General features: G+C 32.8%; 6 protein-coding genes, 3 long non-coding RNA genes and 1 pseudogene across 10 annotated transcripts in view; 5 read left to right on the top strand and 5 right to left on the bottom strand.

Moving 5' to 3' along the window:
* Positions 1-6071: 6071 nt before the first annotated feature.
* On the bottom strand, positions 6072-9323 carry LOC133186281 (uncharacterized). The gene is made up of 6 exons (XM_061321503.1): positions 9252-9323; positions 8600-8651; positions 8141-8440; positions 7687-8055; positions 6865-7266; positions 6072-6548 (listed from the first exon to the last, which is right to left on the bottom strand). Exons 1-6 carry the CDS (start codon positions 9321-9323, stop codon positions 6157-6159), a joined length of 1587 nt encoding a protein of 528 aa, XP_061177487.1. The 3' UTR covers positions 6072-6156.
* Positions 9324-15533: 6210 nt separating this feature from the next.
* LOC133186454 (uncharacterized) lies at positions 15534-17364 on the top strand. Its single transcript, XR_009721055.1, has 3 exons — positions 15534-15577; positions 17169-17223; positions 17330-17364. It is a non-coding gene; the product is annotated as an uncharacterized LOC133186454 (long non-coding RNA).
* Positions 17365-25011: 7647 nt separating this feature from the next.
* LOC133186382 (uncharacterized) lies at positions 25012-249019 on the top strand. 2 transcript variants are annotated; one of them, XM_061321638.1, is made up of 7 exons: positions 25012-25089; positions 26820-27377; positions 30135-30290; positions 31102-31246; positions 32357-32539; positions 35037-35251; positions 248998-249019. In XM_061321638.1, exons 2-6 carry the CDS (start codon positions 26851-26853, stop codon positions 35235-35237), a joined length of 1212 nt encoding a protein of 403 aa, XP_061177622.1. In that variant the 5' UTR covers positions 25012-25089; positions 26820-26850; the 3' UTR covers positions 35238-35251; positions 248998-249019. The 2 variants fall into 2 exon arrangements, with proteins under 2 accessions (XP_061177622.1, XP_061177621.1); XM_061321637.1 differs by lacking the exon at positions 248998-249019 and having other exon boundaries at positions 35037-35544.
* LOC133186280 (uncharacterized) lies at positions 39113-46619 on the top strand (annotated as a pseudogene).
* LOC133186279 (uncharacterized) lies at positions 66266-69541 on the bottom strand. Its single transcript, XM_061321502.1, has 5 exons — positions 69152-69541; positions 68413-68434; positions 67899-68126; positions 67308-67555; positions 66266-66678 (listed from the first exon to the last, which is right to left on the bottom strand). The coding sequence occupies exons 1-5, from the start codon at positions 69539-69541 to the stop codon at positions 66610-66612; spliced, it is 957 nt and encodes a 318-aa protein (XP_061177486.1). The 3' UTR covers positions 66266-66609.
* LOC133186278 (probable serine/threonine-protein kinase pats1) lies at positions 69712-77234 on the bottom strand. Its single transcript, XM_061321500.1, has 5 exons — positions 76850-77234; positions 75360-75614; positions 72131-72343; positions 71165-71262; positions 69712-70314 (listed from the first exon to the last, which is right to left on the bottom strand). The coding sequence occupies exons 1-5, from the start codon at positions 77232-77234 to the stop codon at positions 69712-69714; spliced, it is 1554 nt and encodes a 517-aa protein (XP_061177484.1).
* On the bottom strand, positions 99017-131592 carry LOC133186277 (uncharacterized). Its single transcript, XM_061321499.1, has 14 exons — positions 131548-131592; positions 128834-129056; positions 127958-128086; positions 120704-121144; positions 119424-119600; positions 118675-119199; positions 117127-117381; positions 113498-113710; positions 113197-113294; positions 111259-112440; positions 111093-111114; positions 110703-110927; positions 109752-110002; positions 99017-99105 (listed from the first exon to the last, which is right to left on the bottom strand). The coding sequence occupies exons 1-14, from the start codon at positions 131590-131592 to the stop codon at positions 99037-99039; spliced, it is 3855 nt and encodes a 1284-aa protein (XP_061177483.1). The 3' UTR covers positions 99017-99036.
* On the top strand, positions 178525-185563 carry LOC133186453 (uncharacterized). Its single transcript, XR_009721054.1, has 4 exons — positions 178525-178772; positions 179762-179905; positions 185098-185207; positions 185424-185563. It is a non-coding gene; the product is annotated as an uncharacterized LOC133186453 (long non-coding RNA).
* Positions 240718-241662, bottom strand: LOC133186276 (uncharacterized). Its single transcript, XM_061321498.1, has one exon. It carries the CDS (start codon positions 241660-241662, stop codon positions 240718-240720), a length of 945 nt encoding a protein of 314 aa, XP_061177482.1.
* A 3874-nt stretch (positions 249020-252893) lies between the features above and the next one.
* The window catches only part of LOC133186452 (uncharacterized), an 18709-nt gene continuing 17748 nt past the window's right edge, over positions 252894-253854 (top strand). The window contains exon 1 of the long non-coding RNA XR_009721053.1: positions 252894-252973. This is a non-coding gene — a long non-coding RNA (uncharacterized LOC133186452). The remainder of the gene's footprint in view (positions 252974-253854) is intronic.

Here is a 253854-nt window from a genome sequence, read left to right as displayed (position 1 = left end):
TCCATTTGTATATTTTTATTTCTATTCTATAATTTTAAATTTGTATTGTATAATATTCTATTTGTATTGTATAATTTTCCATTTATATTGTATAATTTCTCATTTGTATTGTATACTTTTCCATTTGTATTGTAAAATTGTACAATACAAATGGAAATTTATAGAATACAAATAAAAATTATACAAAACAAATGAAAAATTAAACAATACAAATGAAAAAATTATAGAATAGAAATGGAAAATTATAGAATGCAAATAAAAGTTTTACAATACAAATGAAAAAAATTATACAATACAAATGAAAAATTATAGAATACAAATGGAAAATTATAGAATACAAACAAAAAAAAAAAAACAGTGATAAATGAATTAAGAAAGATAAAAAAACTGGCCGATAAGAAAAGCCGGCATTTAAAAAAAAGATTATTACGCAATGAACATTAAAGTTGAATAGAGGTATTTTTTTAAAGATGCAAGCTATACTGAAAATAAATTTCATCAGATTCCGTAACCGTCGTAGGATGAATTTGGCGCGAAACGTTTCGAGAATTTCAGTGTTTGGGTGCCAACTATTTGAATTCGTATAGCACATCTTGAAGAATTTTGACAAAACATCACGATTTTTTTCATCATGATACAACTGGTCTTTGACTAATCAGAGGAATGGAAAGCGAACTATTAGCTTCACAGTACATAAATTTTTCTGTACTTATCATGCTTATCAGTTTATGAAGTGGAATGTACAAGTACATACAAGTGCATGACTTGTGAAAGAAATAATAATGACAATATTAAAGATTGTTTCATGGTTTAAAAATTAAAATTAAATTAAAAAATAAAGTAATCAAGTAAGTAAAACAAATGAATGAAATTTATTATACTGGAAAACTTACCAATCGGACTAGCTAGTCCACTTTGTGGTTATATGTACACAGGAAAATAAAATAACTAGGAAATTCATTGCTTTAGTGTTACCTGCGCATATATATACGATATTTTGTATATAAAATCACGAAAAAGTAATAAATATACATTCTCAATCACATTTTAATCTAAATTTCATTGAATCTATCACATCCATTTAATAAAACATTCCAAGGAAAAGTAGCGAATGTATTCTCTTAACACCAGGAGCGGAATCATTGTGCCCCCCCCCCTTTACTATTATTCCTTTGGAACAGTCATCACGTATTTTCTCTCCCTACCATTTAGCTGTGAACATTGCGGTTGTAGAATGGGTGGCTGGTGGCCCAGGGTCCGCGTTGAACAGTTCTGCATCAAGGTTGTCCTGTCCTGGTGACTTGTTCCTAAGAGTCTTAATGACAGCCAACATCTCTTCTTTGGTGGATGCATATCGATATCTAAGTCTCTAAGATCCCTCGTGGTGCTGGTTGTCATCTATGCCAGTAGAAAACGTTTTCAGGTCGTTGTCATCCTCCCAAAGCAGTGCATCTACTCCCACTCACTCTGAATCTCCTCATCTCTGATGTTACCTGTTGCCAGCTTGCCTGTCTTGTACACCGTTCTTACATCCCAGTGTCCTAGACTTGGTGGTGTTTAGGTCCTCTACTATCCAATATCCTCATGTCTTTGGCCACCAGCATTCATAAAAGTTTCACTTGACTCAGAAGGTCCGTCGCACGCTGAAACATTAATTTTATCTGTTGCTTTTCTTTCCGTAACATCATTTACGGGATAGGGTTGTCATGCAGCCCTATGCCCAACCCAAACTTGGAGGACCAGTGAATCACATTTTGTCTTATCTCTACCCATTTCCTGTCTTACAAGGGAACCATTTTCTTACCTATATTTCACAGTTAAGGCGAAATGGGAACACACCGGGAATCCCTACCAAAAGCTTTTGCTCCCGCTAGCATACATTTAGCTCTCTGGGTCATTGAAACACACAAGCCCTTCACCACGATCCTTGATCCTTGAAGTGGTATTAGGAATTGCATGGAATAAAAAAGTTAACCAGAAGTTTCTTGATTTCTGGACATTCTTTGTCCAGAGTTGGAATTGGTCAGCTATTGTATAGTATTGGTCAGTATTGTATATTTGAAATTTTGAACAAAAGTCTTTTGTTGAGACTGGTATTTCTTCAACTTCTGGTAAGTAAAAATAAATATTACTAATATTAATATTTACTCTTATATCCTGTATATGCATGTATCTGTTGAATGTCAAATCTGCAATTTTGCATATGTAATATACAATGTATTTCCCCAACACTAATCAATATGTTCATAAATTTTATAATAATAATTATTGTAAAGCTTTTGTGACAGGATATTTATTATTCTTTAATTGCTGAGAAATATATAATTGAATTATATGTACAATGTATAAGGAATTTTCTCCCTTGACAATCACCATTGTATATTATTTCAATGTTTATGGAAGGATTAGTGTCTGGCTTCTGACTAAATGAAACATTCAAAGTATAATGGCTTATATGTCTTATATATTTAGATATAAGGAATTTAAAAGATCATAATTATTTTCTTTTCTACTCATAACTTTACAACTTTAAATAAAAATAGTAAACTGAGTTTGAAATTTGATAGGGACTATATTTTTGGCAGAACGGCGGCGCATGAAAATATCTCCTTTTCTGTTTATCAAAATTACCACAGTACAATGAAAATAGTTTTTTTTAACCATTAATCAAAGATTTAAAGAATTTTCTAGTGTACTAGTATCTAAAATTAATAACAATGTACTAAAGTTTTAAAATACATGTATATCAAATCAATTTGAATCTCCAAACAAACTACAATCTTGTTAGCTTTTAAAAGCTTTTAATCTAGAACAGATGGGAGCAAAAATCTGTAAAAATTATTTTTCTCTCTCAAAACTTTTTGTTTTTTTATCATTTCGTATCTTTATATCACTACTCTACCATATTTGAAAATAAGTAAAATTTCAATATACGAAGCATATAATAATAGCTAACATTCCCGAAAAATTAAAGAAAAATAGAGGAATTTCGGATTAGCCAATATATCTACTTTAATTATATCATCATGTATGTCAGTCTGGTAGTATGATCTGATAGACCCTATATGTTAATATCTTTTTATGCAAAAGAAAATATTTTAATGTTTTGAAATAGAAGTAGGCATCACATGACTGGCAACAGTATTTTTTTTTTAATTCTTAATGTCAAGGATAAAGATAATGACCTTGACCTTGCTTCTAAAATAAAAAAAGATCAAATTTAATCTAATTAATTGATACCATCACTTCGTGATATTGTCTTCTTGAATCTATGAAAATTTCATTAATTTTCATAAATAAGAAGTATGAGAAGAATCCCTCCTTTACATTTGTCATATTTTTAATATTCCAAGGTTTTGATTGACATCCATGCACATAAAAGTCTTGTCCAGAACTCTCTAATAGGCTCATATTTTATTTCATATCAAAACCTGTTACACTTGCCCCAAGGGATTATGACTTTTTTCATGGTTCCGAACTCAAAGTCAAAGTCACACAACATTGCGATGCTGAATATCAATATGACTTTATTGCCCTTCCTGCTCTGGAAAATTTTCAAAGATTTTTTCCCCTTCTCATGTATTATGTGGAAAATTTAACCCAACAAGAGTCCCATTGTCCATAATTTGTATAGACTAAAATCATGCGCTGGTATAGGAATTTTTTACTAGGACTATAAACTATTTCATTAAAAGTGGGAAGGGTGGGGGGTGGGGGGTGGTAACTCGCTTAAATTTCCTTCATATACGTCATATGACTCTCCTTACCATTTTACCATTAGTCCGAGTTGCCACACAGTGTCATATTTTGGTTACTTTACTATAAGAAATCAATAAACTGAAAATTCTAGTGGGATTTCCCCCTCTGGATACGCGCTTGAAAATCTTTGGACTATTTCCAAATCAATATACTAGTATGTGATTTTGTGTTGCTTAGATACTCTTGATGCCTTATGAAATATGACGATAACGAACAGTAATCAAGCTCAAAAATCCATTAAAACAATACAAATTTGTATCAGAGCAAACACGGACCTCTAAAAACATCATAGCTAGGTGGGATCAAATGCAGTGGAGGAGTAAGCATCCCGTGCAGACCGGTCACACCCGCCGTGTGCTCATTGTCATGGTCGGGAAAACGGAAAAATCCGTAGACAATTCAATGGGAAAAATAATGGTCTAACATTTTGTATGAAAAACGTCACTCAGCATTTGACTTACCGATAGACTGTATTTCCTGACAAGGGCATCGTATTTCCGAAGATATTCTTGTTTCACCAAATTGTCTAAAGCTTGCCACGATCGTTTTATATTTCGTATGCAATAATGGTATACTGCTACATGAATAGGGGGAGTTGACGATAGAAAAGTTGAAATCATCACGTTTATCCTGTAATTTTGTTTTTAGGTTATCACTAACGGCTTTTTCTAGTAAAATTTCCAAATGTGAAAATGATGTGCCAGACTCAGTGGAATATTTAACATCGATCAAGTATAGCTTTTTCAAAAAGCTTTGCTGTCTTTAGGAATAACCTTAAACAGTAAACTGATCTACATCTTCAGACTGTATAATTCTTGTGCATTTCTTGGCTCTCCATCATTTCATCAGTTTTTAACAGACATTAGCTCTAGAGTATAGGAGTAAGGAGTTGATCCTTACGTCGCCGGTTCGAATCCCACTGTGGGAAGTGGAGACCGGTCCTTCGGATGAGACCGTATTAACCGAGGTTCCGTGTCGCAGTAGGTGCTGGCACGAAAAAGATCCCCCACTGCTCAATGGCCCGAAGTGCCGAGTATAGGTCAAAAATTTGCAACTCTCCATCGGCAAGTGGTGGCGTCACCTTATGAGAGAAAAATTCTCGAAAGGGACGTCAAACAACAAACGAACCAAAAAAACCCAAACAAACAAGGAAGACGATAATCAACGAAGGAAGAAAAATGAATATTGTTAATTCATAAAACGTCGTAGATATAACTAAATGTTGAATTGAGGGTTTCAGCAAGAGACCTCTTTTTTTCATGTAAAAATTTTTGAATAAATTCTGTTCCACATGTTTTATGTATCCCCAGTTTGAATTTTGAAAACATTTTTTTAAATCTCCAATCTTAGCCTTTTCCGCAGGGACCATGAATTAAAAAGATGTGAATTCACACTGAAGATTTTTCTCCATTTATGAAGTTTAATTTAATCAGAAAACTTCAAAGGTACTGTCGCAGCAAATGGCAGGGCGACTTGTACCCAGCAGTACATTTATAGTCTACAGTTATTTCTCTGAATGTGGCCTCAGGTAAATCATGGTTTGAAGTTCCCAGTAAATTTGAATCCGCATCATCTGGGGATACCCCACAATAATTTGTTTTTGGCCTAGCTGTTCTTGAATTTTTTAGAACTGCTTTCCTACATATACCAATGCAAAACTTTGGTTCCCAGTTTCGACTTATATTGACCCCGCTGTTCTTGAAAGAAGAAATTTCAGGCTTACACATACTTCCAAGTAAAACTTCGTTTTCCTTTGACGAATCCATCCTACCCCCTTGGACCATGATTTGAACAAACTTGTTTCAGAAATTTCTGAGAATGCTCGCATGCATATTTTTAATCATAGCCTTAAAAAGATTTTTAACAATTTTTATCTATATATTTGTTCCCAAATTATGGCTTCCAACCCCCTAAAGCATGAATTAAACAAACTGAACTTGTTATTTTAATACATATATTTCTTATTTTGTTCTTTGAGGAGAGTTCAATGATTTAGAATAAGTTTAACAGAACAGTTTTGATAGAGTGGGTTTTGGGGCCGAGTGTACGTCTTATTCCAGAGAGAGAGAGAAAGAGAGAGAGAAAGAGAGAGAGAGAGAGGTTATTGACTCAACGACAAATTAATATAATAAAGTGTTTTATTTAGACATTTTTTTTTTACATTTTTTAATAAAATCGTACGATAAGCACATAAACATATTTCATAATATATTTTCCATTTACCATTGATAACTTTTGTATTAAAATTTTCGATTAAAAACTCGCAGTATTCTTCTTTCCATAGCATTTTAAAGGAAAAAAATGCGCATTATAATACAAGAAGAACAAAACCTGACAAAAATCAGCTTCATCCGACTCAAAACCCTGTTTGGAATTCTTTCAGGCCACGTTTTCAGATCAGGCAGTCAGAGTCCAAATAGACAGCATGGAGTAGAAAAGAGCTCGGCCTTTCATTTTCACCTCTATTGTGCGACCTTCTTTAAGACGCTTAATAAGAACTAGCTTGCTGTCATTAGTGAAGTTATCATTTGTTGGTCCATCACAGTGTATGGTATCCGTTACTTCACCGTCGACAAGTATCTGAAATATTGTGTCCACTTGGGTCGCGAACAAATTGACTGAAATGAGGTACGCATCAAAACGGGGCACCGTAAAGATTCCAGAAATGGGGTCAAAATCGGAACCCAAGTTTTCATATACGGCTCCATTGGCAAATGGATTACAAAATTCTTGTTCACAGGCCAAATAAAATGGCTTTTGTCTAACTGTAATTACAGTCACATCGGTTTCTGCAAATTACAAACATTAAAAGTTATAAAGAAGTCTGTTAATATTAAACTTGAATTATGTTTAAACCAATAATTTTATTTCATTTTGATTATATCAAGGAAAGAAAAAAATCAATTATAGAGTTTTAATTTGTTTTTATCACATGAAAACCAGTCATTACAATTGATAAAAGGATTTTGCTTAAATAGCATAAACATATCCATCATATTGAATTAACCCATCTTATTTAGCCTTTTACATGTACAATATGTCTTGCTCAAATATTTCAAAATAGAAAATAGCAATTCAAGCTTAAAAGAAGGAAAAATTTCTTACCATTCAGTTCAAAATACTTGAACAGTGCAAGAGAACTTTCATTTGACATCCGTGTCGTGTTGAAAGTAAAGAATTGGTTCTGTATGACGTCACCCTGATTATATCTGGCCATATACGTATATGAATTGGAGGTTCGAGAGGACACAGATAAGGTGGAGTAGTGAATCATCTTGAATCGGACATCCAGATAAGAGGCGTGTATAGCTGAGTCCAGTAGAAAAGTCGTCATACTGACCACGTAATACCCGGAGCTAGCCACGGTGTAATTTGTGTTCGCTGTGAAAGTTTGGGCAGTGTTGATGTGCACGTCATCATAAGCGATGTGTTCCCACGGACCACCTTGTATCACTGTACCGTCTGGGACAGTTGCATAAAGAACTTCTTGAGGGGACTCCATGAGACCTGAAGGAAAGTTAGACTGGTTACAGAGTGATCTTACACTGTATCAGTAGTAGGGGACTCTCAAGTCTTACCCACATAACATAAAACAACTGAAGCAGATACAAAAACATTCCAAATGGTTACTTTTATGCTAACAGTGAGGTATACTAGTACATATTTCCCTACTTTACAGGTACTCAGTATTTCATAGTTCTTTTATTGAATTACAATATACTGTATGTGCCTGATAAACCGTTGACCACAAAAACTGCGTGCGGATTTAATTACAAAAGTAACTATTTTTACCAAATAATAAAGCTAGAAATCTCAATAAGAAGACCAGTCGTATTAAACTTTGGATTGATACGTAAAATTATATTGAATATCATTTTCTATGCCACCAACTATCCAATAGCCCTAAAATGCGTCTTTAAAACTTACTTCTCAGTGAAAACAAGGATAATGTAGAGCCTTCCTGCAAAGTTCCATTTGAATAAACCGTCGTTTCATCTCCCTCCTTCAAGGCTAAAACCAGAGCATTAGCTCCATCTTCAACTTCCCAGCTGTGGTCAGGCAGTACGTCATTGGTTATGGAGCCCACTCTGACGCCATTCTTTCGAAGTTCCATCATGACATAACGATCAGACTCTGTTCTAGCCATCATGTAGAAGGAATAATACCCAGTCCTTTTGGCTTTGAAAATCCCAGTGCTTTTATTATATGAGTATCCCTCGTTCAACTCAATGTTGTCAAACAAGATTTGACCTGGTCCGGAGGGTTGCTTGAGCCTACCCGTGAATGCCTCCATTACTGAAAGATATAAATTTCATATCATCAAACGAAGTAATAATGACAAGACAATGTTATTAATCAAGGATAACATAGAAAACCTTACGCTCTGCTTGTATGTATACAGAAGAGTATCCCTTTCCATACTCTGTGGATACTTCCATTTCGTAGATTCCAGTGTCTGCATCGTTTCCTAGGCATTGGACGCGTACATATTCAAAGTGATCCTTAATACCAACGAGGCTTTGCAAATTCGCATCACATCCATCACAAACAACATTGTAGTTGATACCTCCGATAGGAAAGTAGCGGGGTCGTATATTGTAGCGAATAATAGCGTTTCGGTATCTTTGGCATTTAACGACACATCTTTCTTGTTTGTTGAGTAACTCAAGCTGAGGAACACCTGAAAGAGAAAGTATGACTTTAGAAATAAAGAATTAATCCTGCATGTTATTGTTTTCGTGGCTAAATGTCTTTGGTTTTTGTTGTTTTAAGTTGTTTGTTCATAGAAAACCTTGCTTCTGTGAAGTTCTGTCTAAACTGACATTAAGGAAGAACTTACGATAATCGTTAGAATCTGCCAGATAGCAGGCTCTTGGTGTAACATAGTTCGTCTACAAAATAAGAAAAAAAAATCCATACATTGCACCCTGTCGAAAATGAAATGATAATGGATATTTTTCTATATACATAAACAACATGATTGTGCCTTTCTAAGTGCTTATATTTTCAGTATATTAATGACGGAAAGTTGATAGTAACAACTCTTGCATCAGTGAATGAAAGTAAATAATATAATTACACTGAAAGTAAAGATACTTTATTAGATCAATACGATTTTAGGCTATTTAAAGGTATTATTCGTTGCATACCCATACATTATGTTCATTGATGATATCAATGACATAATTTTCCTTAGATACAACAAATCTAAAAGCCACAATCAATAATACATTTATATTCGAAAGTATTTACCGCATTAAATCAAATTATCCAGGATTCTTACTGTAATTATAACAAAGACCCCCCCCCCCCCCAAAGTTATAGATAAAAATCAATGACAACTAGTAATAGTAAATAAATAAATAGTACAAGGATGTTATAAAGATATAGGAAAACCATACAATAAAATTAACATATAGATAAAGTAGAGAAAAAAAAAATAAAACTAAAAATGAGACGCCCGTTTGGGATCATGAAAGAAAATAACATACCAAGTTATTGAGGCCAGAATTGTGAAACAGCGAAAAGAATCGCAGAGTGAGAACGACATCGACAGTTAACATGACGACCAATTCTCAGCATACGTTAAAACTTCTGTAAACGCATCTATATAACAAGCACATTAACCACGTGACACTTACTGATCAATCATTTGCCTTTGTTTGGTTGATCTGATTAGATAAATCGTTTATAAAAAATTAAAATTACTTCTAACGACGGAGAAGAACTTTCCTTTCTGTACTTATATTTCCTAGGAGAGAACACTAAACTCAGGGAACTTACAAAAAACTGTGTAGATCAAAGAAAATAAAAGGGCACAAATTGCCAAGAGGTCTTTATTTCATCTCATAAACTGTGAAAAATTAAAACTTTAAATCATACCAAATATATATGATACGAAGATTAAATCATGAATTAGGCACCATAATGTCTGTAAGAGGGTCTGGCCTTGGAATCATGAGGCAGTCCTTATATTAGACAAGACAAAATTTAAATTATCTGTAAAATGCCTTTTATTTGTGAGCCGAATCTCTTAAATTTCTGATAACATTATTTTAATTATAAAATGTTGAATAACTTGTGTTTTGGTTTGTCCATAGCTTGAAGAGAAGAACTCGTTGGTAAAATATAAATATAGATTCTAGTTTGGTTAGCATATCACTCATTCTATGCTTAAATTGGCGTTAACCATTTCTCATTTGTTATCACTAAAGTACGAGAGTTAGTCCTAAAGTTATGCCTCAACTGTTTTAAAATTTTAAATGATAGGATGCCATCAACAAATGATAGATTTCACCTCTATCCAGTTTGAATTTTTGCCTACAATTTCAGTAAGTAAATGTAATACTTTTTAAAAATATAAATACAATTAAGGTGATGTCTAATGTCACAGACATCTTTTGAATTTATTTTTCGGCATTCATTTTCAGATCAACCACAAATCTACTCAATCTCTTACACATCCTAATTTTGACGCCTTTTAAATAATCTTTACACCCATTTTCCTATCATGCATCTTGCTTCAAATTGTTTTATAAAAACTATTTGAATTGTTAGTTTATTTCTATATTCATTCTGATGTATAGTAGTCCCCTTGTACAGTTCGATTCAAAAGTAAGTGTCATACATGTACATGTATCTGGAATAACTCATCGCCCACTCTCTTCTTTTTCCGATGAAATATTGAAAAGGCTAATACCTTATTAAACCCTTATACTTGAAGACGAACCATTTCACTACAAAAAGGGTAAAATAACCTTTGCAATGATTAATAAAGTTATATAAATTCCTTTGTAAATGGGAGTCAAAAGATGCTAGGAAGAAGTTGGAGGGAATCGCCTTGCTAACAGTAAAATAACAACAACAGCAGAACAGTTCAAATAAATTTGATGAAACAACTCAAAGCAAGACGTTATGTGATAGATTTTTGGATGAATTGAAAATTAGTGACGAAAAGTGACTTCAAAAGACGCAAATACAGCTGTTATTATGCAGTGATAGACATAAAAAAGTATCGTTTATCATTAATTAATTAATTACTTTTGATTTAATTTAATTTTAATCTAATTTCAAAAAGTGTTATTTATAACTGAACGGATTTTTTTTCAACAGTAAAAATATATAAAGGTATCAGTATATCAAATTTTGCAGATGACTTCCTTTAATTAAGGTTTATAGCAGTTACTTTTTGATTAACCCTCGTACATATAGAACCAAATAGTATAAGAGTCAGACATACATATAGCTGCAGACCTATAACGTTATGGTTTTATATTTCAGTTTTTGACCATAACGCTACAGATCCCGTAATGCAAATATGGTGCAATTTACGGCGCAGGATTTTCTGCGCACCTTGAGGATGTATTTCGCCTCTTTACATCATTTGTCAATCAACTACTTTTCATTCCGTAATTCTAGACACATTCTATAACCGATCTGTATATTTTATCCATCTTCTTATCCTTTCTAGTCGTCTGTACAGACTAATAAACTCGTTTGTCGTGACTTTTATGCCATTTGACAACAAATTCACAACAAGAGAGTCTATTGGTCTGTAGAGACAAGAAAGGGTTAGGAGGTGGATAAGATATACATACAAAATATATGAAATGTTGCTGATTGACCAAATGCTGGAAAGTGGCGAAATACATCCCCAAAGTGAGCAGAAATTCTTGCGACGTAAATTGCACCATATTTGCGTTATGGTCAAAGACTTAAATATAAAACCATAACAGTTCGCGATCTGCAGCTAACCTACATATTGGCATATTGATATCGGTACATATATATATGTACCTAAACATATTTTTCTTTTTTGTCATCGGTTTCCTTTTTTTTAATTCAAAATATTTGAAATGAAACCGATTATAACTTGCACATATTAATAGTCAGTTTTCCAATAAATTCAAAAGTTAACAATTTAGCATACGATGACATGTATATAACAAACAATGTGTTTTAAATATAAATATATTTATATTTTTTTATAAATCGAAATCGAACGACTGCATAGCAATGTTATTTCTTCATACAACTTTTGTCTATTTTGAAATGATAAATGTAGTTTGTATACTGTAAGTTGCGAAATTCCAATAAGGTTGTTTAAATTACTTTTTGATGAATGGTAACAAGATTTTTTTTTTTAAATGCACTTATTTTGTTTTATGACATGACAATACAAGAAAAAATACCAGATAAAAATCGTTATCTTTATTCACAAGAATATACATAAATTATGTACGATACCTTCAAAGTTAATTGAATAATCAAAACTATCATACCAATATTTTCCCTATGTCTCCTTCCTCGCCCCCTGAAGAATATAATCAGGAAAAGGTCTAGATTATTAATACACAACGATCTAAAACGTATGGAACAAAATATCTGTATTATAATATTGCATATATAATTTTGAATTATAGAGATTCGTCTTTTTCTAAAACAAAATAATTCGATAGATTAACGAAAGTTGTTTTTGTTTAAGTCCGTTACAGATGTATATTTATTGCAAGAGTTTGTGTAAAACATTCTTTCTTGTTTCTTCATTATGCTCTGCAAATTGAATAATTGATGTTTTGTTGACGTTATACCAAGCTCAGAAAATATTTTTTCTGGTCATAGTGCATTTTCTGTGACAACAAATGATGCACATATAATATAAGGACCCCCCCCCCCCCCCCAAATCAGACAATAAGAATCAGACTCACAGAGTTGTATAGTAAAAGTTAAAAATGGACTACAATAAAGAAAATAATTCCGGAAAAATATCGTTTAAAAGTAAATTAAAATTTAATCATTGCTCTATATCAGATCAATGATGGAAAAGTACATACGTAATGATATGTTAAGGATCAATAAGCTAAAAATCATTTTAAATCAGTCCAAAAATATTAAACAAACTTGTACTTGTTGAGTTATATTGAGATTAATGTAATAAAAACAGATGTGAGACAGTCATTTAACATAAACAACAGGCCGGGAAAAAGATAAAGGGAGATTTATGTCTCTTTTAAATTGAATTTATTTATCAGTCAAAATCATTGAATATCATAACAATATCATAAAATATCGTAAAAAGTGCATCCGGGATGCAAGAGTACACAAGGATTAACGCGACATTTCGCGCTTTTACATTAAATTTGATTTAGCTGCCTTACATCGGTAAAAACGAATCTTACTCATAATTAACAGCATTTCCACTGTTCGACATATATTTAAAAATAACACACAATTTCAAAGTATAAAATAGTATGACAACCCTATACTAGATTCCCCAAACAGGAAATGTCATTTTTTTTCTTTTTGAATAACAATAAATTGTTTTTTTTTTTTTTTATCAATTAATATTTGGTCAATCTAACTATGGCGTTATTTTATTCAGAATATCCCGTGACATTTTTTTTTTTTTTAAAATAATAACTTCATTTGCTGATGTCATATCAAATGCATGGAATGTTAAGAAAAAAAAATATTTCTTGATAAGAAAACTAGCACTATCAAGTGGTGTCTTTAGAATTCACAGGGATATATCGGGCCATATTGTGAATCAATGTGATTTTTCTTAATTGATAAAACGCCCTCGATATATCTTAATATCAAACTAAAGAATTAATATAAGTTGTAACAACTTGTTTCCGAATCCGGTGTGCATTATTTATTGAGTACATATGACGTATAATGTAAATGAAGTATAGTTTATCCTAAACTAAAGGTCTCAGCAAGAATTCAATTTCCCTTAATATGTAGAAGTTTTAAAACGACGCCAATACAGGAGCACAATTGGCTCTCATGGAAATCGCAATAGATTTTGGAAAGATAAAGTCTTTTAAAGACTACAAAGATTTTGTTTATCAGGAACTCATGTATCTCTTTATTATCAACTTCAGAGTATTAAATTGTGTATAACTTGAACATTTAGATGACTCCATAAAAAATATATGGAAAAAAATCTTTCCATTTTAATTGAAGAAGTACTTTCTAAGATAGTTGTCAAAATTTCTAGCGTTATGACCTTGTTTTGAAGGGGACATGTTGTTTTGCTTGTAATTATAGCAAATTTAGTAACATACGACCGACAAGCAGGGAGAGCCTTTCAAATAGGATGTAGGATACGATTTTACGATTCTTACACTTTATTGATGAGTTTTGTGAGAAAACCTCAAAAGGACTATTTCTTATTCACGTCTTATCAAGGAAATAACTTGTTTTTAATGCAATCAGCCTGTTGATGCCTGATGCCTTAATCATAGATCAACTGAACTGCACTTGCAGGAAAGATTATATTTACTGTTATGTGAGTTTTATGCTGATGATTCCTGATAACCTAACATCTGTCTTAAAATACATTAGAAAATATACAAGTTTGTACTATTGGCCTAATCATACATCTTGTTTATCAGTGTGGTTAATATTTGTAAATCTGGATTTGTCAATCAGGTCTTAAATCAAAATAAGTGATATAAGTGCATGCTGGGATACAATCGAGAGAAATTGAATGGGATTATACCGTAGGCACTTTAAGAAGAGACACATTTTTTTCAACCTGTTAGCAAGATTCAGGTCTAATGTTTTAGAGATGATCAAACATTTCTGCAAATAATAAAAATCTTTATTCTAAAAATCTTTTGTTAAAATCCAAGATTTTCAAAATCCGGATTTAGGATATATAATATTGCTTGTCCATGCAAACGTTTTCTTTTCTTTCATAGAACTAAACATGTTTAGTGTAAAATCAACATCAACAAATTTGTTAAGTGGTGTCAGCATTTCGTAAATTCTACGGTCATAATAATAACTTTGCTAGCAAATACAACCTATTTGGGTCATATTTTGACTGACATTTTTCAGATCAAATTTTACACCTTTATTTTTATACTAAATTTGACTACGGATTACTGTGTCTATCTGATTAATACATACTGTTCAAGGCGGTTGTGACCGGTAGAGCGGGGATGTTTTGTCCTTTTAGGTACCTGATCCCATCTCTGGAATGTCAAATATTCCGTGTTTTATGTCTGGTTTACAGATCTGCTTTGTATTTTTTTTTATCGATCTCTGCTCGATATTTTCATTCTCTTCATTTTGCTATTTCAAAACTGAAAAATTGTCCTTGTAATAAAAATTTTAATTGGAGAAGAACTAATTAAAGTCGAGTAAAGTCGCAGTAATGTGTTGAAAGTTCTTGCAATATCACAGTAATGTTTTCCTCCTTTTCAAAACTAACCAAGCCAGAAATCAGAATTCACAATGCTTGAGACAGTGTCAAAAAGAATGGTAAATCAGTCTTCGATCTAAAGAAATAAAGAAAAAAAAAATAAAACTAAACAAAAACCGAAACCTATTGTTTGTAAAACAGGGATAGCCTGAAATACAATTTAAAAATTTTATTTTCTAAAGGTACTCATTTACAAAATGTACACGAGATAAAAAATATTCAACAACATTAATGCATTTAAAATTTCCAGCATTTCAAATTTCTTTAAATGACTACTGCATGCGCATGTCTTGATTTCTCATGATAAAAACTTTCCTTTCTTTATAATTTCATGTCATTTAGCTTATAATATCTATCATACATGTATATTTTGCGTTTTAATTTATTTAACAAGGGGAAAAAAGAACAAGCGATGTTGTCACATGACAATCGGAGCAATGTCACGTGGTTATATGTTTTCGTATAAATTCAATAATTGTCATTAGGTTATAGTCAATCTTGCGCGTTGACACAACCAAAATGGCTCTTGGGATACTTCCCACTTTTATGACCTCGGTGGCGATGAATATTTTCAGCATGTTTACAATTGACTTTGCATTAAAGGTAATTTCATAATTTTTTTTAAAAATTTCTTTCTTTCTTTTTTTTTTTTTTTTTGGTTTTTTGTTGTTGTTTTTGTTTTGTTTTTTGTTTTGTCTTTTTTTTGATAGATTTGCTTATATCTTTAGTCATGTATTAATTCTGTGCTTTTCTCTGTAATATTAATATTGAATTTATCACAGTGCACTTTAAATTCGTATTAATTGAGTATATTATTCAAAACGGTTATGACAATGTTCTACAGTCATCTTAACTTTACCATTTACATTTCAGTAAATATTTTATGAATGATTGAGCATAGGCGTTAATCAAAACTTAACAATGTATTATATTGTATGCTATGGCATGGTATATTTGACATGCAATTAAAAAGGATTACGCTCAAATATACCCCCAATACATGTACAGCAATGGGGGTTAAATCGTAAAAGCACAGTTTATACTTTCTAGACAAAATCTAGACAATGATTTCCGAAACATAAAAACATAAAAGTAATGATTAAAACAATCAATAGAAAAAGTGTGATTAAAATTTGGAAGATATATGCACATGGTCATTGACATGGCAGATTGAAGCTCCTCAGGAAAAAAAAAATATTGGCGGACGGAAGAGCTATACTGCGCCCTAGGTTAAAAAAAAAACCTCGTAGCTACATCCAATTGCAGTCCCAGGAGGGTTACATGTATTAACGACGGATATGGAAAATGTTTTGTTGTGAAAAAAAGTAAAAGGATGGTAATTTAAATGTACGGAGAACTAAATCGAAAAATCGCGCATTTTTTGTGCAAAATAAACATTTATTACATTTTCAACGGTGAAATACTGTGATTTATTTATTGAATAAAAGTGATATTCTCTCACAGTGTGAAAGGATACCAAAGTGATATTCTCTCACAGTGTGAATGGATATCAAAAGTAGGTTTAAAAAAATTCTGGCCTGTCATAAGAGATATTAACTAAACCCTCTTGATAGAGACTAAAACTGCCAAAGTTTCTCCCAATATGTTGTTAAAAATTTGTTTTTCAATCTCGCAATCGCTTATAGCTATCATATGACGTCTCAACCGCTCAACTATGACGTCATAGCCTATGACACCCTGTTACGAAAAGACAGAGTCAAAGGGAAAATCAAAGAAAATGTAATAAACAGAAAATTCAATGTTTTGTAGATGAATATGGAATTTATTTCACTCGTGAGACAGGATTTTTTGATATTTTCACTCGTGCTTCGCACTCGTGAAAATATCAAAAAATCCTGTCCCACTCGTGAAATAAATTTCATATTCATCTACAAAACATTGAATATCCTCTATATATTACGTTCTTCATTGTGTGCCACCTTAATAGCTCTCTTGTCGTAAATCCCCATTTTGTCAGAACAGAGAGCTACAGGTCTGCAGCAACTGTCTGTCAAACTCCCCCACGGGGTTACCATCATCACTGGCAGGAATTGAAATGAGAACTATAATGGAAGATTTCTGATAAATGAATTACTTATCTACTTTAATTTTTTTTTCATTCATAACATTATGGTTTTATGAATTTTATCACTCTTCGTATTTTTTCTAAAAATGTTTCTTTTTTTAATGAAAGGATGAGATATATAAAGACCCTTGCTTCCATCCGGCGCAACAAACACATTACCCGCGTAAGCTGTGTACTTTATTTTATTTCAGTTTATTCGAAATAAAAAAAAATCAATAATTTTTTTCTCAATTCACATTTCATTTCACTATGTTTTAAAATACTTTTAGTGCTACCATTGATAACTGTAAACTATCCAAACAAATCGCTGAACCTTGGTCGGAACTGCGAGGTTTGCTGCCAGAAAGATTATACAGCAAAACTCGACTTCTATCAAACCGATCCAACTCTGACCGATGAAATCAAGCTTTATTACTCTGGCGAAATTGAAGTTCCAGTAACTTGGATAATACATAATAAAAGTCGGCAGATTCTTCGAATCCATTTCTATAGCCCTACCTTCAGGCCTGGAGAGTACGAGCTTCGCACGCGAAACCGCTATGGTTCGACGTCTGTGAGGTTCAAGGTCCTTTTTGATTCCACAGGTAACAAGCCCTTCAATATATAAAGGTATATCTGTTTATCAATCTTACGTATGAAATATTTTTTTTTTCTGTACAATATCAAACTGAAAAAATATTAACTTCCCAGTTGTTGTGGTGTTGCTTTTAAAAGAGTTATAATTAAAATAGTACTTTGAAAGAAAAGAGAATGGATCATGACTTTGGTGAACAATCCTAATTATAGTATTTTTTTGAATCACTTTTCATGTTTTTGAATGTTATTTTTGTACAGAGGCTGGTTGTACTTCACCCCTTCATTGTAAACTCAAACGACCAGGAAGACTCATTGCCAGTTAGGTAATGCATTGATATATATGTTTCCTTTACCTCTAATGTTTTAGAATACATGTATGTACAATGTTCTTTCATTTAGAACAGATCATATTTAAGTAAAAATTATTAGAAAAAATAAATTTCTCATTTAAAATTTCAATAATGAGTGGAAACAGTATATAAAGAGCTCTACTGTTTTAACATGATTTATATTTACATGCATTATTCAAGAGACTTCATATTCTTTTTAGTTATATTATTGATTTTAACACTCTTTTAAACGTGCATTTGTTCATAGTTTTATTCCCCTGTTAAAATAGAAAATCAAAAAAATTTTTTTTTTCTTCTGGTGCCTGAAATAGGTTATTTCTACATTCAAGAATCTTTTCAAAATTTATTTTGCCACCATAGCAAATAAAACGTGTAGAATTTGAAATAGTGATTTCTTTTACTCGAATGAGTTAAGTTAAAACAAGGCAAATGAAGGCAAAAGAGTGAATAGGCAAAATAAAACGGACCGAAAGTAACCCTGTTTACAATGGGAAAAAAAACCATGTAAAAAGCATGTGCATATTCATCATTTTTTGGCTAATTTGATCAAAAGTAAATATTAATAAATACGATAGAAATTTTCATAACCAATATGCAATATTTACTTTTGCAAATGTTTTTTCTTATATAACAATATTTAAACAAAGCGTATTTAAATCTGTGTTTAAAAAAATCGTCTCATGACCATAAATTCGTTGTTTAGACATAACGACGTCATAAGTCGTCAATGTTATCAACATATTAATTTATATCGTTGAAATTAAAAAAAATATATATTTCATAGGTTTAGGACTATAGCAGGCAAAACAGATGGGCAAACAAGACATGCATTATGTCTATAGTTTCAGATAAATAAAAATTATAATTTCAATGTGTGAATAAATAGCATTTAGGAAAAGTTCTTAATATTGAAATTTATGAAATTCTAACAAACAAAATTTTCTCTACAAAATTTAAATACTTAAATAATGATGTAGTATTCTTGGGGTTCAAACCCTAGAAATAAAAATCCCCAGTAACCTTTTCCTAGGAGACTAATTCACTAACCACTGTGCTACACAACTCGCATTTATATATCATGTTTGTGTTATGACTAGTGACTAAATGAACTTCAAGTATTTCTTGGAAATATACGAATGCTGTGTCGTAATAGACTAGTGTATTTCAAGGTATAGAGGGTCTTTCTAGATTTTTTGGTAATTAAAAAAAGTATATTTATACACATACTTTGAGGATAAATTTTCAAAAAAAAAAAAAAAATCAAATGGGGTGAAGAAGCACTCATATAGAAAAACTTATATAATATGAGAAAGTGATCTTTTTTGCTATTTTTTGTCCTATTTGCTGTGAGCATGGTATTTCATATTATGTCCTAAAAATTTAATGTTTTTAAAAAGTTTTGAAACTGGTTTAAATATTAGTTGAATATATGAATTTGATGAAACAGGAAAGAATGCGGCATGAAGGAGTACCATTCGGGAAAAATGACGTCATTAATTTGATGCATTTTTCTACTTAAATCAGAAAAAGTCTCAAAGTGACCCATTTCAAATGTTATTTTCCATAAGAAAATAGTGAACACAGACGTCGCCCACTTTAATTTTCTAATATATTGTGTAAAATTCTTTGAAAAATCACATATCTCAAAATCTTTGTGGGCGATGCCAGTGGACAATATTAATAATATAGTATAGTATCTGAAAGAAAATTCCATTGAAAATTGGTGTCTTCTGCCACTTTTTAAGGAAATGCAGAAAAATGCACAAGTTTATGACGTCACAATTAGCATTTAGAAGGTCACGTAAGAAAAATGATTTGTATAATCGCGGCTAGGATAAGGCTGTCCGTAAAATACCAAACTGTTCCCACTGTAGTACCTTCTCTGAACTACCTAGATATGACGTCATAATAGCATATGACGTCAAGTCACTGCATACTTGAGCTGACATGACGGGGAAAGTGTCATAACTTTTACATTCCTTTCACACATGTAAAGATTTTTTAGCGTTACTGTTTGATTCAAATGTCTGGATTGTTCTTTAAGCTAAAGTGTGCTGTTATGATGTTGAACATTTGCAATTTGATATCGTTATTCCATTAACTTGTCAGATATTCATATATTCAAACAATAACAAAAAATTGACTGTGAAACGCTTCCCCTTACACGTCCGTGGACAGAGCTAGAATTTAAAAATCGTGCATATATTTGACTGGCACAAGTGATTAATAAGGATAAATTGTAGATATTCGCTGTGAATTTACTAGAGAAGTATGTCCTCTAACTGAATTTTGCTGGGGGATTGTATGTAATTTATCCTATTTTGTATAAATTGCGATAAAGAAGGGAAAATGCCCCCTTGTATGTTGGTAAGTTGAATTTAATTCTCGTGGAATATTTTTTCAAGAAGTAAAATTCAGACCTGCCCCCAGCACTTCATATGTACCAAAGACCACGATGAATTGACTTATGTGACAATTTTTTTCTCAATAATGTTGTTTTGCACTTGTGGCGTTGCGATTTTCGTGCAACAATTAGGAATTTATAAGTGTCCGTCACGTGATCAACAAAGTCATGTGACATCACAAAAATGCATTTTACACTCTCATCACAAGTTGACTGCAAATTCATACATAGATTACAAATTGAAATTAAAATCTAGCTCATAATAAATTGTATATTTTAATTCATATCAAGCCTTCGGACAGCCTTAACATAGCTGCGATCTTTCCGAATGGAATTTTTTTTTTTTTTTTTTTTTTTTTTTTTTTTTTTACATCACTTTCACTTTTAAGAAAAAAAAAACAGGGCAAGATTTGTATTGAAACCGTACCTTGTTAGTATTTTTTTTTAATAAAAAGTTAGTATTTTTTTTAAATAAAAAGTATACTTCAATGTTAAATGAAATTTCGAAGAAAATTTTGCTATAATTTGAAATTAATTTTTCATCGTTTGGTTATCCCATTAAAATATCGTATCATTTTTAAACATTTACTGGGATATAAATGCGGTTCGAACGTGAATAAATATACCAAAAAGTCATTCGAGCACGACCATGCAACCCATTTGCATACCGATAGCAAGTTTTAAAATGAAACATTATTTCTTAGTAACAATGAACATTTCTTTTACAGGACCGGATGATACTTCTTGCTGCGTCATTTACTTGTAATTATGACGTCATTCAGTCTTCCATTGTAACATAAGCAATCCCTTTGAAATAAATTAGTATTCTTCCTTGAGTTATTTATTGTTTTTGTTTTCAGAATTTTACCCCGTCCATTCTATTATCTTTTCGCCTTCATTCTCTTTTAATGCTGTATCACATAATTTAAAAAAAAAATATTTATACACATAGTAAAGCATTATTAACTCACTCAAAGATCTTAGATGACCAGCATCAAACGCCTGTACCTTATGTCACAAACTTCTGCCCTGCCTTAACTGCTTTGCGTTGTTGTTGTTCAGTTTGTATTTCCCATTGCTGCAATAAACTGATCAGTTATGTCATTACAAATTTAAAGTAGTTTTCCCTTCAGTAAAAACATTATAAATTCGTCATTAACATGGCGACTGTTGCCATAACGAAAAGCATCTTAAACAAACAAAAGACTCTGTATTTCTCTTGCATAGAAATACATCAAATATGGAGTTAACAAACAGAAATCAAGCTCTAAAGTCCATTTTTAAATGCAATTTTTAAAAATCTTCTTTACTCCTGGACATCAAGCAGTCAAACTGTTGGCATAATTGTAATAAGCATTGAACCCTCTACCTTAATTGTGAATATCATGGCCCCATGCAGGGTCAGTGGTTCTGGTGCTAGGGTGGGGCTGTGTTGACTATATAGTGAGAGTGCATTATTCCTTTAAAAAAATCTTCTCTGCTCCTGGGTATTCAGCAAACAAACTAAATGCATAGTTATGATGAGCAAGTATGTCACTTCCAAAATTGTGAATTTCATAGCCCCTAGCTGGGCCAGGGATTCTGGAGTAAGGGCGGGGCTATATTGATTATATAGTGAAATGCATTATTTGATTCTTTGAAAATGTTATCTTCTCTGCTTCTGAATAAAAAAGTATACATAGAGTACATAAAGAGTACATAGTAATGATGAACAAGGAGGTCTCTTCCAAAATTGTGAACCACATGACCCCTGGATCAGAGGTGCTGGTGTTAGGGCGGGGCTCTATTGATTATATAGTGAAAATGCATTAAAACGTTTTTTCTGCCCTTGGAGATTATTTAATGTTGCGCAGATAAACAAAATGCATAGTTATGCATGAAGAACAAGGGTGCTCCTAACAGAATTTTCAAAACTTGTGTGGTCCACGGTCAGGGGTTCTGGTGTTTCTCGGGAATTGGGGGGGGGGGGGGGGTAATTGATAATATAGTGGAAATGTGTTACTTCTTTGAAGTGCATTGTTATGATGATGAGGGTAAATAACTGAATCTGAAGCGAAAATGCATTGTACCTGTGAAATTCTTCTCTGCCTCTGGGCATATCGGAGGCAAACTGAGTAACAGCTTTAACAAGCAAGGGTATTTTTACCATATTTTTGAACATCTGGATCATTTGGTCAAGCGTTCTGACCCGGGCAGGGCTTTATTAATTTGTATTCTACTGCGAGAAGTTATTCTAGTTTGCCATTCACCTGTGATTATTAATGACTGAAAATAATGTATTTGAAAGGTTAATAGAATAAGAGAATTATGCAAGAATTTTTACTGTACAATACAAGAAGTACTTTCTTAGTTCTAATGATCAGGTAGACTTGTAAATAATAGATTATAAAATGAGACAAAAATAACTTACCTTATTAAATGTTCTTCAAAGACCAAGAGAGGCCAATGTGAGAGGTTATAATATGAGGTTAAAAATAGAACAGAATTAATAGTGTGCATGGTGATAGTGATAAATGGGGAACAGATTAGAACTTCATTTATGAGTTGTTACTGAATATTAGACTTATTATTTTGTTGATCCTGATCTTCCTACTTCTCTCTCTTTTGGGCAACAAATCTTCATCTTTCAGTTTATTTTATGTTCTATGGATCTTCTAAATTGTTGTATTATTCTCAGGTGACCGTTAAGGCCCTTGGGCCTCTTGTTCTTTTAACTAGGCGAAGTAATCCTCGCAAGACCTTAGACAGGACAGATGCCATCTCGTCTTGGGTGGTCAAGGAGGCATATAGTGTACGTGATAGAGTGATTGTTCAATTTATTTTATTAAGTTAATATTATATAAACAAGATGCCCAAGGGCCTTGACGGTCACCAGAGTTTAATACAACACTGTAAAGGATCCATAAAAGTAAAAAAAAAAAAAAAAAAACAAGATTAACCTATAGATGAAGCAATGTTGCTGAGAATTCCAAGATTCGGTAAAAATACCCTTGCTTAGTGTAACGTGCGAGATCCGAGTGATCTCCTGTGATCGCAGTTGGTTTTACACAGTCTTACAGGGGTATTAATGAATGCAAAATATACAAATACAATGGACACTTGCCTAGTGTGTAAGGTATTCAATATATACATATGTTTTTGTCGCTTGCCTACTGCTACAATTGAGTACACAAAGAGAGGCTTGCCTATACAACGCGGTTATTTGTCACTTGTCATCAACTAAATTGTCCCATATTCACCCGAACTCTCTGTGATCACTTGTTCCCGTTAATAAAGTATAATAAGATTTTATGCAGTCTCTTGCCAACCATGATTTTACCTGACAATAATTCAATTCTGATTGTAACACGCCAATTGATTGGACAGAAAAATAAATTTATATCATGTTGTATAATCTGCGTTTCCTACGTTACAATGATCAATCCGCCTGACGTTACTTTTAAAATAAAATTTGTTAAAGGGAATTTTTGAAAGAAACAACGTCTTATTTTCTATACTCATTGTTGGAAAATTAAATTATAAGGAATGAATTCAAAAGCTACACAAGTTCTACTCGTATAACCTAGGTTGGAGCAGTTTACGCTTTTTATAAACCACATTAACTTCCAACCCAGGTTATAAAAAAAACAGTATAACTTGAGTAGCCATTGAATTCATTAATTAAATAACTCGTCAATTGTCAAACTTAACACCATGCATGTTCATGCACATCCTGTGTGCAATGGGCCCTTTTTCTATATATGCATAGATAACCTTTATGTCAATCTTTTATATTACTTTTCAGGCAAGAATCTGACTTCGAGAATGCATTGCTCAGTTAAACCAAACATTTATTTTTGTTTCTATATATAACATTCTTTTTGTATTGTCATTCAATCAAAAAAAACCCTCTTAATTAAATTATACACGAGAACTTCTTGATTACAACAATTTAGCAAAGGGGAGTAACTCTCCTTTACTTCACATGACAATTAATTTTGTATTCTGTTTGCCTCCTAGATATACCCAGGATCAGAGAAAACTAAAAAAACCCCCCACATTATTTATAATTATATTTATATATTTACATTTATATTATTGCACTTAATTAGTTTACTCTGGGGCATACGGGAAGATTTTTTTTAGCATTAAATAAATGCATTTTGCTATTACATAAATATTATCAATGGAGCCCCACCCAAACACAGAACCCCTGAACCAGGGGCCATGAAATTCACAATTTTGGAAGAGCCCCCCCCCCCCCCCACACACACACACACACCCATCCACACCCACACACACAAAGAACATTCCGGATTTATGTTTTAATTTGTTCATTTTTTTTCAAAACACAAAAAAATACTTGAGAATGGTAAAAAATTGAAAATTGGGGAAAAAACTCTCCACAGGTGTACATATATTACTTATATATTTTTTATTTAAATGTAAATGTACATATATTACTTATATTTTATATTTACAAATGTAAAATAATTTACTTTTTTTTTGCTAAACGAATTCAATGTACATTTATATATCTGGACTGAAACATCTCTGGGCGAATCATGCAATGGCGCGAAACATCCCGTTACCTAGGCAAAGAACGATAACTCTATAAATTGTGATATTTGACATGTTGCCGAGTCTTTTCGGACTGAAGAATGTACTGGGTCGTATTCTCCCTGCAATACTTTCCTGGTGGATGACATTAATGGACAAGGTATAAACAATTTCTGTAGGCTCATAGAAAGCTAATTTTACTAAGGTTTAATTTATTGCAACTGGAAATGTTAAGAAAAGAGCGATCGCAACCTCTAGGTTAAAGTGCATCACACCACAGGAGTTCGCAATTTTATCAATAAAGTCAATAAAAATCACTCGATTGACCAAGCCATGAGCTATGCTAACGCATAGCTCATGGCTTGGTCAATCGAGTGATTTTTATTGACTTTATTGATAAAATTGCGAACTCCTGTGTTCCCCCTCTCTCTTCTATCTTACCGCCTCTGGCACCGGTCCGCCGGTGTCGGGGGCTTTTTTTTCTTCCTTCTCTCTACGCATAGCTCATGGCTTGGTCAATCGAGTGATTTTTATTGACTTTATTGATAAAATTGCGAACTCCTGTGATCACACACACACACACACACACAAATTGCAATAATGTATATCTGCTTCCTGCAACTTCTATCAAATGAATGATTAATAGTGGCAATATATAATTTGGCCCCGAAATATTTTTATGTAAAATTGCATTTTGAACAGAGCAGGAAAATTGATCGAGCTTTGTGGAATATGATGAGGTAGCATTTGTTTAAAAAACAACTAATTTTCTGCCAACAAAAACTTCATGAAACGTTAATAGAGAGATTTAATAAGCTCACTTGTACGTGTACATGTACGTGTATACTACAAGTTAGAATTACACGTACACGTTTACATTATTTTTCTAGTTTAGCCAAGTATATCCTGTACCTATATTTGTAAGTGTTTTAAACAGGTCCAGCAAAATACCCTGATAAAGGTATATAGCTTGATAAAGCTATATAGCTTTATCAAGGTATTACAAATACCTTGATCAAGGTATTTTATGTAATGAAAATACCAAAAAAATCCTAAAAAAAATAAATACTGAAAGTCGAGTTCTGAGTTCACTCATGCATGTAAAGTACTTAAACACAAAGAATCAGTATAAAAGCATGTCATGTGAGGAGACGTTCTTTTATACCGTCTTTTTGATACCTGAGTACTTTTCATGCACGAGTGAACACACTGACTACAACTCATAATTCAACTTTTAAATTTAATTTTTTTAGGATTTTTTTTTGTATTTTCATTACATAAAATACCTTGATCAGGGTATTTGTAATACCTTGATAAAGGTATATAGCTTTATCAAGCTATATACCTTTATCGGGGTATTGTGCTGGACCTGTTAAATGCAAAAGTGCTTAACATTTAAAAAAAAAATGGAAAAGACATTAAATTTAAATAATACGCATATCACCCTTTTAAATAAATATATGCATATATTTATAGGAAAAAGAATGGAAAGAGCTCTTATAATTTTGATCCCTCAAAGCCTGTTTTGAAAGTCTAGATGTTGTGTATTTAACATTCGATAAAATTATATTTTTCAATCATAGACATTTAGTTCTTTATATCAGTATATGCATTAAACCTTCAGGTTATAGGAAAACGCACACATTTTAAACAGCAGTTATAGAAATATAGGCTACAAGTTTAGACTTACGTGTACTCGGTAATTTACACATAAGTGGATACGTGTAGAAATTCGTCATTAGCAAAACTGATGACGTAATGCACAGATTTCCGGGGGGAACACGTACATGTATGCGTACACGTTGGTTTGCTAAACCTCTCTATTAATTGCAAAAGAGCAGTACCAGCAGTTATCATAAAGGGTTAGTGATCTCTCATATTTATTTTTAGGAAGAAGTGCTAGAAAACACCATTTTGTACAATGGAAGGTTCACCAAATCCTAGCCTTATACTAATGTCACCCTCTTCAGTATTATCACGAAAAAGAAAATTAAGTCCAAGATCTCGATCTCAATCTTGTGATAGTGATGACAGTTACAGTACCAATTTGACTCGATCTCGATCTCAATCTTATGAAAGAGACAAAAGTTACAGATGTGATGTTTCAAAATGGGATAATGGTATATTAGAATCTTATGGGATCTTTTACGATGAAAAAGCGACAGAATTGTCAGAGTTAACTAAATCTGTTCTGGAAGGCTTGTATTCAGTGGAATTTTATGGTATCAAAGATCGTGCTGCATTTTGGACTAAACTTCTGGAAATAAAGGAATGTCTGATCGAATCGACAAAAAAATGCATGAGTAGCTTTGATGAAGATTCTGATTCTATCATAATGTCATGTAAAATAGAAAAAATTGAAAACTTTTTCATACAAGCAAGGAGAAACATTAAAGAGGAATTCATGTCAATGAGAATTGGGTCTGCATCATCAGATTTTCTTTCCAGGTATGGTTTCTTTTACCATGTTTACTGTTTTTCAATATACCATTAATATATCCTTACTCAACATGATCAAGGTACTGAAAGTACTGAAAAATGATAAGCATGAAAGTCAAGTCTTGCAAAATCTGCTGCTACCCAGTACCTTTACCTAGCTGAAAATATGATTGTACTGGCCAAAATATTCTATGAGAAAAAGTTTGATAACATTTTGAATTAAAATTGCTTCCACAAGGTAGGGTATCTTCTATTTTGTAAAAGTACAACCTCTTTGTAATCTTTTTTTAAGCCCTGTGAAACTATAAGTGACTTACCCTTTTACAGATGTCATTGTTTAGCTTATGTACATTTGGCATTTCCTGCAGACAAATTAGCAATATTATACATTTATTAACTGGGTTCAAGGGCAACATGCATTTTGTTGGACCCAAGAACCAAACTGTTTCCCTGAGGCTGTTAGGCCAAAGACAAACAGTTTGGTTCTGAGGGTAGTCAAAATGCATTTTGCCCTAGAACACAGTCAATAAATGTTTTGTTATACCTTTTATCTTTGTGTGACTAAGCAGTCCAATATTTTATCAACATGATCAACAGGTCAAATATCTCACTCAGTGCTCAGTAAAATATGGAAAATATTAGACATTTTGTTAAGTATAGATTTTTAAAGAAACCACTTTTTAGCTCACCTGAGCCGAAGGCTCAAGTGAGCTTTTCTGATCAAAATTTGTCCTTTGTCTGTCGTTGTCGTCGGTGTCGTCGTCGTCGTTGTAAACTTTTCACAATTTCATCTTCTTCTCCAGAACTACTGGGCCAATTTCAACCAAACTTGCCACAAAGTATCCTTGGGTGAAGGGGATTCAAGTTTGTTCAAATGAAGGGCCACGCCCTCTTTCAAGGGGAGATAATAAAGAATTAGTGAAAAATTAATAGCATCTTTTAAAAATCTTCTTCTCAAGAACCAGAGGGCCAGGAAAGATGAAACTCATGTGGAAGCATCCTCAGGTAGTGTAGATTCAAGTTTGTTCAAATCATGACCCCTGGGGGTAGGGCGGGGCCACAATGGAGGATCAAAGTTTTACATAGAAATATATAGGAAAAACCTTTAAAAATCTTCTTTTCAAGAACAGCAAAGCCATGCTGAGTCATATTTATATGGAAGCATCCTCAGGTAGTGTAAATTCAAGTTTGTTCAAATCATGACCCCCGGGGGAAGGGCGGGGCCACAATGGAGGATCAAAGTTTTACATAGATATATATAGGAAAAACCTTAAAAAAATCTTCTCGGGAACAGCAGAGCCATGGTGAGTCATATTTATATGGAAGCATCCTCAGGTAGTGTAGATTCAAGTTTGTTCAAATCATTACCCCCAGGGGTAGGACGGGGCCACAATGGAGGATCAAAGTTTTACATAAAAATATATAGGAAAAATCTTTAAAAAATCTTCTCAGGAACAGCAGAGCCATGATGAGTCATATTTATATGGAAGCATCCTCAGGTAGTGTAGATTCAAGTTTGTTCAAATCATTACCCCCAGGGGTAGGGCGGGGCCACAATGGAGGATCAAAGTTTTACATAAAAATATATAGGAAAAATCTTTAAAAATCATCTCTCAAGAACAGCAAAGCCATGATGAGTCATTTATATGGAAGCATCCTCAGGTAGTGTAGATTCTAGTTTGTTCAAATCATGACCCCTGGGGGTAGGGCGGGGCCACAATGGACTATCAAAGTTTTACATAGAAATATATAGGAAAAATCTTTAAAAATCTTCTTCTCAAGAACAGCAAAGCCATGATGAGTCATATTTATATGGAAGCATCCTCAGGTAGTGTAGATTCAAGTTTGTTCAAATGATGACCCCTGGGATAGGGAGGAGCCACAATGGGGGATCAAATTTTTACAAAGGAATATATGGGAAATTTTTTTAAAATCTTCTCAAGTACAACAAAGCCATTTGTTATATTGACATGGAAGCATCATCAGGTAGTTTAAAATTCAAGCCCCCCCCCCCCTCCCCAGTAATTTTTTCAATACTGAACTGATTTGTGCTTTTGCCAAGCCAATGTGCTCAGGTGAGCGATGTGGCCCATGGGCCTCTTGTTAAAGGTATAACAATATGTAATATTATATAATCATTGATGTGTTCCACATGAAACTACAAGTAAGCATGAATGCATCAATGCAGAATCACCATTGCAATATATTTCTCCTGAGTTCTAGAAATCCATTTATCATGATCAGCAATGTAAGTTTGTATGAAGGAAGACTTCACATCAAGGCTCAACTCTAAGGCACATCTGACCGACTCAGACTAATAAAAATAATGCTGTTGTGATGCACATCATATGTAAAATTTTTAATTGTACCATTCTCCACCATATTTGATTCAGTTCTACACTTTTCAACACATGCCTTAAATTTGGCATAGGAAAGTGTGGACCAGAAGTCTACACCCCTGCACTTGATTAAGAAGGGTGTATTGAGTATACAAGGTACATGTACTACAGCAGTCACTGATTGGTGAAACCAGAATAGATCCAGGTTTCATTTAAAAGAAACTGTATCAATATCATGTGATTTCACAAATACTGGTATGATATCATACCTTTTCAAGCTTAATGGCATCCAATCCTACCCAGACGAAATACAGAAAAGGAAAAAACTAATATCTACCTTTAATTCAATTTCAATCCAAGGAAAAGTCATTGAAATCATTTCTACTGTATATAATTATGCATGACTTATTGGTGTTTATTTTTATAGGCACCTGTTTAGCCTTTGGTATGCTGGGATTACAGAGTTTGTTCAGTATTATTCTGACCTTATACAAGGATTGATTTCTGGGAAAAGAACTAGTGTGGAAGGTGCCTTTATTCAGCTTCTAATACTCTTCAGCAAGATACTCCTGTTGAACCCTGTGTGAGTTTATGTTAAGGATTGATCAAATTCAAAATATTTGGAGCTCTTTTGATGTTAGTGCTCTAGTCAAGTTTTCTAAAAAGTAAAAATTCCTTTATTTTATTTTTCTCGATGACAGCTTGTTCCTTCCATGGTGTCATTGTTTCTGTAAAATGGATGAATCATGATGTATCTAGGGATGGACACTACCAGACTTGCTTTGGATGCATGATCTGACCTATAAATTTTATAAATGAATGAATTGATAATTTTTTTTGAAGCAGGTTTCATTCCCAAGTAACTATATGAAGAATGGTAATTAAACATGTTAAACTTGTATGGCTTATGCACACTAGGAATATACACTTAGTCTAGCTGAAATGCTTTGGATGCTGGATCTGACATACATTTTTCAGATGAATAAATAGGTTAAAGTTTTCTGAACAATGTTGAGCAGGTTTCATTCCCAATGAACTATAAACCAAACCCAGATAATTTGCAAAGGTGTATAATCTAGGGACGAACACTACAGGAACATTCATTTGGTGTGAGGCTTTGCCTTATACTGGTTGATAAAAGAACTATGGATGCTAACTCTTGATTGGTGCCTACATGTTACATCTTTTTAATTCAACTTTAATTTTCTTATATTACATGACTTATAAAATTTGGTAATTTCATTATGAGAGTTTAAAAAAAAAGAGGAAAACAGGCATCACAATATCTTGAAGCACATTTATTTACGAAATATTTATTAATAATTTCTTTTTTCGCAAAATTATTTAAGGAAAAGGTATTTTTGTAATAAAGTAAGTTAAATCAAATTTTGCAGGAGAGGAGATGCTTGGCAGAAAGTAGAAATGAGGCTTAATGGCATAGTAGACATAACTAGTGTTTCAGATATCAGATACACTGTGCTGGGAGAACCTACACGTTTTTCTACAGGTTCATCTCTGATGACAGGGACTGTTGGAGAGGTTTGTATGAGAGTTCTTAGTGGTACATGTATCTGTTAATGATTATCACATGATTATAATATTGAATATTGTATATTGTATTCTATTTGGCAGTTTTAATGAAATAACATTTGCTAAATCAAGTTCATCACTAGGCACCTTGTATGGATATATGATCTATATGAAGAACTTTCAGAAATGCCTTTTGAAAATGCGCTAAACCTTTGAGACAATTTCAACTAAACTTGGCATAGAGTATCCTTGGATGAAGGGAATTCAAATATATTCAGGCCCTTTTTCAAGGGGAGATAATTAAAAAATTGTGAAAATTTAATGGCTACATATGTACCTTTAAAAAAAAATCTTTTCCTTGATAACCTCAGGACTAGAGAAGATAAAACTTACGTGAAAGGTTTATTACATGAAAAAGGTAACAAACAGTGATCAATCTTGTAAAACTACAAACAATACAATTCTCTGAAGAGAGCATAAACACATACCCCTGGAAACTCCAGAGGTGGGATCAGGTGCCTAGGAGAAGTAAACATCCCCTGTTGACTGGTCACATCTTCTATGATCCCTATGTATTGTTCAGGTAGACGGAACATAAAGAAAAATTAAGTTTGTTCAAATCATGACCCAAGGGGCTAAAGGTTGGAGGAGCAAAGTAGATGATCAAAGTTTTACATAGGAATGTAAAGGGGAAAAAAACTTTAAAGATCTTCTGAAGAAAGCAAAACCATGATTAGTCATAATGATATTGAAGCATTCTCTGAAGTGTAGATTCAACTTTGTTGGCAGGGCCACAGTGGGCAGTCAGTTTACGAAAGATTCCCCCAAAGAGTTTGGGGAAAAAACTCTTTTAAATTAATTTTCTCAAGATCAACAAAGTCACCATTATTCATATTTATATTGAAACAGCCTCAGGCATTGTAAATTAAAATTTGTTCAATCATGATCTCTGGGGATAGTTTTGGAATCAAAGAAATCAAAAGGATTACATTAAGCCTTTTGTAGATTTTTTTACTTTATAGTTAAAACCAATGAATTGAGCAATTGTATCATCATAGATTTTTGTTAATAGTCTAGTTCATAAATTGTAAAGCAAAGCTCAAAAAAATGTAATTTCAGGTGAATATGTGGCTGCAGTTAAATTACATGGAAAATGCCAGGGATTTTAGCATCAGAGATGAGAAGTTTCGAAGCCAACCTCTCGAGAATATGTTAGGACAGCATGGAGGAGAACTTTTGGTGGAAATCATGAATTCTGCAATACCTAATACATCTTTTGGGATTATTTGTGTTAAGACCACGGTTAGTAATTTTAATAAATTTTATTACTTGAAAAGCTTAGTGAACATTTCTGATAGAAGTTTGTCAATTGCACAACTGTCTGTCCTTTTCTTTTCATATTTATTATACCCCCGCTCCGAAGGAGAGGGGGGTATACTGTTTTACCCTTGTGTGTCTGTCTGTCTGTCCGCCTGTCCGCCTGTCTGTCTGTCCGTAACAAACTTTGGTCGCAGTTTTCTCAGCAACTACTCATCACAGGTGCTTGAAATTTTAACACACTCTTTGTTTAGGCATGCCATATGGTGGGATTCATTTTTGTACGAATTCGATGTCAACTTCCTGTTTATCCGTGCGTTTGTCCGTTCCATACATAAAAAAATTTGGTCGTAGTTTTCTCAGCAACTACTCATCGCAGATGCTTGAAATTTTAGCACAATCTTTGTTTAGGCATGCCATATGGTGGGATTCATTTTTGTACGAATCCGATGTCAACTTCCTGTTTATCCGTGCGTCTGTCCGTATCACACATAACAAACTTTGGTCGCAGTTTTCTCAGCAACTACTCATCACAGGTGCTTGAAATTTTAACACACTCTTTGTTTAGGCATGCCATATGGTGGTATTAATTTTTGTACTAATCCGATGTCAACTTCCTGTTTATCCGTGCATCTGTCCGTACCACACATAACAAACTTTGGTCGCAGTTTTCTCAGCAACTACTCATCATAGGTGCTTGAAATTTTAACACACTCTTTGTTTAGGCATGCCATATGGTGGGATTCATTTTTGTACGAATCCGATGTCAACTTCCTGTTTATCCGTGCGTCTGTCCGTACCATACATAACAAATTTTGGTCGTAGTTTTCTCAGCAACTACTCATTGCAGATGCTTGAAATTTTAGCACAATCTTTGTTTAGGCATGCCATATAAGAGGATTCATTTTTGGAACAAATCCGATGTCAACTTCCTGTTTATCCGTGCATCTGTCCATACCATACATAATAAATTTTGGTCGTAGTTTTCTCAGCAACTACTCATCGCAGATGCTTGAAATTTTTTCTTTGTTTAGGCATGCCATATGTTGGGATTCAGTTTTTACAAATCCGATGTCAATTTCCTGATTATCACTGTGTTTGTCCATAACTGAACTTGTGTATTCACATCAGAGCGGGGGTATTATTAGTGAGCATTGGCTCACAGACTTCTTGTTTTGACTTCTTCTCCAGAACCATCCTAGCAAATACAGTTTTAATTTTTAATAAAAGAGCAACTCAATGGAACTAACTGTTGAAGATTTATTCTTAATAAATTGCATTTGAATAAAATAAATTTAATATTATTTTGAGTGGTTCTTAACCGTAACCCACATGCATAACTCACATGTGCAGGTAAGAGCTAATAAGTACAGTTGTCTTGATATGTGAAATTTTGCTTTATGATTTAGTGTATTTAAAAGGACATTTTGCTTAAATATGACAAAATATGACTTTTTTATCTTAAAAAGGAAATTTATTACAACTGCATTTTAGGAGAACTTAGATTTAACTCTACTATTGGATTTGTTTGTTTGCTTGCTTAAAGTCCATTTGAGAACTTTTTCACTCATATTGAGACCTGTACTTGACACTCAGTGCTTTTAAGAAGTAAGGAATCCTTTTCATGCCAGCTTCTGTGACATAGGACCTGGATTTATATAGTCTCATCTGACGAACCAGTCTCCATGTCACTCTACAAGTAATAATCTGCATACAAACAATTTTTAAAATAAGACAGGCTATTGACAAATAAGTTGATGATACAAGGATAGCATTAATCTAGTTTGTCAATACAATGACCTTCTTTGCAAATAAGTCTGTCATTGAACTGTTCGGTATCTTCTGAATCATTTCATTTTTTTTCTTGCCAAGTGCTCAGGTAAGCCACGTGGCCCATTGGCCTCTTGTTTTAATGTCAGTCCTGGTAATGTAAACACTAATGTGAAAATGTGATACCTACCATATAGCATAGTAAAAGTTATTATATCCTCTGCTCTATGTTTGTTCCACTCATCATTCTCTTGACATGTTGTTAGAGTAATAATTAGAACACTTTAGATAGGCGTAGAAGATATTCAGTGTTTACAGTAGTTGGAATTAATTCACAACCATTTTTTTTTATATTTTCAGCAGTTAAAACAGTTGAATATTCTCTTTGCTACTTTAGACATTATAGCTAAATGATTGTGTTATTAGAAAATAGTAAACATGGATTTTAACAGCAATTTCAGGCAATTTAAGCATTTTTTAGTCTATATCATGTATATCAATGTTGGTTATTTTCTTTTTAACACTTGTGTCAAAGGAAGGAAAATGGATTTTTTTGTTGCAATGTTTTCACTTTAAAAATAGGACTTGCAAATTATTACTTTCTACAGATAAATCACAATATTTCACTTCTGTGAAAAATTGTATCCAAAAAGGTAATTATTAACAAGCACATAAATAAGTACTTAATAATATGGATATTTCAATATTGCAGATCATTTTCACACGTTTGGATTTGAGCACTGAACATTTCCAAAAATTAAGGAACGGTGATAAACTGGAAGATGACAGAAGTAGAATTCTTTACTCAAGACCTTACAACTTTTTAATTAGAAAAGATCGTGAAGAAATTCTGGATACAATGTTTCAACTAGGACTTCTCTGCAGAGTTAGAAGTTTATATTATCAGGATTAGTAACCTACACATTTGTCCTTTAATATACATGTCATACAGCTCAAGCATTGTGAATGAATGCATTAACATGAAAAGTAAGACAAGCTTTTTAGCTCACCTGAGCTTGATCAAACTGCCTGAATTATGAATCCTGAAGTAATATTTATTTACTATATTTTAATTCTTAATACATACATAAGCTTTCAAAAAATCAACCAAATAATGCTTTATAATGTATTGTTGTATGAATTTTTTATTCTCAAATTCTTCTCAAGGTACACGAGACATGATTTATTTAAAAAAGATTATATGTAACTATGTACAGTATGTAAAGGTAAATATTATGCATTTTTTGAATGTATTTAATGTATAAATTTATGATTTACATATTTTTGTACAATATATAATATCAATAAAATATTAAAAAATTTGGTGATGTTATATTTATAACCCTCCAGGTTTCATATAATAGTTCATTGATGGGTTGCTCTCTGTCTTCATATTTTACCTTGATGGAGCTAATCATCCCAATATCCCATGACAATGTCTTGTATCAAAGATGATGAGAATCATGAAAAAGGCTGTCTGGTGGTATGATTTTTAGCTCACCAGAGTCAAAAATACTTAAACATTTTCTTATGACTACTTTTAAATCTCACTTTCATCATCTTTGCAAGAACCACCAAGCCAATTTCAACCAAACTCGCTACAAAAAATTCTTGGATGAAGGGAATTTAAGTTTGTTTAAATAAAGTGCCATGCCATCTTCCAAGGGGAGGTAATTATGACTTAGTGAAAATTTAATGAATCTTTAATAAATTTTTAGGAACCACTGGGTCAGAAAGACAACAAACAAATTCAAAGAATTATGGTCTCCCGCTTTTGGTCTCTAAGTGCATGGGATGCCATCATTGTCCCCCCTTTTGCCAAAGCGAGGGGGCATTAAATTTCATTCATCTGTCAGTCTGTCTGTCACAAAAATTTTAACCTTCGTCATAACTTTTCAGGAGAAGGATAGGGCTTTCATATTTCACATGTACATTATCTGTGACAAGACCTTTCCAAATATACTATGATTTTTGACCCTGTGATCTTGAAGTTTGACTTACTTTTCATTTTAACATTACTTTGAACTGGTCATATAACTTTTGAAAGATAAAAGATAGGGCTTTCATTTTACGCATGTATATTGCCTGTGACAAGACCTTTCTAAATATACTATGATTTTTGACCCTGTGACCTTGACCTTGAAGTTTGACCTACTTTTCAAAATATTATTTTTCCTTATAACTTTTGATTTAGAAGAGATAGGGCTTTCGTATTTGAAATGTGCATTTCCTATGATAAGATGTTTTCGAGCATGCTATAATTTTTGACCCCTTGACCTTCATATTCGACCTCATTTTCCAAAATAAAAATTAAATTTGCTGATTACTTTTGAATGACATGTGATAGGACGTTCATATTTGACACAATATGCCATATATAATGGCATCTCACCCACTAAGACACCGGAAGCAGGGGACCACAATTCTTTGAATTTGCTTGTTTATACAGTATTACTACATTTAAATGTGTCACAAAATTAATGATATAAAGTGAAAAATTGAATCAAATAATTTTTCAAGTATTTCTCTATTGGAAAGTATGGATGCATTATTTATCCATTTTTTTTTTCTACAGTGTCTCTAGGTAAAGATCTTGACACACCCTCAGGATTCGGTTGCACGAACGATAGTTAATTTAACTTCAAGTTAATGCCGTAACTGCACGTTAAATTTTTAACGATAAGTTACATAACTGGCAGTTAAATTGTTGTTGTTCCAAAGTCAATTAAAGCTTAATCAGCTAACTAAGATTTAATTGATGTCTTTTAGTTAACTCTCTGTTAAAATCGTTCTACACGCGCATTTCCCTTACCTATGGTGAAATATTTCTGACGTCATAATCAAAATGACGTAAACTCATAAATGTTTCAATTTGTTAATCTTATAATTATTGGTAAAATATATTAAATGTATTATTAAAGATAATTACTTCAGATATGAATTCTTACGTTGAAAGATAGTCATATTACATGCAGTATAAACAGTGCAATTACAAAGTATGTATTCAGTATTAAGTTCTAACACGAAGCATTGAATTTTGAGAGGGAAATTGAAAATGATAAAAAAAAAAACTCTCAAAAAGTGGGAGAGGAACCCCCCCCCCCCCTCCGTTTTAAGTGCCTTAAATTTGAATTGAACGATTAACCTACTTTTCGGATACTTGTCTGAGGTTATTTTTTTTTTAAATGATGATCATATTTTGATAAAATATAATGACATTTATTGTATGGATAATCGGATAAAAAAAGTACTTGCATCTCCACTCATATGGGATGATTTCGTCTTGTTGTTCTTTGCAGATAATATGGCAACATATATCTATACATGTATATATACATCTATAGTACAATCTTGCCTAAAATGAAATCGGGATTGAATGTTGCTTCAGTCATTTCTATTATCTCTGTATAAGTTCTTCCTTCCTCGCAATCAAGTTTTGAAATGATAACAAGTCCGCGAGTTTGATTTTAATGCTTAACATTAATTTAATGTACCTAGGTAACCTCAGTTAAATCTGTTAGTTAAATTAGAAAATTAATTAGGCTTTAACTTTCAGTTAACTTTCGTGCAACTCGTTTAACTCGCCGTTAAATTTAACGCCGCGTTAACGTATTGATTGATTGTTTGTTGTTTAACGTCCCTCTCGAGAATTTTTCACTCATATGGAGACGCCACCACTTGCCGGTGGAGAGCTGCAAATTTTGTCCTAAACTCGGCACTTACGGCCATTGAGCAGTGAGGGGTCTTTTTCGTGCCAGCACCTACTGCGACACGGGACCTCGGTTTATACGGTCTCATCCGAAGGACCGGTCTCCACGTCCCACAGTGGGATTCGAACCCGCGACGTAAGGATCAACTCCTTGCTTCGCGACTCTAGAGCAGACGCTCTAACCACTGCGCCGCGCAGGCGACCCGCGTTAACGTAAAGTTGACGGCCAGTTAAATTTAACTAACGTTCGTGCAACAGGATCCAGGTCATAAGCAATCTTTTTGTAAAGATGAAACTCCCAACATCCCAACATTATTCTCCATAAGAAAGATACAGACCAGAAATGAATTATGAACTTCACTGTCAGTGACCTTGAACTTGCACAAATGACCTTAGGTCAAGGCTTGACACACCCTCAGGTCATAAGCAATCTTTGTAAAATGGGGACTCACCAAGTTTATCCATAAGAAAGATATGGACCGGACACGGATTATGAACTTTTTCTTACAGTGACCTTGAATTTGCCCAAATGACCATGGGCCAAGGTCTTGTCACACCCTCAGCTCATAAACAATCTTTGTGTGAAGTAGTAGATTCTAATGTTCCTCCATAAGAAAGATATGGACCGGACAGACCGACAGACAGATGAACAAGGTGATTCCTATATATCACCCAAATTTTGTTTTTTGTTTTTTTTTTTTTTTTGGGGGGGGGGGGTATAAAAACTATTTAACAAAAATGAGCCCTTGAAGTTTTTCTAGGTTGCTTTTTTTATGAAATTACATGTGAAAAAAAATAAAAATTGAAGTATCGGCACTTTTTTGTCTATACATGATAGTATTACAGTAAGATGCCAGTATTTGCCTAATAAAGTTGCATTTAATGTAAATCTTGTACACAGTTCTTAATGGTGAAAATTTATATTTTATATCTTTTTTGTTGAAAATTTATACTACATAGTAAAACAATACTAAAAAGTATATTTCAGGTCAATAGTTAACAACTGAGCTAATATGATGTACATAAATATTAGCAAATTAGGAAAAAAACAACAACACAGAAACAGATAAAATGTAAAGATGTGTCAGTTAAATATCAAAGTTCATGTAAGTGTGGTATGAGATAGTTTATCAATGATTTTAAAAAGTCATATGATTCGTTTTAGCTCCACTGATAAATCATTGCAGCCACAGTTTCAAATTCACGCAGTTACAGATACAAAAGATTTAGCAGGTAAAAATCTCATTTCCTTCTCCTTCTTAACACACTTTTTTTTAAAACGTGCATCCTTTTTTTTTTTTACATCAGTCTTTACGTTTGATTATTCAATTATGATATTAATTTTTTCAGCATTTTAAGGAATCTGTTAATATGAACCCCAGACTTTGTGCCAAGGACATCATCAGATGTGACCTCTGCAAAGACAGAGTTGTGCAAATGTACTGTAACTTATGTCTAATGAATCTTTGTAAGAGCTGCGTGGAGGAACACGTCTCTGACGTCTCTAAGAAACATGAAGTGGTGCCTTATGATTTGAGAAAGTCTAAACATGGCTACACAATGGAGACACCAGAAGCTGTATCTTGTTCTCAAGTCAAACAACTGCTTGATGCACCAGAGCTCATCACCACCATAGACACTGGGTATGAATATCTACGCAGTGTTACCTGTCTCAGTGATGAAGAAATCTGGACACGTGGCCAAGACAAAATAATAAAACTCTACAACCTCAACGGCAAACTGCAGAAGTCAATCCAAACCAAGTCAGGGACCAGGTGACATCACAGTGACAAGGAGTGGAGATTTAATTTATACTGACCCTGATACAAGAACAGTAAACATAGTGAAGAATAATCAGATACAGAAAGTGATAAGACTACAGGGATGGACACCTTACTTTGTCTCTAGTACCCTGTCTCACTAAGGCGACCATCTGGTTACCATGTACAGCGATGATGAACGATCAAATGTTGTCCGTTACTCTGGCTCCACAGAGAAACAAACCATTTAGCTTGATAATGAAGGTAAACCTCTCTATTCATCTGGTTACCTTAATCACATCAGTGAGAGCAGAAACCTGGATATCTGTGTGGCTGACCAGGAAGCCAAGGCAGTAGTGGTGGTTAATCAGGCAGGAAAACTCCGATTTAGATACACTGGTCATCCCTCTACCAAGGAACCATTTAATCAACTTGGCATCACAATAGACAGCCAGAGTCAGATCCTGACAGCAGACTGTCACAACCACTGTATCCACTTCCTAGATCAGGACGGACATTTCCTCCGTTACATTGATACCTGTTATCTTAAGTACCCATGGGGTTTATGTGCAGACACATCAAAAATTAATTAGAAACTAAAATCAAAGGAAGCTTCCAAAATACTTACCTATGAAATCAATTCAGATATATTTTATAAACTTAAATTGAAGGTTGAGTTTCCAGAGTATACTACAAAAATGTCAACAATAGTGTTTACAGTTATTTGGTTCTATATCAATATAATCCATTACAACAGAAGAACATGGGTACTCAATAAAAACACCAGAAGCTGTATCCTGTCCTCCTGTCAAACCACTGCTTGATGAACCAGAACTCATCACCACCATAGGCACTGGACATGACCAACTATACAGTGTTACCTGTCTCAGTGATCAAGAAATCTAGACATGTGGGGAGGACAAAATCATGAAACTTTACAATCTCGAATGCAGACTACTGCAGTCAATCCAAATCAAGTCTGGCAAAAGACCATTTGATATAGCGGTGACAAGGAGGGGAGAACTAGTTTATACTGGCCCTCGAACAAGAACTGTAAACATAGCGAAGAATAAACATATACAGGAAGTGATCAAACTACAGGGATGGATACATATCAATGTGTGCTGTACCTCTTCTGGTAATCTCTTGGTTACCATGCTCAGTGATGATAAACATACAAAAGTTGTCCGTTACTCTGGTTCCACAGAAAAACAAACCATACAGTTTGATAGTACAGGTAAACCTCTGTATTCGTCTGGTTACTCTTACAGTGATAAATACATCAGTCAGAACAGGAACCTGGATATCTGTGTGGCTGACTGGGATGCCAGAGCAGTGGTGGTTATTAATAAGGCAGGAAAACTCCGATTTAGATACACGGGTCAGCCTTCTACTACACAGAAACCATTCTCTCCTCACGGTATCGCAACAAACAGTCTAAGTCAGATCCTGACAACAGATGGTCACAATGACTGTATCCACATCCTAGATCGGGATGGACAGTTCCTCCGTTACATTGATAACTGTGGTCTATTCCGTCCATGCAGTTTAAGCGTAGACACCAGTGACAACATCTTCGCAACTGAGGGTCATGGTGGTAAAGTTAAGATAATTAAATATATGTAAACAATGTCTGCTGAAATATTTTCATTGAGACAGGAGTGCTAAAAAAATTAGGGCATGATTAAAATTATTCTTTTAATTAGTATTTGCAAACTTACTCCAAGTGTGACATATATGATTTTTTTTATAATTAACAAGAGATATTATTATAAACACCAATTAAATAAATTAAATATGAATTTTTGTATGTCATTATAAGCATCTTTTTATGATGTTTAGAGCATAATACATTTTGTTTGTCATCAAAATTGATATATACAAAGTTCCTGGAGTATTTCCTTTAAGAATTTAATCGTTATGACAGAACAATATCTGTTCCAAATGTCTAAGGTTTTAGTATAACTGTAAGAGTTGCAATATTACACTTTCTACCGAAATATAAACTCTAGCCAAGATTGTTATATATAGTTTAGTGCAGGATTTATTCAATATGGGTACAAGTATATGAAGAAGTGAAATATTTTTCCCATATTTCTAGATCAAATATTTTATTCCTATTTGGTGTTTTTATTCTTATTTGGTGTTTTCATCGAAGTTTATAAATAATAACATAGTTTATTTGATGTTATGAATCTAAAATTAACATAGTAAATGTTTGCTTGACATTTGATAACTTCAAGATTTAAATTTTCTATCCCATGTGTAGTTAAAATTTATATATGACCTTGATCCAGATTTCAATGATAAAATTGTACCTATAGTTTAAATAAAATGTAGAGCCAACCTGTTGTAAGTGATCTCTGCCACGTAGGATTTATAATATGATGTTATAATAAGACATATTCTTATGCTTCCTGTAAGTTTGTCTCTATGCAATTAATATCCGACTATTTCCACCTACATGTTGTAAAAAAAATTATAAAGGGTAAGCGTACTATGCTGAAATAGTGTATAGCTTCCTTTTTTACAGCAAATATGATAGCACCTGAAAATATCAGTTCAAAGTTCTATAGAGGGTGCAAAACATTATCCTTGGCGAGTATCAACATGGGAACCAGGATATACTTACAGAAAGATCATACGCTGTGGTTTCGCAGGGAGTATTATATCGTAAAAACAGTTCATAATCAGCGCATAGTGGGGTGTTTTGTGAAACAGGGAACACAAAAATTATTTTTGTGTAGTTGATAGCCAAACTTTTTTGTATAAAGTTATACACTGTAAGGAACAGTATTTGTCAATCAAAGAAAACTGACGAAAGAAATTCTGTAATATGGGTGGAAAATAAGTTAGCGATATATGAATATGAAATTGAAGGACATTTTTTCAGCTCAAAATTCCTCTTCTTGAAAGATACCAGGTACATTGTACAATAGGATCTCTATTTTATGTCTACACAGTGAAATTCATATTTTACTCTCTTTTGAGAATGATTGTATTGTTTGCTGAGATTGATTGATTGTATGTTGTTTAACGTCACCATATACCGGTGAAGAGCTTCAAATTTAGACCTTTACTCGGCATTCAGGGCCATTGAGCAATGAGGGATCTTTATCGTGCCAACGCCTGCCGTGACACGGGGCCTCGGCTTTTAAGGTCGCAATTTTCACTTCAAAGTGCCAAGCGCTCGGCGAAGTTGCTACCTATTTTTTATCGACTTAGGTCAGTCGCGGCCGAGATGCGAACTCACACCTTCCGATCACGGAGCGTTTTGAGAATGAAACCATATTGTTAATGTTTTAAGGTAACACAAATTCACACAAAAATAGAATAAAAGAATAGTAGAATACCTAGAAATTGTTTGGGTAACTTTTCAATGATTTTACCACATATAGATCTTTTTAATATGCCATTAGTACCAGACACATCAAACAAAGGCTGCTTATTTCTCATAATGTCATCAGGATTCCCTTGTTGTCACATTGTATGAGGCCATTGTGACACAGCACTCACCTGAAATAACTAGCTCTGGCTGAGAATTTCCTCTACCTTGTAGTAATGAAACTGGATGAGAACAGTACTTAAATTACCCAACCCTACTCTCTTATTCTTTTCTTTTTCTTGAAAGAATGATGCCATATACTTTTTTTAATTTTATCTCCACTGCTAGATTTTCACATTACCCAACGTATCTCTCTAGCAAGGGATACCTATATCTAAATTATATTATTTTCATGTAGTAAAGGTATTCATTTTGCATTATAAGATATCATAAACACAACTAAATTAAATATGAAAACTGCTGAGGTGCAATAATATCTACCAGTCACAAATTCAACATATAGGAATATTCTATGAAATGTTTGTTTGTTTTTACAGAGTTATTAATTTGTTTATTGAGAAATACTAAATCATGAGGATGGGCACTGCATTTGCATCTTTTTTTTTTTGTTATTGTTATTGTTTAATATCAGAAAAGTTAAATCTGATATATATGTTACATACCACTTCAAATTCAACCTTTAAATTCATGTCAAACCCAAGTCTAGTAAATAGATAAGAGTTCTAAACATTTCTACAGAGGTCAAAGTCTGAAAAATAAAACTTGACCTCTATTTTTTTAAATCTTTTTTCAAGAATAAACCCTTGAAATATGTTTTAAGTCTTGACTCTTTGAAATTAAAATAAAAGAGGATAAAAAAAATTTGGACTATCTTATCAACATGTTGCTAACCCAGCAAAAAAGTACATTTCAGGTCAACAGCTGAACAAGTGAGCTAATATGAATTACCTTTATATCTGCAAATTTAGATTTAAAAAAAACACAACAACATAAACATGATAAAAACAGATAAAATTTTGAAGTGTGTCAGTTCAGTATCAAAGTTTATGTAAAAAGATACAAGATATTTAAACAATAATACAAAACGTCATATGATTTGTTTTATCTCCACTGATAAACCATTGTTACAGTTTAATGCTCAGTTACAGATGCCAGAGATTTAGCAGGTAAAAATCTAATTTTATTTTCTCTTTTTACATACTTATTTCAAGTGTATTTTTAAAAAAAAAAATTTAATCAGAGTTTTCGAAAACCAAACATTTCCATCAGTCATTCAGACTGATGACTTAATGTGTTCTACCGGTCCGAGGCAAATTCTATCAGTCCGAATAAATTCTAGTAATATTCATCATGTAATTCAAAAGAATATGAAATATGTTATTTCATCTGAAAGTATACATCAAATTGCTGCAGAACATCAATGCCGTCGTATCTGGACCTTGAAAGTTCTCAGATTGAGTGTGTAAATGTACAATGCCAAATGTGAGATAATGCAATAGATAAGAGTGCAATTAGATATAACAATCTAGCTCTGTCGTGGGACAAGCCCTCACCATAGTTGGAATACGTCCCATACATCGATAGTTGCAATGTAGAAAAAAAAGGAAAAGAAAAGAAAACAAAAAGATTTTAAAGAATATAAAAGTACTTGCACTGGAAATAGCTACTACAGTAATCATAGCAAACCTTTTTGAGCTTGTATAATGTCTTTTATCCTAAAAGGTAACTCAGGAAACACTGCTTTTAATTAGATTCATTTATTCATTACAGCATATTAAAGACTCTGAAAAAATGGACCCCCGACTTTGTGCCCAGGACATCCTTAATTGTGACCTCTGTGAAGACACAGTTGTACAAATGTACTGTAACTTATGTCCAATGAATCTCTGTAAGAGTTGTGTTGTGGAACACATCTCTGATGTTTCTAGGAAGCATGATGTGGTGCCTTTTGCTTTGAGAAGGTCTATGCTTGTGTACCTTCAATGTTCAACTCATTCTGAAGAGCACTGTGAAATGCATTGTGAAGATTGCAACATTCAAGTTTGTCCAAATTGTGTTATTTCTGAGACACATAAGAGACATCATTTCAAAAGTCTACAAGACTTAGTAAACTCAAAGAAAGAATGCATTGAACAGGAAAGAAAAAGACTGAAAGAAACAGTTTATTTTAAACTTGAAGATATTGTTACTGACATAGAAACCCAGCTAGCTGAAATAGATGGAGAATACGAGAAACTTATATCAGAGGTCACAAAGCATGGAGAAGAATTGCACAGCGAAATTGACAAAGTTATACATAAAAACAAGGATGAAATCAACGGGATGAGAAACCAACACAGAGATGCCCTAAATAAACATCTAAATGACATTAAGAAACTTGTTGCTGATGTTGAACAATCTATATCTGAAACTGAAGACATTTTACAATCCAAAGAAGTAAACAGATCACTTTCCTACAAGATCAAATCAGAAAAATTCACCAAACTTCCATCAAAACTGATATTTAAGTTTCCTGTGTTTACTGGAAATAATGATAGAGATCAATGTTCTCAATTATTTGGTTCTATATCACCATTATCCATTACAACAGAAAAACATGGCTACACAATGGAGACACCAGAAACTGTATCCTGTCCTCCAGTCAAACCTCTGCTTGATGAACCAAAGCTGATCACCAATATAGACACTGAATATAACAAACTATACAGTGTTACTTGTCTCAGTGATGAAGAAATCTGGACATGTGGAAATTCCAAAATCATGAAACTCTATAACCTCCAAGGCAAACTACTAAAGTCAATCCAAACCAAGTCGGGAATTAAACCATGTGACATAGCAGTGACAAGTAGTGGAGATCTAGTTTATGTTGATCCTGATGCAAGAACAGTAAACATGGTAAGAAATAAACAGAAACAGGAAGTGATCAGACTACAGGGGTGGAGACCTTACAATGTCTGTAGTACCTCCTCTGGTGACCTCCTGGTTACCATGCACAGTGATGATAAACAGTCAAAAATTGTTCGTTACTCTATCTCCAAAGAGACACAAACCATTCAGTTTGATAGCGAAGGTAAACCTCTGTATTCATCTGGTTACATTACATACATCAGTGAGAACAGGAACCTGAATATCTGTGTGGCTGACGATGGAGCCAGTGCAGTAGTTGTGGTTAATCAGGCAGGAGAACTCCGATTTAGATACAATGGTCATCCCTCTACTACCAAGAAATTATTTTACCATTTCTTTTATAACCAGGGATCATTTAAACCAGGGGGCATCACAACAGACAGCCAGAGTCAGATCCTGACATCAGACACTAATAACAACTGTATCCACATCCTAGATCAGGACGGACAGTTCCTCCGTTACATTGATAACAGTGATCTACGGCGTCCATGGGGTTTATGTATAGACAATAGAGACAACCTCTTTGTGGCTGAGTTATACAGTGGTAAAGTGAAGAAAATCAAATACATGTAAGAGTGATAAATAATTGAAGACATGATTAATTTTTTTTATTGCTATATGCAACTTTACAACAAATGTGACAAATTTGTATTTCTATTATAATTAAAATAATAAAGACATACATGTATGATGTTAAGGTTATATGATCCTCAGCCAGGAAGGATAACTCTTTAATTTATTATTTTATTGAAAAAGTCTTCAAATGAAGCTTGAAATTGAGATCTATTTGTGCAACAATTTTCATTTTATGCATCTTAATATGATTCAAGGTTCTTTGAAGTCTTAGATATAGTCTTGTAAATAGTTGACATTTGTACCCCATAAAATAAAAAAAAATCACTTTTAGGGAAATGGAATTTCTTTTAGTCTAGCATTAGATACCAATTCTTATTAGCATGATATGAAATTAGATGTAATATGTGATGTCTAGCAATGAAAGCACAAGCTTCTTACATTATGTATTATGCAATAATTGAAGTAAAGAGAAGAACTAAAATACTGTTTAAGCATAAAAAAGATGCATTTTTCGCCAAATGCCTATATATTTTTCTATCCTAAATTGTATTTGTTGATCAATTTTTAATTAGAAAATGCATAGCTGGTGTTATTATTCACATTTCCTGAAAATACATTTGAACTTTGAAGAAATATCATGGGTAAATACAGGTTACTATGTGAAATCAGAGACATTTTTGAGAGCATTTTCCATTAATTAAAAGCTGATTTTCAGAACCAGAGGATCGGACTTGAACATCAGATAAATTATTTTGCCGTCTGTTATAAACATTTCAATTGTTTTTTTTAAAATTGATATTCAGGGTATGGTGTTTCATCTATATTAACAAAGTTAATTGAGTTTTTCCTTCAAAAATTAAATTGTTATGATAGAACAGTATCTGTTCAAAATGTCTAAGATATTAACTGTAACAGTTGCAATGTTACAATTTCTACTGAAATTTACAGTCAACTTTAGATCGTAATATATGTATAGTGCAGATTTTATTCAAGATATGGCCAGTAATATGTAACAAGAAGCCTATGAGCCACAACGCTCACCTGAGTAACTTTGGCCCTGCTGTTCTTCACAAGATTTCCACACTTTTAATACCTGCTGTGGCCCCACTCTATCCCCGGAAGTCATGATTTGAACAATTTAGAATCTACACTATCCAAGGATGCTTCTACATAAATTTCAGCTTTTCTGGTCCTGTGGTTCTTGAGAAGGTTTTAAAAGATTTTTCCTATGTATTTCAATGTAAAACTTGGATTCCAAATTGTTGCCCCGCCCTACCGCGCGGGTCATGAGTTGAACAATTTAATATATTGAGAGAAAATGAATACAATTTTAATATTTTTAACAGTATTAGTTTTGATGAATGTGAAATGGGGTTTTTGCACTTGTGTATATCGGGTCTCTGATGAGTTCGGCCAAAGCGACATCGCTTACATCAGCTGTTTGTCACGTGTCAGGTTGAAAATTAGAACATATATGCACTACTACAAAGATTGTAAAAGTTCAACGATATACGGGTATCTTTTCGCTATAAAATTCATTCTGTTTTGCTCGAGACAAATTTCTTAATATGAAAAGTGCTGGGAGCAACTCCCTCTTGCTCGGGAATTGTGTAAAATTTAGCCGTCTTTCTATAAACTCCAGACATAGATGTAACACGCACTGGAATAATGTTACATTACGGAATAAATAAACAATGCACAATCAGCTCCCAGCACTTTTCAGAATATTAGGACTAATAGCTACACGTGTTTAAAAATTCAGAATTTATTGTGAAGCGGATATTATTGAACTTTTGATATTTTCGAGGGACTGGACCTGTCATTCTAGCACGTTACCGTACAAATGTGCTCCCTACGGCTATATATAAAGTCTTCACATTATCAATTTAGTTTGACAATAAAATGTTGTTTAACATATTTCAGAATGTGTCTCTATTTTGGTCCAATTATGCTTGTTCGTATTTATTTTTATTTTTACAAACTACTATAATAACTTGATCCACGCCTCAAGTACAGAGAAACAGCGTGTCAAACTAAGAAATGACGTCATCTCAGTAAGTACAGGGAGATCAGGTTTTCATTCTACATTCGCTTTATGATATTATGGCAAGATAAGTTGCACATTCATTTATTTTTATAATATTTATGAGAAACGAAAGTATTTGATTGTGTTTTAAAATGAACAAATAGTATTTATTTATCGAGATTTATTTGTATTGTTTTAACGTGATGTCATAATAGCTTTCCCGAACTTCTGCATATACTGGTGTAAGTATGAGAGTCTTTAATCTAGCTGCGTTTTACATAAGAATATCTAGCACTAAGAATATGTTGGTGAAGAACAGAATAATCATAGTGACTCAAGTGGGTCTTGTGATCCATGGGCCTCTTGGGTTTCTTTTTCTTTTTTTTTTATTTTAAATACCAATAAGTTATATGTACTGTTTCATCATAAACCTCTGGTTAATAATCTATTTTTATGGAATTTAAAGTTATAATACGGAAAATACCACTAATTGTAGTATGAGACGAGAAGTTTTAAAGCCAGTCTGTTGAGAATATGTTAGGACAGCATGTACATATGGAGAAATGGTGTTCATTCTGCTGATTTGCATATCGGCCATTTTAGAACTATAATGGCGGCCGAATTTTTAAAGGTTTATATAGAGAAAAATCGCGAATTTTTATATCCTAACTATTTCGGATAAAGTTCTTCCACCGATGGTTTGATTCTTCTTAATATCTTCTACCGGAAATGACAAGATTGTTGATACCAAAGTGAAAGTTGCGACCGCCTTTTTGATTTGAAAATTCGAAGCTAGAGTATATTATTTTAATGAAGGAAAGAGCACAGAATTGGTGTTTTTATTATTTTTTATGAGGAAATGTAAGCGTTTATTACAAGTTGACAAGAGTTCTTCCGCTGATTAAGAGGTGCAGAGGAGAGCCTATTTTTATAAAATAGATATTTTTTACCATTCCATGAGAAAACGACCGAATTTTTTATTTGAAAACGGCAGTTATTTGCATCAGTGTGACCTACTTTATATCGGGAAAACGGTATCCTGAGTCGTCATCTGTTATTCACACAAATTACTACCCATATAACTATGACGGAGCCTTGAAGAAAAGCAAAATGAAACGGGCTTGCAGGTTTTAGCATAAAAATTGAAAGAAATGGAATTTCGAGTTTATTCAGTATCTTATGAGTGGAAATTATCCATATGAGTGGAAATTATGAATTCTGCAATACCTAATACATCGTTTGGAATAATTTGTGTTCAAACTAGGGTTAATACTTTCAATGAATTTTATCACAAACCGTAATGAACATTTCTTAGAGAACATTTCTGATAGGTTTGTCAATTGTACAACTGTCTGTCCTTTACTTTCCATATTTTTGACTTCTTCTCCAGACCATCTGAGCAAATACAATTTTAATTTTTAGATCAAAGAGCAAAGTTAATTTTGCAGGTTGCCAGCTCTTATTGAAAACACTGTCTACAAGTAGTAATCTGCATTCAAACAATTTCAAAAATAAGGCAGACTATTGATTAATAAGTTGATGATACAAGGATATTACCAATCTAGTATAAAGGCAACATTTTGCAAAATCAATTGCCTATTCGATGACCTTCTTTGCAAAAAATCTGTCATTGAACTCTCCGATATCTTCTGAATCATCTCATTTTTCTCAGGTCAAGTGCTCAGGTAAGTGATGTGTCACATGGACCTCTTGTTTTAATTTCAGTCCTGGTAATGTAAATTTTGAGTAATAAATGTGAAATGTACCAAATAGCACAGTAAGAGTTATTATATCCTCTGCTCTATGTTTGCTTTACTCACCATTCTCTGCACATGCTGTTGGGGTAATAATGGAACACGTCAGAAACTAGCCGATAGACATAGAAGATATTCAGTGTTTACAGCAGTTGGAAGTGGAATTAATTTCACAACAAAACATTTTTTGGTTTATATTTCCATTAGTTAAAACAGTTGAATTTTTTGTTTGTTACTTGAGACATTGTAGATAAGTAATTGTTGTACTGAAAATAGTAAACATGGATTTTAACAGCAATTTCAATCAAAATAAGCATTTTTTAGTCCATATCAACATTGGTTATTTTCTTTTTAACACTCGTGTCAAAGGAAGGAAAATGGAACGTTTAATTGCAATGTTTACATGTTCACTGTAAAAATGCCACTTGCAAATTTTTACTTTCAACAGATAAATCACAGTATTTCACTATTGTAATAAATTATACTTAAAAGGTAATTATTAACAAGCACATAAACAAGAATTTTTGATGCAAATGTATGAAATATACTGAAATAAGTCCTCGTAAAATATATTTTGTTTTTACATAACTGGTATAAAAAAATTATAATATGGATATTTCAATATTGCAGATCATTTTCACACTTTTGGAATTGAACACTGCACATTTAGGAAACACTGAAAAACTGGAAGGTGACGAAGTAGAATTCTTTACTCAAGGCCTTTCAACTTTTTAGTAAGAAAAGATCGTGAAGAAATTTTAGATACAATGTTCAACTTCGTTTGCTCTGCAGAGTAAGAAGTTTATATTACCAGGATTAGCAACATATTTATTTGTTCTTTAACACAGCTCAAAAAATTGTAAATGAATGCATTACCATGTTAAGTAATACAAGCTCTTTAGCTCACCTGAGCTCATCTGAGCTTCAGCAAACTTCCTTGTGAAATCAGAACTGACATTTACTTACTACGCTATAATTGTTAATACATACGTAAGCTTTCATAAAATCAGCAAGTACTTTGTAATTTATTGTTACAATTGTTTATTGTTAAGATTTTTTTTTAAATTCTTCGCAAGATATGCGAGATATGATTTATTTATTTCAAAAAAAATCTTTTGTAACTATGTATGTAAAGGTAAATGTGCATTTTGTGAATGTATTTAATATATATACACTTTTAATTTATGATAACTTATTTTATCATATGTAATATAAATGAACATGATGAAATATTAAATGTTTGGTTGATGTTATATTTACTCTTTAATCTAATTATACCCACTAATTAACCCCCCCCCCCCCCCCCGGTTTCATATGATTGTTCTGATATGAATTGCTCTCTAAGTTCATAATTTAATTTTATGTATTTTATCATCATAATATCCCATTGTGTCAAAAGGACATGTATCAAAGATGATAAACATAATGAAAAAGGGTTTTTGGTGGTATGATTTGTAGCTCACTTTGGCCAAAAATATACAAATTTTGTTATGACTAATTTAAAATATTGTTTTCATATTCTTTTCAAGAACCACAGATCCATTTTCAACAAAACTTTCCACAAAAAAAAATCTTTTCAACCAAAGTTGTCACAAATAATTCTTCGGTGAAGAAGATTCAAATGGAGGGTCATGCTCTCTTCCAAGGGGAGAAAATAAAGTCTAAGTGAAAGTTTAATGTCTTCTCTTAAAAATCTTCAAGTAAGGGTGAAATGTGTCAAAGCTTGATATGAAAGCATCTTTAGATAGGCTAGTGTAATTTGAATTTGTTCAAGTCATGACTCCTACATGTAGGTGCAGGGTGGGGCCACAAAAGGCAATCAAAGTTTTGCCTAAAATTATGTAGGAAAAACTGTTTAAAATTTAAATCTTAAGAACGATTTGGCAAGAAGAGATGAAAGTTATTATAAGAGATCCATGGGCCACATTGCTTACCTGAGCACATTGGCTATAGGAAGATGCAGAATTAAAAGTTTAGGGAGGGGGAACAAACTTGAATTTACACTCCTCAGGATGCTTCCATATCAATATTACTAATCATGGCTTTGCTGCTCTTGAGCAGAAGATTTTTAAAAGATTTTTTTCTATGTATTCCTCTGTAAAACTCTGATCGCTCATTGTGGCCCCACCCTACCCATCCTAAATTTGAACAAATTTGAATCTTCTCTACCTGAGGATGCTTCTTTAATAATTTGCTTAATCATGGTTTTGCTGTTCTTGAGCAGAAGATTTTTTCAAGATGATTCCTCTATATTCTTATGTAAAACTTTGACCCCCTGTTGTGTCCCCTACCACTGGGGTCATAATTTGAACATACTTGATTCTACAATACCTAAGGTTGCTTCTGTATAATATATCTATGACTAACACTGTCTTACATATGTAGTTGTTCTAGAGAAGAAGATTTTTAAAGATATTTGCTACATGTGCGTAACGTGTATGATCAGGTTCTTACAAGGGATATATGGGATTTCCTTTTTCTCTGTCTGAGTTAATGATTGGAATGATTACTAAGACCTCTCTGTATGAGGGTAAATCCCTGAGTACTATAATTTTTCCATTATCTAGAGACAGGGACTTGGTAAGGTACTACTTGCACCGTGTTTCTCCCCTAGGTTTCTATTGATAGATAAGAACCGGGTGTCTAAATCTTTTTCAGATTCACTACACCCAGAACTTAACAAAAATTCCCTAGGATACTTGCCACTTGTGCTTAAAATTTTTATACTTTTATTTTACTCTTACCTTTAACTTCCTTATTGCTAATTCACCTTCTTCAGCTAGCTTCAAAATACATGACTTTCTCAAAGCGTTGTCTTATATACCCTTTGGTTAGTCCATTCCATTTAAGGGTTGTCAGTTCATTCCACTATTTGAAGTCTTCAATGCGTTTTACGCAAATACCCCTTAACCATTACGCCTATATATTCCTATGTAAAAGTTTGACCCACTGTTGTGGTCCCGCCCTACCCCCGGGGATCATGATTTGAAAAACTTGAATTTACACTACCTGAGGATACTTCTATATTAATATGTCTAACAATGGCTTAACTGTTCTTGTGAAGAAAATTTTTATTTCCTCGCAACGGAGCTGTAAAGGATATAGTAACGAATCGTGTGTATTTGTGTGTTGGTTATATGCTCTTTGCGAGGGGATGCTCCGCCTTGCGGTGCCCTTGTTATACATATTTCCTATATATTCCTATGGTAAACTTTGAACCCCTGTTGTGGCCCTGCCTACCCCAGGGGAGAAACTGAGACGAAAATTTGGTACTGACAGACCCATGGATAAAAAAGAAGCTGACATCGGATTTGTTCAAAAATGAATCCCGCCATAAGGCATGCATAGACAAAGAGTTTTCTAAAACGTCAGACATCTGCAATAAGTATTTGCTGAGAAAACTGCGACATAAATTTGGTACAGTACCCGCAACGTTATTCTTTACAATTCTATCGTGTCCTATCGTGCGTTTATCCTATCCTATCGTGCGTGTATCCTATCGTATCGTGCGTGTATCCTATCGTATCCTATCGTATCGTGTTTTGCGTTTATCAGGTTTTGCGTTTTCTATCGTGTTTTGCGTTTATCGTGAAGATCGTTTATCAGGTTCTATCGTGTATCGTGTTTTGCGTTTAACGTGTACATTCGGAAACCCTCGCTTTTTATCTTTACTATGGGAAGAAACTTCCGAGATACCCCGAGTTTATTTTTCGTTTTGTTAACTTAATTACGATTACTTCAACTGAGAAGAGGAAAAGAAAGTTTTACATGTATACCTTACTAGTTTTTCCATCATTAAAAGAAAGTGTAGAAGTAAAAGAATAAAATAAATAGATAAATAAATAAATAAATAAATAAATAAAAATGAATAAATAAATAAAATGTTTTATAATGGTCAAGCAGAGAGCGTTAATCGAAATTTAAACCATATTTTCGGAAATGTAATAATCGATCTCTTGGTCTCTTTTTAATTTATCGAATTGTAGGAATATTTTTTTCTTTTGTCAAAATTAGGATTATAATTATAATTTTCTTAAAATAGTCAGAGTCACTAGAGGAAGCTTTCCGGAAAGGTGGGATGTATGTGTACCAAAAAAATTATAAGCACGGATCTAATGAATCTTTTTTTTAGTTGCGATATTTATTTTTTTCCCGAGGCATTGTCTGATAAAATTGTTATGTGTTTATGCCTCTGATCAGCATGTATGTGCAATTATTTAATGTTTTGATATCAAATGATTCATAAAGCATAAGACAATGATCATGATGACATTTACACTGATTTTGTCCGTATCCTCAATTTTTGTATTTATTATTTTTTATCACTATTTAGCTAAATTCCTTGATTTGTCTTAATAAAGAATACAAATTACAAAATAAAATGCATTTAAATGCTCTACCCAATTCATCATACCATGATATTAACTATTATATGGAAGTTTTTCATTTATATTTCTTACTGGCATTAGAAAATTTAGAAAAAAAATATTTACAGGAAAAAAACATGATTACTTTCAACAGCTTACCTATTCCGCGTGGAAATGAACTGGAAATATAGCGTATATCTGAGTGAAAAATCGAAGAGCTTTCCTTACCAGAAAACTGACACCTACATGTACTTCTCTAATCAGTACACTGTCTTCCTGTCTGGTCAAGACACCCCTCCCCCTTTTCCCCCTAAACGACACCTCGGCCCGTGTGTATTCACCGTCAACATACCTGCGCTGCTCTCTCATCTGTGGTGTCAAGTATTTACCTATCTTGAAAACTGCCCGTTCTAATGAAATGCATCTACTTAATTTTAGGATTCTGTTCATAACTTGTATGCACAACACTTAATAGAAAATTAAAGATTTTATTCGAAGAAAATAAGATAATTTTACAATTTATGGGTTTTTAATGCTTATGGTACACTGTACATGGACATGAACTTACGGATCATCGGGTTTTCTGTGTAATACAATTAGAAATAATTCTCTGATAAATTTTATTGATCGAAGATAAGGCTGAAATAATTCTTACATTCTAAACTACGAAATTTACCTCACATTATTTTTATTTTTTTTTTTTTTTTTCGGAATAAAAGGCAGGTGAAAATAAAACATAAGAGATCGCCTTTCCGCCGTGATTACGCAAGACGAATAAATACAGCGGACTGTATTATTAATCGATTTCATTTCATACTTGACTTTATTTAAGAAGTCAATATTATTTTTGGCTATTTGGTCGGATCTTGTTTTGTTCATTTTTTAACTGGTTACTTTCAAACCTTCAAACCCCCGCCCTGCGAATATCCCTCATATGGGATTACGACTGTCATAATCTATATGATATTAATTATTTGCCGACTTAGACCTATATTAAATATTTTGTTTTAGTAACAGTTAACACAAAGTCTAATGGCAATAATTTATGATTTTTAGTCCGAAAAGTTTCACTTTGTTTAATATATTTATTTATTTTTTTTGAACTTATGTATTTTAAACAAAAAAAAGTATGCAATAATTCAATGTTCGTTAATTAATACGAGGTTTTAAGTATCTGACAAATAAATGTCCACATTTATGACAGCTTAGCATACATGTAGTTGTAGCAGATACAAATTCTGTTGACTGAAAATATTTATACACGTAACACCGTTACACAAACAAAATGTAGGAAGTTATTTCATTTTGGTTTATCTACACGGAAAAAGTCATGACATAATTTACATGTATTAATGAAGGGCGCTATTATATTAGCATTTATTTAGATTTCTACCCTGTTTTTTTTTTTTTTTTTTTTTTTTTTTTGGGGGGGGGGGGGGGTAGTAGTTGATGATAGATCTATAACGACAAATTTATTAATTTTGTTATAACCATTTTTTTTACCCTTTATTTTTATATTGTGATTTTTGGATACATCACAGACTTTAAGCATCAGACATTGAATACAAATATCTAATTCACTGCATAGATTTTTTTCCGTGAAAATACTAAGTATTTGTAGATAAATTTATTAGGTATATATCTCTTGTATAAATAATAAATCTATTTCTAGAGTTTCATAAATTCATCGTACCTGTGAGAAACAACACTTATCTACGGAATTTTTGAGCAACCTCTGTAATTAAAAGATTCATAGTTCAACCTTAATAAGAATTTCGACAATTACACAAATAATCGGAAATGTTCACCATTGAGTAAAATAATCTAAAATAATTAAAGTCTACATTTATCTACAATCCACTTAATTATTGTCAAAAAATAAATAAACAGGTTATATAAACTTACCATAGTGACCCCAAGTGTTTTTTCATAATACTTTAAATATTTTTATCATTTAGATTTGCAGCTTTGCAAGTAGTAGAATTAACATGTTGCAGTATATCAAAACAAAAGAATCTATTCGTCTTGTCAAAAAACGTTCAGCATTTTGAAACAATCCTATCAGGTTTTGCGTTTATCCTATCGTGAAGATCGTTTATCAGGTCTATCGTGTTTTGCGTTTATCGTATTTTGCGTTTATCGTGTTTTGCGTTTATCGTGTTTTGCGTTTATCCTATCGTGCGTGTATCCTGTCCTATCGTGCGTGTATCCTATCGTATCGTGCGTTTATCCTATCGTATCGTGCGTGTATCCTATCGTATCGTGTATCCTGTAAAGAATAACGTTGCGGGTACTGTACCGACAGACGCACGGATAAACAGGAAGTTGATTTGTACAAAAGTTAATCCCACCATATGGCATGCTCAGACAAAGAGATTGCTAAAATTCCAAGCATCTACGATGAGTATTTGCTGAGAAAACTGCGACCAAAATTTGGTACGTACAAACACACAGACGCACATACAGACACACAAGGGTAAAACAATATACCCCTTCTCCGTCGGAGCGGGTGTATAAATGCAGATGACTCAAGACGACCAGAATCTTGCATTAAATACTAACTGTACTATGGAAGTCATTTTACCAAATTCAGCATTGACCATGGGGATTACTGAAATTCTAAAAGCTGCAAAAGTTTCTTGAAATGAGTTATTACATATAACACTGCATGCAGTGGAACACCTGTTCGTTGATTTGAAATTTAGTAATATTTAGTAATATTTACTTATATCGATTTTTGGTCAATATTTTGAACCGTTTATTGTACAGTTTTTTTGATGATCAATGTGCAGTATTTTAACTTAAATTCCAGTATTTTGAAGACTCCTGTACAGTATTTGGGTCTAAAAATTATCACATGTACGTAGTATGTTAATATCTCTGAATAATAGAGACTTTGATTTTAAGTACAAGATAAATCAATCAATCAACGATGATCATTTGTTTTTTTATCCGTTACAAATGCATAATTATCTCAAGGATTTCCATGATATACCAGGTATTTTTCCATTTCCTTCAATGTATTATGCAAATTAAAGTAAGTTCGTTGATTTCTCTCCAAGCTTAAATGACTTTTTAAATGACTTGGCTTATGCGCAATTTTGATACAGGCAGAATTTTAAAATAACCAGGAGTAATTATATTTAGAATAAGAGTTGTTGCGAAGGCTACGAGGGCCGTTCAAAAATTACGCGGACTCTGCTATTATTTATTTTTACTGACGTTAAATAATTATGTAATTTTACAGAAACATATTTCTTAATGATTTAAGTAAAATTTTGGAACAATTTTTTGATAATAATTAATTTTTCATAAAATTATTGCTGTTTTCATATTGCTGATGGTGATGTACGGAGCACGGCAAAATATTTGAAAAACGAACTCACAGAACCCATAATATTTCTCATTGATTTTCTATAATTCGCGAGATTATTGGACAATTCTCTCTAAAGATTCTTTATATTGTTACATTATTATGAATTAAAATTATTGACGTAATATTTGAAGTATTTACAGAAATATTGTTATTTTTCTCCGATGTGTTCCCTATGAAAACAACTGCAAAAATGACGTCGAGTGATTCGACGGAGCAGCGCACACTTGTCCAATTATGTGTAGAGTATGGAAAACGTCAACAGAGACCCAAAATATACTTAATGAAAAATGTAGTAAACCAGCAATAAGCCAGACATCTGTCTACAAATAGCACAAAACAAATTCAGACGGTATGACCTTAATAAAAAAAATCAGGGGGAGGGGGGGGGGGGTCGGAAGAAGATCACAGAAGTAGATGCAGTTTTGGGGTTTAAAGACAAACTAGATTTAAAGTAATTCACTAGTTTTATAGATTCAAAGCTGGTTAAGAAATAATATATAGATGTTTATGATGAGTGGATAAAGTGACCCAAACTGTGTATCTTTTAATTAAATACAAGGAAAAATACATAATTATTGATCTGTTTATGATCAATCAGATATGCTGAAAACATCTAAAATTAGTCCAAACATATCACTCAAGCCTGTACTTCTTTAAGTTATCTGAGAATTAATTGTAATTCAAACATATGTTAGATAGTATTTAATAAAAATTAGAGGCCTGAAAAACAGATAAAGTGATAATTATGTCTCTTGTAAAATTGGATTGATTTATCAGTCAATATGATAAAATGTCATAGGAAATCATAAAAGGTGCAACCGGGAAGCAAACGATCACGAGGATTAATAGGACTTTTTTGTTCGTTTATACTATCTTTGAATTAGCTATATAATTTTAAATTGAAGGAAATTTATGTCTTTCATATTTACAACGTTAGAAGCTTTCCAATGGTTAAATATTTTGTAAAAAATATGCAGAACTATGAATTTTTTCTTTAAAATTGTTCATTGTGAGATAGAATGACCGCCCTATTCTTAATTTTCTGAACTTCTAATTTCCTTTTTCAGATATTCAAATATTAATAGAGAATTTCAGTGCATTTTAGTCTATTTCCATCTATTAATATTTGGTCAATCCATAAGCATTCTATTATCAAATATATATGAAAGATAATACTTGAAATGTTGATGTTATATCAAAAACACTGAAATTGAGATCACATATATTTTTAATAGGAAAGCAGCACTACCATACAATGTCAAAAGCTTAGTGAGACTATGTCGAATAAAAATTTGAATAAATATGAATTTTGTTGATTGATAAAATGTCCAGTATACGTATATCTGTCGATTTGAAGGTCATAGCAATAATTTAATTTCCCTTATGTATTTTGAATACAAAAGCAATTTGTTCTCATCGGGATCCCAAAATATATTTGAAAGACCTGTCTACATTGATCTTGACATTGCAAACTCAAACATCTTTTGAAATCAACTTCAGAGTATTTACCTACATGTATATGTAAAATCAAGATTTAATTTTTAAACATGTAGAGGATAATTACAAATAGGAACCTTTCCGATTCCCTTGTGGAATTCTGGCACGTAAAGAACGCATGAGAGCTAATTTAAACTTATCAAAATTCTGAATTAACAACTCCGCCAACCCCATCTATCCCTCTTGCCACGAAATAGAATTTTGGAATTTTGATATTATTTCCTTATTTAAAATTTTACATTTTCTTTAAAAAATTTTGATTGTAAGAAAAACCATCTTTAAACGGCATTCCCCGTATTGAAACGTTTGGATCACCTACTTGTCTGTACAGAAGTAGTTAAGACGACAATCAGAGGGACACTAAGTCATCAGATCGACTATACTGCATGTGAAAGAAATGTTACCTTCAGTGTATGGTGACTTTTATTTTTTTTGACAATTACTGATAACCTAACATCTGTCTTAAAATACACAAGAAAATATATTAAGTTTTTACTATTGGCCTAATCATACATCTTGTTAAACAGTGATCGAAGCTAAAATTTGTAAATGTAGATTTATTTATCAGGTCTTAAATCAAGATTTAAGTGCATCCGGGGACATAAATGAGAAGGTTTGACAGGGATTTTGAAGATTAATTATATCGAATGTACTGTGAGGATATTTTCGCCTGTACGCAGGTTTCATGTTAAACATTGCCGAGATGAAGAAACGCTGCTGAAAAAGTTATTTTTCCCTCCATACCTTTGTTAAATTCGAGATTTTTTTTCCCTGAATATCTGCATAACTTTTTTAAAAATTTAAATCAATATTAATTACAAACATATGGAATAACATTTACACCAAAGAAGTCTATTTTTTTTTTAAATAAATTGCATTTTCTTTCATATTATAGAAATTTTGGCATTTCTATAGATACGCCCAAAATCATCTCTGATGTACAGAAGATATAGAAAAGATAATTTTTTGTCATTTTATCAGGAAAACTAAACAATTTTTGTCTCTCCACAATTTTAAGCAATTGTCAGTTTTCGTTTAAAACCAACGCGATAGAAATGTGTTAAAGTTGATCGGGCAATCAAAATGATTTTCATTAGAAACATTTTACAAGACCAACATGCCCAATCAGCGTTATTAATATAATACTTTTATAATATTCGTCAACAAGTGAAGAAGAATATGCATTATGTTTGGAAGACAAGCTAATTCAGAAATCAGAAATAATAATGCGTGAGATAATATAATGAAATATCACGAAAATGAGCGGTTACCAAACTAAAATAATCCATTGAAAAATTACAAACTGGGAGCAGAGCAAACACGGGCCTCTAAAAAATCAGAGGTGGGTCCAGGTGCGATGGAGGAATAAGCATCCCCCTGTCGACCAGTCACATCAGCGGTGTGCTCCTTGCCATGATCGGTAAAACGGAATAATCTGTTGACAATTCAGTGAGAAAATAATGGTCTAACAATTAGAGTGAAAAACGTCAGTCACAATTTGACTTAATTATAGATTTATTTGCTGACAAGTTTATTTTATCCACTCTCTCGACCGTAGAATTTGTGAAAAAAGTGTCTATAAACAAAGTGTTCAATAATTAAAAAAAAAATGAACAAATGAACAAAAGAAACGAAGAAAAAAAAGACCACAAATGACTAAAAACAGACACAGAAAAACCAACATCCAAATATTTCCATTTTAATAGTTACTCCTTACAACACATTTGCAATACCTCAGTATAACGGTAATGATGAACATCCATTCTTTTAAAATTTTGATAAATTTCTTCCATTCTCGTCGATGCTTTACTTATAAGGCATATAATTTTCTTCTGTATCTAAAATTTCTGCTTAGTTTACATATTTTACTTTAAGTTTAGTTTACGAACACGAAAGTATAAGAAAATAAATACAACAAAGAGTGGCAGTCATGTGACAATCGAAGGAAAGTCACGTAGATATCTGATTTCGTATAAAGTTAAGAATAATTATTGTCATTAAATTTTGAGTCGGACGTGTGCAATAACAAAATCAAAGTGATTCCTGGAATTCTTCCTTTGGTGGCGATGGGTGTTTCCCACATGTACACAATTAATATTTCCTTACAGGTAATTTCACAACTTTCTGTGCTATACCTATAAAATTTTAATTCAGTTATTCCTTGCTTTTTTTTTTAACTTTAGGTGTTTCAAGTTTGTAATCTTATTATCGCATTTATCACAGTTTACTTTAAATTCGTACTATCTTAAGCCTTACAAGACACTATGAGGTCAGCACTCCACTCATCATTGAATTTCGTTGGTTTTAAATGTTTTTAAATGATTTGATTTGCTTTACCGGTATGTAATTAAACAATTATTATTTATGTATGTTATAATGATGGAATGTTCTACTTGAGATGAACACATCAATGGAAATAAATGTAATAATTTACATAGTATGTTCTCTCGAAAATTAGATTGCCAATAATAAATTTCGAAAAACATTAAACTGATCATTCCAAACCTATAAAATCCATTAAATTTCTTTAAAAACATAGCACGTGGTAAATAGCATGGCAAGAGCGGTTAAGTATATAATACATATAAATATTCCTACCTTGTTGTTTTATTGTAATGTTTGTCTGTCTGTCAAACTATCCACAGTGCATATCTTGAAAAGTTACTTTTTAAGGCATGAATCAAAATACTTCTATTTAAAAAAAAACAATTTGTCTGTGAAGCTTTTCCATTCATCAAATCATAATTTTATGTATACGAGGGTTGTTCGAAAAGTTCGTGGACTGATGCGATGAAATTAATACTATGTAGTCTATGCTTACAAAATTTTTAATGAACATAAAACAACAAAAGTTAAAGAAATGTTGAAAATTTTAGCTTGAAGCCTTGAATATTTTCCAAATTATCATAAAATAAAAAAGACATTATATGATTACCCGGCGCTGTCGCCATTTAGATTCACGACGTCATTGTTTTTCAATGTCCGCATTCTCTACCTCATACACTTATCTTGATGAGTTTCCTTGGAGTTAAGTAAAGATTTAAAACCTTCTTGTTTATATGATTTTACAATGTCATAAACAGCTGATTTCAATGCATACAATATTGTAAATAGATCTGAAAGATCCTCACTTGATTATAACAGCATATTTGCTTGTCCGAGTTCAACATCTATTACACATGATCAACGTCACTTTTCGACTTGACAAACTTTGAACACCCTTAACTACAGGTACAAATCGACATTAACTTTTACATCTCTCATCTCTCTAATCGTTTTCGGCGTTTAAAAACAAGTACTCTGAATGCATTTTATTTTTCAGTAGCCCATTTGAATATTACCTAGGTCTATGCCAGTTTTTCCAGAGGGTGAAACTTTATAGAATGTTGGAAAAAGAAACCCACCCACCCCCATCTTCGCTAGCCAAGGGTTTTCGGTCCACTCCGTTCCCCATAAACGGAGTGGACCGAAAACCCTTGGCTAGCGAAGATGACCCACCCCTTTCTGACGTCATTACATCCCCATAATTGTTTGGACATTTCATATAAAATTTACGATAAAATTTCATAGAACTTACAGAATGGGGTAAACATTGCAAATTTTACGGTACAATTGTGTCATACCGAAAGAGTGAATTAACGAGATTTTTGAATGACAAATGCTCATATCAAAAAGAGAGAGAGTTTTTTCTCAGTTACACTAAGGTAGAAAAAAACGTACTCTTCGAGGTTGTGCCACCTGGACATACCTTTGCTTTCAAAAACATCAACAATTTATTAAAAAATAAAACTAATCATGTATAGTTTATTATATAAATAAAAAAGATGATGCTAAATAAACATTAAAAAAGTCATTGATGTATCTTAAGCGGTTTTAATTTTATGGCGTTAGTCCACGAACTTTCCGAACAACCCTCGTAGTATCTCGTTTTTGTTATTTCTAAAATGGTTTTTAATCGATAGGATGAGATAGGCAAAGACCACTGTTTCGCACCAGCGCAAAAAACACATCGTCCGTGTAAACTATATACTTTATTTTATTTGAATGGAAATCAAATCAATAATTTTTTCAACTCACATTAAAGTTCATTATATCTTAAGAGCAAATTATTTTAGTATTAATAATTTATCTAATAGTTCGGCTGCTTAACACTTAGTGACGACTCATATTTGGTTAATGTGCTTGTGAAAATTCTTAAGTCATTCAAGATCAAAGGTCATAATAATTTCACCCAGCCGTCATCTAGTTGGCTCTATTAATTTATATCAGTAAAACTGAGACGATATCAATATCAGTAAAATGTAGACGAACATGAAGTAGCAAGAACACAATTAAGCAGATAAATATATTTGATTGTACAATAACGGATGCCTTCCGTTAAAATTATGTCACGGGCTTTCGTGTTTTAACCTTGATGACATCTTCCAATAATAAATTATTATAAAACCAAGTCTCACATTTTATGCAGACTCCAAATTCTAAGTGATTGGCAACTACAAATTCAACTTTGCATCATTTTTAAACTCGTTTTAGGATATTATTTTAAAATGGATAATTTGTATGAAAGAACCTTATGGACAAACTATCATTTTCATGAAAAAATAAGTAAAATGAAAAATCTGAAGAAAAACAAAATTGATCAAATAATCCATCAAGCTATTCTCTATAATTATATATATATATCAAAAATTGCACAGTTGTAGCGTAGAAAGCATTATGATATTTTGCCTGTCGCTACAGTATTCATGAAACGTCACTTGCCGAAATTTTGAATTAAATTGGAGGGTGTATGACTGTTTTATAGCCATTTATAAATAATCAAGGCGTAAAAACAAAGCCAAGAATGGGAACGTCATGGAACGTCACGGAGCACCGAGCTACTAAAAATTATGTGTGCAGACAGGAAAATGTCTAAAAGAAACTAAAATGCTTCTAGATGCTGCTGGAAATTGCCTACACGTACAAAGGACAAAAGTATTCAAAATGTAGTAGCTTTATAAGAATGGAAGGATTAACATTTTTAATGATCAACTCCATCGATACCTCAATACCCCACTTATCGCATGGACGTTGCGGCTATGGATTTTGCATTGTTTCCATACCTGACCTCTTAACTGCGTAGACTATTATTTTAAGATCTCACTAATGTCCGAAACAGCACAAAAGGCATTATAGATGAAAAGTAACATGTCTTGACATAGATATTTAACTTTTCAGTAGAAAAAAGACAAGAAAATTCGAAAGAAATGAAACATATTTAGAACTATGAAAAAGCTTAACGGATTTGAAATCTGATTGTCACGTCACTTAACGTCAAGTTAATGCTCCGTGAATCCTATGACCGCATAGTAAAAATTGTTGTAAATTTTCAAAATTTTAGTAAATGGACCTGAATTTTTACATACTAATAAACAAAAGATAGGAATTTAATCAGACATAAGTCATACTTCACAGTACACAATAGAATTTCCGTAAAACAATGTGTCCGCGAACTTTTCTAACAACCCTCGTATATATATATATATATATATATATATATATATATATATATATATATATATATATATATATATATATATTAATAATTAGGGCTCACGACAGAGGATGTCCACAACAGGGGATGCTTACTCCTACTAGGCACGTGATCCCTCCTCTAGAATTTCTAGGTGTCCGTGTTTTATGCCCTTTTCACAGATTTGTATTAGTTGTAGAGTTTTTGAGATTAATCCCTGTGTGTTATCTTCAGCTTTTTCGTATAAGGTGCTAATGCTTTTGCATCCACATACCCAGTTGGTCTCATGTGCTACAACCCCTGGGTTGAAATGATTCACTAGAAAGTGAAGTGACATTCCCAAGTTTACAATGAGAACGCACGCTTTTAAATAATCTACCCGACTCGAACCCTGATCACCGTTCACGGTAGCTCAGTCGGTAGAGCGCTCGCTCCGTGATCGGGAGGTCGTGAGTTCGAATCTCGGCCGCGACAGACCTAAGTCGATAAAAAATAGGTAGCAACTGTTCCTTCGCCATGCGCTCGGCACTTTGAAGTGAAAGTTGCGGGTCCTTCGGATGAGACCTTGAAAACCGAGGCCCCGTGTCACGGCAGGCGTTGGCACGATAAAGATCCCTCACTGCTCAATGGCCCTGAGTGCCGAGTAAAGGTCAAAATTTGAAGCCCTTCACCGGTATATGGTGACGTCTCTATATGAGTGAAAAATTCTCGAATGGGACGTAAAACAATATACAATCAATCAATCAATCGAACCCTGATCCAAAGCCATCCACTCCAACGAATGCGATATTACCTCCATAGTAGTATAACGGTTCATTTCAAAAATAGAATATCGAGTTAAATGTTTAATTTTATATATAAGAATTATGAGAAGAAATTTACCCTTGCAAATAAGTAGTAATTTTTAGCATAACATAAGATGCGCCAGACAACATACAGCTCATAAAAATTGCTATTTTCAAACTTTCCACGACTCACTTAACCTCAGATTTACCCAAAATATTTTATATTAATTTGTGTGTTTTTCTCATAATTTTCCCTCATTTATTCTTATTTCTTTCAGAAAGATTTTTTTCAAAAAAATCAACTAAAAAAAAAAACTTCTACCAAATATTACCAAGTTGTGATTGGAAAAAAAAATTCTTTACACATTCAGAATTTTAATAGCATACCATTATAGTACATGTAACTAAAATCTCTTAACGGTTTGCTATAAACAAATAAAAACAAACAAAATCATCAAAAAATATAAATGAATAAATTAAAAAAAAACAAAACAAACAAACACCATTACTTCCTCTTACATCCGATGTGGTCCCTCCTTCTAAATAAAGACTTTTGATATATGGTCATAAAAAGTTCGGATTTACAAATGTACATGTGAGTGTACAGGTACTGCTTTATACATGTATTTCATTTCAGGATTTTGTTTTTAATTTTGCTGAAGTTCACATATTAGGTTGAATTTTTCAAAGCATTCATCATTTCCTGTCTCAGCACTCCTTTGCTCAACCTTGCTATTGCCTACAAATAACGATGAATATGAAGTACATGCATAATTTTGACACCAATTTTTTTAAAATCATACTGGCAATGCAAAGCAAAAGAAATCATTTAAATGCTCTACATGGTAAGTAATTGAACAAAAACGCTATTTTTAGCACTACATAGACGTATTTCCCCTCTTCAGTGAAATCAAATAATAAAAGAAATAATAAAATCAAGAATACATGACATTTATAAGTCGAGAAAACCTGTTGCCAAATGATCACTGATTCATGGAACAAGATAATAATTAAATCTATAACGCTTATAAGCTTTAGGTGAAAAGCATGTACACGGGAATATTTCAAATATTCAAATATTTCAAATAAAAAAGCAAGAAAATGTTGAAAACATATTGATAAATATCAACTGTGAACTGTAATAACATGAAAAAAAATATTCATTATAAATTAAGGTGTTTTTGTACCTGTTGTATATACCTATATAAAGCATATCAGTTTCGAAAAGTGCCAAACAGAATAGTAGAATAAAACATAACGACCTGGTTGTCCTATATTTATTTACTTTCTTATTTATTACTACCAGAAAATACCACTTTGTATCATTTTTGTATTTCATTTAATAACTAATTACTGATCGATGATTACCTGCATCAAATCTCTACCTTTCTCTTCAAGATCCTTCTTTTCTAATTTACTTGTTGCATCAGGCTCATGAACAGCTTGATTTCTGTAAATCCGGATTCTTTCTACATCATCAGTTTCACTTTTATCACACGTGTCTGGAGTCTTTCCCCAGCCTTTAGCCGGTTGTGGAAGACTTGGAAAACGGTTTCGTAGCATTTGGTACATCAGCGTCACATCAAACGATTCAGAGCAGGGAATAGATTCATCAGCTTAGAATAATAAAGGAAATTACTTGACTGAAGATTTATCCGGAAATAAGATTATCTCCTATCAACCATCTAATGTTGTGCGGCTGTCTAAATATTTAAAAATTCTATCCATGTTTTGACAATGTGAACATTTCTGTTGCCATTTCTCTTTTGTTATTACAAATTTTGTCAATTTCATTATAATGACAATCGAAAAAATATTATAGTTAATCAAAATTCTTAACGGATTTCAGAGTCAAATGTGGTTATCACATGGTTTTTGAAATTTTGAAATTTTTCTCTATTTTACGTAACTGACATTGTTATTGTAAATCAGAAGATTAAGTGCAAAGAAATACATTACCCGGAAACAGCCGAGCAAACTGATCGTCATTTAAATGGAAAGCTTTTTTCACTTTGTTCTTTCTTGATGACATGTTGGCAAGGTCTTGTGTTGGGAATACCGTATCAAAATAAATCTGTAAGGCTTTTCGGCCAACCTTGGTCAACTTTTCAAATTTTTGGAAATGGAATTTCAACAGCGCCTCCTCATAACAGTGGATAAAGCTGTCTTTATGCGTATTAGCAACTTCTTATAGAAAAATATTTTATGCGTATTAGCAACTTCTTATAGAAAAATATTTCATGTTCATATATATATATATATATATATATATATATATATATATATATATATATATATATATATATATATATATATATATATATATATATATATATATATATATATAATTTTTAAGTCGCTACTCTTTTATTGACTTTCTTTGAAAGCTTGCGACATTTGCCAGCATTAGAAATATTTTCAGAAGCGGAACATCTTAAAATTATCATTATATATTGTAAAAAAAAATACTGACCTGTCTCTGGTACATTACAATCCTAAAATATATAAAAACATATAAATAATCTAATATATGCAAATAAGTATATCTTGAACATTTCGAATTAAGTTATGAAATAAACTATTTTTTTTAAAACTCTACATCTGTATATTTTGTTAGAATAGTTGGGATTACTTTTCATCGTTGTGTTATGTCTCATGCAAATAGAGGGCTCATATTGGCGCATTCTATGAATTTTTAGAATTAAAGGCTGGTCAATTATAGAGTTAAAATTAAAATACCTCACATTTGGAATTAAAAAAAATATGCGCAAATAGCTTGAGTGGAGTTGACATTTAGTAATTTTATAAGATGATTTTGAGGAATTTTTATTTTGATATGTGTGTGTTAAGTTTCCTATCTTTGGATGGTCATATGATTGTGGATGTTAAATGTTGATTGTAATGTTTCATATAAGTTAAGAACAGACAGATAAATTACTGCTGTCCGAGAGACTTTAGGCAATCTGTATAGCAAGGAAAAATGTCCAAGATTTATAGATGATTTTTCTTTTTTTTTTTTTAAATGAGAATAACATTATTTTGTTGTGTTTATGGAACATTATACAGCGATACATCTTGTTAAACCAATATATGGTAACTAAGGATCATTAAAGGAATTCATTTCTCAATTCTTAAAAGCATTTGATTTCCTAGATCTTAACCTTTAGTGCACTTAACGATTAAAATTGAATCAAAGCCTCAAATAAATTCACCTTCTTCCAGTATCCAACCAAATAAGGTTCACTTAGAGTATGGGTAAGTTCATGTCGTGGACAATTAATTTCACCCTTTCTGTGAATTTCTTTCTCTGCTACAAAACAGTCGTCGTATTCTCGAAGAACATCATTCATTGAACACTGATATCCTACAGTGTACATAAGTTTCGTGTGAATTCTTCCAGTGAGTTCATCTAATAATCGCTCTATAATTCCACGTACTTCCAGTGTTAATACTTTTTTGACAGTAATGTTGCGAAACACTTGAAGTTGTATTGAAGTGTTGTTTACAGTAAGAGCAACAATGTGCTCCTTATAATGAAAACAAGCAATGTTTTTAAACAGGCACAGTCCTTCGTCATTCAAAACTCTCCATTCCCGTGTCATACAAGCAACAATAAGACGAAAATAAATAAACCACGGCAAGAATGGGAATCTAAAGACCAAGACTGATGTTTTATTTTGACATTTTCTTAAACACTCCTCGTGTGCAGCGTCGAATGTACGTTTATTCATGCAAGGTATGTAATGGAAGTCCGAGTTCAGTTTTACAAAAATCAATCCAAGCGCTGCATGTATTGGAGAATACTTTTTTGAGTCGAGTTATCTAATCGTCTTGATTTCCAAATTTTTTGGAGAAGCAAATTCGAAAGATATCCGTTCTGGTAGAAATTCATCCATTCTTCATGATCTCTTACAAGATCTAAGGCATGGTTTGGGTCTGTGATGATATTCTTAAAGGCATCAACAAACCACTGGATGTCAATTACGATAGTTTCAGAAAGACATTGCTCGTCAAAATGCAGAATAATTCCAATATCATGGAAAAGTTTCAAAACATCTTGAACATTTGTACTTTTTTCTTGTATATAATACAAAAATTCACTGGAAACTGCCTTTCGAGAGAGCATTCTTTCTGTTGATTTGAGTTTCCTTAGGATAACTTCACATATTGCCCAGTCTCTTGGAATAGTTTCCTTCCATCGGTCTTCTTTGGCAATTGAAACAATACATTTTTCTAAATCTAAAAATTGGTCAAGACATTGTTCATCATTTTCCCGAAATCCTATAATGAAGCACCTCTTTCTGTTCAGGTGTACTTTGAGATTTTCATCGTGACGTAAATGGTCCAAAATTCTTCTGTAAAATTCATCCGAAGTCTAAAAACCAGAAAACACTTAAGGAAAATCCTTGCAAAAATTGTATAATCTCAAGTAGGATTATGCTGTTTATATTGAATTTCCTTCGACTTTAGACTAATTTTGATACGAAAAAAAGTAAAAATAACGAAGAACGATCAATCTGAAAAATCTATATGCAATGCAAATTGTGAGCAGAGCATAAGATTCCCTTGGATATTCTAAGGTGGGATTAGGTGCCTAGGAGAAATAAGCATCCCCTGTTGACTGGTACCATTCACTTCGAGCACTTAGTATTGGTCAGGTAGACGATATAATATGTAATTAATTTTTTTTTTTTTATAGAAAATAGTCTAACAATTGGCATGAAACATGTCAGTCAACATACGACCTAATGGTAGATTGTATTTGCAAACAAGGCCATTATAACGATCGTAGAAATTTCAAAATGCTGACTTTAAACGAGTGTGTTGAAAACCCTGTAATTACTTATTACTTACTTATAATAGATTCAATTATATATAATATAATAGAATAATAATATAATAATGTTATATACGTATCATAAAAGATGCAATTTGTTTTTAAATTGTATTCAAGGTTCTTGATTTTGCAGTAGCTTAGTTGTCTATCACCTACGTATATTATTATTGAGGTATAGCCAATATATGACTGAACAAGACGTGCTTTCCAAATTCAGATGTTCAATTTTTAGAAGCATCTTGTAAACTCATGAAATGAAAGTAAGCCTAAAATCAAACTCATATTTTAAAAGAAAATATAGCGGAAAAATATCTAATTTGTACATTACCGTTGTAGACTTCAAACAAAAGAATAAAATGTTTTTACAGAATAGATGTGATATTTTTACCTGGTGTTCAGACCTGTCGAGATGAGTTCCAACGAGAATGACGGGGACATCCTTAGCACAGTAGAAATGGATAGATTTCATCCAGAACAAAAGGTATTCTGTTTTAAATGAACGTCAGTTCAGTTACTATTTCATTTACATGTACACAGGAAATCCAAGGGTTTCTTGAGTAAACGCCATAATATTATCATTTTTTATTCATTATTCTATACATGTAATAATAGATTGGGAATTAAAAACGAACGCCTTTATACATCTTTGTTAAATTTGTAAAATCCCTATTGAATAGGTATATTTGAATCATTAAATAAAGTTAATCATACTGACTGATCTGTCTTCACGGAATATATACAATTATTTGAGATTATTGATAATTGTTAGCACATTCTAAATTTCATCTTTCAAATTACATGTAACTTACATCATCTTTTCCATGAAGTGTTTTAATGCATTGAATTTAAGACCAAAAGGTATTTTTTCGCAAATTGCATTAAATTCCAGATCTGATAATCAATGACTGCAAGGATTTTTTTTACACAGAAAAGGCTTAAGCATATGTGCTAAAAATATATTATATTTTCATGATGCCGATCCTTTTTTAGATGCCGATAGTTATGCCAGCTGTATTCTGGTGCTTATTTTGCTTACGCTGTTTGGTATATCAAAATACTGTGTACAGGATTATTTTCGCCCTTTTCACAATTGCAAAAAATTTTGCCCCGTTTTAATTTCGCCCGATCACAGATTTGTTTAAGAAATAATTCTTTTTCTTTGAATTCGCCCCGTCTTAAATTCGTCCACTTATGTCCAGGGCGAAAGGGGCAAAAATAAAACTGGGGCGAAAATTTCCCTGTATATAGTATTTACATTCACTCTTTAGGCGCATTGCTAAGAAATCCTTATCGCATGCAACATGTTTCTAGACAGAATTTTTGAAGCATGGTTTTGATTAACAAAGAGATGTACCTCCATATGTCCAATCACCAAACATGGTTCCCTCCTGGTCACACAATGCCTTGTCAACCTTGTCTTTAAATGACTTTGACATATCTATCACTAGGATGTAAAAAGCTCTTCTGCTGAGGTAGACTTGATGACAAGCGTAGTAGGCACACTGTCCTCCAAAATCCAGAACACTCAGAAGTGTTTTCCCTTCCTTATTTGATTCGTCCGTCAGAGCTAGATGAAAAGAAAATTTGCATACACGATTAAACAGACGTTTAATGGATATCTTAGGGCTGTACCAAAACTCCTAAGACAAACATAGTTTTGTAAGAACCCAGTGTCATAAATTAACGAAACTTCGTACATATATAAAACCAATTTATGGACAAACATTAAGTAATTACACAAATGAACCCTAGTTAAATACATTATTTTCTTATCTGATCTAAGAATACAGCGCAGTACCCAATTATTGCACTTGAAAATCGGTATATGATATTTGAAATTTTATGAGAAAGTATTCACTACTCAAAATTTCAGAAATAGAAATAAAAATTCTTAATATTGCATTGTTAACTACCTTTCCTCCGATTTTATTGTGTATGCTTTGATTAATACAAATTTCATAACATTTTGTGTATTTGAAAGCTGACGTCGAAAAATTGTTGCTGGTTGACACAGGCGGCGCACTGGACTTTGAAAAAAAAATGTTCAGAACTTGAATTCACTCCTAAAAAAACGCCGAACACATACATTTTTGGTACACATGAAAATGAATTTTGGTCCTTAGTATATTAAAATGGCATATTCGGTTTTTCTAACCATGTTAAGAAGAAAAATAAAAAAATAATAATAAAACCAGCCGAAGAATCGGTCAAGAAATTATTGTAAAAGTGACGCTGTGCAACTTCTTATGAGAAGGCAGACGAAACACAGAGTTTTTAAAATCATAATTACAGAATACATATACATGTATATGGACACATTATGTTTGTATATTTTAATGTTAAACCATATAACAATTAAGATGTTTCACATTTATTTCTATAATCTTTATGTTGACTCAAAGAATTCGATTGTGGTAAATCACCCCCCCCCCCCCCAAAAAAAAAAAAATTAAAAAAAGAACAAATTCAAATTGGTAACGTTATGTGTATCGTTTATGACGTCGGAGAATGCTCCGGGCGTTACCTAACGATAAAGCTGCAATTCTAATTACTTGAATTATTTTAAAGTAATCATATCAAAACTTTGAAATTCATCATCCAACAACATGCTTTATCTACCCAGCTCAGTAAATTTTATAAACTCCCCTACTAATGTGTTCGGAACCTTTTATTTTTCAGTGTCCCGCAAATTATACCCGAAGAGCAAGCGGTAGCTCTGGCGAGATATACAGAGAAGCTGTGAATGGATAATGGTCAATTATTCACGGAAGTAACTAGCAAGGAGACATGGTAAAGAGAAAAGTTATGTTAGATTTCATTTTTCACCACTGTATCATATCAGTTGGAATGTACTTTAATCTCTCTAGAATTCATTCAAACTACTTCAACAAGTATTCTTTAAGACATTATTTACTGCAGTTATATATTACAATTTCTTTTTTGGACAAGGAACATGCTTGCAAAGGAACTATACTTTCAGGCGTCAGACTAAATTAACCTGCTAAAAGAGGTACACTGTATTATGGATTACTACGAATACGACAGGAATATAAATCTACTCCCAATCGGAAGAACGAAATGATTTTTTTTCCAGGCATATCATAAATAAAGAACAATACAAATATCAGGTGAATTATCTGTTTAAAGACAAAGGACATACGTGTTCCGTGTATTATAAGAAAAAACTGTTGGCCATGCATTTGAATGCTAGGAGATGCTGCTTGTTTTCCTTATCCTTAAAGCGCTGCATAATCTCCAATAAATCAAATACAATATATATGATATTTGCTTATTAACCTCAGTTATCTGGACACAAACCGGGCCGTCTTCTAATTCTCGTAATTTTTTGTTTTGATGCTGCTGTGACGCGACATGACGTCATCGTCACCGAAACTCTTTGAGAAAAATTATTAATAACAATATTATAAAAAAAAAAAAGAATGTTTTCATACTGATTTTAACTCTTGAATGTTTTTCTTATTTTTCTTAAGTTCTTAAAATTCTTTTTAAGAGTTAACATTGTTCTTGAAATATATACACTAATAGAGAAATTTCGCTTTGTCTGAATGTAAAACACCCTAGCCTGAAGAGATATCATTCTTTGTAACTATATGCAAAAAAATAAACAAATTAACCTGTATAAAAAAGTTCATTTTTTTTCCGAGATGAAATCACCCTAGCCTGAAGAGATAACATTCTTTGTAACTATATATGCGAAAAAATAAACAAATAAACCTGTGTAAAAAAGTTCATTTTTTTCCCGAGATGAAATTAAATGCCAAGTTTAATCTGTTCACGGTAAATATGTGGGGACTATCTTATTCTTTCAATTTTTCATCATACCTCTAGAGTTTTGTCAAAAAAAAAAAAAAAAAAAAAAATTTAGGAAAGAAAAATAAAACCACGTGTTTTCCTTTTGTTCCTTGGAAATCAGTTTTGGGATGTGTGCAAATTCTGTTTTCTGACTAACAAGAAAATTATTTACGAGTATATTTATAGCAACTTTTAGTTCTTGACTACCATATATGGAAATCGTCCAGACCTGATCAGTGACAACAAATAACAAACATAATATCAAGATATGAGACGAAAACCCACTTCTTTTCATTGCTTTCTTTATGAGAGTATGACCAGGACATCTTAATTTCTAATCTTTAATTATTTTTTTCCGCAGTCCATTTCTTTTCGCATCGTAGATTGATTTGAACCATGTGTTCGAAGTAAAATGTAAACATGTAGTAGGCAACGTACTTTGCTATTCATCAATGATAGGACAATTGTTCCTGGTAGAAACTCTGTGTGCAATAACAACAATAACAGTATCAGGTAAACAGAGATTAGTTTTTGTAGTAGAAAACACTTTTTTCATGGTTCATGTATATGTAAAAGAAAAAAAAAACTATCTATAGTTCGGAGCAAGGGGGCTGCAAGGAGAATGTTGTGCAATTGCTCTGATAGCGGTCAAGCTGAGAGAGCAATTGTTATTCATTATGTCGTGTTCCCTGAATATTTTTTTACTGTGTATTCCTTGTATGTTTTGAAATTTGCATCATATCAAAAACATCATTATTTCAAATACAAACCTCTTAAAGAATCTTGATCTTGTGAAACCTCAAAGATGTCTTCGTGAACCTCTAGTCCGACTGTTGACTTCACATCTGTTATTTCCTCTAATTTTTTTCTCTGAAGACGTTTAAGCAGTGTAGTTTTACCAGCCCCAGCACATCCTACAATCATGGCACGAGCTCTGTGTATTATCTGAGTTCCTTTTCTCGCACACTCTACGTATCTACTTCGTGCATCATAATCCCAGTCAAATAACTCCCTAGGGACTTTAACTAAAATTATAAATCAGATAGAAATCTAGTCTTTCCCTATTTTATTTGATAATCTAAGATAATCGTTTTTTTTTAAATTAGTAATCAAAAGGCTGAAACAAAAAGATGCTATCATTACTTGGTTTTCGAGCTCTAACGCATAGAAATGTCCATACATTTGCATATCAGATGATTTAAAAAAAATATACGTATTTTTTTTTATTTTCATATTTTTTTATTTAATCATTTCGCAAATTCTTTGTTATAATGACCTTCTTAGCAAATATAATATATCATGTGACTGATATATTCTTACCAATTGTTAGGTCTTTGTTGTTATACATAATTTGACGAAATATTTCGTTTACCTAATCATCATAATTACATGGGGTGTATGTCGGATGTGATATGTCGATGGGGGTGCTTACTCCTCTTAGGCACCTGATCCAACCCTCTGGAATTTCCAGATGTCCGTATTTTATGCCCAGTTCACAGATTTGTATTGTTTGTAGGTTTGTTTTAGAAAGATAACTGTTCGTTATTTTCATCTTTTTCGTTCTTAAATTAAGAAGATTTTGTGAAATATTTATCCACGAAACAACATGTGACATTTAACTAAACTCTCCTTTGTAAAGCAACTTTATGTTTTTATTACGTACTAGTAGATGGTCAGCAGAGTCCGACCCTTACTGTTACAGATATATTTTGGTAGCTTGTTAAATATCAGCTGTTTTTAACACAACATTTTTGCTGGAAAAAAAAAATCTCGGAAGGGATCATTATTTTAGGAGATAAAGGGTTTGCAATGCTTCTAATTTCCTTAGTTGTCATTAAATGAACGATTTGAAATACATACACATCCTGATTTTGTTGTTTCAATACATGTAGTTCATATTTCTTAGAGATCTACAAAATATGTTCATTAGAAATTGTTTCTTAATGCATGTATACATGTACGTACAATTACTGAATGATGTTTTGACTTCAAGAATCGCCTATAAATAAATTTTTGTGTTATTTTATGGATAACATTTCTTTGAAATATATTTCCTACTTTCGTTGTATGTCTATTTTGTAACAAATTCAAGTGAGAATATAATTGAAAAATGTCTAGATACGTCAATATTTAAACGCTACATATATCTATCAAGTGACGTGAAATTTATTTGAGTGTCCCAGTTTTTCATTGTCACTTGAATGAACTCCAAGTGACATGATGTAAACAAGTGAATGCAACCTAATAATATCAACTTTACCGTTTGATATAACTTTTCTTCTTCTTTCTTCATTGCAGTTGTCATTATCGTAATCCCCTTCGTCCATCATAACGTGAATTATAGCAGCTAACCCAAGTCTCTTAATTAATGCGTCCTCCATCTTCTCTGGTAAGTATAGACATCGCTTATTTTCACCTTTAGAGTACCTCCAATTACGTACGTACTCTAACAAAGAATCAACGGACGACAGTTTGATGTAGCTTTCATAGTCTTCATCAGTTCTCAGACAATTCATCACAAAGTAACCCATCACCTGATGGCGAACATTATCTGATTTAAACCCAAAAACTTTTGTTTCTTTTTCAACTGTTATATTTTTGTCTTGTTTCTCCATTTCATCAATTGTGTCCGAAAACGTATCCATTTCAGCATGACTTAATGATGGAAAGGCGTTCACAACCTCCTGGTTCTTCTCCTTGATAGCATTAGCGCTGATTTTATAGTTTTCTGACAACAGGATGGTACAAAGTATGCTTGATTTTAAGGGAGTCGGGAACAGGCCGTCCATTTCTTTAATTTCTTTAAATAAATGGATAAAAATGTTAATAAATAAGGTGCCATGATATTCTCATTACATTGAAAATCTGCTTCTTCAAAATGGACGATATGCAAGCTTGATCTGTAAGTAATCAAGGTAAAGTAACATACCAAAACTCAGCGCAATATCTGCAAGCGTTTAGAAAAAAATTGCGGAAAACCCCTCAAAAAATTCCATCAAAAAACAATGAAGCGGAACAAATGCAAACTTGATCTGTAACTCATCAAGACACACTTACATACCAAACATCAACTCAATATTTGCAAACGTTTAGGTAAAAAGTGCGGAAACCAAGTGGGACAAACTGACAGACAGACAGAAGGACAGCTAGACGGACAGAGAGACAGAGAGACAAACGAACTTTATGATTATTTTGTCCACGTGTTTCTCTTCACGGCCAGTTAACCGGTCGACAAGGGACTGTTACTACTAGGCAGGATTTCAATTCTTGGATTACAAAGTGTTCGCAGGATTGGCTCTGTTTGTGATTCTTATCTTTTATAGGTATTGACAGACAAATCACGGTTCGTTATCTTCACAATATTTATTTCTAATGAAAGAATAATTCGTGAGTCAAAAACACGCTGTCAACTTTGACTTCTTTTCCAGATTGGTAACAGATAATCCAGCAAAAAACAGGAATAATCTTGTTCTTGTTCATACCTGTTAAGAATACTTAAATATCAAATAGGAGTGCATTGATTAAAATTATTTGGCTTCTATTTAGAATGAAAAGGGTGAACAGTGATCGATCTCATAAAAAACTTCAAACAATACAAATATGAGAAGATGCATTTACTTCAATAATTTATAAAAACTTATACTTCCCTTCAAAGTTTACAAAATGTCAGAAACTTCAAATATTTACACTAACCTGTGTTACTAAATGGAAATATTGTGTTTGCAGAGTAAACACATTTTAACCTCTCAGTAGGAAAAGTGTCAGCCCATCCAATAGGATCCCTTATCTCCATCAGTCGGCACCACATTAATATGAAATGCCCGAGCTTCTTCAAGATACCCGGATTAAAACATCCCGGAGGAAGTATATCTATAAACCAGATAAAACAAGATCATTTATCTGATTAATTTGAAACTATTAAAGTCATTGCATTACTGAATTTTTCATTCCCAGACTATACGATTTTAATTTCCACTTCTCCTAATTCTCAAAGAAAAGATTCATTTTCAAAGCCAAAAAAGTATATACGTAGGCTTTTTTTAAATATTTTTTCCCTAATAAGTTCACTTAAATTATCAAAAGATGTGTTGATGAAATTAAATAAACACCTAATTTTGAATTTCTCTCTAACGAAAGAACGTAAAAGAATAATGTGATCATTTTAAAATTACAACAGAAAGCTTAATGAACCACATTTGCAATACATAATGCAATATATATATATATATATATATTTTATACATTTACATTTGCAAAAGTTTTCTCTTATATAACACTATTTAGACATGGTATATTAACACCTGTATATGAACAGGTTCGTCAATTGACCCTAAACTGAGTGTTAAGTCATAATGAAATATGAAGATAACGGACAGTAATCAGTCTCAAATGTCCATTGAAACAATACAGATTTGAAGCAGAGCAAGCATGGACCTCTAAAAAAACATCAGAGGTGGGATCATGTGCCATGGAGGAGTGAGCATCCCCTGCCTACCGGTCACACCCGCCGTGTGCTCCTTGTCATGATCGGGAAATAAATGGAAAAATCCTTAGAAAATTCAGTGTCTTAATAATGGCCTAACAATTAGTTTGAAAAAAGTCAGTCAGCATTTGACTTAATGATAGGTTTTATTTGCTGACAAGGTCATTGTACCGACCACAAAACTTGCGAAATGATGACTTCAAACGCGACTGTTGATATCCTTGTTTCATTAATTTGTTTATTAATAGCTTGCCTCGTTTTAGAAATTGTTCACACGTAGAACATGCTCTTGCGTATCAAATTAACAGAGAGACAAATACGATCTATATGAATTTCATAGTGACATCTTAAGTGATCAACACATTTAATTTATACCGTTGAGGTTTAAAAATATTTCCTTTTGCTGTTTTTTAGTAAACTACCTATGACATTAATTTGAATGCCATTTCGTGTGTACTCACGCGTAGAAATGTACACTGAGAAACTCGCGCTAAAGTGACGTAACAATGAGGCTAACGAGACGTTAGTTAAAATACAACGATATAGAGCAGCGAGAAATTAAAACATTGAGTATATTTTCGTGGTTTTAAACATGTAAAATGTAAATATAAGGAATGTTTTCAAGTTTAGTGTGAATCATTGGTATGTAAATCACACAGACATTTTCCATGAAACGCTAGCATTTTATGAGTTTAAAACTATAGTACCAAACTATTGTAATAAATCAGTCACAAATGTAAATATAAGTAATAAGGTATTATTTTTGAACTTTTATCGGAATGTATTTACGGGTTGACATTTGATCAAATCTACCATAAAGCCTGAAGGACCCATATTTACATCACGATAAAAGTTTTAAAATGATACCTTATTTCTGAAATAATGTCCACACAACCTCGTATTCATATATATGTTTGTTCTCGCAAGGTTAAATGCAATATATTAGTATTAAAAATGTAACTGTAAAGTAATCTACATACCTTTGCCTACTATTCTGTACAAAAGGTCTTTTATTTCGCCTGATTGCTTTTCTTTTGCCTCTGTTTGGGATTGGACTATAATTCTCATTAATGATATAGGACAAGCACCACGTGAACTTTTATCTGAGTTGAAGATATACACCTCAGTATACACAAAAAATACAGAGAAATCTGAGGCAACCTGCATGAAGAATTCCTTGTCTATGTCATTAAGCAGGCAATCTTCTTTGTAAGATTTCATTATTTGATATCGTTTCTGAGATGAGATACAGACACGATTATCGTATCTGGTATGGACCACCAGATTTCTGTTCACGAGTTCCTCTACTGTATCCCTGACATCAATGTTACCCATAGAGAGATAGCCATCCATAGAGGTGTAAGTATCATCATTATAACACAGAAACAAGGTGTAGAGAACAACACGCTGATCCTTTGATAAATCTGATAATGATTCTATAGAGCATTCATCTAAAAAAAATTAATATCAGTTTTCTTACATTTTCTTTAACTAACAAAAGGAGTTCAATTTTGAGCATTCAACACTTAATCAATTGTGGTGTACCTAAATATATATTTAAATAGCAGTCGTTACAAGATATAATAACATGACATAAATTGCAATTTAATCTTTTCTGCAACCGTCTAGCAAAAAGTCACAACAATAATGATAATAATAAATAGCAATAATAAATAACAAAAAATAAAATTAAAAAAATTTACCATTTACATGTATAACATTATACAAAACTATTGACACAAGACCCTTTTACCCTAGACCCCATTGTTTATATAAGCATATTTTAACTAGCTTTGTTACATAATAAATCTTACATACATTTTAAATATTAAGGACATCGGCAAGGTTCCTGTTTACCGTATAGAATTTTTCAAGAACTCTTGAGTAGGTTTAATTGTACTAAACAGGCTATATTCTGGATCGTTTAACCTACCAATCCAACCTTCTTTTTTAGATTTCGTTAAATCAGTGTTTTTACAATTCTCAATGCATTTTCTATGTAAAATGCTGATAAAAGGGACCTACATAAATTTTCACCATAATATTTTTCCAAAACCCATTTATTTCATACAGTTTTTGTATTATATACATTATTGTATCTTCATTTCTTATGACTTCTAGAAAATTTGGCTGAAAATGTATATATCGGAACAAGACATGGATATATCGGCACCGATCATTATTTCTGAGTTGCTTCCCTTAACAGCTAAAATTGATCAGGAGACTGGTTGATTGTTTTTATCACGTAACTGACTGAATTGGTTGAAACACATTGTCATAAAAATATTGGCATGGTTTTATTTTTATTTTTTATTCGTAATTACTAAATGCTGCTTCCTTCATACAACCTACGAACTGTTCTCAATCGGCCTACCTTTCAGCATACATGTATGTCACATCTTTGCCCTTCCCAGCATACTGAGCATAACTATGGTAAATGACGACCTATTAGCTCTTTGTCCATGAATACAATGTACAACAAAGCCATTACTACTTTTCTTTCTTACTGTATAGAAGATTCTACCCGTTGAAGGAAGTACACGTGCTTTTGTTTACCTCTGTAACATACGCTTTATTGGTTTCATCCGCTTAGAAAATTCTACACGGGAGATCACTCTCAATCACTATTTTATAAGTGAAAAAATCCAAGTATTAAACCCTTTTCCTCCGGAAAACCCTGACTTGCCAATGTCCTTAAATACATTAATTCTTTCATATCTAAATTTTTGCCAAAAAAAGTTTTTGCAATCTCGATTTCTAGGGGCCAGTGTTTTTCCGAGCTTGCCGGAAAGGCCCGAGTTTTAACTTTTAGTGTACACTTTCATCCAAGTCAGTAGAGCGCTTTAAACTTAAAGACGACAAGTTTGGCTTTCCAGAAAGCCTGAAATGTCATCTCTTTGGCTTCATTAATGTCACAGAATAAACAGTGGAATGTTATAGTATTTTCTCAGCTATTACAGGCAGTAGTATCGCTTTTGAAAAAAATGGGGGGTGGAGGACAGAAAAAAAAAATCGACGATTTATCTGAACAATCTTTGACGAGGGGAAAAAGGGGCTATACAAACTCAACATTTTCATTTCTTGGAAGGAGGGATTACAACTTTTCCGACAAACATATTTTATATTATAATACATTCTCATTGGATGATTTGACGTACCATACTGCAACAAAAGGTGGAAGAGGGGTCAAGGGTGCGCCTTTTCAATGTTTGGGGAAAAAAGTAAAAGGGGACGGCCCTCCTGGTGCTATGTGCCTGTGTTATTTTACCTGTTGTAAATATGCTTTATTCAGTTTAAATATATTTTGTATAATGTCTGTAAAAAAATTCTAACCACTGAGAAATATTTGTAAGAATTATTTAAAGGCATATATTGCGCTTTTTTTTTTTTATAAGTTCAGACTACCTAAATTAAAAAGATCTTTCTATTTGTTTTATTACTTTATATAAAAATAGGACTTTCCTGTAAATTACACAATTTAAATCAATCACGTTTCAAAGATACTAGAAATTTAAAACAATAACCGATTTATTTACCGATTCAGATTTTAATTAACAGACACAGTTTTTTTTTTAATCAGTCAAACTATGGAAACATGAGGTTATTCAAGTTCAAAATCGGTGAAAAATTTAATTTCAACGTAAATAACATATATCATGTTTAGCTACACCCAATCTCGTATTTTTATTTTTTAGCTCGGATACGCCATATATAGCTTTAACAATTATTCCGAAAGAAGATGGATAAAAACTTAGCGTTCCTTTTGACTTTAGTTCTTAGCCGCCTCCTACGGCAGCAAAGAAGTTTTAAAGCGCCAACTTAAATTAATCTGAATCTGAGTTAATTCACAAGACTTTCCTCATTTTCCTTAATCATGCCCTTCTGCAGATTCATGTTCTAACGCTATATTATGTATAATATAAGTACATGCACATGTATAAGCTCCTGGGAAAAAAAATCATGCAAAGAAAGGTAATAAAATTGAAACGTTACCATTTAAAATTAAGTATTTACACACCGAAAAGAACCCCAATCTACCAACCACAAGATGAAACACTTCCTTTAGGTTTGGCTTAATGGTGGCTTATAGGTCCTTAATGATGGTTTAATGGTTGTCTTTAAGTCACCATTAAGCACCTTTAAGCCACATTTAAGTAATAAATACACCACCATTAAGTAACCATTAAGCCATCTCAAAGTCCTTAATGGATGCTTAAAGGTAGCTTAATGGTAGCTTAACGGTGGCTTATAGGTGCTTAATGGTAACTTCTAGACAATCATTAAGTCACCATTAAGCCACCATTAAGCCAGACTTATAGGTGCTTAATGTCCACTCTCCATTAAGCTACCATTAAACCACCTTTAAGCCACCATTAAGTCACCATTACACAGTCGATAAAACTGTTTTTACGGGTTAAATATTATTTTTATAATGATTTCTTCACAAAAATTATATATGTCGAGTTTATAAATTTGTTAATTCGGCGAAAATAATGTAAAAGAAAGAAAATTAAAAGCATTCCCAACAGGATTCGATCCCACGACCTTTAGATTGGAGGGCGAGCGCTTTTACCACTGAGCTATCGAGGCAGTTGTATTGTGAAAGAAATATAAAACCTTTATTTTTAACAAAACTTGTTTGGAATGGTTACCGGTACCTGTACATGTATTTTTTTCTGATGTGTATATTTATTAATCAATAATACGAATAGTTATATATATATATATATATATATATATATATATATATATATATATATATATATATATATATATATATATATATATATATATATATATATTAAAAAAGAAATTTTGATAAAGTTTTATATTACGTTAATATTTCTTAATCGTGGACCGGAGTTCGGTGTGATAGTGTGAAACAACTTTTTGATTTTAAGTAACTGAATTCCTCGTTCTGTTATTCGCAGATTTATAAGCATGAAAAGATTGAAATTCAACAGATTTAACAAAATTTTGTAATTAAAAAGGAATATATCATCGAAAGAGAGCGATTGGGAAAAAAGATTATAGTTCTTATAAATATGTTGCGGATATTTACGATTTTTGACAATCTTTGCGTAACAATTAAGTTATAAAATATTTTTGTAACTTATCATCTTCAGTTTTAATTCTTTTTATATCACTATGGGTATCAAAATAATTGTCTTTTTGTGTACAATCATAATTTCTAATTTGTTATATGCTTGCGTAAATTTTAAGTTTTGTAAAAAAAAAAAAAAAAAAATAGATCATCAAAATCTGTCACTGTACGTTCCCGTGTATAGTTTTACTGTTAATTGACCGGAGACTGGCGGGGACACCTAATTAAGGTCTATTGTCTAACTAGTCGATATACTGTGCACTGATTATTTTACCCCGCTTCTCAATGTGTATACATCTGGTCGGATACCCTGTTTAATCTGATCGGCTGTTCTTCTGAAAATTGATTTTGAAATAACAATCATTGAAGACCGACTATATTTTGATCAATTCTTACTTCTGCATTATTTTAAATAAATTCTTACTTCTGCATTATTTTAAATAGATTCTTACTTCTGCAGTATTTTAAAAGAAAGGAAAAAAATAATGGCACTTAACCACGAATTAATTCAAATTCTTCATGAATTAATTCAATGATTGGCAATATAATCTATACCTATATATTTCTTTTATATCTTAAACATTTCTCTACTCAAAGAAAAATTAAGAGACTTGGAGATATTCCAGAAGAAAATGACTCTAATTACATTTCCTATGAATTCGGCAGTGGAACGTGGCTCTCCAAACACGAAAGAAAAATATGTGATTTTTTTTTAAATTAACTTATATTACGTATTTATGGATAAAAATAATTTTAAAACAAGTATTCAAACAAACTGATTTTAGGGAGCGAAAATTTTAAGGCATTTGGTGAAGCTGTTCTCAGTTCCCGAGTTTATATGCATTGACAAAAATGTTAGAAATAGCGAGAAAAAAATTATGAATTGAATAAGTATTTGCGTAAATGATACTGAAACAACTTCAAACTTAACAAGTTACATGTAGTTTAAAGAATTGATACTGGATGCGTTAAGGTGGTTTAATTAAGTTTGGACATTAAGTCACCATTAAGCTGCAGCTTAAAGGTGGCTTAATGGTAGCTTAATGAAGTTTGGACATTAAGCACCTAGAAGCTGCAGCTTAATGGTGGCTTAATGGTCGCTTAAAGGAATTAACTTCTATAAGCCACCATTAAGCTACCATTAAGCCACCATTAAGCGATTGCTTAAAGATGGTCTTTCGTCCTGTGAACATCGATTTTATAGGCTGTTCCATGAGACACACATTTTATAATCTTGACTTTATTTCAAGAATACGAGGAGTGATTTTTTTTTTTACCTTTTCTCATTGACAAAAAACGCAAATTAGAATTGCATAAAGAAAATGATTACAGTTGCTTTGTTTATTAATTCTTAAAATCTGAGCCAGATAAAGAAAACTGTATCTTTTTCCTAAAACTTTTCTACAGGGGGTAAATTTAAATAAAAATGAATAGTCCACACATCGGAGAAAATACTCATAATGATTCATTATGATCTTTATTCCAATGACTGCAGCACTGAGTTACTTAAATCAGAGACATTTATGTTTCCGCCTAAATTGTGCTTTTAGGTAAAATTTCTTTTCTTCGAAATTAATTATTATTTTTTGAATAAGTTCTGTTTCATTTTTCATATATACGGCAATAATTATCGATTGACTAAAGTGCACATAAAAGTAAAGTTTTTGCCATTGTATATATGCATTTAATGTGAGTTGTTATTTAAATGTTTTCACTGTTTTCTTTCGTCAGTAAATCTTGGATCCACGCCTTAGCTTATACATTCAATATGCCATGTTTTGTGTATTTTGATCCCCGCGCGCTGACCATCGTTTTACGCAATAGCCCAGATACAATGTTTATGTATATATATAAGCCGTTAATGAAGACCCACCACCACCCAAATGATCCTACCTCTATTACTCTTAATGAACTCTGGTGTAGTTTTACTTTAACTTTAAGATGGACTATTTTGTTTAATAATAATAAGATAGACTTTGGTCAATTTTGTTTACATCTCTATATTTAGAAATCGTGTCATCGTCAGTTCCTTTGCCAGACCACCAGTTTATCAATGGCAGCTTACACTAGGACTTTACTTCCGGTGATTCAAACTTAATGTGTCATCTCCCGAGGGAGATGACAAAAACTACCAGAGATGACAGAATGGAAAGCAAGAAATTTGGTTTACAAGGGTTAATTCATGCAAGTTTTAAATCATTCTGTTTGATTTAGCATGTATGAATTACTCCGTTAACATCACCAGCATGTCAATTCTGCTGTCATTATAGACTGAAGCGACTTTTGTTTAAATGTAAGTATTAGCATGAGGCTGATTGCTTGCAAGCTGAAACAGAAAGTAGACAAGAAATACCTGAAACGGCCAATGAGGACATTTTTGCTAGTGATAATTGTAAGATTTATTTCTGCAATTGTACGCAATTGTACAAGTAAACCAATAGATATTTGGAGGATATTTACAGGTTATTGTTTATAGTTTGTGGACCTTGAACATTCCAACTTCATAAATTGGTGCATTATGCTTGTATACATGTACTTGTCAAGTGTTTATTGAATTTTTGAAGAGAAGACAACACATTACATGTAGACTCAATCTTTTATAAGTAATTATACCAATTAAAATTATGTGGAGGATGGAAAGGAAGGAGATGTAATGAAATTTATTCCTCTTATTTTTCTTTCTCCCTAAGGGAGGTCAAGACATTGATTTTGGCATGTTTGTTGATTTTTTCCACCAGTTTTTGTCTGTGTGTTTGTCTGTCAGGACTTGTTTTTCGGCCATAACTCTTCAATCCTTGATAGGAATGAAGTACTCGAAATGAAGTCAAATTGTAGTATGTTGCTGATTATGATATATACATTTAGTTGTGTAGTGTCATTGATATTGACCCAACATCATATTTCAGACAAAGGTCAAGGTCATTGAGATAAAATTTATATTGACTATAACACTTAAAACCTTGAAACCTTGACTGAAAGTGTCTCAAACTTGAGTAAATGGTTTCATGAAGTGTTAAACATGTAATGGTCTTACTCTAGGTCATATATCAAGTCAAGTACATCTGCTGTTGCTCTGAAAAAAGTGATATTTCCTTCTTTTTTGGGGGGAAATTTTATTACATCGATTCATCTTTGATTATGAGAATTAAGGTTATATGCTTCAGAATAGTATCAATGATGGAAATTCAATATTCATAAATATTCTTTTAGTTTTTGGTTTAGTTACAGAAAAACGTGTGATGGTGAAATCAACCAGATTTTCGAGATAGTGGAAAGATACTTTTGTTTTACTTTCCTAAATAAAAAATGAATGAACATGCAGACACATACACACACATTCATACACACACACATGAGAAGAGAATACAGTTCATACAACATTATCAAAATGGGTATAAGAAGGCACACAGAAAAGAAAATCATATGGACAGGGAGTAATATTGTAAATTCCTAAGGGATTTTTTTGTTCAATATTATCAATCTGAGAAGTAAAATAACACATAATAAAAATCCCATAGGAGTAATTTGAAAATTCCTAAGGGAATTTTTATCCTAAGGGAAATTATTTTCCTAAGGGAGAAAAAAATTCTCTTAGGAGAATTTTTTTTTTCCTGTAGGACTTTTTTCCTCCTACAGGATTTTTCTTTCTCCTATAGGAAGGTAAATTCCCCTAGGAAATAAAATTCTCCCTTGGTAAATTAATTTCCTGCAGGAATTCTGAAATATCCTACAGGAAATGATCAAATCCCATAGGATTTTGATAATATCCCTCAGGAATTTTAATTTTCCTACAAGAACTTTATTTTAATTCCATAGGAATTTTCTTTTTAAAGGTGATTATCTCACCTGACAGGTGAGATTCACCTGTAACAAAGGTAGTTTTGAACTCTGTAAGTGATGGTCTACCTCATGATATATATGGATTTTATGTAAACTAAGACTTTGGCGGGCGCCGATTTGCCACTTTGGAAGTGGCAGATTTATCCGGCACAGTGTTTAGTGTTCTGTCAAGCCCCTATCTTCATTCTTAACAGAAATATTAACTACTGTAAGCGATATGAATGCAACCGGTGAAAGCAGGTGAACGCAGGTGAACAGAGGGAGAAAACAGAGAGTATGCAAATATCATGATACAGATATTATCAGTCAAGTTTCATGATATTTCTTATATATGCAGTTATGCTTACTGAATTCCATTTTCCTTTTTCTTCATTTATCATAAAAATATTCCTTCTCCAATTTACTGCTGTCACTTAGCATCATGTAGTTTTTCTGTCTGAAACGGGACAGGTTTTCGTATGTTACAAGAGTAAGTTTCATATGTACTCAAAAGTTTATTTTTTTTAAAATTTACTTTAAACTTGTAATGCTAGTGTGATTCACTTCTAGGAAAGAGACCTTTATTTAAACTAAATCATACGATAGAGAAGATAAAAGCTACAGATACATGTACATGTATAATCATATCTGGGAAAGAGAATTTTACATGCTGCATTTTCGAAGAAAAATATGAGGATATTACTATGTATATAAGTCTAAGAGTTATCCATCGAAAAATCCTACATATAACAACATATTTGTGAAGAGATTGACATCCTTTCATTATACATGAGTGTCAATCTTTTATTTGAATCACACAATTTCCTTGATCGCATAAAAAATTTATAACTTCTCTATATAACTTCATTTAATTTTTATTTTCAAATTGATATTACACTGAAACAAACAGATAATGATGAATTTTGACAGCATGATTGTGTTGTTAATATTTTCTGTTGTTATCATTTACCTATCTTGTAAGAAAAGACTCACATTGAAATTCGTTTATGACATTGCTCAAAGCATTATCTAGGCTATCTATCGATGCACGCAACAATGCAGTGCAATTACTGTTTGCTAGAAACATTAAAGTGCTATAGCATGACCCCTTAATGTGCATAAAGCACAATATTTCATCTTTAATGCGCTTAATGTTTAAAAATTACAAATAATTTTAATGTCCCGGTATTATGACGATTTTTTAAAAAAAAATATTTCTGTGAGGTAACAATAAATATTTTCCGTATTTATAAGGTTCCACCTTCTTAACCAGTGTAATTGTACTGCGACATTCAAATATTAAATGTCAATCACCTATTTTGGCCCTAACTTACCTTTAAAGGCATTATGTTTTGGGGTTTCCTTGAGGATGCTTGTATATTAATATAAGCATTAGTGGCAACGTTGTTCCTAAGAAAAAAACGATTTTTTTCCATTAATTTCTCATGTAAATTTTTTATCCATCTGATTTTGCCTCCTACTTCTTTTGCAGACAATAATTAGAACAAACTTTGAATCTGCACTACTTGATGCTGTTTGCTTATGAAGATGTTAGGTTCTTGACTCAAGCATATTGTTTTTTCTTCAAAATCTCCCGTTGAAAGAGGTATATCCCTTTGTTTGACTTCAATTTCTCTCATCCAAAGATACGACGTTTGGCCTGTGGTAATACATCATACGTCCAAAAAGTACAAAAAAATAATGGATATGTAGACAGGGAGACAGACGGACAAACGACGGACAGTTGGACAAAAAAAGTTCAATTTAATCCAAAAAAACACATACTTAAACAAAAGTCCTTTAAATCAGCATGAAGTTTTTGTGGCCTCATTAAGATTTAACTTGTTATCTGAACTGAAAAGGGCGTCATATGTTCTTACTTCCTTGCAACCTGAAACTTTAAAGTAACTTTTGTTAAGAACGTGATCATGAATTTTCACTCAGTCTGTATTCGAGTGCTCTTCGGTTGAGTAGTCCTTGTTCACTTTTAAATTTGATTTCATAACGAAAGGGAACACGTGATTAATATACTACTACCAATAGGAAGCAAAGTAAATGTGTGTTAGTCGAAAAAATCCTGCTTGGTTTTAATCTATACATGTACATGTATGTATCTCATCAAAGTAGGTCATCTTTGACATTTCTCTTTCTACGCTTACCGGTAGATTTTCTTTAAATTAATAAAACAGGAAACGGAATCACTTTAATTACTTAATCATTCCGCTTAATGAAAAGCACTTATGGTATATAACGTCAACTCAGAGATGACATAATTCGAAAGTATATGAATTTAGAATGCTAGAAAGAGTCCATGCATGTGATAAAAATTATACACTTGTCTTCAAACTTAATGCTCCACTGTTAGACAAAAAAGCCCAAATTATATCATTCATTCAATATTTCATCCTTTTAGGTAAGAAATTATATTTATATGATTAAATGTATATACACATCTATGATTTCATGAAAAGCGCTTAATGTTTTGCTAAATGATATATTGTTATGCACTCCTTCACACAACTGTCTTTTCCGTTTCCTATATATGCGATATGTTCTAAAACTACAATGGAAGTGCTACATCCTTTTCAAGTTAAGGAGAATATATCGTAACTAGTACAATCTCCTTAAAACCTGACGTCGATAGTAACAAGCCTTAAACATTCATATCTTACTGTTCGTAATTGTTTTTTCTCGGGAAGTATAAAGCGGAATTCTTCAAAATATTATATACTATTTACTTAAAAGACTTAGAAGCTCTGCAAAGCTTTTTTAAGGTTGTTCGAAGGTTTGAAATGCATTCTTAGCATAACTTTGCATTGCAAACTTTGTTTTTATTTTTTATTTGAACATGCTGCATGTGCACATGTACAACCAACTTATAATAATACACAATGCACAATATATCACATAACTTGTTTGATCACGTGATTGGTTTCGCGCAGGTGATTCATGCAATTATAGCGTAACCGAAAAGTATTTTGGAAAAGCCATAGCATTATCTGTGTACAAAACCTTCTACGAGAATTTCAAAATTCGAGTGCATTTTTGGGTATTTTCCATTCTGTATCGTAATTTATATTCAAGCAAGGCACACAGCTATCCCACGAAGTGTTCAACTAGAGAACATACTTCTCTTATGGATTTCCCCTGAATGTCTGCATCCTCTGACCAAGTCTTCAATAAAAGGTGTAAATTTTGCGAAAACAATAACTGTATAATATTTTACATGCCTGATGAAAGAACATGTAAAGTTAGTGATACTCGCACATCATGACAGCTCAAGCGAGCAGTGAAGGAATGTCATGTTCAATAATGACATATATTATATCATAGGTTGCATTGTAAAAGTATATTATAGAAATCCTTAACCTACTCGCATGCAAAATAAAATGAATATAGATGTAATAAGATTGTAACGATTATATTTTCTACTTAGTCTGTCTTAATATAATGTTTCCTTTATTAATGTGTTTGCCACACTTTGAATCTCTTAATATTTCCTGAATTGCATTTCAAAGCGTTAATCAGGATCCTAGAATATTTGCTTTTTTGCAATAAATCAACTTTTAAGACCCATTTATGCGTATGCATACTATTATCCGGCACCATTTACTTTGCAAAGGAATGTATATATACGTGAACATGTAATATTTGAATGAAATCACAAAACAAGTATAGCATTCAAATGAAAATATCTTAATAAAAGCGGTGTTTTGTTTACATTATAGTGAACATTTTCCGTACTACTTAGGCCTAGCCATGTTATATACAAATCCCCTAATGCGATAATGATTGGCGACTGTTTGAAAATGGCTACAATGAAAGTCATTACTGGGGACTACATGTATATTCGCTTAATGCTAAGTTGAATTCATAAAACAGATTCCTATTTCTCTAAAAAATTCGATTTTTGTTTCATGATATACACAGTAGGATTGTCGGGGTATATTTCCATAATGTGTATAAATAACTGCTTTTGTTGATTTCTAGTAGCTTGTAAAGTCTCCCAGTTACAAGGATAACAATGTTAGCAAGTGGCTTTTCGCGAAGGCTTTATCCTAAAAATGCTTATATGACACAGAAAATAAGAAATTCAATCAAAATCAAGAGCAATTGCCTTATGCCTAAAATATTTTTAACATATAAGATATATATTCACTTTTTTCACGAAATGAAAGTAAATAAATGTATCTTACCAAATGCAGTTAAGGGTACCATTGTTTTCAAAGATCATAAATGATATGACTGCCTCACGATACCAGGCGTGCAATGTAACTTTTCATTTTGCATCAAAATTCGTTTGGAGCTGAGAAACAAATTGTTTTGTTAAAGACACGCATTCAGAGAGTGTTAAACTTCCTCATTTGACAAATGATATTCACGAGATAAGTGTTTAGACTCTCAATTACTATGCAAAAATATGCTAAGATTTAATGACGCTCAGTCTGAAGAATTAGAATAAAAATTTAGTCCGATAACAATAAATGTATTGAGCTTTCAGTTTCATTTGATTTTCTCTCTTATGTAGAAGTCAATAGTTCTTCTAGACATCAAAAAAGATTCATTTATTTAATTCCCCTTAATACTGAAAAAAAAACAATGTTTAAACGTTAAGTTATGTTTACGGTAAAATAGAAAGGTAAAGTTTTCTTATGTTTATATATATACGTTTGAAAAACATCCTTCATATTTGTTTTCATTTTTAATTCATATCATATTTATCCATCTTAAGGGATATGAACTACTTGATAAGGCGGTGCATAGAACTCCTAAACTACACATTAGGTTTCAATTCTCATTGCCCGGAAGATTAGAGTGGGGCCAAGATAGGTGGTAAAAATTTTACATAGCAATTGAAAAGAAATTCTTTCAAAATCTTCTTTTCAACAACACCAAAGCAAAATTATTCATAATTTATATAGAAGCATATTATGTATTGTAGATTGAAACTCGTTGAAATCAAGACATACGGCAGACGAGTGGGGACACAATAAGAGATCAAAGTTTCACGTAGGAATATCAATGAAATATATGGAGATAACGAACAGTATTCAAGCTCAAAAGTTCATTAAACATTACAAAATAGGTGCAGAGCAAACACGGACCTTCAAAACATCAGAGGTGGGATCAGGTGCCATGGAGGAGTGCCATGAAGGAGTCAAGATCTTCTTCTCAAGAATAGCAAAACCATGATTAGTAATTCTAAACTGGATGGATCCTAAACACATTATGTAAATTCAAATTTATCCGAACATGGTCCTAGGGGGAGGCAGGGCCACAATAGGCTATTAAAGTTTTACATGGAAATATAATGGGGAATTGTTTCAAAATCTTCTCAGAAACAGCAAAGCCGTGATAATTCATATTATTCTAGAAGCCTATTCATGTAGTGTACGTTCAAGGTTTTTGGGGTTTTTTTTCCCTTTCAAATTAAGACCCCAAGAGGTAGGGTTAGACACAATAGGCAATCTAAGATTTGCAAAAGAATATATAGGAATTTTTTTTTAAACAATCATTTTCAAGTATAGCAAATCCATGATAAGTCATGTTTATATTGAAGCAACCTTATAGTGTACATTGTGAACTCAAATTTGTTAAAAGCATGGCTCCTTGGAAGTAGGGATGGGCCATGATTGGAGATAAAAAATTAAATACGAACTAATAGAAAATAATCTGAAGATGAAAAGCAAAGTTGCTCGGGTGAGTGTTGTGGTCCGTTGGCATCCTGTTTATCCTTAAGCATGTGAAATACAGTTATTAGTTCATACCCTCTTTAATTGCAATTCTACTGCGGTTATCGCAAAGATCAAAGAGATGCCGCGGCCATTATTTAAAAAATAATTCCCGCGTCGGAGGAAATAATGGAGAATATAACCCGATAGTGGAGAGATTTTGTTGATCTTTGCGATAACCGTGGTAGAATTTCAATAAATCACAAACGTCATCAACAAATTATCGATAATTTTAAATTGGTTTCTTCTAATTTTGACTGTCTTCACTAGGGAAAGGATAGAGGTATCTATTGATTTTGATGCAAATTGGTGGGGAAAAATTTACTTTGGGTCCAGAGTACAATGCTTAACCGAGCCCGACGGGCGAAGTTTTTATTTTCCAACAAAATCTCGAAATTTACGGGTATATTCTCCAACTATTCCGACCAACGAGGGACTTATTTCTGTTCTGCTACGGCGAATATTTAATCTTTAATATATAGAAATGCAGAAGATAAATTTGGACCTCATCATAAGTGTCTTATGACGTCACAATTGAATGTTATCCTCGTTCATTTGTATCTGAAAGATTAGAAATAGTGCATTGTAATATGGACCCAAAGAAATTTTTTCCCACCAGTTTACGTCACAATCAAATACTAGAATTCTAATTGAATGAGCATTACTTTTGAGATAGGATACATATTTAGGGACACATTGAAACCTTTCGCAGTGTGAGTTTTCTTTGCCTTGCCCTTGAACTTCTCGGTTAAGTATGATATTTTATATTTTGAGCTAAAATAGGAGCCCACGTGACTACTAAGGTTCTTATTCTTATCCTATTTGCCGTTTTTAAATAAGCACTACCTGTCTTTTGCATTTAATTACTGTTCAACGGGGAAGAATATCACAATTTGGGAAATGAAATGATGTTACATTACTCAATTTGATTATTTTATTTTGCAATGACGCCATTTTACACACTTAAGACTAAAATCATTATATAGCGAATTGTTAATATTCTGCTTGTAAATTGCAGATTGCATCACCTCTTTAAAGTGTAGCTGCATTGCTTTATTGTGTAAATATGATATAAAGAACTTTAACAAATCTGAACCAAAAGTATTATTATTCGAAAATTCAATAAAAACAATAAAGATACTTCGTAATGATATTCAAACTTGAAATTGACAATTAAATCCAAAGTATAAAATTTTGACACAAATGAATTTCCACAGAAAATGTAACGAATGCACTCTACTTCAATGTAAACTGATTATGACAATAACGATGTACTTTACCTTTAAAAGAGAACAAGAGAATTTCTACATGTACAAAATACACACAAATTAAACAGATCAGATGAAGATATGAGAAATATACTCTTCACTTACAGTGTGTGACAGCATATAAACAAGGAATTTCAAAAGGCGTAAAATTTATATTTCCCTGAGTGGGTCATACAAAATAAATATACAAATGTAAGAGTGGGCAAAAGACTAAATTTTGATGGGCTCCGTGGCCCTACGGTCGATTGATTTTTTTTTAAATAATTTTATTAATTTTGAAAGATACATGTATATATTAATATATTTAAATTTTCATTTAAAATTTCAGAATTTATTGTTAAAATATTTCTTCCAAATTTGTTGATTATTCTAATAACAAAATATGACAAAACACTTGATATTTTTAGGATGAAAATTCGTTACGGTTAATCGGTTACTCGGCTGGAACGATGGTAATCGGATAGAGAATCAGTCTGTAATCGGTTAGTCGAAAAAAAAACAACAACTAAATTTATACATATTTGAATGCGGTTAGAGAATCAGTCTGTAATCGGTTAGTCGGAAAAAAACTAAATTTATACATATTTGAATGCGATTTCCTGAAATTGCAATTTTAAAAATACAAAGAAGAACTTCTTAATGTAAGCGTTTTTCACTTATCTATTTAAGTTGATTAAGAGATAATAAAGGCTCTCCGGATAGACATCGTGGAAAGTAATTGGTTAGTTAGTGTGGTGTTAATTGCTGTTTAAACACCATGTCGTTACCCAGCCTTGTATTTCTTTAATGGTTTTAATTAATTGATCCTTGAGTTTACTGTGAACTGAATGTAACGTGTATTACCTCGTCAATTCCTCTCAGTGACCAATCAAATTATATAAATTACTAAATAAACACATTAAAATGTAATTAGCGACAGCTTAGATTTTTTCTGATTATGGTGACAATGTAGAATGAACTTGTGCGACATCTGGTCTGAAAAATTATATGAATGCATCGTTTTGATATCCCAGGTCACGTTTCGAGGATTTCTTTTATATATATATATATATATATATATATATATATATATATATATATATATATATATATATATATATATATATATATATATATTGATTGGCATTTCTGTCTTTAATAGTTTTTAAATGTCCCTCGTATAAGCTCTTTTGGTACATACATTGAATAGCCATTCCTTGTATTGAACATAAATCAAACCATATAAATTCAAAAATCATTAACAAAGATATATAATTTACAATAAGTATTCTTATGAAGCGTGCTTTCATTGTAGCAGCTTAGCAAAGAACGTTATCAATGTCTATGTGACAATGAATTTGTACTTCCTTGCAATGTTGGCTAAATATGTCAATGTATTGCATAAGCAAATTGAAAAAAAAAAAATAATATCAGTGTAGAAAGCCAATACCTTAATATCAAGGTTTTACTTAAGCCTCCTTAAAAAAAAATTAATGACCTTCTTTTCAAAACAAAAACAATGTTTCTTACAATAATTTCAATTGTTATCATTAAAAGTTAAAGTTTTAATTAATATCCTTCAAATGTCTAAAATGCACTTTCTTTCCTATTTATCACCAAGAATACTACATAAAGATCGTTAATATGATTTATTAGTTGATTTTATGCAGATTACAAAGTGATTACTATTACAGGTAATTGTACCGAAATACACACAGAGGTCAATTGTTGACAAATTTGGTTTTAAAGCATATAATATTAAAAAAAATAAAAGATATGCTTATCTCACTGGGACAAATTGAAACATTTCACAATTAAATCTATAAAACATAAAAAAGAAAATGATGTTAAAACCTCATATTTTACCGATTGACTATTTTAATATGATATTGACGAAGAACTGGGTATCTTCATTGAATAAAATTACGTACATGTAAATATTTTCAACATCATGGAATTTTATGAAATATGAAAATAACGAACAGTAATCAATCTCAAAAGTCAATTTAAACAATGCAATTTTGGAGCAGAGCACGTATGGTCCTCTAAAAAACAGCAAAGGTGGGATCATCTATTTCTACTATTTTACAAATTTAAGAATTTTGACTCTTAAACAGTCCATCAAATATGAAAAATATCAAGTAACTCGTTTTAGACATATATGTATAACCCTACAAAAAATATCAAGGAACAAAACAAAAACAGTTACAATACAATAAGTATTCTTATGAAGCTCATCTGGATTCACAAGGATCTCTTATTTAATAGAAATACATATACATTGAAATGACGAAACTCTTTATACTTATTACCCAACAGTAAGTCTAAGACATGGCTGCATGAACATTCTGGTTTGAATTTAATTTGTTAAAAAAAATTTTTTCTATTCTCCAGGGAGCCTTTATGTATTATTTTAAACTTTTCATAGTAATGTGTCCTCAACTCTAAATAATCCCATTTCCTTTCGAACAATTACCGGTACTCAGCAAAACTACATAAGGTCACTTGCAACTAAATATGAAAATTTTAGCATTGCTAGTTAAAGAAGATTCTTTATCGGACAACTCCCTAACATTTCACAATGTTAAGTGATTTTAATTCATACATATTTACGTTTTCTAAAATTAAAATTTTGTAAAATTACATTGTTTTCAATCAAGTCATCTTTAATCATTCATGCAATTCTTATTCATCAATGAATCACACTGTACACAATATAATTACCCTTTAGGCTCTCGTGAACGACTGTTGTAAAAGTATGTCAACAAGAAAATCCTTAATCAGAAAGATTTACTAAAACCAAATGTACAGGTCAATGATCATTATAGAGCTGAGATGATCGTGCTTAAGCTGGTTTACTACTGCTCCTGGAAAAAGAACATTATTTTGAAATAGTAAAATTAAATAAAATATTTGTATTGTCTGTGTGTTCTTTAATTTTAGGATTTTCATGATTGGAAATAAATTATATAAATAACTCTTAATAGTACAGGGAGGAGACGACTGAATACACGTGTTCACATTTGCTCATGTTTATTTATAATTCTGTCCGTAATATTTTGCAATATCGACAAAGTTTTTCTTATAAATTACTTTGCATAAAAATTCACTATTGTCGACATGTGTATAGATACCTGCATTTGAAAACTGTGTTTCTAAATGTAAATTGCTGGAATTTTTAACATTAGAAAATCTAATGCCTACATGTGACATCTTGCTAATAAACATGATGAAGGTTGTGATGTATTGAAAGAAATTTTTGTTCTCATTTGCTTCATACATTTAAATTCTGTGAATTCCTGTCCTTGCCAACTCTCAATACAATTAATTCCATTATTTACTAGCTAAAACAGCGTTTTTATACTTTGATATTTTCAAAACTCTATAAATCTAAAGAAAAAAAAGAATAGTACATAGGTTTACAAAATATTATTTGTCTTCTGTCGACAGTAGTCGGAAGGCACTTATTTCCTGCTACAATGTATTATGAACCAAATATGCTCTTTGAGTATTTTTTTCTTTAAAAAGTATGTCATATTCATGTTTCGCAATTACAAAGGAACACGTAAAACAGGGAATTTAAAAAAAAAAAAAAACGAATACCACCCCCACCCCAACAACAATTTCCATTATCCCTATTTTTGTTTCAATTTTAGATATTATATAGTTCAATTTCACATATTTCGAGAAGCAAAAAACATATCAGTTTAAAAAAATGTGCTTAAAATAAAACAAAAATAATTTGTTATTTTCACTGTGCTAAAATAGCTGAAACTAAAGAATACCTGTAGGTTGAAAGAAATAATGAATTCGGAAAACCAAAGAAAAAGTAATAAAAAGAAAATCAAATGTTTGGGATTTATTTCACTTCTATGACAGGATTTGGCACTCCTAGAAATTTTCAATCAGCAAAAAATCGGGAGTATTCATGACATTACATATCCTATACTTGCTCATTCAAAATTTATTTAAGAGTACTAGTATCATATAACAAGAAAAGAAACGGTTAATAACGTAGTGAAAATATTTGGTAGCTTTTTTACCTTGGCTTTGTGTTAGTAGTTATGTTGCATTTGTCATAGCATTCATCATTTCTTGTTTTAGTGCTCCATTGCTCAACCTCATAACGGCCTGAAAGTTAATAAAACATACTTATATGAAATTAATAATACTTAATGATTATTTTCCGAAAACGAATCAGGTTTAGAGTTTAGTGTATATATGCTATTTAATATCACAGTTGTACTACTTTTTGTATTGTTATTACTATGAAACTTTTTCTAACCCCATCGAGTGAAAAAGAGATAAAACTGTCAGAGCGACTCCGTCTTATGTAACTGTACCCCCCCCCCCTCTCCCAACACACACACACCACTACCACCACCTCATCATCATCATCAAAAACACAAACCGTATTTAATGAACTTATATCAGAAGGCCATCTTTCTCAGTCCATTTTTCACAAAAATGCATGATTTCATTTATTGATCGACTGTACATGTATATTTTCAGTTCTTGGACACGACACGTGTTCATACGTGTTGATACTATAAATAGAGGGATTTAAAATTCCAACATCACATTCAAAATAAAAACAAATACGTACGATTTATAATTTCGATTTGTAAGCAGTGATTTTTTGTTTCATGATTTGTGCTATAAAATGTGATATTATAAGTTAATATCACCTCTAATGTGCACTTTTTCTTTTAATTGACTATTACTTTGCTAGTTATCAAAACTCAAGTTTATTCAACTGATCAGGTCACCGACTGGTTTCGCTTCGTTTCATATAACTTATGTAAACACTCGCAACTTCCGTATCAGGTGTAAATTGTAATGAAGTGATTGAAGTTACTAAATAGAAAGAGAAAATTAGAGCTATCACTACTCAATTTAAAAAAAAATGGTTAATTTAAGTTAAATATGTATCTCATAAGTATTTGCATGTGTCATTAATGACGAAATTCATAAAAGAGTCTAAATGCTCAGTACAATGAAATGTATGTTTTTAAAATTAATTGTATGTACCATTACAGCTTCCCTTTTGTTTTTAATAATGAAATGTGATGATGCAGCTACTTACTCAAAAATTGCTTATATAGTCGTTAAATAGGATCTATAAAGATAATTTTTCCATAACCATGAATCCCATGCAAAGCAATTTTCCATAAATATGGCTTACGGTGATACTCTTGCGTTGTAGATAAAAGAGAAATACTTCAATTTATATATTTTATCGGGTAATTGAGTGAAGTATATTTCAAATACAGTGCAGGCCATACCTGAATATATCGTATAAAACAATGTACCATTATACTATACATGTATATACATGCAATTTAAACAAAAAAACCCTTTCTTTTTAAGTAAAACCAGATGCTAGAAATATCACAGCAAAGACACATCGTATCAAATGTACCGCAAAATATACAACCAATCTACATTTTGACACTTCTTTTTGGAAAGGTTTCTTTTAAATATGCAGGTCTGACTCTACAGGATCATATGGACATTAATAAAATCTAAAATTTATATGATACAGAATTGAGTAATGCATCTAAAATTACATCAAAATATAAATACAAGCCAATTTAAAAATAACTACGTCATCACTTATTTATGGAATTAAGGTAGACCTCATTTGTGGTTCGATATGAAAATCAAGAATATTTTAAAATTAAAACATTGAAGACGGAATGAAATAAAAAAATATTTATGATTTCGCGCTTGGGCCTTAAATAACATTGAACAATTGAGTCTTTTTAAAATGTTTCCTGAAATTCTTTATATGATGAATATGTAAAAGATTAGTAAGATAAAACCCCTAGGATAAATAATTAGCTGATTGTACAACTTTCTTTAAAGAAGTTTACCTTTTTTTAAAGTCTAAACAGAACACATACAAAGTGGGGATATCTAAACTAAGATAACTTTATAAGACACCCTTTTAAGACAGATTGTATATTACTTCAGCAAAAAAGAATTAAATCAAATGACATCCTTACCAAACACGAAGACCAAGGGCCTTAACGTTCACCTACATATAAGTATAATTTAATAATTAAAACAAAACAAGCTGATAAATGAAGCTATGCTGCCCGAAAGCAAAAGAAATAGGATGATCAGCTATCAGCAAAATATTAATTTAGTACTCAGAAACAAATATTAAAGTTCATCTTTTTATGTGCCTGTACTTTCCCCCATTTGTCACTATTCTCATGCTGACTAAACAAAACAATAGTTTTAGAGCACTATTGGTTAACACATTTCACCCCCCCCCCCCCAACATTGGCCACTGTTAGTCTTTGAAGATTATTTAATATACAAAGATACAATATTTTTGCAACATTTTCATTTATCTATTATTAAAAGTAATTAAATATATAATTAAAGTATATTAAAAAAAATGGCTGACAATTAAACCTAGGAAAGTACTTTTTGTATAAAATATTATAAAAATTCTTGTAATTCTGTTAACTGTTAATCAATTTACCTTTTAAGTTTACATTATTTACAGTGATTAACTATCAAAGGTGAATAGCGAAGGGGAATAACTTTTATCTGTAGAAATTAATAAATTGACCAAAGGGTACAGAATTTCAAAATCTGGAAAAAACACCCTTGCTTATTATACAGTACCGACCAGACACAACCTAACAGAAAGCGAACCCAAAGCGCACCCCGGGTTCGCTTTCTGGGTTCGCTTCGGGTTCGCTTGGGGTTCGCTATAGCTGACCCCGAGCGAACCCGGAGCGAACCCGCAGCGGACCCTGAGCGAACCTGCAGCGGACCCCGAGCGAACGCCGAAAGCGAACCCCAAATTCAGTAGCGAACCCAGAGAGCGAACGCGCGTTCGGTGTTGCGTAACAGAGCTGTCAATCAGGATTAGTGATAAAACGTGTTAACCAATCAGCGGGTCGACCAATCAGCATGCCAGTTTGTCATTCGATGTAAATAAAACATTGTACAAGCAAAGCGTGTTAATTTACAGTGTGAAACTATTTCTAACATTATCAAAAAAAAAATTGAATTAATATATTTTAAATATCTAGGTTGCATATTATATTTACACATTTATTTTTTTTTATTTTCAAAATCCATTAATATACATTGCGTAAATTGATCAGACAAAACATACCCTAATGTATAAAAGAAAAAAAAAAGAAAGCAATGGTTATTACAATTGTTACTAAAAACAAAAAACAAAAAAATGGTTTTTGACAAATTATAGCATTTCATCATCTCAAGATACTGTACAAGATTATGTTTATGTATGTGCTATTATTCAATTATTTTATTTTTATACTTCTAATGTACATTTTCGTATAGATCCTGATCAACATCAAAATAACTGATCTTCTTAATCGAAAATAAAAAAAAAATATGAAGGTACAGACGTTGCGCACGGTGTTGGTACTATAAAATCTGACTCTTTAGATGTCGTAAAGAAACTGGCGTTTTCAAGATGATAAAGTTACTAGAAATTAAAAATGAAATTAATTATTTTATCCAAGGTAATAAATTATTCTAAAAATTCTCTTTTTAATAATCTAAAAATATCTTAGCTATGATATGGCTTTATTCATTATTGGTTATTACGGCGAGATTCCCGTGTCCAATGTTACATAAATTATTGTTCGCGCAACTACAAGATATAAAAGGATCCACTTCCAATCCTCTAAATTAAATAAAATTTAGGAAATATAATAATATGTATGCATTCTTTGTGATGTTGTTGAATTTTTAGCATCATTTTCTCAATTTCACGAGTTTGGGCTGTATCTACAGTGCGTAAGTAATATGTCCAACGGGAAAAAATCGTTTCCTAAAGTTGACATTAGCCCGCATGGCGATGTGTACGAGACATAAATGCCAAACAAAGATAAATTTTGATGAATAATCTTTAAGTACATATGTTTCTAAAATTAGTTATGTTGATACATGTTATATAACTGCTGATACGTTAATATTAGTAAGGCTTTGTTAAGTGTAGCCATTTTGTTATGCACGTACGAGTCGCTTACTATTACTTAATATGTCTCAGTTACATATCAAATATACATAAATTAATGTCATATATATATACCAATCATTACTGTATCTTGAAAGAACATTTCATACTGTATTAGATAATAACATAATTTTTACGGTTATCATCTACATGAAATAAACGCAAGCATTAATATAGATGTAGCCATTTTGTCACAGGTACGAAAAACGTCATTTTACACACTACATATATACGAATGACGTCGGGAGCGTCAAATTGTATCGCCGTGCTCTTTTTTTCCCAATTTTCTGCAGGTCCGGAGTACCAAGTAGGGTAAAAAGTCCTTCTCCAATTATTTTAGAACAATCTTTTGTTTTAAATATTCTGAAAATTTTCATTCAAAGGCCGATACCCCCTTTTTATTTTGCTGTCGCAATATCTAAACATATATCACGTTATTGTTCTCTCTCTCTCTTTGCTAAAATGAGAATGAGAGCCCCCCCCCCCCCCCCTCCAAGAAAAAGTAAAAGGGTTTCTGAATTTTATTTTTTCTGGCTAGTTTTTTTTTTCAATTTAGTAGGGTTTTTAATAGCGAAACATCCCCATCCCTTCTTTTTTGCATGTCAGTACCCCCCCCCCCTTCCCGATTTATAAAGAGAGCTTAACTACTTGGGCTGAAGGAAAAAAAAAAACAAGAAAAGTTTAATTCAGTATAAGGCCATTTAATTTTTTTTTCCGTTTAGCTACCTCCTATAATTCTAGAACCTATCTACCGATTCAAAAAACATATCAGTACAAAAGCCCAAAATTAAAACAAGAACTTTATACCGGTCTTTCCCCTCTAAAGTCTTTTTCGGAAAACTGGCTCTTGAGTATAGTTTCCCCTTCATCAGAAATCCCACACCACATTCAATTTTCCGGGGAAATCCCTACTCTGTGTAACAGTTATAAATTGCGTTTCCTCAAGAGCCAATTTACCCCTTCTGCTATAAAATATCATGCCAGTACTTATATATGAGGAGGGGGGGGGCGACATATGGTTACAAATGTACTTTCTGTAATTTTTTCACAGGTGCTCTCGCAGTAGACAATCTTAATGAAACTTCACAAAAATTGTAATAAAAAAAGTCTAGTTGTGTCAACATTTAATTTAAAAAAAAAACGAGGAATTTTATTTTTAATGGATTTTTTTTTCTCCAGTTATATTCCATAAAACTACATGTGCATAATATTGATTAAGTGTCTCGCCAAGTTTCTGGGGTTTAAAATAGTTATCCAGTATTACACCTCTGTGGTCGAGGGGTCATACCTATCCTACGGCTTGCAAGAGCTGTGCTTCTTGTATTGTATTTTTTTTAACTACTAAATTTTCATACTAAAGATGTTTTCGTTATAACAAAAGATTTGACCTATAGGAGAGAACAATTTCCTGAAAAAGTCACATTTAAAAATCAATGTTCTTTTAGTTGTTTTCTATCGTATATTTGTCCAAATTTTTCAAATTTGCAGTTTGAACCTAATTTTTTTTTATTTGCAACTTTGAAATTAACCTACAAAGTTGGTCAAGACAGTATATTATCCGTTAAAGCACTAATTTTTGCGTAAATTTTGGAATAGAAGTCCTTCAGGGCAGGCCTACCCCTAATTTAAATTATGAAATTTTGATAGATTTTGATCTGAAGAATGATTTAAAACCACGTTTTAACCACCCCTGCCCTAGGGTCGAAATTAGTAAAAAAAAAAAAAAAAAACTACAAAAAGTGCGAAAACCTATTTCTATCATACTGGATTATATTTATGTCAGACGTATGTTCTCATAGTTAGTGTAGCTCAGAGAGACAGACCGTAGACTCTCACCATGGACAATTTTAGCGTCCTGGTTCGAATCCACCTGTTGGCACACTTTTATTTTTTCAAATTTTTCACCTGTATAAACACGAATTTAATTTTTCATACAGGCTTTTTCATTTTACTTCTGTTTTCTTCCTTAAATGTTTATGTTTGCTGTTGATATAAAAGACATTTATGGAAATGCAGATCATAAATTCTCTTTAACTAAACGTAATCAACCGGAACTATACCTCAGTGTAAGCACACTTTGTTCGAGGACACGAATCATTCACTTTGTGTTACTCGATACTGCAGGTGTCACGAAAAAAAAATCATGCCGAGCAAAAATTGCTGTGTTTGTCTTTCAAGAACATCTCTGGGTAATAGTACTGTTGTGCCATTGGGAGAGATACTGCGCTATGCAGAGTAGATGCAGTTCATTCCTCGGGAAAATTGTGTGCATTGGCGACATGTTATGTCAAAAATGCAGGGGGGAGGTTTACAGATTAGAAAAGAATGTGGTAAGGTCAGTTAAGGTTTTATGTCCCGTTGCCATTACCCAGGCATCAAGTAAGGACCCTCTTGTAAAGGATGTTTCTGTAAATACCGATGTAGGGTCATATGAAGACAGTTGACTAGAACTAAAACGATACATGAGAAACAAGAAACTACACGCATGTGGCCTAAAGTCAGGGACCGGAACGGATATCGATAAGCTTTTTCTAAAGACTGAAACCAATATCGGCCATATAAGTCAACGTATATATTTACCTAGAAGTGATCCTTAGAAAAAATTTTTGAGCGAAAATACTCATATTTCTATTAAAAAACCAGTTGACTTTCATATAAACTTTAGCAATGTCGATATGATTTAAGCATTGATAAAACAGGGGAAAACCTACCCTGAGAGAGAAAGAGAGGAAAATTAGCTCTAGTGTACGATTCCTGAGTAAAGATTCCGGGGTGGGGTGAGGGGCTGGTTATGGGGGAATCCTACTTTGTACAGCGGTTGTCATAAAAATTACATCATTCAAATGTTTTGATTTCATAATTCCATTTTTCTCGTAGAAAGACATATTTTCTCTATCGTAGAAAAATATATTCCTTCGCAAAATCAAGGTTGTAAATGCTAGGTACATTACCTGATTTAACATATTAGAAAAATATAGAAAGAAAATGACAGAATTCAAAAGGTTTCAATAAAAAAAGGCAGGCGGGGGAGGTCGGGAAGGGGGTTCCGGACCCCCCTCCCCCCTGGGATTTGCAGTTATATTTTTGTCAAAAACCTCGAGTATCATATTTTTTTAATTGGTTGGACCCCCCCCCCCCCTCGCAAAATTTCCTGGAACCGCGCATTAACCGATTTTCTGTGCTTTTCTCTGATCTTGGTTGTCAGAAACCAAGGCGCATGCGGGGCTTGATAGAAATAGAAAACTTGATATGACCTAATGGAAAAAATGAAGGTTGAAAGAGAAAGCTACTTGATGTGTTTTCTCTTTGCAAGACGCTCTGTACAAAGTGAGAAAAAAGAAATAGAAAGAGGAATCAAGAATATGAATGGGGATATGTATACCTGTGACAACTTCATGATAAAAATCTGACAATTTATTAAATATTTATAAAATTATAAGATTTTTAGTGTACATCTTAAAATTTTCAACGAAGATTCAAAAATTGAAAAGTTTGTGCTCTGTTATTTTATTTAGATTTTAAAAAAAATAAATAAATAGAATTCACATTAAACAACTAAAATTTTCAATTAACGTTTAAAACGTCGTAACAACGTTATGAATTTAATAACGTTATTTTGACGTAACGTCAATGTGTACCAACACCGTGCGCAACGTCACAGCATAAATGTACATGTATGTCCAATCGTAAACTACTATATAATGGTATTAATTTGATTAATCTTAAACAAAAAATAATGTGTAAATCTTGATTTAGCTTGTTTGTTATTTTTTAAAATGAAATAAAAAGAAAAAATGAAGCGCGATTTATATAATTGAACGATGTAATTTATCGGATTAACTAAGTAAAATAGTAAGTCGTACAGTATTGTATTCTCTTAAAATATCGTAACTTTTACTGATAAAGCGTATTTAAGTTTAACGATTTTTCTCTGATGTTAATTATGTTAACTGCTAAATTGTAGTCATGGCCATGGTATTTTTATATCAATACATCAAAAATGTATATTTTTACAAAGAAAAAAAAAAAGAATTCCCGATACTTACATATAATTATTTAGTCGGCAAATGTACACGACATGATTGTCGGGGTTTCATCCCTGATACTTGTTATTATTTTTTTTTTTATATATAATTTCTGCAAATAAGTGATTTTTTTTTTTTTAAAAAGATCGCTGAAATTCATAAATGGAAATATGATTATAGTTTAATTCATATTTAGGCCATTTTTAAAAGTCTACCCCCTTACTGCATATCATAAAATCCAGTGGAATCAAAATTCACGACCAACCTATATCATGTGATAGAAAATGCAGCATTCGATCATATATTACATGTTTACATGTCAAAAACATAAAAAAAAAAAAAACAAACAAACAATTTTCCTAAGTCTGAGAATTACATAAATAATTATTTGTAATCTAAAATGACTATTAAGTCTTATTTACATGTAGTTTCAAAAATATCCATTTCTATTTTCTTTCAGTTTTCCAAAGTCGATGATTTTCAGCAGTAAATATTTTTAATCTAAAATATCTATTAAATAAATTAAGCCTAATTTCGTCTTTAAAATATCCACTCCTAAATATTTTTAACTATTTTGCGTACAAAAATCGTGCGTTTGCGGTAACAGTCGTGAATGATCGTGTAACATGAAGAATCGTATGAGTGAAGGATTAATCTTGCGGAATCGTTCGTGTAACGTGATCGTTCCTATATGTTGTGAACAATAACGCTGCAGCCATTGTACATGCACATGTATCGATCGCCTCACAAACAACAATGATCGATTTCACTACTGTATTTGGAATATACAAGGGGCGGGGCTTACTGGCGGCAAGATTAAACCGGGGTCCGCTTCACGCATGAGTGCGTAAAGCGAACCCAGAAAGCGAACACCGGGTTCGCTCTAGCGGACCCAGAGCTGACCCCAAGCGAACCCGAAGCGCACCCAAGGCGAACCCAGAGCGAACCCAAAATTTCTGAAAGCGGACCCGCAGCGGACCCCGAGCGAACCCAGAAAGCGAACCTGGGGTCCGCTTTGGGTTCGCTCTGGTGTTAGGTTGTGTCTGGTCGGTACTGTACCTTTATTTACTCTGTTTGCCCCCTAGATGCCCAGGAGCAGAGAAGAAAATTTTCAAAGAAATAACCCATTTTCAATACAGATTCAGTATAGCCCCATCTTAATAGAAGAGCCCTCGACCCAGGAGACAAGATATTCACAATTTAAGAAGAGGCATCCTTGCTCATCATAATCATGCATTTAGAATGTTTCCTAAATAACAATGGACAGAGACGGTTTTCAAAGAAATAATGCGTTTCTACTTTATATTCAAAAGAGCCTCAACCTAACACCAAAATCCCTGACCCAAGGGTTATGAATTTTAAACTTTTTGAAAAGACATCTTTGCTCATCAAAACCATGCAATTAGTTTTTCTGTTAAATACCCAGGGACAGAGAAGAAGATTAAAAAAAATACATTTCCACTATATACTCAATATACCCTACCCTACCCTACATGAACCCCTGACCCTAGGGAACAAATTTCACAATTTTGGAAATGGCATGCTTGATCAACATGACTATGCACCTAATTCATCTGCTAAATACGCAGGGGCAAAGAAGAAGATTTTCAAAGAGTTTATGCAATTTTACTTTATAATCAATAGAGCCCACCTTAACACCAGAAGCCCGGACCCATGAGTCAATTGCAAGATGTTCACAATTTTGTTGGAAGCGCCCTTGCTCATCATAACTATTTACTTGGTTTATCTGCTAAATACATAGGAGCAGAAAAGAAGATTTTCAAAGAAATAATGCATTTCCAGTATATAATCAATATAGCCCCCCTCCACCTCCTGCAGAACCCCTCACCAAGGGGCCACAAATTTCCCAATATTGGATGATGCACCTTTGGTCATCATAACCAGCCATGTATCTAGTTTATTTGTTTTATATACAGGGGCAGAGAAGAAGATTTTTATGCAATTTTACTATATAACCAATAGAGCCCTACCCTAACACCAAAACCCCTGACCTAGGGGCCACATATTTAATACTTTTGGAGGAGGCGCCCTTCCTCACCATAACAATGTACTTGGTTTATCTGCTAAATACCTAGGAGCAGAGAAGAAGATTTTCAAAGAAATAATGCACTTTCACAATATATTCAATAGAGCCCCCCCCCCCTCCTGCAGAACCCCTCACCCTAGGGCCACACATTTCACAATTTTGGATCAGACACCCTTGATCATCATAACCATGTTCATGTACCTAGTTTATCTGCTTTATATATAGGGATAGAGAAGATTTTCAAAGAATTTATGTATTTTCAATATATGATCATTAACGCCCTACTCTAAATCAAGAACCCCGACCCTGGGGGCTATGAATTTCACAGTTTTGGTAAAGGGCTCAATGCTTATGAAAATCATGCCCACAGTTTGACTGCTTGATGTCCCGTGGTAAAGAAGAAGATTTTTGAATATAGCACTAATTTTGATGGTTTTAGCCCTACCCCTCAGGCCCCAAGGGGACAGGGACCATGAAATTCACAATTTTTGTACCACTTCAGCAATTGGTGTTACATGTAAAAATTGATTGAAATCGGCTCCGTGGTTCAAGAGAAGAAGCTGAAAATGTTCAAAAGTTTACGACCTACGAACGATATATTTTATATATTGAAACATTTAGTCGAAGTCTATAATTTATTTAACTATTTATAATACTACTATTTAAATCCAAATGTAAGTGTTACATGTACCTGCGTCAGATCTCTTCCTTTTTCTTCCAGATCCTTTCTATCTAATTTACTTGTAGCCTCGGTTTCGTGCACAACTTGATTTCTGTAAATCCGGATCCTTTCTATGTCGTCAGATTTGTTTGTATCACAGGTATCTGGAATCTCTCCCCAGCCTTTAGTTGGTGGATGATGTTGAGGTTTGGTAAGGTTCCTTAACATCTGGTACATCATCGTTACATCAAATGATTTAGAGCAGGGATTAGATCCATCAGCTGATATAGGATAAATATAATACTTGTACTGAAAAATCACTTAATTTCGTGGAGGCAAACTTTTGTTTGTCAAAAATTAATAGGTTCTTGGGGATTACATTTCGTGTTTGAGGAGGTGCTGAGTAGTATACATACATATACATACATACATACATACATATATATATATATATATATATATATATATATATATATATATATATATATATATATATATATATATATATATATATATATATATATATATATATATATATAAATATAAAATATCAAATTTTACAGTTCGTGAAGTACCTAATCTCACGGGTCTCTTCATACCATGAAATGAAAAAAAAAAACCACAATTAATATTTACACGAAAATTAGTGATTTCAGAGTATCTGTGTCATAAGGTAGAATAATACAGTGTATATCCTATAACCACGATTTCATATTGTGAATGTTAGTCTAATTAAAGATAAACTTCAGTTATTCTAAGTTTTTATTCTTTTTGAAGTGATACATTTCTACCCACAAATTTCTGTTCCCCTTAGCCATATTATTGATTTAGAATTCTTAGTGAAATACATGTTGTTGTTTTTTTAAATATTGATTTAATTTCACATCTTTTTTCACTTCTAATTTACCTAACACTGATAGCATTATTGTTAATCAGTGGAGTATACGAGGTATATTGTTAAGGGTAAATAAATCTATATACCAGGAAAAAGCCTGTTGAATTGATCGTCGTTCAAACGAAATTTTTTCTTCACTTTATCCTTTTCCGATGACATTTTCATAATGTCCTGTCGTGGGAACACCGTATCAAAATAAACCTGCATGGCATCTCGCCCAACCTTGGTTAACTTTTCAAACATCTTAAAGTGAAATTTTAGCAGTCCCTCCTCATAAAGGTTGATAAAGGTGTCTCCATGTAGGCTTGCAACTATTAAAATATTTCAATCGTAATTATAAAGTGTTTTATATTATCGACTAGTATATTCTGGAAGTACCGTTTGATATTAAGTTATATTATGAAACCACAATGAAATCTGAACATTTTTAAGACGCTCAGAAATTCTAGAAAAATACTTCTTTCATGAACACTGACCTTTCTCTGATATTCCACAATCCTACAATTTTGTAGAAATATTTTATATTGATATTCTAAACGAATGAATTCTGTTGATACTTGACTTTTTGATAAAATAATATTGGTGTAGTTACGATTGCAATTTGAATAATTATAGCCTTTTAAAAGTTTTTTTTTTTTTTACCTTTGTCCAGTATCCGAGTAAATCTGGCTCAAACAGAGTGTGATGATGTATCATCTCATGTCGAGGACAAATTATTTGACCCTTCCCGTGAATTTCTTTCTCTTCAACAAAACATTTATCATATTCACAATAGACCTCATTTAGTGTACATTGGTACCCTACACAGTACATGATTTTCTTGTGAAAGCTTCCGGAGATTTGATTTAATAATCGCTCTATGGTGTCACGTACTTCCAGAGTGACTTCTTTTTTGACAATAGTGTTACCATGTTGAAACACCTGAAGTTGTATTGAGGAGTGATTTACTGCAAGAACAATATTGTGCTCCTTATAATCAAAACAAGCAATGTTTTTATACAGACATAGTCCATCGTCCTTCAAAACTCTCCATTCATGTGTCATGCAAGTAACAATAAGACGAAAGTAAACAAACCATGGCAAAAAAATGAATCTGAAGACCAACACTGATGTTTTATTTTGACACTTTCTCAATTTCTCCTCGTGTGCAGCATCAAATGTACGTCTATTCATACAAGGTATGTAATGAATGTCCGACTTCAGCTCGACAAATATCAATCCAAGATGCTCCATGTACTGGAGAATACTTCTTTGCTTTCGAGGCTCTATTTGCAATTCTCCTGATGTCCATATTTTTTTGAGAAGTTGGTGGGAAAGATATCCATTTTGGTCGAAGTCCATCCATTCGGCGTCACTTTTTACTAAATCTAAAACATGGTTTGGATCTGTGATGATATTTTTGAAGGCATCAACAAACCATTGGATGTCAATTACAACAGTTTCAGAAAGACATTCCTCGTTGAAATGCAGAATAAGTCCAATTTCATGGAAAAGTTTCAAAACATCTTGAACATTTGTGTCTTTTTCGTCGATGTAGTTCAAGAAATTTGTAGACACTGCCTTACATGAAAGCATTTTTTCTGTGGATTTGAGTTCCCCTAGAACAACTTCACACATTGCCCAGTCTCTTGGAATAGTTTCCTTCCACCGTTCTTCTTTAGCAATTGAAACAATACATTTTTCTAAATCGGAAAGATTGTCAAGACATTGTCCACCTTTTTCCTGAAAGCCTAAAACGAAGCATCTCTTTCTGTTCAAGTGTCTTTTGAGATTTTCATCGTACCTCAGATGATGCAAAATACTTCTGTACATTTTTTCCGAAGTCTAAATAACATTAATATTGAAAAAAAAAATAAACACTTGTAAAAAGAAAATGTATGAGACATCGTTATATTTTCTTAAAATCAAACCCTTACTTGATATCTTTTTATTTATTATTATTGATAATAAAACGTTTAGGTTTAAGTATTGTAGAATCCTTATTTAATGCGAGTACTTAATATCTCAAAATGGTCCAAAGACGTCTAATCGCGAGAAAATGACAAAGAGTCACGTGAATTAGCAATATCAAGTTGAAGAAATATATAATTTTTTTTTTTTTTTCATATTTTAGACTTTTGTCAACCTCAAAGATTTGAAAACATATCTCATAAAATCTTATTTAATTGTAAGTACATGTACTTAATTACGACTACATTTTTATACACCTGTTTTCTGCCAAATTCACGAATATTGCAAATTCAAAAAGCCTGTTTTCTAATATCTGGACTTCTAGAAGAAAATTTGTTATAGGAAATGAAAGCACCAAGTCTCAACTTTACATTTTGATGTTTGAAATGGGACAAAGTGTGTCAGTCAATAAACAAGTAAATAAACAGGGCCATTTTAAGCAAAATAATGAACCTAGCTTTTTGCACGCATAGTATATAAAATTATCTTAAACGAATGTGCGCTAAAGGCCTATCAAATTGTTTCTTTCGGAAATATAGCTGGAAGATATAATTTTGCACATTTGCATCACAAAACAAAGAGAAATACATGTATACTATGTTTTATGAAATGTAATGTAAGTTCTATTACCTGTCCTTTGGCTTTGTCGAGGTGAGTTCCCACAAGTATAACGGGTGCATCTGAAGCACTGTACAGATGTATAGACTTCATCCAGAACAAAAGGTATTCTATTGTGAACAAATTTATTTCAATGACCAACTCAAATACACATGGAAATTTTTCTTTGAATTAGATGTCTTAAAAAGATAATGGTAATACGTTTTTACATGAATATTTCCTTACATTGATAATGTACTTTGTTTTTTTTTCTGTATTTAAAATTGTATTTCTAAAAATATCATACTTGTTGGAGATATTCTAAAACATATACCCCCATATGTCCAGTCACCGAACATTGTTCCTTCGTGGTCACAACATTTCTTGTCGATCTTATCTTTAAATGGTTTAGACATATCTATCACCAGCAGATAGAAAGCCCTTCTGCTGAGGTAGACCTGATGACAGGCGTAATATGCACACTGTCCTCCAAAATCCATGACACTCAAAAGCTGCTTCCCTTCCTTATTTGTTTCTGCTGTAAGAGCTTGATAAAACAAAAAAGTATATTAAACAAAACTTGTATCTCGCAATTATAATGATACATATATCATTGTAAATTTTCCGATATATCTTTGATGCTATGCTTGATTTAAAGATTGTACAGGAAATGCAGTTAAGTAAAAACTCACATGTCATGAATTAGTAGATCACTTACTGATTTCAATACGCTGGCTGTTAAGTGTCCTAATATTACCAAAACATAGTTTAACGTTACATATATTATCGCCTAATCGATTTCAGAAGTTTTCTTTATCGTTATATTGCATACCTTATTGAATTAAAATTTACCGATATTTTTTTAACGCTAAAGGATAAAAAAAAGAACTGTGTAGTCAATCACATTATTAAAATACTGAATATACTCATGAACATGGCAAAAACACCAATCCCAGAAAACACAAGCGGTAGGATCGGGAGCCTAGGAGAAGTAAATTTCCTCTGTTGACCGGTGACTCTTGCTCTAAACCATTTGTATTTATCACGTAAACGGAATAATAAAATGAAAACAATGACTTAACAATTGGCATGAACCATGCCAGTGGAATACAATGATGGGTCGTATTTGCAAACAAGATCGATCATTACATCGACAATAGAGTTTGTGAGATTCTGACTTTAAACAGAATTGTTTACAAAGCATTGCAACATCAACTTAATTCGTCAGTCTCCTGCCTCGGTTTCAAATTAAAACTGAGTGTACTTAGAATATCATAACCTGTGTATCGAATCAGTATAGTCACAAACACAAAATACAGGTTATACTCCAATATTACTGCATAAATATAGAAAGTTGACGTTTGAAAAGCTAAATTCATTATGTTTGTTGAGTAGTGTACTTGTTAATTGATCATTCAAGTCAGTTGAACATCTAAACGTGACATAAAAGTGTTAAATTCTGTAGTGTCTTTTCTTTCGACTTCACTGGGATATAGTGAGTCAATATATGAATGATAATAACTCCTGGTAATTGATAAAACGTCGTCAGCTTAATGTGGAGTTAAAGACAACAGCATAATTTCTTTTCTCAGCTGATGCATATTGTTTACATTCAGTGTCTTTCAGACATCCCTGAACTTCAAATCAGTAGAACATACCAACTGCACAAAATGCAGGTTCATTTGGTTTAAGATATAACCTAAAAAAGTACTATTATCATATATTCTCACAACTATCCACGTATTTTTTCTGCATTCAGTGTGAACATATAGTTCACTGATCAGATTTTAAATCAAAGAAGTAGATGGACAGTAAAAACATGATAATTAACAAGAGGTCCATTGGACAGAACGCTCACCTGAGTCACTTTTTTAATTCTACAAAAAAAAAAATATTGACTTCGTAATTAGGACAAAAATCTAACCTTAAGGGAAATACTATTTAATCAAAGGTGAATATACACAACATTGGGATGCTTCAATATCAGCACGATCAACATGGCCAAGTTATTTTGGAGAGCATTTTGAAAAATTTGGATCTCTGATTTTCGCACATTCTTTAACCCAGACCTCATGAATAAAAGAAAATGATTCTACACCACTTATATAAGTATTGCTTATTATCATGATTTAATGTGGTCTTTCAACTCTTGAAAAGATTTCTTCCTATTTTATTTTCACGTTAACTCTTATTGTTTATTTTGGCCTCAGCCTATTCCTGGGGGTACTGATCAGAACAGTTTTATATATATATAATCTACCTGGTGATGTTTGTCAGTATATCAATATAAATAACACAATGACTCTGTTGTTCATAACGGGAAGAATTTTAAAGATTTTTTTTTATATATTCCTATGTAAAAACATTTATATATTTTAGCCCCGCCCAACTCAAAGGTTATATTTCCTAAAAATGTCATTATAACGATCATAGAATTTACCAAATAATAATTTTTAACAAGGTACTGGAAACCCCTGTAACATCAACTCATCTGTAATATGACTCATCATGGTTTTGCTTTTCTTGAGAGGATTTTCAAATAATTTTTCTTTATATTCATACGTAAGACTTTTGTCACCGCCCTACTAACGGGGGTCAAGGATTGAAAAAAAGATATGAATCTAGAAAAATATTAAAGCTTGTCTTGCCTTTTTGAGAAAAAAGATTTTTTACTAATTCTTAATTATCTCCCCATGGAAGAGGGTGCGGCCTTTCATTTAAAAAAAAAAATTGAATTCCTTTTGCACAAGGAATTTTTGTGTTTAGTTTGGTTGAAATTGGTGAGGTGGTTCTTGAGTCCAATGTAGAAGAAATTGTGCAACGTCATGAATATGAACGAGGGAGGTTGCAATAATTATAAAATATCAAAATAATTTCAAAAGCGCAGACAGTTCTTTAAAGAAAAAAATGTTATTACAGAACAAGAAAGTTAATAATTTGAGAAATGTAAAATAAAAATGTTATTTTAATTTAATATTTACTAGTGTTAACCCACCTTTCTCGAGAGTGATGAATATTTCACATTTATATGACTGCAAATATTCATAGACCATGTCTTTGGTAAATGATCTTTCCTGCATGTTTTACTCTTTATAACTTAAAAACATTAATTTATCAACGCTATCTATAAATCTTAGTCATAGTTGGATTAAATAGACTGTACACACATGAATGACTCGATATACTTATCAAGAGATTTCTTTGCACCCTCGTCTAGCATTCAACCAATAATCCAAGATAATGAATCAAAATTATATCTAAAGATTTTGCTCATAGCAATTTTACCATCATTTCGTCCGTACAACCAAAGAGGCAAACGCCAAACAAATAATGACAAACAAAGCTCCTGTTAAAATAAGACAATAAGGAGTTTTAAAATACCCTTTATCCAATTCCTTTGGTTTTACTAATATTCTTGAAAGGTATGAATATAGAGTAATAAGCTAGAAATAATAATACATGTTTAGGAGGATACTAACGCTAAAAATCTTGTCGGCTGATAAAGGAAAACAATTTGTGACCATTAGAATCCACCGGAATGTACTAAGACCTGTGGCCATATTCACAAAAATCTTACGACTAAAACAAAAATTTCCCATTACTCAACAAGTATCTAAGCTGTAGTATGACACCAAAATTTTTATTTCTAATACATTAGATTACATTGTAAGTAATATTCAAGAAAAAACAAATACATTTATTAAACAAAAAATTACAGAGCTGTCATTCTTTTATCTTAGTTGTAATATGTTTTGTGAAAAGGGCCACTGGTCTCAAATTGCCAAGGAGAGTATATCTTTTACATATCAATTTCACAATACATGGGTGAAGAATCAAAGTGATATTTAAGAAAGTACTTCTACAGATGAATAATAACAAGATATGAACATTTTTGAGTTTCATTTTCATTGAGGAAGACCTTGTCTTTTATGTCTACAATAACAGAAGACATGGCTTACACACCTCTTAAAGAATCTTCATCTTGTGAAACTTCAAAGATGTCCTCGTGAACCTCTAGTCCGACTGTCGACTTCAACATTTTTAACTCCGCCAAACTTTTCTTTTGTAGGCGTTTAAGGAGAGTAGTTTTACCAGCACCAGCGCATCCTACAATCATCGCACGAGCTCTGTGTGTACTCTGAGTTCCCTTTTTAGCACACTCTACGTACCTATATCTCGCATCATAGTCCCAATCAAGAATTTCTTCTGGTACATTAACTGAAACATTAATAAGAAGAGACCCTTGGGCCACACCGCTCACCTGAACAGTGAGGCTACGTTAAAAAGCAGAAATCAGTTCAAAAATGAAAAGTTGAAATACATTAGTGGTCCTAACATACCCCTTAGCGAGGGCACAAACTTGCATATACCGTTCTTGAGGATGTTTTCATAATTCTGTGACTACTCGCGGCTTTAGAAATTTTGAAAGATTTTTATCCCTATAAGTTTGAACTTTTATTGAGGCCCCACTATACCCTCAGGGTCATGATTTGAACAAATCTGAATCTTGAGATTTTTCCGATATCCTCCTATGTAAAATTTAAATTGTTCATTCATTGTGGTCCCACCCTATCCCAGGGGTCATGATTTGAACAAACTTAAATTTACACTTCTTGAGGATGTTTCCATATAGAAAATCACCAATCATGGCTTTCCTTTTCTTGGGAAGACTTTTAAAGATTTTTCCTATGTATTCCTATTTAAAACGTCCATTGTGGCCCCCACCTTTACCCCGGGCCTCATGATTTGGACAAACTTGAATTTACACTACCTGAGGATGGTTCCACATAAAAATGACTAATCATGGCTTTGTTGTTCTTGAGAAGAAGATTTTTAAAAAAAAATCCAATCATGACCGAGTGTCATGATTTGAACAAATTTGAATCTACACTACCTGAGGATACTTCCTTCTAAATATCTCCAATCATAGCTTTGCTGTTCTTGAGAAGAAAACTTTTAACGATTTTTGATGTTTTCCTATGTAAAACTTTGACCATCCATTGTGGCCCTATCCTATCCCCGGGGGTCACGATTTGAACAAACTTGAATCTAAACTACCTGTGGATGTTTCCATGATAAATTTCAACTTTATTGGCCCAATGGTTCTCGAGAAGAAGATTTTTAAAAGATGTCATTAATTTTCACTAATTTGTTATTATCTCCCCATGGAAGAAGGTGTGGCCCTTCATTTGAAGAAACTTGAATCCTCTTTACCCGAGGATACCTTATCACAAGATTGCTTGAAATTGTCCCAGCGGTTCCTGAGAAGAAGTCAAAAATGTGAAAAGTTTACATCCAGACGGAGAGACAGCTAGACGGATGGTCGGACAGACGGACGCCGGACACAATGTGAACAGAAAAGCTCACTTGAGCCTTCGGCTCAGGTGAGCTAATAAACATAATTTATCTCAAAATTAGTAGCATAAGTGCATCTTTTTGAGAATTACAAATATATTATATCATATTTTCTTTCTTGTTATATAATTTGAATAATTTTATTAATTCATTTACTGTTTAATATGACTTTTTTCCTTATTTCCTCGGCGACTTCTTCGTCAAAATAATTCTTTTTCTCCACAAGAACATGACGTATAGCATTTAATCCAAGTGCCTTAACGAATGCGTCCTCTAGTTTCTCTGGTAAGTATATACAACGCTCATTTTCACCTTTACGGTATCTCCAGGTACGTACATACTCTAACAAAGAATCCACTGAAGACAGTTTGATGTAGTTCTCATAGTCGTTGTCAGTTCTCAGACAATTCATTACAAAGTAACTCATCGCTTGATGGCGAACATTCTCTGATGCAAACCCTATGTTTTCTTTCTCCATTTTTACAGTTTTATCACGTTTCTCCATTTCTTCAAGTGTGTCCCAGAATGTATCCAGCTCGTCATGACACAAAGTTGGAAAGACCTTCACAACTTCCTGAATCTTCTCCTCTATAGTTTTTCTGCTGACTTCATAGTTTTCTGTCATCAAGATGGTACAGAGTATAGTTGTTTTTGAGGGAGTCAAAAATACACTCTTTGTGTCTGAAATTATTCATATACATGTATGTCTTATGTAAATATATTACTGTGTGTAAAATATTTGAATTCTTTGTAAGACAATAAAAAAAATGGATTCTTTTTCTCCATAAGCATTCCAAAGACTTATTTCGCAGGGAAAATTAAAATAAGATAAATTGATATGCATTCGGGAGATGATCCATGGAAAGATCAAAGCATGTCGGGAGAAAACAAAAATAAGTACATACCTCGATTAGGTAAAGAACATACTGTGCTCGCAGAGTAAACACTTTTTATCCTCTCATTAGGACACATATCAGTCCATCTTATAGGATCCACTATCTTTCTCAGTCGGCACCACGATAGTAGAAAATGCCTTACCTTTTCCAAGATACCCGACTCTCTACACACAGGAGGAAATATACCTATAAGACAAGAAAAAGTGTTAAAGCAGTCCATCATACATTTATTATAGAATATTTACACCCATTTAATTTTAGTATATCTCATTTATTTTTTAAAAAACCAATTGCCGTTTATCAGTCAGAAAACGCCATTAAGGATACCAGTTGCATTGATTTTTTGAGCAGTAGCTCTTCAATCAATGACAGTTCAATGACATACATTTCAATGCTACAATATTAAACCTACTTACGAGTAAACTTACTTTAAATTATTATTCATATAGATAAGTTTTGTTTGCTTGTTTGTTTGTTGTTTAACGTCCCTCTCGAGAATTTTTCACTCACATGGAGACGCCACCAATTGCCGGTGGAGATCTGCAAATTTTTGACTTATACTTGGCACTCAGGGTCACTGAGCAGTGAGGGATCTTTTTTGTGCCAGCACCTACTGTGACACGGGACCTCGGTTTATACGGTCTCATCCGAAGAACCGGTCTCCACGTCCCACAGTGGGATTCGAACCCGCGACGTAAGGATCAACTCCTTACTCCGCGACTCTAGAGCGAACTGTAAAATTTCAAATGATTGAGAACCGTGTATATATTACATAAATATAGCCCTTTCATGAGGTCGACCCATAGATATATCAACTTCACGGAAAAACATATCGATTTATTAAAGGGTTTAGCGTCTGCTCTAGAGTCGCGAAGTAAGGAGATGATCCTTACGTCGCGGGTTCAAATCCCACTGTGGGATGTGGAGACCGGTCCTTAGGATGAGACCGTATAAACCGAGGTCCCGTGTCGCAGTGGGTGCTGGCACAAAAAAGATTTCTCACTGCTCAATGGTCGTATGTGGACAAAATTTGCAGCCCTCCATCGGCAATTGGTGGCGTCTCCATATGAATGAAAAATTCTCGAGAGGAACCTTAAACAACATACAAACAAACAAAATTATAGGACTTCATTTGTTATATTATTTTTTACAGAGATTGACAAAAACAAAATTTCAAAAAAAAAAATGGGAACAAAAATTTCGAAAAAAAATGGGAACAAGCCACAATTACCAATATCATAAATGCACTGCGAAGCATGCTACAATATAACACTGGTCCAAAAACATACCTGTGTGAAGAATATGAAAGTCTATCTCAGTTTGGGCCTGAACTATAAGTCTCATTAAAGCTATAGGACAAGAGTCCTGTGGCTTTCTAGAAACATCTTCGTTAAAGATATAGGCGTCTGCATAGATGTATATGGAAAACCCCGAGGCAACTCTTGTAAAGAAGTCTATGTCAATATCACTGAGGAGACATTTCTCCCTATAAGATCTCATTAAATGAATACGTTTGTCTTCTGAGATACGCACTCTGTTACTATTACTGTCACATTTAACAAGTTCTTTACTCTCCAGCTCCTTCACTGTCTTCTTAACATCAATGTCACCCATAGAGGCATCGCTGACCATTGAGTTCCAACCATACATATCACAACACAGTAATAAGGTGTAGAGAACAGCATACTGATCCGTTGTTAAATCAGATAATGGGTCTACGGGTCGTCTATCTGAAAAATTAGCAATGCTAAAGTTAGTGGAAAAATATACAGTGCAAAACTGTACGACTAAATCTAGCGTTAAGCCTAATTATAAGCGTCGCTCATATTTCTATCGAACAGTCAGCGGTATTATAATATCCCAATATTCTATGAAATACGAGACAAAATCGAATCACTCTTTAATCCTTCGATATAAACTTTTTGTCAATTTTGGAGAAATGATTCGTGTATTAAGATGTAATGCTTCGATTCCATTAATATCTTTAAAAAAGATGACATATGGTTCGATTACTTAACCATATAATATATTTCTCAAAATATCAATGATTTGATAAAGGTTTTAAGAAAAAGAATAATTTTTTGTTCATAATTTTCAAACGTTTATGTCTCGATAAAGACTAAAAAAATATTACATTTTTCCCTTCAGTAATTTAAACAAATGTATAGTTATGTAAAATGATTCAAATTAATTACACGTATGTGTTACACTTGATACTGGATTACTAAACATCATAAAAGCCCGTACAAAGATGCATTGCAGTGTCCAGCAATACTGTACCAAGCCCCTCCTTACAAAAATATTAATCTTTGTCAAGTTGTAACTTCAGACGTACTGTGCTAAAGCATATTCTAGAAGTGGTGTAAATCAGATGTGATTTTCAGAAACTCCGAGGAACTTTTAGAAAATTTAGTCATCATTTTTTTCTAGTCAGTACCACAACATAAAAAAAAATCAAAACGTATGACTTTTCTTCAGTTAAAGCATACATGTATACAAATGTACAACAATGCCTCATTACAAATTCTCGATGAAACAATGCATTTTCACTCTATATTCAACAGAGCTCTGTTCTAACACCAACACCCTTAACTCAGGGTCTATTATTTTCATAACTTTAAAAAATGGCACCCTTGCTCATCATAACTATCATCGTCATAACCATCATCATAACCAAATCATATACGTTCCTGTCGAAATAAACAATTAAAGACTCTGAAATCCTTTTGGTATGTATCATATATGTATCAAACAGGAATAAGAATAATTTTGTTTCTAAAGTATTAATTCAAAATAAGTTATCATAGTAAGAGGGGAGATCTTGATTTCCATGAGGTATTCATTAGGATCATCCTACGTAGAAAAGCACTCGTTTTCAATTGCTGTGCCAAATTAAGGAGGATGGATCCTGCCATCAAAAGTAATGAGAATTTTTTATCAAGTATATTTTTAGAATTTATACACATAGTTTAATTAAAAATCAAAACAAAAAATGGGGTCAATGCGCTTCCTTTGGCTCTACAGAGCATTTAGTTTGACCTTTTTGCACTGTACGTCTTACACATAAACTATTTTTTAAAGTTTTTCCTCCAATAGTTTCTATTCAAATAAATTATGGGAACAAATAAAATCTTAATTCATCTTGAATAGACACATTAAAATTTGTGACAATGAAAAAAAATTTCAAATTACTCCGCATGTTCAATTATTTGACCTTTTTGCACTCAAAAAAATTTCATTTTTCTGGCATTAAAAATATAACAAGAAAAAAAAAATCATTTGAAAGTAATGACATTTTATTGAATTTAAAAAGAACGGTTAAAAGTATCTTATATATTCAGAAAAGAAAATTGAGAGTGGGGGTCTGTGATTTTAATTTTTAGATATTACTAAAATAATGCTAATTTTTATCTTAAATTAGTGCTATTTTTTTCTTGATTTTCACAATAAATTTGCTATATTTATCAAATATGATGATAGAATTCATGACAGTTTATTTAATATATAATTTAGGACCAGTATAAAACCCTTCACTGCACAAAATAACTGTGTGCGGAGTACATGTAAAAATAGGAATCCAAACTTAACATACTTTAAAACTTCGAAAGAGAAAAAAATGATCATTTTCTTCAAAAAAAAAACCTTCCACCACAAAATATAGTTCCTCATTTAATGCTTTTGGTATGGAATTTAATCATGGAGTTTTAACTGAAAATAATTAAATTGGCAATGTAGAACTCAAATTTATTGTAAGAATTAAAACATAATGCAGATTTTTTTTAAATATAGGTTAAAATAAAAATCTGCTCAAAAGCTCAGGAGCGAACCTCATTAACGACTAATTTCAACAGAGTCGATTACACTATAGAATCAAATAACTCATCTGTTAACACAATCACATTTATACTCACAAAAATGGCTAAATTTACTCAATAAAATACGTTAAAATTACACTAGATATAATGTGTTATTTAAATCAATGGGTTTTTGTGACGTCATATAACCTCAAAATCAAGAACGATAAACCGGTAACAAATTATCAAGTGCACAAGTTAACGCCTTCATTTCTCAGTTAAGCAAAGGCAATTTGTTTTACTAAATGTAATTTGATATTCTTTCATACCAGTCTTCATGTTTTAAAAGTAAAATCCTAGTGTTAAGAACTGTTTCGTATGATCTTTAAAAAATCCATGCATTTTCACTATCATAAAACCGTATAGCAGATTATTTAGAGGGAAGCTAATTTGGCTTATTTTAGCATTTTGGTAGTATCTCGCTAAAATTATAATCCCTAAATAATCAGTATTCTTTTTAGTGTTCTTTTCCAAAGTACTGGAACGAACCCTGTGTCCGCTACAATAAATTACGCTAAAATCATTGGCAAACCTTTGAGCAAAGAAAACGCCTAATTTTACACCCGCCAAGGAAACTCACTATACAGTATGCAGAGCCCTGCCTTAACACCAGAGTCCCATGAAAATTACATATTTGAAAGATGCACTTTTGTTCATCATAACCATGCATTCAGCATATCCAATGAATATCCACGAACAGAAGAATTTGTGCACTTTCATAATATTATCGATAGAGCCTCGCCTCAACACCATAAATTCTGACCCAGGGGCTATGAATTTTATACTTATAGAAGAGGCATACTTGCTGAATAAAAAAATGCGCTTCTTTGCTCACTGTAGATTCCTGAATATACGGGAGGATAAATTATCGTGTAATTACGCGAGAAGTACCGATCGCGAAATAAAATTACTCGCTTTCATTTTTATGGTGCTTTAATGTATGTAAAACCTCTAGATAAATCACCGATTCGCGAATTATTGTTCTCGTCATTTGACGACATTGGGCCATTTCGTGATATTAAGTACTCGTGTAAAATAAGGAATCTGCAGTTATACCCAGGAGAAGAGAAACTTTTCAAAGAAATAATGCATTTTCTTAATATCACCAACAAAGCACCCCCTTTATCAGAACCCCTCACCCTGCATGGGGCCACAAATTTCACAATTTTGGTAAAGGCACCCTTGTTTATCATAGTTTATCTGCTATAGAAGTTAGGACAAGATTTAAATGTAATATACCGTGTAATATAAAAGTAACATACCGTAATATTCCTCCATATACATATTATCATTATCATCATCATCATCATCATCATCATTATCATCATCATCATCATCATCATCATCATTATCATCATCATCATCATTATCATCATCATCATCATCATCATCATTATCATCATCATTATCATCATCATCATCATCATCATCATCATTGTCGTAGTCGTAGTCTTCATTGTTGTGTTCTAAAAGATCATAGTCGTCATCATTATCAAATTCGCTGTTATTTCCTACAATGAAAAAGGTGTAGATAACGAATAAAGATTTAAGTCATAAACAGAGAAAATAATACGATTCTTTAACACTGAAAACCCCAGAGATGAAATCAGGTGCTGCAGAGGCCTAAGCATCCCCTGTCGACTGGTTACACCCGCCGTGAGCCCTGTTGTAAAATGGTATAAAACAATGACCTATAGATTGGTTGGGAATACGTCAGTCAAAAAACAACCCAATGATAGAGTGTATTTGTAAACAAAGTCCATATAACGATCGAAGAAAATTGAGAATTTCCGATTTTAAACGAAATTATTGAAAGCCCTATAGCATCAACCTATCTGTCATAATGAATATGAATAGAAGGAATATTTAAAAAGGCGATAACAATGATCAACCAAAAATCCTATAAAAAGGTAAATTGAGAACAGGACTATTCTATTTACTAAATCATATGCAGTAATTTGGGTATTTTTAAGACACAAATAAAAGCCCAGTATGACAGTATCTTGCTTTTACCTTTATAACAACTCTTTGAATTATTTAAAAAAGTTTATCATGCTTTCAAAAGTAGTTGGATATTTTTCCATCAGATATAATTTTAGTATCCACATAAAGGGCTTAATTAAAAATAAAAGCAAACAAAGTGTGTCAATATGCTTATTTTGGTGCTAAAGGCATTTAATATGACCATTTTGCGTCTAACACATAAATCAATTTTTCCTCCAATATCTTTTTTTATCCAAATAAAATGATAGGATTAAATACTGTCTTATTTTGTCTAGAAAAAACACATTTAATTTTGTAACACTAAAAAAGTTTCAAAGTACTTCTCATAGTCACTTATTTGACCTTTCTGCACTCAAAGTATTTTTTTCTTCATTTAAGAGCCATTCTCTGTAATGACTTGAAATTTTATATAGGAGCTGTGGCACGCATAGTCTCAGAATTTCTCCAAACTCTCTATGATTAAAGTATTTGATGCCGTAAACTCAAATCAGGCAAAAATTGGTTGTCACGTGTCATGGTTACCATAGCAAAATGTCCTCAAGTTTGAAAATGGCATTTTTCAACATGTTCAGAGTCCCACAGTTAACGTTTGCAGGAAAGCAAACACGTGGCAATGACTGTTTCTGAAAGCTGAATGTCTGATGTCTTAAATGCATGATAAGCATGTTTGGTAAATTAACTATTACACACGTTACTATGGAAACAAAATATTCAAAAGTAATAATTTTGTTCATTTAATTTTATATAGTTATACACTTAAGAATAAAAACAATTGTAGGTTGAAATGCAAGCAAAAAATAGACAAAAGATATCTGTAACATATACCAAGGACGAAATATGATATTTCTTATAGTTTGGCAATGGTTGCCATGGTTTTAATACCACGAAGGGATTTTAAATTTACTCTCTTAGTGTTTTAATCTCATCCTACCTTTTTAAAAAGCATATTTCTATATAACTGATGATCAATTTTTAAAGGCATTGGTGTGACCCTAATTTTCACATTTCAAAAAAATTCAAATTCAATTCTTTAAATAGAGCGTTGCTATGGAAATAAGCCGAAAAAATATGCATAAAAATCTGAAAAATATTCTGTTTCCTTGGATACACACCCTTATGTGTATATTCCCAAAACTTTTATGATTGATGTTTATCATCAACTAACCTGACTTTCAATTTTACCTAACACCCAATCTCTAACTGGATGCAAAAAGTTGGCACACAGGGTTTGATATTGATATAAAATTAACAAAATCGAACATTTTTTCCTTCTTGGTAACCATAGCAACAGTGCTGTATTTTTCAACAAACTTGATCAGTATATGATATTCAACTTTAGTTCTACCAGATAAGTACTATTCAAGGTGAGTCAAATAATATGTTTCTATATTAAAAGGTAAGTAAATTCCTAAGGCAGCAAAAAATATCACTTTAAACAACTGGTACGTTGTTTCCATGGTTACACTGCAAAGTAACAATTAATCCCAATTTTTCTCATGTTGTCGATGTTGCAAGGTCCTAAGGATGTAAATGTGCCAGTCATGAATTTCATTGTTTTTCCTCAAGATAGTAGTATTTTGCATGGTCACACTGTGTTACTATGGCAACCATGAAAGTTATTTTTAGAATAATATTGTCAATACCTTATTACTTAAGGTGAAATATTTTTATTGTTTTTCTTAGGTTTTTGATTGAGTTTGATCATGTAACACCTATTATTAGTAAATATTAAGTGTTTTTCAGCATTTTTCAGCATCTAAAATGTATTCCAAATGTACCCATGGTTACCACTTACTTAGAGATAAATTCTAAATAGTTTCTTTATAGCATAAGTGGCAACAAGGTGTCATGTTTTTGTGAGAATGGTTTGTTTGTTTTTCTTAGTCTTTATTAAGGCTTAATAAAGATTCAAAGTAGCTGAAAATCTCAATTTTTCCAACTTTTCTGACTGTTACCATGGCAACCAAGACACATAGCAACGAAATTTTATTTGATATACGTTTCTGGTGACAAGTTGTAATAATGGGTAACGTTTCATCAAAATCGGTGACCATGCGTGGCAAAGAAGTTTAAGTGGTTACAGAGAATCGGTATTAAAGTTTAACAAGCAATAAAATAATTTTAAATTGTAAAGTTTATACTGAAATTAACCAGAATGGTTAAAATACAATTTTCTTATATATTCAAAGAAAATTAAAAGGGGGGTTCTTTGATGTAAATTTTTAGATATTACTAATATAATGTAAATTCAAAGGTTACAGCTTTTTTCTGAATTTCACAATATATTAATCGTATTTGTCACAATATGATAAAAGAATTCATGACAATAAATTTATTAAATAATTTGGGGCCAGAATTTTACATTGCAGTGCACAAAATAACTCTGTATGCAGCCTGGATATGCATGGAAAAAATAGGAATCCAAACTTAACTGTACCGTTAATACTTAAAGAGAATAATTGTTGATTCCATACGCAAGAGTATGCTCCACCCATGAACAATTTCTAAAACGAGGCAAGCTCTTCACAAACGAGTTGATTAAACAAAGATAACAGTCTCGTTTAAAGCCTATGACCAAAAACTCGGGATCGAACCTCTTTAAATACCTTTCCTTCACAGAGAAAAGATTCTGATGTTGAAGTTCATTCATTTTAAGAGAAGTTTTGACAGGATTTCAAGATGTACCGTTATAATCTTCTTCGTCATCACCATCATCATCATCATCATCATCATCACCATCGCCTTCATTGTCTTCATCATCATGGTCGTAAAGTTCATCATTGTTGAAATCATTTTCAAATTCGCTGTTATTTCCTACAATAAAAATAGTTATGAAAACGAACAGTGATCAAAGCCATAAAACATTTTTGCGCCAAGTTGTGACGTTGACTTGAAATCACAATAACGAAGTTTCATGTACGTTGTTATTGTTATCATCACTATTCATTTTTGTTTGTACTGTAGATCACCAAATTTTAACGACAGTTTATTTTCGCAAGATAAGTATTTAGAAGTGGGCAAAATTTCACAAATTCTGGACACTGTTGTATATAATCTATACTTATGAAAAATACATGAGAATGAAATTTTCGCGAGTATACCGTCTCGCCTAATTACGCAAAATTAAAGTTCTCGCAAATAAAAAGAGATAAACACTATTGCTAACTGTATCTAGAATATATTTTAATATATATATATATATATATATATATATATATATATATATATATATATATATATATATATATATATATATATATAACTTTTTATCTCAAAAGCAACTTACATTTCGCTTTACTAAAGTGAATGCGAGAATTCTGAGCAAAAAGGTTAGAAGGGTACAGTATAAAGCTCTTGTCTTGTGTAGGATGTACGTGAGTGGACGAAAGGATTTGAATTTTATCAGATTATCGTTTTCTTGACATTTCCTTGAATTAAACTAAATATGCATTTTTAAACAAGAAATATATGCAGATATTCTAGTTAATTCCTTATAAAATATGAGTTTGAACATGACTTTAATTTTATATGTACCAAGATAGTCATCATCATCATCATCACCATCATCACTATCATCATTTTCTTCTTCATCAACGTCATCTTCATTGTAGTCATCGTAATCGAAGTCTTGGTCATTATAATCATCATCGCTGAGGTCGTTTGAAGATTCATTATCATTCTTCTCAACAAATGAATTCAATGATTTGCCTGTAGATGTTGATGGATCATGACCCTTAGGTGTCTGCAAGTCACCGGAGCTTGTCCTCGATCTCTTTTTGGGGATCTGAATTTATTTATTTATTTATTTTAGATTTTTATGGTGTGTAGCACAAATAAGATCATAATTTGACATAATTTTATTTATCCAATTCTCCTTCATTAATTAACGCAGCAAATCATGTCTTTATTTGGTAAAAACCAATGTTATTTTAAAGGTACCATATGTCATATGCATGCTAATATCAGAGTTTTTATCATTTCCCTACAACTCTTTTTTGGAGTAAAGAAGTGAGTATTTAGTTATTAAATTGAACACCTTTTATTTCATTAAGATTTATTATTTAACAAAACGTAATTGATATCAAGATAGTTAAATATTTCATATTTATATATCATATACATTTCATATTGGCTATGAAGTTACCAAACCCGAAAATAATAAATATGAATCAAAGAAGTTACTCAACGATTAAATGACTAGAAACCATCCTCTAATTCTATATTATACAGAACTTTGGACCTTTTGTGAAAAAAGGTACACTGTAGTTACTTTCAGATTTTGAACACGTAGAAAAGTTAATTTCAGTGCTCACTGTTTTAAAAATGTAGAGCACTTGTCAAGGCCTCATCAAAACTCGAAAATCTTTCAAACATAACAGAATGTGAACATAAAACATCACATGGCTCATCACATCTGAGTTCTGTCAACAGTATCTTGTTTAGACACTTGCAGGGCCTTGTGCATGATAAAAGTAGAAAAATAAATGAATGCATTGCCAAATCAAACATCGATTTTGACTACATGTAAATATATACATTTGTGGTATCTCTCTATTATATAAACATGCAGAGAGCAAATATCTTCATACCTGTTTGAAGTTTTTCGAAGGTCATAGGTCATTACGTGACCTAATCACACAGCGCAGTAACATCTACATAAAAAGACTTACTCCACTAAGCAATATAGCATGTTTTTCATGCATAAAAATGTACAAAACACGCAAGTAAAATAATAATCATTTTATTTACAATGTAAACGAGTATTTAATACAGTTCTTGATCGATTTTACATAGAGAATAGAAAACTACGTGTTATAAGATTCATGTCTAAGCTGCATAGTCTCAACGTTTACCCTTATTTTTCTCGCAGACCTCTGAATGCTATAATTTTTTTTTTCATTAAACTTTACTTACAATAAATTTGAAAATCTGTTGAAAAATATCAATGTAATGCAATCACGCCACAAACAGCTGACAAACACTGCACTTTGGAAGTTCGGTAGGCACACCTCCATAATCGAGATGACGTTGTCTTAACAATGTATTAGCTGTCGCCAGTGTCTCCATGTCAACATCATAAATGAATAAATATGCCGTACTGAAATCGTAGATTTTATGTTTTTGATCAAATTTTGTACTTGATTTCAAGTTATCTGGTCCGAACAAGTGTCTCCATCCATCCCTTTCCGACCGAAATTCCTCCAACTTTTTATTATCAAACATCGGACGTGTTTCTTGTGTTTTTTAACATCGAATATCGGTTCTCATGAATACAAAAATTCCCAGACACCAAAATGCTCACTATAATTGATCACAAGTAGCCTTTCACATAATATTCCCTTCAAAACAGAATCCTTTGCAAGAGGAATTTGAAGCGTAACCGCTTTTCAAGCCGATTTACACCTAGCGTAATTTGTCAAAATCTACGACGCACAGTTAGTGCAATATTTATATTCGATTACATTCGATTGTCCGTCTCAAATGTATATATAAGAAATAAATAACAATTTTAAAAACTTCAATGGGAATTGAAGTGGGTCGGTACGTGATCAAATCTTCTGAGAAGGCCTTCGGCCGTCACAGGATTTGATCACGTGACCGACCCACTTCAATTCCCATTGAAGTTTTTAAACTTGTTATTTATTTCTTAAATAATATAAACGTAACCATAAATTAATTTTTGCATTACGCAAGTTGGATAGATTTAAATTTGTTTAATCAATGACTTATTTAGTACAAATCAGAAAACTTCAACGACGTGGAAGAATGATTGATTGTATGTTGTTTTACGTCCCGTTCAAGAATTTTTCACTCATATAAAGACGTCACTATATACCGGTGAAGAGCTTCAAATTTAGACCTTTTCTTGGCACTCAGAGACTTTGAGCAGTGAGGAATCTTTATCGTGCCAACGCCCACCGTTACAAGGGGCCTCGGTTTTCATCCGAAAGACCCGCAACTTTTACTTCAAGGGGCTGATCGCTTGGCGAAGGAACAGTTGCTACCTATTTTTTATCGACTTAGTCAGTCGCGGTCGTGATTCGAACACACGTCCTTCCGATCACGGAGCGAGCGCTCTACCGACTGAGCTACCGTGAATATCCGTGGAAGAATGGAATTCTCTATAAAATTAAGTATTCAAGTTTTTCTAATTCTTTCACTTCACTTTTTAAAGAAATGTACACCACATTTTAATACAAAATATAATAATACAGCCATTATTCTATTAGAAAGGACTTCTAAAAGTAAAAAAAAAGAACGAAAAAAATACTCACGATTTCATCACATTGTTGATTTTCAGGAGGCCTCTTTTCTGCCATGGTTTCCCTTTACTTCCCAGGATAATTCAAGATATACATCAACATATCCTATCTAATGAAGTTATCCTTCAATACAGATTTTAAAGACATTCTACTTGTGATTTTATTTCAGATTCATTTGAGTTGAGGGTAGCATTTAGCATTATAATGGGGCATGTTTACAAACAGCATAGTAGTTGGTGTGCTTTGCTCTAGTCTAGCTCGTAAAATTACTCTTTTTTCATTATGTAACAAGAGTTCAAATAAGACGTATGTTCTATTTGATGCGGAATCTTCATACCACCCATTTACAAGAGAGATGGGATGTACTAATCATGGCTAATATATGAGAGAAAACTGTTCGAACACGAACATAATTTTAAAACTGAAGATTTTGCATATATGCGATGAGACATTCGAACAACTGACATCAACTAAATCCAAAATTTCATTTAATGGATCTCTAAGGCATCTTTTTTGAAATATGGTTTTAGCATGGAAAGATAAATATAGGCTCTTAATTATTTTATATTTTTTTGTATTTTTTCAAAGATTAAAATTGTTTTATCTGCAAATAAGATACTTAAGAATTGAAAAGTTGCCATTAAAAATTACACAGTATGAATTTCTAAACAAACATGTCAAGAAGCGTCAATAGCCATTTTATTATTGTTTTTAATATTTTTTACGAAAATAAAACATTATTTATTCATATTTGTTAAACATAAAATCTTTGAGAAACAAATTACAATTAGGAAAGATATGATACTTAATCACATTATTTGAAAAAGAAAATCAGTTGTAAACTGTCCAAAAATTGGTAATTTTTAAATTTGGACCATTCCCAATTGACATTAAACCGATTCCGATTACAATCAATACAGAATTCATAATACCGAATTGTTGCCAATCTCATGCAGCTTCTACATGTAATAAGAAATCCATATGATTAATATAAGTTCAATTATCTTGAAAACCATATTACACAAAAGAAACATAGTATTTTTGGGAAATTGTGATATATTTCCTTTTTATATAATTATGGCTGGGATCGGTTTAATTATAATCGAGATTGGTCAAAATTTGAAAATTAGTAATTTTTTTCTTATATGTTGCTACACTGGTTCCCTGAAAAACCAACTACAAGCTATAAAAGCTAATGCATAAACTATAAACTATCAAAATTATATCACACCTCCGAAACACTAAATTTGTGTAGAGTCGAGTGATTTCAGATACGTGACTGATGGGATCCTTTTTCTTTGAAGTTGTGTTTCCTAGAGGCGACGTCTGCAATCGAGGGCAGATAACTTGTCTAAAATTTTGCAATTCCATTTCATTTCAATTTTTGTATAAAATACAATTGCCTGATATTTCTTTTCTTATGGTAATTATTTCTTTGAGCTTTTATCCATAGCTTTAAAGAATATTAAATAAATTATTAAAAAAACTATTAATTTAGGACTCATAAATTAATTCTTACTAAAAAATTTAGAAAGTCAACCTGATTCTTCTTGATATGTTTCTGTAGTAATTTCTATTGTGTAATTTTCAACTCTTGAGCATCTTATTCGCAAATAAAATAAATATGACATTTTCTTTCAAAAAATACAAAAAGAATTCATAAACAAGAGACCCCGGGGCTACATCACTCACCTGAGCACTCTGGCTAGGAAAAAAGCAGAAATCAGTTTAGTCTTGCAGTGTCTAACTATAAAAATGGTTCGGGGAGGGTGTTGATTTGAACTAACTTAAATCTATCCTTCATAGAAATGCTTTTGAATCAATATGACAAATAATAACTTTGCTGTTCTAAAGAAAACATTTTTATTGATATATCCTTTGTATTCCATTGTATAATTATGATCCCCCGTTAATGGCCCCTCTTTTCTCCTGGGGGTGGGGGTGGGGTCATGATTTGAACAATTTGAATCTGCATGACCTGAGGATGCTTCCATTTAAATATGACTAATTATGGATTTGCTGTTCTTGATAAAAGATGTTTAAAGATTTTTCCTATGTATTCCTATGTAAAACTTTGATAGCCAATTGTGGCTTAACCCTACCCCTGAGGGATTGAATTGAACAAACGGAGGAAACTTCCATACTAATCATGGCTTTGCTATTCTTAAGAAGATTTTAAAAGATTTTTTTCCTATGTATTCCTATGTAAAAGTTTGATCGCCCAATGTGGCCAAAACCTAACCCTAGGGGTCATGATTTGAACAAATTTGAATCTACACAACCTGAGGATGCTTCCATATAAATATGAACAGTCATGGCTTTGTTGTTCTTGAGAAAAAGATTTTTAAAGATTTTCTTTATATATTCCTTTGCAAAACTTAGATCGTCCATTGTGGCACCATTCTACCCCTGAGGGTCATGATTTGAACAAACTTGAATCTACACTTCCTGAGGATGCTTCCAAATAAATATGATTAATCATGACTTTGTTTTTCTTGAAAAGGTTCTTTAAAGATTTTTTCTATATAGTTTGATCGCCCATTGTGGCTTCACACTACCCCTGGGGGTCATGATTTGAACAAACTTGAATCTACACTAACTGAGGATGCTTCCACATAAGTTTCATATTTTTTAGCACAATGGTTCTTGAGAAGATTTTTGAATGACGATATTAATTTTTCACGAATTCATAATTATCTCCCCTTGGAAGAAGGCCTTGGCCTTCATTTGAACAAATTTGAATTTCCTTTACCCAAGGATACTTTGTGGCAAGTTTGATTGAAATTGGCCCAGGAGTTCTTGAGAAGAAGATGACAATATGAAAAGTTTACGTGGACGACAACGACGACAGACAAGGGACAAATTTTGATCAGAAAAGCTCCCTTGAGCCTTCGGCTCGAGCGAGCTAAAAAAAATTAAATTCTAATAGCGATCTTTCCATGCTGAAACCATGTTTCAATAGAGATTTCTTAAACACCCAATTTTACAATAACTCTCCCAAAATCTTCGTTATTGAAGATTAATGACATACCGCCTGTCAATCATAGAAAAAACAATAGCTACTGATTTGATTGACAGGCTAACTTCCTGTGCAACTTGATAATCTGAATTTGCATGTTTTGAATACGATCACCTGGTCACGCGTGAAATGCTTTCATGTTCCCCATGAATAGTAGCTTTATAAACACTATGGTAAAAAAAGGTAAATCGCTGTAATATTGGCTGGTAATTATGTTTCAAAAATAATTGAGAGTAGATAATATGAATTCTTGACCTCATGAATTATTTTTTTTTCAATCTCTGCTTTGGTAATTGAAAGTAATACGACGTCCAAGATAACTAGCGACTATTCGAGCCCCTTTCTCCTTTAATGACTGGGACTGGGATGCAGAGAGGGAAGAAGTTCCTGTAGCAGCACAGACCTATAACTCTTCCGATCCTATTCAACCTGTGCCTGCATTTCAAGAATGTCCTGATTGCACTTACATGAGAATGATTTCCTTTACTGACGATTAAAAACATATTGATGTGATTGCTTTGTAGTTTTCAGTCGTGATTTTTTATTGATATTTCTTTTATTAATTTTATTAATTATTTTATCCTTTAATTAAAAGATATCGATAAAAACGTTAAGTTGACCTAATTTACATTTGAGTATAAATATTTACAGTAGTTGCACTCAAAATTAGGCAAGAAACGCGTAAAGTTGCATTGACCCTAATTATCAAATTGTGTAATGCAATGTATGTATTATTCCCACTTATTTGTATATATTATTCCCACTAAGCCAACATTTTGAGAATTCCTATTTCCACATAGCCAACAATTGATTTTTATACCTGAGTGATCAGAAAAATATAGTCTGTTTTTATATACAAGTGTTGGTACTTGAGCTTTACCCGAGAATTACTTTCATTAAAAATGATAATGTGAAAATTACAAAAAAATGAAGAAAATTTTGATTGAAACAACAAATTAAAAAGAGTACAAATAAGAATGTTATATTCACACACACACACACACACACACCCTCACACACACCTACATGCATCACCGACCATTCGAGGACTATGACACCCCACCTTCCTCCGAGGACTATACTTTCTAATTGAGATATTTTTTCAAGATTTGGTATATTTATAAGGTTTGGCACTAGTTACACGATGGGGGATTGCATTATGTTGTATTTTGAAAATTAAAGCATGATTTTTTCACTATGCTTTAGAGGACGTTGTGTTAACGTAAGAGGACGTTGTGTTAACGTGAGAGGACGGTGTGTTAACCTTGCGAGGACGGTGTGTTAGCCGTGAGAGGACGGTGTGTTAACCTTGCGAGGACGGTGTGTTAAGCTTGAGAGGACGGTGTGTTAACTGTGAGAGGACGGTGTGTTAAGCTTGAGAGGACGTTGTGTTAACCTTGCGAGGACGATGTGTTATCCGATAAAGGACGTTTTGCTTATCCCCCACAAAAGAGATGTAAACAAAGTTAGGAAACACATTTTTTAGTTTTCAATCATTCTTACGGTGCGCTGTAAGAACGTGCGCCATGTGTGTTGACAATAAGGGTCATCATTCGTCATACACAGGCCGGGGGGGGGGGGTCGATAGCGTCGGACATAAATCTTAATTTACATAGTTTTAATCAAGACCTTCTTCGACCCTTCAAACACATAAAATATTCATGTAGACCTCAACATTGTTCCAACCAGCAAAAGTACCGAATTTGTACGGTAGACCCCCCCCCCCCTTCAAGTATTTCCCGGGAAAATGGTTTTAGAGGGGGAGTCCCCCGGAAAAACTGAATCTAGAGAAGGATTTCTACTAAAGAAAGCCAATATTTTCGAGAGATCATACACAGCTTAAAAGCTATAAAGTGTGACTACCCCTCAAGCCAATTTTCTCTCCACCTAAAATTTAGTTTTCGGCTTTTGTTTTATATTTTTCATATTTTTTGCCGATTAAGGAAAATAATAAAAGAACTTCAACACCCTTTTTTATCAATGCCGTTCCTTGATAGTACTACTTTAATAATAAGTGAACTTACAAAGGCTGATGATTTTAATGGCATTTGGCCCAACAAAAAGCATTATAGAACAGATATAAAGAGCTAGGTTTCCACAGTGTTCTTTTTCTTCCTTTATTTACATTCATGAAAATAGATATTATTAGATATTATAATTCATTACATGCATTTTATAATACAAAAGCAAATCTTTGAAAAGAAAATATAAATCTTTTATGGACATGCACTGCCATGTTTATCCTCGCAACAAAAGTCCATACACAACCCCCTATGGCAGTACATTTTGTCATTACAAAAAGTACTGTATAACAATAACATAGGTTTCCATAGTTGAATGTATTTACAATGTAGACTTGTCATATAATTTAATGCGTTATATTTTCTCCTTTTCTATATAGATTACAAACCTTTCTACGCATAATTACGAGAAATCATGTAAAACTGATTTATTAATTACTGGTTATCAAGTGACATGGATTGATTTTTACTCAAACTACACATATACTTTGGCCCCATGTTTTCTGAGAATTTTTGTTCCATCTTTTAAGTTAGGATGAACTTTCCCTCAAAATGAATAAATTATAGTTAAATAAATTTAAAAAAACAAAACACCAAAGAAAGAAATAAATAAAAATTAACCCCCACCCCACCCCAAAAAAGTCTTTCTTAATATTACATTATAGAAATTGATAATGTGTTGATAAGAAGCGATGCGTACATATGTAATAAACTTGTAACAGGCGTCAGAACCGGAGGGAGGGCTAGAGGGGGCAGCCTACCAAACTTATTTTTTCAAAGACGTTTTTTGGGGGTGGGGGTTGGTTTAGCCCCCCTTTTCAATTTTTCAGTAAATATACTATTATTCTAATCTTAGTTTATTTTTCAAAAGAACGTTCTTCATTGAAAAAAAAGAACAAGGTTTCAGTAAATATATTCTGAAATTAATATATGTATATATAATTTAGTAGACAAATGATATAGAACGCTGTATATCACAGTACAGAACTAGACATGTACATGAATGTGGAGGTAATGTGGGCGTCAATTTTCAAAATTACGTTCATTCATGCAGTTGCTACATATAAGAGATATTTCCATGCAGGTGCTAGATGCTAATTCCATGCAGGTGCTATGTGCTTTTCTGAGTGCATATGCTACACTAACTTTTGAAAAATTCCAAAGATTGACAAATAAACCATGTGAATAAGTGCAAGCAAGGATGCATATTATATAAAATATGCCGAAGAAGATGCAAAAAAAAAAAAAAAAAAAAAAATAAATAAATAAATAAATACATACTTTTGGAAGAAAGCCCTACATGTAGGTGTGAAATCATGTACCCCATAAAATTAGACAGAACGCCTCTTTCAAGGAAACTGAAATTTTAGCTTAAACTCAACAAAATTCATGTGACTGTATATTGAGTGTATATATGAAGAAAGAATAAGGAAAAATGACAAATGGTTAACAGAAATTAAGAATGCATTTGATCAACCTTGTTTATTATTTTTTTTCAAAACTCCTATAGATTATGCTATAATCAAGCAAAGATTTTTTTTTAATGTGTACAGTCAAAACTCTTTAATAGTATCAAGCAAAAATGTTTCTGGCAGATTGAATTCTAAGAGAAATGTTATCCACCGGTCGTCACATACATGTACAGTATTCCTGGCTCGAAACTAAAACAAACAGAATCTGATGAAAGAGGAGGGAGGAAGAGTAAAGAAGTAGCCAAAGGCAGATCCAGCACATACATGTACTGGCGCCCGTCGGGCATCCCCCCCCCCCAAATTTGAGGTTTTTTTTTCTTTTTGGCTTTCGTAAATTGTGTTTGCTTAACTTGTATACACTTTTAATTTATCCACACGTAACGACCAGGCACATAGTTTCAGGACTAATGATGAGCTAGTATCCCTAACCCAGGAAATACGATTTTAGAGTTTGGACAGTTTTTTTTCTTTTCTTTATTTTGTCAAAGAAAACCATCCCTGAACTGCTCTCCTCCTCCTTCCTTTCTAAAATTTTGGATCCGCCGCTGTTCACTTCTATCCTAAATTCATCTAAAATTTTGAGTAAATACGTAACAGCTCGGTCATGTAATTTGAATGATTCAAACAGCTTTCCATCATCGCTAAAATTAAACAGTTCTGTATTGTTAATATTTTGTATAGTTATTGTACAGTTTCTGCTCATTTACAAAATGAAACGACCACGAAGTGTTTGTATCGCAGTTATTGTATGTTACTTCAAAGGAAAACTCACTGAGTAATGTCAAAAGTCTATTATAATTATCATACATTATTGCTCATGTTGTGCAATTAAATTAAAAAATAACATCTCAAACGTTTTATTTTATTATACCTCTACTGATTTTTCCCTGTATAACATTAGATCATTCATTGGTATGATATGTGAATGGACATATCTCCGTGTGTTAGTTCAGTGAGCTAATCCCTGCTTTGAAATCACACCATCCGAATCCTCTAAATTTTACGTTTGTATCGGTATAATACAACAGTTCAAAGTATATCATTGAGGGAGTTAGCAAGATCCAGTTCCCCTCGACCAGGACTATTTCCCTCGGCTTCGCCTCGGGAAATAGTCCTGGCCTTGGGGAACTGGAATCTTGCTAACTCCCTCAATGATGTACTTTAACAGGAATTTAACAACCGTGGCAGCATACTAATACTTAGAGATTCAGTACTCACTAGGAAAAAGTGATTGGTGCATGCGGTGCATGTTACTTTGCATTGGTTAGCAAAAATTACAAGATGTTGCGCTTAACAACCCAAATCTTAATATAAATCAAACTATTCTTAAATACATTGATTTGATATAAACTGGGACAAGGACTGAGAAATGAGCGCACCGATTTGAAAAATCTCCAAATTTAGTATTTAGAATTTCCTTATTTACTACGAAATATTAATTGCCGGCAGAACTTTAACACTTTTATTAATGTTCTGAACTAGATGTTTTAATTTTTTTCTAATTAATATCAAGCGATGCATGCAGTGCACATGTAATAAAAAAGGAAACATCATACAAGACTTTGTAAGGGACTAGAGGATATTATACATGCATCTAAAAAGAAATTGGCATAAATCAAATGAATGATACAAAATTAACTAGAAAAGGTGTGACACTGACAGACCCCTTTCCTTCTTGTAAATGCATGTACATTTTATGAATTCCGAAAGCTCTGTGTTTCCTTTTTTTTTTTTTTTTTTTTTTTTTTTTGATTTAAACAATATTTATTCAAAATGATGAATCGATTGGGTAACAGCCAATGCTTATAAATACCAAGTTGCGTTTCCTCTCCTTAGGGGGTTGGGGGAAGGTTATTTGACTCTATAAAGTTTAAGACTGAAAATCCCAGGGGTAGGTGTACGGATTCCCTCATCAGCTCTAAATCCTAACTGACTATTGATCAACTAACTGATAACTAATTACAATGTAATTCCGAAACCAGAAGTAGATATAGTTGAACAGAAAGAAAAGAATTAATTTAGGTACGTGAAGATGAGTCAAAAATGAGATACTTAGCCCCCTCCATTTCCCGGATTTCATACAGGTATAAACTTTCATGTAATTTAATTTAGTCATTGAATATTTTTCAAGAATTAGATTGAAATGTATGCTGTTAAGGAGTTGAGATGATGAAAATCTCAGTGCATGTATGACGTAATGAACATTCGAAATTTGCAACCCACATAATTATATTGAGTGCAAATATTAAAATTTTACATGCATTTAAGCAGATTCTCTTTCGCATTCCCGAAAATCATGTAACAACCACTATTATAATGACGTATATTATTATTACATTTTATTCCATGCCTTTATATAATAAATACAGCATAGTTAATAAATCAAAACTGCACTATGTGAATACTTGGCTTATATAGTTGCAGACTATCCCTAATCTCCTCCCTTCCTCCAGACATTTTGAATCTGTCGTAAAGCAGAGAGAGATCTAGAAGGAGAGAGATGTTGGTCAATTGGTGACAAATGATGGAGAACCCCCCCCCCCTTCTCTATTCTTCGAAGATATAAATTGAATTATTATGTTAATTCAATGTTGATTTAACGAAATGCCTAGCAAAATAGGTGTCTCATTCCTCCTAGTTAGTCTTTTAGAGTAGGCTTTTCCTCCCAAATCCCCCTCACCGCGGAAAACTAGCTCTAGAGTAGGATTCTCCCAAGAAAAAAAATGACTATAGAGTTGTAGGATTTTCTCCACTGAAATAACTAGAATGGTAGGAATTCCTACACAGGATTCAATTTGCCACTCCTTCAACCTATTAAAATATTCATCTAACCAGAAGCGCAATATTGGCTAATTGAAATTTTAAAAATGCCACCTACAAATAATTTCGCTTTAAAAGTTCAATATTTTTTTTTCTAATTTTGTTTTTGATCAATCAGAGAGTTTAATTATTTTAGTCACTATATCTTCGAAGTTCTAATAGCTATCAAATGAATTTATCACACTTCATTTATGAAATCAATGTTATTGTAACATGATATCGACATATATACAATAATGTTGATACATGTAACAATAATTGATTTATTGTCTTTCTTATAGAGTTGTTTTTTTTTTTATTTTAAATAAGTAAATGGGTTCCTTTTACATGTAACTGAATGCCTGTAGGAACCTATTTATATTTGCAATTAAGAATAGAATTTTAAAATAGATATTTCCGATATATATATATATATATATATATATATATATATATATATATATATATATATATATATATATATATATATATATATATATATATATATATATATATATATATTCCTTGCACTTGGCGTCATAAATTTCTCTCTCCCTCTCTCTCTATCTCTCTTTGTCAAAGAATGGTATGTTTTTCTAGAGTTGCAGGCATGCTTTTGAAGCTTTCCTGGGACGAGCTTACGGCATATCATAGGGAGGAGAGAGATGGGGGGGGGGGGAGGGGGCAACGAAGCTATCCTATCTTAGGAGACTTCCTTATCTTTGCCCTAACTTCAAGACGACGATGTGCTTATCCTAAGACATATCTAAATGATATCAGAAGCGCTGGTGCCAGGAAAACAACTACAGTGTAGAATATATTGAATTTACAGAGCTTATATAATTTAATCCAATAGTTTTTGTAAAAATATTAATTTCTTTTATGAATTAAATCAATTAAGTAGACACTGTGCCGTGTCACTGTATATGTATGCATTTTACCGTACAAATAGAAAAGAGAAAGTGATAAATGAAAATACATTTATTAATTGATGAATGAAACATGTAGCAGGTTAAAACGTTCATAACCGTGACTACGGCGCGGATGCAGACGGACACCACCTCCAACCTTTCTACAGAGGGGGTGGGGGGGGGGGGGTCTGTAACATCTGGGGACGAACAACCAAAGAAGTGATATTTTGAAAATAAATCTTATTACTAATCTCAATTGTTCTTTAAATGTGAATTATAAATATATCATGTAATAATGTTAATTTTTATTGTTTATCAAAAAGGGAATGCTTCATTTTTTTTTTCAAATTGACTTATCCATTAATATAAATATTTAAAAAAAAAAAATGCATATAGATTTTCTTTTCTGTTTTTTAATTTTATTTCTCAATTATATCTATTACAGCTCAATACATGAAAACGGGATAAGAATGGACAAACCTGATAAAAAAATTGAAAAAAAATCGAGGAATAGCGATTATCTATAAAATTTCTGAAACATGTTATTATTACCAATACATATCAAGCGCGGATACAGGCATTTTCCGGAGGGGGAAGGAGGGAACACAGCCGCGCACACAAAAAAAAAGAAAAGAAAAAGAAGAAGACTCAGACATTATTGTCAAGCAAGGATAAAAAACCATAAACTTATCCATACCTTATATAGCTATTTCGTTTTGGAGGGGGAGGGGGTGTTAAATCGCTTTGCCTTTATAGATATACAGAAGATGTATAAATGTATGTGACTTTCTATGCCATTGTAACATGGGTCCGTGTTTTCTAGAGGGATTGGGTTTACTATTAATATCATTTCAACAACTCTAAAAATCCCAAGGGGAACTGATCCCATGACCACGCCCCCCCTCCCCAATTACGACATCTTAACTACAGATATTCCTAAGATGCTTTTGTTTTACATCCAAAGACGTATCTTAAGATAGTGCTAAGATATGTACAAAGTATGCTGCTGGTTCTGAGTTGGTTGGGAAAAAGCCGCATATGATTTGGTGATAGAAAACGAATTCGTGTCGGACGTCTGAGAAAAATTGATTGAAATTCTAGCTTGAAGTTAATTTTCAATCCAAATTTGCTTTTCTCATACGCTTGATGCAGAAGACAAATAATAATTTCAATTTCCGAATAGTTTGAATTTAATTCAGATTAGAAACTTCTATCCAATCTATTCTTTTAAAGAAATCATCAATATCTTTCAGGGCACGACAATTTTCATTCTATTGGGGGGGGGGGGGTAATTAAGAGGGGGACGCTGACAGATTTTGGAAATAAAGAATCTGTTCTTGAAAATACATGTATAAAAAATCTCTCCTCCAGTGACCGAAATCAGTGGTATTAAGCCGATATCCGTACCAGTAGGTACGCATACATATATCATCAGATGTCGAAAAGCTCCACAGCTTCGAGAGTTTACATCTATAGATATACTTATATATCTCTTCAATCTGTTGGTGAATTAAAATGATTTGAAGATATATACATATAGTCTTTAAACATAGCTTTATGCAGATTAATCCAGAAAAGCAGAATAGATATTTAACGCGTAAATGGAAACCCTGATAAAAAAAAAGATATATATATATATATATATATATATGTACCATGTCATTTTGTGATCGAGTTACTGGATATGCGTTACATGAAATATAATCTCTCTCTCTTTCTCCAGAAAATAGAAATAATTGTTATCCGATTTGATGAGGAAACATTTTTTTCTATAAAGCAGAGAGAAATTTGCAACATATACCTTTATACGATACATTAAATCAAAGGAAATGATTATAGCGCTCAAAATCTAAATAATCACCAAAGAAAACCCAAAATTTAAAGAAAAAGAATATGGGTCACAATGTAATTAAATATTGGGACTTTATCAAAGATTTAAGCATACACTTCGATATTGTGGTAGGCGAAATAATGTACAGTCGAATCTCCATATATGTTACGGCTCCTCGAATATATCTGTTTTTGCATCTCTTCGTAGCATACAAAAATGTATATAATTATTATTTTTGCCTCATTTCTAAACTGTTTTTACAATGTATGGATAATTTCCGTACTGTATAAGGTGGAGACCGGTCCTTAGGATAAGACCGTATAAACCGAAGTCCCTTGTCGCAGTAGATGCTGGCACGAAAAAGATCTCTCTCTCTGCTCAAAATCCGCAAGTGTCGAGTACAGGTCTAAATTTGCAGCCCCCCACCAGCAAGTGTTGGCGTCTCAATATGATTGAAACATTCTCGAAGGGACGTTAAACAACTAAGCAAACAAACAAACAAACATTTTTATACATTGTATTTACCGGTACATGTAAAAGTATATGTATTCTTTCTCTACATAAGAATTGGATTTGGATTCATCCGTCTTTTGCAGATACACCTGTATGCATGGTATTATTTAGACTGAGAACCCCCCTCCCCCCCCCCCCCCCCCCACAAACACACACTTTCCACACTTTTCTGTGGTAGCGTTGAACCGCTTGCACCGTATTGTACAGAATATATTTCTTGCAGAAAAGAAACTGAGAGTATTACACCACCCCCCTCCCCCTCCTTTCTCAGTTTTAAGAATTTAAGTTTTCTAAAATAGTCAACAGCCTATTTCCCTTTATCGCTTGTAAACGTTTTGCTTTTTTAACATTAAAAAAAAAATCCTGAATGTTTTCCTGTGGCTCAACCCCTCTCCACCTTAAAAAAACATTGTTACAGACTTGAAACTACAAACTTTACTTTTCACGATTGAAAAGGTTCATTGTCGACGGATTTTTCCGTATTTCACGATCATGACAAGGAGCACACGGCGGGTATGACCTGTCGGCAGGGGATGCTCGCTCCTCCATGGCATCTGATCCCACCTCTGACATTTTAGAGGTCCGTGTTTGCTCTGCGCCCGATTTGTATTGTTTAATGGACATTTGAGCTTGAATACCGTTCGTTATCTACATATATTTCATTCATTGAAAGGACAGCTCCCCCTTTTTTGTTGCAGTATAGTCAATTCAGGGTAATGTATTAATAAAATTTGGTACTGAAAGATGGAACACCTACCCCCCCCCCCCCACCTACACCTCCCACGAAATAGGATTTTCGAGTATGTTGAATTTTTTCTCTCTTGCTGCCCCCCCCCCCCCCCTATTTTTTCAAAAACGATGCTACGTTCCTGTGAAATATTTGACAGATACATTTATGCGCAAATTGTTAAAATGCAAAGAATTAGAAAAAATAAAACTAGCAGGTACCGATATCATTTACACATGGTTTTTATGTCCAAAACATCAAGGTACGCTTATCACCTTCATACGAGATATATAATTTATATGTAGGTTTTATTCAACTCTGCTTGTCGCTAGCTAATTGTTAAGACTCAATATATCTACAATTCACTTTGATTCATTTAATGAAATATGACAAAAATAACAAAATCAAGCGGGGTAAACTCATGAAGCTGTCAAGCTCGAAGTCATCTTGGGATATGCGTACCTACTGGTACAGATATCGGCCTAATACCAGTGAATATTAAAAAAAAAAAATAATCCGACAATGACTGGTGCGCCTCTCGCATGAAATGCATCTTTGCTGACCAAAAGCTTTTACACATGCAGTTGTTGGAAAGCTTTTTTTTTTTTTTTTTTTTTTTTACAAATATTTTTGATATAAACAACAAATTTAAGCATTTGCTGTTAATGAATATATAATATGAATGTGTAATAAAATATCTAAAAAAAAACAAAAAAAAACCTGGATAGACATTTTAATTTTTTAAGTAAAAAATTTATTTATGAAAATAAAACACATTATTTGTGAATATTTTTTGAGCCTATGGATAAAATCTTCATAAAACTAGTCAGAACTATGGAGAACATGTTAGTCAAACATATTTTAAAAAGAAATTGAAATGAAACTGCAAAATTTTAGGGAAACTATTTTTTTCAATATTTAGACCAATCCCGATCAAAATTAACACAAAATAAATAAGATGAAATTATTGCCTTCTTTAAGTATTTACCACTAAGAAATTTATTTATTTATCAAGTTCAATTACTTTTTAACGCGTATTACACCTAAACAAACTTGTATTCCTTGTGAAAATATTATCTATTATCAATTATTATAAAATTCTGGTTGGAATCAGTTTAATTTCGATCGGGATCGGCTAAAATTTGTAAAAAATAATTTCTCTAAAATTTCGCAATTTCGTTTCAATTTCCTTTTCAAATATGATTGTCTAACATATCCTTTGTAGCTGTGACTTGTTTTTTTTGAATATATTATCCATATGTTTTGAAAATATTCACAAATAATGTACTTTTTCGAAAAAAAAAATTTTAGTAAAAAAGTTAAAATGTCTATCTGGCTTTTCTTCACATATTTTATGAGATATTTATATTATGCATTCATTAACATCAAATTTTTAACTATAAAGCATCTTATTTGCAAATAAAACATTTTTTTTTCATTTTCTATGAAAAATTGGAGAAAATTCTTATAAAATAATTAAGAGCTAGGCCTTTCAATGCTGAAACCATGACTTAAGGAAGCTCTAAACACTGCACACTAAAGAGTTTTATTTCATAGAGTATTTTTATCGAGTGATTTGCCCTTAGAAAAAAATTGTATAAATGGGAATCTACAGTTAATGACACAGTTTCTTATGAATTAAAGTATTCTTAATGTTATGTTAGACCAAGATTAAGTAATTGAATACATTATTTCCATTAATTTTCCTGATGCAAGTAAACAACAGTGATTTCTGTTCACAAATAGTTCATTGTCTTTGAACATTTTTTTCTGCAGAAATAAGGCAGGTACCCTATGTTGAAAATGAACTTGATACACTGAATATGATATATTTTTCTCAAAGACCAAAAAGCATTTTTCATTAGTGTTTAGAGCTTCCTTAACATGGATGTCTTAAGACCAATGGAATAAACTTTTGGTGTGGCATTCCTCCTTAAGGAAGTAATTATGGGTCCAGTTCCTAATGAATAAAAAGCCTCATTTGCAGTTTGTATAAACAAGAGCATAAATTATGGATATAAAATTTTATTCAGAAGATAAATCACAAATAAATACCTCACCTTTAATATCATCAATGTTCATTTTTGCATACTTAAACATACATCAATAAAAAGAATTGTTATTACTTTAAAAATATTTAACTATATAAATCAATACTAAAAAAGTCTAACATTTCCAATGTTTTACTGAGCGTTCATAAAAAAAAAATGATGTTTGACTGCAGAGTGAGATATTGGACATTGGACCGCTTATGTCACAATGTTGGCAGGATCAGCTAAATCTCATTTTCATCTGTTGGTGAGCGACAGTAACAGAATTGATCAAGTTTAACGCAGTGCAGGTAAAGGAAATTAACATCATAGAAGCCAGCACAAGTACAGTCATAACTGAGGTAATGTGTAGTAAGCCTCTCAGAGCAAATAGAGAACAAGTATCAGCTGTCAACATGCAGTAGACCTGAAACAAAGTGACAAAAATTATCACATCACTTATTTCAGCTAAAGGTGCTGTGAGCGATCTCACAAAATAATAAGGTTATAACCCTGCTGCAATTCTTTTATTTAGAATGTGTAAATGTGACCTTGAACTTACCAAAATGACTTTGGTTAAAAAATGACAGATCTTTGGACATGAGTAATCTAAGAGTGAAATAAGGACATCCAATTTTTCTCCATTAATACAAAATAATAGACTTACATTTTTTTCTGCCAGAGACCTTGAACTTGTCACAATGACCCTCAGGTCAAAAAAAATTTTTGTAGCAAATTAAAGCTCAGTAACAAAGTTATTGACCGGACAAGAATGTTATCTCTTATCTGCCAGTGGCCTTGAACTTGCCAGAATGATCTTGGTCAAAGTCAAGACAAACTTACAGATCATAAACAATCTTTGTGGCAAGTAAGAGCTTCCAATGATTCTCCATTACAAAGTTACAGCCTACACACGTGTTTTATACCTTTTTAAGCCAGTGACCTTGAACTTGCCAGAATTGCCATGGGCCAAGGTCATGACACACTCTCAGGTCTTCAATTATCTTTGTACCAAGAATGAGCCTCAATGATTCTCCATTGCAAACTGATATCCTAGATAAGAAGTTTATATCTTTTCTGTCAGTGACCTTGAATTTTGACAGACTGTTTGATGGGATCCTGCCAATCAAGTTGGGTTCATCAGGACATTTGAGCAATATAAGCCTTAAAGATTCAACACACTTTCATGAAATAATTATCGTTAATATTATTAAATTAGTTTAAAACTATACTAAACATAACTATTTACATCATATTGAAACACTGTACTGAACAAAAGTAGTTTTGACCTCGACTTGTTAATATCAGCTGTGGCTAAAAATAGTGATTGGGTCATGTGGGGATTTTTTCTTTACACAGCAATGACTGTTTACAATCTAACATATAAGAAAGGATAAGATAGGCTAAGATCCCTTTTTGGCCCCTGGTTTGGGGTATCTTTTAGAATGTTGCAACAGTTTTTCAGTTAAAAACCTGATGTCACCCCTGCCATAAATTGAGTATTGTTTCTAAGTTATGGGATACACAGAGGCCACAGGAAGGTCAGGAAATATGTCAGTTTCCGAATTTTCTTATTTTATGCAAATTTTCATTGGTTTTACAGCACATTTTGGTTCAGAAAACATAGAGCACAAGCTTGCCTATCTACCAAATTTATATATTTCATACACTAGTATCAGATGCATCTTATGTATAAAAATCTCAGATAGGCAGCCTTGTGCTCTATATTTCCCAAAGTGAAAAGTATCTCAAATTTGACGAAATGCAAACAGAATTGAGGAAATTCTGGAAAATAACCTACTTCTACACCCTCTTGTGGCCTCCGTGTAAGCTTTGAATCAAAATTAGTGCTGGTTTTAAAACAAGCATTATTTTTAATTCTTACCTACAAACTATCACAATTTTAACTGTGTTCTGATTTTTACATCAAATAAGGGGCCAGATTCGGCCATTACCATACCTTGTCCTTTCTTTAAAAGTTTTTAGATTATTTATTTGAAGGCTGCAATGGGGGTTCAACAGTTATGTTATCAATACGACCAAATGGTCTTTTACACGACTAGACCACTCGTTTACTAGACTGGGTCAAACATGCCTTAGTGTCAAACCCTGTTGAACTAGCCGGAATGACCTTGGGTCAAGATCTTGACACACCAACAAGTCATTAACATTCTTTGTACCAATTAAGTTTGAGCTTCCAATGACCAACAAGTTGGCACCGATAGACTGACAAGGTGATTCTTATATATTCCCCCAACCTTTATTGTGGGGTTAGAAGGCCAGCATGATGAATATAAGACAGAACATTCAGGATCTAATCGAAAAATGGGGACTCCTGATACAAGTATCAGAGTGGAAGGAGATGCTCAATACAAAAATGCTACCTTCAGTGCCATTGGGAAAACCCAATTCTAAGCTGCTACCCAAGTGACATATACTGTGTTCTTAGAGGAAGAATATTGTAGCAGTGTTCTATGGAAATAAATTTTGTAAGAAAGGTGAAAGCTGAGAAATAAAGGAAAGGAAGTTACCTGCCTAGCCATGAGGACTGCACTGTCACCATTCCTCCAAAGACAATGATTGTGGATGAGAAGAGATGGGCTGCAGAAAGTGAAAGTGAGCTGCAAAGTGATGACCATCTACTAGTCATCTTCTATTTCACCAGTGGTGGTTAAGGTGCCACTCTATACGGATTATCTGAAAAACAAGGAAATTTCATTGAAAACCTAAAAGACTTGCTGCAATTCTTTGATTCTCAAAGAAAACAGACAGCTATGGCTCAATTAGCAGCCACACATTTCTGAGAAGAATAAAAGAATCCACACAAAGAAAATTTGCCTTTGACCTAAAGCTTCAATACAAAACAGAGTAAAAAAAAATATCAGTACTATTAGCACTATTCCATGAGATTTACCTTTGATTTAGTGGGCCATGTCTTCTACCATCAATTCAATCATAAGCTGCTACCAGAAACAGTGTGGAAAGTCCTGTCAACTTACCGGCAATTCCTTTTCCGGTCAATGACTGAAAAGCAATGAGTGGAAATTTCAGTGTTGCCTAGTGACTATGAATTAAACATGACAGAAGAAAATATTTGTTAGAAGATTATTAACTTGACTTTTAAGTCCAAATAATCTTGCTAGCTAAAATTAAAAGAGTGTTCCAAGGAACACATGCGTCGCCTGATGAACAGCATCATTATTTAAGATTAAAAGAAAATCTAAGGGTGGTCAAATATTATTTGATACAAGCATTATGAGGGCTGTTAAGAGATTATTAGTACATAGTGTTCATTTTTCTTTCCAAGTAATGCCTTTTGGTGAAAAATGGCATATATGTTTGACAAACACTAAGAATTAATAAAAGCAACAAATATTTTACAAATATTTTATTTCTTCTTTTCAATGGTATATTAATGGGTAAATAGAAGGGGTATCCGGTGCCGTCACGAAATCATATATTGAAATATGTTATACCTATGTTCAAACTCACAGTGGACCCATATACAGCAAGAGCGAAAATAATTCAAATTATATATCAGTATTTATTTTTTTCAATTTCATTTCAATTCATTTTGTGCAAGCTTCTTAGTATTTCAATCAGAAATACGGAGATCATAAAAAAATCTAAGCTTGGTATAGATATCTGATTACATCAATAAAATAGATTTTGACGTCAACGCGACACAGCAAGCATACCTAGAATTTTACATAGCTCTGTGGAGAACTCTTTTCCAGACTAAAAGATCTTCTAAAACAATAACAACTAGTGCTAACTGTAACGGGAACTGTTTCAGATGTTCCCCAAACACTTCCCCATTCTCTTATGGGCCCCATTCATTACAGAATTCATTTCATTATGCAATTCTTTTGTTTAATAAATCTATACTTTATTTTCAGTAGTATTTATTCGAAAAACAACACTGGTATAGTTCTTCGAGTATTAGCCAATTGGATTTCAGCGCATGCTAGGCCTGAGTATCGCAAACTACCTAACGATATGATACATATCATGATACGGTCATGTGATATACAACATGTACCATAATACAGCTGTCACCAATTGAATTAAGCTTTAATTATCTTAACATATAATTCTTTGCTAACTCCACAGTTATAGAAAATATACAAAGAATATCTTGATAACCCTTATCAAAGTTAATAAAAGGTGGATTTATAGTCTTGATATTGTATTTTTTCTTTGCTACCTTTTTTCAGCCAGTTTAAAACATTTAAATTTGTTAGGTTGAATGTAGAAGTTACAAACAAAACAATGAAAATTATCTTCTACTGTATCACAATACATACATGGCAATACGCGTATCGTCAGCCCTTGCGATCAATACGATCGATGTATTGCTGTATCGTTACACCTCTAGCACATGCACATGCCCATATTTTCTAAATATTTCATATTTCTTCCTCGTGAAGAGACTCTCAATAAATAGCTATGTAAGAAATCTAAAGATTTTCATTGAAAACTATGAGAGATACAGCCATATAAGTATTAGCAAATCAGAATCCACGTTCTTGCATTCAATTTTCATAGTTACTGTAGCACAATGTAGGAACCCATTACACCTATCTATATTCTAAATTCCATCCAGTTTTGTTAAAAACTAAGAAAGTTACTATTGTAACAGCCATTTTAAGTTTAAGCCACTCAAATTGCAGCACACTTGCATGAGCGTGTTTTCACAATATCTCATATATTATATCAAAATGTAGAGCCTTGTTGTGTATGACTATGTTTTAAATTTCAAAGCATTTCATCAAAAAACACAAAGGTTACTGAGATTTTTTGTGTCAGTCAAACAGAGCAAAGCACACATGCATGCACATGCTTTCTTGCTAATTCAACCACCTCTTCTTGTCTACACCACTAATATAAGTCTATACAATGAAGTTCAAAGCATATCATTAAAAAACAGGAAGGTTAATGGTGTTTCAATTGCTTCAGTCATTTCACTCCTTGCACGTGCACGCATGTGCATGTAAGTGTGGGGAAAATGACCTTCCTTCTGCACATCTTCACAACATGCCTGTTAACCCTAAAGAGGTTTCATCTCAATCAGTTGAGTAGTTTCTGTGATGACAGAGAAAGAAGCTTTAAAGCTTTCAGACTGTCTCAACATTGTAAAGATCTATATGGCTGGCATGAGATGAAAATGAAGAAGCAATGCTGCTTTAGGTCAATAGACATATGCAAGTTTATAATTCCAATGGGACATGTCTAATTATCCTACCAATTAGAAATTTTGCATAGCTGTTTTATTTGTTCTTGTTAAAATGTTGACAAATTTTCATGAATTTATGTCTTTCTTTTATGGAGTAAAAGAATGTCTCATTAATTTCAAAATAGCCCTAATATAGTAAAAAAAAAAATTCACAAATAGTAAGACCAATGCAGAATAGCATTTATCATATAAAATCTGACAATAGATATATGATTCCCCACCCTTCAAAGCTAAAGTGAATTATAAAATTGAAAATAACAAGAAGTCTGTGAGCCAATGTTCACTAGTAATACCCCCGCTTTGATGTGAATATACATTCTGATGTGAATATACACAAGTTCAGTTATGGACAGACACAAGGGTGAACAAGAAGTTGACATCGGATTCGTACAAAAATGAATCCCACCATATGACATGCCTAAACAAAGAATTGCTAAAATTTCAACCATCTGCAATCAGTAGTTGCTGAGAAAATTGGGACCAAAATTTGTTATGTATGGTACGGACAGACACACGGATAAACAGGGAGTTGACATCGGATTCATACAAAAATGAATCCCAACATGTGACATGCCTAAACAAAGAGTGTGCTAAAATTTCAAGCATCTGCAATCAGTAGTCGCTGAGAAAACTGCGACCAAAATTTGTTATGTATGGTATGGACAGGTGCACGGATAAACAGGAAGTTGACATCGGATTCGTACAAATATAAATCCTACCATATGGCATGCCTAAACAAAGAATGTCCTGAAATTTTAAACATCTGCAATTAGTAGTTGCTGAGAAAACTGCAACCAAAATTTGTTATGTATGGTACAGACAGATGCATGTATGGTATAAACAGGAAGTTGAAATTAGATTCGTACAAAAATGAATCCCACCATATGGCATACCTCAACAAAGTGTGTGCTAAAATTTCAAGCATCTGCGATGAGTAGTTGCTGAGAAAACTGTGACGAAATATTTGTTATGAACAGACAGACAGACACACAGAAAGACAGACATGCAAGGGTAAAACAGTATACCCCCCTCTCCTTCGGAGTGGGGGTATAATTAAAATAATTATTTTTAATAAATATATCTTTATCCCAGATATCTTCTAAAAGAGATTTCAGTCTCTCTTCAGTCTATAACGATACTTTTGGTATACCCATCCTGATGTCTTTTCATTGTATTTAAATTTCAGTTTGTGTGGTAATATTGCATACAGTTTCAAAGTACAGTGTCATGAGCTCATATACAGTAACATGTGATATAAATGCTAATTATCAAAATCCTGCCTCTCAAAATCAAAAAAAAAAAATAATAATAATAATAATAATTCAATCAACCGCCAGAGTGATTTTATAAAGTCAAAGGTCAAGGTCAACTGAATTGTAATGTAATGAACTCACTTGCATTGAACTCTCTTTGTTTGAAAAATCAGTTTGTTTGAAATGAATTTGGTTTCTCCTAAAATGCTGGTACAGTTTCTTTGCAATAAATACTCGTTTAGATTGAAATCGGTTAACTTGAAAAACGCTGTTAATTTGAAGTGATTTTGGGGTCCGCTGAACACAAAGCTTATAGCAGTTTTGATAATTGGTACATTGAAGTTGCCAATTGCGACGCGTGGACTCAGGTGACTGACTATATACGGAGTCTAGCATGTGTTAATTTTTCAAAGGTGATTTGATGTTGGTGGACCTGTACAAATTTAATTATGTGTTGTATAGATAAAACAATAATCATTGAGCATTTCTCACCAGAACATATTAGTCGCCATTTTTATTTTCTAACTACGGCATTAAGACTGACATGGATAAAATACGCAGGTGTCATGTGTAAATTGGTGTGTGGAGAATAGGGCTGTGTACTGACCAAAATATTTCGTTATTTTATAAAGCAATACTTTTTTCGTGTATAAATAGTCTTGATAGTTTTCTTACACAAATCAAATAAAAAAAAATAAATAAATAAAACAGTAAAAAAATTTTAGGACTTTTTTGAAAAATAGAGATAAGTACATTTCTGAAACACTGCATGTAATGTTATGTAAAAAATATGAATTCTCACATGTATATTTTTTTTTACTGTACAGTCAAGCCTCGTTACCTCGAACTTGAAGGGACCGAGAAAAAACTTCCGAGATATCTGAGGATTCGAGATATCGAGGGTAAAATATTTAGAGAATAAGTGGTTGGGACAGCAAATCACTTAGACATATCCATGGTATTCGAGATATCAGTGTTCCAGATAATGAAGTTCAACTGTATCTACATTTTTTATGTAATTCATAGCACACAGATATAATGAAATTCGGTTAATTTGAAATAAATCTCGACGTCCCTTAAATTTCAATGTAAACGAGTTTGACTGTATATGGTATTTTACAAAAGCCAAAGTGCCAAGCAATGCAAGTGCAAAGTATCAAATCCATTCCTCTTACAGTTCTCAGGATCTAGGGTATGACAGACAGACAGACACCATGTAAAGTGATCTCTCTCTAAGTGTTGCTTTCACCCAAATTTTTTTCATAATTTTGTTTTCTTACCTCTCTGAAGAGCATGACAAAGGTTACATAGATGATAGGTAGAAATACATGCATGGGATGTATTAGTGTAATCTTTTTAGTGAGCAGATTGCATCATGCATTATTTATCTGCTGTTGCTGATCTTTAACAAAGGAGACTTCTCCTGAAATAAGAAAAATTCAAAAGTGAAATTACCGGTTACTCTTAAAGGGACATACACACAGATTCGACATTTTGAAATATTTTCTCAAATTGTCTGTATTATATCATGACATATATGTGGCTATAGCATTTCATATGGAAATATAATAAAAAATTTATAATAAAAACTTATTTTATCTGTAAATTATTGATACTATGAATTTTGGGATGCGTTTGATTGACACATCCTTGCAATTAAATTAATCAATTAATATGACCCTCACTAGATAAAAAAGATGAAGAAAAAATGAATGATGCTTGGACAAAAATTTGAGATCAGAAATAAAATATATTCCTTATGCAGCTTTTAATAGAGAAAATTGATATTATTGATAGGTAAGATACCTTCAATCATGTGGATTTCACATGCTGATAAACAGTTTACACACCATCCAGGAAGTTGCATCATGAACACCTAAAAAAAGAGTATTCCTTAAATTCATTGATTGCCCACAAGTATAATATTCCTAATATTTGAGTCAAAAATAAATACTGTAGGCCTAAAATGAGAAACCGAAAAAGAAAACCTGAAAAGAAATTGTCTCTTTCTACAAAGAACAACAACTGACTAAGTTCATTTTGATTTGCTATTCCTGGCTCTAAGCTAAGCAAGGGTCTACTGGAAAGAAAGGGTAAATTATTCATATGGTAAAAAATTAGCAAATCAAACTTTGTAAATAAATACCCAAGCATTTGGTTTTGTCTTTGATTTCAACAAAATGTTATTGATCTCCAAAAATTTCTGTTTATGTGTGCTGAGCCACAGTAAAATTTTAAATGTTGTAGAACTGTATATCCATATCTAGATTCAGTAAGAAATTTCTAGTCATTTGACAAGTTGATTTCACAGTTTCACCAAAGTTTGATTAACAATGTTATGGTTAATAAAATATTATCCAATTTAAGCTTATAATTATATTATTAAAGTGCAATTTGTCGAAGTAAAAAATGCCTGTAAAAAGAACAAGTGGCCATGGGCAACAATGCTCACCCGAGTCACTATGGCCTTGCTGTTCTACTTTTTTTTTTACTACACATGATGATGTATATTTATTCATATGTAAAAATTTGATTGTCCATTGTGGCCCCACCCTATCCTGGGGGGTCATGATTTAAATAAACCTGAATGTACACTAAGTAATGAAGCTTTCAGAGAATTTTCATTTTCTGGCCCACAGTAATGAAGCTTTCACAGAAATTTCATTTTCTGGTCCACTGATTCTTGAGAAGAAATTTTTTAAAGATGCCATTAAATTTACAATTCTTAATTATTTCCCCTTGAAAGAGGGTGTAGCCCTTCATATGAACAAACTTGAATTTCCTTTACCTAAGGATGCTCTGTGGCAAGTTTGGTTTAAATTGGCAAAGTGGTTCTGGAGAAAAAGATGAAAATGTGAAAAGTTTATGTCGCTGCCTCCAACAACAACAGTGACAGACAACAGACAAATTTTGATCAAAAAACCTCTCTTAAGCCTTTGGCTCAGGTGCGCTAAAATAAAAGATGGAGAAATAAAATTTATTGTTAATGACAGTTTTACTTATGTATTTTAAAACTCTTTCTCAAATACCATGGATATGTCTAAGTGCTCAAGTTCAGTGAGTTTATGAACTTGACCCTCTATTCTTGAAACCTCAATTATCTGTTTCTCAAAGGGTTTTTTTTTTTCAGTCCCATCTATTGCCATAATAGGCTTATCTCCAGGGGGTCCTCATGACTAGCAATTACATAAGCAACAATGTTTTTGGATATAAATATATAAAAAAAAAATAAATCTGAATAATTAAATGACAAGATATGCATTCGACATTGGGTGACACAATTGGGGAAAATATTCTGGCATGTTACCCTCAAAGTAAGTGATTGCGAAATTTACTTGTCTGAACATAACTTTTAATTGTATGAAAATATTTCATAAAAGACCTATTTAACAATTTGAAAAAATATTGTACGTTACAATAGTCTATAATACATTCATTGAGTCTGTTTTTGAGATTTTGAGTGGACACATCTATTGCAAATTACTAAACTGTATCATCCTATCCTAAAGTAGATGTAAATCATGTTATATAATTACATGTATGAAAGAAAAATAGTAACAACAAGAAATAGCTTACTATATGACTTCAAATTTTTCTTTGCCTTCTTTTGCTTATCCTTTGTAGCCTAAATTGTCTTTTGCTAAAGCTCTCCTGCCAGATAATAAAAACCCAAATTTCCTTCAGTAAATGTACACGTTTCAAAGTTACTGTAGTTCTAAGTAGTCAACTTCCTGGTACTTTAAATATTAAAATTAAAATTGTGACAAACACCTGAAAAACATCAGATATTTCAGACAAGTTTCATAGTAACATTGTTCCTGATCAAGTTTGACAACCAGGGCCATCATTATTACGAGCAGGATCAACATTTAACTATTTACAAACCGCATGCATGGCATGTTTTCATTTTGAACCTCCGATAAAAAGTTGACAACAAATTTTAAATCTTTAAGTTTTCATGCTCAGCTATAAAAAATTCTTCCTAGAAAAATATCCCTTGACAAATCGGACAAGTGGTCAGCAATTATCACTTGTTCATGAAAAATTTTACTGGTACATGTACTGGACAAGTGGATGAGCGTACAATGTCGAGCCCTGGAACTATGCCCCATTTTTTGTTTACATTTGCTTAGCAACCAACAGCATTAAATCTCGAACCCGAGCTATTATAATATGTAGCATAAAAGCACACGAGGATGATCAAGAGGGTGTTACAACTGTTTCTGTTTTGTTGTATTTGTTTCTGGCATTTGTTATTAACTGTTTCTGATGTGATGTGAATTCTTCATGGTATATATAGTGAAACTATATTTGTGATAAAAACATGATAAAAAAATTTATTAAAAATGTGTTTCAAAAATGTAAATGATACTAGTAGTATAAAAACTCATTTTTAAGCATTTCAGAGTAGATTATAAACATCGAACCTAATGGGTCCTAGAAAAAAACTTTGTGATATCCTACTGTACAATTCAAGATACTGAAGTTAAAATATGTACTTGTAGCATAGCATAAATTTTCCATCTTTAACGCTCAGTTATACCTCGATAAATATTGCTAATGAGAGGAGGAGCGCAATTAATATTTCTATCTTCATGATAACACAAATCTAAATAAGTCAGTTAATTTTATAGCTAATTTAGCCTTCATTAAGTTCAACAAATTTCTTTAAATCTGTTCAGAATCAGACAAGTAAAAAAATATTCATGCATTCGGACACAGGGTTTAACATTTATAAGGCATGTCTGATCGACACTGAGTAGCAAAAGTTTGGTCCTGTCTAAAAATTGAGTGTACATCTGACATGTAAATATAACAAGTGTGCAGCATGTGTGTTTTATTCATCTGCTCTCATGTACACACAGGATTCGAAATACCCCAAACTGTAGGGGTCTACAAATACAGTCATGACTTTAATGATTTTGGATTAAAATCAAAAACAAGTAATTGTAATTGGAAGTATTCTATCAATACTAATATGTCAAGTTTCATCTACCAATATAATGCTACAACATTAACGAGAAAAAACCATGCGTTTTCTACATGGGCATTTCTTCAATCAATTTGTTTATGTACCAGCCTGAGTATAAATTTATAAGAATCTTCTTGGGTTTTAATGTGATGGAGGAGGTGCCTTTAGTCACCAGGATGTTGTAACGTGGTCTTAAAACTCTTTAATAGATTTGGGGCATGAGCTACTTTTAAATTAGTTAAATAATCTAACTGCGTCTCCAGACGAGCCCTCACCACACCTCTCTTAAACCGGGTCTGAAGCACATCATTATTTTAATAATTAGAAAATTCTATCTACAACTACTTCCTCTTCCAGATGACTCCAGTTATTGCAGTGCAAACAAAAAAATGAGTTTTTATATTTTTTGGTTTTGGTGTTTGGTATCTCCACTGCTTTACTGTTGTTACAAGGATTACAGCGAGTTAAACTATGAATTAAATCGTTTATTTTATACATACATGTACCATGCATGTTCATGACTTATTGGTTGTCAAATGTGTGGATATGTCATGCGAGGAACAGACATAACTGCATGCGCAAGGTAAAATACCATGAGTCGTGAAGCACGGGTCTGTGACATTCGGAATACAGATGTATTTCTGCTGTTTGAGTAACCATACACCACTTTGTGTGCAGTTAGGCATGGATAAGTATGATTACTTTACATTGTGCTGAATAATTACCAATCAATTATCAAGTTTACCTGAACTGATCTTATTTGTTAATCTATTCAAGAAGTAACTGTTTGGTCACAAATTAACTGTCTGAGCGTTGTATATAGCCCTAAAACTTTTATAACTTTGAGTGCAATTGCGCAGAGAAAGACACATTTTCAAGAGAAATTTTTTCATGAACATGATGAATTGTTTTCAGATGAGCTAAAAGTTGAAAATTATCAATGCACGAAAGTGCGATTTTCTGCACATCTTGAAAAAAAAAACCTAATTAAAGAAATAAGTTTGATTTAGTAGTTAAATAAAGCTACTTCAGGTAGGTAAATAAAGCGATGTAGGTAATTCAAGCTACGTAGCTAAAACTAGTGATTGTGCCAGCTAAATGACTGTTTATCAGTGTATTGTCCAAGTGTAGAATTGTAGATATCTTTTTACTAAAACTTTGAATTTGATAGATTTGTACTTAGGCGACTAACCGTATATTTCTTACACATTCTTCTAATACTTCCACAACAAAACACTCGCCGCAACCGTTCTTAATAGTCGTCCTAAGCTTCCTCAGTCCTCGGTCGGAGCCTGTACTGCCATTTTGGTTGGCTAAATAACCCGACCCACTATTGTTTCGTAAATTGCTAACCCGTTTTTTTTTTAAACACAGAACATTTAATTCTAATAAATCAGATCTTATTTCCTCTGGTAGTCCATCACATTTTTTCAGACCAGCTGTACAGCATTTGAAGACAGAATAAAAAGATAAATATTTATTTATAATTGCCATGTCGAACCTCGTATTAGTCGATGCTGAAGAGAGATGGTGATGAGGACGGAAATGCACAATTCATTTATTTTATTGATTAATCCTATTGCAAGTAATTTATGATAGTATCGTCATGATTTTCTCATAAATATGCAATACAGAATTAAAAAGTTTTGAAATTAATGGTAAATAAACATGATAAATGGCAATATTGATCATGTATTTTTTATCACCCTGTACACATACTGAGTGTAGGGCACTGTATTACAGTATATCTGGTAGAGTTTGAAATGACATTTGTTTAATCATAAAATATGTTCTTAAAGTGAAGAAATTACATGCGTCTAATTGAATAAACGAGAAAACTACATGCATGGGTCCCAACTTGCATTTCATTCTATGTTAGGGGTCTCTTAGCAATACCCAGAGACCTATATAGTAATATACTAACAAAATATCACATAATTTATTCGATATATACGCACCATCTTGTAAAATATTGTATCGTGTCATAGGAGTTGTTCTATTGCACACCTTAAACATACACATAGCCCAATCACCCTGTTGTATGTGTTAAATGTTTATGCATATTTATATGTGTTATGTGATTTACATTTGTTGTGCAGTACTTATACATTGTTTAAAAGAATTTTTAATTATTTTAAAGATAAAGTCTTGGGTCCCTGTATTTATTTTGGGACAGACAATAGACACTAATTATAATTTAATTTAGGGTACATGTACATCAACAATTCAATTTGTGTCTATGATTTAGTTGCTTTCAAATTGGCTTTTAGATCAGTCTCTACTCCAGTGGAGAGGATGATTCCTCTTGATTCTGGAGTCAAAAGGTCAAAGTTATGATTGCGGGGTATGGATATTGAATGAAAAAGAGAAGATAATGAACAGTGATCTATTTCATAAAAATTATAAACAATACAAATGTTTGAACACTGCATAAACACAGACCCCCCTGAAATTCCAGAGGTGGGATCACGTGCCAAGGAGGATTAAGCATCCCCTGCTGACCGGCCACACCCACTGTGAGTCCTATATATTGATCAAGTAGATGGAACATTCGATAGTCAAATTTAGCATATAAACAAAGGCCTAACAATTGGTATGAAGCAAGTCAGCCAAAATACGACCCAGTGATAGGTTATATTTGGTAACAGGTAAATCTTTGTACACCCTTGATTAAACCTGGATAACAAATCTTTATTTCCTATATAACCTAATAATTTCTCTGTAAACCCAATTCCACTAATATTTTAAACTATTTATTTACTACATGCTTCAATACATCGTGACATCATGTTGTATGGTGTTTATTTGATATAGAAACTATTCTTTGTGATGTCACATTATTTAACCCCACCCCAGCTTTAGCTGGGTGTAAGGAAATTTACACCCCGCTTGCTAACCAATCAGATCTCGTGTTTTAAGATACATAGGAAATAATTAAGGACTTTTTTGAAGGATATATAAAGATTTTTCAATCCAAAGAAACATGAATTATATCAATTGAGGCAATGAAATTATAATTATTTTACCAAACTTTTTCATTATTTCATAAATATCTCTAAAGCTTTTAAATATGGTCCCTGTATACTGCCCTACTCATCTGCAAAAATGGGTACAAAACTGGTTGTTACAAAGAAACTTGGAAGAACTTGCACATGGACTACTTGGGAGCTACTTCACAGTTAGATTACTTTTCTGTTTAACACGACAAAATGCTATAATGGTTACAACCAAAAGATTTACTTGAAATGCTTCACTTATATAGTAGCATTTATTATCTTGATACATCAGCTTTGTATATTTATTAGTATGATTGCAAATAGATGAACAGGTAGGCACATCTGCTAAAGTGTTCCTTCACTTTGATTTTTTAATTATTTTAATAGATACTACTTATTTTTGAAACATATTTTCTGATCTGTTCCTAGAACGAATCATAAAATTTATAAATGAATGAACTTCTTTTCTACAATTTCAGTACTGTCCAGTAAATGAAGCCAGGTTTCTCAAACTTTCCATTTTGACATTTCTGATCAATTTAAATTTATTTAAATTATGTATATAATATCTTGTAGTTGAATACATAAAAAGAGTTGGTAAAATGTATATAATTATGAACTTTTAACTAATTGTTAATTTGTTTTATTTAAATTATATGTAGTAATTGATTAATGAGTGGTTGGTTGTTTAGAACTATAAAAGTTTGCATCAAAATGTGAAAACTTGTTCGTGATTCGTATGAAATTCATCAAATGCTAAATAAGAAACATGCACAGTCAAACCTCATTAAAATAGATGGAACTAAAAAAACTTAAGAGATATAGGAGTATTCAAGATATCGAGTGTTAATTTCTTAAAAAATAAGTGGTTCGGACTTCCAGTTAACTTTGACATATCCATGGTATTCAAGTTATCAGTGCTTGAGATACCAAAGTTCAACTGTATTTAAATTTTCAGTGACTGAACACTTTTGGAATGCATCTGATACACCTGCACAAACAAAAGTTTCTAGAAAATAAACACTTATTTAAAATTGCAGTGCTTTCTCCTGAGAAATATATTATATAAGGATTCAAGGAGACTCATTTATAACTCTGAATGACTAAAAAGGGTCAATAGTTCAATGCTGTAGTTCCTTATTCTAGCTTGACATTTGATTTTTTTTGTTGTTGTTGTTTAACATCCCTCTCGAGAATTTTTCACTCATATGGAAATGCTACCACTTGCCAGTGGAGAGTTGCAAATTTTGACTTGTACTCGGCACTCAGGGCCATTGAGCAGTGAGGGATCTTTTTTGTGCCAGCACCTACTGCGACACTGGACCTCGATATATATGGTCTCATCCGAAGGACCGGTCTCCATGTCCTACAGTGGGATTCGAACCCACAACGTAAGGATCAACTCCTTACTCCGCGACTCTAGAGCAAGTGCTCTAACCACTGCACCACACAGGTGACGCTTGACATTTGAAATTCAAAGTAAAAACATTAATGTTTTATACACAATTTATAATACTCTAATGCTTCATATATGGGCAAAATGTAACATGAAAAAGTATAATATTTTATCATCTATGGGACTATAGTCATATGTTGTTACCTACCATAAAGCCCTTTGGAGTCCATGGGATTTGGTCACATGACTAACCTGTATCTATAGCCCCATGGTAATTTTAAAGGGGATAGAATAAATGTGTCAGAAATACTTAAGCTTGTCCCTTAATAACCATTCCTTTAGCTGTAATATCTAAGTTTTCTTAGCTTTAAATCAAAAGAAATTTAACTTAAAAATCCAGCTGTTTTACAAAAATTATACAGTCATGTATCTTTATAACCAAGTTGATTTTTAAAGGCAAAAAAAATCAAAAATATGCAGATAGTGAAAACAATTACAGGGTATGCAATATATGGTATAGGTCTAATTGGCGACTAATTAAGTCGCCATAGCACCTAAAAATTATGATTGATGCCTAAAAATTTTCTAGAATTCGCCAAATTGGCGACCATTTAAATTGGCTTGGTGATCATTAAATTACTGAACTATAAACATTTTCAATTTTTTTTTTATAAAGAGCCGAAAAGAAGCAATGGACATGTCTCTAATATTAACTAATATCAGTTTTTAGATTGGTGCCTAAGAAAAATTTACATGGCGGCTGAAAATTTGCATTTACGACTAAATTTTTTTTTCATAAGGAGCCAGTTGGTGCCTAAATTTTAGAGGTCACATAGAGGCCTGTGGTAGAGTCAACATATTTAGTGCATGTTTATCAATTTACCAGTCACCACGTGGCATAGAGTATAGAGCTTTTGCTCCAGAGTTGCAAAGTGAGGAGTTGATCCTTACTTCATGGGTTTTAATCCCATTGTGGGACCTGAAAACCAGTCCTTTGGATGAAACCGTATAAAGCAGGTTCTTTGTTGCAGTAGGTGTTTGCACAAAATATCCCTTACTGCTAACATAAATGGCCATATGTGCTGAGTTCAGGTCTAATTTTGCAGCCCTCCACAGGGAAGTGGTGGCTTCTTAACATGAGTAAAAAATTCTCGAAGGGACGTTAAATAAACAGTAAAAAATCATTTTACCAAGGAAAGAAATCAATTGTTAATAAATAGAACATCATGTTTGACATAAACAGAATAAAATATGAAATCTAATTCAATTTGAGCAAATATTTTTCAAATCTAAGAATTGTCGAAACTTCCTGAGGAATTGATTATTTTTAACTCTTTGAATGAATGGGATGTTTGAAATTCTTTGGAATCTTGACTTATTTTAAGTGCATTATATAAGACTTATAAACTATGTCTCAAAGAGCAGCAGTATTTGGTTTATGTGACTACATATAGTCAGTGACAATTACTCCTATAAGAGGCTATCAAGTCATTTCCTCTGAGGCATGGAGATCAAAGTCACCTGCATGGTGCAATGGTTAGAGCATTTGCTTAAGAGTCGAGGAGTAAGATGATCCTTACATTGTGGATTCAAATAGCAGAACGTGGAGACCGGTCTTTGGAGGAGACCTTATAAACTGAGGTCCTTTGTCGCAGTAAGTGCTGGCATGAAAAAGATCCCTCAGTGCTTAAAAGCCATAAGTACTGAGTACAGTTTTAAATTTGCAGCCCTCCACCGGCAAGTGGTGGCTTTTTAATATGAGTGAAAAAACATGGAGATCAGTTTTGTGTTTTGAAGATGAAAGGTAAGGAACATTAAATGAATTGAAGTGTGCAAAAGTATTTATACTAATCTCTAGTTTTACAACAACAAATATAAACAAAATCCATGACCTTAATATTCCATTTATAAGTTTCTGAAAGTTTGTTAAGTTATAAATACCGAGTACGGTTGGTCTTGTTTTCTTGATCACCACTGCTTTTCAGACCCATAAAACCTAACCATGATCTTCCAAAAGAATAGAATATTTTTTTTTTTTTAATTTTGCTTTTCCATAAATTAAAGATTTGCATGCATGCTACTTTTTTAACAAGTTAATCTACTGCTCCATTTCTGAAAACTATGTCAAAGGAACTATACATTGTTTTCGATTCCAAATAAAAAGTCTCTACAATGAAAAAGTGAGGAGTCTAAGATTGTCATGTGAAGATAAACGATCGAAATTTTAGTTTCCCTTTTCAGTAATTTTGGCTCTTACCTCTGTAAATTCTAAATGTACAAACTGCCATTTTTAATAATCCTACCTTAATTCGTGTGAATCAATTTAACCAGTGCCACGTATCATTGCTTGTACAAGTTTTGTCATTAAAAAAAAATCTTTAGGTGGGGGGAGGGTGTTAATTATAAGCAAGCGTTTTGTCAACAAGTTAATGTCACCTAAAAACCTGAAAGGCTCATAGAAATGAACATGGTATAAACATATGCTTTCCGTACTTATCATTTCCCCTTCTTCATTGACAGTTTTTCCTCAATTACACGATTTTAAGTAGTCAAATGAGATCTATCATTTATCTGTTTATGTCTTTTCCTATTCATGTTCGTATATGTCCTATCTGTTTACATCTACATGTAAGTACAGATACTAGCATTAAAATTCTTTGTTAAATGTCTGTTTTTATCTAAGATTATTTATTTTTCATTAATGAAAACAACGTTTAGTAAATATACTGTGAATACTTACTTATTGAGACGTAAAAGTCAAGACCTTTCATCATTTCCGCCATTCCTATGCGCATGCATCAGTGCGCATCGGAAATATCCTGTTTGGATGCGCGCGCATCAGCGCGCGTCTAAAATATCAAATGTGTGTTATGGCAGACGATAAAAGTGTGTGATGGTGTAACACAATTTCACATCTTACTATTCTTCTGAGGACTTTCACCAAATTTCACCACGTGATGTAGTTCGATATTTTGTGACGATACAAGCAATTTTTTTCCGAGGACGTGGAAAAAGTCCTCGGAAGAAATTTACGTCCTCGGAGTAAAGGTGTTTTTTCACACCATAGTCCTCGGGAGATCGGTGAAACCAACACACACACACACACACACATATATATATATATATCACACACACACACACACACACACACACACACATATATATATATATATATATATATATATATATATATATATATATATATATATATATATATATATATATATATATATATATATATATATATATATATATATGTATGTATGTGTGTGTGTGTGTGTGTGTGTGTGTGTGTTGGTTTCACCGATCTCCCGAGGACTATGGTGTGAAAAAACACCTTTACTCCGAGGACGTAAATTTCTTCCGAGGACTTTTTCCACGTCCTCGGAAAAAAATTGCTTGTATCGTCACAAAATATCGAGCTACATCACGTGGTGAAATTTGGTGAAAGTCCTCAGAAGAATAGTGAGATGTGAAATTGTGTTACACCATCACACACTTTTATCGTCTGCCATAACACACATTTGATATTTTAGACGCGCGCTGATGCGCGCGCATCCAAACAGGATATTTCCGATGCGCAATGATGCATGCGCATAGGAATGGCGGAAATGATGAAAGGTCTTGACTTTTACGTCTCAATATGTAAGTATTCACTGTATATTTACTAAACGTTGTTTTCATTAATGAAAAATAAATAATCTTAGATAAAAAAGACATTTAACAAAGAATTTTAATGCTAGTATCTGTACTTACATGTAGATGTAAACAGATAGGACATACACGAACATTAATAGGAAAAGACATAAACAGATAAATGATAGATCTCATTTGACTACTTAAAAACGTGTAATTGAGGAAAAACTGTCAATGAAGAAGGGGAAATGATAAGTACGGAAAACATATGTATATACCATGTTCATTTCCATGAGCCTTTCAGGTTTTTAGGTGACATTAACTTGTTGACAAAACGCTTGCTTATAATAACCCCCCCCCCCCCTTCTAAAGATTTTTTTAAAATGACAAAACACTTGTACAAGCAATGATACCTGGCACTGGTTAACTTAATTCACACGAATTAAGGTAGGATTATTAAAAATGGCAGTTTGTAAATTTAGAATTTACAGAATTTAAAGAGCCAAAATTACTGAAAAGGGAAACTAAAATTTCGATCATTTATCTTCACATGACAATCTTAGATTCCTCACTTTTTCATTGTAGAGACTTTTTATTTGGAATCGAAAACAATGTATAGTTACTTTGACATAGTTTTCAGAAATGGAGCAGTAGATTAACTTGTTAAAAAAGTAGCATGCATGCAAATCTTTAATTTATGGAAAAGCAAAATTTAAAACAAATATTCTATTCTTTTGGAAAAACATGGTTAAGTTTTATGGGTCTGAAAAGCAGTGGTGATCAAGAAAACAAGACCAACCGTACTCAGTATTTATAACTTAACAAACTTTCAGAAACTTATAAATGGAATATTAAGGTAATGGATTTTGTTTATATTTGTTGTTGTAAAACTCGAGATTAGTATGAATACTTATGCACACTTCAATTCATTTAATGTTCCTTACCTTTCATCTTCAAAACACAAAACTGATCTCCATGTTTGTTTCACGTTCCTTTGAGAATTTTTCACTCATATTAAAAAGCCACCACTTGCCGGTGGAGGGCTGCAAATTAAAAACTGTACTCAGTACTTATGGCTTTTGAGCAGTGAGGGATCTTTTTCATGTCAGCACTTACTGCGACACAGGACCTCAGTTTATAAGGTCTCCTCCAAAGACCGGTCTCCACGTTCTGCTATGGGATTTGAATCCACAATGTAAGGATCATCTTACTCCTCGACTCGTCGCCCGCATGGCGCAGTGGTTAGAGCGTCTAGAGTCGCGGAGTAAGGAGTTGATCCTTACGTCACGGGTTCAAATCCCACTGTGGGATGTGGAGACCGGTCCTTCGGATGAGACCGTATAAACCGAGGTCCCGTGTCGCAGTAGGTGCTGGCAGGAAAAAGATCCCTCACTGCTCAATGGCCGTAAGTGCCGAGTATAGGACAAAATTTGCAGCTCTCCACCGGCAAGTGGTGGCGTCTCCATATGAGTGAAAAATTCTCAAGAGGGACATTAAACAACATAAAAACAAACAAACAAACTCCTCGACTCTAAAGCAAATGCTCTAACTTTCACCATGCAGGTGACTTTGATCTCCATGCCTCAGTGGAAATGACTTGATAGCCTCTTATAGGAGTAATTGTCACTGACTATATGCACTACCTATGTAGTCACATAAACCAAATACTGCTGCTCTTTGAGACATAGTTTATAAGTCTTATATAATGCACTTAAAATAAGTCAAGATTCCTAAGAATTTCAAACATCCCATTCATTCAAAGAGTTAAAAATAATCAATACCTCAGGAAGTTTCGACAATTCTTAGATTTGAAAAATATTTGCTCAAATTGAATTAGATTTCATATTTTATTCTGTTTATGTCAAACATGATGTTCTATTTATTAACAATTGATTTCTCTCCTTGGTAAAATGATTTTTTACTGTTTATTTAACGTCCCTTCAAGAATTTTTTACTCATGTTAAGAAGCCACCACTTCCCTGTGGAGGGCTGCAAAATTAGACCTGAACTCAGCACATATGGCCATTTATGTTAGCAGTAAGGGATATTTTGTGCAAACACCTACTGCAACAAAGAACCTGCTTTATACGGTTTTATCCAAAGGACCGGTTTTCAGGTCCCACAATGGGATTAAACCCTTGAAGTAAGGATCAACTCCTTACTTTGCAACTCTGGAGCAAAAGCTCTATACTTTATGCCACGTGGCGACTGGTAAATTGATAAACATGCACTAAATATGTTGACTCTACCACAGGCCTCTATGTGACCTCTAAAATTTAGGCACCAACTGGCTCCTTATGAAAAAAAAAATTTAGTCACCAATGCAAATTTTTTGCCGCCAGGTAAATTTTTCTTAGGCACCAATCTAAAAACTGATATTAGTCAATATTAGAGACATGTCCATTGCTTCTTTTCGGCTCTTTCTAAAAAAAAAAATTGAAAATGTTTATAGTTCAGTAATTTGATGATCACCAAGCCAATTTAAAATGGTCACCAATTTGGCAAATTCTAGAAAAATTTTAGGCAACAATCATAATTTTTAGGTGCTATGGCGACTTAATAAGTCACCAATTAGACCTATACCATATATCGTATACCCTGTAATTGTTTTCACTATCTGCACATTTCTGATTTTTTTGCCTTTACAAATCAACTTGGTTATAAAGATACATGACTGTATAATTTTTGTAAAACAGCTGGATTTTTAAGTTAAATTTCTTTTGGTTTAAAGCTAAGAAAACTTAGATATTATAGCTAAAGGACTGGTTATTAAGGGACAAGCTTAAGTATTTCTGACACATTTATTCTATCCCCTTTAAAATTACCATGGGTCTATAGATACAGGTTGGTCATGTGATCAAATCCCATGGAATCCAAAGGGCTTTATGGTAGGTAACAACATATGACTATAGTCCCATAGATGATAAAATATTATACTTTTCATGTTACATTTTGCCCATATATGAAGCATTAGAGTATTATAAATTGTGTATAAAACATTAATGTTTTTACTTTGAATTTCAAATGTCAAGCGTCACCTGTGTGGCACAGTGGTTAGAGCATTTGCTCTAGAGTCACGGAGTAAGGAGTTGATCCTTACGTCGTGGGTTCGAATCCCACTGTAGGACATGGAGACCGGTCCTTCGGATGAGACCATATATATCGAGGTCCAGTGTCGCAGTAGGTGCTGGCATGAAAAAGATCCCTCACTGCTCAATGGCCCTGAGTACCGAGTACAAGTCAAAATTTGCAGCTCTCCACCGGCAAGTGGTCGCATTTCCATATGAGTGAAAAATTCTCGAGATGGACGTTAAACAACAACAACAAAGTTAACTGGAAGTCCGAACCACTTATTTTTTAAGAAATTAACACTCGATATCTTGAATACTCCTATATCTCTAAGTTTTTTCAGTTCCATCTATTTTAAAATAATGAGGTTTGACTGTGCATGTTTCTTATTTAGCATTTGATGAATTTCATATGAATCACTAACAAGTTTTCACATTTTGATGCAAACTTTTATAGTTCTAAACAACCACCCACTCATTAATCAATTACTACATATAATTTAAATAAAATAAATTAACAATTAGTTAAAAGTTCATAATTATATACATTTTACCAACTCTTTTTATGTATTCAACTACAAGATATTATATACATAATTTAAATAAATTTAAATTGATCAGAAATGTCAAAATGGAAAGTTTGAGAAACCTGGCTTCATTTACTGGACAGTACTGAAATTGTAGAAAAGAAGTTCATTCATTTATCAATTGCTACAGTAGCATTTATTATCTTGATACATCAGCTTTGTATATTTATTAGTATGATTGCAAATAGAGGAACAGGCAGGCACATATGCTAAAGTGTTCCTTCACTTTGATTTTTTAATTATTTTAATACATACTACCTATTTTTGAAACATATTTTCTGATCTGTTGGTAGAACGAATCATAAAATTATTTTACCAAACTTTTTCATTATTTCATAAATATCTCTTAAGCTTTTGAATATGTTCCATGTATACTGCCCTACTCATCTGCAAAAATGTATGGAACGCCACAGCTGTCTTAAGGGTACAAAATATGCATCATAGTGTCAATTTGATATAACATTAAGTCTATCCTTTATATCATTAAGTCCATTTTATATAATATGTAGGCTTTTCTTTATATCATTAAGTTCACTTTATATATTATGCAGCCTATTCTTTATATCATTAAGTCCACTTTATAAAATATGTAGTCTATTCTTTATATCATTAAGTCCACTTTATATATTATGTAGTCTATTCTTTATATCATTAAGTCCACTTTATATATTATTTAGTGTATTCTTTATATCATTAAGTCCACTTTATATATTATGTAGTCTATCCTTTATATCATTAAGTCCACTTTATATATTATGTAGTCTATTCTTTATATCATTAAGTCCACTTTATATAATATGTAGTATAGAAGCTATATCATGCTGACAAATCAATGTACTATAAAGTGGGATGCATATGCATCCAGTCAAAATACAAGATTGAAGTTAGCAGCCAATAACAACAGCCACTAAGAAATTCATCAAAGGACTGAGAGTACTCAGGTGGAATATTTTTTGTCAATTAATAATTAATACTTAAAGAATCAATGCAACGCTTAATTACTTAATAAAACAAATACTTGAAGGGGAAATATACTGACAGAAACTCTATTCTTTTTCATGTTCATTTTCCCAGAAAGAACGAGGGCGCTTTTGATTGGTATTCGGCAGGAATCTGGGCGCACTTGAAAAGTGAAAATGTCATTGATCTGTCACATGAAATTTTAACATTCTTATGATGTATCAGGTTCCTGTGAAATAGGAAAGGGAAATATTTTCTTGATGTTTTGTTTTGATTTGCTAAAAGATAACTTGAAAAGTGGCTAGATGAGAAATTTGGTACCAAATGTTACAATTTTTAAACATGTCTTTCAAAAAACTTTCAATCTCTGGGTCATCTCCCCATGAATTTGAATCGTTATTTTTGTGTGTTTTAATTCCAAGAAACAAACATTTGTTAAAAAATGGAGAGAAGACACAGGGACTACAAAAAATGAACTTTTCCCCCCAAATTCCAATGTGTAATTGTTCTTTTAAAATCCACATTGTGTGTAGCGATGGTGGCTTAGAAGATGCGTTACCCGACAAGTGCAATGGAAAAGAAAATTTTTGGTTCGACCCTCGCATGTAGCATTGAGATTTTAAAAAAAAATACAATCATTCCATTCTTTTAGCAATTTAATTTTTTGTACTGATTTATTTTTTTAAATGGATGAATTTCGGTCCCATTCTACTGAGAGCGAAAGCAATTCTTCCATCCTACTGAAATTTTGATATGCACATGTACTTAAAATTGCATTTAAATATCCCCTATTGTCTGATAAGTGTTGTTTATTTTTGGGAAGCGTTACTATGTCTTAGTAATTTTAAAGATAAGCGGACTTTAATATAACATTTTAAAAAGATATTTCAATCTAAATTTAACATTTTTTTCCTATGCTTGTTACTCTGTAAAGTGTGTCCAGCTTTGGTCAGTGAAATCGTGGACATTTAAACTATATATAAATGTTTAGTACAAATGATTCTTGTATATCACACGCCAAATACGCACATCTTTAAATTTCGCTTATTACCCCTTTTCCCTCGAAGCGTGCATGAAAACACAATTATTGTGGCAGAATTAGGGGCTATAGGGCATTCCAGCTCTTCAGTTGGAGCTGTAGGGTTTCCACCAATTGTTGTTTCAAGCACCTTTTTTCTCCACCGTCTTTGAATAATATTGCAAACCAACACTAGGTAAGAAACTCCCAGCAATAATGAAAAACACACTTCAAAGACTAAAGGTACAATAGCTGCTTGAAATATGTACCCGCCCTTATCACCACTTGATGGTACCACTACAACCTCAAACTGCCGTATATAATAGTTGTATGGCACCTTTGTACCAATAACCAGTCAACGAGAATTAAGCTGAGTAATAGCTTACCTTCAGTTTTCAATACTAAGAGTAAGCAAATTTCAGGTTAGCTAATTGGGCCTGTGATGTTCCTGAGACCCGTCAAAGAGCTTAAAAAGAATTCTCCCGGAAGTAAACCATTCCAAACTGTTTGTTTTTTCTTTAGTGGTCAAAAATGATAAAAATTCTTTTTTTTTTAGTTTTTTTTTTTGTTTTTTGCTTTTTGGCTGCTTGCATCTGACTTTGTAGTACATTGATTTGTCAGCATAGTAAAGCTTCTGTACTACACATAATATAAAGCAGATTTAATGATATAAAGAATAGACTACATAATATATAAATTGGACTTAATGATATAAAGAATAGACTAAATAACATATAAAGTGGACTTAGTGATATAAAGAATAGACTACATAATATATAAAGTGTACTTAATGATATAAAGGATAGACTACATAATATATAAAGTGGACTTAGTGATATAAAGAATAGACTACATAATATATAAAGTGGACTTAATGATATAAAGGATAGACTACATAATATATAAAGCGTACTTAATGATATAAAGAATAGACTACATAATATATAAAGTGGACTTAGTGCTATAAAGAATAGCCTACATAATATATAAAGTGAACTTTATGATATGAAGAATAGACATAATATATAAAGTGGACCTAAAGAATAGACTACGTATTATATAAAGTGGACTTAATAATACATGTATAAAGAAAAGACTACATAATATATAAAGCGGACTTAATGATATAAAGAATAGACTGCTTTATTATATAAAGCGGACTTAATGATATGAAGATTTGACGACATATTATACAAAGTGGACTTAATGATATAAAGAATAGACTACATAATATATAAAGTGGGATTAATGATATAAAGAAAAGACTACATATTATATAATGTTGACTTAATGATATAAAGGATAGCCTTAATGTTATATCGAATTGACACTATGATGCATATTTTGTACCCTTAAGACAGCTGTGGTGTTCCATAAAAATGGGTACAAAACTGGTTGTTACAAAGAAACTTGGAAGTACTTGCACATGGACTACTTGGGAGCTACTTCATAGTTAGATTACTTTTTCTGTTTAACATGACAAAATGCTATAATGGTTACAACCAAAAAGATTTACTTGAAATGCTTCACTTATATAGTTACTGTACCCATTTTTGCAGATGAGTAGGGCAGTATACATGGAACATATTCAAAAGCTTTAGAGATATTTATGAAATAATGAAAAAGTTTGGTAAAATAATTATAATTTCATTGCCTCAATTGATATAATTCATGTTTCTTTGGATTGAAAAATCTTTATATAACCTTCAATAAAAGTCCTTAATTATTTCCTATGTATCTTAAAACACGAGATCTGATTGGTTAGCAACCAGGGTGTAAATTTCCTTACACCCAGCTAAAGCTGGGGTGGGGTGGGTGGGGTTAAATAATGTGACATCACAATGAATAGTTTCTATATCAAATAAACACCATACAACATGATGTCACAATGTATTGAAGCATGTAGTAAATCAATAGTTTAAAATATTAGTGGAATTGGGTTTACAGAGAAATTATTAGGTTATATAGGAAATAAAGATTTGTTATCCAGGTGTAATCAAGGGTGTACAAAGATTTACCTGTTAGCAAATATAGCCTAACACTGGGTCGTATTTTGGCTGACTTGCTTCATACCAATTGTTAAGCCTTTGTTTATATGCTAAATTTGACTATTGAATATTCCATCTACTTGATCAATATATAGGGCTCACAGTGGGTGTGGCCGGTCAACAGGGGATGCTTAATCCTCCTTGGCACGTGATCCCACCTCTGGAATTTCAGGGGTGATTGGGCTATGTGTATGTTTAAGGTGTGCAATAGAACATCTCCTATGACACGATACAATATTTTACAAGATGGTGTGTATATATCGAATAAATTATGTGATATTTTGTTTAGTATATTACTATATAGGTCTCTGGGTATTGCTAAGAGACCCCTAACATAGAATGAAATGCAAGTTGGGACCCATGCATGTAGTTTTCTCGTTTATTTAATTAGACGCATGCAATTTCTTCACTTTAAGAGCATATTTTATGATTAAACAAATGCCATTTCAAACTCTACCAGATATACTGTAATACAGTGCCCTACACTCAGTATGTGTACAGGGTGATAAAAAATACATTATCAATATTGCCATTTATCATGTTTATTTACCAATAATTTCAAAACTTTTTAATTCTGTATTGCATATTTATGAAAAAATCATGACGATACTATCATCAATTACTTGCAATAGGATTAATCAATAAAATAAATGAATTGTGCATTTCCGTCCTCATCACCATCTTTCTTCAGCATCGACTGATACGAGGTTCGACATGGCAATTATAAATAAATATTTATCTTTTTATTCTGTCTTGAAATGCTGTACAGCTGGTCTGAAAAAATGTGATGGATTACCAGAGGAAATAAGATCTGATTTATTAGAATTAAATGTTCTGTATTTAAAAAAAACGGGTTGGCAATTTACGAAACAATAGTGGGTCGGGTTATTTAGCCAACCAAAATGGCAGTGCAGGCTCCGACCGAGGACTGAGGAAGCTTAGGATGACTAATAAGAATGGTTGCGGCGAGTGTTTTGTTGTGGAAGTATTAGAAGAATGTGTAAGAAAAAATTCAAAGTTTTAATAAAAAGATATCTACAATTCTACACTTGGACGATACACTGATACACAGTCATTTAGCTGGTACAATCACTAGTGGGGTTAAAAAATAATTTAATTCATAGTTTAACTTGCTGTAGTCCTTGTAACAACAGTAAAGCAGTGTAGATACCAAACACCAAAACCAAAAAATATAAAACTAATTTTTTGTTTGCACTGCAATAGACTGATGTCATCAGGAAGAGGAAGTAGTTGTAGATAGAATTTTCTAATCATTAAAATGATTAATGAGCTTCAGACCCGGTTTCAGAGAGGTGTGGTGAGGGCTCGTCTGGAGACGCAGTTAGATTATTTAACTAATTTAAAAGTAGTTCGTGCCCCAAAGCTATTAAAGAGTTTTAAGACCGCGTTACAACATCCTGATGACTAAATGCACCCTCCTCCATCACATTAAAACCCAAGAGGATTCTTATAAATTTATACTGGTACATAAACAAATTGATTGAAGAAATGCCCATGTAGAAAACGCATGGTTTTTTCTCGTCAATGTCGTAGCATTATACTGGTGGATGAAACTTGACATAATAGTATTGATAGAATACTTCCAATTACAATTACTTGTTTTTAATTTTAACCTAAAATCATTAAAGTCATGACTGTATTTGTAGACCCCTACAGTTTTGGGTATTTCGAATCCTGTGTGTACATGAGAGCAGATGAATAAAATACACATGCTGCACACTTGTTATATTAATTTTACATGTCAGATGTACACTCAATTTTTAGACAGGACCAAACTTTTACTAGTCAGTGTCGATCAGACATGCCTTATAAATGTTAAACCCTGTGTCCGAATGCATAAATATTTTTTACTTGTCTGATTCTGAACAGATTTAAAGAAATTTTTTGAACTTAATGAAGGCTGAATTAGCTATGAAAATAACTGACTTATTTAGATTTGTGTTATCATGAAGATAGAAATATTAATTGCGCTCCTCCTCTCATTAGCAATATTTATCGAGGTATAACTGAGTGTTAAAGATGGAAAATTTATGCTATGCTATAAGTACATATTTTAACTTCAGTATCTTGAATCGTAGGATATCACAAAGTTTTTTCTAGGACCCATTAGGTTCGATGTTTATATTCTACTCTAAAATGCTTAAAAATGAGTTTTTATACTACTGGTATCATTTACATTTTTGAAAAACATTTTTTATTAATTTTTTTTATCATGTTTTTATCACAAATATAGTTTCACTATATATACCATGAAGAATTCACATCACATCAGAAACAGTTAATAACAAATGCTAGAAACAAATACAACAAAACAGAAACAGTTGTAACACCCTCTTGATCATCCTCGTGTGCTTTTATGCTACATATTATAATAGCTCGGGTTCGAGATTTAATGCTGTTGGTTGCTAAGGCAAATAAAAACAAAAAATGGGGCAGAGTTCCTGGGCTCGACATTGTATGCTCATCCACTTGTCCAGTACATGTACCAGTAAAATTTTTCATGAACAAGTGATAATTACTGACCACTTGTCCGATTTGACAAGGGATATTTTTCTAGGAAGAATTTTTTTTTTAGCTGAGCATGAAAACTTAAAGAATTAAAATTTGTTATCAACTTTTTATCGGAGGTTCAAAATGAAAACATGCAATGCATGCGGTTTGTAAATAGTTAAATGTTGAATGATCCTGCTCGTAATAATGATGGCCCTGGTTGTCAAACTTGATCAGGAACAATGTTACTATGAAACTTGTCTGAAATATCTGATGTTTTTCAGGCATTTGTCACAATTTTAATTTTAATATTTAAAGTACCAGGAAGTTGACTACTTAGAACTACAGTAACTTTGAAACGTGTACTTTTACTGAAGGAAATTTGGGTTTTTATTATCTGGCAGGAGAGCTTTAGCAAAAGACAATTTAGGCTACAAAGGATAAGCAAAAGAAGGCAAAGAAAAATTTGAAGTCATATAGTCAGCTATTTCTTGTTACTATTTTTCTTTCATACATGTAATTATATAACATGATTTACATCTACTTTAGGATAGGATGATACAGTTTAGTAATTTGCAATAGATGTGTCCACTCAAAATCTCAAAAACAGACTCAATGAATGTATTATAGACTATTGTAATGTACAATATTTTTTCAAATTGTTAAATAGGTCTTTTATGAAATATTTTTATACAAGTAAAAGTTATGTTCAGACAAGTAAATTTCACAATCACTTACTTCGAGGGTAACATACCAGAATATTTTCCCCAATTGTGTCACCCAATGTCGAATGCATATCTTGTCATTTAATTATTCAGTTTTATTTATTTCAATATATTAATATCCAAAAACATTATTGCTTATGTAATTGCTAGTCATGAGGACCCCCTGGAGATAAGCCTATTATGGCAATAGATGGGACTGAAAAAAAAAACCTTTGAGAAACAGATAATTGAGGTTTCAAGAATAGAGGGTAAAGTTCATAAACTCACTGAACTTGAGCACTTAGACATATCCATGGTATTTGAGAAAGAGTTTTAAAATACATAAGTAAAACTGTCATTAACTATAAATTTTATTTCTCCATTTTTTATTTTAGCACCTGAGCCAAAGGCTTAAGAGAGGTTTTCTGATCAAAATTTGTCTGTTGTCTGTCACTGTTGTTGTTGGAGGCGGCGACATAAACTTTTCACATTTTCATCTTTTTCTCCAGAACCACTTTGCCAATATTAACCAAACTTGCCACAGAGCATCCTTGGGTAAAGGAAATTCAAGTTTGTTCATATGAACGGCTACACCCTCTTTCAAGGGGAAATAATTAAGAATTGTTGTAAATTTAATGGCATCTTTAAAAACATTTCTTCTCAAGAATCAGTGGACCAGAAAATGAAAATTCTCTGAAAGCTTCATTACTTAGTGTACATTCAGGTTTGTTTAAATCATGACCCCCCCTCCCCCCCCCCCCCCCCCCAGGGTAGGGTGGGGCCACAATGGACAATCAAATTTTTACATATGAATAAATATACATCATCATGTGTAGTAAAAAAAAAGTAGAACAGCAAGGCCATAGTGACTTGGGTGAGCATTGTTGCCCATGGCCACTTGTTCTTTTACAGGCATTTTTTACTTTGACAAATTGCACTTTAATAATATAACTATAAGCTTAAATTGGATAATATTTTATTAACCATAACATTGTTAATCAAACTTTGGTGAAACTGTGAAATTAACTTGTCAAATGACTAGAAATTTCTTACTGAATCTAGATATGGATATACAGTTCTACAACATTTAAAATTTTACTGTGGCTCAGCACACATAAACAAAAATTTTTGGAGATCAATAACATTTTGTTGAAATCAAAGACAAAACCAAATGCTTGGGTATTTATTTACAAAGTTTGATTTGTTAATTTTTTACCATATGAATAATTTACCCTTTCTTTCCAGTAGACTCTTGTTATGCCATGCTTAGCTTAGAGCCAGGAATAGCAAATCAAAATGAACTTAGTCAGTTATTGTTCTTTGTAGAAAGAGACAATTTCTTTTCAGGTTTTCTTTTTCGGTTTCTCATTTTAGGCCTACAGTATTTATTTTTTACTCAAATATTAGGAATATTATACTTGTGGGCAATCAATGAATTTAAGGAATACTCCTTTTTTAGGTGCTCATGATGCAACTTCCTGGATGGTGTGTAAATTGTTTATCAGCATGTGAAATCCACATGATTGAAGGTATCTTACCTATCAATAATATCAATTTTCTCTATTAAAAACTGCATAGGGAATTATTTTATTTCTGGTCTCAAATTTTTGTCCAAGCATCATTCATTTTTTCTTCATCTTTTATCTAGTGAGGGTCATATTAATTGATTAATAATTTAATCAAGGCTTTATAGTAAAATATAGTGAATTATTTTCTTGTGTATGACCTTTAAAGGGGCATAGACTCAGATTTGAAGTTAATATTTTCTAAAATTTTCGACTAGATCATGACATGTGTGGCTATAGTATTTCACAGGGAAATATCATTAAAAAAAACTTATTTTACCTGGAAATTATTGAAACTACGAATTTAGGGACGCATTTGATTGACACATCCTTGCACTTTCACAAAGTAAAACTTCATCCTTGATACTTAAAAAAAGTAGAAATTTTGTTGTGTTTCAGTAAAAAAAATTAAAGATAAAATCCAGAAAATTCACAGTTGAAATGTGAGAAAGCAAAACCAACTCATCAGTATTGTCAGTCCGTGCTCAGTGATGTGTGCAGAGTTTAACAAATTGAACACACCCAATGGAACGTAAACTGTTTTGTGTTCAATTTGTTAAACTCTTCACACATCACTGAGCACGGACTGACAATTCTGGTTAGTTGGTTTTGCTTTCTCTGATTTCTACTCTTAATTTTCTGGATTATATTTTTTTATATTTTTTTCATTAATATGTATCAAAAAAACTATTTTTCTTAAGTATTAAGGATGAAGTTTACTTGTGAAAGTGCAAGGATGTGTCAATCAAACGCATCCCGAATTTAATAGTTTCAATAATTTACAGATAAAATAAGTTTTTTATTATATTTCCGTGTGAAATGCTATAGCCACATATATGTCATGATATAATACAGACAATTTGAGAAAATATTTCAAAATGTCGAATCAGTGTCTATGTCCCTTTAAGAGTAACAGGTAACTTCACTTTTGAAAATAATTTTTCTTATTTCAGGAGAAGTCTTCCTTGTTAAAGATCAGCAACGGCAGATAAACAATTCATGATGCAATCTGCTCACTAAAAAGATTACACCAATACATCCCATGACATGTATTTCTACCTGTCACCTATGTAACCTTTGTCATGCTCTTCAGAGAGGTAAGAAAACAAAATAATTATGAAAAAAAATTTTGGTAAAAGTGACACTTAGAGATCACTTTACATGGTGTCTGTCTGTCTGTCATACCCTAGATCCTGAGAACTGTAAGAGGAATGGATTTGATACTTTGCACTTGCATTGCTTGGCACTTTGGCTTTTGTAAAATACCATATACAGTCAAACTCGTTTACATTGAAATTTAAGGGACCTTGAGATTTATTTCAAAGTAAACGAATTTCATTATATCTGTGTGCTATGAATTACATAAAAAATGTAGATACAGTTGAACTTCATTATCTGGAACTCTGATATCTTGAATACCATGGATATGTCAAAGTGATTTGCTGTACCAACCACTTATTCTTTAAGTATTTTACCCTCGATATCTCGAATCCTCAGATATCTCGAAGTTTTTTCTTGGTCCCTTCAAGTTAGAGGTACCGAGGCTTGACTGTACAGTAAAAAAAATATACAATTGCGAATTCATATTTTTTACATAACATTACATGCAGTGTTTCAGAAATGTACTTATTTCTATTTTTCAAAAAAGTCCTAAATTTTTTTTACTGTTTTATTTTTTTTTTTTTTTTTGGATCTGTGTTAGAAAACTATCAAGACTATTTATACATGAAAAAAGTTCATCCTGAACATTGCCGCATAGATGCAATGATTTGTCAGGTTCGAATCTATAGAACAGCCCTGTCTCATCAGCATTGAAAACATATGCTTCATATACTTCAATTCAAGAAGTTTATTTTCCATTTACTTAATTACAGTGGATTTATTTACTCCGGCACTTTCTCCACTAGGGCTGTGTCAATATATTGATTAATCAATACATATCGATATTCAGGAATTTATCGTATCGACAAACTAACTTCCAATACGTATTGGGCAGACTGTTTTTCTTATAATTCTGTGAAAAAGTTGGGAATTTCAGTCACCAAAGATAATTTTTAACTGTTTTTAATTAAAACTGGTCAATAATAAAATAAACATTAAGGAGATAGCACATCTTAATTAACTATTGCAAAATTCATATACAACTATATTTTAACATATTAGTTTTTCAGTCATTAAAAGTTTGAATTTGAAGTGTTCTTTGTAAAGACAGTGAGACATATGAACTTCCAATTTGGTATTAAAACACCCAGTTTTTATCAAATTTATGCATTAAATGATTTACAAGACCTTTTTGCTAGACTTATTTTAGAATCCAATATATTGCATATTGCTTTATAAAATATCTTATCGAAATATTTTGGTCAATACACAGCCCTATTCTCCACACACCAATGTACACATGACACCCCTGCGTATTTTATCCATGTCGGTCTTAATGCCATAGTTAGAAAATAAAAATGGCGACTAATATGTTACGGTGAGAAATGCTCAATGATTATTGTTTTATCTATACAACACATAATTAAATTTGTACAGGTCCACCAACATCAAATCACCAGTGAAAAATTAACACGTGCTAGACTTTATATATAGTCAGTCACCTGAGTCCACGCGTCGCAATCGGCAACTTCAATGTACCCGTTATCAAAACTGCTATAAGCTTTGTGTTCAGCGGACCCCAAAATCACTTCAAATTAACAGAGTTTTTCAAGTTAACCGATTTCAATCTAAACGAGTATTTATTGCAAAGAAACTGTACCAGCATTTTAGGAGAAACCCAGTTCATTTCAAACAAACCGATTTTTCAAACAAAGAGAGTTCAATGCAAGCGAGTTCGTTACATTACAATTCAGTTGACCTTGACCTTTGATTGTATAAAATCACTCTGGCAGTTGATTGAATTATTATTATTTTTTTCTTTGTTTTTTGATTTTGAGAGGCAGGATTTTGATAATTAGCATTTATATCACATGTTACTGTATATGAGCTCATGACACTGTACTTTGAAACTGTATGCAATATAACCACACAAACTGAAATTTAAATACAATGAAAAGACATCAGGATGGGTATACCAAAAGTATCGTTGTAGAGTGAATAGAGACTGAAATCTCTTTTGGAAGATATCTGGGATAAAGATATATTTATTAAAAATAATTATTTTAATTATTATACCCCCATTCCGAAGGAGAGGGGGGTATACTGTTTTACCCTTGTGTGTCTGTCTGTGTGTCTGTCTGTCTGTCTGTAACAAATATTTCGTCACAGTTTTCTCAGCAACTACTCATCGCAGATGCTTGAAATTTTAGTACACACTTTATTGAGATATGCCATATGGTGGGATTCATTTTCATACGAATCTGATTTCAACTTCCTGTTTATCCGTGCATCTGTCCGTACCATACATAACAAATTTTGGTTGCAGTTTTCTCAGCAACTACTGATTGCAGATGCTTGAAATTTTAGCACATTCTTTGTTTAGGCATGCCATATAGTGGGATTTATATTTGTACGAATCCAATGTCAACTTCCTGTTTATCCGTGCATCTGTCCGTACCATACATAACAAATTTTGGTCGCAGTTTTCTCAGCAACTACGGATTGCAGATGCTTGAAATTTTAGCACACTCTTTGTTTAGGCATGTCATATGTTGGGATTCATTTTTGTACGAATCCGATGTCAACTTCCTGTTTATCCGTGTGTCTGTCCGTACCATACATAACAAATTTTGGTCGCAATTTTCTCAGCAACTACTGATTGCAGATGCTTGAAATTTTAGCACATTCTTTGTTTAGGCATGTCATATTTTGGGATTCATTTTTGTACAAATCCGATGTCAACTTTTTGTTCATCCTTGAGTCTGTCCATAACTGAACTTGTGTATATTCACATCAGAATGTATATTCACATCAAAGCGGGGGTATTACTAGTGAACATTGGCTCACAGACTTCTTGTTAATTTCAATTTTATAATTCACTTTAGCTTTGAAGGGTGGAGAATCATATATCTATTGTCAGATTTTATATGATAAATGCTATTCTGTATGGGTCTTACTATTTGTGGATTTTTTTTCTTTGCTATATAAGGGCTATTTTGAAATTAAACATTTACTTTTACTCCATAAAAGAAAGACATTAATTCATGAAAATTTGTCAACATTTTAACAAGAACAAATAAAACAGCTATGCAAAATTTCTAATTGATAGGATAATTAGACATGCCCCATTGGAATTATAAACTTGGATATGTCTATTGACCTAAAGCATCATTGCTTCTTCATTTTCATCTCATGCCAGCCATAGGTCTTTACCATGTTGAGACAGTCTGGAAGCTTTAATGCTTCTTTCTCTGTCATCACAGAAACTACTCAACTGATTGAGTTGAAACCTTTTTAGGGTTAACAGGCATGTTGTGTAGATGTGCAGAAGGAAGGTCATTTTACCCACACTTACATGCACATGCATGCGCGTGCAAGGAGTGAAATGACTGAAGCAATTGAAACACCATTAACCTTCCTGTTTTTTTATGATATGCTTTGAACTGCATTGTATAAACTTATATTAGTAGTGTAGACAAGAAGAGGTGGTTGAATTAGCAAGAAAGCATGTGCATGCATGTGTGCTTTGCTCTGTTTGACTGACACAAAAAATCTCAATAACCTTTTTTTTTTTGATGAAATGCTTTGAAATTTAAAACATAGTCATACACAAAAAGGCTCTCCATTTTGATATAATATATGAGATATTGTGAAAACACGCTCATGCAAGTGTGCTGCAATTTGATTGGCTTAAACTTTAAATGGCTGTTACAGTAGTAACTTTCTTAGTTTTTAACAAAACTGGATGGAATTTGCAATATAGATAGGTGTAATGGGTTCCTACATTGTGCTACTATGAAAATTGAATGCAAGAACGTGGATTCTGATTTGCTAATACTTATATGGCTGTATCTCTCATAGTTTTCAATGAAAATCTTTACATTTCTTACATAGCTATTTATTGTGAGTCTCTTCACGAGGAAGGAATATGAAATATTTAGAAAATATGGGCATGTGCATGCGCTAGAGGTGTAACGATACAGCAATACATCGATCGTATTGATCGCAAGGGCTGACGATACACGTATCGCCATGTATGTATTGTGATACAGTAGAAGATAATTTTCATTGTTTTGTTTGTAACTTCTGCATTCAACCTAACAAATTTTAATGTTTTAAAATGGCTGAAAAAAGGTAGCAAAGAAAAAATACAACATCAAGACTATAAATCCACCTTTTATTAACTTTGATAAGGGTTATCAAGATATTCTTTGTATATTTCTATAACTGTGGAGTTAGCAAAGAATTATATGTTAAGATAAAGCTTAATTCAATTGGTGACAGCTGTATCATGGTACATGTTGTATATCACATGACCGTATCATTGTTAGGTAGTTTGCGATATACTCAGGCCTAGCATGCGCTGAAATCCAATTGGCTAATGTAATACTCAAAGAACTCTACCAGTGTTGTTTTTCGAATAAATACTACTGAAAATAAAGTATAGATTTATTAAACAAAAGAATTGCATAATTAAATGAAGCCTGTAATGAATGGGGCCCATAAGAGAATGGGGAAGTGTTTGGGGAACATCTGAAACAGTTCTCGTTACAGTTAGCACTAGTTGTTATTGTTTTAGCAGATCTTTTAGTCTGGAAAAGAGTTCTCCAAAGAGCTACGTAAAATTCTATAGGTATGCTTGCTGTGTCGCGTTGACGTCAAAATCTATTTTATTGATGTAATCAGATATCTATACCTAGCTTAGATTTTTTTATGATCTCCGTATTTCTGATTGAAATTCTAAGAAGCTTGCACAAAATGAATTGAAATGAAATTTACTAATTTCTATTTACCCATTAATATACCATTGAAAAGAAGAAATACAATATTTGTAAAATATTTGTTGCTTTTATTAATTCTTAGTGTTTGTCAAACATATATGCCATTTTTCACCAAAAGGCATTACTTGGAAAGAAGAATAAACACTATGTACTAATAATCTCTTAACAGCCCTCATAATGTTTGTATCAAATAATATTTGACCACCCTTAGATTTTCTTTTAATCTTAAATAATGATGCTGTTCATCAGGCGACACATGTGTTCCTTGGAACACTCTTTTAATTTTAGCTAGCAAGATTATTTGGACTTAAAAGTCAAGTTAATAATCTTCTAACAAACATTTTCTTCTGTCATGTTTAATTCATAGTCACTAGGCAACACTGAAATTTCCACTCATTGCTTTTCAGTCATCAACAGGAAAAGGAATTACCGGTAAGTTGACAGGACTTTCCACACTGTTTCTGGTAGCAGCTTATGATTGAATTGATGGTAGAAGACGTGGCCCACTTAATCAAAGGTAAATCTTATGGAATAGTGCTAATAGTACTGATATTTTTTTTACTCTGTTTTGCATTGAAGCTTTAGGTCAAAGGCAAATTTTCTTTGTGTGGATTCTTTTATTCTTCTCAGAAATGTGTGGCTGCTAATTGAGCCATAGCTGTCTGTTTTCTTTGAGAATCAAAGAATTGCAGGAGATCTTTTAGGTTTTCAATGAAATTTCCTTGTTTTTCAGATAATCTGTATAGAGTGGCACCTTAACCACCACTGGTGAAATAGATGACTAGTGGATGGTCATCACTTTGCAGCTCACTTTCACTTTCTGCAGCCCATCTCTTCTCATCCACAATCATTGTCTTTGGAGGAATGGTGACAGTGCAGTGCTCATGGCTGGGCAGGTAACTTCCTTTCCTTTATTTCTCAGCTTTCACCTTTCTTACAAAATTTATTTCCATAGAACACTGCTACAATTTTCTTCCTCTAAGAACACAGTATATGTCACTTGGGTAGCAGCTTAGAATTGGGTTTTCCCAATGGCACTGAAGGTGGCAATTTTGTATTGAGCATCTCTTTCCACTCTGATACGTGTATCAGGAGTCCCCATTTTTCATTTAGATCCTGAATGTTCTGTCTTATATTCATCATGCTGGTCTTCTACCCCCACAATAAAGGTTGGGGGAATATATAAGAATCACCTTGTCAGTCTATCGGTGCCAACTTGTTGGTCATTGGAAGCTCAAACTTGGTACAAAGAATGTTTATGACCTGTTGGTGTGTCAAGATCTTGACCCAAGGTCATTCAGGCTAGTTCAACAGGGTTTGACACTAAGGCATGTTTGACCCAGTCTAGTAAATGAGTGGTCCAGTCGTGTAAAAGACCAAGTGGACGTATTGATAAAATAACTGTTGAACCCCCATTTCAGTCCTTCAAATAAATAATCTAAAAACTTTTAAAAAAAGGACAAGGTATGGTAACGGCCGAATCTGGCCCCTTGTTTGATGTAAAAAACAGAACACAGTTAAAATTGTGATAGTTTGCAGGTAAGAATTAAAAATAACGCTTGTTTTAAAACCAGCACTAATTTTGATTCAAAGCTTACACGGAGGCCACAAGAGGGTGTAGAAGTAGGTTATTTTCCAGAATTTCCTCAATTCTGGTTGCATTTTGTCAAATTTGCAGGGGTTGAAATATATGGTAGCCCGATGCCCGGGGCTAGTCAATTTAAGACTCGGGCTAGCTAATTCAGATGTAATGATAGTCCATTGGACTAGCAGAATGGGGAAAAAATCTCAACAGTTTACTTTCACTTTTCTATGTCGAGTGGTTTCATTAGACTGAGAACTACATTGTAGTTTAATTTGTTTCTGTCACCACAGCCTTTAAAACTTTTACTTGTTATGTTTTCATTTCGCATGAAAAAGTTGTTGGGCTAGTTAATTTGAGGTTTGGGCTAGTAATTTTTACTGGTCAATAGCCCCTGGGCTAGTGGGTTTTCCAGGAAAATTTAAACCCCTGATTTGAGATACTTTTCACTTTGGGAAATATAGAGCACAAGGCTGCCTATCTGAGATTTTTATACATAAGATGCATCTGATACTATTGTATGAAATATATAAATTTGGTAGATAGGCAAGCTTGTGCTCTATGTTTTCTGAACCAAAATGTGCTGTAAAACCAATGAAAATTTGCATAAAATGAGAAAATTCGGAAACTGACATATTTCCTGAACTTCCTGTGGCCTCTGTGTATCCCATAACTTAGAAACAATACTCAATTTATGGCAGGGGTGACAACAGGTTTTTAACTGAAAAACTGTTGCAACATTCTAAAAGACACCCCAAACCAGGGGCCAAAAAGGGATCTTAGCCTATCTTATCCTTTCTTATATGTTAGATTGTAAACAGTCATTGCTCTGTAAAGAAAAAATCCCCACATGACCCAATCACTATTTTTAGCCACAGCTGTTATTAACAAGTCGAGGGCAAAACTACTTTTGTTCAGTACAATATTTCAATATGATGTAAATAGTTATGTTTAGTATAGTTTTAAACTAATTTATTAATATTAACGATAATTATTTTATGAAAGTTTGTTGAATCTTTAAGGCTTATATTGCTCAAATGTCCTGATGAACCCGACTTGATTGGCGGGATCCCATCAAACAGTCTGTCAAAATTCAAGGTCACTGACAGAAATGATATAAACTTCTTGTCCAGGATATCAGTTTGCAATGGAGAATCATTGAAGCTCATTCTTGGTACAAAGATAATTGAAGACCTGAGAGTGTGTCATGACCTTGGCCCATGGCAATTCTGGCAAGTTCAAGGTCACTGGCTTAAAAGGTATAAAACACTTGTGTAGGCTGTAACTTTGTAATGGAGAATCATTGGAAGCTCTTACTTGCTACAAAGATTGTTTATGACCTGGAAGTTTGTCTTGACCTTGACCAAGGTCATTCTGGCAAGTTCAAGGTCACTGGCAGATAAGAGATAACATACTTGTCCAGTCAATAACTTTGTAACTTAGATTAATCATGTCCAAAGATCTGTCCTTTTTTTACCAAAGTCATTTTGGTAAGTTCAAGGTCACATTTACACATTCTAAATAAAAGAATTGCAGCAGGGTTTTAACCTTATTATTTTGTTAGCTCACTCACAGCACCTTTAGCTGACATAAGTGATGTAATAATTTTTCTCACTTTGTTTCAGGTCTACTGCATGTTGACAGCTGATACTTGTTCTCTATTTACTCCAAGAGGCCTACTACACATTGTACCTCAGTTATGACTGTACTCGTGCTGGCTTCTATGATGTTAATTTCCTTTACCTGCACTGTGTTAAACTTGGTCAATTCTGTTACTGTCGAACACCAACAGATGAAAATAAGATTAAGCTGATCCTGCCAACATTGTGACATAAGCGGTCCAATGTCCAATATCTCACTCTGCAGTCAAACATCAATGCTCAGTAAAACATTGGAAATGTTAGACTTTTTTAGTATTGATTTATATAGTTACATATTTTAAAAGTAATAACAATTCTTTTTATGCCCCCGGATCGAAAGATCCCGGGGGTATATTGTTTTTGTCCTGTTTGTCTGTCTGTCAACTTTAACTTTGCCCATAACTTTTGATTGGTTGGAGCTATTACTTTCATATTTCACATGTGTATTTCTTGTGACAAGACCTTTCTTTGGGTACCATCATATTTGACCTTTTGACCTTGACCTTAGAGTTTGACCCACTTTTGCAAAATTTTATGAGACTTTAACCTTGGCCATAACTTCTGAACAGTTGGTGCTTGGGGTTTCAAACTTCACATGTGTATTCTTTGTGACAAGGCCTTCCTTTGGATACCAACAATTGACCTTGACCTTGGAGTTTGACTTACTTTTGAAAAACTTTAACCTTGGCCATAACTTTTGAACGGTTAGAGCTAGGGCTTTCATACTTTACATATGTAATCTTTGTGACAATACCTTCCTTTGGATACCAACCACTTTGACCTTGACCTAGGAGTTTGACCTACTTTCGAAAAACTTTAACCTTGGCCATAACTTTTGAATGGTTAATGCTAGGGCTTTCATACTTCACATATGTAATCCTTGTGACATCACCTTCCTTTGAATACCAACCACTTTGACCCTTTGACCTTGACCCTTTGACCTTGACATAGGAGTTTGACCTACTTTTGAAAAACTTTAACCTTGGCCATAACTTTTAAATGGTTGCAGCTAGGGCTTTCATACTTCACATATGTAATCCTTGTAACAAGACCTTCCTTTGGATACCAACAACTTTGACCTTGACCTTAATGTTTTACTGACTTTTAAAAAACTTTAACCTTCGCCATAACTTTTGAACAGTTGCAGCTAGGGCTTTCAATTTTAACATTTTTTATCTTTTGGCCTGGATTTTGACTTGCATTTGAGAAACTTTAACCTTCGCCATAAGCTGCCATACGGGGGCATCAGTGTTTCACAAACACATCTTGTTATTGATGTATGTTTAAGTATGCAAAAATGAACATTGATGATATTAAAGGTGAGGTATTTATTTGTGATTTCTCTTCTGAATAAAATTTTATATCAATAATTTATGCTCTTGTTTATACAAACCGCAAATGAGGCTTTCTATTCATTAGGAACTGGACCCATAATTACTTCCTTAAGGAGGAATGCCACACCAAAATTTAATTCCATTGGTCTTAAGACATCCATGTTAAGGAAGCTCTAAACACTAATGAAAAATGCTTTTTGGGCTTTGAGAAAAATATATCATATAAAGGTGCACATATTCAGTGTATCAAGTTCATTTTCAACATAGGGCACCTGCCTTATTTCTGCAGAAAAAATGTTCAAAGACAATGAACTATTTGTGAACAGAAATCACTGTTTTTTACTTGCATCAGGAAAATTAATGGAAATAATGTATTCAATTACTCAATCTTGGTCTAACATAACATTAAGAATACTTTAATTCATAAGAAATTATGTCATTAACTGTAGATTCCCATTTATACTATTTTTCTTCTGAGGGCAAATCACCCAATAAAACTACCTACAAATAGAACTCTTTAGTGTGCAGTGTTTAGAGCTTCCTTAAGTCATGGTTTCAGCATTGAAAGGACTAGCTCTTAATTATTTTATAAGAATTTTCTCCAATTTTTCATAGAAAATGGAAAAAAAATGTTTTATTTGCAAATAAGATGCTTTATTGTTAAAAATCTGTTGTTAATGAATGCATAATATAAATATCTCATAAAATATGTGAAGAAAAGCCAGAAAGACATTTTAATTTTTTTACTAAAAATTTTTTTTTCGAAAAAGTTATTATTAGTGAATATTTTCAAAACATATGGATAATATATTCAAAAAACAAGTCACAGCTACAAAGGATATGTTAGACAATCATATTTGAAAAAGAAATTGAAACGAAATTGCGAAATTTTAGAGAAATTATTTTTTACAAATTTTAGCCGATCCCGATCGAAATTAAACTGATCCCAACCAGAATTTTATAATAATTGATAATAGATAATATTTTCAGAAGAAATACAAGTTTGTTAAGGTGTAATACGTGTCAAAAAGTAATTGAACTTGATAAATAAATAAATTTCTTAGTGGTAAATACTTAAAGAAGGCAATAGTTTCATCTTATTTATTTTGTGGTAATTTTGATCGGGATTGGTCAGGATTTCAGGATTTTTTTCAAATGTTAAAAAAGCAAAATGTTTACAAGCAATAAAGGGAAATAGGCTGTTGACTATTTTACAAAACTTAAATTCTTAAAACTGAGAAAGGAGGGGGAGGGGGGTGGTGTAATACTCTCATTTTCTTTTCTGCACGAAATATATTCTGTACAATACGGTGCAAGCGGTTCAACGCTACCACAGAAAAGTGTGGAAAGTGTGTGTTTGTTGGGGGGGGGGGGGGTCTCAGATTAAATAATGCCATGCATACAGGTGTATCTGCAAAAGACAGATGAATCCAAATCCAAATCTTATGTAGAGAAAGAATACATATACTTTTACATGTACCGGTAAATACAATGTATAAAAATGTTTGTGTGCTTAGTTGTTTAACGTCCCTTCGAGAATGTTTCAATCATATTGAGACGCCAACACTTGCTGGTGGGGGGCTGCAAATTTAGACCTGTGCTCGACACTTGCGGCTTTTGAGCAGAGAGAGATCTTTTTCGTGCCAGCATCTACTGCGACAAGGGACTTCGGTTTATACGGTCTTATCCTAAGGACCGGTCTCCACCTTATACAGTACGGAAATAATCCATACATTGTAAAAACAGTTTAGAAATGAGGCAAAAATAATAATTATATACATTTTTGTATGCTACGAAGAGATGCAAAAACAGATATATTCGAGGAGCCGTAACATATTTGGAGATTCGACCGTACATTATTTCACCTACCACAATATCGAAGTGTATGCTTAAATCTTTGATAAAGTCCCAATATTTAATTACATTGTGACCCATATTCTTTTTCTTGAAATGTTGGGTTTTCTTTGGTGATTATTTAGATTTTGAGCGCTTGATTTAATGTATTGTATAAAGGTATATGTTGCAAATTTGTCTCTGCTTTATAGGTTTAAAGACTATATGTATATATCTTCAAATCATTTTAATTCACCAACAGACTGAAGGGATATATAAGTATATCTATAGATGTAAACTCTCGAAGCTGTGGAGCTTTTCGACATCTGAGGATACATGTATGCGTACCTACTGGCACTGATATCGGCTTAATACCACTGATTTCGGTCACTGGAGGAGAGATTTTTTATACCTGTATTTTCAAGAACAGATTCTTTATTTCCAAAATCTGCCAGCGTCCCCCTTTTAATTACCCCCCCCCCCCAATAGAATGAAAATTGTCGTGCCCTAAAAGATATTGATGATTTCTTTAAAAGAATAGATTGGATAGAAGTTTCTAATCTGAATTAAATTCAAACTATTCGGAAATTGAAATTATTATTTGTCTTCTGCATCAAGCGTATGAGAAAAGCAAATTGGGATTGAAAATTAACTTCAAGCTAGAATTTCAATCAATTTTTCTCAGACGTCCGACACGAATTCGCTTTCTATCACCAAATCATATGCGGCTTTTCCCCAACCAACTCAGAACCAGCAGCATACTTTGTACATATCTTAGGACTATCTTAAGATACGTCTTTGGATGTAAAACAAAAGCATCTTAGGAATATCTTTAGTTAAGATGTCGTAATTGGGGAGGGGGGGCGTGGTCATGGGATCCGGTCCCCTTGGGATTTTTAGAGTTGTTGAAATGATATTAATAGTAAACCCAATCCCTCTAGAAAACACGGACTCCTGTTACAATGGCATAGAAAGTCACATACATTAATACATCTTCTGTATTTCTATAAAGGCAAAGCGATTTAACACCCCCTCCCCCTCCAAAACGAAATAGCTATATAAGGTATGGATAAGTTTATGGTTTTTTATCCTTGCTTGACAATAATGTCTGAGTCTTCTTTTTTTTTGAGTGCGCGGCTCTGTACCCTCCTTCCCCCTCCGGAAAATGCCTGTATCCGCGCTTGATATGTATTGGTAATAATAAAATGTTTCAGAAATTTTATAAATAATCGCTATTCCTCGGTTTTCATTTCAAATTTTTTATCAGGTTTGTCCATTCTTATCCCGTTTTCATGTATTGAGCTGTAATAGATATAATAGAGAAATAAAATTAAAAAAACAGAAAAGAAAATCTATATGCAATTTTTTAAAACATATTTATATTAATGGATAAGTCAATTTGAAAAAAAAAATTGAAGCATTCCCTTTTTGAATAACAATAAAAATTAACACTATAATATTGTGATATATTTATAATTCACATATAAGGAACAATTGAGATTAGTAATAAGATTTATTTTCAAAATGCCACTTCTTGTGGTTGTTCGTCCCCAGATGTAACAGATCCCCCCCCCCCTCCTCTCTGTAGAAAGGTTGGAGGTAGTGCCCGTCTGCATTCGCGCCGTAGTCACGCTTATGAACGTTTTAACCTGCTACATGTTTCATTCATCAATTAATAAATGTATTTTCATTTATCACTTTCTCTTTTCCATTTGTACGGTTAAATGCATACATATACAGTGACACGGCACAGTGTCTACTTAATTGATTTAATTCATAAAAGAAATTAATATTTTTACAAAAACTATTGGATTAAATTATATAAGCTCTGTAAATTCAATATATTCTAGTTGTTTTCCTGGCACCAGCGCTTCTGATATCATTTAGATATGTCTTAGGATAAGCACATCGTCGTCTTGAAGTTAAGGCAAAGATAAGGAAGTCTCCTAAGATAGGATAGCTTCGTTGCCCCCCCCCCCCATCTCTCTCCTCCCTATGATATGCCGTAAGCTCGTCCCAGGAAAGCTTCAAAAGCATGCCTGCAACTCTAGAAAAACATACCATTCTTTGACAAAGAGAGAGAGAGAGAGAGAGAGAGAAATTTATGACGCCAAGTGCAAGGAATATATATATATATATATATATATATATATATATATATATATATATATATATATATATATATATATATATATATATATATCGGAAATATCTATTTTAAAATTCTATTCTTAATTGCAAATATAGATAGGTTCCTACAGGCATTCAGTTACATGTAATAGGAACCCATTTACTTATTTAAATTAAAAAAAACTCTAGGAAAGACAATAAATCAATTATTGTTATCAACATTATTGTATATATGTCGATATCATGTTACAATAACATTGATTTCATAAATGAAGTGTGATAAATTCATTTGATAGCTATTAGAACTTCGAAGATATAGTGACTAAAATAATTAAACTCTCTGATTGATCAAAAACAAAATAGAAAAAAATATTGAACTTTTAAAGCGAAATTATTTGTAGGTGCATTTTAAAAATTTCAATTAGCCAATAATGCGCTTTTGGTTAGAAGAATATTTTAATAGGTTGAAGGAGTGGCAAACTGAATCCAGTGTAGGAATTCCTATACCATTCTAGTTATTTCAGTGGAGAAAATCCTACAACTCTATAGTCATTTTTTTCTTGGGAGAATCCTACTTTAGAGCCAGTTTTCCGCGGTGAGGGGGATTTGAGAGGAAAAGCCTACTCTAAAAGACTAACTAGGAGGAATGAGACACCTATTTTGCTAGGCATTTCGTTAATCAACATTGAATTAACATAATAATTCAATTTATATCTTCAAAGAATAGAGAAGGTGGGAGGGGTTTTTTTTCTCCATCATTTGTCACCAATTGACCAACATCTCTCTCCTTCTAGATCTCTCTCTGCTTTACGACAGATTCAAAATGTTTGGAGGAAGGGAGGAGATTAGGGATGTGAGTCTGCAACTATATAAGCCAAGTATTCACATAGTGCAGTTTTGATTTATTAACTATGCTGTATTTATTATATAAAGGCATGGAATAAAATGTGATAATAATATACGTCATTATGATAGTGGTTGTTACATGATTTTGGGGGATGCGAAAGAGAATCTGCTTAAATGCATGTAAAATTTTAATTTTTGCACTCAATATAATTATGTGGGTTGCAAATTTCGAATGTTCATTACGTCATACATGCACTGAGGTTTTCATCATCTCAACCCCTTAACAGCATACAATTCATCTAATTCTTGAAAAATATTCAATGACTAAATTAAATTACATGAAAGTTTATACCTGTATAAAATCCGGGAAATGGAGGGGCTAAGTATCTCATTTTTGACTCATCTTCACGTACCTAAATTAATTCTTTTCTTCCTGTTCAACTATATCTACTTTTGGTTTCAGAATTACATTGTAATTAGTTATCAGTTAGTTGATCAATAGTCAGTTAGGATTTAGAGCTGATGAGGGAATCCGTACATGGCTTTCGTACTACACCTACCCCTGGGATTTTCAGTCTTAAACTTTATAGAGTCAAATAACCTTCCCTCCAACCCCTTAAGGAGAGGAAACGCAGATCTTTCGGAATTCATAAAATGTACATGCATTTACAAGAAGGAAAGGGGTCTGTCAGTGTAACCCCTTTCTAGTTAATTTTGTATCATTCATTTGATTTATGCCCAATTCTTTTTAGATGCATGTATAATATCCTCTAGTCCCTTACAAAGTCTTGTATGATGTTTCCTTTTTTATTACATGTGCACTGCATGCACCGCTTGATATTGGGAAAAAAACCCATCTAGTTCAGAACATTAATAAAAGTGTTAAAGTTCTGCCGGCAATTAATATTTCGTAGTAAATAAGGAAATTCTAAATACTAAATTTGGAGATTTTTCAAATTGGTGCGCTCATATCTCAGTCCTTATCCCAGTTTATATCAAATCAATGTATTTAAGAATAGTTTGATTTATATTAATATTTGGGTTGTTAAGCGCAACATCTTGTAATTTTTGCTAACCAATGCAAAGTAACATGCACCGCATGCACCAATCACTTTTTCCTAGTGAGTACTGAATCTATAAGTATTAGTATGCTGTCACGGTTGTTAAATTCCTGTTAAAGTACATCATTGAGGGAGTTAGCAAGATTCCAGTTCCCCAAGGCCAGGACTATTTCCCGAGGCGAAGCCGAGGGAAATAGTCCTTGTCGAGGGGAACTGGATCTTGCTAACTCCCTCAATGATATACTTTTAACTGTTTTATTATACCGATACAAACGTAAAATTTAGAGGATTCGGATGGCGTGATTTCAAAGCAGGGATTAGCTCACTGAACTAACACACGGAGATAAGTCCATTCACATATCATACATGTACCAATGTAAAAGTAAAATCATTTCGGATAACCGGGAATTAGCTTTCGAAGGAGGGATTAGCTCATTTGACTAACGCACGGGGATTAGTCCATTCATAACGATTTCCAGGGAAATAGTCACATTACTTCGTGGTCGTTTCATTTTGTAAATGAGCAGAAACTGTACAATAACTACAAAATATTAATAATACAGAACTGTTTAATTTTAGCGATGATGGAAAGCTGTATGAATCACTCAAATTACATGACAGCGCTGTTATGTATTTACTCAAAATTTTAGATGAATTTAGGATAGAAGTGAACAGCGGCGGATCCAAAATTTTAGAAAGGAAGGAGGAGGAGCGCAGTCCACGGATGGTTTTCTTTGACAAAATAAAGAAAAGAAAAAAAATTGTCCAAACTCTAAAATCGTATTTCCTGGGTTAGGGATACTAGCTCATCATTAGTCCTGAAACTATGTGCCTGGTCGTTACGTGTGGATAAATTAAAAGTCTATACAAGTTAAGCAAACACAATTTACGAAAGCCAAAAAGAAAAAAAACAACTCAAAGTTGGGGGGGGGGGATGCCCGACGCGCGCCAGTATGTGCTGGATCCGTCTTTGGCTACTTCTTTACTCTTCCTCCCTCCTCTTTCATCAGATTCTGTTTGTTTTAGTTTCGAGCCAGGAATACTGTTCATGTATGTGACGACCGGTGGATAACATTTCTCTTAGAATTCAATCTGCCAGAAACATTTTTGCTTGATACTATTAAAGAGTTTTGACTGTACACATTAAAAAAAATCTTTGCTTGATTATAGCATAATCTATAGGAGTTTTGAAAAAAAATTAAACAAGGTTGATCCAATGCATTCTTAATTTCTGTTAACCATTTGTCATTTTTCCTTATTCTTTCTTCATATGTACACTCAATATTCAGTCACATGAATTTTTTTGAGTTTAAGCTAAAATTTCAGTTTCCTTGAAAGAGGCGGTCTGTCTAATTTTATGGGGTACATGATTTCACACCTACATGTAGGGCTTTCTTCCAAAAGTATGTATCTATTTTTTTTTTCACCTTCTTTGGCATATTTTATAAATATGCATCCTTGCTTGCACTTATTCACATGGTTTGTTTGTTTATCTTTGGAATTTTTTAAAAGTTAGTGTAGCATATGCACTCAGAATAGCACATAGCACCTGCATGGAATTAGCATCTAGCACCTGCATGGAAATATCTCTTACATGTAGCAACTGCATGAATGAACGTAATTTTGGATATTGATGCCCACATTCCCCACATTTATGTACATGTATAGTTCTGTACTGTGATATACAGCTTTCTATATCATTTGTCTACTAAATTATATATACATATATTAATTTCAGAATATATTTACTGAAAACTTGTTCTTTTTTTCAATGAAGAACGTTCTTTTGAAAAATAAACTAAGATTAGAATAATAGTATATTTACTGAAAAATTGAAAAGGGGGGCTAATTTGAAGGGGGGGGGGCTAAACCAACCCCCACCCCCCAAAAACGTTTGGGGACTATGCCCCAATTTTCAAAGCCTATATTATGTCTATCTTTGAAAAAACAAGCATTCTGAGAGTATTGCATTTAATTTAGCAATACTAGTCCCCTACCGGCAAGTGTAATCTGTTTCCCGTTAAGAATTGAAAATGCCATAATTCCGTCAAAAATTAATGAAGCGAGACGAAATGCAAACTTGATCTATAACTAATCAAGGTAAAGCCACATACCAAAAATCAGCTCAATATCTACAAGCGTTTAGAAGAAAATTGCGGAAAACCCTTAAAAATTGAAAAGGCCGTAATTCCGTCAAAAATCAATGAAGCGGAACGAAATGCAAACTTGATCTGTAACTCATCAAGATACACTCACATACCAAAAATCAGCTCAATATCTGCAAGCGTTTAAGAAAAAAGTGCGGAAAACCAAGTGGGACAGACTGACAGACAGACAGACAGACAGACAGACGGACAGACAGACAGACAGACGGACAGACAGACGGACGGACAGACTCAGAGGAAACCTATAGTCCCCTCCGGTTTCACCGGTAGGGGACTAATAAGTTCGGGAGGCTGCCCCCTCTAGCCCTCCCTCCGGTTCCGACGCCTATTACAAGTTTATTACGCATCGCTTCTTATCATCAATATTTCACATTATCAATTTCTATAATGTAATATTAAGAAAGACTTTTTTGGGGTGGGGTGGGGGTTAATTTTTATTTATTTCTTTCCTTGGTGTTTTTTTTAAATTTATTTAACTATAATTTATTCATTTTGAGGGAAAGTTCATCCTAACTTAAAGGATGGAACAAAAATTCTCAAAAAACATGGGGCCAAAGTATACTTGTAGTTTGAGTAAAAAATCAATCCATGTCTCTTGATAACCAGTAATTAATGAATCAATTTTACATGATTTCTCGTAATTATGCGTAGAGAGGTTTGTAATCTATATAGAAAAGGAGAAAATATAATCACATTAAATTATATGACAATTCTACATTGTAAATACATTCAACTATGGAAACCTATGTTATTGTACTTTTTGTAATGACAAAATGTACTGCCATGGGGGGTTGTGTATTGACTTTTGTTGCGAGGATAAACATGGCAGTGCATATCCATAAAAGATTTATATTTTCTTTTCAAAGATTTGCTTTTGTATTATAAAATGTATGATCTAATGATATCTATTTTCATGAATGTAAATAAAGGAAGAAAAAGAACACTATGGAAACCTAGCTCTTTATATCTGTTCTATAATGCTTTTTGTTGGGTCAAATGCCATTAAAATCATCAGCCTTTGTAAGTTCACTTATTATTAAAGTAGTACTATCAAGGAACGGCATTGATAAAAAAGGGTGTTGAAGTTCTTCTATTATTTTCCTTAATCGGCAAAAATTATGAAAAATATAAAATAAAAGCCGAAAACTAAATTTTAGGTGGAGAGAAAATTGGCTTGAGGGGTAGTCGCACTTTATAGCTTTTAAGCTGTGTATGATCTCTCGAAAATATTGGCTTTCCTTAGTAGAAATCCTTCTCGTACAAAGTCGGTACTTTTGCTGGTTGGAACAATGTTGAGGTCTACATGAATATTTTATGTGTTTGAAGGGTCGAAGAAGGTCTTGATTAAAACTATGTTAATTAAGATTCACGACGCTATCAACCCCCCCCCCCCCCCCCCCGCCTGTGTATGACGAATGATGACCCTTATTGTCAACACACATGGCGCACGTTCTTACAGCGCACCGTAAGAATGATTGAAAACAGAAAATGTATTTCCTAACTTTGTTTACATCTCTTTTGTGGGGCATAAGCAAAACGTCCTCTATCGGATAACACATCGTCCTCGCAAGGTTAACACAGCGTCTTCTCAAGCTTAACACACCGTCCTCTCACGGTTAACACACCGTCCTCTCAAGCTTAACACACCGTCCTCGCAAGGTTAACGCACCGTCCTCTCACGGCTAACACACCGTCCTCGCAAGGTTAACACACTGTCCTCTCACGGCTAACACACCGTCCTCGCAAGGTTAACACACCGTCCTCTCACGTTAACACAACGTCCTCTCACGTTAACACAACGTCCTCTTACGTTAACACAACGTCCTCTAAAGCATAGTGAAAAAATCATGCTTTAATTTTCAAAATACAACATAATGCAACTCCCCATCGTGTATCTAGTGCCAAACCTTATAAATATACCAATTCTTGAAAAAATATCTCAATTAGAAAGTATAGTCCTCGGAGGAATGTGGGGTGTCATAGTCCTCGTATGGTCGGTGATGCATGTGAGGGTGTGTGTGTGTGTGTGTGTGTGAGAGAGAGGGTGTGTGTGTGTGTGAGGGTGTGTTTGTAAACCCTGTCAATTGGACACGTGCTTTAGACGGCACACGTTTAAATGAACACGGAAAAATCCAAATGAACACGAAATGGTGGTGTTCAGTTGGATTTTATCATAAATCAACTGGAAAATGTCCTAGGATGCATCCCATTTCAAAAAAAATGAAGTGTTAATTTGACCGGATGCATGAGATCTGTGTAATGAGTGTGTATAAGATGACCACGGATCCATCATTTTTTCTTCTCGGCGAGACTTACACACATTGCGAGTGCGCATGCTCTTTACATCAAATGACGTCGTAAATGACATCATAATACAGTACCCGTTTCACACTTAGTCATGATGTACATGAGGACGAAGTAAACTTTGTAAAAGGTAAGTAAAAAATCTGTAAATAAATAAATGAAAAATTTTATGTATTAAATATGGCCTATGAATTAATGAGTAAAGATATGTGTCCATTATGACATTACGGCATTAATGCCTACTCAATATTTTTCCTACGGTATGTATACATGTATATGCTGTATAGTTACAATGTGCATCGTTGCATGATTGCAGTATAAATGGTTAAAACCAATATATTAAAAGTTATTATTATTAATGTTAGTAAAAACATAAAGAAATTTTTTCTATATCTACATGTATGTCTCTGGGAAGGTAAACACGTTCCGTATTGGCATTTGTTGTACTCGCGGAGAGAAACTATTTCTGCATCTAATATTTCAATTTTATTGAATCAACGTTGATCTTTTGCAATGTGTAGCAAAATATATTGTCAAAAATTTTAAATGTTTTCTTGCGATTCGCATCTTGTTTATCTGTCATGTCAAGTTCGAAGGTTTCGTATTAAAAACGAAAGTAGAGTCGGTCACGCCATGTGTTATGGGCAGGGGAAACGTTCAGTCTGTCTGGGTTATATATAGGTACGTGGGCTGCTAAAATCATTGTTAATATTGTGTACACATTAAGCTGTCAATTAAAAAAACACATGTACTTCTGAGGCGTGAATATTAGAAATAATTTCTGCACATTTAAATTATGAAAGGGGAGGGGGGGGGGGGCAGCTGTGAACTTCTCCCAGGGACATAATGATATAATTGTTAAGCATGTATAGGTCCCTGCTTCAACGTGATCTTCTAGCCCTGATAAACTGAAGATATAGTGCAGCTTATAATATAAGTTGATATTTATGTCAAAGACATGCTGTGCATTTAGACAGTGACATGCCCTAATTTTAATGTACAAAGATTTCAAAGTATGAGAATTTAAAGATTGATACTGGTCATTTTATTGACATGCACTCATTATTGCATTGGGACAATTTTGAGAGAATATGTAAATATAGCTGTGACAGGGACCTATATACTAGTATATAGGTCCCTGACTGTGATGATTCATGAAAATGATGCGACTTCTACTAAGTTACAGTCATTAAAGAATATTCTCCTATTTATTTATCATCCTGGAATTCATGTTTTAAAACTGATGTTATTATTATAATACATTTCAGGTAGATTCATTGATTTTGGATCAGAAAATTATCAATGTTCATGGATTCCCAGAACACAGCAGGGAGAAGTTTATGGTATGAATGCAATTATATAATATTCATTTAATAGTGAAAATTAATTTAAGCTACATGTCAGGAAAAAAACAAACACTGCCTGAAGTTCTAATGATCTGAGTTCATGTTCATGATAATGTGTTTGTGTATCAGCATGATCTATATACCTTTTCCTGCATTGTTTCATACTACAGTCATGAATCAGTGTTTTACATGTAATATTTATTTACCTTAATGACAGTCTGTTGGCCCAAGACCGGCAAATATTTGGGAGGATCAATAAATTTAAAATTAAGTCTGTATGTTATCAGTTAATTGTGCCAGTATAAAAAAATTAAAGGTTCAGTTTAAAAGACAAAGATCGAACTTCACCAGTGATACATGTAGTCCAGATAAAGAGTAAAATAAAATTATTTAAATGGGATATTAAAAAAAGATGTTTGAAACTGACAGTCATACCAATAATTTTCATTATTTAGCTATTTTCCATAATAAACAGGACAGATAATTAATACTACACCATTGCCCATTGTTGTCATTGGGGTATACCATGTAATGTATTAATATATTAAACAAATACGAACTACTATAAATTCTCTTTTATTGTGTGCACACTTTTATTTTCAGCAAAAAAAAAAAAAACAAAAAACAAAAAAAAAACAAAGAAAGAGGGATACACACTTATACATGTATTTATTGGGGTATAATGCAACCACTGAAATTCAAAATGAAGAGATTTACTTCCATTCAGGGATTTAAACAAAAAAAAAAATAAATGAAAATTAAGATTTTCCAAATGCAGAGAATACAAGTATGTTATATGGAATTATGATTGAACATTTACAAATATTTATAAATCCTTTAAAAGTTTTCTGTCATCAAGGGTGTACATCATAGAGACATAAATAACAGAGATTTGCAGCTGTTTGAAATCTTGCAGTTTTTTTAACTCACTCCCACTCTAACATGAGGCACTGGAAAATGCAGGGAAAAGTCAATTTTGTTTTTTTTGAATATGGGATTAATTATGCATAGATTAGTGAAGCTAACATTGGCATTATGTAAAACTGGATCTATTAGCAATTACCGGTAGAATAAAAAATCAAAAATTTCAACAGGTTTTATGATTTTTCCCCTCAAGGTAATAAAAAATGTAATCACACTAGATGACTCTGCTCACTTATTTACATTATCAATAGAAAGGCCAGAGAAGCTACATTTTATATATATACATGTATATGCTTTTAAAGCAGAAACATTCCTTTATTTCGACAGTTGTTCATTGTTAACCATAACTGTTAACATTATCTATTCAACGAAATTAAATCCTACATGAAATTTTACATTTCAGTATAATGAGTAGGGTTACATTCGTAACAACGAAATTTAATGCCCACAAAACCTTCTCAGATAACAAATAACAAAATTTTATCCCCGAGAAAATTTGTGCTTCTACAGTATATAATCAACACCTTAATGCGAGTAAAACTTACAGCAGATGCATTTAGTATTTTTAAGTGCAGTGACTGGAAAAGCACAGTAATTACTCAGACCAAAGTCAACTTAAATCATTATTTAGTGTTAAGGAACAAGTTGTTTGTAAGTGTATTAAAAATACTAAACAAGACAATAAAAGACAAGACAATATCAACAAAAAATATAAGGGGCCTCATAATCTTTTAGAGGGAATCATTATTAATTAATGTTTGATATCGATTGACTGGCAGACCCTGTAAACCTGAGTGATCAATTATGTTAAGAGAAGTTTGTTAATAAAGAGTATCTGTTACCACTTTAACCAGATTATTAAAATTTCATTTAAAAGGTAAACATGTTGTTGATAGTGAACAAGTCTGTGTGCCAAGAATATTGTATGTAATTTCAAATGAACAAGAAATGTTATCATCTGTGTATTACTTAGATTGCATAAATTAAGCTCTCTGAGTATATATTTTTTGATGGAATTAGACGAAATCTGAAAGATTGTAACCCCCTCCCAATTTTTTACCCTCCATGATTATTTTAATTTCAGTTTTCACATACAAATCAATTACACTCTATGTCAATTTTAAATTATATTCCACTTGAATATACTGTACACCAAATAGCTCTGATTTTATGGTATTTTATGGAGATAGAGACTAATTCGTCCTGGGGTCTAAATCAAATTTAATAAATCTATTGAAATCCTAGCAGTCTGTTATTGAATTTTAGTTAATGCAAGCATTCTTAACAATTGAATAAGAAAATCATATAAAGGTATACATAATGAGCTAATCAGATCTATACTTTACTTTCTTGAATTTCAACATGTTCAGCATAGAGTACATTACACCCTAAGAAAAATATTCAAAGACATTAAAGTATTGATGAACAGAAATCTCTACACATTGTTTATTTAAGTGAGAAAACACATGCAAATAAAGTATTCAATTTATTTATCTTGGACTAAAAACATTTTTGATTTAGTGTATAGAGGGTCCTTAACAGTCCTTTAATTGTCTTTAGTCTAATCGGGATCGGTATTCAACTTAACATTCACTTTCATTTTAATCATGCGAATGTGATTTTGACAGCGGAAAAGAATATGTATTAACTGGTTGTGAAACTTTGTTGAGGGTGTACAGTATGAGATATGTACATTTTATGTCGTCTTTACAAGGAGGGTTTAATTCGAATTGAACGTAAGTTAATACAAATTAAATTTGAACCACATTCACATGGAGAATTTAATGCAAATAAGTTAATTCAAATTAATTTACTGCGCATCAAATTTCTTTGCATTAACTCCGTGTGAACACTAAGCAAAGCAATAATTAGAATTAAATTTTGATGCATGCGTAATATAGCACGATTACATGTAAGCCACATGCCATATGTTTGTGGTCAGGTACATTATTTACATGATTAAATACAATGAAACAAATGAAAGCCACCAGTCCTCCTCAATGTTTGGAAATATAGGATTTTTTTTTAATATGATGACCTGAAGTTGAAAATACACTGTTTCATAAATAACTATATTTTGTATTTCCTGTCCTATACATACTAACGGTACATTACTAGATATATTATGTATAATGATATACTGATGATGCTTTATCAATGGATAGTAATTATTCATTTTTATTCCTACATTAACTTATTCAGGTGTGACCGGTTAACAGAGGATGCTTACTCCTCCTAGACACCTGATCCCACCTCTGGAATTTCCAGGGGGTCCTTGTTTTTTGCCAGGCACTTCACAGATTTGTATTGTTTATAGATTTTCTTAGATTGATCACTATTCATTATATTTATTCACATGTATATCTCTTTGAAATCAAAATTGAAGACACCACAGGGGCTTATACATCTGTTTCATATTTGAATATTTTACTAAAGACATTAATGGCAAGGTAACTATTATTAAACTTTATGATAAACAGTCACGTAACTTTAATTTTTCTATTATTAACTTCTCTTACTTATGTAGCATTATCACCTGCATATGGAGTTTATGTCTCCCATTTGATTCAAAGGGCAAGAGCATGTGTACCAAGTACAAACAATAACTAAAATGAGTCAAGCTATTGGCAAATAGATGATGATGCAGGTATAGCCAACATTTTGCAAATTCTGTCTTTGTTACAATGACCTTGTTAACAAATACAGTCTACAGATAAGTCAAGTGTTTACTGATGTTTTTCATACAGAAATTGTTAGGCTGTTATTTTCATACTGAAGTGTCTACAGATTTATCCATTCACCCTATTATGACAAGGAACTCACAGCAGGTGTAACTAGTTGACAGGGGATGCTTATTCCTCCATGATAACTCATCCCACCTCTTTTGAGCTTGAATACTGTTTGTAATCTTGATATTTCATTAAAGGTCTTCAACATTCTAATAGATGGGAATCACTTTATCTTTTCAGTTATGAACATTTCTTAGCAACAAACCCTGTAAGAAGAAGGACGTCTGTTCTACAGCTTGTGGTGGATTATAGAACACATGATACCAACCAAGTATAAAGGAAGCATGTATAGCCACATTAGAAAGATTTAAGGATTGTGAGAAACCAAATATGACAAATCAGAATAAATTCCATGGGAGTGTGAAAAAAAGAATAGTAGAGTGTAATCCTCAGGACTTTCTTCAGACTTCCATAAAGTCAGGAAATACTGTTGAACTGACAAAATTAACAAAAATCATGATTGTCAAAAATTCAAGGAAGATGTGCAAGTTAAGACTAAGACGGATTTTAGGAGTTTTGATGACAAAGAATCAACCTTTGGAAATATGGCTTTAAACTTGGATCTCTTTATTGGTAATTGAATTAAACATTTATCTTGATTGTTAATAACCTAACAATTATGATTACTACCATTTAATTTTAACTAATTTTTACATGTAGTTTCTCTCATTGATTTTTTTAAATACATATATTTTCAATTTTCATGAAAGCTAAAGGACAAGGTGCATGTATGACTTTTCAACCCCTCCCTCTTTTTGAGTTTTTAGCTCACCTGAGATGAAAGCTCAAATGAGCTTTTCTGATCACGTCTGTCCGTCCATCTGTAAACTTTTCACATTTTCAACTTCTTCTCAAGAACCACTTGGCCAAAGTTAAGCAAAGTACAAAACATTCTTGGGTAAAGGGGATTCTAGATTGTTAAAATGAAGGGCCAATTTCCCTTCCAAGGGGAGATCATCAGGAAAATGCAAATAGGGTGGGGTCATTGAAACATCTTTTTTCAAGAAGCAATGAGACAGAAAAGCTGAAACTTATATGGAAGCTTCCTGAGTTCCTGAGGTAGTGTAGATTCTAAATTATTTAAATCTTGCCACCGGGGGGGGGGGGGGGGGGGGGGGGGGGCACGATGGGGCCACAATACTTACTTACTTATAGGAAAAATCTTTAGATATCTCCTTCTCAAGAACTACTGTGGCAGAAAAGCTGAAACTTATATAAATGCTGCCTAAGGAATTGTAGATGATGAGTTGTTCAGATCTTGGCCCCTGGGGGTAAGGTGAGGCCTCAATAGGGAATGGATGTTTTACATTGAAATATATAGGGAAAAAAATCTTTAAAAATCTTCTTCTCATGACTACTGGACTAGTAAAGATAAAATTTAGTTGAAAGCTTCCTGAGGTAGTATAGATTGTTAATTGTTCAAAACATGTCCCCTGGGGGTAGGGTTGGGCACAATAGGGGATCAAACTTTTACATTGAAATATATAGGAAAAAATTTTAAATATCTTCTTCTCAAGAAATATTGGACTAGAAAAGATGAAAATTAGGTGCAAGCTTTCTGGGGCACAATATAGGGATTATATTGGGTAAATCTTTAAAACACTTAATTCTTCTCAAGAACAACAAAGCCATGATGAATCATATTAATGTGGAAGCATCCTCTGGTAGCATAGATTCATTTTTTTTTAACAAATAATGGCCATTATATATATGATGGGGCCACAAAATACAATCAAAATTTTACATAGAAATACATGTATATTGGGGGAAAACCTGTTGCAGAACAGCAGGGCCAAAGTGACTCAGGTGAGTGTTGTGGCCCATAGGCCTCTTGTTTTGTTGTCAGCCCCTAGCTTTGGTTTGAATCTAATCTCATAAATGCTTTCTCATTCAAAAATTACAAAGTCTAGAGTAAAGATTCATTGAGTTAAAAGTAGGGATGAGTATCGAAATGCAAAAAAAATTAATCATGACAATATTTTGACTTAATTGTGTTTTATGATATATATTGATGCATATCACTTTTTTTTACTTCTGTTCTACGTGTTCTACTGTAGAATATAAAAAATCATAAAGTTTTCACTGTAAAATTGTTAGGAATAAATGCATTCTTCAATCATTATGAAATAAGGTTTGTTTATAAATATAATTTATAGAATAATTAATACAAAATTCTATATCTCAAAACAAAAACAAACAAACAAAAAAAAAAAGAACGAAAAAAAAGAAGTTACATTTTGTAAAGTACAGTGTACTTTACGATGACTTGAATTCTTTTCTAATTTTTAAATTGACAAATAAAAAAAAAAGAGTTAAGATAATTTATTGCTTTTAACTGGAAACCAACTTTAGTTGAAAGGTATCTCCATATACTGGTATAACAATACACCCCTAATTAAAAGATTATGTGCGACAAATAAAGGACATATACATTTAATGAATTTATAATTGCAATAAAATCATTAGATACTTTTAGATAAAATCTGTTGAAAGCAGACATGTCAATTAATTTTGTAAATTTAACCGATAAGAGGGATATGCTGAAGACATTAAGTGTATATGTAGACAACATATTTAAACAAGAGTACATGTTTCAAGGAACACATGTGTCACCTGCTTTGTAGTTTCATTTCAGGTGTAAACAAATCTATGAGTGCATGGTCAGCTTTTTACTTAATTACTATATATAAAGTATGATAAACTGATAGTTCATGCATTTGCCTGTAAAAAAAAAAGACATACATGGATTAAGTATACGACTGCAATAGAATCTGACAATCAAAGAAAATATGGTTCCTTAACCCTCAAAGACATGTCAAATAAACATTTAAATTTGAATGTATTAGAAATAATTATTTATCATTTTATTAATTGTTTCCAACAATCCTCCAAAAGATTTCAGTCTGTCTTTACTGCAACCTTCATGATCCATTGTTGAATACTGATCCCGATGTATTTTTATGGTATTTTAAATACATGTATAAGTTTGTGTGGTATCAGAATATTATACAGTTTCAAAGTACTTTTTCATGAGCTTAAAACATGTTTCCAACAAGCATTCAAAAGAGATTTCAGTCTATCTTTACCATGTGTTTACTGCAAATCTTAGTCTACATGATCCATTGTGAAATACCCATCACGATTTATTTTCATAGTATTTGAATATATTAAAGTTTGTCTGGTAACTGAATATCATAGCCGGTTTCAAAGTACATAATCATGAGATCATGAACATATATTGCTAATTATCTAAACCCTGCCTCTCAAAATTCAATATTCATAAGTTTAATTAACTGCCCAAGATATTTTTTGCAAATTAGGTCAAATGTCAAGGTCAAGTGGATTGTAATGCTGATATTTTTTATATTGCCTTATGACAAATAGTATACATGCTAAATAGCATAGACTTACCTCTTAAATGTCAAATATATGTTGTATATCAGCACTATGAACTATTTTAAAGGTCAAGGTCAAAGGTCACAAGGTCAGTACCTCCATGATAATTTACAAAAGCTGTAGTGCCAAGCAATGTATGTGCAAAATATCAAATCCATACCTCTAACAGTTCTTGAGATATAGGGTGTGACAGACAGACGGACAGCTAGACACAGACAGATGCTTGGTAAAGTGATCCCTCAGTGCCGATCTGCAGGCGACACCGAATAGTGAATGAATTCTAGCAATGGACAGGCTTTCTACAGCACAGTGTATATATGTGAAAACTTCCTACACACAATATTGTCATTAAAAAGCCCCTGCAACCTTTACATCTAATATTCTTGATAATTACTTTCTTCAAATTTTAATCTGCCATAGCAAGAATGATGCAAGTGATGAAAAATATTTGCTAAAAAGGATCAATTAAAATTTCTAATGTTTAAAAAATGTTTTCTTTACTCTTTATTCATCATAATTTTATGTGAATCTAGTTTTAAATTTTATATTCTGTTTTAATCACCAAATGTAAGATTATCACTATTTAAAAAAAAAAATTCTCAATTAAAAAAAAGTAGGGTCTTTTAACTTTTGAGGGGGTGTAAACTTCTTATTTTATTAGTCCCCTGTTGGTGAAACTGGAGGGGACTATAGGTTTTCTCCTTCACGGTCTAACTGTCAGTCTGTTCCATTTGGTTTTCCACACTTCTTTGTTTTATTACAGCTATGCTCTGAAAAGTGGGGTTTTCCTTTTAATTTATTTAGTAAGCATGTTCTACATGTATATGACACATCATGTTCATGTACACATGTACTTAGAGATCAATATTTTTATGATGTTCATTTTTAAATTAATGAATAAACTACTGTTTTAGAGAGTCTTCAAAATATTTGCACACCGTATGTAATTATTTTAATCCCCTACCAGTGACACCGGAGGGGAGTACAGGTTTCCCCCTTATCTGTCCATCAGTCTGTCTGTCAGTCTTCGTCACTTGGTTTTCTGGATTTTTTTTTTCTAAACACTCGCAGATACATGTGTATTCAGCTGATTTTAAGTATATGTGAGTGTACCTGGATAAGTTACAGATCAAGTTTGCATTTCATTACACTTTGTTGATTTTTGACAGAATTATAGCCTTTGGGAACCAGATTACTGTGACTTGCCAGTAGCTTATGCAATACTATCAAGATGATTGTTATTATACCCCACGCAACAAGGGGTATAATGTTTTTGACCCGTCCGTCAGTCAGTCAGTCAGTCAGTGTGTCAGTCAGTCAGTCAGTCAGTCCGTCAGTCCTGTTTTTTTGTCAGCGCAACTCCTCATAAACCACTGCACAGAATTTCATCAAACTTTGCAGATATTTAGGACACAATGTGTAGATGTGCATATTACAAGGAAATTCCGATTCCTTTATTTTTTCTGGGAATTTCGGCACTTTTCAACTTAGAATTTTGGCAATATCTTGAATATAGAGATGAACAGTTTGTCAGCGCAACTCCTCATAAACCGCTGCACAGAATTTAGTCAAACTTTGCAGATATTTAGTACGTAGATGTGCAAATTACCAGGAAATTCCGATTCCATTATTTTTGCTTTAAGAGTTTTGCCAGTTATTGAAGAAACTCTCCAGCTAGGTAATAAGGAAATCCACTGGAATCAGCTTTTGTAATGACATATTATGTGAAATATTTTATGACCTTAAAAGAACCCTATTGACTTTGAGATCAAAATATTAATGATTTAACTCACACACAAAATCTTGGATAGTTCTCAACCCCCCCCCCCCCCTTCCTTTAAATTGGTGCTTTGGCTTAAATAATTTCATAAGTACAGTATATAAACAAATTCATATGACTACGTCATAATTTTGTTTCCATCAGTTTAATTTAAATGTGTAAATTATCATGTGTTGGACATGGACTTACACTCATTAACAAATCGAAATCACTGAGGAATTTAAATAACAGTTTGTCAGCATAACTCCTGCACTGAAATTCCTGAAACTTTGTAGGTATTTCAGACATAATGTATAGATTTGTATATTACCAAGAAATTTTGATTCCATTATTTATCTAGAAACTTCAGCCGAATTAAATTTGCAACATACAAAGATTTGAATGTCCTTATATGCAAGAAGTTTTGATCTGATGATTTTTGCAAGTAATGCCCCCTTTTGAATTATTATACTGTGTATTTAAAATGCACTGTGCTATTCATTACATGTTGCATTGTTGAGTTTGGGGGGAGCGTGGGGTATGTGAGCTTGCTCACTTTTTCTTTCATTTTGAAATTTATTTTCATTTACAAATAACAATTAACATATACATATAACAGTAGAATGTATAAGGATTACATTTAAAACAAAAATAGCACATCATAAGTACATGTACATTGTAGGGCAACATACAGTTTATAAAATGATAATGTATAAATATGCAGGAAGGATTTTATGATTGGACGTGTTTTTTTTTTAAAACATGCTTGATTAAATGATCATTTAAATTTAATTTCAATATAGATGCATGCATGATGGTGGGCTGAAGAAGAAAACCAGGACAAATGAAAATTCCTAGTGTTCATCAGAAAAAATGATCGAATCATGCAGCCATTTTGAGTGCTTGAATGCCCAACTGAGAGAGCCAGCCAATGCGGAAAATATTTCTTGGAAGTTACACCAAATCTGCTGTGACAATTGAATTAAAGCTTTAAAAGTACATTTAAAAACATACTGCCTTAAAATTACATTTGTATATGGTGTAATTATTTCAAGGAGATACAACACACCTGATTTAACAGTAAGGTCCATAGCTAAACATGGATATGGAATTTAGCTCACCTGATCCAAAGGCTCAATTGCAAAGGTTCAATTGCACAATTCTGATAAAAAGAAGTCTTTGGTGTCCAACAATGCATTATTTATATGTTTGAGTGTTTCCCTCCATTAACTTTTAACATTTTCTATTTTTTTTAACATTTGGTCAATGTAAACCACATTTGGTACAATGTATCTCAGCTTAAAAGGAGTTATAAAGCTTATTCAAATAAAGGGCTGCATCCTTTTCCAAGGGGAGATAATGAAGAAATATGAAAAATGGGATAATGTCAAAGACATTTAAAAACTTTCATTTTATGATCTATTTGGTCATATAAGACAAATGTTATCCAAGAGTTTTCTTAATGAGCATAGATTCAAGTTTTTTTCATTGCCCCTAAGGCGAGGGTAGAGCTGCAGAAGGGGTTAAATGTTTTGCATGAAAATAGGTATAAGTGAAAAACTAGCAGGGTGACATAAATCAAAGTCATATGCAAACATTACAACATCATATGGATTTAATTTTGTTCAAATTATAGACATTGGGGCTAAAAGTAAGGTTTTCATTTTGCATGTATCTATGTGTCAACATTTAAATTTGTTTAATTTATGGGCATTGGGGTTAGAAACGGACTGAAATTAGGGTTTAAATTGTACATGTATAGAAGTGTCAACATTTTTCATAGGAATATGGAGGGGGAAAATCTTTAAAAACAATCTTTTTAAGAACAGTAGACACAAAATGTCTCAGGCAAGCATTTTGGCTTTTGGCATCTTCAGTGTATTAGATTTTCATTCATATAATTTTAAGATCATAAAAGTACACCCTAGCTTTTCTGAAGAAACAAAGTGAGTTTAATTTTTTAAAATAATGAATGATTTTAATGGAAAAAGATGAATTAAGCCTAGTCATAAAGGTCCAGTTTTCATTTTGAAGTCTTTGTGAGGGTTTTTACTTATTTGAGAAGTAATTTGAATTTGTACTTGGTTGTGTGTGGCACATATCTATATCTGTGTAAACCAGTATATTATATGCAAATATTGTTCAGAATTAGTTGACTTATTAATGAAATTAATTGTAAAGATTCAAGTGATCCTTCTGGTCAAGTGTTTTTTTTTATTACAAGTTCTTTTTTATCATTTTTTTTTTAATCAAATTTGAAAATATGTAAAGAGATAGGCATTATTTACTATTTATATTTCAAGTCTCAGTGGAAGTAATGTTTGAGGTCCAAAATTGAAATATATCAGTCTGTTTTAATATTTGATCTCCTAGCCTAGACCGTATTCTTCAATGTGCTAAAATATTCTCATTATATAAATGAATTAATAAAGTAATAAAGTAAATTTGTATTCATTTTTATCAAATATCTATGTATATCTTAAAAGATTCTTTGTTTGCATTTGCAATATCCGGTAACATGCCTCAGGCTGGCCCTACCAAATCTAGGGACCAAAATTTGTCACTCTCCCTGCCACCGTCCTTTACAACTTGGAGTTTATGATGAACTAGTGAATTGTGTATGAAATTACGTATGACTTGGGGTGTGGTGAAGTTTGAGATTGTGATGGCTGGGGCCATGAGAGTTACTTTGTTCAAGGAAAAAACGCTACTGAAAGACACACGCTTGGGTTTTTCTACAATACAGAGTACTAAATTTCATGGGTGATATTGAGGATATCAAATCTACATTCAATAAAGAAATCAGTGACAATGTTAAGCAACCTCAACTCCCCCCCCCCCCCCCCCCCCCGCTCCACATTTTGTGTACTTGTATGAGAATCCCCTCCCCCCACTTTTTTTTCAAATTTCCACTTCGATGATACTGATGGAAGGGGTTAAGAAAAATAATATATTATTTAATAAGGTTGGATACAGGTGGTATTGAACCAGGGCTTTGGAGCACACTCCATTAAAGAAATTCTGGAAATATTTAAGGAACCTAAAACCAGTTTTCTTCCTTCTATTGATAGCACATTGCCGAGATCACAAATCCACAAAAGTTCTGTTCACTAAATTCAATTTTCATGCTACAAGAGTTGAAGTGTCTTGATTTTATGCCTTAGTAATAATTCATCATTTATTTATTCAAAATGAAAATAAAAAAAATAATAATTAAGCACGAGTTTCAGTGCCCCCCTTCCCCCCCCCCCCCCTAAAAACCCATAAAGTTCAACGAATGAACGCATTATCTGAAGACTGGGTATAAAATTGTTGTCCTTCCTCTTTGTGTTTTATGTATGCATCAAGATCATATCCCAGTCACTGTGGTATTTAAGAAATTTTATGTAGTATGTAGATAACCACTACATGTACAACGCTGACTGGTGTAATTTCATGTGCACCATGTAGTTAAACCTATAATTACAAGATTGGTGAAATCATAGTGTACTTTTGAACGTCACAGAAATTCTTTTTTTGTGACCATGGCAACACCGTTCACTGAAATAAAAAAAGTGAAACAAAGAATTCTGTGTATCTTAGCGTACTCTACTTGTATATACCAAGTTTTATTTAAATCGGGCAAAACTGTAGGAAGAGATACAAGAAGTCCACACTTACAAATGACGGACACTACCATTGCATAAAATCTTTCTATCATATAAAATCGACAAGTAGAGCTTAAAACTAATTCAATGCATGCTTTATTTTGATAGCATCAGTCACTTCTCTTTAAAGGAAGTACATGTATTACTTGTCAATTTATTTGTATTTCTGGGAAGTTTTTTTTTCAGTTTTACTACATTTTAATTTGAAGGAAAAAAAACCCTGCTCGCCCGGGGACGCAAAACACAGCATTTATTTACTGTGGCCTAATGAAATGAGCTTGTTAGTCCGTTGGCCTGTATATTATAGATTTTTGCAAGAGTATCTGAGGGCCCGGAAATACAACATCGTTATTTTGGTATATTATACTTTTATGTAAATTACTTGAATTTGATTCTTTGATAAACATTTGTTTAAAAAACACTGTTACACTCTGAATGATGAAACCACGCCTTCCAGATAGAATTTAGTAACAGTCAACATTGCTTGACGACGAGTGATATCAACCCCCACACCCCCAAGAAAAATACCGCCCAGAATGTATGCGCGAGCGCTTCATCTTTATTTACAGTATTTGTATAAAACACCCAGAATAATATAATAAATACTACATGTAGTAGAAGGTATCATTTGAAAATTTACAATGTTACCCTCAACTAAATACATGCAGTATTTATATAATATGATGCCCATGGATACTATAATCAAAGAAGTCACTTTTATGCGATATAATGAATTACCTTTATAACGGATTAAAATTGTTCGTCCCTGGCACCTGGCTACAAGCATGTTTTACTTTGTAATGTGGAGTACACTGTATCTATTAACAATAGTCACAAGAAGTTCTTCAAAAGCGCGCGTGTCAACACAAACAAGTTATGTGATTTGCTGTTTCATTTTAATAATTTTCCATACATGTTTATTTAATATCTTTCATAAATGAAATTCAATTCAGTAAACACTGTGCCGTGTCAGCATAATGTGCATAACGTAACTAGAAAACGTAATTAAGATAGGTTGCGGATTTACTGGGAAAAAATATTCACTAGAAAACATATCCCAAAATTTTAATTGTTCTAATGTTCAGTGCATTTTGAGACATAACGGTATTATCTGTATTATTTATTTAGTTTGCCTATCTAGGTTAATTGAAATATTACTATAAACGCGGTATAGTTTGTTGTGCAATTTTTTTTTATTGTTTTACTGTTGAAATGCGTATTTAGAAAAATAGCGCTTTCTACATTTTTTTTTCGAATGGAGATATGATTTAAAAAATCAGATAAATTTTTTATAAGGACGTAAAGGAATTATTCAAGAATATTTAAATGTTAAGACGAGGTAAAATTAATTAAGACGAGGTAAAATTAAATTAAACCTATTGATATATTAAAAAATTAATATGTCTTCGGTGAAAATTTAAATGGACGAGGAGCAATGCAGTTACATTGTGTATTCCAAAACGAGAGGTCATTACTGCTACATTGCGAAAAATTTCAACTCATTACCGCTACATTTCTTTGAAATTTCGGGTGATCATTACCGCTACATTTTATCTATAAAACTATTGGCGATTACAACTCATTACCGCTACATATTCAAATCTGCCAGCAATGGCACGAAATATGCATGAGTTCTATTCAGGCCGGAAGGAGAGTAACAACACGAGTCAGAAAAAAACTGTACGCAAAATATGAAAATGCAGCACTAGCACAGACGTCTAAAAGGATTTATTTGACAAGAAAAAAGTCTCTCGAAGCGAACGATATAATTTTAAAGTAGGTTAATGATTGATATATGAACAAAATACGAGCTTGAAGCGAGGGTGCCTGGAATTGAGTTAGGCACCTTGTGGTAAAAATAAGTAGGGGTGCCCCGTATACGAAACAAGTGCCTGTGAGCACTAGGCCCACGTCAAGCAAATGACCTTCATAGATCTATCAATTCTGTGAAGACTGTGTGTTTTATCCACAGGTACTTCGGGACAGGACCCCCCCCCCCCCCCCCCGATATTCAACCCTGGGGCTTGTTGGACATTTATTTTCACAAATTATATTTATTGCACTTATTCATCATGTGTACCATAGGAAAAAATCGTGAAATCCCCAAAATAATCGTTCCACACAAAAATACCCCACTATACATTATAATGTATAGTGGGTTTTTTTTTTTTTTTTTGAGGGGGGGGGGGGGGTACTGTCCACAAGTACCTGTGGTTTTATCCATGAACAATTTCTCTGTTTTAATATTTTCGAAAACGTTTTATTACGTAGATTTTATATACTAGTAAAAAAGTGAGAAAAAAATCTGCTGAAAGTCCTACATTGAGCAGAAAAAGTCTTATACATGTGTTTGTTGTACTTTTAATCAATATGTTCATGAAAAAGCTGCTGGCTATAACAAACGAGGCAATGTAGCGGTAATAATCTTTTTTATAGCGGTAATGAGTATGTAGTTGTAATGAAAATTTTGAAAATGTAGCGGTAATGATACGCACCCTCCGAAACATATGACTCGATCTACACCCCCCCCCCACCCCATTTGGCCGACTTATTTCAATACAAACCCCTTTTGATAATTTTTTATTTGTAACAACTTTGAAGATTAAAACGTTTTTATTTTATTTTATTATTTACGGATTTGAATTTAATATTCCAACAAATTTGTCTCTGTTAAAAAACTATTGAAAACTATTACATGTACATGTATTACAGTAATAAGTAGATACATGTAAAAGGCTTTTTGAATTGAACAGTTTCATATTTTTTTCCCGACTAATCAATCATTTAAGACGACAATAGTATTAGAATATGCACGTACTGTAGTCCCACGTGCAAGCATATTTTCCGAGGCGAAGTCGGCAAGATTTCAGTTCCCCAAGAGCAAGTTTATTTCCCGAGGCGAAGCCGAGGGAAATAGGCTTGCTCGAGGGGAACTTGAATCTTGCTGACTCCTTCAATGATATACTTTAGCTGTTTTATTACACCGATACAAAAAATATTTTCAGAGAATCAGGAAAATGAGTTAATTTACTCTTATTTGGTGAAAATCAGTAGAGGTACAATAATTTTTTTTTTGTATCGGATAAAATTCTGGGAGAAAACTTTTCTAATAATCAAGATATATTGATAACGTATATACTTGATATATCTATATGTTGCGTTAAGTTTTTTTATTTACTTGTTATTAAGCGTTATTTTTCCCGATTTCTGTTAGTTTTTTTTTTTTTTTTTTTTTTTTTTCGGTAAGTATTTATCGATGTATAATGGGGGCCTATAGCATATAAATTTGCACTTTCTGCTTGTATTACACAAACACAGAATTTTAAAAGAAACCACTTTGTATGTGTATTGTTGCCACCACCTTTCCTTCTCTTAAATTTTAAAGTACTGTGGGTATATACTGTTCCTAAAAATAAATCAGCGCTCCGTTCATTAAATGCTGGAAGATAAAAAAGTTGATTTTGGCGAGTAAAACTGACATTATTTTGTAAACCATATTGGAAAAACACCATTTCATCATGTCTAGAAAAGTAAACTGTTATAGGTGAATTAAAGCGAACAAATGCTTCCAGTCGAAGAAACCCTAAGGGAAAGATAACGAAGTACGGAGCTAGTGCCAAAATGGTCCGTATTATCGGAGGAAAAGTCACTGTGGATGAGTAAATTTGCACAAAATGCACCCTTAATTGGAATATATATAGACGAAGGTTCAGACTTCTTCTGATGATGGCAATTCAAATGCTAAAACTTTTTATATCGACACAAAATCTCACAATGTACCTTTTGTAGATCATTTAGAAAAAAATCTTAAAAACTGTTTCTAAGGAAGCCTGCACACAGGTATTTTTGAAGTATAATGTGATATTGCACGACAATGCACGTGCATGCCCCTCTCACTTGTCTAATGTACATATGATTAGAGATATAGATGTTATTGAAAACCTCCATAGGACTGATGAAATAGGGCGTTAAAATGTCTTAATTGGAATGAGAATTATTTCTCTCACTGGAGGGATATTTTGTTAAAATCAGAAAGTACATCAGTGGATTTCGACAATGAATCCCTAAATAATGAAGATTATAGTGACTTGACTGGAATAAAAAAAAAGGAATAGGTCACATTTAAAATAATATTTGTTTGCCCTTTCCTGACTCAGGGTAATAAATAGTGGGTCGATAGGTAGGTGGGAAAAAATGTTTCCACCTGGAAATTTCAACATACACGTTGAAGGGATGAAAAAATTCAGAAATAAACAAGGAAAAAAAATATCGTTTCCTGGAGGTTTAAAAAAAAAATTGAGTCGGACCAGTTTTAGCCGGTCGGTCGGAAGAGGGCAAACAAACATTTTTTTAAAGATGGCCCTATGAAACAAATAATGTGTCCCAGACTCTGCAAAAGATACTGACACTGATGTTTCATCATCCAGCAGCGATGATACTGAAATTTGATTTTTTCAAAGATTTATTTCTTACACAAAGAGCGTAGTTCTCTATTATATTTCAACCTCATATTTGTCGGAGCACTTGGATTTTGCCAAACTAATTAATAAAATGTATATGCAATGAAATAAATATTCTAATTATGCACTAAATCATTCATCTTTGATTTTCTCTGTAACAGAATTTTTTTAGCAAGACAATTACATCATAACTAAATTATGAATTAATCATGATATAAAGAGGGAAAAATGTGTTGTAAATAATTAAAATACAAATGAAAAAAATACACAAAAATGCAACAAGCAGAAAATAACACTTATATGGTACACTCTTTTATAGTAAAGGTTAGCCAGACAAGGGGGTTTGACTCTTCGTTGGCGAATTCATGCCTGCAGTCTGTTGTAGAGTTCACTGGATGTGACAACATTTGAGCACTGAGTTTTTCAAATTCGATCTCCTCCTCTTCATACAGGATAAGTGTTGGTCGTCCAAGAAGTATGTTCATCTTTTGGAAGACCGCATACATGTAGTTCAGCTTCCAGGTGAACATTGAACGAGCTGATAAAAAGTTCCACCATATGTTTTGCTGATTGACTAGGACCGGAAAAGGTACTGTTGCATGTGAAAAGACGTTTGTAATAGCGTAACCGCATAACACACATGCGAATGGAGTTTGAGCGGGTTATGACCCATTAAGTTGCAAATGAATTTAAGGTTCTGGCCTGGCCTGAATTTCGCTCATAAAACTTAGTACATCTCGAACACGAGCTAAACTTTTAGTTTTTAGGCATATCTATACAGACCATGCTTAGAGTTTTCAACTAAAGTATGACAATGTTCTGATCTGAAAAGGTAAATTTTGTGTTAAAAAAGGGGCGAAATCGCAATGTAATGAAGAACCATCCTTTAAAGTGACATAGTGTCGTTCACTGGCACATATTGTCATCGTTGAAATAATGTGCCTATATAATAATTATGCCTTATTTTTCTTCTGCCGAACGAGTGACAATGTGTGCAGAGCAATTTTGCACAATGACGCTACAGGCTATACGGTGTGTGCCATGAATTTTCAATTAATTGCTAAATAGTAAAATTAATTTTAATTGCAACCAGCGATTATCATCTTGCAAACTCTGAAGTTCAGGCCGGCAACATGTGTCACAAGGGTCTGCACACTTTGTCGCCGGCGACAGTGTGTGCAGGTATGTGACGGTACATATTGTCGTTTTGTACATATTGTCGTCGGCGACAAATTGTACCTACCCTCACTGCACATATTGTCGTCCATAGGTACATATTATCGCCGGCTGAAAAGTTACACATGTACATATTGTCGATGGCGACATTATGTGCCTCACCCTCACTGTACATATTGTCGCCCCAAAGATAGTGTTGCTTAAAAATTTCTTTCGTTGTTTTTTGTTTTTGTTTTTTTTTTTGTTTTTTTGTTTTGGTAGTTTTGTGAATGCAATTGGTGTCTGAATCACACTGACGTGTCTCATATGCTATTTCATGCAACGTGATTGTGATGGTATATTTTGTCGTCCTGTTCATATTGTCGCCGCCGTTCTCAGTGGTAGATCAAGAAATTTCAGACTGAGGGGTGGGGGGGTGGGTGCGGGCGGTTCAGAATTTTTTTGACAAGCAAAAAAGTCATTTTTGTGAAAAGGTGTGCTAGTGTATATGTTAAGTAAATTATTTAATTATGACATTTTACCTGTAAACTAACTTGAGAGTATCTAAAAGTTAAACAAACAGGATTTACCAAAGAAGAAAAAACAAAATCAAACTACCGGGCGGGGTTGGGGGGGGGGGTTGGGGGGGTTGCACCGGTGCTACATCTGTTTGGTTTTTGAGAAGATTTTTAAAGATTTTCTTTGTATATTCCTAAGTAAAACATTTATCAACCATTGTGGCCCCACCCTATCCATAATTTGAACAAAATTGATTTTGTTTGTTTGTTTGTTTGTTTGTTATAATGTCCATCTCGAAAATTTTTAATTCGTATATAGACGTCACCGCTTGCCGGTGGAGGGCTGCAAATTTAGATCTTTACTTGGCACTCAGGGTCATTGAGCAGTTAGAGATCTTTTTCGTGCCAGCACCTCAAAATTGATCGTACGATACGTAAAGAAGCTTTCACATAAGTATCGTCTCCTCTGACCAAGCACTTCTTGAAAAAAAAAACAAAAAACATTGAAAGAATTTTTGTAAATATTCTATGAAAAACTTTAATCACCTATTGTAGCCACACCCTTTCCCTGAGGGACATGATCTGAATAAAACTGAATCTACACTTCATAATGAAGCTTTCACATAAGTTTCATCTTTTCTGACACAGTGGTGCTTGAGGAGATTTTTAAAAGATGTCAGAAAATTTTTCCTAATTCTTAGCTACTTCCCTTGAAAGAGGGCATGGTCCTTCATTTGAACAAACTTACATCCCCTTTATCCAAGGATGCTTTGTGGAAGTTTGGTTGACATTGACCCAGTAGTTCTTGAGAAGAAGCTGAAAATTTTACAGGCAGAGGGACGATCAGATAAAATGTGACCAGAAAAGCTCACTTGAACGTCTAGTTCAGGTGATCTAAATATGTCAACCCCATACCTATTATATCGGCACATGATTGTAAATAAGAATAACTCAAAAAGAATAATTTCCAAAAAATCATTACTACTGAACAAAAAACTAATACATGTATTTTATCTCTAAATATATTTTACAAGAAAAAGAATAGGCTGATTTATCAGATATCTCAAGAATTACGGCATCTTGACATATCATAGTGATGTATATCAATCCTGGACACAATTTTCTGACCAAAAAGTTTCCTCCCTACAGTATTGCGAGTAATGCCGCCTGTCTCTCTTCGTGCGTGTGTGTTTGTCAAATTCTCAAGTAAATATTCGTCAATAGAATATATCGACGACAATATATGCCGACCTTGACTGTACATATTGTCGCCGACGACAATATTTGCTTATGTTTGACTGTACATTTTGTCGTCCATTATGCAGGAGGAAAATAAGGCTCGTTTCGGTACATATTGTCGCAGGCGACAATATACCGATGGACGACAATATGTGCAGTGAGGGTAGGTACATATTGTTGCCGACGACAATATGTACAAAACGACAATATGTACCGTCACAAAGTATATTTTATCCCTGTAAATTGTACCGATGGGCGACAATATGTGCCACAGCTCGATTCTTCATATAATGTCGCCAGTGACAATATATGCAGAGACAACAATAAGTGCCGCTACAGTTCTCTCTTGGCCCATTTAAAAGATATAGGTTTTAACCAGTTTTCACATGAAATTCTACAGTAAACAGATTATCGCTATATGGTCTTTTTCTTGTAAATTATAATGCGTATTGTTTTGAAACTACGTATGTATATATGTTTTAAAAGACATAAAAAAATTTTGATAGATAATTGAAAGTGCAAAAATAATTACTGATCAAGGACATAAATATCCGATTGAAGAAGTTTGAATGAGTACTCCAGAAAGATAATATTCAGGTGTATTTGCAAATTGATGAAAACTGAAACGAAATAATCTCCTGTTGACAAGTCATCAAATGCTAGTCAATAAAACACTACTCTCTGGCTACATGTTCACTTCCGTGAATAATTTATCTAATCGGCTTATTTAACTTATATTTTGGTAGTCTAGTTGAAGTCTTGCCAGAGTGGCATGTACTGATAATTCCACTTGTATTATAATTTACTGAACACCGAAATATAGAGGGTCCCAAACAGGTTTGCGGGGATGAAATATGGAGCTCATTGAAGATAATGTAACAAAACGATTTGTGCCTCCACTTGAAATTGAACCCAGAATTAATCTCTAAAATGCCAGTCCAATACTCTTTCAACAGAATTCCAATTTAAGGAATTCGAATTATAAGCCACTAGCCCAAGCTTAATGGAATCAACGTATCACACAATACAAAATTGTACCCCTCCAGAGATAGATATGTCCTTATTTCTTAAGGAGTGCTAAAACATGAAGGGTAGTTCCTAGACCGGGGGGCAATCACATTCACACGATAAAGAATACACAGTCACAACTATGGTCATCAAATGTAAGAGAAATCCGTTTGTGCTTGGGATTGAACCCTGGACGTCTTGTTTGTCCAGTCCTCTACTAATCGAGCTAATGTGTTAACCGTAGAAACCGTGTTAACCGTCTTTGCATCACACACTGTCGTAATTTTACATAAATATTGCATTTAGTTGAGGGCAACATCGAAAATTTTCACCCCAAGAAAACAATTGTCAACGGAGGCGCAGCCGCGGTTGAACTTGGTGGGTGGAAATTTTCATTGTCAACTACATGCAATATTTTTAAGGAATCACTGTCTAGTTAGTCGAGTATGCCAGGGCATCAACGATAGTTGGAAACGTGGGATAATTTGCATAACGGGCGAAGCCCGTTATGCATAAATTATCCCACGTTTCCAACTATCGTTGATGCCCTGGCATACTCGACTAACTAGACAGTGATTCCTTATATTTCCATTTCATTGTGAAATAAAATTGTAAATTTAGATTTCAAAAATGTAGACTAATAGATTTAAATTACACGAGGCCTCACATGTCAATTTCAATAGTCCCCGCCCACTGACGTCAAACACAAAGACAGCCGTACGAGAGTTAGGCCTACATGCACATTAGGCCTCCTTCGAGTCAGACACAAAACAGCCGCACGAGAATTACATGCATATTAGGCCTTCTTAGCTCCTGACCTTTCGCTTGGCGAAATTTGCATTCCGGTGGAATGATCAAGAAATCAACTCTCCTAACTTTCAAAGAGTTATCACAGAGAAAACAAATAGAAATGGAAATATATTATATTATACTAAATATTTTATACAAATACATCTAACGGTGAACCTTACGCGTAGTAATTCCACGCATCATGATTTTTTTGTAATATCACCCGTCGTCAAGTAACAGGCATGTATAGCTGCCCCCTTTTTAACTGATAATATAGTATGGAAAAAGTTCAATGACTTAGCGGTCCCCCTCCCCACTTTTTGTTGCAGCAGAGCCAATTAATCCTCCGATGCGAATGTTATTTAAAAGAAAATTCTTGAAAACTATCCCCTTAACCCCCCCCCCCACCTCCACCACCACCACCACCACCACCATCCCCGTGAAACATGGTTTCGAGTTTGGATAATTTTCCTCTTTTGGTCAAAGATTTTCAGGTAAGTTGTCATTTCCCCCCGGCTGTCCCCCAGTTTCAAAATTATGCTACGTGCATAACTTATGGTGACTGTTGCTAAGTTCTATACCATGCTGGGGGCGTGGTTTCATCATTTAGATGGTAATATTGTTTTTTTAACAAATGTAACTCGAATCAAATTCAACTAATTAACCTAATTTACATGAAAAATGATATAAAGAATTATTTCAAGATATCAATTTCCACACTACCTCTAGTTAATATTTTTATCGAAATATCATCATAAAGAGTATAATACATCTTAAATATAAAGGTATAACTATATTTTATATTCGTCTTGGGGAATCTACCTTGGCTATTCTACTTTCAAATATAAAATTCCTTAATTAAACAAAATTAAAATTGTGATATGTACATACAAGACTATACACGCTACACAAACGGTGATACTTGATTAATTCTTTGTTGACAATAAGTTTTAGCCACTGTAAATAGCATGAAAGTTCACAGTCAAAATATTTCTCATCTCTGTATTTCTTTTTCAGTGCTAATTTCCTTTCAAAATGAATATGCAATTCTCCTCTAGAAGCGAACAAAATACTAGTAATCAAAAAACGTATTACAGTCCCTGAATCGTTCTACTTTTCCACTTGAATGGTGATCGAACGCTGAGTAAACGGCGAGCGAACACTAAACGCAACTTGGTGAAGGGTGATTGAACGTACGCAGAAAGCGAATGGAGCGCAAAGTGAACGAAAGATGAACGATTTATTCGGAATTTCCTTGCCTTATACGTATTCCATTGTGTTCTTTTGTCAGGTAAACAGAAAATTGTACATTATATATGTAGTCACAGAAAAATGATCGCCGTGGAACATTGTCACAGATATCGAACTCTGCCAGTTACTATAAAGAAAATTATTCTATAAAATGGACATGGTTATTATTTTTGGCCAATAAAATCATTACATAGCTCGCCTTTCAGAACAGTAGATGGCCTATTTACGAAATGAATTACAAGCACATTTCTGTACAAAGGCGATTCGGTGTGAAATGATAAAAAAGTGTCTTGATCAGAAATATTTTTCATAAGTCTGTGGATGTGTCGCAGAAATTATACATGTAGTCAAATTTACTATTTTCCACGATGATTTTTTCTGCAGATACCTTTGGACACCTCCTCCCCGTGATTTATATTTGAAGATTATGCAAAGAGGCATCTATATTATTTTATTACAGATTCAAATTTTAAGAAATTGATATTTAAATAACATGCTGTAATAGTATAATGAAAATAGACAAATTATATGGCTATGGATTACATGTGATCGCTGAGATTTATATTCAGTCTGTATTTTTTCACGTTATTATAATGGGACTGAAATGTCAAACATCCCAAATTCGCTGCAATACACCTGGCGGGGATGCTGAGATTTCTTATTATTGAATTAAGGATCAGTTAAAAATGTAAATATAGGGAAAAACTGTCTGTTGATTGGAATAGATAACCATACTTGTAAATCCTTTTTATGTTGCATATATCGCCCTCCAAACTGGGATAGAAGTTTTTGGACTAAATTCACATGGTGCATTGACAAAGTAGACGAACTTCAAATATTATTAGTAGGTGACTTGAATGCAGATCTTCTTAAGTTCCACAAACAAACATAATTCGTAAAATTGTTTCAACACACAATCTTTTTAACATTGAACCGACTAGAACTTCACACACGTCGAGCACGCTTCTTGACCCAATTCTTACATCTGCTGACATTCAAATATGCGATTCGGGCACTCCAACAATAGACGCTTCTATTAGTGACTATAGAGCAACTTATATACTTGAGGGAAAAAGAAACGCAGGGTAACATAATATGAGAATTGTTTTTTACTGCTCAACCGACAATTATGAAAATTGGTCAGGGGGATATCTTGGTTACTGTGCATTAAAATCAGTGTTCAAAATTACTCAACCATGACATGTATGACGTCACGTAGGGAAAGTGGTAAAAAGTCGAAAACACGTACATATTGATGACGACATGTTTTTCAAGACATCTTTTCGAACCATTTGCTGCACTTAAGTTATACACATCGTTTTTCGGTATTTACAGACGATGTGCATTTTTTGCAATCATGGTACGGTTGACGGAGTTCCATGGGGTCTGGCTATTGCATTGCCTAAGTAAGGACAAAGGCAACAACAGGTTTCTGTGACGTTTGTTGTGAATTTTTCCACCATGGAACGTCTTATCTGTCGTCAAAGAGGGCGTAGAATGGTTTCCAACCAATCGTGTCGATGACGTTGACGCGTAACAGCGCCACGTCAAGATCTGGCTATTCATCCTGCCACCTGTATAATCACCACCACATTACCCCAAAACTGCTATTATTACAAAAGGCTATGATAGTCGTTACATCCATGCGCGAATTTGGTTACGTTGGTGTCCCTCTCACTCGCGCACGCGTGCGTCGTTTGCCTATTTTTTCGTGCTGCCAGGGTTTGTCGACTTTCTCGCAAACTATCACATTCATCCACTTGACTGGTCTCCGTAAAGTCCATCTTTTCCGTATCGAACATCTTTGGGAGTACGTGGACGATAAGGTTCAAAATGCCCAAGCTGGTCTCAATCAACTTAAGGCTGCCTTGTCGGAAGGGTTGAATAATATCCCTGTTGGAAGGATAAACACACTGAATGGGAGAATCAAGGCTGTAACAGATGCACGAGGGAGACATGTGAGATAATGAGAATTTTCAATTTTCACTTTTGGGGGGTACCGTCATATGAGGTTCAATAACTCATGAATTATTGGAGAAAATCAAATGAGATTTTGGTTACATGTTTATTAAAGATGAAATTTAATGTTAGATAAGAAAACTGAAAAATACGTCTGAAACATATAACCTTACTTCACCTAAAAAGTTTACCATGCGCTTCTTTTTCCTTTCAGTATATTTCGCTTTCTTCCAGTATAAATTATGATCGTTCGTACAAGTTTAAAGTGTGGGCTTATAACAATTCAGATTTCAAAAACTAAACTCTCGAAAATTGTTATTGGATTAAATGCACCAACGAAGCTGAATCTATAGACTTTGCAGCTGAAATTTTTACATTGAAATTCCTTTCCTGTGTTCATGAATGTTCACATGAACAAACTATCACCGTTCCTTCTTCGTGACAAGCCATGGTTTGATTCAGTGTTACGTGAAGCAATAAGAATTAGAAATCGTCTTAGTAATAAAGCACTAAAAACTAAAAAAAGATTCCGATTGGTCCACATATAGAAAGGACCGAAATTTAGTTAACAATATGAAAAAGCATGCAATATCAAATTATTATGACAATATAGAAACCTACTTTGAAGATTCAAGTAATATAACAATAATTTGTATTGGAAGTTGATGAAAGACTCATTTAATATGAAATTATCTTACTAAATATCACCAGTACAAATATTTACTGACCGAGGTTTAAGGCAAGTGGCTTATTCAGACTTTAATAAGATTGAAGCATTAAATTCATTTTTTTCATATATTTCCTCTATTGATGATTCTAATGAAACACTGCCAAACATGTATGTGGTGCATTATGCAATATTATCATTGATGAACAAGAAGTATTAGATAATATATCAATACTTTCCGTAAACAAAGCTATTAATCCTGATTGTACTAGTCATAAAATGTTAAAATTTACTCTTTTTTACTGTTGTTAATCCACGTACTATGTTATTTAGTAAGTCTTTGTCAGAAAAGGTTTTTCTGTCTTTTTGGAAATTAGCTGATGAATTTTATTCCTCTTTTTTAAAAAGGATGGCCCATCTGTGGTTTACAATGTAAAAAATATTCTAATGCAAGAATTAATCTTTTCAATCGCTTGTTCATGCTTGAATTGGACACTATTGATATAAGTCTATTATTATGTGGTGATGTTGATTTGCCTTTACAGATAAATAACAGTATATTTGCTGCTGTTCGTAAATTTATTGAAGAAACATGTAGATTCTCTTACTTGATATGTTATTTAAGGTTAGTCGACACGTTCCTCAAAAATATATAATTTTCCCCAAGAATATGTCATTGAAGTATTGCTACTTAAACAAGTTTCCTCACAAAAAAATTGAGGTACCTTACCAGGCATTTCTGCAAGATACCAGCAGTTTGTGTTTCTTATTGCCTGATGCCACGTGCGTCAGGCAGTATTAGGATTAATTAGTTTTCCATGGTCCGAAACTAAGCAATCATTCTTAATTAACTAGATTTTGTGCAAGCTGATTTGCATCGGAATTTGTTACCTGCATTTAAACAAATACAGATTGCAAAAGAAAGAATCATATTACTGATGCAAAATAATGATGTGTTTAATTCCTCCAGTTTTTTTTTATGCACATGTTTATTCTTTGCGATTATCTCTACGGACATGTCCGTGTAACATTTTGTCTGCATTTCTAAACTACTGGATCAGTCCATTTGTTTCTACGAAAAGGGTGAGCAATCATTTCGCGCCAAATGTCAGAAGTAAATTATCTTGGCGCTTTTTTTTCTATTGAATGGGTTTGATAACCTCTATGGAAATAAATAAAGTTTGTTCTTTTAACCTGATTCTTAAGTTTCAGATATTTTTTATTAACTGCAAATTTTATCTCATTTTTTAAAAGAACACATTGTATATGGGCAGGCAACACTAAAGCAGTGGATGTTACTATTTTGTTTCCCAGTGATCCATTAAATGGACTAGTCCAATCATAAACAAACTCCCTCCACCTAGTAAAGTCATCTCTTCTTGATTCAGTCTGTTTTCCATCATTTCTTTCATTATTACATTTATTAATAATGTACGTTACAAGGTTAGGTTTGTACTCATAGAGGAATGGGCTTCACTCCCGTAAGGTTCTAAGTAAAGAATCGGCAAAATGAAGAAGACATCATGATCAGTACTGGTTTTCATTTCATTAAAAAGCACGTTATTATGGAAGAAACGAGAAAGGTCCTAAAATTGATGGAAAAGAAAAACTAAATTTTAAAACTGTACATGAAGATGTCTTTTAAACTCATTTATGATAGATGTATGTAGACCATCATTGCGTGAGTTGTGTCCGGGAGGGGGGGGGGGGGAGTATTAGTATCATGTTTTGCTCTAGCTATAAAGTGTACAGGCCATTTACTTTGAGTCCTAGAGCAGCATTGAAACATTTTCGTCTCAAACACTTCAAGACAACTTCCCCTGTTAAAACTGTTCATAATTTACTTCGTCGTCGAGAACGACGGAAAACAGACTATTTTTCCCAGAATTCCAGTCTACGCTAGCTCACTTGCAGTTTCATCCGAACATAACTAGTCAGCCCGTTGGCTAACTAATAAATGACCAAATAGTGGCATGTCTTCGATATTCGTTAATGTATAGTATTTGGTTATGACATTTGAGAAAGTCAATTGTACACATACATCTTGTGTAATAAAGTATCTATGTCGCTCCTTGATTACGGAAACGTTTAGCACCTCTCTTGCTTATACGTTCCATAGATATTGATTGATTAGTCAGGCAAGCTTTTTGAAAAGCTATTACTTATATAATCCTATAAGAAATAGCTTGAGTTTGCCAAAATCACAATTTTTGATCTACTTATTTTTAAAAACCTTTTCAAAATAGTTTAGAATTCACAAGAGAATGGCAATTGTCAATAGATTTTGAAACAGTACAAAGAGAAACAATTTAGATATTTGAGGAACGTGTCGTCAGACCTTAATCGCTTTTCACTTAATATATCAATTGTATTATTTTTCCTAATTTGCACGACATACCAGTACTGTATTGTAATACATGTATTAGTACATTAGAGGAACTATTCAGTTCTAAGAACCTGTTTCCAATCCTTTTGATGTTCAATAAAATATGTTCAAAACAATGTTTTGTGAACAGTTAACGATGTTGAAAGCTGAACGCAAAACTGTGAACATTGAGCGCATGATGCTCTCATGGTAAGCAGACGTTGAACACACGGTGAACGAAAGGTGGGCTAACGGAAAAACGGGAAAGCAGAACGTTTCCTAATATATCAATTAAATGTGTTTAGATGGCAGTGTGTGTCAGACGTGCTCAGTTGATCGTGTGTATCAGCGGTGATAAGTTGACTGTGTGTGTGCTAAATGTGTTTAGTTGACTGTGTGTATTATACGTGTTTAGACGACAGTGTGTGTCAGACGTGCTCAGTTAATCGTGTGTATCAATAGTGATTAGTTGACTGTGTGTGTGCTAAATGTGCTAAGTTGAGTGTGTATTATACATGTTTAGATGACAGTGTGTGTCAGACGTGTTCAGTTGACTATGTGCTTTATAGGTGTTCAGGTGATAGTTTATAAACGAAAGTGTTCAATTGGTTGTGTATCAGTTAAGTGTATACTTGGTATGTGAAAAATCAAGGAATAAAATAACCTTTTATATACATATTAGGTCTGACACTAGTATTATGTTTATTGGTGTTGTTTGCAGTGTAAATAAAAACTTGGCCTTTAAAAAAAGTGAAGTTCAAAAAATTTGTAGGAAAAACTTATCAAAATTGTATTTTTAATTTATCAGACTTATGCTTGAATATGCTTGAGTAGTTTGGGATGGCTGCTCTAAACAATATTCTGAAAAGCTTGAAAAAGTACAACTTACCGCCGCTAGAATTGTAACAGGACTTCCTATTTTTGTGTCTAGAGAAGCACTTTATTCTGAAACTGGTTGGGAAGCTTAAAAGATCAGGCGATATATTGCAAAAATGATTACTATATTCAAAATTCACAGGGGAGAGTGCCTGAATATTTGCACAATAGTATTTCCAAAAAGCGTGATCATGTATCCATATACAATACCCGTGGCAAACAAGATTATATAGTTCCGAGATGTAGATTAGAATTATTTAGAAATTCCGTCGTACCTGATTCTGCAAATCAATGGGATTTATTAAAAATAGAGGTCAGAAAAGCCATCTCAATAAATACATTTTGAAGAAAAAAACTTGATAACAAAAAATGAAAAAACCACCATCGTACTTTTCTTTCGGTAAGCGATATACCAATATCATTCATACTAAGCTACAATATTACAGTAGAGTGTTTACTAGAGTATGATCCATATAAACGAAATTATTAATAGTCCATTATGTTCATGTGGAAAACATGAATATGTGTAACATTTCTTTTTTGCATGCAGATGAATAATAGTATATTTCCTGCTGATCATAAATTTATTGACGAAACATGTAGATTATCTAGTTGATATGTTATTCAATTGCTTTTTCACTTGTATCAATTGTATTATTTTTCTTTAATTTGCATGACATAATGTAATACATAAGGAGAGAAAATAGTAAGTTATAAGAACTTGCTTCCAATCCGTTTGATGTACTCAATAAAATATGTTCAAAACAATGCTTTGTAAATCGGTTAACGCGAGCGATTGGTGAACGCTGAACGCAAAACTGTGAACATTGAGCGCATGATGAGCTCATGGTGAGCGGACGTTGAACGCACGGTGAATGAAAGGTGGACAAACGGAAAAATGGGAAAGTAGAACCTTTCCTAATATATCTATATATTTACAATATTTCAAAATATGTTTATTTACAATTCTTGGCTGTGCTAAAATTCAGAATAAGATGAATTAATGGACTTTTCCAAAGTAAATTCCAAAAAAGATTCATTTCTATTGATATTATTGTGCTTCAATTGTCAAGATTAAACGTTTTCCGCTGTAAGTGTTCTCACCATGAGAAACCAAAACACGAGTGGACACTTGTTTGTACGATTCGGTTCATCGGTGATCATGCATGAATTCCGGGATGCGTTAAGGAGGCTGGGGGGTCAACAAATTAACCACAAATTAACCACCAGATTTAACTTAATTTTTTAGATATGATATCTTAAGCTGTTAACTATCATTTGGCAAAGAAAAATTTCAAAAATTTTAGTTTTAAAATTTGATCATTTTCTATATCTTCATATGGAGCTCTTCTTCTAAAGGAGATCAATATAGTCTAAAAATGGCCACAACCCCCAGCCTCTTTAAATCTTGTCCATAAAGAATATTTACATGTATACCTGACTATGTTAACGAGTCAAATCGACTTAATATTTCTATCTTGTTAAATTGTTTTTTCATTTTAAAAAAAAAATCTTGTCCATGAAGAACATTTACATGTATACCTGACTATGTTAACGAGGCAGGTCGACTTAATATTTCTATCTTGCTAGGTTGTTTTTTCTGGAGATGGTATTGTTCATTGTATGTTTAAGATGCTTTTAATTAGTTGACTGTGTGTATCAGATGTGGTTATTTGATTGTGTGTTTGACAGTGTGTTGGAGGTGCACAGTTAACCATGTACAAGTATTTAAGAAGTGAATACTTGGCTGTATGTGTTGAACGTGCTTAGTTAACGGCGTGCATTATATGTGTTTAGATGACAGTGTCTGTCAGACGTGTCCAGTTGATCGTGTGTATCAGTGGTGATAAGTTGACTGTGTGTGTGCTAAATGTGCTTAGTTGACTGTGTGTATTATACGTGTTTAGATGACAGTGTGTGTCAGACGTGCTCAGTTGACTGTGTGCCTTAGAAGTGTTCAGTTGATAGTGTGTAAATGAAAGTGTTCAATTGGTTGTGTATCAGTTTAGTGTTCACTTGGTAAGTGAAAAATCAAGGAATGAAATAAACCTTTTTTGATACATATCAGGTCTGATATAATGTTTAGTTGTTATTTTTAGTTAAAAAATTAACATTTCTGCCTTCTAACTCTATTTTATAAAAAGTGTCCATTTGCATGTGGGAAGTTAAGGTGTTCAGTCGGCACGTCATACACGTATATGTGTGTGTGTGTGTGTGAGGGTGTGTGTGTGTGTGTGTGTATGTATGTATTTTTTTTATTTTCAAACTTACATATTGATGAAAATAATAAATTATTTATGAAATTAATAACATGAACATGTGATTATAAAGATAAAAATTGTATACAGCAAAACAGTTATAAATATTCTATAATAAAGTTATCAGTTGTTATTAAAAATATTTTAACATTGAATGCTTTGTGTTAATGATCATTGTCTTTAAATATTTTTTATGGGGATAAATGGCAGGTACCCTATGTTGAAAATTAAATAGATAAACTCTATTTTTATATTTTTATATGATATAATTTTCTCAGAGCCTAAGAAACATTTTTAATTGGTGTATAAAGGGTCCTTAAAAAGTTCAAGTTAATATTCAATTTATTCTCTGAGACCACTTAATAGTACATGAGGTTCTATGTACAATATATATGAAGACAATTAGCAAGGTCCAAGGACAGACTTGTTCATGTACGATAAATGTAACTGCACAATTAAATTACACGCGCGTATTACATTGAATTCAGCGGTTTACAATAATTCTGATAAAAAAAAGGTCTACTACAATATTTTCAGGAAGATACTTTTTTCCGGCATTCTGAAAAAAAATGATATTTTAGAATACAGATATTCATCTGCTATTTGTTCCTTTACACATAATATAAAGTTTATTATTTAACTTAGATAATTATCTCTCTCATTCTTAATATTTGGAGAGAAACATCAAGACCATTGATAATTCAATTGTGTAGGCTTCTATCATGTCCTTGTAATTTATCCTAAGTGGTCTTTGTATTATACAGTGTATATATGTTCATTACTTTTACCATATCAAATGCAAAAAAGAGAGAGTATTTTATGACAAGTGTGAATGTTTAATTTATTGTTTTTGTTTGAAATTGACAGTATCTTTTGTTGAAATTGCACATTGACATTTCATATATTTGCTTGATGGAAAAAAAAATCATTAATGAATTTTGTAGCATATTTGCTGTTTTTAAGTTGGAACCTCGAAAAATTAATAATTCTTGTTATTCTATACTTCATTTAATATCAGGATCAAACCGTACATTATTCTTATAGAATCAATAATTAGTTTTATAAAATAATTTGATTTTTTTATTTACAAGATCAGAAACACATTATAAAATATTTATTCAGCTCATTTCTTTGATATTTAAAAACAGACCATAGCCTACCTGTAAATATATTTTTTTTTGTTCTCTATTTGCAACCCATTCCCACTTAGCCAACACAGATTTACCTGTATTTTTTCAGAATGTTGGCTAAGTGGCAAGACAGTAGATTTTGGACATCTTGAGTATTGGGGCTCTCCAGGTAAATAACACCAGTACTACATGTACATGTACCCCCCTTTCCACAGGTAACCGTAAGGTAAAATAATTAGGTCTTTAAAGATTCATTAACTAAAATATAATGTTGGTGTAGTATTCTACCTTTAAATGACTACATTACGGATGAACACTGTGAATCTTTCTTTGTTAATGTAGACTCAAAAGTTAATAAAAATGTTTATGTTTCTATTACCTCGTGCAAACAAGAGATCCACTGTTGTTTTGCTTTTAAAATCACCTGGTTGCTATGGGATTCCTCCATATATCTGTTATGCATTTTGGGTAACCCGAGGGAAAATTCAATTAAATCCCTTTTTAAAGCACAAACTTTATTGATATATCCTTTTGAAATTGTGAATATTATGTTTCACTAGCATATTCTGAATTTCTCTTGAAGTAAATGTTTTCTTTTATTCTAGTAATTCACATCGAAAGAAAAATGTGAAATTATTTAAAACGAAAGTAGCAATGCTTTTCATATTGGAGAGAGGCTCCCAGTGGGGATCACCAAAAAGTAAATATATATTGGAAATTGTCAGAAAAAGAATGATAATCAAGTTTAGTTATAACTTCCTTATGATGAAATTATAGCAACAAGAGGCCCATAGGCCTTAACGGTAACATGAGTATAATGAAACCCTGTTAAGGATCCACATAATGATTATCAAATTTAGCAAAATAAATTTGTTAGAGGTATATTTATTGCTCAAAAACAATAGAAATAGCGCAACTGGGGATCAAGAAAGTGGTTAGTGTGGTAATCTGCAACAACTCCTGAAGGTACATCTTTTTTGCCCATGTTTGCCAGTGTTGCTTAAACTGCAATTTGTCACTAGCACCAATCGTATCAATAAAATGGTGTTTCTGCAAATAACTATATAGAACTCAGCCTTAATAATATTTATGGTACAAAAATTTATATCGTTTACAAGTCTATCTGACCGTCAAAAAGTATATACTTATGTAATGATTTAAACCTTTAAAATTCTCATATGAATGACCTATTACACACATAAGTTCCACAGATAAATTATCTTATGTGAATAATCAAAGGGGAAAGCCATCTTTCAAGGTAGGGTAAAAATTCTTAAAAAGGATCGAAAGAAGCCTGACCTATAATCGGAGTCCCTAATCAAAAGATCATGAATTTCACAAATCTGTTATAAAAAAAAACTTTTTCCTAATTACAAATTTGTAGTTCATTAGCATGCTATAGATACCCAGGAGCAGAAAAGAAACTTTTCAAAACAAGAAGCTTATGGGTCACAACGCTCACCTGAGTCACGATGGTCTTGATTTATGAAAACTTTCTCCATCCCTGAGTGTACAACTTGACTCAGTCTGAGCCCAAGCGGATTATGATAAATGAGCTTTGATCCACACACCATAGACATGCTTCAATATGACTAAAATGACACTGCTGTTCGGGAGAAAAGATTTTTTTTAGAATTATTCCTCTTTTCATTCATCATATAACATTTGATACTCAATTTGAGCCCATCCGTAACTCTAGTATCCATGATTTGAAAAAATAAACCTACACGTTTGCATATACATGTAATATGATTTCGTGTGGCCATATTACTCCTGAAATGTTTATTTTTTTTTCTTTTTGTCAAAGATTTGCCCCCTAATATGGCCTACTGTTCTAAATTAATACATTTTCACTATGTGATCAATGAAACACCGCCCCAACACCCCAAACCCACTAAGGGCCATAAATTTCACAATTTAGGTATAGAGGGATATTGCTCATCATAACAATGCACTTAGTTTGCCAGATACCCAAGAGCAGGAAGGATTTTAAAAAAAATTGGTGCATTCACCACTTGTACTAGGCGCGCGCGTCAAAAGGTCAATCTGAGGTCAGGGGTAAAACAATAATGGCGCTGCAGTGTAAACAGTGTTAGAGTGTAAGATGGAAGGTACGTTATCCCCGATAATAAGCCTCGTGAGACATAAAAAATGTTAATATATAATTTAGCCACATTGATTATTACAGAATTCACTTATTTTAGGAAGGAGAGATTCAATAATTAAGGTTTAAGGCAGGAAATACAGAATTATGTCCCGTTTCGAATTTGCTCAATGTTCTTTTTTTCTTTTAAACAAGGGGGTAAAAGCCAATTATATGATATGAAATTTCAATTCGGGATGAATATGAATGTTATTTACAAGTTCTTTTGATAGGGACATGTATTAGTTATATACTGTGAATATTTATGATACTATACCATATACTCTGATACTGTACACGTATAAAAATTTGGAACATCGAATAGAGGTGGAGAGGGGTGTAACTAAAATGATTAAATATAATTATGAAACATAGGCCTAAGCACTGCTCTAGTGCCCCCACCCCTCACACAAATTTAGAAATACACATTGTTTTAAGTCTGGTGATTATTTCATTTAGTCTATATTTGTTCGACTCCTCAATGTTATGTAAAGTAACATGCATGATGTTTAAACATGTATTTTTACACATTCCACAAGTATTTTGCTTCTTAAGTATTTGGAAAGTTTCGGCATGCAATACACCATAGCATGGACAGCGAAGTCAAAAGATTGTAATGCTTCGTATTAATATTGAAGCCATGCAAGTGTAATGTCAAAAGTAAAAATCAAAACTTACACTCACATTGAACAGTTCAACCGAAGTAGGAAGTAGCTGTTGCACTGGCTCTTCCTTTCTTGGTAACTTACCCAAAGGATAATACAGGGATTTTGAAATACAAATCACATTTGTAGACAAGGCAGAGAGTTTTTAAAAAGGTAAATATATAAGCATTGAATCATAATTTTGTTGAAAGATGTAGACTCATAACTGCAACTGCAAACAAATTTTCATAACTACTTCTTCTTCATATACTGTGCAAGCCCTTGTGGGCATCATCACACTCGATTCTGAGAGTTAGGAAAATTTTTTCCACGCACCATTTCAGTTATGAGACTACATCTTTCAAAAATTTTAATTCCGTGTGTAAATATATTTTTTCCAGATTTCTGCAATCAACTTAACTTGCTGTGATAGATTTCATCAATATGTCATCAACAAATACATGTACTGTAACAACAGTAAAATTGGAATCATTGAAAATATACAATGATGTGAAGGAACTAAAAATTAAAGAACTCAATAAGATTTTAAGGGAGAATGGTGTTAATATTAAATCCCTCTCAGTTGAATCAAAAAGATTAAAACTATGCAGTATTTTAAAAATTCCCATACAAGGAAATGATGCAAGTTTTGATATTGTTAGCATAATAAATAATGCCAAGTCTGGATGGACTAAAGATATTAGACAAATACCCTCTGTTACAATAGAAAAAGTTAAAAAGTATTTAATACTCAGTGAACAGGGTGACATTGAACAAACAGAGGATGCATGCCTTCATGAAAAGTTCACAGACACCTTGTTGTTGAGATATAAAACTTCCAGAAGCTATGACTTGTGGGCCTCCGGAAATATCCATTCCTTTGAGTACAATTCTTTGAAAGAACAAAGCAGTGTGTGTTTGTTAAGGTGCAAGTCTAATGCCTCGTGGACAACTGGTAAGGTTTATGAAACAAGTGTCGTGCTAGACAAAATGAGTGGAGATCCAGTCGGTGCATACTGTCTCTGTGTTGGAGGGTAAGATGCATGGTCTAGAGAATTGAAAGTTAATTTATATATATATATATATATATATATATATATATATATATATATATATATATATATATATATATATATATATATATATATATATATATATATATATATATATATACATTTGCTGTGTTTTTCTACTTAGCCAACTGTGAAACTGATTTGAAAGTCATTTTGTGTAAACTCACGCGTAGAAATATACACGGTGAAACTCGCACTAAATTGACGTCACAATGAGGCTACAGAGACGTTAATAAAAATGTAACGATATAGGGCAGCAAGAAATTCAAATATTGAGTATATTATTGGTGCTTTTAAATTTGTAAAATTTAAATATAAGGACACAGACTTGCATGGAGACATATTTTTGATAAGCATTTATGCTTACGTGACAAGTCTGTGTGATTTACACACCAGTAACTCACACAAAACTTAAAAACATTCCTTAAATAAACTTATATAATATATATATTGAAATAGGTTTAAATCATTGAAATACCTTTTTAGATATCCTCGGTAAATATCTAGATACATTGTATTATATCTTAAAATTTCAAGAATATTAAAGAACTGTCTATTTATCTCTCTCTCTCTCTCTTTCTCTCTCTCTCTCTCCCTCTATATATATATATATATATGTATATATTTGTGTGTGTATCCAGTTGCCAGAAAGCTCAGTTGGTAGAGCACCTGACTGGAGATTCAGGGGGTCGAGATTTTAATGCTGGTCAGGTAAAAAAAAAAAGTCACATTTTTCTCCTTTCCTGTTACATAACTTATATTAATGAATGCATTTTCAGTGCTGCGGCAGCTTGCAGTCACACAGCTGGAATGCTGTTTGGAGTATCTGAGTTCATATCCCATGGGTTTCAAGAATTACCTGATGGCCCAGCAACAACAGAAAAATTGGCATACTGGATTAATCCAAGGGGTAAATAAATAACATAGATTACCTGGACCATTATTGTTAATTTTTGTTGATATGTTTTAATTCATTATTTTCTTTTTCATTTTAAATGTTAACCAACAGTTAGTTTTTTCAGCTGTGCTGAAATAACCAGACAACTTGTTTGAAAACATCATGGCTGTGCCATTTGAAGCAATCAGCAGGTCTGATAGCATGCAATATAATGGTATCAGTGTTTTGTCAATTCTTTGATTTATTTGTTTTGACATCATACTGCTGCTGTTTATTTGCTCAATTTCAATATTGTGAAAGGTATCAAATCCATTGTATGATTTGAATATTTATGTGAAATAGCAAAGGTAAGTACACTTTAAATATGGGCCTGATTAAATATGTATGTTGTGAGAAAATTATCAACATATAGATATTTGTACTCAACAACACATGAAAAGCATGCTGGTTCATGTTTTTTAAATGAGTTTATATCTATTTTATCATAAACTTAAAAAGATATGTAATAGAAACGCATGCATTTATAAGTAGTGATCACTTATTTGAGATTTACAGTATATAAGCACTCCTGGATAAAGTATGTGAGTTTTTTAACTTGATTATTCTGCCTTTTCAGGATCATCATCCAAACCAAAACCATTTCATGACTTTGTGATTCACAAGAAGAAATTCAACAAGGCACCTAGAAAGAAGAAAATAAGAGCTTTTGAGCATGATCCTCGACATCCCAATGACACGAAAGTACATTTCCAAGATTACCTACAATTGTTTTCTTCTTTAAGAGAGTGTAAACCAAATGCTCCAATTAACAAGTTATACCAACCCTCTAAATTTAGACCCCCAGAAGACAGTTTTTTTTTACAAAGAACACTCAGTTCAGTCTCTTCCAGATATGTACATTGTGACAGAATTCAGTGATCCCATGGTTCCATCAAGAGAGGAAATAGCCACTGAAATGGATAATTTACCGGAACAACCATCACTACCTGGTACGGCCCTACACTTGAGTAAAAATACAGATAGCTTGAAAAATTTAACTGAACTTGTAAAGCGAACGCCAGAGGAAATCTGTGCCATTGAAGAAAGCACTAAAGGTCAGGCAAAAAATGTTTTGTGGCATGACTACAGAAAAGGTATCATTACAGCCTCAAATGCTCACAATGTGAAAACTGCCATGGTAAGTCTAAAAGCTGGAAAAACTCCAAATGTCAGCAGCCTACTCAAAACACTGTTGGGAAAATCATTCAAAGGAAACAAAGCTACTGAGTATGGCAACAAATTTGAACCAGAAGCACTGCGAAAATTTGAGGAAGACATGAAAAAGTGTCATGTAAACACAAAAGTGAGAGAATCAGGATTATATCTCTTATCGAAATTAAATGTCCGTTTACATTGGCAGCAAGTAATCCCAAACATGACTTTGACAAAACTCTCTTTCTGAAAAGAGTGGGTGAAAAGATTACTCTTAACAGAAACCATAAGTATTACACTCAAGTTCAGGTACAGATGGGTGTGACTAATATCCAGAAAACCCACTTCATTGTATGGTCACCTGTTGAATATATACATGAAGTCATTGAATTTGACCAAATGCACTGGAATAGTGTATTTGAAAATATTTCTCTCTTTTTTGAGAAATTTCTAGGCCCATACCTTATCAAATTGAATGCTTGTCCGAATGAGTCAGAGTCAGCTGCTGTCTCAGACTTGTATGTCAAATGTGGGCAATGTTTAAGATCTTTAGGGGAGGAAAAGGATACAAGCATTTTATGTGAGTGTAATTGTGGATGTAGAAAATGGTATCATTGGTCATGTGTGTACTATGATCCAACTGAGTATGAAGATCTAGATTGTCTCTGGTATTGTCCCACTTGTGTAAGAAATTGTGACATAATATTTTAAAGGTCAGACGTTAATTCACAGGCTCCTTGAAAATCAATCATAATTAAGGGGTCCAAACTGAAATTTTCTTGGTTCCTGAAGTTCTGAATTATGAAAATCTCATCAAACCTCATTAATTCCAAAAAATAGGTGTTATGGTTCTACAATTATTTATATATAAGTGAAGAAGTCCAAATTTCTTCATATTTCTTAATTATAGTGAATCCAACTTCAAGCATATATTAGTACATGGAATGAGGCAGTCTCATTGTTAATGATTTAAAACAAGTTTTTAATAATATGTATTTGATAATTTGAATAAATACAAAACAAAAATGTACATGTAATTCATTCATTTTCATAAAATTAATATATAATTGAAATTAAAACAATATGCCACACAATTAGAACTTGATGGTGTGTATATTTAGCAGAAATTTTCAATTCTATCTTTTTGTATGTGACAATGACAGTTGTTATTTTATCATTAATAAAACAAGTTGTGACAAAATGATGTTAATTAACAAAAAATGCTTTACTCAATTTGGAAATACAGAGAGGATATTCAATGTTTTGTAGTTGGATATGGAATTTATTTCCTGAGTGGGACAGGATAGTTTGATATTTCCATGAGGTGCGAAGCACGAGTGAATACCATATATATATATATATATATATATATATATATATATATATATATATATATATATATATATATAGGATAGCACTTTTCTGTAAATTACACAATTTAAATTGTGTTTCAAAGATATAAAAAAAATTAAAACAATAACCGATTTATTTACTAACTCCACAAAAATTATAGAGATCTTAATTATAGAAACATGAGGTTATCTGAGTTGAAAATCATAGAAATTTTAATGCATTACATATATCATGTATTTCTACACTCAATTTCATATCAGTTTTATTTTTAGTTCAGATACACCATATATACCCTTATTCATCTGACTTCAAATAGGGATTCTGAAAATTCACAAGGTAGGCACAGGTTTTGAATATTTGCTCATAAACATCTACTTGCGATAGGTTAAGTTCTTGTCTTAGGATGTTGAAATACTTTATCCTACGCATACATCGTTCTACATGAACCCGTGCTCTGGAGATTACCTTCGACTTTGATAGTTCATTTGCAGTAAATTGTTGTCTGCTTGCACCCTTGAAAGTAGGAATTACTAATTTAACACCACAAGGTAGATCCTCTTCGATCGTAAAGCCCCTGTCCACCATGACTTTTTGTCCTGGTATAAGAGAGTCCAGAAGGTCCAGGCTTTCTTGTGTGATCTGTTTGTCTGATGACTTCCCAGGGTAAGCTTTTGAGATATACGTAACAGCCCCTGAAGGATGGATTCCAACTAGAAATTTTATTGTGGAGTGGTGTTTATAATTGCTGTGAGTCTGTTTATAATACTCCACACTGGAAGGTGTTTCACTGAACAGTTCTGTACAGTCCAAAATTACTCTCAAGTTTGAAAATGGTTTGAAGCAACTTGCAAGTCCAACATCTTCTTCTGGCTCTGCATTTTTACATAAAAGTTCCAGTTCCACAGATAAGAGGTTGATCCAGGTTGTGAAATTTCTGGAGAACTGACTGGAGCTCACACCAAAACGAAGACTGTATTCTTCAAGTAAGTGTCCTGTTTGTAAACGATACAATACACTGAAGAATTCCTCTCGCAGACTGAGTTGTCTAGTGACACCAGGCTTTCTCTTCACACCGTAGCCATCCAGATTAAATGGTTGGACAAATGTTGTTCTTTCACCATGGAAGTACTGCATAGATGAAGCTTTTGGTTGTAGATATGTAAATAATGAGTTGAAAACATCAAGATCCAAGCCCGTGTAAAAGTTAAATAACTGCTTATTTTGCTGTATGACTTCCATATTGAAGATCTAATTTTTTGAACACATTTCTTGGTAAATTTTTGAGTCTCTTTGAACAGACTTGAAAAAATCACAGAAATCTGGGTCATTTGAAGTTAAATCACCAAAATGCTGGAAACTCTGCTTGTCAGAAAGTGTTCCTAAATAATCATGGCCATTTATCTCTGGTGCCTGTTAAATTAATAGAGTCAGTTATTAATCCTACATGCTACCTAGAAAATAACTCAAAAATATTTATGGTTACAGTAGTAAACAAAATGATACAAATTAATATATTCTGTCATTTCTGTGCATATTCTATTTAAATGTAGTCTAGCTGTTATTTCAAAAATATAAATTTTAAGATTAGAAAAAAGTATATACTTTAACAGTGGTAGATGACTCTTGGACAGATTCATGCTGATTAATAGCTGTCTCTGATGCAGTGTTGACCGAAACTGAAAATATGCAAAGCATTTAATTTCTAATTCCCTGGAGTATATGTAGTATCTTTTATCGTTGGCTCCTTAAATAATAAGTGATCTGAAAATGTGATAATAAGTATCTTTTAACTCACTCTTATTGCTGAATATACAAAACTGATTATACCTGTACTTTCAGAAAAGGAAGATGCAGTTGCTGATACTAGCTTATCGTGTGATCTAATATGTCTATTTGGGGGCCTTCTCTTGGGCATTTCCTAATATAGAAAAAAAAAAGAATTAATAAAATAAAACAAACTTAGATTTAAATATTTAATTATTTTAAAGGTTTTAAGAATAATTGCATCACGGTGAGCTGCACTGATCAATAAAAAACCATGCAGTGTATCAGTTCAGAAACACTAATGATTTATTCAGTTTTTAATTAATATGAGAACTGTAGCACCACCTATGCCATTGGCTATGGCTTTATAAAAAATACATATAATACAGTTTTCATGGGTTATTCTTTAAATGCATGTGACTATAATTTTGTATACAGTGTATAGAAGTGCTAGATAAAGTTTATAAATCATGCATAGTTCTATATAATGTTTATGTTCCTTGATTTTACATGTATCGTGGAGGGTCCTAAATCAGTTGGGTACCTAATTTGGTGACATCTCCTTTTAAGCTGGTGATTTTTATTATTCGAAAATAATAATTATTATTCTAAATCTTTTGTTTGTTTGGTGCTGAACTTATGAAGGTAGAAACCTTTGAAAAGCATCATGCCACTGATTTAGGTACCTCATCTGTTTGAACGTGCCCAAAACAGAATGTCAAACATTTGGAGAAAAAATATCTATTCGTTAGTATTTTATTAAAATTTTGGCAATATTTGGATAAATTATAGGAACCTTTATAGCAAAACTGCATTAATTCCCTATTCAATTGTACTCGTTTGGGAAATTTTGTAAATTGAATACTTATTACCACCGAAATAGGTTCCTCGGGGATATATAAAACAATACACATATATTTAACATCTTGGTTCTATACGTAAATATATACATGTACGTTACACGTTCTTGCCTTGTGTGAAAATAGTGTAGGAATCTTGTTCTTGTTTCCCGGTTTTCTAGATTTGGGATCTGGACATTGGCCGGTCTCAAAATGACAGCTACAAAGTTTTTGATATTCAGACGGCGTCCATTTCATTCTCTTTCCACTTTGGAACACCACCCCACGTTTGCAAGCGTTTGTCCACCTCTGAAAATAATCTGGGTCTTCTGGAAATGTGAAAAATATGCAAGTTGCCCCATAGGCCCGATGATGGTTGCAACCGTAGGCGACACAAAAGTCGTTTTTACCGATTTTGATATACATTTACGTGTAAACAGTCTCTAATGACGCTTTACCCCTGACCTCACTTGACCCCAATATCCGCCGCAATGCATTATCGGAATGTACAAGTCGAGAATTTTTACTATTTGATCAATAGAGTCTGTCCTGGTAAAAGATCCTCCGTTCCTTGGGCGATGAATTGTGCCATTTTGATAAAGGCGCCCTTGCTTATTACAGGAACAGAGAAGATTTCCTTTGACTTCCCCACAAAATTAGAACCCTTGACAAAGGAGTTTTCAGGTTTACAAATAGAGTAGGGATACCTTTGCTCATCATAACGATGCACCTAATGAAGTTACCGGACTTACGCAGGTTTAAAAAGAATTTCTGCCTTTTTTACTTTATGATCAATAGAGCCCCAACTTAGCACATGTACAAGAAATCCTGACCCAGAGGCCATAGATTTCACAATTTAGGGAGAAGCAGCCTTGCTCATCATAAGCATCTTCTTACATTGTCTGCAAAATATACACGGGGTAGGTTTCTTAAAGATTTAAAAAATACGCATTTTCACTCTATGCCCAGTAGAGCCCCGTCCTAGCATCAGAACCCCTTACCCTGAGAGGCATGATTTTTATAATTTTGATAGAGAGTTTAATGCTTATTGTAATCATGTAAACAGTTTGACTGCTTGATGTCCAAGAGTAAAGAAGAGTTTTTAAGATTGGCTTTTTATGATTTTTATGGCCTTACCCCTCAGGCCAAAGTGGGACCAGGGCCAAAAAGTTTAAAATTTTTATCCCTTTTTGTCTGTACTTGCTATATACTAAATTTTAGTCGCCTGCGTGGCGCAGTGGTTAGAGCGTTCGCTCTAGAGTCGCGGAGTAAGGAGTTGATCCTTACGTCGCGGGTTCGAATCCCACTGTGGGACATGGAGGCCGGTCCTTCGGATGAGACCGTATAAACCGAGGTCCCGTGTCGCAGTAGGTGTTGGCACGAAAAAGATCCCTCACTGCTCAATGACCCTGAGTGCCGAGTATAGGTCAAAATTTGTAGCTCTCCACCGGCAAGTGGTGGCGTCTCCATACGAGTTAAAATTTCTCGAGGCGGACGTTAAAACAATAAACAAACAAACAAACTAAATTTTATTTGAAATAAGTTAAGCATTTTATTTGAAGCTGGTGAAATTGTATGAAAGTTTACGACTACAAACGAAGCAAAGACATAGAGCAATAAATTACCGAATGCTGGTGGTAATCTAATAATCTAAATATTTGTTTATTACCAAAACAATATCAAATAACCAAATAGTTTTAACTTACAATAAAAACAAAGAAGAAAAAAATCATCACCATTTATCAGTCTATGTTATAGCATTACAAATGGGAATTTCAGGCTCAGACAAACTTGAGATTGTCCAGTAAATTTACGTGCTGAGTTTATCAACCTTATCTATATATATTCTACAGCAATGATTAGAAATGGAATTAAGATCTTATAATTACGTCAGTAATGATATTGTAAGCTACCAAAGGGGTGGCTAGTATTTCTGAATCCTCAGCATGTATACAGGTCATTGCTTCATCATCTAAATAAATCATCTATTTACCAGGATGCACAAATTTAATTTGTTCTCACGTAAAATAGACCAGGCTCCTCTCTCTGTAGATACTTGGTGGAATAATACTTAAGATGATGATCAGTCATACTTATCATTTATTGTACGTACAGCATCTCATTATCATAACAATATAGGCAATACTCATATAACAACATAAGAAAACATACCGGTAGCTGATTCTTCAGAAACACAACTTTAGGTCGTCCAGTGTGGTAGGAGATTTCTAACTAGGCTAATTACGTGTAATTTACATTATAAGTATCTCACCGTCTTTCCTTTCTTCTTTATCTTTTTAAATGTTGCCGCCGTACAACTAGCTGAAATCTGTCGTAACGTAGTACGCGCTTGCTTATATAACCTCCCATCCCCTGTCACATGACTCAAATTATCCAATGAAAATATGCCGTACGAACTATCAACCAATCAACAGCTTTCATACACTTTATTTTTGTGAGATAGTATTTATAAACAATCTCACTGTTCATTATCTTCACCATTTTTATGTTTTTGGTTTTTGTTCCAGTTTGTTCTAAAGTAATTTTTAATGATAAAAATATATGCAAGAATAAAATGTTTGCTAACAGTAGGCCTCACGTAATAATTATTCATGATCGTGCAGTTAATATTGTGCTGAAAAATAAGCTCAACTTCGATAATATTTACAGATTCTGTAACAAAAAAAGTTTTTAAAAAGTTTCTTTAGGAAGGCATTGATATTCTCCTTATAAAAGTTACATAAAGTATCTTTTTTCCAGATATGCATCTTCCAAGGTTGTTTCCAATTACTAATCTTTAAATAAAGAAAATCAATTATTACTCAAAATCTTATGTTTGTGAGGTTGTAAACCACAATATTCTGTCTACAAATAATGTTGATAACAACAGAATTTACATGTTATCCAGGAAGGTCAAATAAAAATGATTATAAATAAGTTAAACAAAAAAAAATGTAAAAATACTTTTAAAAGGTATTGCACATTGATTATTATTATGATAAAATGACAAATAAATTTAAATAATGTAAATAATTAGCACGTCAATTTTATGAGCCAATGACTTTCTTTGTGACATACATATTCATAGTGTAATTATGGCAACAAGAATATAGCTTACCCACCATCAGTATACTGTAGATTCCTAAATATACGCGTGGAATTATTTATTGTGTAGTTTCGTGAGAAGCACCACTAGCGTAATAAAATTACTCGCTTTTATTTTTATGGTGCTGAAATCCATGTAAAATCTCTTTTTTTTTTTGAGTGTTACTGAGAAAACTTACGAGATTTGTTTGATAAATTCGTAGACAAGTTTCACTATTTTTCCATCTTTGTGTACAGATATTTATTTTTTATGTTATTGTATTAGGTAAGAAAAAATGCATAAAAATTGCAAAATTAAAAGAAATACATCACCAAATATATAAACGCCAAACAAATTTATGAAGTATAGCATCGATAAGCGGCACAGTAAAATCACTTTCAATAACGTCTAGGTTGATGTCAATTATTTTTTGCTCTTTTCAAAGTACACATCTAGGTAAATACATTCCTGATGTTTTAACCTTTTTTTCGTATACGGAGTACAGGTGACACCTGCTTTTATCTCTAGTTTTAACAGCGCATACTCTTTCCATGCTGATGTTTTCTTGTAAAAATCAATTGAACAGTTAAAATTGAGCAATTTACTGACTATAAGTCTTTTATTGTTATGCTTTCATCATTTACTGCGTCGCTTATGACGCCAATACGGTAGCGCCAATTTCCTGATGTCTTTCATCATCTTCTACGGATTCTCTTCCTTCCCTAAATCATTAATGTCACTTGTAATCTACAGCCAGGGAAACATGAAAGGCGTCCCCAGCCATCTCCATCATTTGGATAGGTTCTTGTAGTGTCTTCCCTAGGTAGAAACAGATTTTGATAGAAGCCCGTTGTTCCCGACGTTGTATTGTTAATATTCTGTTTAGTCATTTTGATATGGCTTTTAGAATCACCTGTTTCTGTATAACCAAGTGTCCGAACGACTTCAAATTTGAAAATATGACATCGTTTCGTAATTTAAGATAATACCTGATTGGCGATATATTTAGCGCCCTAATAAAAAATCTATTGCCTATCAATTTGAGTATTTAAATTTTAAAGTAGTGCATGTTACCTACTGCGACGCAATGAGTCATAACATAGAATTAAATGATATTTTATTTGGTTTTTTATTTCAATCATTTCATTCATATTGTAAATATTGATTACAGTTTTCCTTAAGATTTCATTGATAGAATACTGAAAGGGTACTATTACGCAATCTAAATATATGGCGATCGTCTACGAATTTATCGAACAACCCTCGTATTTACAGTACGTAATGACATACTGATATCTGTAGTTTCTTAACGCAAATAAGATCTCACAAACTTTGAAACCCTTTCTAAGCCCTAGCTGTCCCTAAACTAAAATTTTTGTTTTCTAATTTTGGTTTGATACGGTTCCAGAACTTTGAATTCTCTGTTATCTTGTAGTAAGTTATAATCAGAATATTTACTGTGGCATCACATTGAACTGATACTAAGAGTATGTTTACATCACAAAAAGGTACTTTTTCATCAAGTACTCTTTGGAGAGAGAGTTTTAGAGATAATATTTTCTATGCATTCTACATAGTATCTTCTTTTTTAATGTGTACTGGTTCAGTGTTTAACATTCTCAAACTTTTATTTCGTATCTGAATCAGCCCTTTTAAACAATTTACTTACTAGCAGAGGCTAATAGAAAGTTCCCCAAGTCTCTCTGTGATGCCTTTGATGAAGCCATACGGATTTCTTAGGACATCGAGACAAAAATATTACCACATAGATCTGACGCAAGATCTGCTGGCGGTAGTGAGAGAAGGCCTGGGTCTGCATTTATTGGGAAGAGAGGAGAACACCTCGTCTCTCAAAGAAACTCAGTCTGTCAATATGATAGGAAATTATAGAATACAGGAATTATATTTAATTTAAATCCCCAGACCTTCGATAAAATGGAAAGGACTCAGGATTCCTAGGTATTCTGAAAATCCAGTGAGTGAATACGATGACTATTATAGAAATCAAAATTTTTCAAATAGCAATCATTGTATGAATTTGGAAAATAATTTACAAATCTTTTGTCTCATTGAAGAAAGTATAATGGACACCACAGTACTATAAAGTTAAAAATGCTAAAATTTACACTATAGTTTTCAAGATCTACTTAACCAACTATTATTTTAAACTTCTTCAACTCTGGACTGGTCTGTTTGAAACTTTGCTATCTATAAATATTAATTTTCTAGAATGATAAAACATTCTGCATAAATGTCATAAATGGTTCATGGCAAAAAAAAGAAAAAAAAAAAAGAAAAAGAAAAAAATCCTTGGCTCGTAAAGAGTATCTGGAAACTTGCATATAGTGCAAATAAAAGCTGAAAATATATAGGGTCATTATCTGTTGTTGTTTTTTTTTTTCAAGTGATAACTATTATATTTTTCTTGAGTTCAATCTTCTTGACCTCTGTGAAGGTCGCTCCAGTTGAAAAGCGGAGAAATCCTTTGATGTCAGATGCAACACTTGGCTGGATCTTGAATTAGAGGGGGGGGGGGGGGTTCCCCGCAGAGAAAAACCCACATGGACCTATCAGCATAATGTTGCAATAAGAAACTTAGCAATAATCAAAATTAAACTCCTATATTATTCTTATCAATATAATATGCTCAAAAGCCCGTTTAAACAAAACAAATTGAGAGCAAAGCAATCACGGTCCTATGAAAATATCAGAAATAGGATCAGGTGCCACGGAGAAGGAATCATCCTCTCTCGACTAGTCACAATTGCTTTGAGCCCTTTGTCTTGATAATGAGTCATACAAGAGGCCCAAGAAAAATCAAATCTGACATTGGCTTATTTATTTCAGTTAGGCTTTGTCAAAAGTGTTAAAGATGGCAATGAAAAGGCTCAAATAGTTAATGAATGGTTTTGCAAAACTTTCTAACATTTTTCAAAAAGGTTGCGTCTTGAATGACGTGTACTCCAAGAAATCCAAATGGCGGAGTCGGTAGCAAGGGTAAACAAAACAAGTACAATTATATTGATGTAAGAAAGCATAGCTAGAATAATATCTGAAAGCAAAACCAGAATACATGTATATTATGAACCTCAAAAATTCTTTCCGACTCTTAAAAGTTTACTTGAAAGGCTCATAATGACCTTGATTTTCAAAGTAAGCGGAAACACTGTATTATAAAATATAATTGTAATACTCTCACTGAGACACTGTGCCCCTTATAGCAATCAATTCAATTATAATTATGATATCTCATGTTTATCTTTTATCTCCGTTTTGAAACTCCTTGAGGCTTGGGATTCAATGTGTATGGAAATGATTTCCTGTATCATGTAGTCTTGTACATTTCACATATCAAAAATACTCTTTCGCTCGCATGAAATAAACAAAGAGGTTAAAATCTCTAGCTATTGCATAAACAGAAAAAAAATCTTGATTTTACTTGAAATTCAGGAAAAATGTTGACAATGTAAAAACTTTCTGTCAGTTGTCCAATAGTTTTTTTTATCTCTCACACTAAAGAGCTTACAATTATCAGAGGGAAATCATTCAATCTTTAAATGAATGCCAGTTATTTTAATCATAAATTTTTCTTACTTATAGATAGAATACCAACAATGTTTTTGAATGTCTATTAAAATTAGATGTTATATTTTTTATTTCTGCTAGTAACATAAATTGAGGAAGCTGCATTCTATTCAATAACATTCCCAAAAATTACACTTTTTCCAGAAGAAGCAACTTTATACACCGCTTCCATGGTAACTACTCAATATTCATTTAATCTTACGATATTTTTGGAGTAGTTTATGTAGCAGATGCTGAAAGCAGAAAAGTGCTGAAACTCAGAGCGAAAAAATTACCACCCGATATATATATATATATATATATATATATATATATATATATATATATATATATATATATATATATATATATATATATATATATATATATATATATATATATATATATATATATATATATATATATATATATATATATATATATATATCACATATGGCTTTAGGAGACCAAGGAGGATATATTTTCTGGCTTAGGGAGACCACTGGATTAAGGCGACCTTTTTCGGTCTCCCTATTATTTTGACCTCATCAGTATTGCAAATGTCTTTTTATAGATAAATAAACAGTCTGCCATTAAATATTATTAATCTTTAACTCTGTTATTTAACATTCAAAAGTTGTCTAATTTCTATCATCTTCCCTAAAAAAGAAAAGAATTTATAACCTACGTATAATTTCAAAGGATAATTTTTCTGCATTTTGGAGACCATGAAAAACATGCAATTAAACAAAAAATCTAGCATATATATTTTTTCCGCTTTTGATTTGTTCAAATGAGTGTTTCTTTAACTTAGTTTTCCATGTTTTATGTTAAAAACCTAAAAAGGAAAAATATTGTAAATTTATGAACCATGTATTGAATTCTTAGCAAGTGCTTTCCGTCATTTGTTCCGAATGCCATCGGAATGCCCCTTCAGTTTTCAGAAAATGACCTCTGAACACCATGGATGTTGAGAAATTTGGGTAAGTAACTAAAATGATACAGTAATAAGTTGTAATTAAGAATACACAAGACAAACATTCGTTTGGTTTTGTTGTTGTTGTTTTTTTTTTTTGCCTAGTAATTTAGCTTTCAAGAGAAAAAGTATGATTTTAAATAATCGTTAGACTATAGTTCGGTATATAAAATCCTGAAGGAAATTCGAAATAAAGTTAAATGATAGGCCCCTATATTTTTTTAATTCTTTTATGCAAGTCCACAAACAAATTAAATATTTAAAGATTAGGCCGAACGTTGAAAAAATAGTCTCGCAAGTTGACGCAGCTATTTCGAGCTTAAAAATTTAAATTAAACTTTCTGTAAACATCATGCAGGACATGTTCATCATGATATAGTATAAATGAAACAGACCCTGTAAGAAAAAAATAGCTGTAATTTAATAATTGTTTATTAATATAATGTGGTCCTCTGCTAATAGAATATATATGCTGTAAAAAAAATCTGAATCAGGGTGAAGCAGATTTGATACAATACATGGCTGAAGGAAGGGGGGGGGGGGGGGCAGGCCCCCTGTAATTTTGCTGAAATTTAGGTATACTATAGAAAACATTGCTCCTTTATGCTTGGGCCCCCTCAATAATAACCTCTGATGATCTATTTTTCTTTTGCTTTTGGGCCCCCTCAATAATAACCTCTGATAATGTATTTTTCTTTTGCCTATTAAAATTTTTTTTGGTTTGTAGCCTCCCCCAACCTGAAACTGAAAAATGTTGTTTGGTTGTGCTCACCCCCACCCCCCCCCCCCCTCCAACTAAATTACGTACGGGCCTATTCTCCATCCCTGAGGTTTTCTTTCACCAAAGAAAGATGAATTGGTAACAGTTCAGTAGCCTTTTTCACAAAAAATCGTACGACTACGATTAAAATCTTCCAATTCTTCTATGTGTACCTAAATTGTAGTAGATTACAAAAAATGTTATATTTCTATGACATTACAGTATATTGTGAATTATTCATCTGAAATATTAATTTTCTTTATTAAACAAAGAAATTACAGAGTTGTCAAATTTTAATCGTAGTCGTAAGAATATTTGTGAAAAAGGCTCCAGATATATTTAAGAAATAAGGTATCATTTTTAAACATCTATCGGGATATAAATACGGGTTGGTCACGAGATCAAATTCCATAAAGCCCGAAGGGCTTTATGGTAAATTTGATCTCGTACCAACCCGTATTTATAGCCCGATAGATGTTTTAAAATGATACCTTATTACTTATATTTACATTTGTGACTTATTCATATTTTATATTTGCCTGATTATAATCTTTAACGCGTGAAACGTTTTATTTTTCAAACCTAACGGCACGTGTTTGATCCACTGATTGCGCGTCGACCCTTTATGACGTCACTGAGAAATTACGTCGAACGTTTATGACGCGAGGAACCCGTGTTTATACGGATATAGATACGCGTTGCTTTTAATAGTGTTATATAAAAGAAAACATTTGCAAATGTAAATATATAGCAATATTTACGGAAGGGAATATTCTCGTTTAATTATGAAGATGTGACAGTAACTCAGTCAAAGCCACAGTGAGTGTAACATTTATTTAATATTATTGTTAATGTTTACAAATAGTGAAATACTGATACTGTGAAATTTTAATGGATATATAGAAAATATAAAAGTACAACCATTTATTGTAAATCACATACATGAAAAGCTTCTTTTTTTTAAGCAATTGGAAATTCTTCATTTTTTCATGAAATTATTTTATTTCGTATGTATGATAATTGATTTCGTATTTTAATTCTGTCAACAAATCATTGTCGCAGCCTAGTTCCCTTCATTGTTTTCAGCAGTTCAGTGACAGAGATAAAATAATCATTTGAGGTTTATATCCCCCCCCCCTCCCCACCAAATGAAACTGAAAAATGTTTGGTTTTGGTCCCCTTCAACTGAAATTGATTCCTACTTACCATGCTTACAGGCTTAACTATGAAGATGTGACAGGGAGTGTAATAACAATAATTTTTCAGACGGATACATATTAAGCTGATATACGTATCAAATTTTAATGGATAGATAGAAATTAATAAACAATTACAACCATTTATTATAAACTACATAAAGATAATTTTTCAAGCAATTTGAAATTCTTCATTTTTTATGATAATATTTTATTTCGTATATATGTTTATAGGTTTATTCGTATCAACAAATCTGTGTACGAGTTAATCATGTTAATAACGCAGCCTGGTTCCCTGCATTTTCAGTGAACCACAGAGAACCAGAATAAGATTGTAGGGAAACAAGCCTTGTTACAAGGTTTGAGGTTTGTTTATTTTATATTTTAATTTACACTTTTAAAAATTATTATTATTATGCAAAAATCTGTGTGCAGATGAATATTTACATTTTAATGTTATAAGTCGTTTTGTGGTTCATATTTGCGGTGACTGTCCCACGTGTGTTTACCTGTTTACATTCACCAGCTGTTCACCAACTGACCTAGAGTCTTCAAAATATACCTTCTGTAATCATGACTGTTGTAATCTTGTTTTTATGTTAGTTTACCATATGTAACTTGACTGTTGTATAGATTTATAGCGATCACTGCAAGCTTTTAATATTTAGGTGAAGAGAAATTTCAGACTATCAATCACAGGCACTTGTTTCATATACGGTGCACCCCTACTTATTTTTACCACAAGGTATCTAACTCAATTTCAGGCACCCCCGCTTCAAGCTCGTATTTTGTTCATGTATCATTATCAATCATTAACCTACTTTAAAATGACATCGTTCGCTTCAAGAGACTTTTTTCCTGTCAAATAAATCGTTTCAGACATCTCTGGTCGAGTCTCTTTATTGTAAAGCACTCATTTATTCCACGAAAATTACCTCGATACATTTTAAGACTTTAGATTGGATACAACTTCCAGTTGGGGGTAGAATAAAACCAGAGACTTCAGAGTATTCCATTCCGAGGTCTCTGGTTTTATCCTTCATTTATAACCCCAACCGCAAATTTGTATCGAAAATTACCTTGATACATTTTAAGACTTTAGATGGGATACAAATTTCATTTTTTTCACAGGTCACGAGGTTTCAACTTAAAAAATAAAAATTCTCACCGTTAAGATATGTTGGAAATTTTAGCTTGATGTGTTGATAATTTGCCAAATTATTATGTAATAAAGGGGACTTTATATG

The sequence above is a fragment of the Saccostrea echinata genome, unplaced genomic scaffold, assembly GCF_033153115.1.
Source record: "Saccostrea echinata isolate AGI-Se365-2 ecotype Australia unplaced genomic scaffold, CSIRO_AGI_Sech_v1 ptg000013l, whole genome shotgun sequence".
NCBI lineage: Eukaryota > Metazoa > Mollusca > Bivalvia > Ostreida > Ostreidae > Saccostrea > Saccostrea echinata.
Note: the sequence above shows the minus strand (reverse complement) of the source record. Positions and strands in the feature narration are given on the sequence as shown.

What these genes read in the sequence shown, in the direction of transcription:
- LOC133186276 (XM_061321498.1), bottom strand. Translation starts at nt 241,662, where the DNA reads ATGGAAGTCATACAGCAAAATAAGCAGTTATTTAACTTTTACACGGGC.
- LOC133186279 (XM_061321502.1), bottom strand. Translation starts at nt 69,541, where the DNA reads ATGACACGGGAATGGAGAGTTTTGAATGACGAAGGACTGTGCCTGTTT. An exon ending in TGGTTGGATACTGGAAGAAG is followed by an intron (nt 68,435 to 69,151) that starts GTGAATTTATTT and finishes TATATATTTTAG; the next exon opens with GATTGTAATGTACCAGAGAC. An exon ending in GTTTGCTCGGCTGTTTCCGG is followed by an intron (nt 67,556 to 67,898) that starts GTAATGTATTTC and finishes TATTATTCTAAG; the next exon opens with CTGATGAATCTATTCCCTGC.
- LOC133186382 (XM_061321638.1), top strand. Translation starts at nt 26,851, where the DNA reads ATGGAAGGTTCACCAAATCCTAGCCTTATACTAATGTCACCCTCTTCA. An exon ending in ATACTCCTGTTGAACCCTGT is followed by an intron (nt 30,291 to 31,101) that starts GTGAGTTTATGT and finishes CAAATTTTGCAG; the next exon opens with GAGAGGAGATGCTTGGCAGA. An exon ending in TGACAGGGACTGTTGGAGAG is followed by an intron (nt 31,247 to 32,356) that starts GTTTGTATGAGA and finishes ATGTAATTTCAG; the next exon opens with GTGAATATGTGGCTGCAGTT.
- LOC133186277 (XM_061321499.1), bottom strand. Translation starts at nt 131,592, where the DNA reads ATGGCAGAAAAGAGGCCTCCTGAAAATCAACAATGTGATGAAATC. An exon ending in ATGTTCTTTACCTAATCGAG is followed by an intron (nt 119,200 to 119,423) that starts GTATGTACTTAT and finishes GAATAATTTCAG; the next exon opens with ACACAAAGAGTGTATTTTTG. An exon ending in GAAAAAAGTCATATTAAACA is followed by an intron (nt 117,382 to 118,674) that starts GTAAATGAATTA and finishes TTAATGTTTCAG; the next exon opens with TTAATGTACCAGAAGAAATT.
- LOC133186281 (XM_061321503.1), bottom strand. Translation starts at nt 9,323, where the DNA reads ATGTTAACTGTCGATGTCGTTCTCACTCTGCGATTCTTTTCGCTGTTT. An exon ending in GGCAGATTCTAACGATTATC is followed by an intron (nt 8,441 to 8,599) that starts GTAAGTTCTTCC and finishes TTTCTCTTTCAG; the next exon opens with GTGTTCCTCAGCTTGAGTTA. An exon ending in CAAGTATTTTGAACTGAATG is followed by an intron (nt 6,549 to 6,864) that starts GTAAGAAATTTT and finishes TGTAATTTGCAG; the next exon opens with AAACCGATGTGACTGTAATT.
- LOC133186278 (XM_061321500.1), bottom strand. Translation starts at nt 77,234, where the DNA reads ATGGATACGTTTTCGGACACAATTGATGAAATGGAGAAACAAGACAAA. An exon ending in AGATCAAGATTCTTTAAGAG is followed by an intron (nt 72,344 to 75,359) that starts GTTTGTATTTGA and finishes CTTTTCATCTAG; the next exon opens with CTCTGACGGACGAATCAAAT. An exon ending in TGGTGATTGGACATATGGAG is followed by an intron (nt 71,263 to 72,130) that starts GTACATCTCTTT and finishes CATTTAAAACAG; the next exon opens with AATACCTTTTGTTCTGGATG.